Source organism: Limanda limanda, chromosome 11 (genome assembly GCF_963576545.1).
Source record: "Limanda limanda chromosome 11, fLimLim1.1, whole genome shotgun sequence".
Lineage (NCBI taxonomy): Eukaryota > Metazoa > Chordata > Actinopteri > Pleuronectiformes > Pleuronectidae > Limanda > Limanda limanda.
In genome coordinates this window covers 10,546,631-10,794,798 of record NC_083646.1, presented here as the reverse complement: position 1 = coordinate 10,794,798, position 248,168 = coordinate 10,546,631, and the positions used below count along the sequence as shown (strand labels likewise).

At 42.4% G+C, this 248,168-nt stretch overlaps 25 protein-coding genes, 1 long non-coding RNA gene and 4 other non-coding genes across 40 annotated transcripts; 18 read left to right on the top strand and 12 right to left on the bottom strand.

Moving 5' to 3' along the window:
* The first annotated feature begins 20,181 nt into the window (after window positions 1-20,181).
* On the top strand, window positions 20,182-35,795 carry zyx (zyxin). Of its 3 annotated transcripts, none has more exons than XM_061080718.1 (10): window positions 20,182-20,452; window positions 27,627-27,862; window positions 28,677-28,942; window positions 29,774-29,869; window positions 30,688-31,263; window positions 31,524-31,665; window positions 32,393-32,562; window positions 32,804-32,982; window positions 33,415-33,535; window positions 33,638-35,795. In XM_061080718.1, exons 2-10 carry the CDS (start codon window positions 27,640-27,642, stop codon window positions 33,749-33,751), a joined length of 1,887 nt encoding a protein of 628 aa, XP_060936701.1. In that variant the 5' UTR covers window positions 20,182-20,452; window positions 27,627-27,639; the 3' UTR covers window positions 33,752-35,795. The 3 variants fall into 3 exon arrangements, with proteins under 3 accessions (XP_060936701.1, XP_060936702.1, XP_060936703.1); XM_061080719.1 differs by lacking the exon at window positions 20,182-20,452 and adding an exon at window positions 20,474-20,528; XM_061080720.1 differs by lacking the exon at window positions 20,182-20,452 and adding an exon at window positions 20,938-20,976.
* A 307-nt stretch (window positions 35,796-36,102) lies between these two features.
* Window positions 36,103-42,900, top strand: kel (Kell metallo-endopeptidase (Kell blood group)). Its single transcript, XM_061080703.1, has 18 exons — window positions 36,103-36,538; window positions 37,397-37,691; window positions 37,779-38,060; window positions 38,150-38,271; window positions 38,618-38,776; window positions 38,862-38,933; window positions 39,667-39,855; window positions 39,941-40,101; window positions 40,199-40,310; window positions 40,413-40,508; window positions 40,602-40,700; window positions 40,785-40,862; window positions 41,583-41,689; window positions 41,764-41,853; window positions 41,936-42,003; window positions 42,119-42,279; window positions 42,377-42,466; window positions 42,545-42,900. Exons 1-18 carry the CDS (start codon window positions 36,503-36,505, stop codon window positions 42,689-42,691), a joined length of 2,364 nt encoding a protein of 787 aa, XP_060936686.1. The 5' UTR covers window positions 36,103-36,502; the 3' UTR covers window positions 42,692-42,900.
* A 394-nt stretch (window positions 42,901-43,294) lies between these two features.
* On the bottom strand, window positions 43,295-45,224 carry emg1 (EMG1 N1-specific pseudouridine methyltransferase). Its single transcript, XM_061080776.1, has 5 exons — window positions 45,062-45,224; window positions 44,834-44,935; window positions 44,083-44,224; window positions 43,761-43,966; window positions 43,295-43,677 (listed from the first exon to the last, which is right to left on the bottom strand). Exons 1-5 carry the CDS (start codon window positions 45,209-45,211, stop codon window positions 43,564-43,566), a joined length of 714 nt encoding a protein of 237 aa, XP_060936759.1. The 5' UTR covers window positions 45,212-45,224; the 3' UTR covers window positions 43,295-43,563.
* Window positions 45,225-45,810: 586 nt separating this feature from the next.
* Window positions 45,811-51,578, top strand: nop2 (NOP2 nucleolar protein homolog (yeast)). Its single transcript, XM_061080704.1, has 16 exons — window positions 45,811-45,907; window positions 46,507-46,635; window positions 46,749-46,791; window positions 46,868-46,932; window positions 47,233-47,582; window positions 47,748-47,955; window positions 48,048-48,250; window positions 48,396-48,485; window positions 48,595-48,682; window positions 48,795-48,935; window positions 49,336-49,475; window positions 49,567-49,656; window positions 49,756-49,878; window positions 49,988-50,085; window positions 50,198-50,334; window positions 50,525-51,578. Exons 2-16 carry the CDS (start codon window positions 46,530-46,532, stop codon window positions 50,938-50,940), a joined length of 2,298 nt encoding a protein of 765 aa, XP_060936687.1. The 5' UTR covers window positions 45,811-45,907; window positions 46,507-46,529; the 3' UTR covers window positions 50,941-51,578.
* A 627-nt stretch (window positions 51,579-52,205) lies between these two features.
* On the top strand, window positions 52,206-56,825 carry ing4 (inhibitor of growth family, member 4). 2 transcript variants are annotated; one of them, XM_061080771.1, is made up of 9 exons: window positions 52,206-52,264; window positions 52,735-52,806; window positions 54,055-54,221; window positions 54,353-54,467; window positions 54,555-54,681; window positions 54,795-54,939; window positions 55,887-55,948; window positions 56,067-56,132; window positions 56,243-56,825. In XM_061080771.1, exons 1-8 carry the CDS (start codon window positions 52,228-52,230, stop codon window positions 56,104-56,106), a joined length of 765 nt encoding a protein of 254 aa, XP_060936754.1. In that variant the 5' UTR covers window positions 52,206-52,227; the 3' UTR covers window positions 56,107-56,132; window positions 56,243-56,825. The 2 variants fall into 2 exon arrangements, with proteins under 2 accessions (XP_060936754.1, XP_060936753.1); XM_061080770.1 differs by having other exon boundaries at window positions 56,067-56,825.
* A 907-nt stretch (window positions 56,826-57,732) lies between these two features.
* Window positions 57,733-74,331, top strand: ncapd2 (non-SMC condensin I complex, subunit D2). The gene is made up of 32 exons (XM_061080794.1): window positions 57,733-57,803; window positions 58,506-58,625; window positions 58,719-58,794; window positions 58,875-58,933; window positions 59,027-59,202; window positions 59,705-59,850; window positions 60,227-60,354; window positions 60,450-60,573; window positions 60,676-60,823; window positions 61,406-61,603; window positions 61,683-61,817; window positions 61,900-61,987; window positions 62,867-63,074; window positions 63,155-63,273; window positions 64,242-64,442; window positions 64,570-64,744; window positions 65,474-65,558; window positions 65,721-65,857; window positions 66,786-66,918; window positions 67,271-67,346; window positions 67,453-67,668; window positions 67,820-67,980; window positions 68,617-68,731; window positions 68,874-68,997; window positions 69,289-69,444; window positions 71,474-71,651; window positions 71,747-71,841; window positions 71,985-72,065; window positions 72,633-72,816; window positions 72,909-73,074; window positions 73,165-73,287; window positions 74,078-74,331. The coding sequence occupies exons 2-32, from the start codon at window positions 58,508-58,510 to the stop codon at window positions 74,158-74,160; spliced, it is 4,212 nt and encodes a 1,403-aa protein (XP_060936777.1). The 5' UTR covers window positions 57,733-57,803; window positions 58,506-58,507; the 3' UTR covers window positions 74,161-74,331.
* On the top strand, window positions 59,286-59,612 carry LOC133014820 (small nucleolar RNA U85). The gene has a single exon (XR_009681496.1). It is a non-coding gene; the product is annotated as a small nucleolar RNA U85 (small nucleolar RNA).
* LOC133014819 (small nucleolar RNA U85) lies at window positions 61,012-61,297 on the top strand. The gene has a single exon (XR_009681494.1). It is a non-coding gene; the product is annotated as a small nucleolar RNA U85 (small nucleolar RNA).
* Window positions 62,038-62,341, top strand: LOC133014821 (small nucleolar RNA U85). The gene has a single exon (XR_009681497.1). It is a non-coding gene; the product is annotated as a small nucleolar RNA U85 (small nucleolar RNA).
* LOC133014822 (small nucleolar RNA U85) lies at window positions 64,921-65,226 on the top strand. The gene has a single exon (XR_009681498.1). It is a non-coding gene; the product is annotated as a small nucleolar RNA U85 (small nucleolar RNA).
* Window positions 74,332-76,714: 2,383 nt separating the features above from the next.
* nppcl (natriuretic peptide C-like) lies at window positions 76,715-77,403 on the top strand. The gene is made up of 2 exons (XM_061080790.1): window positions 76,715-76,813; window positions 77,107-77,403. Exons 1-2 carry the CDS (start codon window positions 76,715-76,717, stop codon window positions 77,401-77,403), a joined length of 396 nt encoding a protein of 131 aa, XP_060936773.1.
* A 3,066-nt stretch (window positions 77,404-80,469) lies between these two features.
* Window positions 80,470-85,043, top strand: gapdh (glyceraldehyde-3-phosphate dehydrogenase). Its single transcript, XM_061080759.1, has 12 exons — window positions 80,470-80,554; window positions 81,058-81,103; window positions 82,502-82,601; window positions 82,737-82,843; window positions 82,964-83,054; window positions 83,165-83,280; window positions 83,414-83,495; window positions 83,627-83,778; window positions 83,874-83,952; window positions 84,302-84,385; window positions 84,481-84,578; window positions 84,669-85,043. The coding sequence occupies exons 2-12, from the start codon at window positions 81,081-81,083 to the stop codon at window positions 84,736-84,738; spliced, it is 1,002 nt and encodes a 333-aa protein (XP_060936742.1). The 5' UTR covers window positions 80,470-80,554; window positions 81,058-81,080; the 3' UTR covers window positions 84,739-85,043.
* Window positions 85,044-87,101: 2,058 nt separating this feature from the next.
* iffo1b (intermediate filament family orphan 1b) lies at window positions 87,102-97,526 on the top strand. The gene is made up of 9 exons (XM_061080721.1): window positions 87,102-88,212; window positions 90,802-90,862; window positions 91,982-92,077; window positions 92,777-92,917; window positions 93,001-93,185; window positions 93,274-93,400; window positions 94,470-94,562; window positions 94,665-94,795; window positions 95,416-97,526. Exons 1-9 carry the CDS (start codon window positions 87,251-87,253, stop codon window positions 95,507-95,509), a joined length of 1,890 nt encoding a protein of 629 aa, XP_060936704.1. The 5' UTR covers window positions 87,102-87,250; the 3' UTR covers window positions 95,510-97,526.
* Window positions 97,527-99,508: 1,982 nt separating this feature from the next.
* si:dkey-260g12.1 (uncharacterized) lies at window positions 99,509-103,182 on the top strand. Its single transcript, XM_061080756.1, has 11 exons — window positions 99,509-99,565; window positions 99,674-99,743; window positions 99,923-99,965; window positions 100,288-100,398; window positions 100,510-100,695; window positions 101,103-101,196; window positions 101,327-101,364; window positions 101,661-101,777; window positions 101,998-102,020; window positions 102,374-102,482; window positions 102,607-103,182. The coding sequence occupies exons 2-11, from the start codon at window positions 99,675-99,677 to the stop codon at window positions 102,879-102,881; spliced, it is 1,065 nt and encodes a 354-aa protein (XP_060936739.1). The 5' UTR covers window positions 99,509-99,565; window position 99,674; the 3' UTR covers window positions 102,882-103,182.
* A 194-nt stretch (window positions 103,183-103,376) lies between these two features.
* Window positions 103,377-107,317, bottom strand: cd27 (CD27 molecule). Its single transcript, XM_061080787.1, has 6 exons — window positions 107,283-107,317; window positions 107,057-107,179; window positions 105,258-105,404; window positions 104,107-104,157; window positions 103,901-104,005; window positions 103,377-103,762 (listed from the first exon to the last, which is right to left on the bottom strand). Exons 1-6 carry the CDS (start codon window positions 107,293-107,295, stop codon window positions 103,644-103,646), a joined length of 558 nt encoding a protein of 185 aa, XP_060936770.1. The 5' UTR covers window positions 107,296-107,317; the 3' UTR covers window positions 103,377-103,643.
* A 3,610-nt stretch (window positions 107,318-110,927) lies between these two features.
* On the top strand, window positions 110,928-119,124 carry tnfrsf1a (tumor necrosis factor receptor superfamily, member 1a). Of its 4 annotated transcripts, XM_061080752.1 has the most exons (11): window positions 111,102-111,203; window positions 111,276-111,406; window positions 114,940-115,041; window positions 115,153-115,252; window positions 115,357-115,482; window positions 115,585-115,740; window positions 115,830-115,908; window positions 116,456-116,508; window positions 116,872-117,047; window positions 117,135-117,258; window positions 117,389-119,124. In XM_061080752.1, exons 3-11 carry the CDS (start codon window positions 114,973-114,975, stop codon window positions 117,685-117,687), a joined length of 1,182 nt encoding a protein of 393 aa, XP_060936735.1. In that variant the 5' UTR covers window positions 111,102-111,203; window positions 111,276-111,406; window positions 114,940-114,972; the 3' UTR covers window positions 117,688-119,124. The 4 variants fall into 4 exon arrangements, with proteins under 4 accessions (XP_060936733.1, XP_060936735.1, XP_060936734.1 ...); XM_061080750.1 differs by lacking the exons at window positions 111,102-111,203; window positions 111,276-111,406 and adding an exon at window positions 110,928-111,093; XM_061080751.1 differs by having other exon boundaries at window positions 111,102-111,406.
* A 3,806-nt stretch (window positions 119,125-122,930) lies between these two features.
* On the top strand, window positions 122,931-130,406 carry plekhg6 (pleckstrin homology domain containing, family G (with RhoGef domain) member 6). Its single transcript, XM_061081799.1, has 13 exons — window positions 122,931-123,092; window positions 123,362-123,499; window positions 123,994-124,089; window positions 124,211-124,261; window positions 124,494-124,643; window positions 125,247-125,357; window positions 126,181-126,330; window positions 126,418-126,552; window positions 126,651-126,770; window positions 126,881-127,013; window positions 127,107-127,222; window positions 127,934-129,411; window positions 130,106-130,406. The coding sequence occupies exons 1-13, from the start codon at window positions 122,931-122,933 to the stop codon at window positions 130,284-130,286; spliced, it is 3,021 nt and encodes a 1,006-aa protein (XP_060937782.1). The 3' UTR covers window positions 130,287-130,406.
* Window positions 130,407-130,560: 154 nt separating this feature from the next.
* Window positions 130,561-133,591, bottom strand: LOC133013704 (lymphocyte activation gene 3 protein-like). Its single transcript, XM_061080736.1, has 8 exons — window positions 133,504-133,591; window positions 133,292-133,412; window positions 132,977-133,197; window positions 132,276-132,539; window positions 131,840-132,157; window positions 131,479-131,736; window positions 131,261-131,382; window positions 130,561-130,924 (listed from the first exon to the last, which is right to left on the bottom strand). The coding sequence occupies exons 1-8, from the start codon at window positions 133,550-133,552 to the stop codon at window positions 130,823-130,825; spliced, it is 1,455 nt and encodes a 484-aa protein (XP_060936719.1). The 5' UTR covers window positions 133,553-133,591; the 3' UTR covers window positions 130,561-130,822.
* A 4,417-nt stretch (window positions 133,592-138,008) lies between these two features.
* mrpl51 (mitochondrial ribosomal protein L51) lies at window positions 138,009-140,384 on the top strand. Its single transcript, XM_061080789.1, has 4 exons — window positions 138,009-138,178; window positions 138,337-138,439; window positions 139,436-139,543; window positions 139,969-140,384. Exons 2-4 carry the CDS (start codon window positions 138,349-138,351, stop codon window positions 140,163-140,165), a joined length of 396 nt encoding a protein of 131 aa, XP_060936772.1. The 5' UTR covers window positions 138,009-138,178; window positions 138,337-138,348; the 3' UTR covers window positions 140,166-140,384.
* Window positions 140,385-142,992: 2,608 nt separating this feature from the next.
* On the top strand, window positions 142,993-144,765 carry vamp1b (vesicle associated membrane protein 1b). Its single transcript, XM_061081798.1, has 5 exons — window positions 142,993-143,024; window positions 143,114-143,228; window positions 143,646-143,804; window positions 144,163-144,214; window positions 144,700-144,765. Exons 1-5 carry the CDS (start codon window positions 142,993-142,995, stop codon window positions 144,714-144,716), a joined length of 375 nt encoding a protein of 124 aa, XP_060937781.1. The 3' UTR covers window positions 144,717-144,765.
* Window positions 144,766-146,843: 2,078 nt separating this feature from the next.
* Window positions 146,844-151,427, bottom strand: tapbpl (TAP binding protein like). The gene is made up of 8 exons (XM_061080744.1): window positions 151,080-151,427; window positions 150,043-150,249; window positions 149,688-149,957; window positions 149,380-149,580; window positions 148,863-149,030; window positions 148,676-148,779; window positions 148,185-148,410; window positions 146,844-147,825 (listed from the first exon to the last, which is right to left on the bottom strand). Exons 1-8 carry the CDS (start codon window positions 151,129-151,131, stop codon window positions 147,758-147,760), a joined length of 1,296 nt encoding a protein of 431 aa, XP_060936727.1. The 5' UTR covers window positions 151,132-151,427; the 3' UTR covers window positions 146,844-147,757.
* A 1,688-nt stretch (window positions 151,428-153,115) lies between these two features.
* On the bottom strand, window positions 153,116-173,470 carry LOC133014531 (uncharacterized). The gene is made up of 26 exons (XM_061081797.1): window positions 173,355-173,470; window positions 172,802-173,015; window positions 168,543-168,726; window positions 168,316-168,450; window positions 167,803-168,008; window positions 167,566-167,713; window positions 167,298-167,416; window positions 167,126-167,204; window positions 166,864-166,998; window positions 166,524-166,598; window positions 166,186-166,391; window positions 165,888-166,102; window positions 165,360-165,726; window positions 162,180-162,297; window positions 161,293-161,427; window positions 159,271-159,415; window positions 157,635-157,796; window positions 157,337-157,544; window positions 155,402-155,579; window positions 154,962-155,087; window positions 154,774-154,848; window positions 154,572-154,703; window positions 154,378-154,452; window positions 154,072-154,277; window positions 153,763-153,971; window positions 153,116-153,574 (listed from the first exon to the last, which is right to left on the bottom strand). The coding sequence occupies exons 1-26, from the start codon at window positions 173,456-173,458 to the stop codon at window positions 153,214-153,216; spliced, it is 4,317 nt and encodes a 1,438-aa protein (XP_060937780.1). The 5' UTR covers window positions 173,459-173,470; the 3' UTR covers window positions 153,116-153,213.
* A 1,425-nt stretch (window positions 173,471-174,895) lies between these two features.
* Window positions 174,896-176,419, bottom strand: LOC133013753 (uncharacterized). The gene is made up of 2 exons (XR_009681432.1): window positions 175,931-176,419; window positions 174,896-175,825 (listed from the first exon to the last, which is right to left on the bottom strand). It is a non-coding gene; the product is annotated as an uncharacterized LOC133013753 (long non-coding RNA).
* A 1,307-nt stretch (window positions 176,420-177,726) lies between these two features.
* On the bottom strand, window positions 177,727-181,798 carry LOC133013707 (complement C1s-1 subcomponent-like). Its single transcript, XM_061080740.1, is given in 9 exon segments — window positions 177,727-178,184; window positions 178,374-178,588; window positions 178,688-178,755; window positions 178,758-178,886; window positions 178,987-179,061; window positions 179,183-179,317; window positions 179,628-179,805; window positions 181,208-181,421; window positions 181,704-181,798. Coding segments are annotated over 9 exon segments (1,401 nt in total). The 5' UTR covers window positions 181,730-181,798; the 3' UTR covers window positions 177,727-177,823.
* A 971-nt stretch (window positions 181,799-182,769) lies between these two features.
* On the bottom strand, window positions 182,770-187,476 carry LOC133013689 (complement C1r-A subcomponent-like). Its single transcript, XM_061080710.1, has 13 exons — window positions 187,365-187,476; window positions 186,816-187,029; window positions 186,068-186,251; window positions 185,841-185,975; window positions 185,331-185,536; window positions 185,094-185,241; window positions 184,826-184,944; window positions 184,654-184,732; window positions 184,393-184,527; window positions 184,023-184,097; window positions 183,686-183,891; window positions 183,388-183,602; window positions 182,770-183,224 (listed from the first exon to the last, which is right to left on the bottom strand). The coding sequence occupies exons 1-13, from the start codon at window positions 187,388-187,390 to the stop codon at window positions 182,855-182,857; spliced, it is 2,112 nt and encodes a 703-aa protein (XP_060936693.1). The 5' UTR covers window positions 187,391-187,476; the 3' UTR covers window positions 182,770-182,854.
* Window positions 187,477-189,804: 2,328 nt separating this feature from the next.
* On the bottom strand, window positions 189,805-194,779 carry LOC133013690 (complement C1s subcomponent-like). Its single transcript, XM_061080711.1, has 11 exons — window positions 194,665-194,779; window positions 193,965-194,163; window positions 193,684-193,864; window positions 193,060-193,185; window positions 192,628-192,821; window positions 191,848-191,998; window positions 191,627-191,742; window positions 191,454-191,535; window positions 191,230-191,364; window positions 191,059-191,133; window positions 189,805-190,830 (listed from the first exon to the last, which is right to left on the bottom strand). The coding sequence occupies exons 1-11, from the start codon at window positions 194,676-194,678 to the stop codon at window positions 190,025-190,027; spliced, it is 2,079 nt and encodes a 692-aa protein (XP_060936694.1). The 5' UTR covers window positions 194,679-194,779; the 3' UTR covers window positions 189,805-190,024.
* An 802-nt stretch (window positions 194,780-195,581) lies between these two features.
* LOC133013725 (tumor necrosis factor receptor superfamily member 5) lies at window positions 195,582-202,785 on the top strand. Its single transcript, XM_061080763.1, has 8 exons — window positions 195,582-195,958; window positions 196,113-196,238; window positions 197,713-197,859; window positions 197,967-198,060; window positions 198,183-198,259; window positions 199,034-199,144; window positions 200,504-200,650; window positions 201,784-202,785. Exons 1-8 carry the CDS (start codon window positions 195,886-195,888, stop codon window positions 201,948-201,950), a joined length of 942 nt encoding a protein of 313 aa, XP_060936746.1. The 5' UTR covers window positions 195,582-195,885; the 3' UTR covers window positions 201,951-202,785.
* A 77-nt stretch (window positions 202,786-202,862) lies between these two features.
* On the bottom strand, window positions 202,863-205,793 carry rbp5 (retinol binding protein 1a, cellular). The gene is made up of 4 exons (XM_061080788.1): window positions 205,444-205,793; window positions 204,841-205,025; window positions 204,370-204,471; window positions 202,863-203,261 (listed from the first exon to the last, which is right to left on the bottom strand). The coding sequence occupies exons 1-4, from the start codon at window positions 205,517-205,519 to the stop codon at window positions 203,208-203,210; spliced, it is 417 nt and encodes a 138-aa protein (XP_060936771.1). The 5' UTR covers window positions 205,520-205,793; the 3' UTR covers window positions 202,863-203,207.
* Window positions 205,794-206,748: 955 nt separating this feature from the next.
* On the bottom strand, window positions 206,749-222,224 carry ptpn6 (protein tyrosine phosphatase non-receptor type 6). 2 transcript variants are annotated; one of them, XM_061080729.1, is made up of 17 exons: window positions 220,451-220,509; window positions 220,113-220,330; window positions 219,726-219,800; window positions 218,621-218,743; window positions 217,189-217,383; window positions 214,694-214,877; window positions 213,646-213,762; window positions 213,109-213,237; window positions 212,319-212,415; window positions 212,125-212,204; window positions 211,826-211,972; window positions 211,214-211,345; window positions 210,988-211,142; window positions 208,951-209,018; window positions 208,688-208,839; window positions 208,318-208,382; window positions 206,749-207,144 (listed from the first exon to the last, which is right to left on the bottom strand). In XM_061080729.1, the coding sequence occupies exons 3-17, from the start codon at window positions 219,731-219,733 to the stop codon at window positions 207,048-207,050; spliced, it is 1,749 nt and encodes a 582-aa protein (XP_060936712.1). In that variant the 5' UTR covers window positions 219,734-219,800; window positions 220,113-220,330; window positions 220,451-220,509; the 3' UTR covers window positions 206,749-207,047. The 2 variants fall into 2 exon arrangements, with proteins under 2 accessions (XP_060936712.1, XP_060936711.1); XM_061080728.1 differs by lacking the exons at window positions 219,726-219,800; window positions 220,113-220,330; window positions 220,451-220,509 and adding an exon at window positions 222,171-222,224.
* Window positions 222,225-223,219: 995 nt separating this feature from the next.
* chd4b (chromodomain helicase DNA binding protein 4b) lies at window positions 223,220-242,555 on the bottom strand. 4 transcript variants are annotated; one of them, XM_061080683.1, is made up of 39 exons: window positions 242,378-242,555; window positions 241,785-241,912; window positions 239,666-239,920; window positions 239,441-239,556; window positions 239,232-239,331; window positions 238,920-239,121; window positions 238,309-238,430; window positions 238,071-238,194; window positions 237,757-237,929; window positions 236,852-237,097; window positions 235,606-235,809; window positions 235,236-235,447; window positions 234,840-234,971; window positions 234,656-234,755; window positions 234,260-234,451; window positions 233,725-233,925; window positions 233,463-233,600; window positions 233,108-233,229; window positions 232,827-233,000; window positions 232,532-232,673; window positions 232,160-232,409; window positions 231,919-232,043; window positions 231,742-231,834; window positions 231,490-231,631; window positions 230,949-231,118; window positions 230,550-230,739; window positions 229,804-229,890; window positions 228,722-228,813; window positions 228,019-228,152; window positions 227,768-227,912; window positions 227,481-227,637; window positions 226,866-226,951; window positions 226,516-226,774; window positions 226,379-226,435; window positions 225,955-226,125; window positions 225,685-225,793; window positions 224,990-225,122; window positions 224,690-224,885; window positions 223,220-224,496 (listed from the first exon to the last, which is right to left on the bottom strand). In XM_061080683.1, exons 1-39 carry the CDS (start codon window positions 242,439-242,441, stop codon window positions 224,294-224,296), a joined length of 5,946 nt encoding a protein of 1,981 aa, XP_060936666.1. In that variant the 5' UTR covers window positions 242,442-242,555; the 3' UTR covers window positions 223,220-224,293. The 4 variants fall into 4 exon arrangements, with proteins under 4 accessions (XP_060936666.1, XP_060936668.1, XP_060936667.1 ...); XM_061080685.1 differs by having other exon boundaries at window positions 230,562-230,739; XM_061080684.1 differs by having other exon boundaries at window positions 241,785-241,909.
* Window positions 242,556-248,168: the final 5,613 nt, after the last annotated feature.

Here is a 248,168-nt window from a genome sequence, read left to right as displayed (position 1 = left end):
AGAGGGATGGGGGAAAGAGTAAGAGTGACAGGACAGAGAACATTGACGTGCATGTTGGGGACACATGGGAGAACACAAAAACAAAAGAGAGGTGAGACAGACGAGGGAGGGAGGTACGTTGAACATGCAGAGAAAAATTAAGAACAATAAAGGAAAAGGAAAGGAATAAAGAAATGACAAACACAAAGGTTTTTCCACGAACGAGGAAAAGCAAGAGTCGAGGACCAGAATGACAGGGAGAAGGGAGGGGATTAAATCAGTTTATATTTGCGTATTTATGTAGAGCAGAGTGAATATTCTACAGATGAATGAGTCTTCACTCTGGTTACATGTGCAACCAAAAACACTGAAAGCCTGCGCGTGTGTGTATGTGAGAGCGTGTGTGATAGAAAGAGAGATTTCATACAGTATCTGATGCTGCAGACAGACAGGGGACTGAGGCTAATAGATGGGAGCGGGGGGGGTGTGTGTGTGTGTGTGTGTGTGTGGAGGCAGATGCTGGGGGACGGAGCAGATAAGCAGCAGCCTCTGCCACACCACTTCTCTCTATCAGCTGGACTGACACTAACGCGAGCGGTGGGTTAGTGGCTGTGCTGACGTGTTTTCACCTTCCTGCCGATGTGGTCAGACAGTGGAGGCTCAAAAATTTAGAAATTAGTAAAAAAACATAACAGGAAAAATAACACCGGCCCACACCAAATATTTCTCTTAAATTAGTTTAGAAATTGCTAAGATGGCCCCCATGTCTCCCTTTTTTATATATATTTGGATCCCTGCAATTTAGTGGATCAAATGCGCAGTTCCTTTACTCACAGTTAAACATATGCTATTCAGTCTTTATGCTAAGCTAAGCTAACCAGCTGGAGGCAGCAGCTTCCTTTTCACAGTGCAGGCATGAGAGTGATATTGATCTTCTCATCAACTCTGCAAGAAAGTAAATACGAGCGTTTCCTGAAACTATTTCCAAGTACTTAAGTATGAGCAAAATGTTATTGAATTATTGAAGAATGTCTCATTATTATGGTTGTTATATTATTACATTTTCATTTTGTTTGTCTGTTGCCAGGATTTTGTAAAAAACGAATGGACAGGTTGCCCTAAAAACTTGCTGGACGGGTGAGTTGGCATCTTTAGGGGACAGATATTTATTTAGAGTTTCGGGCAATTTGGTGCAGATCAAAATAAAATTCTGGATCTAGTGAATTTAAATGTGGTTTCATAATGGGAGGGTAGGGCCATGGCGGAGGTATGAACTCTTCTGCTGTATTGTTATCGATGCCTTAATGTGTGGAGAGCATTTTATCATTGCAGCTGTCAGTCACAGAGCTAGATTTACCTGCTGTGTAGTTTAATGTATTACGAATAATATTTATATGCTGAATTATTTGTTTAAGTCAAATCTTACAATAAATGTGGTAAACAAAGTATAATATTTCTCTCTGAATTACAGTAGAGCTGTTCAAAAGGGAAATCAGATACATTGCTCCAACTTGAAATTCAAAACTGTGCATCAATCCGCTGCTTGTCAACACACTGCAAAATGGAGAGAAGGTAATTTAATGCTGAATGACCTAATGAGTTCACTATCTCCATCACCCTCATGCAGCATATATCCAGATTACTCATGTTAATCAATATCAGCCTCTTCCTGTTCTTTTCTTCACTCCTACCTTTTTCTTAATTCTATTCTTTGCTCCCGCCTTCTCCCTCTCTGCGCTCATGTCCCTCACTTTCTCTCTGCCTCTCTCCCACGTGGGCGTGATGAGGAACTCAACACACTTGAATGGTAGAGCCCCTTTAAGCAGCTTTCTTATGTTCCTGTGTGTGTGTGTGTGTTTATTTCTATTTTATTTCCATTTTTCCTCTCTTTCTCCATAGGACTGAAGGGCATTCTGGGGAATGAAGCATAAATAAATTATGGCATCTGTGCACAGTGCATTTAGTGGGAAAGTAGACTTCCAAACATTTTAGTCCAAAATGGTTTCCTCTCCTGTGTCCAGTCTTAGAGGGATCAGGGAGAGGAGAGGAGAGGAGGCGATATTAATGGTGTGAGACGTTGGAGAAAGAGGGAGGGATGCCTCTGCTGTTTTGCCTCGAACCAGCGCTGAGCAGTGACTCTGCCAGATGGACATCGAGCAACAGATGTGAAAGCCACAGCGATGAGCCCAAGACACCAGCTATGCCAGCCCATCATAGACGGGGTTAGTGTAGTGAAAGTTGAGCGACTGACACGGAAATGACCTCTGCTGCTTCACTACTCTACCAGCATGAGCACCTTGAGTTACAGTTACAGAGAGCTAGTGGGATTTTGCTGCTTCTAAAAGCAGCAGCTCACCATGTAGCTGCTCTGTGATACTGGTTTTCAACCAGCCGCCATGTTGGTTCCTCTGGTGGAGTGGCAAGAGTCCACCGTCACAGGAAGTCAACAAGCGTGGCGAGCCAGGAGGGTCGCTGAAGACTTACCTGCTCCCCATCCTTCTGGACCGGCACGGCATCTCCCGCTGAGAGAGCAGGGGAAAGAGACAAACAGACAAACAGACAGAGACAGAGAAGAAATGTCAGTTTAACTTTGTGATTAACTTTATGATACATAAATCACGTTCACTGATCCAGATATTCATGATGTCTGTTTAAAAAGGGAACTAGTCTCTCTCTTGTTGAGCATTTCCTCTACTTACTTAGGGAAGTAGGTTTCATCATGAAATCTATAGTGGGTCTCAAACATATTAAAATACATTTGAGCTTTTCCTAATTTAGCTGCTTTCCAACAAAGAAAACCGATTCATTCAACCACAAACAAAGAGGGGGGGATTACTTTCCGACAAAGTACTTGACATTTATTAGCTGTTGTTTTAATGAAAAGAGCATTTCCTGAACCGAGTGGCCCTGTGGTTACAGGTGATGCCACAGAGAGACACACGAATACCTAAACCCCTATTATAATGTGATAATTGTATTGTAAAGATTTAGTTACAAAAACGACTTTGGAAAATACCATGTCTGGGTTAAAATAATATTTTGTAAAGGTTGGACAACACCCATCCGCATAGTTAGGATTCTATTTATATAGCAAAGGTCATAGGTTAAAAGAACAAACAGGGTAAAGCACATTGACACCCGGACCATTTCTATTAGAAAGTTTCCATTCAAGGTTTTTCCCCACCATCACTACCCAACTCCAAAGCATCTCACATATGAGTTCACATAGAGTCTAAGTGCTAATTTCCTCCTTTTCGGCTTATTAAACCTCCTCTACACATGCACAATACTTATTAATAATAATAATGCACTACTGAAACCAAGAAGCCGATCATACACAAAGGCATCCCCCCAATCATGTGAAATACAAGCTCCTTGTCGGATAAATGAACGTTATTATCCCTCCTCCTCCCTGGCTGTCCAAATCCTAATTAAAACACTGGTTTAATTAGATCGACTGTACTGGTAATGGAGGTTAAACACAGCTTCAGTCTCTAGGTGCTTGCTCTCTGTATCGGAGGGTCTGTGCTCCAAGTGTGCAAGTCTCTGAGGGGCTTGCTCCTGTGTCAGCACCGTGTGCCTGTGCATGTGTGTGTGTGTGTGTGTGTGTGTTGCCGAGCCAATCATGCTTTTTTTTCAACGCTGCATTTGGCAATCAGTAGCGATTCCTCTGGAGCTCCGAGGAACACAGAGTTGTTGGCACTCCGGACGTCCAGTGATGCCTCTGACCCACTGACCCAGTGATTCAGAAACATCAGCTTGACTCCGTCTCTGTTGGGCTCTCAGATATTACCCTTCCCACTGAACTCCATCCAGTCACATCAGATCACAGCAAGGGCAGGAGACAAGGGACAGTCCTCATTCCAGAAATTGACCCTCCTTACTCGTGCAGGGGAAGTGGGTGCAAACTACAGATCGAGGCAATCTTGCTTTATTTGACCAGTTGGTACAGTTTCCTAATGCCTTTTTTGCAGAGTTTTTTATTTCCTGTATAGTTTGACCCAGTTTCACTCAACCCATTTTTGGCAGTCCTTCTGTGGTTAGCTTCCCCGTGTATTTCCCGGACATTACCACAGAAAGTACATGAAGTTACTGAATGTATTTATAGCTGCTTGGTTGTACACTGCTGGGGTAAATCTACCTTAAAAGGGACACTCCACTGATTTTATGTGTCAAAGTCAATTTTGTAGTCACGGGGGGGAGATACGCAGAATGAAAAAAAACCCAGATGCATAATGTCCTCTGTAGCCCCGCTGAGACTTTAACCTGGTAATGCAGGACAAAACTTGCCTCAGGAAATGGGGGAATGGAGTTTGTTAACGTGTATTTACAAGACAAGTTTACAAAAATGTTTTTGTACTTGGCTCTGAAAGTCAGTGTAGCATTATATTTTTCCTCTACGAGCTTTAAACGTGTTTTGGGGCACTGACAGTGTAGCTATTGACTTTTCTCCCTGCTCCACTGCAAATACACTCTTTTCAAACTGAACGAGACTTTCCTCAAAAAGAAAATAGTCTGGCTGGGCTGGAGGGGAGCTCCTCTGCTGTCGAAGCACGGACACCGCTCTGCATCAGGGTCTGTCACTTTTGCTCCGGGATGGAAGCATTTCTATTCAAGCACCGCTTCCACTGTTGGAAATGAACTCTGCACAACCTCAGCAGGATTAGCCAGGCGTGTTTGATTTTTGGCACGGTGGCGTGCGCTGTGAGATGGTTACTTATTGGCCGATGTCATTTAGTAAGAGAGACGTATCATTTTCTGCCGGGGCGGGAGTGAGAGCGTCCCAGCTTTCTCACTCATCTGGGTTGAAGAAACACAAACTATACATGAACGCATATATGCAACACCCACATACATCATGGGCCTGCAGCCACGCTCGACATAATGTGCAGCGACACACACCATGCCACTCGCTCTCTTCCTCTGTTTCTCAGTATCCCCCCCCCCTCCCATTCCTCTGCCTCATTTGGCCAATTAGTAGATTAGCAGTCACTTTCCCACCCAACATGAATCATAATATGGCTCAAGAGTCGTCTGGACTGCAGCTGTACCAACTACCACTTGGACGCCCTCCAGGCTTAACACGGCAATGCACCAGAGGCATTAACAACAGTGTGTACCTTTGTAGCTGTGTGAACAATATCTACTACAGTGACCCTCGTATGAGACTCCGTGCTGTAGCAGTGAGCCACAAGGGGATGCATGGTGCTGTGTTTAGTCAGAATATCACTATAGATGATGGGTCAGCTGTCATTATCTCAGTGGTTTTGGATGTGTTGGCACACTCAGTATTTTGGCACTCAGGTGGGTGAGGCTCTTGAGCAGGAGCACTCTGAGCGAATGCGTAATTCTGCTCCCGAGAAGGCAGGCAGGCAGGCATCCCTCCTTGAGGAAACAGCAACAACAGAGCACATGACCGGAGCTCCGAGCCAGCTTTTCCTCCTCTGGCGCTCTGCCTCCTCCCTCGCACACACACAGGGGCACAGCGCTGGATACCACCCTGCGGTCATAGGGGAGCCAGGCTAAGCTCAGCCGAGGAGAAGGAGCGGGGAGGATGGGAGGGTGGGCGGGGAGATGGAGGACGAAGAAGACGAGGGAGCAGCGCGGCCATGCGTGACGAACCAACACAAGATCTGCAGCGGCTGCACTGTCAGGTCCAGCTCTGACTGGAGCGGCCTGACGGCTCCCGCTGAAGTGGGAAGCGTTTGAGCGTCATCTGTCTTTCTTTTTCTTTTCTTTTTTATCCTCCCATGGCCCTGCAGCAGAATAACGGCGAGGAACCAGGAGTCTCTGTGCTTGTTTACTGTGACAGCTGCAGTGAGGCTGGTTGCCTCGATGGGACACCGGTTTGGATGGCAGGGCTCTTGCAGCGATACGAGCAGATGCTGGGTGCCGGAGCTCCAGAGTTCACCAAGAACACAGCTGAGAACCTAAGCCCGGATGGTTTGGAGAGGAAATGGAGTTAAGTATGTCTCGAGGAGTAATAGAAACACATGCAGGGGTTCTGATTTACATTCACTGAGACACTCGTGCTCGACAACCCAAATCTACATGCCCCTTTCATTGGCAGGCCTGACACGTCTCATTAATCTGTCTATGGGCATGACTGTCACCCTGAGCAGGTCTTAAAGTAAATAAACCCCTACAGTACGTCGCACAGGCTGCTACATCTCAGCATCATAAACCTGAGCGGCCCCACAGACATCCTAATGGCCTGCTAAATATATAATGAATATTTGGACCTGAAATGGAAAAATGGCAGTACGCTTGTTATCCTTCCATTCTGCGAAGATGAGGTGGAGACGACCAGCAGCGGCGGAGGAAATCAACCAGCTAAGTGTGCAGCAGATAGCACTTTGTGTGCAGCAAATCTTTATTTTCTCGCTCTTTGATAGTCAAAGTAGAAGTCCTGTCTTTGAGAACATGGCCTTTTCTCTCTATCAGCGCAGTGGTTAGTAGCTGCAGATAACACCGGGACAATCGGCGCTGGTCACACACCGATGCCGAGCACATCCACAAACGCCCATCAATTCTCACACTGACAGACACACACACACACACAAAGATCAAATTGTAGAGATGAAGTTCTCTCTTTCACAGCATTATGTTTCAATTTCATAACTCACTCTGTGGCTGAGTCACACTGTTTACAGCAATGACTGCCATCATGTGCCCACACACAGGCCTCTTATTTCTGATCTGCCACACACTCGTGCAGGCTGAAAATGACAAGCACAAGGACATGCACATATACACAACCATAAACCTTTTAATCAGCTCCCTGCCTATAATGCTCCAAGCTTTTACCTGGCATCCAGGACCAGGCAAACCATAACAGCACCCATTAGAGAATATGACTCACTCGAACACATAAATCTGTAGGTACGAACCCGATGCTACGCAGTACGTGCCACACAGGAGTCCTTGGGAGGATGTGCACACATGGCCTAACACACCCACACAGGTAAGGGTCAGCAGGTCCTGCCACGTCTGTGAGGCACTACATCACTGAGTCATTCACCTTGAATGTGTTCGTGTGCACAAGGCTTCTCCAGCCTGGACAGAAGCCAATCAATCAGCCTCCACCTCAGTCTGCCACATTCACCAGTTTACAGGCAGTTGTCAAACTGGCGAACCCCAGAGATGGAATCCGTCGATGACTGAATGTGTGCAGGCACATGGTGCAGCGGGGGTGTTAGTGTTTTTTTTTTAAATTTCTATTTAATGGCAGGGAATCCCTCTCTACTGCAGTAGTGGAAACAAAGCTGTTAGGCAACAGTGGTGTATACACAACGGCATATTCACACACACTTTGGCCTTTGCACATACATTAAATATAGCAGGAAGAGCGTGATAATGCGTGAGGTAAACTGGAGGTCATTCACAGGAGGATGCATTAACAAATATGTACACGTGTCACATTAAAGGCACACGAACATGAACACAGCTATAACGGTTCAGTATTCTTTAAAATAAGAAACTGTGGTGCCAATAAAAAAAATTTATATTTATTTCAGTATTTATATATTTTCTTCTCCAGTCCTCCCACAGCGGAGCACATACCTTCTCCCACCGTCCCCTTATGAAGCCATGTTTAAAATCACTAGATCCAGATTTTTATTTGGATCTGCACCAAATTAAAAAACATAAATCCCAGTTCCCTAAACATAATAAAAAATCGAATTCATCAAGATCCATTAATTATCCTTAGTGAAGTCAAAAAAAAAAAAAAAAATATTGAAAAGCACTTGCAATGTTAAAGAAAATGGAAAAATAAATCCTGGATCTGTCCCCTGATCCGTATCTGCACCAAGACCCAATGGCGTCTTCCCTAAATCATATCCCATCCCCTACACCAAGTTTCAAGGAAATCTGTTTGATGGTTATTCTGTAACCCTGCTCAGAAACAATAAGGTCTCAGATTTGATTGGCTAATGCTGCTTATTGATCAAGTGAATTTTGTATCAGCAGCAGCATCTGACTAAAGCTTACTTAGATGAGCAAAAAGTGTGAGGAGGTTTATTTTCAAGCTGCCCAAACAGTTGACTTGTTCTTATCTCCCAAAGTCATATCAAGAATTTAACTCCTGCAGCCACTGCATCTATATCCACATTGGATATCCACTCACAGCTACAGCGCAGCTTGGTAAATGGATAAAGCTAAAATGCTTGAGGTGCAAAGCTTTCAGCACATTTATGGCTAAAAGCTTAAGCAACATCTACAAAATGCGATCAATATCGTCGCTGACGGAATCTGCTCGAGACGAAGCAAGTGTAAATTATGTGCAACCCACACTGTGATGCACAAAGAAAAAAAATATTGTCTGTCATTATTGTGTGCACCTCCCATCGACTGCAGCTCAAGGCCTTCGCTCTCTGAGAGGGTGATGGATGCAGACATCTCATCTCCTGTTCATCAATCAATGTCGATCTCCTTCTCACCCCGGCGCTGACAATGGGAGCGAGGGGCTAAACCAGATGTACGGGGGGTCAATGTTTTTCTTAGTCTGACAGTTTAAAACATAGTCCAAGATAAACATAGAATGAGGAGTTAATTTTCAGTATTACACTCTGGAATAATGCACTGAAGTGAACTATAACCTCAACCCTGGTAATCAGCTCTCTATTTCCAACATCAGCTCTCTATTTCCAACTGGTCAATACAATAACATATTTTTGGCCGGGAACTTTTGGTGTTCAGGGCTTTATGTATAAATACATCTAAACCAGCAGACCTCTAACAAGTGAGAACCTGAATGTCACTCAGTAGAGCACATACCACCACCCAGGCCCAACTGCTTCCTTTTAAAATCAGACTTAAATTCACTAGATCTGGATTTTTATTTGGATCTGCACACAATTGTAAACATCAGTCCGCTAAACCGGTGATTTCATTAAGATACATGAGTTATTACCTCCAACAAGGAGATCATGTTTTCACCTGCATTAGTTTGTTCCTGTTTGTATGTTTGTTAGTTAGCAGGATTACATAAAAACCACTGGACGGATTATCATTATTAACGCATCAAATTCTGTTGTGAATCAAGGGCTGGATCAAGGAATTTTCTTTTTCTTTTGCTTTAATGTTGTGAAATATTGTGTTTTTCAAAATTGAATGTGTTCCTCCCTGGCTCAAACAGATTCATGGTATTCAGCTCATTAGTTTTTACATAATCTTGGAAACTAACAAACAAACAAACGCAGATGACATAATCTCCTTGGCAGAGGTAATTATGATACAGGGGAGTAATACTAAAGAATCTTCAAAAATGTTGGTCACTATGGGTTTGTCCAAATGACCTGGGATAGTTATGGGGAAAAAAGGATAATAAAAGTTTATATAAATACTGCAACTACCAGAAAGGTGCTACTATACTTCTTCAGAGTGATATTACCTATGACATATATAAACAAAGCATAGTTTCCTCCTATGTGCTACAGACCTATCGCAGATTGATAATATCTGATTCTGCAAATGGATATCAGCGCCTGGCCCACGGAGCGCACTCGCAGATATGATGGAGCTGGAAGAGATCCTGTTACCAGAGGGCAGACCCATGCATCAGGGGCTACACTCCAGTCCTGCCGCTCCTCCTGTTGATCTCTGCTTGGCACTGTGGCCTGCAGTTGAGACGGCAGATCAATAGCACAAACGAAAGCCATTCTCACCCAGGATAAACACAACCACGCCTCTGCATGAGCAGGACTGCCACAACTTCCCTTCTCTCGGGTGCTGCTTGTTAACTCGTTCATAATGATGCACACTGCTTAGAAGAGCATTTGCAATAAAGACGTACAATCTTTACTACATGGGGACTGCAAATGGGACTTCCACTATTTGAGAAGCCTTATTGGAGTGGTAAGCTCCTGTGATCACTTGTATGACAATGAGCATCGGCATTCCTGTGGCTCCCGATCAGATTTATGTGGCACCTTTCCAGAGCCGTGTGTCTGCTTCAATCCCATTATTTCCAGCAGCTGGAGTTGCCGGGCACGTCCCCGCTGCTGTCTTGACCTCGGTGTTGACAGATGGATCCCGGGCCTCCTGCTCTGCAACCAGCCCGAGCTGCTTCGGCTGTGTTCCCTTCGCACCTGCCTGCCTTCCTAACTGTGTCACGTATAGTACTCTTTTCCTCCTGCACTTCCACATTCTGGGTATTTTTAAAAAATCCTCTTCATCAAGAATTTACATCGAGTGGACTCGCAGAAGCCAGACTGGAGATCCGGGCTGCAGCCTGGTTTTGGCGGCAATGACCCCTGTAGAGGTTATGTTTTTCTTCCGGGTGTCGCTCAGAACGTGTTCACTCTGACGTCTCTGCCATGAAATATGTTTAAGTAGCCGATGTGCTAAGTGGCTCATTAATATTTAACACCAGTGGACGTCTGTGTGTATTTTTACCTTCAGCGTGAGTCAAGCTACATGGGAGGAAGACATGGATTTGCACTGGAACCTATTTCGCTTCTAGTCTGCAAACGATTGATTGATTGATTAGCTCAAATGACTAACAATACGCCCCCTCCCCACCTACTCCCCCCCCCCCCCCCCCCTCTTAGCAGCTGTTTCCCTAACATGTCATGTAAGGGTTTATCCAGGATCCTCACCTGCAAACTCCCATCTAACCCACACACCCTCGCTCGCACGTACTTGCCCCTCCCTCTGCCCTCTCTCCGTCGCCTTCCGTCCGTCTCCCCTCCTCCCCTCCTCCTTGCATCAAAATTCTTACCCGGCTGCTTGTTTCTTTATCCCCCCCCCCCCCCCCCTCCATTCCCTGTTAGTCATGCAAATAATAAACTGTGAAACCGCCCCTGACAATGGCATTATCCCCTTCTTCTTTTCCTCTCTTTTTCTCCCCGAGCCCTATAAATAAGCACTATCACAGCATTTCCATCTCCCGCCTCTCTCTCTCCCTCTGTCATCCCTCTCTACCTCCTACTCACACACACACACACATATATGCATACTGGCAAACAGCATCATAAATCAAGGGATGGGAGGGGGGGATGTGGGTGGTTGGGGGTGGGACGCAGCCACACACTCAGTAGCACATTTCAACATATATCGCCTCTGACATCTTCGCCTGTACACTGCATATGCAGCCTGTGTTAACACACGTTCACAGCTTGCTCGTACACTGCAATGAGGGAGACGCAAACAGCTCACACACACACAAACACACACACACAGACACAACCCCATATACAAAGCCTGTCCCAATGTCTACAACAGACCCCCGCTCCTGCAGGACCCTCATCCTCCTCCTCTCCATCCTCCTCCTCCTCAGCCCCCCCCCCCCTCTAGCCCGCAACCAGCGAAGGGAAGAGGAGCTTACTCAGTCTCCTGGAGCCGATGCATCCCATGGTGTATTCACAAAGGCCCTGGATACAAGCGTGGAAGTGTTACCCAGACACCGTGCATTCTCCCTCTTCCTCCTGCGACTCTCTCCTTCTCTTCAGCTTCTTTTTCTTGCTCTCCGGTGCTCTCTCTTTTCCTCTCTCCCTCCTGCGCTTGCTCGATTCCCTCTCTCTCTCCCTGCCTCTCTCTCTCCACCTCCCTCCCTCCCTTCCATCTCTCTCTCTCTCTCTCTCCCCGGTGCAGTGTCTTAGAAGCGATCCGGTTAGTAAGTCAGTATGCCTGGGGGGGAAAGATTAGGACTAAATAAAGATGTGAGGCATTACTAACCATCAGATAAATATTGAACACAGATGTGTCATATATGTCTTTTTTTTTTAATATATTTTGTATCTATATCTCAAATATCTAACCTGTAATATTGGATGTATTCATTTTGCAGCAACCAGCTCATGTATGTAAACAATCTGAGTTGCTGAGACTGACAAAGATATGGTTATGTCATTTGCAAACCACATGAATACAAAAACAAACAGGCAATGATCTAATGAGAGGTTAAAACAACAATTAGATTGACTGAGTGTGTGTGTGTGTGTGTGTGTGTGTGTGTATTGGGTTGCCACTATAGCAGATCAATAGCCCAGTGCGGAGAGTGCCGGGCTGCCATTGTTGTAGATATCTCTGCACTGCTGTAATATTGTAGAGCTAAAATGGGGGATTCTCTCTCTGTCTCCCTCTCCTGTGTGCGCTCAGCCTAACAATACACTGCAGCGGTTTCCTCGCGCCTCTCCTCTCTCCATCTCCCCCCTCAATCACCCGCCACCTCCTCCTCCTCCCCCCCTTCATCCTTTCCATCCTCCCTCTCTCCCACTGATGGCCCGGAAGAAAGTCACCAAAACTTTACAATCCAGACCCAAACTTAACAGGTGAGGGACATGGCCAGATCTTCATCCTTCCTCACCTCCCTTCCCTGGTGAAGAACAAGAAGCTAATTTATCTTTAACTCCCTCAGCTAACTCTCTCATTTGATTTGCATTGATGACTCCAACGCCACCACACTTAAACCCTCCACCTTCTCCATCACTTATAGTTTTACATCAACTCTTCTTTTTTTGTTCTTTTCATTCTGCCTCCTTTACTCCTATCCCTCCTCTCAGTCTGGGCAGACCACTGCCCCTCTCCTTGGGTGATTACAAATGTATGTGTGCTGTTTTGAGAAGTGTTCGCCCTGCAAATGATGCAAGCACAGTCTGGACAGTGAGAGAGTGCTGTATGTGTGGAGGGAGGGAGGGAGGGAGGGGGGGGAGAGAGAGAGAGAGAGAGAGAGATGGAGAGAGAGGTGGGGGGACATGTGTGGTCATTGACGTTTTTGTTGAGTTTACACACATTGAGGAGAGAAGAAAGACAGAAATCAAGCCGGACAGATGGAGGGACCGGGAGAAAAAAAAAAAAGATATGGGCAGATGGGGGGAAGGTTGGCAAGGAAAGCAAAGAACAGTTGAGTCATGTGCGGGGAGAAGTGTGGGGATGAATCAGTGTGACAAATACAAATCTGCACCACAGAGTGGACAGAGGGAGAAGTCAGACAATCGTCTGCAATAAAAATGGAAAATATGCAAAATAAGAGAGATAGGAAAAAAGGCGTGAGTGTGATACGTGTGTAGCAATAAAGGTGTTAGAGGCATCTGTGAAATATTTGTTTAAATTATTTTCTGACACGCTTGATTTGTTAAGTATAGGCAGTTTCATATATGCATTGCAGCATTCTATATATCCATCCATCCATCCATCCATCCATCCATCCATCCATCCATCCATCCATCCATCCATCCATCCATCCATCCATCCATCAGGTCAATGTGCTACCTCTGCTTGTTTGTATTTTGAAGCAAAAGTCTTCCACTGTGCTCGTACTCCAATCCATGTATTTTTTACTAGATTACTGAATATATTTTGTTGGTTTATTTTGTAAATCAAGAAGAAATTTCAGTAAGGATTCTAAAACAAGGTGCCTGGACTGCTGAGTTAGTTCTTGATTGCACGTCAACTACATGAAAAGGACGGAGCCTGACTAACAGTGCATGTGTGACTTGCCAGACATAACAAATCGTACATAATCCAGCCAATCCCTGCATTGTGGGTTTATATATAGATGTATGTGAGCTCGCTCTGGTGGCTATAGGCTGTTGAAGGGGTCAGCCTCACTCCCCCTGATCCTGGTTTCTATAAAATACACTAAGTAAACAGAGTCTATTGTCTTACACTCTCTGGGTCTCTATTCACTCCACATATGCCCGTCACTTGCTGTTAGGCTCAGATTGGATGTCTCCATAATACTTCAGTCAATCTTTCTTTACACAGCTTCGTTGTAAATCATGCTTTTTTTCTATTGCTGAAATCCTCAGTTAATCTTTGTGCCTCTGTGTCGCTTTACCTCGCCATTATAATTCATGTTTGGTTCTCCTTTTCTTCTGGAGTCAGCAGAGATGGGACATATTTAACCCACAGCACAAACTAGGTCAGATTTCCGAGACGCAAAACACATTCGCTGGAGCTGCGTCGAGTCGACTGACAGAGATCTAACATGACAACACAATCAAAATTATTTGGTTTCAGACTGTTGGTCGGACAAAACAAGACATTTGTATGATATCACCTTGAGTTGTGGAAGTTGTGACCGGCTCTTTTCATTTTTCAGCTGTTTTATGATGTTTGGTAGGAGAAATTATCCATTTATTAATTGAGCTTATGATCCACATTTATCAATAATGACAATATTTATTAGCAGCAGTCACATGCATCATGTATATCGATACGGTGCACCTGTGACAACGTGATGATCTATGATAAGGCCCATCGATGTGAGACAAGGTCAAACACAGAGGGAAGAAATTCTTGACACTAATCTCACTCGTGATACATGGGCCATTCATAGAGATGACCACCTCTCACCATCTTGGTCCACACCTCTTAACTTAACCCTCACACACACGTGTACCAAGACCATGCAAAACGCTTTGCAACACATGTCACAGATGCATCTGTTGTTTTCTTATCTGGGGTGATGATGTTGGGCTGAATTTAAATGCAACCTTGCCTGATTTATATTATCTTGAGGGCTCACACACACATATACACAAAGATCTCATTCGTGTAATCAGTGACTTTCATGTATCTGTCTTTATCTGTCTATCAGCTTGTGGTTGTTATGTAGGACGCACCTCAAGGATAATGAATAACAGCTTTAATACTGTCTCTATAAAGGAGTTCTGCACTGATGAATAGAAATGTCTGTTTACAAAGTCATTCAAAAAGTTTTTAAAGCGTTTTTTGTATAAAAAAAGAAGCTCAAACACTAGAATAGACCATTTACTAACAGACTCTGTTTTGGATCACTCCACTGATTTTGGCATTTACCTCCTTTTGTCTGTTAATTAGCAGGATTACGCAAGAACCATGGGAAGGACTACCACGGAAATCGGTGGAAGGATGTGGTATGGGTTGAGAAAGAAGCCGTAAATTTCAGTGTGGATCCAGATCAGGGGGCGGACACATGAGGTTTTTGTTCACTTTCTCTAAGGTTACGAGATTGGGAGTTTCATCAACTTTTTCATTGATTCCTCAGGGAACAATTCATGAATCTTGATGAAAAAATATTAGGGGAAGAATATTTATGAGTGTTATTATTGTTACTAAAGTGCAATTTGGTGTAGATGTAGCATATTTAAATGTTTTTTCTTTATATAGCGCTTTTCTAGTATTGATGACCACTCAAAGCGCTTAAAAATCTGGTTTCATAAAGGGACGGTTGGGCCTGGTTGGAGGTATGAGCTCTACTGTTGTTTCTATATAGCTTTGTTTTTATTCTCAGCTCTGCTAAATGTAACTGCAGCTGGTCTGTGTTACTATTATGAGTTAATTAGAACCACATTACAATTCTGCCCTCTAGGAGCCACCTAGCTAGTTGAGGGGGAGCACGGTGTGCGTCTGTGTGTTTGTGTGTCTTGTGGAGTAAAGAAGGGGGGATTATATCTGACAGCCAGCATGCATTGTGTTTCACATGGGAAGAAGGAGAGGAAATATGTACTGTTGGTGAGGAGGGAGGAGTAAATGGAGGCAGGAGAAGATGAGAGAGAGAAAGATGAAGGGGGCAAAGCCAGACGGGAGGGAATTACTGATAGTGAGGGGTTTGTTTTGAAGATGGAGAGGGCGTAGGAGGTGGGTGGGTACAAGCGAGAGATATAAATGCTGTTCAGAAAAGAGGCAGTCTTTGATAAGGTGATCTCTGGTGGTCATCAGGGCCGGGTCTAGGCAGGGGCAAGAGGGGGCCTGGCCCCCTCAAATAAATGTTGTGCCCCCTCAAACTAAATCCCAATTTATAATAATAATAATATAATAAAGCACAATGCCCCCTCAAGATTTGTGGCTGCCCCCTCATACATGCCTGTCTAGACCCGGCCCTGGTGGTCATGCTTGCGTGATTGGGTTTATTTAAACCAGTGTGAGATGGAGTTCATGGGTATTATTAGTTGATGCTCTGGGCTGATTTCTAACATAAAATCCTCAGTCAGATATATTTTTTGATGCGTTGTATGTATGTGTGTGTTGGTGGTCTTCAGCCTCTGCACTCATGATGTCTGTGCACTTACACAAGGCCAAGAAAAAAACTTGCGTACGAGGAGTTCCCAGCTCTCCTCTATTATTTACAATTCTCTTTCCCTCTCTCCTGCAATTACCCTACATTCTTCTTCTCTCCATCCCATCGCGTCTAGACCACCACCGCCGTTTATCCTCAGTGATGTTTCTGTGTTCAGCTTGTTTCTCATGTGTCTGTTCTCCTCATCACGCCCATCAGTGTTTTTTTTTTAGTCCTGTCAGTATTTACAAGTTTTCACTCTACAGGCCTTCTTGGTTTTTTCATCACATCTCCAGCTGAAGTGGATTTGCTTGCTGTCTTAGTTTCTGGGGGATTCTTCCTCCCTGAAGGCTTTTTAGTCTGGGTTTGTGTGGCACAGTCATGTGTGTGTGAGTCTGACATCTGCTGGGGGAACTGAATTAGTGCAGTCTAACCATGACATTGAAAGGAAGCCAGTTTTGGCAGCAGATACATTTTTCCTCTGACTGATTTTATCAACTGATATTTGCTCAGTCAGAGATATATCAGTGTGGAAGCAAATGAAATCCGTTATAGGATATAGTGCTTGGGGTAATTTTGAAATGCTGAAAATTCTAATTTAATCTCAGTCAAAGAAAAAAAGGCTGCAACCAAAATAATCTACAACCCAATATCCATTTGTACTCCAATGCCCTGCACGGACAGGTGAAGAGAAACAATAAAACACAACTCCAACAAACCAACCTACAGTTTATCATATAAATCAGAGGTTCTCCATTTTTTCTCAGCTAAGGACCCCATACAAATTAAAAAAATATTCCTGTGACCCCCTCATATATGCCCCTTAGAATAATTTTAAAAAGCCTATTTTCTTTACACTTCTACACAGTCCATAGTTATGACATATTTTTACCATATCAACCTGGAATACTTAAATATCATGATGATGTCAATGGATGAGTCATGAAACTCTTCTCTGACCCTTGTTTGAGAACTACTGACTATAATATTGGCCGACATATCGATATTGGAATTTGCTATACCTTTACTCTTTATAGTCAGTATCAGCATCAGCTCTAGCCACAAGTATGCAGTTCTCCGTCCAAACCAGCTATGCTTGAAATGTTTTCTTAAACCTGTTCACATTTTTTTTTTTCTTGCACCTTCATCACAGACTACACTTCATGTTTACACGATGAGGGAGAGGGTTTGAGCGCGACCTGGGCAGGTCACCGGTCTATCACATGGCCGACATACAGAGACAAACAACCCTTCATGCTCCCATCCACACCTACGGGCAAATCAGAGTCAAATTGGTAACACGTGTACTATTCCAAGAACGTCATCATAAAAGACTTTGTTTAATGTGTTGAGTCTTTATTCGTGTTTTGGGAGCCTGTGAGGTAAGGGCCAGGAACTTTTGATGTTAAATCTGAAAGCTAAGATAATAACATATTCACAAAAATAGGTTTGTGCATGCATATCAACAGAGTGTGTTGTGTGTAAAATGGGTTTTAATTCATAACTGCTCAGACGGAGCACAGATAATATACTTTGCTTGCGTGTGAGCCACTAAAAACATGAAATTATGTTCAAATGGATTCTCCCTCTCCCTTTGTGACGTGTCCAGAGAGAGAGAGAGAGAGGGACTGCACTGACTGAATTGAAAATGATCAGAGATGAGGACATTAACTCTGAGCACTGAGGTATTGTGTGCAGGTACTGACTCACACGAGCAGTGGGAGGTGGAAAGGGAGGAGCGGAAAGAAAGATGGGAAGGGAAATAAAAGTGCTGCGTATGAAGGGCACATTGGGAAATGGAGCGATTGGGGGAGAAAAGTGGTGGAAAAATGCAGCATGAGAGAGAAAGAGAGAGAGGGGAAGAAAAATATGGCGCTTTAGATAGGGAGGGGGAGAGGAACTGTTCATTCCAAGGTTTGGCTGCATTCCAGGCTGTCTGGCTCTGATTCTGACGGCCTTCTGCTTCTTTTTTTTTTGTTTGTTTTTTGGTCTTACCTCCAGACTGACTGGACCCCGGAGCGGCCTTCTCCTTAACTGATCCAAACTTTCCTAACTTCAGACATCAAGGTACCAGCCTGTGTTTGCAGCTGGCTGAAAAAAGGACAGAAGAATGTTATACATATGTCACTTCAGCTTTCTTAATCCCCTCACTGGTCAAACAGAATGTATAATCTCATGGATCAGCTGGAATCTAGTATGACAAACAAACATGGTCTTCCTCTCACATGAGAGGCTGTGTCAGCCGCAGTCAGACTGGGGAGCACGTTTTCCCCCCTCAGAGTTGATGTGGAAAACTCTGAGTGGTAACTCGACACATTTTTTTCATGCCAGTGGAAATGGGGAGAGACTGGAAACATTCCTTGTTGGACAATGGGCTATCAAAGACCCCAATGACCACTCCCTGTAGTCCACAGACATGAAACAGGCAACAACAGGTTACACAACTACTAATGTGGAGGTTTGAATGAAACGGAACTCAATCAAGACCGGCCTTGTGGTTTCACAAGTTCAATTGAGTTTGCTGTGTCTCAAGCTAGGTGTCACAGGGTGATCTGTGAGGGCGTGGCGATCTCGCTGAGACAGCAGTGAATCGCTCATACGTACATGTATTACTCACCACACATTCACTTGATACACATCCACTTTAACAAGTCATATATTTCTCAATCAATTTTAAAGACAAAAAGGTTGTTAGGGGCTGAGGATGGAAATTGTTTGTCAAGAAATGTGCTGAAAAAACACAAAGAAGAGTATTAAAGCAAACAAGACAAAAACAAAATGTGACGGTTTGGAAACATGTGTTAAAAAAAACACAAGGTGTGATACTTTAAAAAAAAAATTGAAAAACCTTCCACTGAGTCGCTAATTTGAAAAAGAAAACTCTGACGGGCCTAAAAATTAAGGCAATGAAAAGGAATTTCAAAACAAATCGTGCAGAGGTAGCAGCTAATCTGTAGGACTACATGGCACAGTTCAATTAGAGTCAGAATGAGGAGGCAACTAAAGACGTAAACTCACTTAAAGCAAAGCTGAAGCCCACGGCCATTTTAAAATGTGCAGCTGGAATGAAAGTCAGTCCGATGTTGATATTTAGGAGGTCTATAAAGCACTGGTGCTGCACAAATTTGATCATTAAAAACCAAACAAACAAACATCATTCATTCCAAAAGCACATCAGTCAACATAGAATTAATTACGATCTTAAGGCAACTAAAAGTTTTCAGCAGCAAATCACATTCATACGCTGGCAAGATGAACAGTAAAATGCTCCTACATGTTTCTAATGAATTATTTTTCATTATTTCTGACAAAAATATCTTCAATCCATTACTTAATCGTTTGCTCTTCCAAAATGAGGTAGAGAATTAAGTATTGATTTCACAAAGGTATTACATTTAATTAGCTTGAAGTGTCTTTAACTTAAATGAATTGTTTGAATTTGAAAAAATCAGAGTAATGTTTAAAATGAATGTCAAATGACTCAGTGATAGATATGAGATATGAGGGAGGTGTGAATAAGAGTCAAACAAAGGTGTGGGCTGTGTGTGTGAGAGTTTAAAGTACATTATGACATGTTGGCTGGTGTGCAGGATGGGAGGTGTGATTTCACGCCAAGTTGAGGGCGATCACATCCTCATTGTTGTGACGAATAACCATTGCTTTCGAGAGAAAGCCATGACATGTATTTGCTCTGGAACCAGGCGCACTAATCATGTACAGTGGAGCAATCTAGCCCCTTGCATGTTTACTGCCTCAGTGCACAGCAAAGAGAAATGTGGCAGAATAAGGCCTTTACAATCCTGGTTTCTGGTTGAGGCAAGTGGAAGAAAGTCTACCAGAGTAAATAAAAACTTCTTCCACAACCCAGCTCGGCTTGAACATACTTTCTTCAGCTGCTGTGCCTCCTTGTGTTTTTAAAAAGAGCCCTGGCCGCTTTTACAGTCTGTATCTAATCAAGCCCTTAGCCCCATTATCTCTCCCTCCCTCTGGCTCCCTCATTCCCTCGGTCTGACCTTACAAGGAGAGGCAACAGGGTTGATGTCACCGAATGAAGAATGCTGCAAGAATCCAGAGAGAAAAGAGAGCAGGAGGAGGAGGGAGAGGAGGATGAAGAGGAGGAGGAGGGGTCTGACTGGACAGTTTATGAACACACACACACACGGAGAGGGAGGGAGAGAAAGAGAGAGAGAGGGATAGAGAGAGGTGCTGTTTACATAGTGATACACAAGTCCTGAGCCAAAGTCAAACAAGAAAGAACTTGTTTGGAAGGATGGTGTCATTCCTTTTCCAGAGCGAGACGCACAGGGGGAGGGCCTAATAGCTGGAGAGAGGGGAAGAGACAAGAAAAAGAGAAGTTACCATTACAGTCAACTCTTACTCAGCTGCAACCTACACAGACACACACACAGAGAGATAGAGAGAGAACAGAGAAAGAGGAACAAAAGGAAGAGGTGGAAGTGAAAAAGGGAAGAGATCCACACTGACAGGGTAAGTGATCGTATCAGTGGGGTGAGGGAATCAGGGTAATACGAGGTGCTGGTACTGCTACAGGTTTCCTAATAAGGTAACACAATCTTTGGCCAATGCATTGTGTGATGATGTGATTTTTCCTATGTGAAGTCATGGCACCTCTGTGTGTTTGTCACATGGCAGCAGCTGTAGCTTCCTTTACCGGAGAGTTAGAAGCTGCTGCACACTGGGGTTGAGGGGGCACCGGGTGGTGGGCGGTGGTCCCCGGTCTCCTCTCTGTCCTCCCTGGGTCCCTATTTGTGCGGTAAATGTGAATAAATGTCCCTGGTAGTGCTGCAGCCTGCTACAACCAGCTGTTGGCTAGCGGTGATAGGGGGGCGAGCTACGCGGAAGTGTAGCCACCGAGTTGGACGGGGCTGGATGTGACAAACGTGGCTGTGAGCCCGAGTGTGTGTGTGTGTGTGTGTGTGTGTGTGTGTGTGCGTGTGTGTGTGTGTGTGTGTGTTCGTGGAGTCGGACCTCGGTGACAGTCCCGGTTTGAGGTAAGAATCAGGGGGTGAAAAATAAAAATGGGGCGTTTCGGTGTTAGCCGGAGCTCAGGGAGTGTGGACCCGACCCGAGCTAACGTGAAGCCCGCTGAGGTTTTGTTGATAAGAGAGGTGACGATAGCGTTTATCACTGGGCGGGTGTGTGAGCTGTGGGTGAGGAACACATCAGCACATTATCTGTGTCCAGAGCTAACGTGTTATGCTAGCAGAGTCAACCCGAGCCAAGCTAACCTAAACCGACTGCATTACCAAGGCTAACGGTGAATAAGAGCACCAAGTGATGTGCTTTAGCAACATTAGCTCTTCTTGTTAGCTTTAGCTACAAATCCTCAAATTTTTTCCCTCCCACACACCATTATTCACATGACCAGATAGTGGTGGGGGGGTTCGTGGACACTTGGTAATGGACGTTGTGGTTGTGACCATTCATCCGGGGCTGTCAGCTGTCAGAGCCTCAGCTAACAGTTGGCTAACCAAACCTAATCGAATCAATGGGGTGCTAAGGTGGGAGGAGCCGGACACGTGAAAAGAAAGTATGTAGCCTACTTACAAGACCTGAGTGAAAAGCGTCTTACAAGGACCTGGCTGGAGCACACAGTGTTGTTGACCTATCTGTACGATTCAGTGTAAAGAAATCTGGAATAAGTCTTGGGGCCATCTTTCATACCTTCACCCATATTTGGGGATGATGTCCCCAGGTGACAGGTGTTGGGACCCTTACCCCAACCCCTGTAGGTGAAGACTGTGTTCTCAAATACAATAGACTAAATTAAATTCAAGTAAACTTGGACTAAAACAGGTGTCATTGTGTTACAGTGTAGTAAACATACCTCATCTTTCTCAAACCTCAAACAAAGCTAGTATGAGTAAGAATTTAATCCGCCACCAATACAACATGCGTTTAAAATGGTGTATGTAAATGTGCCAACTTGGAGTGTCTGTAATTGAAGCTGAAGCGATTGCTAAATAGATTGGTGCTCATTCTCGAGGACCAGTTAATGTGTAGGACCAATTCTTCTGTCTGCAGAGTTAGCCACAGCAGTGGGGTGGAAGTGGATGGCACGCTGACATAGTTCCAAAAATAGATAATTATGAACCTCCTCTCGCACTCAATCATGTCCTACCGTGTTTTAGTTTGCGTCTCCAACAAAATGGTAGGTAACTGCCCTCATATGCAATAGAATCCTGTTTTGTTTTGTGTTGCCTCTATTAACATCGTACTCTGAGATAAGGTCTTATATCAGTTTTGCGAAACCTTGATGTAATATCACCAAATATTTGGACAGAAGCAAGGATAATGTTTTTTTTTTAGTTTTAGACGAGGTATTTATAGAGGTCAACTTATTCAGGTAATTTTTAGGGGGGGACTGATCGACAAAAAAATCAAGACACACCTATTCAGATGATCAGAAACCCGGATGTTACGACAGTTTATATTCATAGATATGGATAACCAGGTTCCTCATGTTAAGGCTTATCCAGAATACAATCAAAACCAAGATGAACGCCAAAGCTGGGTAATAGAGGAAGTTGGGAGAATACATGACAGTTAAGGGTTTTTAACTTAGGTTTACTACAACTCTGAGGATTTGAAAATCCTGTGATTATCTGGAGCCACACATTTGTGCCTGGCCTTTTTTAATTTGCATTTTCACCAGCGAGATAGGAGGGGAGCCACAATCCACAACCACAGAAATCTGTGGTTAAGAATGATTTATAGCAGGATGGTGATAGTCTGAGGTTGGTGTGGTGCTTTCATTTGAACTGACTTGGATTATGGTCACTGACGCTCAAGTACATTTGTGAGTCAAATTAACATCTGTGAATGAAGATGATCCATAAATGGCTATATGCTACCATTCCTGGCCTGGGTGACGAAGAACTCTCCATTTTAATGATTGCCTCCAAGATTCAAGACACACAAGCTATTTTAGAGTATCCCGTTTGCCTCAAATCAGTGCACGTATCCAGCTTATCTGTGGCCTGCATCGTTTCAATGTATGTCAGTTCAAGTCAGACAGGGCAGTTCATGTGAGAGCTTTCATTTGGCTGATGTTATTAACAGTTTTGAGATGCTGCCATTTCAATCACTCATTCACCAGCCACAGAACACTGGTGCTCAATGCATGTCCAGTGACCTGTAAGATTGGACTCAAAAGGGTTGTTTGTCCCCGCATTAGTGACCCCCAGCCCAGACACGCTTTCCCAGAAACTGTGTGCTATTAGCATCAGAACAATAGAGAGTTTCATAAACAACACACTCGTCACGGATATAATGACTGGCCAGACATGGAAGGAAATACTGGAAGTACTGTCAGAAATTCAGGTTCTTTTTAACTGATAAGGAAGCTTTAGACATTGAAAATTATTTTAATTTTTTTTTTTTTTAAAGTTAGCAGTTATAACACTAGCAAGCTTATAACTTATTCGGGATCTTTACAAGATTTTTAAACGGGGACATACTTTATATTTGAATAGTTGTGGCACAAAATATCCCTAAATTGAGAATTACTCTACCTGCATTGTATTTTTGGAAAAAAGGGTTGAACTAACAGTATGTTGGTTTTATTAGACACTATGCTACAACATTTCCCTATACCACCCTTTAAAAAGCAGAAGCACAGTATATAAGCTACAATTTTGTTCCTCTTTGACCACAGGACACAAAATTACTGTTGAGTGAAATTGTTGTGTGGCAAATTCCTCCTTAACAGCTACTGTATCACAAAGTCTTGCCCCTTCATGTGAATTTGATCAAGGCCGAGATAAAATACAAAGACGATAGAAAGTGTGCCACAAAGACCCCAAGACTTGTGTTTGTTTGAGCTGTTTAATAGTACATGTATGACTTCAAATGCTCCCTGCAACTCCCTGTTTGCATCTCTTGAAGAAGTCTCACAGCTTTCAAGGGGAGTTATTCTCCAACCCACGCCACAGAGAACCGTAGCCCTGCTGTTTTTTATATTCTACAAGCCAGTTAGGTCTATTACCTTCCCACTCCATCCCATGTGTAACTCGGTCCCTGATAAGATGGAATGAAAACCAACTGGGCTGTGGTGCCCAAACTCGTGCTGAGGACCAATTTTCTAACCCTGTTAAAGCCATGTGGAGTTTATACAAAGTTCAAAAGCAGCAGAGTACAGTATGTGAAGTTTGCTGGGGCCTATGCAGAGGCTACACGATGACACACTCAAACACAGCTGTAAAGTACAACCTATTAAATGCAGCCTCAAGTGATGTCATTCAGTTATCCAAAAACACACAAAAAATAGACAAAAGTTGTTGTTTGTCATGAGATTGTGAGAGTAAGCCGCAACTTGAGACAAAAACTCAGGTCGTCAGTTAGGGAGCAAAAAAGAGGAAATGTAGAGAAAGAAGGGGGGAGCTGATTAGAGTGTAACTGAAACAGCGAAAAAAGATGATGTCATTGAGTTGTCGTGCCAAATATGTTCCTTTAGTCGAGGGTCTCTCTCCTCTCAAGGATCAGGTTTCAAGATAAATTTGAAGTGGGCCTGCTGGGGCTGAGTGTGTAGCTGATCTCACCGTTTTCAATCCCTCAGGTCCGTATCAAGGAAACAAATGGAACCTGACCACTAGTTATTATAACTCTTGAATAATTGAGGACTGTTGCATATTGTCTCTTAGAGATGAGGTAACTGAAGTACTGTTATGAAAAGACTAAATCAAAGTCTGTATCCCCCCCTTGTCAAGCACTTCTTCTACAAAGCCATTATAGAAGTACTCTGTTAATATTCATACGTACGACACTCATGTCAAGCCAAGAGCTTTATCTCAACTGTTAACAGTCAATCTGTTTTTGTATTAAGAGTCCACTTCATTCAACATGAAGTATAAAGGAGTAGCCAACTATTATCCTCAAGACTGAAGCACACCTATCTTTTGGTTTTGATTTGCCTTTCCACTGGAGCCTCAGCGTCTTACCCTTCTTATTAATGCAGAGACTTTCTGAATTATTAAAGTGGGACAATGATGTAATTATTGTCAGTAGGACAGAGAAGTGGAGCTAAGATTCTCTAGGTCAGTGTTTTTATATTGTACCTTAAAGGACAGTGACAAAGACATTAGGTATTTAAGTCTTAAGTCAAACCTTTGTCTTTGAGGTTGTAAATATGTCACAAAATAATATATTTTGACTAGGATTTGTGTAAAATGTATGAAAATATACGGTCTTATCTAATGACATAACAAAACATAAAAACCTTTACATACAAACTACATCTATCTGATAGAATGTAATGTAAGTAAAGTATTATAACAAGGGCTCAATCATGTCGCTGTGTGCTGAAACTATTTTCTATCTTTGACACATCTGTGATTCATTATGAGATGTCTCATGACGCAAAGCAGCAGCTGACACCTCTGTGTCAGTAAAGGGCATCATAGCATCAACTTGGACATATATGGTTAAAATTACTCAACATCAATCCATCTTGCATTGAAGGAGGCTGACTCAAAAAGCAGAAGCAGGGGTTTCTTATCATAGGAGGTAGTTCATGAGCTCATGAGACACATTCAGGAGCTGTGAGGCTTGTGTTCGTCCTGTCAGAACTTGAAGTGTAGCCTGTGTGTCCCAACAACGAGGAATGAGGATGAAACATTCAGACTTGTCCTGGTTGGTTCCTTTTTTTTTTTTTACAGAGAAAAGCCCCGTCTACCTATAATTGTCTGACTTGATCTCATTTTCGAAAAGGTTGTTTTCCAAATGCTAACTCGATTACATCTAAATGGTGCAATCCCTCTTCTGTGGCTGTTTGAAGGGGTGTAGTTGTGGACACGTGAATTTAGAAACCTTTTAGAGTTATTTCAGCATTTGCACCATTTGATATTTGGGGTTAATGTTTCACTCTTTACGGGGAAAAGTTTACACATCAACTCGTGCTGTGACCGAATATTAAAGCCAAGTTGCAGAACCATCTTATAGGAGGGATCTCTCCCTCTCTCCAGTCTAGACGGTTTGGTGTAGATTTAGTAAAGCAAACAAACCATTGAATGCATTTATTTGAGTATATTTGAATTATACATGACTGAGAAAATGGTCTGTAGCGTAATTGTGATGCTCATGTAGGGCTCAGTGCTTTGTAACCCTCATCAGGGAAACGGATGCATATTGTTTGTTTACTGGAAAATGTGATGTGTGAAACTCATTCTGTTACGTGGTTGTAGCTGAAAGCGGCCAGGTTTCACAACCTATTAAAGTCTACTTAAATTGTCCAAACACTGGTGCGTTAATCACTGCCACAGGTCTAATCAGGTTGTTTTTTTTAGGCCCATGCAACTATTTCAGTGCCTCGAGGATCAAATAGTTTGTTAAACAGCTGCAGAGGGCCAGTACAGATGTGTGCGCGCATGTGTGTCTGTGTGTGTTAGAAGAGGATGGACTGTGGAGTCGTGCTTTCAACTAAAGGTTATGTTTGAAGGTCTAGTTGCCGCCAGGGAAATATGTGCCGAAAAGGAATCTGGACACTGAAGTAGCGTCAACATTTTTTTTAAACCGTCAGCATGGGCGAGGTAAATATTTGAGCTCACCCCCTCTCTGACGCACCTCACATGAAAATGTTATGAATCCTGCCATCGCCGCTACTTCAAACCAGACTTTCTCTTGTAAACTTTCGTAGCCGTGCATTTTTACGTCCCTGTAAAGAGCTGTGTGTTAAATATTGTACATTGTCTCTAGCTTCTGCAAGTGCCACCTTGTCTACTTTGTTGGCTCTGTGCAAACACGTGGCCTGAGGACATTTTCACACACCTTTCTCTCATTCCACCGTGCACCAGTTGTCGATGTGTTTGTGTTTAAGGGGATTCAGTAACACTGGATTTATAGGATCCTCAGCAGTTGGTCTCGTTTTACTGCTAAATCCAGTAACAATCCAAAGACGTTGTAAGCCGCAATAAACCTCCATCTTAATTAGTAAAGCCTATCGACACAGAAGTGCATCAGCCCTTAAGCATACAATAGGTGCTGGTCTATATTGTATTCTGTTTTTGTAGTTAATATGAAATAACTTAATGTTTTGTCTGAATAGATGATGAAAAGCAATATATATATATACACACACACACAACTTTAGGAAGCCCCTGTCAATTTTATAGCCAGAAACTTAACAGAGCGAAAGGGGAAAAAACTTTCCCCCAAATATTTATTGCTCTCGTTATTTTCTTAAGTGTCTCTGCAGCCTCCTCACCACCATCCACAATTTGGTTTGGATTTTATAGCAAGGAGCAACTCCTCCATTTTATTTTTTACAATGCACTGGAGGAAAGCTTTCTCAATACCACTCAAAATCTAGTCTGCATGTGAAAATAGATTATTCTTTCACTTTTCAGTGTCCAGGCGCTGCAAACAGAAAACCTTTACAAGGTTATTGTGTAGAGTTAAATTGTGGCTGGCCAAAATGTTCCTTCAACACTTATTCAACTGCAAAAGGACCCAGCATGCCTCACTGCAAAGGCATGCAAAGCCTTTGACTCAAGTCAGCCAAATTACAGTTTATTGGATTCAAGTGAGGTGTGCGAGTAAGACCTGTTTCAAACCTCTGTAACAAAATAGCCTCTTATATAAGAATTTATATTGTCTTGCTTGGCGTCTAACTGTTGCCCAAAATGTTTCCTGTGTTTATCCCCAGATAAATACACAAAATGGAGGACTCTAACAGCAGTAAGCCGTTAATGGTGACATCCTCTCTGAATTTCAAAGTCACCACACCGTCCTTCTACAACCAGCCAAAGAAGTTTGCCTCGGTGGCACCGCCACGGCCAAAAAGCCTGACGCCTCCCACAGCTCCGTCACCAACACCGATAGGCACAGGTCTGATTGGTCGTGTGGGAGATGTGCCTGTGCCGCCCCCAACGCTCCTTGATGGTATGTGTATTATTGATGCTATTTTCTGAAGCAGCTACCTGTATTATTTCCACTCAGTAAGCAGCCCTTCGCTATCCCACCTCCTGCTGCTTCTTATGCTCAAGCATGCAGAGCTTCACAGTTGAGTGTATAACAGAAATGCATCAGTTGTGGGGTTTAATAAGTTGAGACATTACATTGATGTGCTGTATTTTCCTGCATTTTGGTCATTTTTGCAGAAACTTTGTTTTTGGGGGTGGAACCTGTTCATAATTATGTTTCTATATATCTGAGCTGATAATAGTTGTCTATTAAAACATTAACACATACCTTTTGTTTTTGTAGTGGACACTGTGCACACAGGGATATTCACATTCAAGCTGCTGGTGTCACAATTTTAAGATCTTCACAATTTTAAGATCGTCACAGCATTTTAAATACAGCAAACAGTATTTAAAATGCTACAAAAACCTGCTTTCGAGATGTTTTCATCAGGAAGTAAATGCTGCTGAGAAACACTTTAGTTAGAAGCCCTGAGTGTAAACACAACTTTTCTTTGTTTACATGAAAACTCCATGGGGCATCTTTAGAGCAGGAAAACATATGTCAGGATAACCACATTACCAGACAGGACACCCGATTTGACTCATGTTCTCAGTCGACAGTTAGAGTTCAGAAAGCATCAGAGAAACAGCCAAAGGTCATTGAATACGTCTCAGCCCAGCGTTCAGTGTATTCAGGAGATCTGATCGATGACTGACAGTGGAACCTAAATGAAAATGAAGACGTTGTTTTGTCGAAGCTAACTTTTCTCAACCTTCCTCATTTCTGTTAGACTTCCCACCCCCTCCTCCCCCTCCTCCTCCGCTGGATGACGACCTGCCAGCACCTCCCCCTGAATGCCACACCTTACCCACATCCTCTGACGCCCCCCCTCCCGCCTTCCCCGCCCCACCTCCTGTAGCAGAAGACCTGCCCCTCCCGGCTCCCCCCGAGGAGAGCACCTGTCCGCCCGCCTGCCCCTCTCCCCCTCCTCCCCCACCCCCTCCACCTCTCCCCGCATCCGGCGCCAGTATTCCCAGTGCTGCCTTGAGCCCACAGGTAAGTCAAGATGGTATCTTAAGCTGCATTGGCCATCTGCATGTTTCTTCCCTGCGCTGCACGTAACTGTAATAGGATATTGTTGTGATGGCACGAAACAGTCTTTTGAGATTTTCCCACAAATTATATTAACATTAGCCAAGGGTTAAATCGCCCAGTTTCATGCCTCTAACAGGATTATTGCACATTTGTGTCACCGAAACAGTGCAATTAAAGGTTTATTGTAGTCATGTAAATGTAGGATTCTATTAATTGCAGTGGAATTGTCGGGCTACTAAAGCATCAGTGTGTAGAATTAGATTCTGTAAAAAAAAACTAAAGATCATTAAAAAAAGAACAGAATTGAAAAGTGGCCTGACTGGAAAAATACCTCATGTTTAAATTAGCAGAGAGCTTCTAAATTCTTCTCAGCAGACAGCCCAATGAATCGAAAATTTAATAATTCAGCCCGCTCTATTCTCTCTCATCCAGCCAGGGAAATAAAATGTAAATGTCTTTCATTTATTCATAGTCATTTATCAAATCATCAAGTTTGTTTGTTTATCATTCTTTAGATTCTTGTTGTTCCAAATAACTGAGCAAGCACCAAATGTTTGAAACAGTTTAACAATATTTCATTATACATTTTGGAAGAGTCAAAAGAAACAAACATTATTGTGTTTTAATCAAACATAGGTATGTGTGTGTAAGTCCTGCTCATATGTATTTACAGTGTTTGTCATTGTCATCCAGTTTTCTGTTCTTGACTCATCAGTGCGTCTTCGTTCACCTTCATTTTGGTGAGCTAAAGAAATGTGCTTGACTCTTTCTCCCTCTGCTTTTCTCTGCCAGAGAATGATGGGGAAACAAAGTAGTTTCGATCAACAGCTCGACACTCTGACTGACCTGCTGTCGGAGATGGAGAACAGGGGACCTTTTAACCCCAAGGTACAAAGCATGGAGGGCCGGGGAACACACTGTACCACCTCAGGATACATTAGAAAGACCTTCGTCCTCTGGAGAGCGACAGATAGGATGAGAGGCAAAGTGACAGCAGACTTTGACTCACAGGAAGTGCGATGTTGAAACAGAGAATGAGTCAGAGAGAGGAAGGGAAAAAATAAAAAAGCAAGGTCGGTCCTTGGAAGTAGTTTGGGGAGTTGCCAGGTTGGTTTTATTGGTCTTTCCTCGTCTGTCCGGGTTGAAAGCTCAATGATAAGTGAACTGCACACACAGCACAGCAGACACAGCAGACAAAACAAGAGGAGAGGGAGCTGGTGATTCGCACGGAGAGAGGAGACACTTGCTTAGAGAGAGAGATAGAGAGAGATAGAGAGAGAAGTGAGTGAGGAGCATGAGAGTGTGATGAAGCCAGATTGTGCTGCCAGAGACTCAGTGAAAGGGCCATAAATGGAGAGTGTTTTTATCCAACTGGGAGGTACTGGATCATGGCGTAATGGAGTAATGTTGGCTCAAATACGCAAAATAAATGTCAAAAAGACGAAGCACCTCTGATAAGCTCAAACCACAGGGCACTTTCAGTGTTTACTTTAAACTAAGTACCTCTTTCAGTATCATTTCAGCATTACCGAAATGTTTTACACTACATATGAACTGCTCTCTGTTCAGTAATAGTTTATGATAAATGTGTCTGAACAAATTCAACAGCAGAACTGCTTCACACTGAATTTGTCTGTCTTTGTGGTTTGTTTTGGGGTAAATGAATCAGTGAAAAATTAATGGTATTAATGTTGTTCTATCCTCAGTTACCGAGCCAGTATCCTTCTGCACCAGCACCCAAGCCTTCAGCTCCGCCCCCGACTGCTCCCAAACCAGCGCTCTCCTTCCTCCCACCTCCTGAGATGGGAGACCGCCCGGCTCCACCCCCTTGGGCCGAAGAACTCAAAGCCAGAACAAACCGTCAAGCCAATCACAACTCGGCACCAAACTCCGCTGCTCAGCCCTTTTCTAAGGCCCCGGCGGTGGCGCCCAAGTCCGGTTTCGGAGGGAGACCGACCAATTCCTCTGCTTCTCTGGCGCAAAAACTGAACCAGAACCTGAACCAGAACCCCCCCATCGTCAGTGTAGCACCAAAACCATCTCCTCCCTATGCAACCAGCTCTTTCCCTCCACCACCCGCAGCTCCCCCCGCACCTTCTACTCCACCAAAAAGCATGGTGGCTGCACCAACGTCTAATCACATAAAGAGTTCTCCCTTTGCCAGTCAAGTCAATGCGAATCAAAACCCTCCAGCTGCTGTGCCTCCCCCTCCCCAACCCAAGATGATGACATCTCCACCCTCTTCCTTTAACCAACCAATGAAATCTCCCCCTGCATCAACGGTATGTCCCAACTTTATTTTAGCTATGAAGAGACTATGTTTGCATTCCACAAACAGTAGAAAGGTACAGGAAGTACAAATAAATAAATCAGCAGATGAGAATTATGCCTTACTGGACACTAACAGCATTTTCAAAGGTAAACAGCTCAGTCGTAAATAACAAAATGCTCTATAAGACATGCTGTAGGAACAAAATGTAAATAATGTATAGGCACGTACTAATGGTTTTTTGTATGTCTGTGTATTTGTGTGCGTCATCAGCCATCACCCCCCGGCCCAGTTGCTATCCCAGGTGGAGGTGTTCCTCTCAACATGAAAGAAGTGGAGGAGTTGGAGAGAATGACCCAGGACTTTATTAGAAACATGGACAAACACGCACCTGTCATCACCTCCGCTCCTACAGGTACACACACTCATAAGGATTCAACGATAAACGCTCTGCACCGCTCATCCTTTCTGTCTTTCACACGCTTGTCAGTGACTTGTTTAACACACCTCTATCTCACACCACAATTCTATGTTCTAATGTAGATTAATGACTGATGTCAATGTTGCTAATTACGCTCATTAAGAAGCTGCCAGTATTCCCATCATGCACAAGCTTTGCACGATATCACAGAAAGAGATGTTTGTGTGATAGATTGCTGACAAAGAGTATTTCCAATAAGATTTTTAATATCCCACACTGGAAATGTTCCAACGTGCAAAAGAGAGAGAGAAATCATTTTCTTGTCAGTTTGCTCAATGATTGCAAAATGCAAACCATTAAGGATATTACATTTGAGTTCACAATTGATTCATTATATCCTACAGTCTAAGTGTAGCAGGCTTTTATTTGACTCATCACTGGTTTTCTGCTGTGGTGTTTCTTCCTCCAGTGTTAGCTCACAGATGTGTCCTCTTAAAAGACATCAAGCTACATCTGTTTTATGAAACTGATACCTAAGTCTGTAGAACTGGCCAAATCCATAAAACGTTGAGTTTCAGTTTATGTTTGCAAATGACTGAAATAATCTTTGTACTGTGATTAACAAAAGCAAAGCGGAGATAGAAGATGCTTTTTGCGGTTTGTAAATAACCTAACCCTCCTCAACCCACCCTCTCTCTCTCTCTCTCTCTTACCACTGCAGAGGTTTGTGGGAAATGTGGCGAGGCCCTGTCCCGCACTCAACCAGCAGTGAGAGCCATGGAGAAACTCTTCCACTCAAACTGCTTCTGTTGCGTGAGTTGTCATCGCCCCCTGCAGGGCATGCAGTTCTATGACAGGGATGGTGGTCCAGAGTGTGAGGAGTGCTACATGGTGAGGACACACTCGGACACAATACATATGCAGACATGACATTATTTTTTGGTGCTGTTGCTGTGAACATAAAACGATAAAGGGGCATTGATCAAACAATTCTCATGTGTTCTTTGCACATTTAAAGTGTATAGATAGTGCTGAGCAGTGTTGAAACAGCGACTGTACTATCTCCCTGTGTGCTCCAGGCTAATTACCTTGTTTCATCTCGCTATCTATTGTTCCTTCTCTTCTTCCTCAGGGTTCCCTGGCAGTGTGTTCCCGATGTGGGGAGAGGATCACAGACCGTGTGCTCAAGGCAGTGGGCCAGAGTTTCCACTCCCACTGTTTCCGCTGCAGCACCTGCTCCTGCGTACTTGAGGGTGCGCCCTTCATTACCGATGACAACAACAACCCCTACTGTGTCCAGGATTACCACAGGTGGCTGCTGGCTCTTGTTTGCTCAGTTATTGCCCTAATGAAACATTTTTCAACATTAATTCTCCTGATCAAATCAATTAAAGCAGTGTTTGAATCTGTCACTATATTATCCCTCTCATGTAACCAATCAGGATCACTGATGAGATTGGTTGTTGTAGAGGAAAGGAACAGCAACCTGCTTCCTCCCTTTGTCTGCACTTTATGAAACTTATTTCGCCATCTCCTAAAAAAAGAAAATGACACAGCTTCCTCAAATGCGGACTTACTGGAAGCGACAAAATTGATCAATCCTTTCAGCCACCAAGTCCAGAAGCAACCAATTATATTCATTAGAATACACTGTTATAGGTTATTTTGACACGGATTGAGAATGTGTGAGAATGTGAACGAGGAAGATTGACTGACAGGCGCTCTTCCATCCCTCTATTTCAGGCGTTTCTCTCCTCTGTGTGTGAGCTGTAATGAGCCCATTATTCCTGCCCCAGGCAGCGAGGAGACGGTCCGAGTGGTGGCTCTCGACAAGAACTTCCACCTCAAGTGTTACCGTTGTGAGGTAAGACGGTTATCATACTGAATTTGGTAAAATAAATGAAAATATATATCATGCCGTGCATTTAGTCAAATGATAATAAATATGTATTCTTTTGTTTTGCAGGACTGTAATCGTCCCCTCTCCATAGAAGCAGATGAAAACGGCTGCTACCCATTGGATGGTAAAATCCTGTGTATGAAGTGCCACACCCAGCGAGCCAAGCAAGCTGCCCAGTGATCGTGTCAAACAATGAACCAAATCCAAAAGCACAGGATTCACTCAGCAACCGATTTGCCTTTGCAACAGGGCTCTGTTCCGTATGTGTTTGCAGGTGTGAATGTGAATGTGCTGAGTGAAAGTGTTTGCATGCAGATACAGTGTAGTATTCCCTAGTCGCTGTTCACTTCAGTGCAGAAGTAATGTACTGCATTGAGTCATCGTTTATTCCCCATCTCGAACTCATCTATCTCTCATTTAGCCTTCCTTGTGAGCTAGAGCAAATTTTTTGTACCAATCCCAAGTTTACTCTCAAAATTTCCAGCATAACTTGCACAAGAGCAGTTTGGTCAAAAAGAGCAGTGCGATGAAAATATAAAGTTGCCTTTCTTTGTTTTTCTGGCCTCAGCATTGTTGGTAGCACCATTAACTGAGCCGCTTCCATCTTAAGACTTTCCCTGGCTGGTCTGTTTCCCTGTGAACGTGGCAACTACACTGATGTTTCTAAAACAGATTGTTACCATAGGGTGAGGTGTATTCAGAACCTCCATTATACCATTCCACAGTTATTACCACTCTGGCTCTGTTGATAGAGCACATCTTTAACACTTTAGCAGTGGCTGTGCCTGCAAGCATGGTTAATGATGCTTCCCTAGAAACTGCTTTCTATCTACTCCGATAACTTTGTAAGGTTTTCTAGGGCTAAATGTTGACTGCAAAAACAGATGAAAACAGTGAATGTTGTTCTTTGTGATAAGAATCTGTTCTTCTACAGGCATGTATTGAATTATGTCTTGTTACTTTCTTTACTTAATCATATCAGGCCAAGGTTAGAACAAAAAAGATCAAAAAAATAGTTCAGAGCTGATTCAACAATGATAAGTATTTTAGATGCATGCTTTTTAGATGCACAAATGAACAAACAGACGAGCACAGATTCGCCACGCACGGATTCCACTCCAGGGATCTCCGAATTTAAAAACAGTGTCGTTAAAAATATCAGCTGCATGGCTGAAAACAGGACCTATTATGTGATTATTGTTGCACAGTTTCATTGCGAAATAAGTGTTTTTGTTAGTGTCAGTTTGACTCTGAATCCCCTGCACAAGATACAAATTAAGTAGACCCCATTGAAAAAAATAATAGCATAGTTTTTTGCAAATAATATAATTTAAGGACCTTTTTTCTATTATATATTAAGATTACACGTGTGCCAGTGCAAAAAGAACCTGTTGTAACAACAGGAAATGGATCAGTAGAGGTGGTGGCTTCGAGCTTCAGGTAACACTTGTTAAAACATAGTGACCAAATATTTCGCAGCTGTTTGCAAGATTGGTGTTTTCTAAAACAATTGCATTCAATGTTTTTTGTATTTGAGCCCAGTGTTATTTTTGGCTGGATTTATTCTGATGATTCAGTAAATACCACTATTCTTTCCACTATTCCTTCTTCAGTCTGCTCATGACAGTTATATACTATTTTATTCTTAATTCTTATGTTACTGTACTGTATTTCATTGATAAACGCCTACAAATTATATGTTCTCATTTTTAAGCTGGCAATGTTCCTCCACTCTCTCTCTCTCGTGTGTATTCCGTCATTCCTCTAGAATTGAGCCGGATTTGCCGCCACAGAAGTGAATAAGAAAACTGTTGTAACTCGTGCTTTGCATTGAGCCCGGTGCATTATTACAGAACGACTAAAAGAACACAGCAATAGTGATTCTGCGTTGCATGCTAACTGTGTAGGTGGTGGGGGCATTTCCTCTAGTATTATGTCTTCTGTTTGCACAAACTCCTCCGCCTCTGTGGCCCATGCCTTTGACATCACCATGTGATTTTACATACATGATGATGCCTTCACGGTTGCATTTATCTGCCGTTTTATTGTGTTATGTCCTATTGTACTACATTCGGATGCCTTGTCTTTTCATATACCTTTTTTATAAATTCCTGTTTAATATGTGTGAATGTGTATATGTTAAAAAAACAAACATTTAGCCCCGCCCCTCCCTCCTGTGGCTGTATCAAAAGATAAATAAAGTGAATAAAATGCTAAATACCAATATCTTTTTGTTTTCTCATCTTTAACATCTTTGAACTCCTGGGTTAACTAGGGTTTTCGACAGATGTTTATTTCTGCCACCACATTATCTCCGTCCATGTGACGTCCATGAGACGTGTTTCCTCTGAGACTCTCAATGACGTGCTACACTGTTACGCGACCTCCAGGATGCCAAGCTGCTCTATCAGTTGTCAGCAGCCATGTGTTGCGCTGATAATGACGACAGCGGATTTGTGCGTGTGCATCTAAGCGTGTTTACTTTCCAGGAAGAGGTGCTTTTGCCCTCATTCAATACAGTGTAACAATGTGTAAGCAAAAAAACAAAGAAAGTGATGTGTTGGCCTTCACTTACCAGCCTCTGCTCTGAAGCCTCTGACCCTGCAGACAGGTGGACGAGGGAAAATACAAACCAGAATCTCCAATTTCTTCTGAGTTCACAAACCACAAAACATCCGTCTGTGAATGACTGAGACCATACTCTTTGCTTGATTATCTGGCCTGTGGAGAGCGGAGTGAAGACGTAGCCCCCAGAGTTGTTTTTTTATCAGCGCCTCAGATGAGGAGAGAAGTGAGTGATGAACAGAGATAGAGGGCAGAGATGACAGCTGTTTGACGGAGGGACAGCAGGAGGAGGTGCACACGAGAAACATCCAACGTCAAAGACGAGAGGATGCAACACGCCAGAGGAACACACAGCAAGACGTCCATATGCTGAGAATGAGTGACACTCCAATAGAGCTTGAGGTAAGAACTTCACCAAAGGGAGAAGAAACGTTCATGTTGTTATGAAGCCGTGTTTACGGTGTTCACATGGTGACGAGGCTGATGTGGGTTTCAGATGATGGAAACTGGAGCAGAGCCATCCAGGGACATTTTACTAGTCAAGTTTGGGGTTGTTGACTGAGGTCTGCAGTGGGCTCAAACTGTGTCAAATATAAGGTTGAGAGCCAAAAGCCAAAGTGATATTGTTTTAATCAGCATTTTCCAGTAAATTTGAAAAAGACAAACAGCATGCCACAGATATTAAGATGTGTTATGGTTCTACTGACCTGAAAAGTCCTATTTGAACAGGACCATATCCACTTTGGGATGAGTCTCTTATCATGTGATAACATTTGCTGGTATCTTTTTGTCCGATTATTCCTCCTGTGTTTGTTGTTGAAATGAACAGAAACTCTAAAGCCCTTTAATCATTGTGCACAGCAGTAAAAATGACATAAGCTGTTACAAGGATCAATAATAGATGCGTTTTTAGTGGAGGTGACGCATCAATCATGATGTTTGAGTGATGGTTCTGTAGATTTATGATCTATTGCCCCCAACCTGAGGATGTGGCCTCTGCAAGGAGTTGCATGATAAATCTAAGGTGTCACAAGATGATTGATTAGAAAAAAGAAGAAAAACAATCATCAAAAACCTAAAATGTTGCTTTAACTTTCTGGCTTTTCTTAAAAAATCTCTGCTTGAAATAGTCGAGTTGTTTATTAAAAGGAAACGGCCTGAATATCAATTTACTATCTTCCAGATATTCATATTCAAGAAACTGAATCATGGTATATTAGTGAACCCGGTTGTGATCTGCTTTCACTTGCTCACTTCCAGCCTCAGCTATCAATCCAGCCACCCACACAGCCAGAGGTTGAGAGGGGGCTACAGCCCCCACCTCTGTTTCAACTGCCACCCCCCACCCAGGATCCCCCTGAGACCCAGCACCAAACCCAGATCCAGCCTGAGATACAGCTGTCAGAGTCAGGCCCCGAGCACCAGCCCCAGGCAGTGTCACTGTGGGTGAAACATCGAAGGCTGCTCCTCCTCTTGTGGGGATCTGCAGCCTTGTTGGGATTAATGTACTATATCCACCAGAATCGAAATCGGAGCAGTGATCAGCCAGGCACTGGTAGGCCTCCATAGAAAGTGTACTCCCTAAAATTCAGAACTCATTACTTATCATTTTATCTAACTCTTCTCCCACTCTGACCCACAGTGACTCCATGTCTCTCCCCGGCCTGTCAGTGGGCCTCAGCCCGACTGTCCATGTCCGCTGATCCTTTCAAGGAGCCGTGCGACTACTTCTTGTTCATGTGTGGATCTGACAGACTCACGCAAGACAGTCGGGGGAGACATAGAGGACAGGGCATTCCTGGACATCCACAGAACCAGAATGGGAAGTCGGCGTGGCCAGAGAGAAAAGGGGAAAGGTCACTGAGAGAGGAGAAGGTGATGGACAGGAAAACGATGCTGCTGCAGTATATCAGGGAGATTTTGGGTAGGAGTCTACAGCTAAAAAAAATGCCCTCTGGTGTTTAACCCTCTGCACTATAGGGAGTGTGTCACTGAATTGTGTTTGTTCTACAGAATCAAACGACAGAGCCGGCAGTTCAGCTGTGCAGAAGACCAAAAGGTTCTTCAATTCCTGTTTGGACACAAGATCTATAGAGACTGCTGGCGTGGAGCCCTTCCTCACACTCATCCACAAAGTATGACTCACTTTTCCCCTTTATAAACAAGGCCCCAGCTGATGATTCCCCAAAACAGGTTGTCAGTGTTCCCTCATTGCCTCTATTCTCTGAGGTCAAGGGAAATTAACTGCCCGGCTCTTTCCATGATGCAGTTCAACTGCTCAGGAGACACTCTTCAGTTTGGAAAAACATGCTTGAAAAATATCTGGACTAAAATAACTCCACTGGAAAAACTGTGATAAGCATTTGTTGCTGTTTGTCTCAGATGGCAGACGCATTGTCAGTGAAAGACATGTGTTACTACGTTGTTTTGTCTATTTCTATATTCAAACATGTCCTTCTCATTCTCTGTTTCTCTGTGCAGCTGGGAGGTTGGGCCGTATCAGGCCAGTGGAATAAGACGGACTTCAACTCCACCCTGAGCCTGCTGATGAGAGACTACGCCACCTTTCCATTCTTCAACCTCTACGTGGGCAGGGACCCTAAGGAAATTTCCCATGAGCGTAACAAAAGATATATACAGGCCAGTATCTTTTAGAGTAGTTTATGATGCTTGTGGGAGTAGTGTTTGTGTCGTTGCTGAACTTAAGTCTCCTCTTCCTCAACAGATCGATCAGCCTGATCTGCTGATCCCGATTGAATGGAACAGCAAGAGCCAGAAATCTCGAGCTAAAGCTCAGGTTGGGTTTCGGTGTTTGTTGATCTTTTCCTTTCATCATGTGCATGGCAAAACTTTGTTTTGATGCTGGCATGATAGTTTATCTAAAATTCTGTGTCAATAAAACTCCTGAATTAGAATTTAGAACAAAAAAAGAGAAAGAACAAAAAGAGAAAGAGACAGAAAGAGAGAGAGAGAGAGAGAGAGAAGTACTGACTCTATTCGTCCATACCACCACTAATACAATCCTTTATCAATTAAATTTGATTCAAATAAGATTCATTAGCATGACACTCACATGTGTAGCCAAAGCATGAATACAAAATCGAAGATTTATATATTAATGGAATAAAGAAAATAGCATAAACAGTAAAGATATCTTATTACATGTAATCAAGCTGTAACTAGAACAGAGCACTTATCTCCAACACTGCCAACCAGTCCCTTTCACTTCATTCAAGCTGCACCAACTTCAACACACTCATAAATATCAGATCACTTAATGTGCCTTGTATAACATCTAGATCCATAAATCATTCCCTGGGAAATTGGCAAAATGCCGAATTATCTAGGATCTTCCCGGCCACGTATCCTTCCACTAAATTTCGAGGAAATCCATGACATCGTTTTTGCTCACAAACAACCTTCTTGGTGGAGGTGCAACCAATAAACAAATGGTGGCACTAAGTCGAACGTGTTGCAATACATATTTACAGATTTCTGTCTGTGTCGTCCTCCTGCCTCTTTTCACGCAGACATTACGTCCCTTCATGGCCACATGTCAGCGGTACCTGGCTCTGTTGGGGGCCCCTCCCAGCAGCGACATGATGCACGTGGGCATGTTCATGTCTCTCTCCTCTGAGCTCGCTGTGAAGGCCACGCCTCTGCAGTATCGCCTCTCAAAAGGACAGCTCCACCAGCGCATGTCTATCAAAGAGCTGCAGGTAGTGGAGGAGATGGCCTCGTCTCTTTAAATGCTCACGTCTGTACTCACTGTGATGACATTTCTTCATATTAATGCTCCCACAGATTCAGGCGCCTGCCATTGATTGGTTGGGCTGCCTGCGGGCCGCTTTCCATCCACTGCCCCTCATGGAAGACGACCACGTCCTTCTGCACAACTTGCCCTACGTGGTGCACATGTCCCCCATCATTGGGAAATGGCTGAACAAATATGAGCCGAGCAACAGGTGGGCTAGTACCGTGTGTGACCTGAAACAACACATGAGCAAAATGGCACAGAGACATTCCCCATTGACCCTTTGCTGCTGGTTTTATTCCACTCAGCGCCCCCCTGCAAACCTACATGGTCCTGAATCTGCTGCACACGCTGATGCCTGCCATGGATTCCAGATTCTCTGAGAGAGAGAAGAATGTGTCTGTGGGTGACGCTGATGGGGTGAGTCAACACAACAAGCAATAACGTTTTACCAGAGAGAAACACACAATGAGATCCATGAATTGATTCGTGTCACGTCTTCTTTGTGGAACTGCTCACCAGACAGCTCCTCGCTGGAGACGCTGCGTCCTGGAGACAGAGCGAGGGTTTGACTCGGTCCTCACTCACCTCCTCAGGGAGAGGACGGCGCACAGAGAGGTGACGAGGGTCAATATTAATATCAGTCCTTAATAATAAGAGTCACGAAGCTGATTAAACTTGTATTAAATACTTTTTTTTATTGTTCTACAGGCAGAGGAGATGATTGAGAATATCTTTTCCGCCTTCAAGTCCAAATTACATGAACTCAAGGGGACGAATCAGAAGTCTCTGCAGTCTGTTATGACGAAGGTGAAATATGAAGCAAGATTTGATATTGTGTATATAAACTGTACTCTCTAAATATTTGAATGTCGGTTATCTGTCTTCTTCCAGGTTCAATCCTTGATTCCAAGACTCTGGATTACAAGTGAGATCTCTGGAGACGCTGAGCTTGACATGCTTTTTTCTACGGTAAATAATTAGTTGGAGAATATTTTTTTGAGTTCTATCATGGATTTGGATCCATCAGTTGCTACCAGCAGTATAGAAATGGTCACTTGGCCTTTAGAGGTAGTTGAACTCTGGGTTCCGCCTATTTTAAAGATCAGGGGCCTCATTTATAACCAAGGCTTACAAATCGTTCAGACCCCTGTTTGTCAGCACATGCACTATCAGTATGAATCCTACACTCTTTTCTAAATGAGCCCCTGGCCTTTAATAACCTTCACCATGGTAGTTACGTTTTCACCCCAATCCATCTGTATGTTTTTTAATTGCTTGTTTGGAATGTTGGTCCATAGGATTACAAACTAGATAACTGATTCCCACTAAACTTGGTGGAGGGATGGGACAGGGGCCACGGCAGTGAGCACAGATCCAGAATAAGAGGCTGATTCTGGAATTCAAGATTTTTTACATTTTCTGACTGATCCGCATGAGTGTGGGAAATTTGGTTCTGATCCAAATAAAAAAGGATTTGAATTTGTTTTAATAGGGGGTTAGACCTTAATTTGGTTCATGTTTTCATCAACCCATCAGTCTTCTGCGACGCACATTATGCCTTTATGATCTGCACTGTTTTATATGCTTGGCCTGGTTTGGTTGGCCTTGGTGGAGATGCTCCAGTCCGGCTAAGCGCGGTGCAGCTGAACACAAAGAACTCCACTCACTCAACAACCTGTGTGTCTCCAGGTGTCGGTGAGCACTCACAGCTTCTTCTCCAACTATGTCCAGCTTCTGTCCTTGTGGCAAAAGAGGCGAAGAAGACTCTTGTCTGAGCCGAGCGAGCCGCCTGACGTGTGAGTGACTCATCGCTGTAACATGAACCATTCAAGTGTTGAGCATCTATTGAATCCTTTCTCGTTTCTTTCAGTCTGTCCGTCACTCCACTTCTCCTGGGATCTGAGCTCCTCTTTCCCTTGGGAATGTTTGTCCCTCCTCTCTTCCATCCAACCTACCCCAGGTACAGCATAGACACACTACACCATATCATTATGATCATTTGGCATTTCAATACTCTTTCTATCTTTTGTGTTTCTGAACAGAGCAATGAATTATGGTGTGGTTGGTTTCCTTATCGCCAAAGACATCCTCCACATGCTTCTGCCTGACAGTAAGAGGCTCACATTCATAGAAGTTACTATTTCAGACATAAAAACTGCATTCTCTACACTGAAATTGTAGGTTGTTTACTCCAGTATCACCCCCATGTGTCTGTTGTGTTGTAGTTTCCTCTCAGAGTGAGACGGTGCACGCTGTGGGGGAATGTGTGTGGACTCACTATCTCACTGTGACAGAAAAGGCGAGCAGAGGTGGAGCCTTCTCTCTGTCGTCAGCGCAGCGGCAGGAGGTGTGGGTGCAGTTCTCTGCACTGCAGATAGCGTTGCAGGTGAGGAGCCGTCTTCAGGCTTCACTCTGTGTGTGTGTGTGTGACAACAACAGTGTGAAGCTCATGCATCCACATTATGTCCGCCCTCGTTCCTCAGGCTTATTACCAGAGTTTAGAGAATCGTCCGGGGGACACGTCCATCTCAGGTCTCTCACACACTCATCTGTTCCTCTCAGCTTTCTCTCAGGTAATAACTCTCTTTAAGGTTTATATCTTTCCTTCTCTCAGCTGCTGATTTTCAGTCTTTTCCTGTTGTTTTTTCCAGGTTAACTGTGACTTTGACCCCTACCATGAGTTCATGCCCCTGGAGCCCTCCTTCTTGATTAAGGTCATTTGTGCCAGATCTCATCTGTGTCCTACAAGCCTTCAGTGTCCCAGTCAAACCCAGCAACACTCATTACAAACCTGCTGAGGACACTCCTCTGAAGACTGGTGGGACATAGTCCGACAAAATATTGACGTCCCTGTTGTGCTGTAGCAATCAACCAATTACACTGTGGATGCAAACTGTTGTTACAAAGAAAGTTTATCTGCAGAAAGAACAAACCAAAGAAACACTTGCTCAGTTGTTTTTCAGATGTGTTTGTGTCCTGTCCATTGCACAGGCTGTTTAGTTTTCATTAAATAAAAAGACATTTGAAAAAAATGTTTTCCCTGTTTCACTTCTTCATTAAAGTAAAACTACAACACAAGAATTCCATATAAATATTTATATAAATTTCAGAAAAGACAGAAGACTGAGGCTTCCTAACTGAATCATAAAACCTCAGGTTGCCAGGAGCCGGGCTTCAGATCAGAGCAGTAACTGGATTCAAACTGACTGAAACTGTATATTTCCTTTTTAGGAGCTGGGCTGAAAATGTATTTTCCTAATAGTGGTAAATGTTTTTTAATATAATGCAGAGGTTAGGTTGGGAAATCCATGTGTTTTATCTCACTGTTTGATGTTTTCTTTATAAGGTTTACCTCTGAACCCAAATTAACTCATAACACCAAATAACACACAATAGAATCATAAAGTTTAATGGAACTGTATTTAAAGCCATAGCTCCAGGAATCGGTTGCTACAACAGATAAGGGTACAAAATCATTGAAAGGGAGAATTGGGTACAAACGTTGATGTACGGTATATTACACATTGTTCGTGTACACCAAACTGAATGTATGTCTGTCGTCCACGTGGCCTCTCCGGTGAGACAGACCTTCGATGCCATCATGTCCACTCTTAGTCCACTGGAAATAAATGTCCACATTCTGTCTCATCAGTAGTCCATGAACTGTTTTTCACAGGACGCCCCACACCTCCTCGAAGGCCGAGCACATCTTGGCACAGGTCAGCGCCGCAGAGAGCGGGTAGTTACTGATGGACACGCTCTTGTCTGTGTAGTCCGCCTTCGCCTAAAGACAGACACAGGGATCAGCAACAAAGACACTTGAAGCCTTGCTCTGTAAATCAGCCGGCGTGTAAAGCCGTCTCTTACCGCTCCGTGTGCAAACGCTCCGATCACAATTGCACATGGTCCCTCGGGCACCAGGGTCCGGGGGCAGACGGCCTCGCCTGAAGAGAAGGAGGTGCAGATGCGAGGGCAGCCGGGAGGCAGGTGGTCAGACACCGGGTTTTTAATCATCCTCAGGAGCTTCTGTGGACCATCAGCCGCTCTGACACTCAGCTTGTGCAGCAGCTGAACTGAGGGGGGAGAAGACCGAAGAGAGAGAGATGAGGAGCAGGTGTGAGAAATGAAGACATGTTTGATATATGCATTATTTATGAACTAAAACCATACAGCTGAGGAGGTAGTTTACCTATGAGGCCACAGAAGCGGGTGAAGGTTCTTGGGATGCGGGTCTGAGGGTTGATCTCTATCAAGGCGTTTTTCTCTGTGTGGATGTAAACCTGCAGCAGACCGGCCCTGTTCAGAGGACTGTCCATCAACATGAGCAGACACTGGCGAGAGGACACAAGATCATTCATGTTATTTATTAAGTTATTTATATCTCTCAGGACATATCTTAAATAAAATGACCTATATCTGCCAAATTAATAATCAGAGTATAGTGTACTACAGTGACTGAAGCAACATGAAACACAAACTAAACAGAGCAAATAACATAACACATAACACACTAAACATGGAAATATAACAATCACAAACATATAAATATGAAACTGCATTCTACTCTAAACAATATGCCTTTGGGGGTATATAGATGACAGGTAAGGATTTTAAGGCAGGCATAATTCATGTTTATAAGAGTTAAGCAGTTATTATGCAGTTATTCATATTTTGATGCCAAGTGCATAACTGGACAAATACTGGGAGTAACATTTCTATCAAAACTAATAACTAAGATGTGAATACACTGTATTGGTGGTTCTCTAACACACTCACACAAAATACATGTCTGTTTTAATGGATATTTTCTATTAGGATCTTTTGAATCAGGTTATTGCAGAACTGTGGTTGAGGGAAGTACTGAATGGGACATTTTACAGTACAATAAAACAGTTCCCAGTGGATTGTCACTTCCAGAGGCAGTAACTGGTTCCCAGTACCTGATGTGTGATGTCTGGTCTGATGTCTCCTGGATTTCTGCCACTTTTAACGATCATGTTTTTGTGCTGGTCACAGTTCAACAGCTCAAAGGTTTTTCCCATCTGGAAGAAAACAAACACATGTCGATTGTTAATAACTCCACTTGTTGTAAACTAAATGAACGTGTGTTGATGGGGGTTGCAGCAGCAGACATGACGACACCCCCACCCGAGCAGCGGACTCGTTACCTTCACGGTCTCCAGAGAGGCTCCCTCCAGGATCACCACCAGCCTCCGGTCGGACATGCGGTCGTGGAGGCTCCGGAGGTGTTTGGCCGGTGTCGGTTCATATTCGTCCAAATGTTCGAGGCCACGCTTCTTACTCACCGGGACATCCATGTTGCTTTCTCTCTCCACGTGACTGGCTGACTGTCGCGGGCAGAGTGCGTCAGGGCGGACGTGCGCATTCACGAGGACATTTAAATACATAACATTTATTTGACTTCTCTTCTTTGAAAGATTATTCATTTACAGTTTCATGGGCTGGAGCAATACAGTTAAATCTGGTTTCAAGAGTTTTAGTTGCCTGCTATTTTATTTATTATCTATTTTTTGTATGTCCTGTTTAAAAGACTGCAGGCACACATTTATATATTTAATAAAACACTTAGAAATCGAACTACCTTTATTTCCTTTATTGGTATTCGTTCATTAACTTCTAACTTTGATTGTAATTTTTCTATTTACAATACTTTTTAATACTTCAACTGGGATCAAACAGACAACAATGAAGTTTGAATTACCATAATTATCAAAACTATCACTAGTATTAATATTCCTGTAATTGTCGTTCCGTGCTTAGAGTTTGTATTTTGACAAAATGCACCACATTAAAAAAATAAATAATAATAAACACAACACAAACGTGTCTATTAAATGGAGCGTGCGCGTGCATGTGTCTGTGTCGCCACCATTACTACGTCACTCGTGTGCGTCGGATGTTCCTCCACAACGTGCTGAGGGAAATTTCACGTGTGAACGCTTCAATCTTCCACCGAACAGACAGGAGTCGGATTGAAAGTCCCAGATCGGCCGGTGAGTCTCTGAATAAATGTCTTGGACGCTCAGAAGATAACGACTCGGTCAGTGTGAATGTTCCGGATGTGACCAGCACGTCCGGAGTTAGTGTTAGTCGGTGTGTGAATGCTCCTCAGTTCTACATAACGTGTCTAGGCCACTGGGACGTGGATGTAATAGGCATGTTGGAATTTATAAAGTGGGTCATTGTGTCTCCAGCAGTAGATTATTATACCAATCTAATCCCATATTTTACCCTTAATTTACCTGAGATTTAACAAGAATATTCTTAGAAATACATGTTTCAAAATGTACTCACAACTGAGAGCTTTAACAGCATGTTATGTTGGAACTGGTCAGATTTCTCTCAATCTACATTTAATACCAAAGTGCCCCAAGGATATCTGCGAAATTCCTGATCTATCTTCCATGTGGCAACTTAAATGTATATGCAGATATTTTGATTCATCTAATCCTACATTCTGCTGTTCCCTGTTGTCCCACACAACATATCTTAGTCTGAAGAGAGGACAAGTTGTAGTATCTGCTCTTACACTCTAAGCCACTGACATTTTGCAAAGCTCCTGAACAGATCCCTGTCATCTGCTGCTTTTCAGGGAACCCCGTGTAGCTCAGAGTCATGGGTCGGAAGTTTGATCCCACCAACAATGTGAAGAGAGGACCTGGGAGGAAATCCAAGAAACAGCAGGGAGCAGAGACAGAGTTGGCCAAGTTTATAACTGATGGTGAGTCTTGGGTCTATTCAGACAACTTTTCTGTTACACATGTTTTCGCTGTGGGAATATAACGGACCGTGAGGCTTGTTCAACAAGATATTTTTTTCTTTTCTCGTTTGCAGAGGACACTGAACAAAAACGTCTGTCAAGTAGAGGCAGGAAGAGGTAAGAGGTCTACTGGTATCAGAACATGAAACATCACTATGTTTACAAGTTGTTTAATCGTGTCGTCATTTTCCAGAGCGGCAAAGAGAGTCCAGAAAAAGAAAAAGCCTGAAGATGCTGCTGAGGAAAAGACAAAGACAGGTAACAACATTGTTTTCAGTGATGGTTTTCTCTGAACCTTTATCTGTGGTCACAGGGAATAAATATATAATTGATTTATGAAAAATAACAAGACGGGGAAGCAATATCTTGTCTCGTTCTGTGGGTATTAGGGCTACAACATTTCATACAAATAACAGTTGCTGGATTATCTCAAGAATTTAGCAAAATATGGATGGTGCTTAAAAATGCAATTTATAAGGGGAATTAAATTCTATACCAGAAAGAAAAACTGTTGAATAGATATTTAATGTATGTTCTTGTCCATTACTTTTTCTAAAGTTTTCACTGATGAGAACAGTAAATGGTTGAAACCCGCAACAAGGAAGCGCAAATTGGATGAAGGTGAAAGCGAGGACAGCAGTGATGAACACTGGGAAGATGAGGAAGATGAAGAAGAGGAGGAGAAGATGGAGCAGCAGCAGATGAAGAAAGGAGGAAAAGACAAAGGAAAGAAGGCGGCAAAATCCAAAATTAAACCAGTGGAGGAGGAAGTGAAGGATGCTGAGGATGACGAAGATGATGCTGAAGATGATGATGATGATGACGATGAAGAAATGGTCGATGACTACGGAACTCTTGATGACGTCAGTGGAGATGCAGCAGAAGAAGAAAGCGATGGAGATGAGGAGGTATGTGAAACCACTGAAACTGTTTTTAGATACAATCACTGATTTTGTTAAAGAAAAGACCATATGTTTATAAGTATCATAAAGTATGAGGATTGTTTATGTGGTAAACATAAAATATTCCGATTTTGTGACGACTTCTGTCCTTTGGTTCCGTTTCACATTTAGCTCCTCCCTATTGAGCGTGCAGCAAAGAAAGAGAAAAAACTGAAGGAAATCTTGGATCTAGACAGTGACGAAGATGATGATGATGAGGAAGACGATGACAAAGACGGTGAAAAGGAAGATAAATCCGATGAGGAAGACACAGTACAAGCCAACATGGATGAAATGGATAAATTTAGGCTTCCTGGAGCAGAGGAGAGTGAGAAGGAGGGTGAGTGGTCAACATCTCTTTTCAAATTAGATTCAGAATCACACAAACTCTTGCAAATACTGAAAGATTATTTTCCTATCTGTGTTTTGAAGGTGTCCTGATGTGTGTGGACCTGAAAGAAATTCACCAGAGAATAAAAGACAACATCGACGTCCTTTGTAATTTCTCCACAAAGCGCGAGGAGGGGAAAGACAGAGCCGAGTACATCGCTCTGCTGAAGAAAGATCTCTGCACCTACTACAGCTACAACGACTTCCTCATTGAGAAATTAATCGACCTCTTCCCCCTCTCTGAGGTGTGTGTTCTCCTGTGGGACATATGAAATTTGCCCAAAATTCAGAAGTTCTTATAGTGATTGCTTTGGATTGATGTGTTTTACTGGGTTTGAATTAAAATGACAAAAACTGATCCATTATTCTTTGTATCTTCCTCGTTGACAGCTGGTTGACTTCCTTGAGGCCAATGAAATTCATCGACCCGTCACTATTCGGACAAACACACTGAAAACGAGGAGGAGAGACCTTGCACAGGTAATTGAGGCAAAAATTGCCAAAGAAACTCCTCAAATGACTCGACTACTGTTTTCACATGCTTTCTTGAAGTGTTCACCAAGTCCAACGTTGTGTTTTTCTTGTTAAGGCCCTGATCAACAGAGGAGTGAACCTCGATCCACTGGGCAAATGGTCTAAAGTGGGTCTGGTCATCTATGACTCCTCAGTACCTGTCGGTGAGTTTCAGTACATTCATATCAAAGATCAGACTTGGTTGGAGAATATCTGAGACCCAGCTGTGGCGTCACAAGCTTTAACTTTAATCCTTGTTATATCTTTTTTTAACAGGTGCAACACCAGAGTACCTGGCTGGTCAGTACATGCTGCAAGGAGCATCCAGTTTTCTGCCTGTCATGGCTCTTTCTCCACAGGAGGGAGAGTTGGTGTTGGACATGAGTGCAGCTCCAGGAGGCAAGACAACCTATATCGGTAAGATGTGCTTCAGGTGTGCCTGGTGTCATTGACAGTTACATAACTTTTATGAGGTGTTGTTATTTTCATTTTCTTGTTGACCAATCTGATGATTTTCTTAGTTATTGGATCAATCTGTTTGTCTATGAAATATCAGGAAAATATAAATTTTTCTGATAATTTATATTATCATGTAACTGGTTTCGAAAGGTGGTGTAGAAATAAAGTTGCTATCATTATTGGACAAAACATTAATATATTTGAGAAGCTCTTACTAGATTGTGCTTGAAATTTTACTGAAATGATTGATTCAATGTGAAAGTAGTTGCAGATTAATTTGTGTTGATTGATTACTAGTTAAAGGCAAATACAATTATTTTAGTGTAAACTAAATAATGACGTGTATGTCTCCCTTTAGCTCAGCTGATGAGAAACACTGGGGTGATCGTGGCTAACGACGCTAACGCTGATAGATTGAAGAGCGTGGTGGGAAACATCCACCGTCTGGGCGTCACCAACACGGTTGTCTGCAACTACGATGGTCGGCGGTTCCCAAAGGTAACAACCACACATCCATACAAATACATTATCTCTGTGATCAATAACATGAATCCAAGAGTTTTATTAAGTGGACTGACTTTGCGGACAGGTGATGGGTGGGTTTGACCGAGTGCTGCTCGATGCTCCGTGCTCAGGGACAGGAGTCATCGCTAAAGATCCAGTTGTGAAGACAAGCAAGGTAAACCACTTTTTACACGCGCACCTGTGTAGATGCACACTTTTGATTTTGAATAAAGTTGTAATACTTAATTCCTGTAATCCTCCTGCTTCATAACAGGACGAGGCAGACATCCAGCGCTCTGCTCACCTGCAGAAGGAGCTGATCCTTGCTGCTATAGACTCTGTCAATGCCGGATCGGCCTCAGGAGGATATCTGGTCTACTGTACATGTTCAATAATGGTAAGTGGGGAGTAAGAATTTGTTTTCTGCTTTGCATTCATTGATTATGAGCATGCTGTAGATTATGTGGTTGAAAGGTTTGGACCTTGATTGAAATGTGTTCCCGTAGGTGGAGGAGAACGAATGGGTGGTGGACTACGCCCTGAAGAAAAGGAACGTCAAACTAGTTCCCACAGGTCTTGACTTTGGCAAGGAAGGTTTCACCAGGTAAACGAGATAATCACTGTGTGTGTGTGCATGTGTTTTTACCAGGTTTGTAAATTACTGACAAGGAAACACTTTGATATTAAACACAACATTTACTATTCTATTCTTTAAGGTTCAGAGAACGAAGATTCCACCCTACTCTGAAACTCACCCGCCGATTTTATCCTCATTCCCACAATATGGACGGATTTTTTGTGGCCAAGCTCAAGAAGTTCTCCAATGTTGTTCCAACCGAGTCAGAGGGGAAAGGTAACGTCATTTTACTGTGTCCACATCCATGCTTGTACGTGTTAATAATTGTAATTGTAGCAACAGTGATTTAAAGCTTTTTAAACTAAAGCATTGAAGTTGGATGTCACTTATGATGTCTAAACAGATTTATGCATGACAGTTGCCTTGTATATCCTGAACTAACCCTCTGTATCTATTACTAATACAGAAGAAGAGAATTCAGAGGCTCCTGAGTCGACAGAAGTTACAGAATCTCCTCAGACTAAACCATCCAAAACCGACAAGACCGACAAGGCTGTCCCTGGAAAAGCAGGCGGCTTAAAGGCAAAAGCCCAAACCAAGGGAACAGCAGGCAAAGAGAAGGCAAACAAGCCAACAGGCAAAAAGGACTTGCCCACTGGACCAAAAAAGGCAAAGATCGCCAAGATGGATGACGACATTGTGAGAGGGTCTGAGGCCAGGAAGCCCGGAGCAAAGGCCACTAAAGCATCCAAGGGCAGCAAAAAACAAGGAGGGAAATTTGAGAAAAAGAAGGGCAACAAAAAATCCCCCATGAAGTCCAAGAAGAGAATGGGAAAGAATAAATTCCAAAAGTTGAAGCGCATGTTGGAAAAAAATGAGTGAGTGACATTGTATACAGTGTGTTGAAATGTAATGTGAGAGCTTTGGAAAGCTCTGTTACAGACTCAGATCCTCTTCAACCTGGTGTACAGCAGTACTGTAAGTGTCACACATAATTGTAACATGACCATGTACAGATTGATTTGGCTGGTCAACGATGTTCCGTATCAGTTTAATCCTCTCCCTTTTTTTTATTTCTATTACTTAATATTCATCATGTTTGTTGATTTAAATGCAGGTTGAGAAGACTTCTAGAAATGTGTGAGACAAAATAAATTTTAAGATATTTTTCTCAGCACTTGTTTGATTCATCATTTATCAGTTGGAGGTTTTGTCTTATTGGTACATCTATAGCCTCGTCATCACACACTAACAGGTTTCACTCGTCTATTACCTCCAGTAAGAAGGCTATGGTTTTGTCTGCATGCGTTTTGAGTTTTTGATTGCAGGAACAGAATAAAGATCCTCTACTGATTTCTATTACATTTTGTCGAGGGGTGGGAAATGACCTGAAAAAATGATAAAACTTTGGTTGGGGACCAGATCACGGACAGACTCAGGAGTTGTTGTTCAATGTAATGTTTTTTCAAACAATGATTTAACATCTTGGTGAAAATAAAAATCAGGCCTGTTTAGAAGACTGATATTTATGAGTGTTTTGATTTGGTGTAGATCAAAATAAAATCTGCATCTGGTGAATTTGATTTTTGTTTTTACATTTGAAGCACTGTTGGTCCCTGGCGAAGACGCACACAACTTGTAATGTATTTTGACTTGTCAGTTTTGTGTTGATCAGTTCCAACTCTAGTTTCAGGTAATCATACTGTAAATCTGACCAGTACCAACTTAAATTGAAAATACGACAAGTCAGGATGGAACTTCATTGAAAGTATCGTGAATCAGACAAGTCACGCTGTCTTAATGTAAAAGGGAAATTTACAAGATATTTATAACATATAATTTAACTGCAGCTGCCTATAACCTAATTCGTCCAAGAAGTTCATTAAATTAGTCAGGATGTATTTTTATATATCTGATAAATACATATATTGAATCTTATTTACACATCTTCATTTTAAATTTATATATTTTTAAGTTTTATTAAATAATGAAAAGTAAATTGACTGTAGAGCCCATATCATATTGAATCAAGTACATATATATACACAAATAAAATAAGACATTAAAATAGTTTGGATGTGAATTGTAAAGTTTTTGTAGAGACACCGGGATCAGCCAATCACGTCGCTCCATCCCGGACAGGAAGCTGCGGTGTTTACATTTTCCAAGATGGCGGCGGGGATGTATTTGGAGCATTATTTGGACAGTAAGCCGTTTTATCGTGATTTAAAGACACTAGAAACACATTTCGACCTTCTGTCTTTCCCTACGTGCTGTGTTTCGTCCAGGATTGTTGCTCTTTGTCAACTCGCCTCTGGGGAAAAAACGCTGTGGCTGTTTCCTCGCGGTCGGCGGGATGAGGCTCAGTCTATTTGCTGGAATAACGCGTCGCACTGTAGCTAAGAAAGGATGCTGTCTGGCGCCGAGCCGCAAACACACAACCACACACATATTGTACTCACTATTTCGACTTAGTGTTAGTTAATTACTCGAGCACATTTGTCTGTGTGGCCCGAGTCCACTAGCAGTACCGACCAGCTCGTTTAAAAGCTACGGTTAACGGTAACCTAATCACCAGTTCATGAAATGGAGCCGTCTGTTTCCGCTGTGGTTTCGTGTGGATCTCTGTGAAATTGAGGTTGATCTCTGCTTTTGCTGTGTTTCACTTTTTTCCAGGCATAGAAAACCTTCCGTTTGAGCTGCAGAGAAACTTCAACCTGATGAGGGACCTAGATCAACGCACAGAGGGTGAGACAAAGAAATACGTGTGGATGTCGAACCAGAAACCGCCAAACACAAGTTATCTGCCCAACAGTTTGGAAAACAAACCTGTTACATGCACGTATTTGTCTTATCTTATAACATGATAGTCAATTCATTCCCGATCAAGGGGGTCAGGGTCCTTCAGAGGATCCCAAGTAAAGTCTCAGTCACTAGATGAATATAGGGACATGAAAGGGTTTGTGCAAAATATTACATTTATATTATTAATTTTCCTTTTCCCAGTGGTAAATCTGCCTTGGAAATCACAGTGTCTGCTGTATAACAATTAAAAAACAACAAATACATCCACATGTTTATCTACAAGGACTGTTAGGAACAGATCGATGGCGTGTTTGAAACATATATTTGTGATGAGGGGTCATAAATAAACACAAGATCTTTTTATACTAGTACATGAAACATTTCAATGATTTGTAAACATTTTATCAAGAGTAAACCTGAGGTCGTAATCAACCTTTGCCAGTTTAGCATTATAAGTTGTGAGTTCACAAAATGATTTGCCAGTTATCTTGGTTATTTTCTTTATTGCTCAATGTACTATTTATAGGCATAAATAAAATGAGTATCCATGCTTGTTAAACAAGGAATAAATTGTTCCCTTTAATTTAACAGTCACTTTAACTGATTTATAGAAGGTAATTAAGTAAATAGTTTATCTAATATTGCACTTTTCACAAAATAGTGACAAAATGCTTCACAAAAGAAAAAAAAAAGTTTTTAAAAATAAACAGAGCCAACCCAAAACAAAATCACAAGCACTAGACATTACAAGGCAAGTTAGAATAATAACCAGAGCAACCAACTCAAAGCCAAGATCACCTTTTTTTCTCAGGCGGTTGAAAGTGATAACCAGTAGGCCCTGACCTACTGGTTATACAAGGATGGAGCAGGTCCGAGTTGTATTCGGGTGCCTGACCATGCAGAGCTCTATATGTGAAAATCAGAACCTTAAAATGAATCCTGAACTTAATAGGAGGCCAGTATAAAGATGATAAAATGGGCGTGATATGACCCATCCTGCTGGACCTGGTCAACAGCCTTGCAGCAGCATTCTGGACCATTTGTAAACGATCCAGGGCCGACTCGCTGTAGCAGGTGAAAAGAGACTTGAAATGATATACCTGGGATATTTATAGCTGATGGTGTTAATTGTTAACAGTGATATCACATATGTATGTGGTTTTTAAAGTTTCCCTCCTTGTATCTTTTTAGATCTGAAAGGACAGATAGACTCTCTGGCCAAGGAATACACAGCCAATGCTCGGACTCTTTCCTCTGAGCAAAAGCTGTCCATACTGAGGCAGATTCAACAGTCTTACAGTAAATGCAAGGAGTTCGGAGATGATAAGGTGCAACTGGCCATGCAGACGTATGAAATGGTAAGTATCCTCTATAAACTCATTGCTTTGTGCACATTTGCTGGTAATACAAGTAGAATAATAACAAGGGCAATATGAATGTAAATGATGTATATACCACAATCAGGCTGCTGAAGTTGTGTATTTTTCAGGTTGACAAACACATCAGACGCCTTGACACAGATCTGGCGCGGTTTGAGGCTGACCTGAAGGAAAAGCAGATTGAGAGCACAGACTATGATTCTACCTCCAGTAAGGGGAAAAAAGGTGCATATGCATTTTGATTATGTACTTTTTTTGACATAACATGAGACATTATTTTAATCCGTTCTCTGTTGTATGTGTACTTTGAAGTTTGTGTCAATCCAAGTGAGACAAGACAGAAGGAAAAGAAGATGGCTAAAACAAGGTCTAAAGTGAAGAGTTCAGATGAAGACAGCAGTCCCAAGACTGCACAGAAGAAAGTCAAACTCCTTCAGCCGTACGTTGTGTTTCTGATTTCCAGCTTGTGATGGATTTGTGTTTGCTCTTGAAGTTAATTATTCATAGCTTCATGATTGTTTTCTAATTGAAATATGTTTGGTCTATCGTCAGAGGGGAATTCAACAGCCCTGCCTCCAACTTCGGGAATGTGCATCCATCTGATGTGCTGGACATGCCGGTGGACCCCAATGAGCCCACCTACTGTCTGTGCCATCAGGTCTCTTACGGCGAGATGATTGGCTGTGACAACACTGATGTGAGTTTTCCTTTTGTCTCAGTTCACATGTGCAGAGGCCTTTGTAATTTTCCCAAATCTCTGAGCATGTTTTTGTGTTAAACAGGTATTTCTGGATGGATTTGATAATTAAAAGTAAATATAATTGCTAAAGGAAAATGACAAGTCTAAAGTCTTCATGCCTCTGATAGAAGAAACATGTTACTGAGGATGGTCAAGTCTTGAATAACAAATGTAGAAATAAGGAAAAGAAATCTTGATAAACGGAATAAAAGTGCTGAGAGCTCGAAACATTTCTTATGTCATAAAATGAAAAATTACAATTGTGCAGTCAAAGCAATAATTAGAAACAATTATAGTTACATTTGTATGAACAAGAGCAGGATTTTTTGTGCAGTTTTGTACCTTGAGAATACTGTGTCTGTTCTTCCTTTTGGTCAGATGCATTGCTTAGAAGTCTATAATCATATTTTCTTTGATGGAAATTGAACTGTTCCCAAGAATATTATCCAACAGTAAAATTATTGAAAATAATTTAACAAAACAAAAAAGAACACTAACAAACAGAAAATATATGACTTCATTCCATGTGACCTTTACCTGCCCACCCAAAGAGCTTAGGATTTTATTTGTGTGTTTTTATTTAAATAATATCAAATATAATTTACAAAGGTCGGCTTACTTCTTTGACATTGAAATAATCAAAAATACAATTCATTACAATAAACAGAATTTGTAACCATGTTAAATGACAGTAATCACTTCTTGTACAATCAGAAAAAGTCCTGCTCCTCCTTCTCAGTGGATAAGGTCACGAATGACATTAAGAAAAAACACACACAAATCACATTGTGATGTTTTCCTGTGAAAAGATTGATTCTGTTTGTGATCATTTTGTTTTGTCTCTCCCGTGTGCTGCATTTGCACAACACATAACAGTGCTTTGTCTGTTTTTGTCTTTTCTGCAGTGCTCCATCGAATGGTTCCATTTTGCATGTGTGGGCCTGACAACCAAACCAAGAGGAAAATGGTACGAGCCTAAACTATAAACTGCAATGTATTGTCCCTGTTGTCAATGTGTGAATTGCTGCTCATTCAATCCAATCACCATAACTACTTATGCTTCTTTTTTCATTCATGCTATGCAGGTATTGTCCAAGATGCTCCCAAGACAGAAAGAGAAAATAAAAACACTTTGCTGTCCTGAAACAAAGGTGTGGACACGAATCAGATGGAAATTGAGAAGAGCATTTCTTCATTACTTACTCAGACTTTTTCTTTCTCATATTCTTTAACATTTGGTGCTTTTTCTTTTGGTTTACAGTGTGTAATTTGCCTTGGTCTGATGCAGTTTGTGAAGGAGCCAAGTGGTTACAATGATATTTAAATATTTTTTTGTAACTGTTCAAAATAATTGATTCTTTTTTTGTTTGTGTTACTTTTGGTGCTCTTATTGTGTATTTTATTTTTAAATTGTTCTTTTATGAGTGAAAAATGAACACTACAAATGCCCCTGATGGTTTATCAGTTTCCATGATACTCTAAACTGTATTTACATGTATGACTACAAAATTTAGGGTATTTTCTCTGAGAATGGTTTGGCGGCCATGGATTTTTTTTTCTTTGCTTTGTTGTATGGTTAGTTTTTTATGCTTAGCCTTGGGAAAGTAGTATTACTTTTTGAACTGTAACAAGCAGGCAATGGAAAATGAAGGCAAATGCTGCATCCTGACAGTATTAGTCATCTGTGGTAGTGAGTTAATCATTTCATTTCTAACATTTGATGAGTGCCGTATAGAAAGAAACATATTTCGTGTAAAGTATTGTCATTTGTAGCTGAAACATTGGTACAGGGCGGAGAGGGTGATTGTGTTCTCAATCATTTGAATACAGCTACTACCTCAAAAAACCTGACTGTGTCTTCCTGTGTGTCCGTTTTATCATCACGCTGCATTTAGTCTCCATCCGGCACATTCAAGTGCTACAAACAGTTTCTTGAAGACGTTCTGATTGACGGAGTAGCAATCTGTAGGGTCGTTAGGAGTCGTTGAGGTTACCTGAGAGGCTGGACCCACCCTGTTGTTGTGGGTCGTTGACAGATGGTTTGAAAGAGGAGTGAAGGAGGCTATCTCTGAACAGAGGAGGAGGTCCACCTATCAGCCACATAGAATATAGTCTCAATTTCCATCCCCAGGAAGTTTCACTACAATTCACACCTTAGGACACATGACTGAAAGGGGGCGGGTGGGTCCACGCCTCCCAATGACCGATTGGGTCCAGCCTCACAGACTCCTAACGACCCTACAACTTAAATACCTGGGACTCCCACCAGCCAGTCCTGAAGAAGCCTCATGGATGATGGGATAAGAAATCCCTTCACCTAAACAGGGTCCAGTTGACCTGCTTTTTTTTTTTTTTTTTTTTTAGCTCCTGGTTATAAAATGACCTGGATGACTGAGAATCTCCACAGACATAATCCTTCATCAGTCCCACAGTGGGGAGATTTGCAGTATTACAGCATCAAGAGTCAAAATAGGCATCGGTGAGTGATGAGTAAATTGCAATACTTTAGTGTAAGGAATAAAAAAATAAATATGTAGAGGGATGGCTCATATAAATACCAGGACCTGGGGGACTGAGACACTCCATAGACTTTTCATGTGGCAGTCGATGTTGTAGTTTGGTCGGCGCTCCATTAGGGGGAACTGTTGAGTCAAACCCTCTCGTGTGTCGGGCGCATATTTGTGACGTCAACGCGCCGTGGCTTTGGCGCGATGTTTGGATCATTTTGAATCAGACCGTTTGAAGCAGACGGTGAAAGAAGCAGATTCCTCCTCTGGTTTCAGAGGCCGACGTCGTGGCTGTCAGGACTACAGGAGTTACCGGTGAGCGCTATAGTCTTAAAGTTCGTAAACAAGTCGTAAGCTCCCATTAGCTACAACCGTGCTAAACAATGATGTTAACGGCGAAAGAGTCTAGCTAGCGTGACGTTAGTTAGCCTGCTAACTTTACCCGCTAGCTTGTTTGGCTAGCTCGACTCACAACAACAAAGTCGTAGAGTTTGGCTGATTGAAAGATTCGTAAAAACTCTTTAAGACTTGTCGAAAATTGTATTGAACTGAAAGTGATGTTTAAAAGTATCAATTAAATCTTCACTGCTGTAGATATGATATTTATTTGGTTGTGGACTGTTTGTTCCACCGTGTCTTATATGGGTCACGGTTACATTATATATATATACATTAAACCGTCTTTAGGTTAATGTTTTGGGCGAGAGCTCTTGAGGACCATCGTCCCTACTGATTTTCAATCATACTTGATTGTAAGAAAATAGTTATTGTATTTAAACTGTCCAATATGTATTAAAGGACTTGACAGACCTAAAGAACCCCCCCCCCCCCCCCCCCCATAGGAACTCAATCATAGTGAACAGCGTTACCTATCTGGAAGTTTAAAAGTATTATCACAGATGCAGTCAGATTGTAGTTCTACCAGTAAACTTACTTTCACTTTCACTGCAATGCTGTTTTTTTTTTTTGTTAATGAAGCACTGACCTAAACCTATGTTTCTTTGTGTTTTTCTGCAGACATGTCGTGGGACTTCTTTGTGCCCGTTTGCACAGGAGACCTGGTGAAGACTGGTGGGATCAACCAGTACGTCGTCCAAGATGTGGTCTCCTCAAAACAGCTGCCAGCCAGTCTCAGTCGTGAGTATTAAATCAGACTGTGGAAGTCTGCAGTTGCTCTTAGTGAGACATTTCATTAGAGTTGAAACATACATTTTGTTTTATCTCTAACAGGATTCAAGGCGGCACTGAGAAGCCAGGGGCCTCTGTGTATATTGGAACACTTTGACACATGCTATAGTGTGCTTCAGTAAGTTTTCATCACACAGACGTTGCTCCAATTATCTCGTTGACACTGAATCAACATCAAGAATACTGTTTACTTTTTAGGCACTGCAACTCAGTTGAGCTGGGAGTAAAAGAGGATACTCTGGAATTACTAGTACAAGGTGAGACCTTTTTATATTTCTGTGTAACTTGATAGAAATGCAACCCTCATGTTCTTGGGTGATCATGTATTGTCTGGTTTCTTTTCATTTCAGTGGTTAATGGCCTGGCTGCTACCCTGCCGGCACTCCTCATGGCCACCTCAGTCTCGGCTGCAGAGCGCAAAGAGAAGCTTAATGCGGTCAAGATGAGCGTCTTCCTGATCTGCAAGCTCACAGAGACGCTTGAGGTCTTTTCTTGTAGGCAGTGCATCGTCACCGCACCTGGGAAGGTATGCTCAATAATGGCACAGTTAAGAAGCATTCAATGAATGGCTTTCACAGTTAAATTGTTATTTGATCTGTCATTTTAAACGCCCACTGATGAGATTATGGCAACTTTTATGATCCAGTCAGACCAAGAGACCATGGTTTTTAGCCTGCTGTTTGGTGGGTAGTCTTGGTAGTATGGTGAAGATTTATTGCACTGCTGTAAGGCCCCACCCACAGTAAACATGACACCTTCTACAGCCTCTGTCCCCCCCAAAAGCTATGGGATGGGATATGCAGGAGATTTCAAACAAAGTGTGGATGTTTATTTTTGTGTGTACGTTGTGTGAATGTATGTGTGTCAGCTGGAAAGAGCCATGGTCTTATTATTTGGTTTGGCGGGTATGAACACATATTTGGTAATCTGAGGGCTTGTATTGTATATTTTTTAACGTTAATTTAGTTGTCGTGGATATTTCCAGTAATATCAATGAAGCTTATCAGACACAATTGTCTCTTACACAGGGTGGTAAAAAAGGTAAAGCTGGTGGAGAGGGACTCGTGCAGTGGGAAACAGAGAGGGAGAAGGTGCTGCAGGCACTTGTCCAGCTCCTCCAGCTCGATATCCGTTCCCTCTGGAACCTCTCCCTGGTGGAGGAAGAATTCATCAGGTAAATGAGCACTGGGCAATAGTTTAACGGCCATATGTTTAACTTTCCACTTGCCAGCATTTGAAATATTGTGGCCTTAATTGGAGCTTATATGTAAATTAGCTTTGCCTTTCCAGTAATAATGTTTCGCAAAACCTATAAGGAAATAATATTTTTTTATTTAAAAAAAAAAAAAAAAAAAAAAACTTCTTACACTCAACTTTATTTTCAGTCAAAACCAGTATATTTACTACTAGAGGAAAGTCTTTCTTTTTTTTTCAGTTATTGATCCACTGTGATGTTCCAGTATCATTTTCTGTTGAGTTCAAAGTCTTGTGTACAACTACTACCATACCATATATTAATTAAAAAAATTCTGTTCCCTTTGTTTCCGTAGCTGTGTGACCTGCTGCTGTTACAAAGTTCTTGAGAACCCAACCATCAGTCATGTCAAGAGCAAACCCACCAGAGATTGTATAATCCACCTATTGGGTGTATTAATTAAGAAGTACAACCACCTCCTTGGTCAGTCCTTCACTATGCTTATCATGGGTGCAAGATACTGCAAGAACAAATCAATTTTTGGTGTTACATTTTATTAACTTTCTAAACTTTTACAGGTGCAAGTGTAAAGGTGATTCAGTTGCTGCAACACTTCGAGCAGTTGTCATCTGTTTTTGCCCAGGCAGTGTCTGTGTGGAGCACCGAATATGGAGTCAGGTCTATCATTGGAGAAGTAATAAGGTAGGAGCACATTATGTTTTGATACATATCATTTATGTGGAAATATGATTCCTTGGTTGCAAATTCTAAAGAAATTAAAGTTATCTTCCCACCTTCTTACAGGGAGATAGGTCGGAAGTCCAGTGAGGAGCTCGCCAGAGAGGGGTCAGGGGTCAAAGCATTTTCTACCTTTCTCTCGGAACTCAGCGGCCTGGTGCCTGAATTAATGATCCCCAACATAAGTGTGCTGATCACACACCTGGAAGGAGAGGTACTGCACACCAGAACATGTTGTTCCTGCCAAACTAAATTCTTGATGTATAGCTCATGCATTGAAATAAGCCCCTATTCGAGCTGGGGAGAACTCTGTACTCTCTCTCTCGTACGAGACAAAATATGGCTATAGTAGAGGCAAATGTCCTCTCCACTTTTCTCTTATTGCTGTTCGGCTAACTTTTTGCCCAATGATGAGACCAAGGCGAATACGAGCTCACTGAATGAGAGCTGGGTTCTTCTTTGCCTTAACTGGCAGGTAATCTTGGCAGTGCAGGGGAGGTTTCCTGCTCTGCTGTAAGGGTCTGCCTACAGTGTTCTGGCTCATCCCAGAGTATTCCTCAACAGTCACAGTGGAGTAATAACTGGGATGATGCCGACAGTGTGTGTGCATGTGTGAAAAGGCAAGAAGTTCACCCAGCTCTTTGCTGTTCATGCGGCCATGAGTTGCTTCTTTGGTAATCTGAGGGCATATTTCTCAATTTCTAATGAACTTAGGGTTGGGCTATAAACCTTGAAATCAATATAACAATTATTTTAAACCTTGAACTTGATTATCCCCTTTCCACCTGTTATTCAGAGCAACACAATGCGTGTTGCAGTGTGTGAAGTGCTGGGAGACATCCTTGTGCGGGTCCTGTGTGGAGACGGTCTTGATGAATCTGGTAAAGCCGATCGAGACCGATTCTTTGACACGCTGCAGGAACATCTGCATGACACGCACTCCCACGTCAGGGCACGTGTGTTGCAGGTGTACACACGAATCGTCAACAGCAAGGTATGTTTAGTAGACCTGTGTATTTGTGAAAGGATGACATTAAATTCCCACCTGGTAACAAATTCTGTCTTGTGTTTAGGCACTGCCCCTGTGTAAGTACAGCGAGGTGATGGAGCTTGCTGTGGGACGACTGATGGACAAATCTATAAACGCAGTGAAGAGTGCTATCCAGCTGTTGGCTGCCTTCATAGCACACAACCCCTACAGCTGCAAGGTAACCCAAACCAAAAGGATTCAGAACTGGAGTAGGAGACATTTCCATATTTCACAGTCTCACAGGAATTGGTCTTTTTCAGTTGAGCAGCGCAGATCTGAAGATTCCACTGGAAAAAGAGACTGTTAAACTCAGAGAGATGAAAGAGAAACTGGAGGGGAAAGCACCAGGTACGCATTTGTTGGGAAAAGTTATTTATTTTCATGTTGGATTCACTTATGCCCAATGATGAGACCAAGGCGAATACGAGCTCACTGAATGAGAGCTGGGTTCTTCTTTGCCTTAACTGGCAGGTAATCTTGGCAGTGCAGGGGAGGTTTCCTGCTCTGCTGTAAGGGTCTGCCTACAGTGTTCTGGCTCGTCCCAGATTATTCCTCAACAGTCACAGTGGAGTAATAACTGGGATGGATCGACAGTGTGCGTGTTGTGTGTGTGTGTGTGCATGTGTGAAAAGGCAAGAAGTTCACCCAGCTCTCTTTGCTCTTCAGTCTGCCATGAGTTGCTTCTTTGGTAATCTGAGGGCCAAGTTAAAAAAAAACATTTGGGCACAGAAGACTAGGTCCCCCAAAAGAGGTGTCTCAAAATCCAACCTAAATCTTATCGTAACTACATATAGCATATTTTTGGAAGATTAGAACACAAACTCACACACTTCTCAATCTTGTTACATCTAACAATTTAGTATTTAAAAATAACACAATGAAGCAGATTTTAAAAGAACTGCAGCTTCATTTATTTGATCAAAGGAGGGAAAATGTAACGGCAACTATTTTAATTGGTGTCAAGAGAACTTGAATTAATTAACTGAGATTTCAGCTTTTACTTTTATGTTACCTTTCGTTATAGTAATTTTAAATACCTTTCTCAGATTAGACATTTGCAGATCAAGTACTACTCAGGCATTTCAGTCACTGTAAGAAGTTCATTCACTTAAGTTAGTTTGGTATATTAAACGCACGCCCCCAAAAAATTTACCATTTAAAACTGGGGAAAAATTACAAACTGATTGGATTTAAATGACTTAAACCATTTTCTGTCCTATTTGGCAGTGGCTGTGATTAAGGCATCTGAGCTGTGGGCCGCAATGGAGCCTGAGCTGCTCATCACCGTTGGGACGGAGCTGGAACCCTCAAGTGACTCGGAGAACGAGCAGCAGGAAGATGAGAATGACCAAGATGTGGAAGAAGAAAAAGTGGCTGAAGACGACAGGGCCACTGCAGTGATGATTGCTCAGTACCTCCGGGTCAACAAATACAGGCAAGGGCAGGGATGTTTTTACACTCGTATCAACAATCAGCCAACAATCCGAAATGTGAGATCTAACTTGTGTCCTACAGGAATGCTGTACGTCTTTGTATCAAGGCTCACAGCTGCTTCCCTGAGTCTGAGAGGTTTGCTTCTCTGTCCACTGTTACACCTGAGACTCTAATGGAAACCCTGGCTCTGATTTTCAAAGGTAAAACCTGCACTCAGTTCACTTGTCCCCTTTCTATTCAGAGATACTCATCCGAAGTACTCTCAATTTTTATACTTAATGGAGGCAAGACTGAATACATTTAGGATTTAATTATTTTCACATTCTCTTTCAGTTTCATTTCATTATTCTTTAATTGCCTTAACCTGAGTATTTCAGAGCAGAGAACACTTCCCTTTTCAAACCAGCCGTTTTTTATTCATGATGTATTTCAGACCACAAAACTCGGGTACAAACGTTGCTATCATTTCAAGAGAAATAACACTAATTTTTCATGCTCCCCAAAATCAGAATTGGACTTCTCCATTGTGTTACAGGCTTCCAAAGACTTTTTCAATATAGTGACAAATATATCGGCAGTTTAGAAAGATGTGTTTTTAATCACAGTTACAAAGGAAACTGCATTCATCTTTGAATCCAATACAGACCGTGTCGTCTGTAGTAAGGCTTGTTGTGAAGTGCAGGATTTTAGCAATCTCAGTCATAGGCCAATAACTAGAAATGTTCCGATGCCCTCTTCCCTTCCCCGCAAATCTTATACTGGTGCATACGTTGCTGGTATCTAAACATCTTCATTGGTAACCTAACTGATTATTTAATTATTGCCTAATTTTTGTGTTTGTTAGACTATTCAACCCCCCATGAATTCCTAATCACACATGCCACAAGATAAAACCTTTTTTTACTGCTGTGCCAAAATGTTTCCATACAACTGCAGGTACACTGGCTCTGTGATTAAACACCCAAGACAGACTAGTGTGTATTGCTTGTTCTTTAATGTAAGCGCGGCTGCCTTACTTGCACTAAAAGCCTCCAGAGCGAAGACAACAGCTGTAACCTAATTTCTCTAATCAAGCAGCAATGGAAAGGCAATTTATTGGCTGAACTCCTGTATAATTTCTTCTCAATGCAAACTCTCAACATAATACCACCCCTGCTACTCTCTTCAGGCTCTGACGAGGACGCAGCTGAGCTCAGCCAGAACTTGCCACCTACCCCACAGAAAGAGGGGGAGAAAGAGGGGGAGGAAGGGGAGCTGAAGAAGCAGGAGATGTTGGTGCAGTACCTGAAAGATACAGAAACCTTCGCCTTACAAGTGGAGAGAGCCATCTCTGTTATCAACACGATGCTCTATATGAAGACCACTTCAGGTAGCATAGATTATTAGTCAAAACCTCATTAGTCAAACATATGCATTTCCCTATAGTGTTTGAATTTGCGCTGTACTGACATGGAGATATGTGCAACTCCCGTAACAAAAGTTGTTTTTGTTTTTAGTGGTTCAGGAGGCTGTGCAGTTCTGTGTGACCGTGTGTGAGTTCAGCGTTGCCAACTCTGTCAGTGGTGTGAGGAAGATGTTGCCTCTCGTCTGGTCAACTGACACTGCCATTAAAGATGCTGTCGTTCAGGCATACCGGCGCCTTTATCTGAACCCACAGGGAGACAACATCAGGTCTGTAAAACATGCATGAAGTGCCCTGACTTTGAACAAGTACATGTCGTGAGTAACTATTAGTTTTACATTTTAGCTTATAATGTATAATCTGCTCCAAAAAAACTCGAGGGGAAAGCACACAGTACATATGAACCCTGGGAAACGTTTTTATCTGCACGTTTAATTCACATTTTGCCCAATGATGAGACCAAGGCGAATACGAGCTCACTGAATGAGAGCTGGGTTCTTCTTTGCCTTAACTGGCAGGTAATCTTGGCAGTGCAGGGGAGGTTTCCTGCTCTGCTGTAAGGGTCTGCCTACAGTGTTCTGGCTCATCCCAGAGTATTCCTCAACAGTCACAGTGGAGTAATAACTGGGATGATGCCGACAGTGCGTGTGTTGTGTTGTGTGTGTGTGCATGTGTGAAAAGGTGAGAAGTTCACCCAGCTCTCTTTGCTCTTCAGTCTGCTATGAGTAGCTTCTTTGGTAATCTGAGGGATCAGTCCAGAAACCAATTTGGGCTCAGAAGACTAGGTTCCCTCAAAACAGTAATATTCAGTCATAACTCATGTTTATTGTCTCTTGGCTGTCTTGATTTCTGTTTAATATAAATCATAAAAATATAGCTCTTGTGATTTTCGTTGAATTTTGAAGCTATGTGAAATTGCTTGTTGGCTTATTCCTGTGAGCATGAATTAATACCATATGTTTTTGCAACTAAAGAGATTTATTTTGTGCTTGTATTAGGATGAAAGCTCATACTCTTGTGGACAGTCTTTCTGAGCTGATGGTTGACGCATCTCTGGGAACAATCCAGTGTCTTGAGGAAATAGTGAGTAAATGTTCTTACTCATGTGGCTCATTTCTCTCTAGGTAATTTAAAGAAACATAGTTATGCAGAATTTTGAAAGACACATTTGTAACAGCCGTGAAATGCTTACGGTAGTTTTACTTGATTCATATGAGATCCAACCCATCAAACTTATCTCTGTAGGTCCAGGAGTTCTTTGGCGGTGGCAGCAATCTCCAGTCCACTGTAGTGCAGGTCCTGTGGGAGAGGTTTACTGGGAAACGAGAGACGTCTGGCTTAAACAGGCGAGCTGCAGTGTTGCTGCTGGGCATGGCTACACGGTAAGACACAGACCACTGTCAGCATGTTCTCAGGAAATTAATTTATCAAGCCATTATGAAGAAAAGGGGTTTTAAGCCTTGCCTGTAATTTCACTCAAATTTTCTAGAGTTGCTGCAAAAGGGCAGCACAATGTCTTCAACCGTTTTTACTAACTCTCTACTTTGCACTTTCATTTAATGACTATGTTGATCTCGCAGTTCTTCAAGCAGAGAAGTAAAATTGACTTGATCGGAATCCCTTAAAAAGTTTAAATTATTGCAACACCTTATTCAAACATGAGCTTCTTCAGATCCAGATACACACTGCATTTAGGTACAGGTATAAACTGGATCAAATATCTCATTGTTAATTTAATTGAAATGGACTGATTCATGTGCTGGCAGGAAATACAAACTGTCAGAGTTCCACTTTTAGTTGTGTTGATTAAATAAATGCACTTCTTTTATATTCTGGTCCTGCCTCAGCTACATGACATTCAGCAAATTCTCTCATTAGTCAGAATACAAGCTCAGCTTCAGCTCCTCTTCATTGTAATCGAAGTCACGACCATATCTAGGCTCCTTGCCAGTGCATTTCACTGAATATATGTATTTTTCAGTGTTCCCCCTCAATCTACCTCAAAGAGAGCCACTGCTGCAGGGAAGAGCGAGCAAGTGAGAGAGTAAAGGGAGACTATCTGCAGTCCGCCCACACTGCTGCCTCTCTTCATGAAGCCAGCAGCCTTCATAAACTATTAAATCTTAATCCTAACCCGTCCTCCTACTCGCATTATCTAGGCAGCAGCCTAGAACTGGCAAGGCCAGCACACTGTAGTCGGGGTGATGTAGGGCAGATATGTTATTACTTTGTTTTGAATAATCATTTGATCCTTTGAGAGTTTTTTTCTTTGTAAAAAATTCTGTTTTTGTATGTATGTTAATGCAACAGGGCAGAGAGGGAGGTGGTGCTCAGTAATCTGGACACTCTTTGTTCCGTTGCTCTCGGAGAAAAAGTAACTGAGGACTTCCTTCTGGCCAGAGACACAGTTATAACCATCTGCAGTATCACTGACCACGTCAGGGTAAGAAAATATAAACCAGGATTTCTTTTCAATCAAAGTGTTTAGTTGATTTAACCTATTGATTATGGATTATGTCGGTCAATGTGTTGAAAATCTTATTTGAAATGTTTTCTGATTGGAGACACTGGGTTTGCTTTAACGACTCAAAACCAAACTCAATATTGTTTAATCAGCTTTGCTTTCTGTTTTTGTCTTGGAGATCCCAGCTGTAGAAATATGTTTTTATTTAGATACAATAAATCCTAGGCCACAGATAAATTGGGTCATTTAATGTACAAGGCCAGGTTTGTCTCTGTCAACAGATTGGTATAATATGACACTGATAACTTACATATTAAATTTTTTCCACCAGCAATCCAAAGGTGCTCCATTCAGACTTCCTCAGGATCATCAGCTCTTCACCTGCCTCACACAGGCCCTCGCTGAAGGTAAATTAGGATAAATGGGCCCTTTGAGAGATATTTCCCAGCTTTTCTGTATTAGCTTTTACCACTCCTGTTTTGTTACAACTGCATCTGTTGGTACCTGCTCCAGGTGTGGTGATGGAGGACCCTTACTGGCAGGGCTTTATGGAACAGGCTGTGCGTCTCATCTACTTCCTGGCTGAGTCTCCTGACCAGCTGTGCTCCCGGCTGGTGCAGCGCAGCGCTCGCCTCCTCCTAGATCAGATTGCAGAAGCTGGGGAAGTCAACAAAGATTCTAGCCAGACTCAAGATGGATCTCAAGAGTCCAGTGAGCAAGATGAACAAGGTGAGACCCATTGTGTCTCTTTCTAAAGAAGACATTTGCAGTTTAAGGTCTAATCTGAATTGACATTGGCACCGATACTGAGTAACCAGGACCTCTTGCTCAGTCAACATGCTCTTAATCACATGTGTCCGCTTGTCTTTGTGTCCTGCAGTGAACTGTGTGTGTCTGGCCCAGCTGTTGGCTCTGTGTGGCTGCGTGGCCTTCTGGCAGGTGTCTCACCTTGAGCGCAGTGTGAGCGCTGAGCTCCGGAGGAGGAGAGGAGAGAGGGAGGAGAGGGAGGAGAAGGAAAAGGTCCCATCCAGCAAAGCTAAGGTAATGAGGCTGCCATGACTTGTGTACATAATCTGTACAGCTGTGCACTCGGATTAAAGTTTAATTAAACATTTGTAATGAGATTCATTAGTTAAAGCCCTTGTTCTGTTCAGTCCACAGAACAAGATCATGATCAGATGTTTTTGTAAAAGCTTCCAGGTGTTAATATCACTTGCCTGTTTATAAAAGTATAAAATTCTCAAAGATTACAAATGAAGCCAAACTACCTATTTGTTTTGACAGACAGTCTCAGGAGGAAGACTTGGTGAGATGTATTTTGGTGACACAGTCGGATGAGTGATGGCACTTAATTGTTCAACCCATCAGGGAACAGGGATAAATATTCACCTTAATGAGCAAAATATTTAGTTTTGATCTTTTCTCTTGATAACCCAAGAGACACACGCTGTGACGTAAAACAAAACATTTGACTCAAACCGGAAACTTTTCAGGTGTTGAAACGTTTAAGTACGGATACATTACAGCCACCAGCCTCAAGTTGGTGTTTCATACAAAAATATGGGCAAAAGTATAACATAATTTAAGCTTACATAAATTAGTAAGTGAGATTTGCTCACTTTTAGACCAAAGACAGTGAGTTTATAAATCTAAACCATCGCTTTATTTGTTTTCCAGCAGCAATCAGCCAATGAGAGTGCCATGGAGGAGGAGCTTGGGTTGATGGGCGCTTCTGCTGAAGATACAGAGGCTGAACTCATCAGAAAGATCTGCGAGACTGAATTACTGGCCGGTAACAAATACCTCTTGTCTTTTGTTTTGCTGCTCCACATTAAGCTTTATTCAAACCCACTCTTAACCATCCACTACATTCATTTCTTTACAGAGATTTAGCAGAATCACCTAAACATCTACTCCACCCTCTTTCTCTTTAGATGAGAACCTGCTGTGTGCATTTCTTCCCCTGCTGGTGAAAGTCTGCAGCTCTCCGGGACGCTATTCCCACCCACAGCTCACCACTGCTGCCTGTCTGGCACTCTCACAGTACATGATGATCAGGTAAACACACTGCCTTTGGTGCTGATTAATCATCACAAACAATTATCTGCAACTATATTAGTCCATGAAGTAAAATCGAGTAGGAAAGTAAGATTCATAGGTTCCATTTTGGATGAATATTTGTGAACTTTCGCTTGAGCTGTGTGAATTGTGACGGGGGAATACAATATTTTTGTCATCTATTGACCAAACAATGAGGTGCTCATTTGCAGATTAATTCAAACTTTTGCTAGTTGTAGTCGTACATATAGAATTTGGTGAATAACCTTTTAATGCTGTGATTTCTTTCAGCCCATCGGTGTGTGAAGAGAACATCCGTCTCATATTTACAGTGCTGGAGCGCTCTACTCTTCCTGTCGTCAGGGCCAATGCCCTAATAGCCCTCGGAGATCTCACTGTGCGATTCCCAAACATTCTGGAGCCCTGGACACAGAATCTCTATGCCAGGTAATCTAATGACACGTTAAATTTGATCAGCACAATAATATAAAATACATTTGTTGGTGCAGTGGCTCATCACCCCCTCGCAGTAATTGATTCTCTTTCAATTACATACACATTACCATAATATCCGCAGATTTGTTTTATTTCCGACACCCAAGATTGTAAGGAACAAGCTACGGCTGATGGAGGAGCTGAGTGGGTATACAGTAAATGACGGTTAATCTCGGCCAACATCATCCTTATGCTTGTTCAGTTCATCATCCAGATCCCACCACCTCCACCACCACGTCTCAGTGTGTTGCTCCTTTCAGCCACTGAAGTGTTGCTGCTGTCACACTGCTCCACTGAGCCACATGATGGGAAAAGTTTACTCTTTCCATCACGACTTTTTAATGGCAGGGAAACAAACTTCGAGATAATCTACGATGGCACAACTCTGATATCCGCCTTGTAATCTGACCTCTGCGGTTGCCGTGGTAACTGGCCAGCACTTCGCGGCCTGCAAACCCACCCCCTCTTGTGAACTGGGGCGGAGGCATAGACAAGGGCACTTGAATACAACGGACAACTTAAATTCTAGTGTGTTTCAGGCTGTGGCTCTAACCAGTGGCTAGTGTGTTGTAATTATATAGTGCAGTTGAATGAGCTGAAGGGAATAATTCTAGGTCAAGTCAAAGATTCTGCAGGGGTTAACGCTCGTAGCTACACTGTCATTCGAAAAACACTTAGTGGTTTCTATCTGTTCCTCCTGCACAAAGTTACACTGGTTCCCTGTACATGACTCACAAGCTGAAGTTTCTCTGTTTGATGTAGTGCGCTTTTAATTGCACCGATTAATAATTCTCACATTGAGGTGTTTCGGAACGTGTAATAAAAATTCTGTTCCTTTTCATTATGTGCCTTTGCCCTCCATAGTGTTTTCTACCTGATAAGCATTTTATAATGTCCCCTAATTGTCTCCTCCGCACAAACACCTCCACTGTTCTCCAGGCTGCTGTCCTGGAGTCTCCTGATAAGAGCATTAAGAATTAATTACCCTGTTGCTCACTGTAGTAAGCTGCTGCATTGGTATGTGGAAGTGCCATGTACTAGTGTCTGATCCTCTGCCAGGAGTTCTGCTCTCTGGCAAACATGAGAAATGGTTAATGAGTTTCTTTTGTTCTGTGGCTCTGGATGAGGGTGCATCTAAATGGGTCTCGGGATGCTATCTGGTTGCCCTGCCACAGCCTGTCCAATCCCATTGTGCTCGGCTGAGGCGCTGACGGTTGTTTGGTTTATGTAACATTCTGGCTAATTCCAGGTTTTACAGAAAGCTTAATTGACTGGGATGTGAAAATGGCAAGAAAAAACACTGGTGACGAGGCCTTTTACCCAAACTCACATTTGTAGCCATGTTATAGGAACTTTTCTTGGAACGGCAATGATTGTCTGTCAGTCAATTCAATTTTACACAGATAATCAGGCTCCTCTGAGGTTGAATCCTACTGACTAGTTCTCTCTGACGGTTAAACAAGCATCACCTGCAGATTAAACATTTTATTTAACCAGTGAAATATCACAACATCTACAGGATAGTTTCAAAAAATGTGATACAGACATTCATGGTCATCAGAGGATTTATCCTGATGACTTAGATAATCCTGACTTTAATGTAGCGCCACCAAGAGGTTGAGGTATGTGGTTGTTAGTGAAATGCGTACAGGTTTTGAATGGATGAAATACAATGATTAGGGTTAATCCTTATATTTTAAGATACTGACAACTGTTTCAAATCTTAAAATATTCTAATGACAAAGAAACTGTTCGAGAAAACCGTTTCACCTTTTGTATTCTCATCAGGCCACATTTTAACCCGTCTGACAGTTAATGTTCAAACACCTGCAAAATTACCAGCGACAATATATGTAGCCTTTATTAGCAAGTGTTGTCATGCTGACAAGCTAAACAGAAAAATGCTTAGCTGACTGGTGTCTTCTTCTTGGCACCAGAGAGGTAGATGATGAACTTGCCAGTAACGTCTCCTCTTTTCCAGGCTCAGCGACGAGGTTCCTTCAGTGAGGCAGACAGCTGTGACAGTTCTTACTCAGTTGGTGCTTAAGGATGTGCTCAAGGTCAAAGGTCAAGTCAGTGAGGTAGCAGTGCTGCTAATTGACCCTGAGGCCCACATAACCAGCCTGGCCCTGAACTTCTTCAACGAGTTGGCCACAAAGGTAACTACACACACGCACACACACATTCAGAAGGCATACTGTAGTGAAAGGATAATTGGAAGGTTTTTAACTCTGTCGTTGTCGTTGCCCATCAGGACAATGCGATTTACAACCTGCTCCCAGACATCATCAGTCGCCTGTCCGATCCAGAGAGAGGAATGAGCTCAGAGGACTTCAACACTATCATGAAGTGAGTTGCCCGACTTCATACTGCTGAACTCTGCAGGGTCCAGATAAAAAAACGTGTCTTGTTTGTTATCATTTCATGAGAAATGGACATCTTTGCATTTCTGAGAGCTTTGTTTAGATGCTTTATTGTTTGTGTTTTTTCAGACAGTTGTTTTCCTACATCACAAAAGAAAGACAGACTGAGTCTCTGGTAGAGAAACTGTGTCAGCGCTTCAGGACTGCCAAGTGAGTTCATCTCCACCTCCTATTTCCTGTCTTCACACCTATGACCTCTATCTTTTGTTTTTAGTTTTTTTTCCCCCGACTCACTACTGAAGACTAATCCAGCAGTATATCATTTGTGCAAGATGCTGGGGTGGATGCGTGGGTAATTAGTGGGTGGTGAAGGATCGACAATTACATGGAGTTCACAGTTCAGTTCACCTGTCGCCTCCAGTCTGATATCTTCTTCTCCACTCTCTTTGTCATGGAAACTGTCTTCCCATATATCTGAGCCGTGTAGACGAACAATTGGCTCGGCCAGGCTTCAGTCTGCCTCTGACTCATACTCCATCCGTACTCGAGAGCTCACAGGAAGGGCATTTTATATTAAACAATGGCAAAGTGAATTTGGATAGAAGAGGTTCCTGGAAAATGAGATTTGGTCCGAATGCCAGGGCAAAGCCATGCTCATGAGTAATGAGCTAATGAGCTTTTTTGTTGTTGGATGTTGAATTTCTATGCACTTCACATAGTTTCAAATCCAGTTTAGTCCCTAATTCCAATGACTCTGGTTTTTACTTCTGTCCTCAGGACGGAGCGTCAGTGGTGTGACTTGGCCACATCTCTGTCTCTGCTGTCCATGTGTGAGCGCGGCTTTAAGAGGCTGCAGGAGTGCTGGGAGTGTTACAGTGACAAGTTGACCGAACCTGGAGTTTACCAGCCTCTGCTCTCCATCATTGCCAAACTCCGCCGCGGGGCCAAAGCCCAGTTTAAGGTACAATATACTCTCATTTAAAGATTTTTATTTTTTATTTATATGTATATATATATTCGCTTGTGTTTACTGATGTTAACTTTGTTAACCAGGCTCAGGTAGATGAGTTCGAAAAGCGTCTGACAGCTGTTCACACGCGAGGGCTGGAGAACGTAGAGAGCCCTGAGGTGGACGAGGAAAACCAAACGCAAGGCTCCTCTGAGAAGACGGTAACGCGTACGCCTCTGCCCACCAGAGGTCGTAAGGGGAGCAAGAGAGGTCGGTACTCACTGACTTAGACTTTCACTGAACATGTTGAGTTTTGATTTGACAAAGTTAACTTATTATTTCTCCCTCTCTCTTACTCAGGTCAAGCTAAGCCATCATCTTCTAGCCATGGTGATGAGAGTTTTGTGACGCCTCAGAAATCCAAAAGAAAGTCCAAGAAACCTGTGATCACCTTCAGCAGTGATGAAGAGGAGGATGAGGAGGGTGAGTGCAGCCTCATTATTCATTTACGCTTGGACTCAAATCCCTCAGCTATCTATTAAAATATTTGGCATGTGTTTAAATAAACTCAATTTTCATTCATCAGACAATTCTCTTGATTTAATTGCTTGACTTGCAAAATTGTCAGAAAATTTAAATTATTACATCACAAAGTTGTCTTGAAGCTTAATGAATCAGTCCAACCGCACAGTTCAGATGACTATCACGAAAAACCATGTGCAGTCATATTATAGAAGCTGTCTCAAAAGAAAGTTTGGTATTTTTTGCCAAAGAAATTAATCAATTTAATTGGTAAAACTATTAATTTCTGTCGGTTTGAGTCAAATAAGTGAGATACATTTATTGTGCTTCATTCAATGGAATTGGGAGTAGAGTTTAAACCCCAACTTTGGAAAAAGTCAGAAACAAACTTTGGATTAATGCGACAAAGTTCGTTGTGTGGACGACTGTGTTCAGCCACATCCAGCAGCTCCAGCTCTAAGAGGATTTGGTAGCGTTGTGCCTCAGTTGGTTTTTGAAATCATCTGTGCTTTGTAGCAGCACTGATCTAAGATCTGCAGGAACTTCTGTCTGAGCTGATAAGAAACTAAATCTATGAGCTGAAACTAAATCTATGAGCTGTCGACTTCATGTCACTTTTTTACACACTATATATTTTAATGATTTAAAAATGTCAAGTAATCAATTCTTCCAGGACAGGTTTGTAGCTCTGTGACTTTGGCTCGACTCGTTTTGCTTAATCGATTTATCATCACATTTGTTTTTTCATCAGATGCTGTAATGGCGGAGAGTGAGACGCCGAAAGTGACGACACCCATCGCCCGCACATCCAGACGAACCCGCCTCAGAAACTGAAGCGCTTTTTTTTTTAATTCACTTTTTTGTCTTACTTCTGTGTCTCTTTTTTAAAATCTTTTTATCTGAAATGTACTCTTGCATTTTTACATGTTTTTACCTTCCTTTTTAATTTTTGTATATTTTAAGATCCTTTTAATTCATACCAAGCTACAGTAGTCTGACGTTTGTAACAGCATAAACTCAGGAACTCCTTTAATAAACCGGTTTGTGTTGATCAGGATTCTTCGTCTGTCTGTCTCCGAAGAGCCGTCACTCAGACGCTGTGAGGAGTCGGGTGTATGCTGGGTCGTGTCAAGTGAATTTATAGCATCATTATAAGCAGCTTTGAATGTCTCTTTGTCTCGTTTGGACAGCAATGTTTAACCGGCTGTCCCAGCTTGCTCCGACAGTATTACTACCCCACATGCTTCACCACTTTCTTTTTCCTCTATTTCGTCTTTCTAGTTTTTCCACATTGATTCTGTCATATCAGATTTAAATCACTAGAGGGAAAAACTTCCAATTCGAGCGTGACTGAATGCTTATTTGCAGCAATTTTCTTTTTGCCCTCTTGCTGTTGCCTAGTTGGCCGCCTCTGTTCTCCTGTAATCAATCTCCTTTGTAGGTTTTCCCTCCGCTCACTGCCTGGTGCTTTTTCTCCCTCCTCTTCCTCCTACTCCTCCACTGCCTACTTTTCCTCCTACAGCGCTCCTCTTTTCTCTGACACCACATGCACGCTAGTTTAACCCCCTCCTCCCTCCACTCCCCTCATCGCTAATCTCTCTCCTTGTCGCCCACTCCCTCGCCCACGCGTTGTCCTCTCCGAAAAGATGAGAGGGGTGCAGTTCTCTGTGATTGATGTGTTACGTAAAAACACTTTAGCCAACAACAGGCGAACAATACGATTGCACCAGCACTTGGGTTCTGAGTTTAAATGTATTCAGTGGGTGCTACAAGAGTAATTTAATGTTTCTAACTTATGTTGCTGCAAAAAGATGAGTTCTGCTCGCTGCGTATGAAAACGACACAATTGTGCTCTCTGCAGGAGGAGAAACTAACTGATGTGATAGACAGGTGGACACGAGCTCCTGCCCGTTCTCTGCCACACATTTGTAATTGCAGGGGTTTATTTACTTGAAATAATTACAGGTTGCTTGAACTTTGAGGTCTTTGTGTATCTCTCTGTTTGTGTGTGTGTCTGTTGGATCGCACAGCTCCTGCCTGTATTGTAATTTGGTGGCAGGGGGTACAGGGAGCAGATGGCGCTGACAGACTGTAACTCACCCGGCAGTGGGGAGGTCAGTTCACACTGGGAAAGACTGCAGAGACAAAGGGGGAGAGGAGGGAGACTAACATGCACTGGGAGCATTGTTGCCACTCGGCAAATGTATAATTCAGATAAAAGTGGTGACACAAAACGTGTGAATGCAGCCGGGTTCACTTCATAACTCACACTCTGCTCTCGGTGACAAAGCACCGGTTGATCGCTGCCCTCTGACAGTGTGCAGCACAGGGGCATCCATTGGGGGGGTGCACGGTACACAGTCACCTTGGCAATGACAATCACTATCCCACTATGACATCATTTCACAGAAAAGATGAGGAGGAGGAAGAGAGGATGGGGTGAGGTGTGGTGGAGGGAGGGGGGGGGGTCATATCTTGCACTACAAAAACCCTGCAGCATCCCAGTTGATGCCCCCGACATCCAGCTCCTGCCAGGAAGAAGGAAGGAACGAACCGGAGGAGAGAATCGCCCGCTCAGTTCCATCACAGAGCGAGCAGTGGGAGGAGCCAGGCGGGTGAGAGAGTGATGCTCCAGGCAGGTGCCAACAAGTGAGAGGTAGAGTGAGAGAGCGAGGGATGGAGAAGAGCCTGTGAGAGCAGAAGACACCCAGAGCTCCGAGAGAAGACAACAGGTGAGCAACTATCTCCTTTCTAGAGAAATCATGTTCAACCAGTTTGTTTTCTGTGATTCGTATAATTATTCCCCTGAAGGAAAATCCCAATCAGGTTAAATTTACCTTGGTTATAGCTGCAAGTGGAGCTGTGCAGTTATAAAGAAAACCTTAAATTTCAACAAATTTTTACTGGATTAAAACAGATATAACCTGTGTAGTGATACAAATTGAGCATTTTAATTGAATGAAATGTTTTGAAATTATTAAATCTAAGTTTTGGGATTTCACTTATTCAGTTCTTTTTTTTATAAACAAAACCCTAAAATTAGGGAACTATTTTTAACAGCAGAAAGTGTTTTGTATATCAATAATACTAACAATGCAATAAAATTACCTTCTTTTTTTTCTTACGTTCTCATTTCATAGAATTTAAAATGATGCACTTGTGAAATTCTGATATTAGGTTTGTTTAATACTGTTTCTGTACAGCACTACTAAATGGCTCCCAGACCATTCGCTTAGTTTTCTTAAAGTTTTACAATTCATAGATACATTGGGTGTACTGAATTCATTTTTTCAAAAGTTCCTCCATATGATTAAAGATGAGTTTTGGTGTTTTTCAGTTTGTGTGTTTCCAGTTTTCCTGCACCAGTGGTTCCTTCATCTCTGCTGCCATGCTGTGTCCTGTGCTGCTCTGTGCCGCTCTGCTCCTCCTGACGCCGCTGGACCTCACAGAGGCTCGCGCTCTGCATCCCGGCACCGATGCCACGCAGGTACGGAGAAGGGGGTGGGGGGGTGGAGGAGGGTGAATGAGAGAAAAGGGGAAAAATAAGAATGGACTGAGGAGGAAGCAGAGTGGATGAGAAGGGGGGGGGGGGGGTGAATGAGAGAAAAGGGAAAAATAAGAATGGACTGAGGAGGAAGCAGAGTGGATGAGTAGTGCACGCAGGAGAATAGTCCTGAAGGAGGGGAGAGTAATGAAATGTATCGCTGATTGAATTACTCTGCCTCCTACACTCCCTGACAATTAAATTGAATCTTGTTTCTCCTTCTTTCCGCTCGGCAGTTTATGGAGCAGTTTCTGGAACGCTACAATGACCTTTTGACCCTGGACGACCTGGAGAACCTGTTAAACAGCCAACCAGAGGAGCAGTCCACCTTCTCCTCCGGGGTCAAAGCGGCCGAGACCCCCAAATGGGCCAACGCGCAGACGCAGCCCGAGACCCCCTGGCTGCGCCTGCTGAAGGGCGCCCTGGCCAATCAGAAGCGTGCGGAGCCGGAGCGCTCACGGCGGGGATGGAACCGGGGCTGCTTCGGGCTGAAGCTGGACCGGATCGGGTCCATGAGCGGACTGGGCTGTTAGTGGAGAGGAGGGGGAAATAAAGACTGATGACGTCCTTCTTAGATTATTGTCTATATGTGTCAAAAAACAACACATGTTAGGGCGTTCACCTGCAGTGAGATGTGGTCCCATGCCTGTAGACTACATGTAGTGTGGTGTAACGGTGTCGCTAATGTGGTTTCATTCTGCCTAGATCAGATGCTTCACTCCATCCTGGCTGTTTAACCGAGTGGCTGTAGCCTATTGCGTTGTTTAAATGTTCAAGCTGATGATTAGAACATGTGAGATATGTTTACATCAAACCGTCATCGCTGATTGTCGCCTGGTTTTTCTAAGTCAATTGGCACTTTGTGTGTTTCTGGTCGTGTCTGTTGTACTGTTACTGTGAAGGTGTTTGGAGATTCTGTGGCCGGAGGACTGAGTTTCCCATCAGGTGTAATGGACACGATGGCACCTGTGACTCCTGCTGATTGTTTTCTGTTTACCTATGATTTGCATGAATAAATGGATTCGTCATTTGCTCCACTCTTGTCTTTTTTGTTGTTTGTGAAAATCCTCATTCACTTTTATCCTCAAACCCTCCCTGTTAGTTCGCTCCGTCTTTATTGACACGCGTCATCTCGATTTGTCCTTCGAACCAGAGCTTCAAATCCTTCTGACAGACGCTCAACTCTCTGCTCTTCGTTTAATCTTCTTGGAGGAAGTGACATTTTTCTCCTCCAGAAACTCTGGAGTGTCGGCAGCCAATTCTAATAACATCTGGATGTATGAAAAACACTTTCCTGCGGATTTCATTCTGCTGTTACAGCCAATATCCTGCAGGGCAAAATATCTTATAGACATGGAAATAAAATTCCTGACATACTGCATTTATAGATTATGTATGTACATATGATGCAATTGTATACTTTAATGGTTGTTCTGGCAGGTCTTTCTAGCAATGTGCCAAGTTTGAGAAAAACACACGAACAGCTTCTTTAGAAATGAAGATGTAGTCGTTTAAGGATTCCTGTGGGGATTAAAGGGTTTTGGGGTTAATCTACTTTTTAAAAATGAACATAAATCATTCAGAAAGAAGAGGCACTGCTGCTATAAATGTTTCCAAACCTTAATATGGAACACAAGACCAATAACAAAACAGTTGAATGAGGCTTTTACACCTCAGTGCAAATTCAATGCACTGATCTAAAACTGTGTTTGTATACAATAGATTAATTTGCAACAACACATAAACTAAACTAAACATACAAATTATGAATTAAAACCATCATTAATTCAGCCCTATATCTTAAACTAACAATATTGGTAAAGGTTTTCAAATGTTTCTTTATTTTAATTCTACTATTTGGTTTGATATTAAATAGGTATTCAGGAGCAGTTTTCTACCACAACACTAGAGGGCAGTCAGGGTGTATTATTGTTTACCTGTTATCAAGCGAAACTTTCCTCTGGACTTTGAACTGAACTTTAATAACAGGATACAAGTTGCATAATTGCCGCTGCGGCCTTTTTGACTCGGTCACATGACTGTGCACAGAAATCCATACATCTACTGTAGCTCTAAGAAAAGAGAGAAAACTAAAACATTCATAAAAGACCAATAATATGAGGTTAAATCATTGTTGCTGTGAGTTTGCTTTAAAAGTTATTCCATTCATTTCACAGTGACCTTCCCAACGAACTAAAATACAACATTGACATTTTGCTCAGGGGTTGGTTTCTTCCATCACTTTCACATCAGAGCCACTAACTCAGTGGAGTTTGGCTGCAGTGTGACAGAAACATGTGATCTGTGTGCAGCAGCATTCACAGCACTGAGAGTATAACATGGCCCGAGTGTTCACTAGCCGGCCAGCGTCTAATCTTAGCCTGACCTTTACTTCCTCTCTTTGACCTTAAGCTACACAGCAGAGGCTAAGACTGGCATGCATGCACCCGGGGTTGTGGTAGTTCAGCTATGCCCGGACCATTGGAGTGGAGCCATAAAACACACCAGCACTGACTGGTGCTCCGCTGCACAGTGACATGTCTGCTCACCATATGTTTAACCACGTACTCTGCTGCAGCAGAAAACACAGAATTGTGATCTTTTGGGGCAGTAAGATATGAAAAATGTTATGCATGTTCGTGGTCAGCGACAGTGACAGGAAGCAACAGCCCCAGGTTAGGTTTCAATCCACTGTCATGAATCCACAGGGGCGAGGCAGACAGAGAGACATTTCCAACTGGATTCTACTTGACAACTCTCTGGTTTAAACTGACATCCTCATTATTTAGAGTTAACGTTTTATAATATCTGAAGGGGGGGGGGGGCTCTCTTTTTAAAGAAAAGCTGTTGCCTGACAAATGAGTCGACACTCAAATAAAAAGGAATTGGCGTTGCCGGGTCATATTTTACAATGAACACTGCCAGGATCCTTGAGTGCCGCACTTCTGTTCAGACAAAGGAACCTGTCTTTTAAATGACACGCTTTTTTGCATCCACCCTCCAAAAAGAGAACAACTGCTTAACTAGACTGAGGGATGGGGAAGAGTCTGTTAACGAGTCGGAAGACGCTGCTTCTGCACATGCGTGATGATCATATGTTGAGAAACCAAAGCTCCACTTCTGACCGGCTGCTCACGTGATGGAGAGGAAAGGGCCAAAGAGGAGCGAGCGTCTGAAAGTGAAGGGTCATGGTCTTTGGACATTAAATGTCAGAGTCAGAAGGAGGAGATTCGATCTCTCGGCCGCTGCCCCTGTGTGTCTGTACTTACTCAGAAGGTCACTGGGAGAGCCCCCCTCTCTTTTTTCACTCCACTACATGAGAAGCCTCATATCTGAACTTCTATATCCAGGCCTCTTAAAGGTGGCAACTCAAGTCAGGCTCCATGTCAGTAACTGTAACAATGTAAACTAAACGGAATATTTCGCTGCTTTCAGACTGTAATTAGAGATGGGGGGGGATCATTCAGAAGCTTCCAGGCTCTTTAAGTGACCTGACATGAAGCAGAGGCCAGGGTGCGTGTGTCTCCCTGCTGGCTGACGACCTTGACATTCAGAGTGGGCAGGGACCATCGAGGCGGGGGCGTGGCCTGAGGCTCTCGGTCAATCATAAAAGCACTCGGCTTAACTTTGCTCGTCCCCACTCACACCCGGAGTCACAAGACAGACTGAGGCATCTCACTAACGGTAAAACTACCTCCACTAGATTTCATGGTTTGACTGAAGAGGGGGGGGGCTCTGCAGGCTACAGGCCACAGGGCCTCAGAGACAGGCTGCAGATTCAGATCACCTGGAAACAATGTGCATGGGCTTGATTATCACTTAAAATGAATGAGGTCCAACTGGTTCACTTTGTTTTCATGCTTTTTCTTTAAATGTGAGTCTTACCCTTGAGGATTCTGATTTGGTTTAAACAGTTCATTTCTACACTTGCAGGGAGAGTTTGAGTCGTGTAGCTTCAGGCTGCGACTCTTCTCGCACTGTGCTCTCAGATTATCTTATCGGCCAAATACTTTTGCATGTTCTTTTGGACCCTTTGCTTATCTACTCTAACAATCCGAGCAATTGTCTGTCATCAGGGTCGACGCTAGTATATGGCATCATAAATGTGCGCCACTGTTAATGTTGGTTTATCAGTGTTTAACAGGAAGACTAATTATTTCCCTTGACTCTCTTCTCTCTCCCTGCAGAGGACTAAAACAACCCAGACAAAATGGTGAAAGTTGGTATCAACGGGTAAGAAAACACTTTTCATTCCCTTACTTAAAACTGCACCAACTTTATTGATATTGTTTATTTTTTAGTGCTTGGCCAAAACTTCCTTCGTTATATTAAATGCACAACACACACTTCTACCACCAGTCCCTGCACCCCCACACTGCTCACACAACCACACCCCTCATCAGAGTTTAACTGAGATTTATATTGGTTGAGTTGGTTCAATTTTCAAAATGCAACACTGACCCTTCACTCTTATTTACTTATGTTTGCTTGCACATTTAAAAGATAACACATTGTTTATTGTTATGAATATGAAAGTTTGACTTCCACAGAACAGCCGTCTGTGTCCAAATGAGGATTTAACCACATTACAGAAATGCGAAGGAAGGAAATGTTTGAAAAGTAAAAAGCCTTTTCATTAAGTGTTCTGAAGCCAAAGGATTCTTCCAGAGAATCCACAGCCACTTTGGTTCAGGCTGCTCTTGTACTTGGCTTCAGTCTTTTAATGAAATCATGAGTCATCCGCTTTGACTTTCTCTGAGCAGCAGGACTCACTGTGGTATCTCTAATTAATTAATAGTGAGACACACTCACACACACACACACACACACACACACAAACATCGACCTGTGAACAGTCGACTGTCCTCATGTTTTTCCTGCTCTCTGAACTTTGGCCCCCAGCAGATAACAACGTGGCCCCTGATTTCGACAGGGGGGGGGGGGGTCATTCAACAGCGGATTGTTTTTCTGCTGTGTGAAGCAAGTGACAGGGGTGGGGGAGTTTTCGTGCGTCACTTTAAATGTTACTGAACACACAATGTGACGTTAAAGTCTCTCTTGTTGTTCTTTATCTCTACAACCAATCCCATCTTCTCCTCGCCCTCCCGGCGTCTGAGTACAGTGTTTATCTGAAGCAGGATTTTGGACCTGCAGTTAAAAAGTAACTCGGCCGCTGATCAAACAGTGCACTGCCGTCACTGGGATCACCACAGTGGGAGGCTCATTTCGACTTTAGCCCCCAGAGAGGGAGAGTGGGAGAGCTGTGCAGACATGAGCTCTGCAGCACACGCCTCCCCCGGCACCTCCTCCTGAACCCTGCCCTTTCCTCAGCTGTGGTTTCAGGTCTCTGAGTGGGGACGGGGGGGGGTAGGAGGTTGATATGTATCCCACACAGAAGGAAAAAGCTGGCACCATAATGAAAAGTGGCCCTGACTGACATGAATGAGCAGAACCCAGTTTAACACTGGGGCCCAGCAATGCTTGATTACTTCTGCAGCTCCATTCTTCACAGTAACTCAGACATGACTGATCACCTCAACACAAGGCTTTGGTCGTAGAGTTGCATGGTGGTATAGCTCCATCTAGAGGCCAGATGAGAAACAACACTCTTCTCTTTTTGTTTCCCTTCAGATTCGGCCGCATCGGTCGCCTGGTGACCAGGGCGGCCTTCACCTCCAAGAAGGTGGACATCGTTGCCATCAACGACCCCTTCATCGACCTGGAGTACATGGTGGGTCAATGAGATGGTTTGGACTCAGAAGGCATTTAAATATGAAAACCTGCAACCAATTAGAGCACTGGTAGATGTTTGGTGGTCATCGGTAGCTTTTCCTGTTTCCTCATATCCTTGTCTCGCCTCCTTCAGGTCTACATGTTCAAGTACGACTCCACCCACGGTCGCTTCCACGGTGAGGTCAGTGTTGAGGGAGACAAGCTGGTCATCGATGGACACAAAATCTCAGTTTTCCACGAGTGAGTTCTCTCGGGACCTTTTGGCATTTTACTACGTTGAAGTCAATTTCAATACGATCTCACAAATGAAAGAAGTAAACATTCATTGCGCTTCTAACCTGTCTCTCCCTCTTTTTGCAGGAGGGACCCCGCCAACATCAAATGGGGGGATGCTGGGGCCGAGTATGTGGTTGAGTCCACCGGTGTCTTCACCACCATTGAGAAGGCCTCTGTACGTACTCAGTCCTCAATATGTAGTGTTTTCTTATGTCATTATGACCACACGCACACACACACGCAATCCAAAGGATACCGATTTGATTGGATTTCAACACATTTCAGGCTCACTTGAAGGGCGGCGCCAAGAGAGTCATCATCTCTGCTCCCAGCGCGGACGCTCCCATGTTCGTGATGGGTGTGAACCACGAGAAGTACGAGAACTCCCTGAAGGTCGTCAGGTGAGAATTAGGAGGATTTTTTACTTGTTGTTGCATTTATATGGGTCAAAACTCAATTAGAATTTTTAAAATTGTGTATAAATTTGTTTGCAAGAAAAGGCAATGGGCTGAACGTTTCTTAATTTCTCCGTAGCAACGCTTCCTGCACAACCAACTGCCTGGCCCCCCTCGCCAAGGTCATCAACGACAACTTCGGCATCATTGAGGGCCTGATGGTGAGGATTCAAACACTCTGCCTGGGAACAACTGGTCCAACAAAACCACTGACATGACTTTACAAAGTTTGGTTGGCTGCTAAACTGTATTCAATCCTTCTCCTTTCTCTTCCTCTCGTTTTAACCATCAGAGCACTGTTCACGCCATCACCGCCACCCAGAAGACCGTGGACGGTCCCTCCGGCAAACTGTGGAGGGACGGCCGTGGTGCCAGCCAGAACATCATCCCAGCTTCCACTGGTGCTGCCAAGGCTGTCGGCAAGGTCATCCCTGAGCTCAACGGGTCAGTGTCGGAAACACACGGCTGCACGGCAACTTGTAGTAAATCCTATGAATGAAAGTTCTTGATCTCACCTGCTCTGCGTCCATGTTCCACAGCAAGCTGACCGGCATGGCGTTCCGCGTCCCCACCCCCAACGTGTCCGTGGTCGACCTGACTGTCCGTCTGGAGAAACCTGTGAGTGACCAACACAAGGGTTCATTACACAATAGAATCTGGTGATGATCAGTATTTTACTGGCTGTCAACAAATCTTGAGAACAAAATCTGAAAAGTAAACAAATATTGTCCATGTAAACAACAGTGCTCATGTTCCGGTGATTAATAGCTGATGAGAAAACACTAACCAGTGCACTCAATGTGTATTAATCCACCGCAGAAAATAGTCCCAAAGTGCACTTTGGATTTGTAGACACTTAGACCAACATTGAATGGAATTGCCCTCTTTAATAAATCTTGTATGAATTTATGCTTTAATGACTTAACTTGTTACTCCTTTGTTAATCAACCTCTCTTCTCCTCCACAGGCCAGCTACGAGAACATCAAGAAGGTTGTGAAGGCCGCAGCTGATGGACCCATGAAGGGCTACCTGGCCTACACCGAGCACCAGGTACATGCTTCATTCGGCTCATTTCTCTTTTTTAATAGTAACGTGTGGATCGGTGTGTTGGTTAATGAGTCGTTCTTTCCTCGCCCCCCCCGCAGGTCGTCTCCTCAGACTTCAACGGCGACACTCACTCCTCCATCTTTGATGCTGGCGCTGGCATCGCCCTCAATGACCACTTTGTCAAGCTGGTCTCATGGTTCGTGCTCAGCAAAGATTATTGTGATATTCCCATATTTTTATCCCACTGATGCATATTGACCCTTTTTGTGTGTTACTACTTCACCAGGTACGACAATGAGTTTGCCTACAGCCAACGTGTCTGCGACCTGATGTCCCACATGGCCGCCAAGGAGTAAACCTAACAGCCAATCAGACGTCACTGCACTACGCCACATCGCCCACGTTCTCCTGAATCCAGAGTTATGCATTTGCAATAAGACATTGTGTTATCTGTAACTCTGCCTGGTTTCCATCTGATCGTCAACGCCCCATCAACTGTCTGAGGGACGGTCCCACAGAGGGAATGAAAAATATAAATTGGTGACCAATTACTTTTTTATTTTGTTTGTGACTGTCCCTGTTCTTGTGTGAGATGGTGTGAAAGTCTGTCTGTGGCACTGAGGTGCTGCAGTCAGTGGAATAAAATCCTCGGTTTGTGAGACTCCTCTTGTCCTTTCCTCTTTGTTTACTGCACAGAAGGAATACACAACATCCAAGGACTTGTGCTGATTATTGGTGGATAAATTCTAAGTTTTTTCTGACTTTAGCAAATACTAAACAAACACTGAATCTAGCACCACAATGCTTTTATAAAACTGTAGTCTTATTTTCTTGGAAATTATCAATATCAGACTAGCTGGGAGGGTTTTGATGGTGTATTTACGGGTCATGGGTATGAGGCTTTATGAACTTGCGGGTTATTTGCTCTGAATTTGAAGTATTTCTTGAAACGTTGCTCACTGATGCATCAGCATAGTTCACTCTTCTATATCTCTCAAATCAAGAGAAGCTGATGAATAAGACATTGACTTTAAAATATTACTATAGTCTGTTGGTACCACACATGAACACAATGTTATTGGATAATTTATATATTAGGTTTCTTATTTACATCCCTCCTGCTTTTGGTACCTACCTGTCCGGTTTTCCAGGGGGACAGTAGAAGAGGACGCTGTTTGAAACTGAATCAGACTAACTTGATTAATTTCCTTCAAAATACACGTTTAGTTCATGTCCCCTCTGTTCAGCCAATCAGATTGTGTCCTGCTCTGGACTGGTCCTGCCTTTCTAACTTAATGTGGAAAGAGTAAAGCTCGTGGTGACGCCTCCCTGTGGAGAGGAGTGTGCAATGCAGCAGCTCTGTCTCCTGCTCCACCTGCAGCTCTCTCTTCAGCAGAGGTCTGTACCTCTGTCTATAATCTATATCTATCTTCACCTGCTTCTCCACCTGCAGCTCTGTATTCACCTCCACCTGCTGCTCCGTCTCCAAACAACCAGTGGATCTCAGACTCTTCTCCTGTGAACATGAGGTAAGTACATAACCTACTTGGTTTGGGAAGATGGTTCACTAGTGGAGGAAAAGCTGAACTGAACAGAAGTGGAACAGGAGCAGAGATCCTCAGTGGTCTTGTTTTAGAAAGGAGGTTCACTCTGCTCAAAATCTGAGAAATAGAAGGATTTGTTTGTTTATCCCATAGACTGGTTTATCCCTGAAAGTGATATTTTCGTGTTTGTTGATGTCTGGATTCTTTACTGTTGTTGAATATCATTCAGACTTTTTATGTTATCACTGCTATATATATTGTATTTCCGCTTATTTACATTTACATTGTTGGAGAGGGGGATGTGCTTTATATTAAACACTCTGATGCATTCAACTTATCTGGATTTAGACGATTAAGAATCGTTTTTATGAAAATAAGTAAATGAGGAGGTCACTTTTGGGGGGGAAACTGCAAAGGCCTCACCTGTACAAAAATGATTGAAAGATCCAAGTTCTGTTCAAACTGTGAAATGTTCCCATCAGTTCTCAGCAGATTTTGGAAAAAAAGCTAAGTTTTAATCTTTTAGCTTTGGCAACACAAATTGGGTAAAACAAATAAATATGAATACTTAAATGACAATTCATAGTTTTCTTATTATTATTATACCAATTTTGGCATATTATCATTTTCTTAACACCTTATCTTTTATTCATGATGATTAATAATTCTGATCTTATTTATATATTTATATGTAACATTACATCAGATGATTTTATTCACTCGTGTGTTCATCGTTACACTTTTAGCTCCTTCCTTCCAGGGCCAGGTCTAGACAGGCATGTATGAGGGGGCAGCCACAAATATTGAGGGGGCATTGTGCTTTATTATATTATTATTATTATAAATTGGGATTTAGTTTGAGGGGGCACAACATTTATTTGAGGGGGCCAGGCCCCCTCTTGCCCCTGCCTTCCTCCTGATTTCCATCACTCTCTTCTGAACAGTGTTAAAGGGATCGGTGCGCCTCTCTTCTTAGCTTTACGGTAGCGCCACTCCTCCAATCCCGCAGCACCTGCTCGTGCCCGAGCTCGTGTCTTGTTGCCAGAACTCCGGTGACGTGCACGCGCTGGACCGCTTTGTTATTCATTCTCCGCCTGAGTCCGTCTCATCCTTTTTGTTGTCGCTCTTGTTTCGGCCGCGGACCCGGAGCTTCGGTCCATCTCGTCTGGAGGATGTTTCGGATCCATCAGCTGCTCTGAGCTTTAAGGATCAGAATCTTATTTCATTACGTCACCAGGCGGCTCCTGACGTCTCCCCGGTCCGTCTGCTCTGGTTCAAGCCTCTCGGTGTTTTCTGTCGCAGTGAGATCATCCCGTCCGTGTTCATGCCAGATCTGCAGCGCTTCAGTTTTCCATACCATAGCATGAATCCTTTGTTGGGGGGCAACGCGCATCTCCAACAGCACCCCCCGCAGATCCAGTCGCCCGGACACCCGGATTCTCCCTCAGGCCTCCTGCCCGACTCCGTCTTCGGACCCGGAGCGTCCTTCCTGCTGGGTGAGCAGGCCGGTCCGGGCCTCGATCAGCCGGGCCCTGACTTCCCCGCCCCCTCCCAGACCCCCCATTACCTCCACCACAACCACAGCAGCCTGTACCAGCACCGCGCTGCGCCGCACCCCCCTGCAGCCATGGCCCTCAGGAACGACCTGGGCTCCAACATCAGCGTCCTGAAGACCCTCAACCTGAGGTTCCGCTGCTTCCTGGCCAAGGTGCACGAACTGGAGCGCAGGAACAAGATCCTGGAGAAGCAGCTGCAACAGGCGCTGGATGGCAACAAGGGCTGCCAGGGGGGGTGCTGTGAGAGCAGGGCCAACACCCAGGAGGCCGGGGTGCAGACTGGGTTTGTTGGGACCCTACCCCTCAGGCCTGGTTCCCTCCCCTTCCACAACACCAACAACTCTGCCAGGAGGCCCACCACCCTGTTCACACCCCCTCACTCATCAGCCGCTGAGAGCACCAGTTCAACCCAGACCAACACCAGTAACCCGGTCATCACCATCAGCCAGTCCTCCCCCTGTGTGGACTCCCCTGGCTACAGCTCCAGGGGCGTCCCAGGCCCGGGCAGCTCCGCCAATCCCCCCCCAAGGTTCCTTCCTGGCAGCATCTGGTCCTACAACCACCCCTCTCGCAAGTTTGGTGCCGGTGCCGAGCGGGTGACCAGCCCGGGGGTGTCCTGGGTGCAGCCGGATGGAGTCGGGGTCCAGATCGACACCATCACCCCTGAGATAAGAGCCCTGTATAACGTCCTGGCCAAGGTGAAGCGGGAGAGAGACGAGTACAAACGCAGGTAAACAGAACAAAGCACGTTTATTACACATGCAACCTACAGGCCTACAGAGGCGTTTCTCACTGAGCAGGTGGGGGGGTGACTCATGCTCCACTCTGGAGGAATGAGCAGAGCAGTAAAGCAGCTGCAGACCAGCTGTCTCCAACATGCAGGAGCCGAGTCAGCACAAAGCCTCCTTCCATCCATCACCTCCAGTCGGACTCTGCACCCGCCTAACGTCAGACCACAGAGCCAGGTGCTGCAGCCAGAAATACACCCCCCCGAAAAATGAGCATGTCACCAGGCTAAATATAAAGAAGAATCAAGGTCGAGGATTAGCCGGGCCGCGTGAGGATCAGTGTGAGAGTTGACTTTAGTTTACAGGAGTATTAGGGAAAATCCCTCCTAATATCTGGGAGAAGCAAGTGTCTTAAGATCAGACAAAGTGCTGGTGGTTTCCAGACAAGCTAATGAGAGTAACAAAACAAACATGACGCTTCTACAGCACTTGTGTCTTCACTGGGGATTTTGGACTCACAGTGTTAAGCCCCAGAGCTGAAATGATCCGTTGACTTTTCGAATTATTTCACCATCATTTTTGAAAAGCAATATAGAAAACACTCCCTGGTCCCAGCTTCTGAAATGCAACAGTCTTGCTGTCGTTCTTTATCATATAATGTTCAAGTTTGTGATGTTCATGTTCTTTTAAATGTGAACTAGGACTCTGGGTCTTTGGAGATTTTTATACATCCAATCAATTGACATCAGAAATGTAATGGCAGATGAACTGATAGTTTCAGATCTCTCGGATGATGTGAAATCTCAAGCTAAACTTTTCTGAGCCTTAATCAATCCAGCTTTGATTGCAGCACCAGATCAAACCTGGAAAGAAGACCGGTCTTAAATCATTTAAATATCGCACTGTCAGCTCTCCTACGTGCAGGACTTTTCATTCTAGATTGTGGGAGAAAAAGAACAGTTCACATCTCGTGAAGTTCTGTCATGAAGAATGTTGTGGATGATGTGTTCTCCGTCCTGCGTGAGGCCTCATGTCCCGGCACAGCCAATAATGAATTCCTTCAGATTATGTCCAAATGAGCAGCCATGCATTCTCCACAGAGGAGATTGTGACTGCAGCATGGGCTGCTTGTGAATGAGGGACGACACAGAGCAGATGTTTTACTGACATCTCATCCAGTTGTTTTATTTCCTCTACACCTAAATGTGACGTCTATCATTCCACCTTTCTTCATTTATTCAAGGACAACTTTGTGCCACCCCCTCTCCTGCGGTATCCTCCACTCTGTCGCCGCCCTTCACTCTTCCCTCTCTCTCTGGGTCTCTTTTATCACGTAAACCCGGCACAGTCCCACACAGTGAACTCCTCTTCTTCTTCTTCTTCATCTCCCTCTCTCCTGCACTCTGGTTCCCTTCTCTCCCTTTGCACACCACCCTCAACTTTCTCTCTCTCTCTCTCTCTCTCTCTCTCTCTCTCTCTCTCTCTCTCTCTCTCTCTCTCTCTCTCTCTCTCTCTCTCTCTCTCTCTCTCTCTCTCTCTCTCTCTCTCTCTCTCTCTCTCTCTCTCTCTCTCTCTCTCTCTCTACACTCCAAACTGTATCTGCAATGCAGCATGCCCTGCAAGCTGTAACTGCTGAATGGGTGGTGGGGGGGTGGGGGGCTTGGCTTGCAGAAGGAAGCACTTCTCACCTAACCGATCAAACAAGCATCCTCACACGGCAACACAAACAACTCCAGACACATGACTCAGTTTCTTTGAGATTTAGTATTCCCTGTAGGTGTCTATGTGCCGCAGCGTTCTGCATTTCCAGCAGCATAAGTAGAAGAGGCTGCGGTGTGTCTGCAGTGAGAGGAGGAGGATGCACCCCCCCCACACTAAAAAAACTACATTATCAGATGCCATAGGTGGGAAAAATGTGCTCAGGCTTTTAAATGTATTAAAGTTCAGGTTCATGGTCAAACGAGCGTGAATCAGCAGATCCCTCATGCAGCCTGTATCAGGTTTGCTCCCTTCAACGCATTCACAATTTTTCACACCCAGATTAAAATCCAGTGTTTATGTTTAACCAGCACATGAAGTGTGTTGCACTTTTATCCAAAGCACTATTCTATACGTTTTATTCACACACTCACTGATCAACACAAGCACAAAATCCCATTTTTCTGTTTCCTCACGTCAGTGTTGGATCTATTGACGCTGACTCCTGTTCTCCACGTCTTCATCGCAGGGAACGTTACACCCAGTGAGACATTAGGTTGTCAATGTCACTTAACATCTGGCCAGATTTAATCAAATTCTCTGTTTATTAACTCCACTAAGGAGGTTATCTTTTCACCGCTTTCCATGTGTCTGTAAGCGAGACGACACAAGAACAGCCGGGACGGAATCTATGTGCTCTACTGAGTCTCATTCTAGGTCTTACTTTATCCTTTGTCTTCTTACGCCTGTACAAGAGACAATATGGTCACATGCTACATACTCAACAAACTAATACTGCACACACAGTATATATAATGTGTGTCTGCTCTGTGTGTCATTTGTCTTTGACTTAAGATACTATAAAATGTTAACTGTCTGTGTCTGTGTCTTAGATGGGAAGAAGAATACACCATGAGGATGGATCTGCAGCAGAAGATGGCCGACCTTCAAGAGGTAACATAACGTAATCCTGTATGTCTTTATGAAATGAAGGGAACATGGCTGCAGACTGTAAATAATTTAAATTAAACTTACCGGAAACATTTTAACTTGGGCAAAGGATCCATCTTAAATGACAGAAACCATCTTTGGGGAAATAATGTATTTGATGTGGACTCTTTACTTTGCTCAATCTCCCATACATTAACATGGAGGAGACATGGTTTATGACTTGTCCTGTCACCAGCCACCAGGTGCTGTCCAGATGCTCTGGTTTCCCTTTCTGGGAGCTGGCATGTCGTCCATCTTCACACACAGTCTATGAGTGTGAAGCTCAAACTTCCCTAAAGTATGTTTTCCTGGCCTTAGTTGTTCACGAGCTTGAATGAGTTAGTAGAAAATTAGTTTTACATAAAAATGATGAAGATAGGAAGGATTAGTTGGTCAAAATAATTCCTTGATCACTTCAGTCTCTGAAGAGTTGTAAGCTCTCACCCTTTGGTAACACTGTTCATTTCCTTTGCACAGGAAGTACGCAGCCTATTTAAGTCCTGAGCTTCTGTTCTCTTATCAGTGGTTTCTTCTTTTCTCAGGCCACCGACCTTCCATCACATTTAATAATATAAAACACATTCATTTTGAAGCGAATATTGCTATGTTTTTATCTCCGCGTGTCACCTGTCATTTTTAGGTGTCCTGCAGTTGTGTCTTTATACACAGAATGGTTTTTGATTTCCTGTGTGCGTTTGTGGGTGAGTGGGTTAAATGCACCTGCACCACTGCCAGGAATCTGTACCTGACCCCATTTTGCAAGCAGCAGGAGACCGCATTCTGCAAAACGCCATTTGCGACTGAGGAGGCTCTGACCAGTGTTGTTGCACATATGAATAAGTCAACAGGGCCCAGAGAGAATTATGAGGCCATCAGTCAAATCCAGAGCTCCCCAGAGGAGATCATGCATTCAGGATTTACAACGTCTCTGCAGATAGAAGCTTTTGTTTTATTTACGACCTCTGCCTGCATAACATAACCTGTAAGTTCCAGTAAAGCTGAGTCAGGATAGCTGTGTGTGCATGTTGGCGCTTGGTGCTCACACGTATGTTCTGCATGACGTCTTTATTTTTATATCTGCAGGACCTGCAGGAGAGTGAAGGCTGCCAGGATGAACTGGCTCTCAGGGTTCAGCAGCTGAAGGCAGAGCTGGTTCTTTTCAAAGGTCTCATGAGCAATGTGAGCACGGAACAGCTAATAAACTCGTGCACCTGACATACACACTTTTAGATGCTAGTGGTAATCAGCTGTCTCTGTGGGTGAACTGGAGCATAGTGGACTATTAATTTTTGTCAGTTTCTAATGGGGCTGCGCAATTCTGAAAAAAAAACAAGAATCTGGATCTTCTTGCTTAGAATTGAGATTCTGATTCTCTCGCCATTTAGTCGACTTTTTTTTTTTCAATTATATGTCTTTTAGACAAACTTTTCTCCACTTTTGTATGAGTGGTGGTTTTCTGCTACTCTGGGCGCTTTTTTTGATACAGCCGGTGTCCCAAATTATAGTTATATTAATCAGAATTCATATAGGTGTGAATCGAGATAATGTTAACACTACGATTAATTGTGCAGCCCTCCTTTCTAATAAGTTATGTAAGTATTTGTACGTCATAACTGATGGTTTAAGACAAGTGAAACATGTCAAATAAAATTCTAAGCCCACAAAGAGTTATTTATGTAGAAAATGTCAGTTTTCCTTTCACTCAGGTTTTTATGGATCAATGGTAAGAATAAGTTGACACTTTTGTCTTCTTAGAAAACTTTTTATTTCATAAGAAAGACCCCTCAAGTGGACAGAGCTCTAAATCACAAAGTGTTTCCAAAGCAGTTCATTCATCTGAATGTTTCCTGTCTCTTTCCTTTTCCTCGTCTCCTGCAGAGCCTGTCCGACCTGGACAGTAAGATCCAGGAGAAAGCCATGAAGGTGGACATGGACATCTGCCGCAGGATCGATATCACCGCTCGTCTCTGTGACGTCGCTCAGCAGAGGAACTGTGAAGATGTGATCCAGATGTACCAGGTACCAGGACTGAACCCGACCACTTCATGCTCTCAATTCTTTTTCTTTTAAAAAATCGATTTATTGGATATATGTTCCTGCAGATTCCCAACGGCCAATCGGCCTTAAACTTCCGCCGGAAACACACGCCTCTGTCGTTTAACGGGAGCGAGTGCGACGAACCCGCGAGCGCCAACGACAGCGAGGGAGGGCCGGTCAAAGACGAGGAGCATTGTGGCTCATCGGCCAATCAGATCAACGAGGAGATGCAGAGGATGCTGAACCAACTGTGAGTGGCCTGACTGTGGAATGTGATGACGTAACACAGGCGTCCTTCAGTCCTGCTCTTCCACTAATCACCTCTATGTGTTTTCTAGGCGTGAATGTGAGTTTGAGGATGACTGTGACAGTCTGGCCTGGGAGGAGACTGAAGAGACGCTGCTTCTTTGGGAGGACTTCCCAGGATGCACTCTGCCTCCTGACCCCGCCCACCCACCAGGAGAGGTAAATTGGTTCAGTGCCTTTTTTGGTGATTTGTCTGGAATTTGGGACGGATACAATCTGTATTCACTCCCACGTCGGGCTTTATCTGGCTGTGGAGCCGCTTGATTGGATTTAAGGGGGCTGTTGGGCCTCGGTGCAGATATGTGCTTCAGTGAGTGCCGCCCCAGTTGCTCATGAATCATTTATGCCTGATGCAGTGAATGTCTTATCAGTCTCAGACACTGAGAAAGGAACAAATGTGGGGGGTTTTCAGGCTCTGCTTTTTTTCAGTTGTGCCAAGACCAGAGTGTTGGTTCACATTTGAATGATTTTTTAAAAAGTTGTGTAGTCACGAGTGGAGCTGATGTGCAGAGCTGGAGGATGATTTGTTTTGTCGATACAGTTTTGTCTCTGGTGATGACTCTTCTGATTCAGCTGCATCTCTTGACCTTCACGGCTCCGCTGGGACAGGGTCATTCCTGGACACACACACACAAACACACACACACACACACACACACACACACACACACACACACACACACACACACACACACAGAGACGCAATGTCTGGTCTCTGTTGTTGTAGAGTGCGTTTGTTTCCAAGAAGAGCATGTCGGTATTTGTTTTCATTGGGCTGCTGTGTATGTTGGAACAGTCTGAGGGAGAAGCTGCATCACTCAGAGAAATCCGAGCTGATCTCCACCGATGAGGTTATGTTTTCATCAGCGTTTGTTTGCTTGTTAATTAGCAAGATAACAAGGACACTACTGGACTGGTATGAAATGTGGTGGAAGGAGGTTGTAGAGGTCAGGGAAGTACCCATTAGATTTTGGTGCGGCTCCTCGGATTTGTTTTCACATCTATAACATTGTAAAATAGGGTAACATTTTCAGAGAATAATTCAAGGATCTGTTTGTCTCCCCCTCTCTCTCTCTCTCTCTCTCTCTCTCTCTCTCTCTCTCTCTCTCTCTCTCTCTCTCTCTCTCTCTCTCTCTCTCTCTCTCTCTCTCTCTCTCTCTCTCTCTCTCTCTCTCTCTCTCTCTCTCTCTCTCTCTCTCTCTCTCTGCCTCTGTCTGTCTGTCTGTAGCAGGAGGACACTCTGGAAAAGGTGATTAACGATACAGAATGTCTGTTTAAGACGCGAGAGAAGGAATACCAAGAGACAATCGACCAGATTGAGGTCAGACACCTATCGAACATTTTGTGCTTTCAAATATCAAAATGAATTTGGCATTTTTCTGTGATTTCACATTATTTTTAACTCCATGTTCTCTGACTGCAGCTGGAACTGGCCACAGCAAAGAGCGACATGAACCGTCACCTGCATGAGTACATGGATATGTGCTCGATGAAGAGAGGCCTGGACGTTCAGATGGAGACGTGCAGGAGACTCATCACACAGAGTGGAGACAGGTAACACACACTCTGGGTTTCATTCTGTCACAATCCTGTCTCATACACACACACTTACACATCTCTCTCACAAACCCTTATTTCACAGGTCAGCAGCCCTTTTTTACTATGAAGACATATTTTATGTTAGAATATAACTATGTTTTACTATATTCTCATTCACAGGAGGAGTTATAATTGTTTAAAAATACAATATAAATACGATATTTGATTTCAATTCGATAACAGTGTGTTAGAAACTATTTATTAATAGTTCAAATGCTGATAAAAGTACTTAGTGACGAAGAGTGAGAAATATTTAGTTGCCTTTCCTAGAAATAATCAGTTGGAGGTTTTCAGATACAATTCCTTCAATGATCCGCTTTATAGTAGCTTGTCATTGTTTGATATTGAATATTTAAAATTTTCACGTTCAGACAAAATGCATTTTCAGGAGCATCTAATTGGAAATATACCACTGAACACTGTCTTTATGTGATTTATAACAAACAATTTCCACAAGCATTCCTAATGATTTAATTTAATTATTCTTCTCTGCTTTGTCCAGTGCTGCATGAAAAGAAGAGCTGAACTTTTTTTTGTGTCTCTCAATTATCCTCATGTGTTTGTGTCTCTCCCAGTAGTCCTGTGGCTCCTGTGTCCTCTGACGAGAGCGACCACAGGGAGAGCGACAAGTCTTCAGCGTCGTCTTCCTCGAGCGCCGGGAGATCCTGACCCCTCCTCGCCCCGGCAGCACCGGAACATGTGGTCAGGTTGACCTCCACCGCAACCGGCTATACAGTACCCCACCATTGCAATGTCAACCTGTAACTATGGCGACACCGTGTTTATGCGTCAACCTCTTCATTCACTGAGTCATATCATGCATTCTCGTGCAAATCCAGTTTTGGTCTGAGGCGATCGAAAGTGCTTGAGCAGCAGAGCTGGGTGACGCTTGAAGATGAATTTACTGTAAGTCGAAGCGCTGACGTCGCTCTGAGGCAGTGAGGAAGCGCAGAGCTGCAGGAGAGTGTAGCATGACACACCGCACTCACCAACAAACACGTGCTAGCCTGGGAATCTCACCAGAACCATACACATTTTAATAACCGCTTATCGTAGAAAAAAACTCAGTCCCGTGATAAACATACTTCTAATAAACCAATATAAATAGCAGGAAGCCGGTTATAGTGGAAAGAGTGCAGTGGTGCTACTTTGACCTGACATCGATACACGAAACAGCATAATGATGAGCATCAAATCGATAATTGATGATAATGAGCTTGATACGATGTCATGATTCAGCATTTTACTGCCTTACAGCCGCAGATCCAGCTTTGCGTCTGCGTCATGTCCGATTACAACCATGAGCAAAGTCAGGCTAAAGCGAAATAAATCATAACATATGTGCTTTATCTGGCAAATTATTCTAAAAGTGCAAAAAACAGTAGCTGTGTGTAAAGTGGAGCAGCAGGAAGAGGTCTGCACGTCAACACGCCTTGATGCTTTTTATCTGCGGATGAATCGTTTCCGCTACAGTTCAAATGAATTTAATGTCACCGGCAGGAAGCACCAGCATCGTTACGTTTTCAGGCTGAAGAAGATGAAAACACAGAAACATTGAAGCACTCACACACAGACATGGGGATCCTGGAATGAGTCGTTTCTCAGTGGGAATTGTTGAAAGTGAATTAGAAGCGTGAACAAAGCGGAGCCAGATGATGCATTTTACTGCAAACATTGAAATACTATGTGAAATGCATTGAACACCAGGGATGAGATGTTTGAGGTTTGTGTTTTCTGTAAATGTTGCTTCACAAGAAACCCAGGTTTAGCAGACGAGGAACTCATCTCTTGTCTTCCATTGTAAATGTATCTGTAGAGTGAAACACAGCTGATGCAGTCAGTCCAGTGCATTAACGCCCAAGTGTCACGTATAGGAGATGTTGATAATAAGTTTTATTTTACGCTTCAATAAGAGTGAAGGCCCAATAATGAGCTGCATGGTGAACCGATGTAAGGGAAATGTAGGAACAAAAAGATGGTCATGAAATAATGTGTGTTAGCCGGTGAGTGCCAAAATAAAATGAACTCGGTCGTATTTTGAATCAACAGGAAAAAAACAAAACGAATGACTAGCTGCCGAAGCTGTAACACCAAGGTGCTTGATGTATATAACTAAACCTATTTTTGAGCCTATAAACCTATTGCACATAGAAAGGAAGCAGAAATGTACTCTATGAAACAAGCCGCACTATAACTTGTAAAACATGTAACAAAAAAAAAAAAGTCAAGACGCTGGAAATAGAAAAGTATATTTCTTCTATTCATATCTTCTTTTACATGTTGCAGGTGTGATTCTAGAATAATAAATGAACACATACCTCTTTTAAACTTTATTTAAATCGTTTTTCTCCGCACATTGAAACATGAGATTGAACTTGCACACATTCACGCCGCTTCAGTAAAACATGTGTGAAGATATACCGCTGGAAATAGTCACTGTCGAGGGGGGAACAGCCCCCCCCCACCACCAATCAATCATCACTGATCTATTATCTTCTAGATATGGTTTCCTATGTGTGGTTGAATGTTTTCTTTTCTCCTTCTACTACAACTCACACTTCACCACTTTGCTACAGTAAAAAAAAAAAGTGTGAAGTTTATTTAGACTCATGCATGTGGGGCTGGTGGAATCAGCTGACGGCTGTTTGAACCAGAGCAGGATCTCAGAGACATGACACACACTCACACACACACACACACACACACACACACACACACACACACACACACACACACACACACACACACACTCACACTCACACTCACACTCACACTCACACTCACACTCACACTCACACACACACACGTACATTTCCTTCTGTATAGTTTTACTTTCATGCACAGAGTGAGTCTATGTATGCATGTGCCCGTGTGTATGTTTATGAGTGTTTTATCTGTACAGTGAGTGTTTTTAAAAGAAAAAGGCTTTAAACTGGCAAATGTACAACATGAAGAAGAAGGAAACATAACGAGTATAATTCGATGTCATCGCTGTGTTTAGCAGTTTAACTTAAGGAAGTGAAATCTGAGACCGAGTCGTCTTGTGATTATAATCACCCACGAAAAAATGTATATATTTAAATCAAATGTCAATGGAGTTTTTTTCCATAGCTACTCTTCCTGTATGAGTGTATGTGGTTGCCGAGTAAAGTCGATTTAAAAATAACTCAAGTTTAAGAAATGAACTACTTATATGCAAATGCTTTAGCGAAATGACTGTACGATGGCTTTGATAAACGTGTAAAGGAAATTCAGCTTTGAATATATACTTGTGTTTAAAGTCTGCAAAGAAATGTCCACAACAATACGACCTGAAAAGAAACCGGCAACCGCTTTGAATTAACGTGCGATGCCGTCTAATCGGCTCCTCGATGGAATTCACGGCAGTTAGAGTGTTTTTCAAAGTCACTTCTTCCGTGAAAGCCTCAAATCGTTTTGATCATATTCGGCGTCACACCACAATTTGATGACAATCCTGGATGCCGATTGGCTGCTCCATATGTGCGACTTTGCAATCTCTAAACATCAAGACAAAGCGATTTTTGGCTACAAAGCTTCACTGCAGAGCGACAGTATGTAACGTGTGGAGAGAGACTGAAAGAATAAAAGATGCATCTGAGCAAAGAGCTGACGTGTGATTGTTTGTTAAACATGATCCAAACTAACCAGAGAGTTGTTTCCAATTCCACCAATGACAAATTTCCCTCAACACGTGCGACAGTTTCCATGAAATGATCATTTGGGGCCCGAAGACGTCCGATTATCTACTGATGAACAAAGAAGCAAGAATTTAACAAACCGATACTATGCTACTATGCAGCAGTACTTTAGATTTTTTCTTTTTTCCTCTCCTGTTGCTTTCATACTTTAAGAACATTTATCAGATAATACTTTTATTAGAGGTGGCACCTTCACTCAGTCAGTCCTGGATTTTGAATCATAGACCTTTACTTTGTAATTTTTCTGTAAATTACTTTTTGCATCACTGCTATATTTATTTACTAATGATCTGAATACCTCTACAGGAGTATGTTCCACTCAGACTAAAACACCACTATGATCAGAGAGCCCCTGACAAAGCCCCAGGCCTCTAGCTCTCTGCCTAAAGCATTTGTAAATGTAGAGGTTTGTTGAAGACAAGAATGTCTAAATGCATGTGTCAAAGTCCCTTCAAACGCTCTTGACTTTAGCTTTAAATGGGTGAACAGTTGGGTGACCTTTAGCTACATTACATTTAGTTTCTGCTAAAGACAAACGTTATGAGCAAACTCTTGCAGCCTGTAGAGCATGTAAGGAATATACTGGAACTAAATCAGAAATTAAATCATAACTGCCGCAATAGAAAAAGAGCTGCTTTATCAGATTGTTGAGACGAGTTAACTGCTGAGAAGACGTCTATCTCTTCTCTTCACTCTTCGTCAGACTTCATAGTTTGCCCGGAAATTGTCGAGGCTTTGAAGAGGCAAATTAGTCAGAGTGCGGACAGGCATGAGAGCTGAGCGTGTAAACAGGACGGCAGCAGAATGGCAGAGATGAGTGGGCGAGGAAAGGAACACAAGAAACTGTAAGCAGGTAAGGAAACAGTGACACGGAGGATGGGTAGAGAGAGAGAGAGAGAGAGAGAGAGAGAAGAGAGAGAGAGAGAGAGAGAGAGAGAGAGGAGTCACACCTTGAGGAAGTTAACAGAAAAACAGAAGGAGAACAGAAGACATCATCATATTTAAGGTAAAGTTTTTCAATTTCCACCATATTTTAATATAAAACCTTATGTTTTTTATCTTTCAAAGTGATAACCTGTTACCTCCCACTGATTTTTCTACCTTTCCTCGATAGAATGGGGCTTGTGCAATACTTTGTGATTGTCCTGATTTCTTCGGCACATCTGGTGTTCACCTCTCCGCTGGTAAACTCATCCTTCAGTTTATTCACCTACATTATTATACATGCTCACAGAAAAACAATGTTCTTTGCTTTAAAGTGTAAGAAAAAGCTCAAACCTGCATGCAAACATGATCTGTGAGATACTTTTTGCTGCATTCTTACTAAAGTGTTTGATTTCTATATGTATTAATGTGTTAACAGAGTTACACTGCCAAGAGTGGAGTGCCTAAAATGTGCCCTGCAGGTAAGAAAATCATCAAACGTGACATGAGCTTCTTTGCTTTTCTGTCTGTTCCTCATTTGGCTGTGACTCACTATTTATATGAATGAATTGATATCTGGAAATGATTATACTTAGAACACTGAGACATATATCATTTATATTCCTCTCACCCTGTCCGCACATCTCTTTGTCTGTCTCGATGAAAAACTGCACGTACATATGCTGTATATGACCACATCCTTCATTACTATGCAGTCAGAGAGAGAGAGAGACAAAGAGAGAGAGAGCAGGCGGTGGCAGCAGTTCTCTTTATCATCCGGTTGTTGTCACTCTATTCTGTCAGGTGAGTATATGAAGTCTGGCACCGAGTGTCAGTCATGTCCTCCCGGAAGCTTCAAAGATGAACCGAACCTGGACGACAGCTGCGAGCCCTGCTACAGAGACTGCAGACCAGGTACACAATACATGGGTCATTATGCCTGAATTCTTTAGCATTTCTAGGAACAAGATTTTGCTTTTAGTCAAAGATAAATCTTCAATGGCTTTCGGTTTCTCTGTGTATTAGATTATCACCTGAAGGTGGTTCAGCACTGCACCAGAATCTCCGATATAAAGTGCGTCTGTGAGGCCGGCTTCAAATGCACCGAGATGATCCGACTCACCAAGCACTGTGCAAAGTGTGTGAAGATACAGCAAACGACCACAGCCAACATAAAGCCCGCCATCTCAATGTTAGAAGAGGGGACGTCCAGTAAGTTTGGTTTTAATTGGTTATTTGATTGGTTTGTGAAAGCGCTGTGAAATGTCTCGATTGACAGCTGAGACTGTTGTTCCATGGTGATTGGTGGTGTATTTTTGGGACTTGCAGCTCCATCCCTGGAATGCTACCACATAGACTCTGGCCAAAGATGGCGGCCTTCATATCCGGGATGTTAGCTTCGTATCTGAATAGAGGGAGGAGAACATTTGGCCAGAACATTTACACATAAGCCACCGAAGTTCTCTCAAATATCTAACTTATCTTATCTCATTTCAACAAACAGTTACCATGTGAATGATCTGTTCCGGTTGGGCTTTTGAACTGAGATTCTGTTTTATCCTGTGTTTGTCTGAAATCTGAAACGAAACCTGGGTTTGTTTTTTGTTGTTCTCCCTCAGCAACAGTAGTGACCTCGGGAAACGATGAGCAGACTCCTTCCTCCAACTCCTCAGAATTTAGAAGCTTCCATGCCGAACCTTGTCGATCTTCCGAGTGAGTTAATGATTTCCTGAGATACAGGAAATTATCAAATGTCTCTCGATTTTAGCACTGAACATGTAGATGACTTAAAAAACGATCTCAAAGTGACGGTGTATTACATTCAGACCCTTATCTCACACAGATGTGACCCTCAACCAGTCCCACCAACGCCCAGTGCAGGTGAGTGTGTATGATTCCGATTAAAAAGGTATGAGAGTAATATTGTTTTTTTATTGAGACACATGGTGAAGTTGAACATGTTAGCAGCGTTTCCTCTAGCACCACGATCATGTCAAACCTTTTTACACCTACATTGTTAATACACGGATCTATTGGATGAATGATCTCAGTGGCATGGCAGTGCAGTGGTTGTTTCTATATGCCCTGTGACTGGTGACCTGTCCAGGGTGGCCCTCGCCTCTTGCCCAATATCCAGCGTGTTAGCGGTGTCATTGATTCTAGTTTCTATCTCTCAGACGTGAAGAGCAGTCCGCTGGCAGCCATCTTGATTCCAGTGGTTGTTGTGGGATGCGTGGCTCTCGTGGTCCTGTTCTGCGTCCGTCAACCAGGAGATGAAACATGTTTCAAGCGAGGTACGATGGTGCTCACATGCAGGACGGGCTGTCGCACATAAACCTTCTGGAGAATAATAAACACTGAGCATAAGAAGTGTAGAAATGACTGAGATTTGAGATTTGTCATGTTCCTACAGTTTCAAGGTTTCATATACATGTTGATTACTCATTTTTAGACGAATGTAAATAAATCTCTATTCTCTACCAGTTCTCATTACTCAATCTACTGTTTTTTCAGCTATTGCAAAGCTATGTACTGAGGTAAGTGTCTAAAGTCTACGGTTAAGTGTTGCTGCTGCGCTGGAAAAAGAAAGAAACAGATCAGTATCAATTTATGATATAAATGTATCACTTTATAATGTGATACGTTATTGTTATGACGTAAACCCTTTGAGTTAAATGAATCAAGGTATTATTTGATAACTTATTATTGTTAAAATATAAAACTTTTTCACAATATAAAGTGAAAAGATTTATGTTTGAAATGTTGTAAGAGGATACAGATCCATTTTTTTATTTTTCTGGCATAGCAGCAATACACTTCTCATTCTATCATGAATTTACATACATGGCATCATTTATCCTTTGTTTTCCTCAAACATGTCTTTGTTTAGGGAAGACGGGCTTCTGCTTCTTTCAAGACAAAGGAGTCAAGTCACCAGTTCCCCAGAGACTCATTCATAGCAAAGCAGCAGCCACCCCCCCTCGCAGCAGCCAATCTGGGTACTGATGAGTGAAATGACAACTTTCATGTGAAAATAAAAACGAGAGAAAAGACACAGTTGTACCTTCTCTGTCAGCGAGACAAGTAAAACAATTGTGCATTCTTGACTTGATGTCTCTGTAGGTCCAGTCCATGTCCACAACCCGGGGACGGTCATCTTCAGCTTGATCAGCCAGTTTACAGGACAAGTCGGTATGACAACTGAAGGTGCGAAGGCGGCTGAAAGAGTGGCCGCCCAAGAAGAGGAGGAAAGAGACAGTCCTGTGTGTCACCCCACGTCCTCTCCCAGCGTTCATCTGTCCGAGGAGGAGGGGAGCGGGGAGATGGAAAACATGTTCTTCCCCTCGCAGGAGCAGGGGAAGGACTGCCACGTGTCCAAAGAGGAGGAGGAGCTATGATGCATCGCAGCATTCCCAGAGGATTTGTGCTGATGGTAATGACCATGACTCCAAACACAGGAAGGAATTATATAACTGTGGAACTAAAGATGGGTGTGGAGCACATTTTTTTGTCCTCTGACAAACTGTCAGGGGATTACAGTGCTCTACGGGGACACTGTTTCCTGCAGACTCTGGGAAAAGAGACATACAAACAGAAACTGACAAAGAGCTGGAAAAAGCTTCTGAATACTTTTTGACAAACCCTGTCATCCCTCCCTAGTTAGTATCAGAACTGGATTTTTTTCTACGTCTTTTACAATTGATAGACATTTTAATTTCAATAAAAGTTTATTTTGAGTACATTTGAGTAGAAATATTCATTGCAAAAAACACATGATCTATGATCTAACCACAATACTACAGCAAACAGGTATTTATATATACACACAGATAAATGTAAAGGTGTTAAATATAGACTATCTTTAACTTTTGTGTACCATAGTACATACCAACTACAACATAGTTCAACATTTCTAACTCATGTGTATCGCATTGTCCCTCTCTGTATTTACACTTCATCTCCATGTTTTATACACTTTTATCATCTTATCGTCACAGATGTCAAAGAGTCATGATTCTGCTCAGGGAACCGAATCAGACCAGAAATACTTGACCTCTGGTTCCTTCGCCAGCACAGACTGAAGTGGTGTTTGGCCTCATTAGCCATAAATGTCCTTAGCAACACAGGATGTTTGCTTGTCACCTTTGCTTGTCACCTATTTAGCATTTAATGCACACATCAATAGGCTGGTCACATTCCCCGCAGACTTCCTGGACAGGCCTGCATTCACTGTCGTCCTCAGAGTATGGTTGTTCTGGTTTGTCAGTAAAAAGGAAGCCTGAAGAGAAGAGGGGGTTCTTTTCATATAAATTACATTCAAACATGTAATATATCACATAAGTATTTATATAGCTCAGTGTACTTCCTGTATTTGTATACTGCTGCAGTGTCTGTCTCATGACAATAATCTACTTACTGTCCTTGGACCTGATCCAGCGCAGTAGGGGATTTATTTTTGTTACAACGACAAGTGCGATTCCAATACACAGGAGGGCGATTATCACCAGGAACCACGCTGTCTCTGTAAGAATGAAGGAAGAGGCCTTGTTAGAACACGTAAACAACCACTGGAGTGAGAGATCGATCATTTCCTTGGCACAGAGCCATGAGAGCTAACTTTACCCGTGATTGGTTGTTTGGGCTTGAATGTTGTGAAGGCTTCAGTTGTGAAGGCTGAAAGGAAAAAGAAGAAGAGAAAAACAGGAATACTTTAATAAACAGAATGAAGGCATTACTAATTCAACTGTTGGTTCAGCTCATACTCAGAGCACCTCTTTTTTTTAAACCCCATTAAAACGTCTTGATCTATAATGACACAGCAAATCCACAATAACGTCTGACGTTGTATGTGTAAGCGTATCCATGGTTACTGTACCGTAAACAACTGAGATTATTGGAATGATTATTTCTTTGCATAGTTTTTAGCGACTACATTAGCACAGACCTGTTTCAACTCAGCAAGCACTCAGGGATGCTGTAATGTGTTGCTATGGTTACAGTGGCGTCTTGATTGCCCTGGTGCAGTGTGTTGCTATAGAAAGTTCCAGGGAATTTGCAGAGGGATTAACACGGCTGTTTATTGCTGAGCCTTTACAAGAACAGTGAACCACTTTTTAAGTAGTGTGGTGTGGTTGAAATCTACACTGTCTTTATCTGTAGTAAGCTATTGTCATTCATAGCTACATTTATAGATTTTGGGCACTTTGGAACCGTAAAAAAATCTTTTTTACAGTGTGAAGATTTTCTCCATATCAAAGCTTAATAGTTATAATATTCTAGAGCATCTGGTACATATTTGACAACAGTTTTTAAAATCACATTTCACTCAGTATCAGTGACTGAGAAGTTGATTTGTTGAGGACACAATAAAGAGGTCAATCAATACCTGTCAGTTGTGTCTCATTGTTCCACTGCCTCATTACAGTGACAATGGACACACTGGTAGAAACAACTTGACTGTCACAGACAGAAAATACAGCTGCATGTAAAGCAGACGTTTAAAAGTAACTCAAAAGTTACTCTCCCTTGTAACTGACTACTTTTTATGCAGTCACATGATGATGGTTGTGGTTGAACCAGAAATAAATTGTTTCAAGGAATCTATTTGGGGTGATGTGTGGTTATGGTTTTTCCCCTATAAATATAATTGATTTCAGCAAAAAAATCCAAATGCTGACTTTGCATCTGACGTCTGCACCCAGAACAAAGAAATTCAACATATATTTTGTCTACTTCTATTTCAACGGGTCTATGTGAGTCGCTATGTGTCTTACTGGTAGTGGACGGAGGGAGGGTGGGTTTGGTGGTGACTGGTATCGGCACACACGTGGTGCAGGGTTTGTCTTTGCAGCTGTAGCCAGTTTTGCATCTGCACTCAGCGTCCTGAGTTGGACTACATCTTGACTTATACTCCATGTTAGCTGTAAAAACAAAGCGAAAAACAGTTTTCTTTAGAAGAAAAAGTATAGTCATGAATCTGAGTGTAATTGTGAGAGATACGGACACACCCATACACGAAGGCTGATGGCAAACTGAAGTGTGAAATGAATCACAACTTGGGCCGGGCAGGTAAAGATTCTAGCTTTTAGTCATAAGATGGTCATACCGTCACTGTAGATAACACTTCAGACACCGAAACAACTTTTATCTCCCTGTTTTGACAGAATTTCACTTTGACGAAACATTTTCTTACAGATTACTTTAACTGGCATTCGCCAGTGTGATCTGACAAATTAGCAGATGTTGTGCCATTGTCATCACTACTCGTATATGGATATTACCAACTCGACAAAAAGTCCTCAAAAACACCATTAAAATGTCATATTTAGAGCAAGTGAGTTTAATTCAACTTTACATTATAGTTTTTAAGTTTTCCTCCTCAATGGGAGGTCGGAGGTCACAGTTCAGCTCTGAGAAGTAGCTGTGACCTCAGAGCAGGACTATTGCTCAGAGGCTCTTTGGCAGGGTTGAGTGGTTTGCACTCAATACTTCGCTTTGTAAATAAAAATACTTTGGGAGCCTTCAAATAACTTTTAATCTAAGATACCAATATTCCTTCCACTGGATTATCTCTGGATATGCGAGTATGGGCTGGGATTTGAGGACTGAAAACGTTATTCTGTCATAAAATATTCTTTATGTTTTAAATTCAAAATTAAACATTTTGAACAATCACATTCATCCTCCCTGATTCTTAACACTGGCGCTTTAAAGGGTTTTTTATGAAACAAGAGTTCTGCACGTATTGGCAGATTTAAAATATGGTTATCGCTGCACCTTTAGCACCGGATTGAAATATGTAAAATCAAAAGTCAAAGAAAAGGCTACACTATTCATGTACCCACAGTTCAGACTCACAAACTCTCTGTGTGTTTTCTCTCTTCTGTGTTTTCCACTGTGACATTTGGAAATAAGCACAACAGGCTGTTTTGCTCACCTGTAGCAAGGCAAAGACCTGACTAATAATAAATGACATTTGTGTCTGCTGCTCTTTTCCGATGTTTACCACTTCTCTGTGTTTTTCAATTTTTTCCACTGACATGACGATGGTCTATTCTTTAACACCTTGGTGGGCTGTGCTGCTGCTGCTGCTGTTGATCATATCAACATGATTAGCCCCCCCCTCTCTCATCTCTATCTGACTGTATCCCACCATACCCCACAGAATGGGAAATCCCCCCTGTGTATGTGACCTTAATGTTTCTCGGGCAAACTTCTCTGAAGTCCTGATGCACAAAGTTAAGTAACATTCTTTGGCATTCTTTATGGGTGTGTGGTATAACTGGTTACAGTCATACATCATACACACACACACACACACACACACACACAACACTCAAATGCTTGTTTCTGTCATATCACAACCAGTTCAAACAACATCTGCTGGTCTGTTTCAGCTCATATTCTTAATAGTTATTAAGTTATAATAAAATCCCCTGTAGGACACATTTTAGAGCATCATGTCATCTCTAGCATTGAAAATCATATAAAACATGTTAATATCACTGTACTGACACAGTCACTGACAGTCTTAAAAGGCTTTAATTGTGGAATTACTCAAAAAAAAACTTACGTTTTGTGCAACTTCTGCAACCTGTACAACTCATGTCCACATTGTAAGTATCACTGTATTGGTGCTCTGAGCAAGATGCACACTTTGTTGTACATGGCTTATCACGCCGAACCATACGTTTACCTACAGAACAAGCACAGAAAGAGTAGTTACACTTACAACCTGATTTAACTTGTCTGCCTCAAAACCATAACTTATATCATGATGAATATAATAATCACTACACCTGGTGGGCACATCTCACAGCAAGACGTGGAGTCCTTCAATGGCCAGGGATATTCTGTACTTCTGCATTGTAGTGGAAACACAGATGAGAGGAAAGGGAGACTGCACAGGAAGAGGAGAGCAACATAACAGAGGAGCTGCATCTGGGAAAGGGAGGAGGAAGAGAGGAATGAGGATGAGCAGGAAGAAGGAGAGGAGGAAACAGCATACATCAACAGTGGTTAACATTACTGATACACTTCAGATTTGAAAAAACATGTAGAGTACACCCGGTAAAAATGGTAATTTGCCTTTTATGCCTACAAACACTCATCATTATACTGCAGGTGAGATCACAGAAACATATATTAATAAATCAGTTAACTTCGGCACTCATCAGAGGTCTGACCCACAGCTATATACCAAATATGTGGTTACTGTACTTACGGCGGATGAGGAGGTTAGAAGAGATGCGTCCTGCGACCCTCTGAGTGTGAGACTGAACAGGGGACAAGACGTGTCTCAGGGGAGTTTTCATTCAAGACGTAAGTGATGACTCAATGTGAAAGACCTACATGTCATTTTGACAGTTTCTTTGCTCTTTACCTCAGCCCCCCCGCCCAACACACACACACACACACACACACACACACACACACACACACACACACAATTAAATATTTCTACCTTGTGATTTAGTGGCACAGGAGGCGCAAACTGGGCAGTATATTGTTTTTATTGGAACCTAGTATGACCTTTTCTAATGCTTGAGGGTGATTTTAATTTAAATTACACCAGAGTGTACTGTGCCCCACATGATAAGTGATGCTGGCCGTAAACAGACTGATGTTGTTCTCAGAAATCGCTTCTATTATAAAGTGAACTTTGTGGTCGTGAGAACCTTTTGAGTCAATCAACAATACCTCATTAGCATTTGTTTGTAGGTCTTTCCCAAACACAAGAAAGCAGTAAATCGTGTCACCAGTGATTATTTATTTAAGAAGAAAAAAGAATAAAGATTAAATTAAAGAAGAGAGGCTGAGAGGCTGACGTGTTCTCCTCTAACAAACCATTAGTCGCAGCCTGAGCTCAGCTTTCACAGAAACTAGACCCCGACAAGTCACTTCCTGTCAGTTGTGAAACAGAAGCGGCGTCTTATGGGAGCGTGTGGCAGCAGCAGCACTCAAACAAAGTCCAGCGATGACTGAGCGAAAGAATGACTGAGCAACAACATCACTCGGAGCTGACAGTAAACCTGGTCATGCTTCTCTGGAGGTTTCACTATCACTGCTGCTTGACCGTATAGGATTAGTGTGCTTGCTTGGAGCTTTAGAGAATCTTTGCCCGGAAGATGTTGGCGTTGCTCAGTAAAAATGGCAATAAACAAAAGCTAATCTGCACAGTTGAAATACTGTGTGACACTCAGCAGCATGAGTGTGTGCCTGACAGGAGCCTGCAGTCGAAGTGGCTGTGCCAATCTAGGTGAGGAGAGGAGGGGGAGGAGGGGTGGTGCAGAGACGAAGACGTTTTGTTGAGTTTGCTCACTGAAAAGGAAGGATGTGGTTTTTCTGAGGAACTACTTGTCTCTGCTGATTGAGCTTTTTAAATTGCTCTTCAGGAGACGTTTTTGCATCTCTGTCCTCCTGTCTGTCTGCGCTGCTCTCTATTGTCATTTATTTCTTAAGTATAAATGATGCTGTACCAAACTGAATTTGCACTATACACTGCTGATACTTTTAAACCTGTATTTCAAAAATGGCTGGAATGACATAAATGAACTTGAAACTTTAACTCAATAAATACTTATCTCTATTTTTCATTTCTACATTATATCTGTAAGTTATGGTGATACTTAAAAAGCATTAGCAGTGACAAATATATATCTTATGAAGTTTGTTCAGTGAAAAAAACCACACATTACGAACAATTACAACCAGTGTCCATATTCAGATTTTTATAAATAAAATGTGCCACCTCTATTTGACTAAAAGGCAACAAAAGGAGCTGATCAATACTAATAAATAACGGCTGACACAGTGGGATTGTGCACCAGTAAAGAAACAGCTGAGGACTCTAGTATCGTTAGACCAATGCTCTGGGTTCTTGAAGCAGATACTGACATTCAGGAGATTAAAACCTCACGTTGGCCGATAGTACTATAAACAAAAACATCTTGACCTGAAGGATTTGTTTCATTCATACTGATTCTTTTACAGACAAATCACCATTCTCTCCGATGGACAAAGTGGTGATAATATCAGCAGGAATCTGAATCTAGTTTTGTTATCTTTTTATTGTATATAAAATGATTGTGGTTATTTGTTGTTCTTTAAATAAAATTCATTGTTTTATGTTTTAAGTTATTATTTTCATTATCATAATCGTTACTATTACTGTTGTTATTAATACTATTATTGGAGTGAGTCAGCTGCAAACTTAATACTTCTCTTCGGACTGGTTGTGTGTGTGTGTTTATGTATATGTTAGTATATCTGTGTGTATGTTAGTCTACCTGTGTGTGAGTGTGTACAGTGTATTATGTTTATGTGTGTGTGTGTGTGTGTGTGTGTGTGTGTGTGTGTGTGTGTGTGTGTGTGTGTGTGTGTGTGTGTGTGTGTGAATATGTGTGAGTGTATATCTGTGTGTGTACAGAGTATTAAGTGTATGTTCGTATGTTTGTGTGTCTGTGTGTGTACAGTGTAATATGTGTGTGTGTGTTAGTGTGTGTGTGCAGTGTATTATGTGTATGTGTGTGTGTATGTGTGTGTGTGTGTGTACAGTGTATTATGTGTATGTGTGTGTGTATGTGTGTGTGTATGTGTGCGTGTACAGTGTATTTTGTGTGTCTGTATGTGTACAGTGTATTTTGTGTGAGTGTGTGTGTGTGTGCCCCCGACAGGTGACTTTCTTGCCAGGCGCTCATTACACAATTCCTTGAAACTGTGTGTGTGTGTGTGTGTGTGTGTGTGAATATGTGTGAGTGTATATCTGTGTGTGTACAGAGTATTAAGTGTATGTTAGTATGTTTGTGTGTCTGTGTGTGTACAGTGTAATATGTGTGTGTGTGTTAGTGTGTGTGTGCAGTGTATTATGTGTATGTGTGTGTGTATGTGTGTGTGTGTGTGTACAGTGTATTATGTGTATGTGTGTGTGTATGTGTGTGTGTATGTGTGCGTGTACAGTGTATTTTGTGTGTCTGTATGTGTACAGTGTATTTTGTGTGAGTGTGTGTGTGTGTGCCCCCGACAGGTGACTTTCTTGCCAGGCGCTCATTACACAATTCCTTGAAACTGTGTGTGTGTGTGTGTGTGTGTGTGTGAATATGTGTGAGTGTATATCTGTGTTTGTGTGTAATAGCATATCTGTGTGTGTACAGAGTATTAAGTGTATGTTAGTATGTTTGTGTGTCTGTGTGTGTACAGTGTAATATGTGTGTGTGTGTTAGTGTGTGTGTGCAGTGTATTATGTGTATGTGTGTGTGTACAGTGTATTATGTGTATGTGTGTGTATGTGTGCGTGTACAGTGTATTTTGTGTGTGTGTATGTGTACAGTGTATTTTGTGTGAGTGTGTGTGTGTGTGCCCCCGACAGGTGACTTTCTTGCCAGGCGCTCATTACACAATTCCTTGAAACTGTCTCGTGACTCAGCCACTTCCCGTCAGAGTCCTCCTCTCTCTCTCCTCCCGGAGGGTCGTTCTGTCTCTCTCTCTCTCTCCGCGGTTTCTCTGCTTCCCGGCGAAAAGAACAACTTTCCTTAAAAATAACTTTACGGCTCGAACTTGTGGAGGACTTGTGGATCTTTCCGGAGGCTCGGAGCCCCGGTGCTTGTCCAGGTACGTGGCCGTAAAACACCTCTTGTGTGCCGGTGTGATTCATCTCGTCTGTGGGCGAGCTGCGGTGCAGCTGAAGCGAAACCACCGACACCAGAACAGCAGATCAACTGGTGTGTGTTCGCTCCTCGTCTGATAACATCTGTCCAGACTTTCTGCTTCTAACGAGACTCTTAACGCTACAGGGAAGTGAAGCTAACTAAAGCTTCACTTCTAACTAAACAAGCGGGGCAGGAACATGTCGGATTCCCTGAAGCCTCCGCGAACTATTTGTTTTGACTTGACCAGAGAGTCACATCCGTAAAGTTGTTTCAATGTGAGTTTTCAAGTCCACCTTAAATGACACTGCTTTTGTTTTAGCCTAAAAGGTCAGGCAATAATTAATCAGAAAAAATCCGATACGATATGATATGATACGTTAGCAGGGCCGGGTCTAGGCAGGGGCAAGAGGGGGCCTGGCCCCCTCAAATAAATGTTGTGCCCCCTCAAACTAAATCCCAATTTATAATAATAATAATATAATAAAGCACAATGCCCCCTCAAGATTTGTGGCTGCCCCCTCATACATGCCTGTCTAGACCCGGCCCTGTACGTTAGGATGCGTTACAATACAGTATGCGTTACAATACGTCACGATTCTTTACGATACGTTATGATACGTTACAATATGTTACACTACGTTATGATATGTTATGATACGTTACAATACGTCATGAAAAGTTACAATACATTATGATATGTTATGATACGTTGCAAATTAGGGCTGTCAAACGATTATAAATTGTAATCAGATTACTCACAGGGTAGCTGTGATTAGTCACGTTTAATCACCATTTCTAAATGCCCTGAAAAATCCCCCTTATCTCTGAATATTGCTGTGAGACAGAAGGTGGATTTATACATTCAACATTGTTTTTTTTTATTGATGACTAGTCCAAATGATAGTTATTAAGATTGAAAAGTTAAATAAAATCAAGCTAAAACATACAACACCATAATTCAACATGGCTGTCTCTTTGCTGTGCCTCTGAGCAAACATAGGATGATGTTATTAAGAACTTTTTTTTATAACAAACTCAAAGAATCTTTATCCTTAATAATTTGGGCTTCTCAGACTTTTTAATTTTTTGAGTACACTTCTTCTTCTTTCACTTCTGGGAAAACACACAGCTTAGTTAGACTCTTTATTCAATGCTTTAAATGTCTTTAAATGTACAATTTAATCAAACTGAATTCATCTTTAACAATGTTGTTTCTTGCAAAGTAAAGGTTGGCATAATGTTTTTTACTGAACAAGGCTCTGAGGGGCTGTCATTCAGTTGAGCTGTGAAATCTCTTTACAAACACCGAAGCGATTGCCGAAAGAACGAGATTGCAAATAAAAGTGGTTGAAACAAAGTTGGAAGAGGTCCCAGTGGAATGGAAGTGTGTATCAAATGAAAATACTCAAGTAAAGTAGAGTACTTGACTAAAAGTATTTTTTTTAGGAGGAAAGTTCAGAAGCATTCTTTGCATCATTTACCGAGTAACAAATATACATTTTAATCAGAGCTTCATTTAATGAGCCCATACTTGATCACGTGAAACAAACTACAACAGACATAGTCTCCATGTCCCTCTTTGCATCTAACCAGACATTTACGGTTTATATTTACCTGTTTTAAGAGGTCCACCTTAAAGACTTTTGCTACAGGAGGTCATTTCTGGAGGTCGGGGGCATTTGATTTGAGAAAATAAGCCTCCTTCCCAGTTTATAACCAGTATGCGAGTAAACTTGAGTTATCATTTTAAGGTGGAGACTGAAGTTTCGCTGAGCAGATGAAACGAAACTGCAAGGAACAATTTATTATTATAAATATACCACAAACTGAGATTTCTATATTAATATAGGATGGTTGAACAAAACTTTTTTCTTTTCTTTTTTTAAATCAAACAACCAAACCTTTGCACAATTAAATGTGAAATCTGAATCTGAGCCCATCTGCAGAAGCAGGGTTGAGCCAGCTCACACTTCAGTTCATGCAGATGGAAATGAACAAGTTCACGTTCATAGTTCGTTCCAAACGTCCGGTCACGTGTGTGTCATTTTTCACGATGTTTAAATGCAGACTCGTGAACTCTGGAGTGAATCAAACAAACACTCAGTGACTTCCTGTACTGACCAGGTCCTGATAACTAGTGACGTTTGTTTATTGGTTCCATTGGGAGCAGAAGGGAGGAGGACACAGGAAGTCCAGCTCGGTACAAACCAACTGCAGCTTCTGCTCTGATCATGATGCAGCTGATCACTGAGCAGCTGTGACCAGAGAAACTCTGTGTTTCACTGACCTTCTACAAAGTCACTGACAGACTGCTTCACCTGAACGACCTCTCATGAGTTATCGCGTTAATTTTGACAGCCCTAGTTATAATACATTATGATATGTTACAATCCGTTATGATATGTTACAATATGATACGATGCGTTACAATATGTTATGATATGTTAAGATAGGTTACAATACGTTATGATGCGTTACTATAACTTTTGATACATTACTATATGTTATGATACGATAATCCTTTATTAGTTCCACACCAGGGAAATTTACCGTGTTTCAAGGGGACAGTTAAAAAAATAGACATTGGTAAAATAGTAACAAGTAAATATGCAATACTATGGAATAGAAGTAATGTATACAATGTAAACAGAATATATACAGTTTGGGGATTTATGTACAGTGTAACAGATTACATATAAGATATAAAATACCACATAGAGGAATGAATTTTGCACAGTTAAGTGAGTTAAACCTGATAAGATAAGATAATCCTTTATAAATCCCACAGTAGGGAAAATGTCTGTGCTGCATCAGCAATAAAGACAGTCCAAAATACACATCAGTAGAAGTCATATGTAAACATTCAATATAAACGCAAGGAAGAATAAAAGTATGGAAGGAAATGGAAATAATATAAACACTCTAAACAAAACATTGAGCAGAGTATAGAAATCTCAGTTTGAGGTATATTTCAGCTAAGAGGTGGTTGCATCAATACATGATTCAGCTTAATAAGAAATTGTTCCTTGTAGTTTCGTTTCATCTGCTCATGTGCTCAGGAAACCACCAGCGAAACTTCAGTCTCCACCTCAAAATGATTACTCAAGTTTACTCGCATACTGGTTATAAACTGGGAAGGAGGCTTGTTTTCTCAAATCAAATGCCCCGACCTCCCGAAATGACCTCCTGTAGCAAAAGTCTTTAAGGTGGACCTCTTAAAACAGGTAAATATAAACCGTAAATGTCTGGTTAGATGCAAAGAGGGACATGGAGACTATGTCTGTTGTAGTTTGTATCACGTGATCAAGTGTGGGCTTATTAAATGAAGCTCTGATTAAAATGTATATTTGTTACTCGGTAAATGATGCAAAGAATGCTTCTGAACTTTCCTCCTAAAAAAAATACTTTTAGTCAAGTACTCTACTTTACTTGAGTATTTTCATTTGATACACACTTCCATTCCACTGGGACCTCTTCCAACTTTGTTTCAACCACTTTTATTTGCAATCTCGTTCTTTCGGCAGTCGCTTCGGTGTTTGTAAAGAGATTTCACAGCACAACTGACTGACAGCCCCTCAGAGTCTTGTTCAGTAAAAAATATTATGCCAACCTTTACTTTGCAAGAAACAACATTGTTAAAGATGAATATAGTTTGATTAAATTGTACATTTAAAGACATTTAAAGCATTGAATAAAGAGTCTAACTAAGTTGTGTTTTTTCCCAGAAGTGAAAGAAGAAGAAGTGCACTATATTGTTTAGTATTTCACTCACGGTTAGAGGAACTTTACTGATTTCTGTACCTTGCAGGTGGCCTCACATGGATTGAGTTAAACCTGTAAGATGGAAGAAGCTGGACACAGAGGACGGAGGAATAAAAATGCCCCTGTAGGCACAATACTGCTCCTCATGGTGAGAAAAACCCAAAGTACTTCCCTCATAGAATTAACAAAAAGAGAAAAACAATCCTCTCATGGACAATAAACTTTTCTTCTGGACTTTCATTGTCTATTTTTGTTGCAGTGCATGATCGTTCCCGCATATTTTCAACCTTCGGAGGACAAGTGTCCCGATGGAGACTACCGCACTAATAAGGGAATTTGTTGCAACAAATGTTTTCCAGGTAAAGAGACACACACGACACACAGTAGCGTAGTCATTACCAGAGATATCACACGTCTAATGCTATAGATCGATTTGACAAAGTCTTGACATTATATTTTTCAGGTTCTAAGCTTGTAGAGGAGTGTAATGTTACGGGTCACAGAAGTAAATGTGTTCCATGTCCTCATGGGCAATACAGGGATAAGATTCATTACGCCCCCACATGCCTACCGTGCAGTGTCTGTAAAGGTAAAGCAACATTACCTTTTTCTGACTCGTTTCAGTTCTTGGATTTACCAGTAATGCTTCAATGGATGGTTTTCTTAATCCACCTTTACTCTGTTTTCACAGGGACAAAGAATGAAAAGACTCTAAAAGAATGTGCAAGAAACCAAAACACTATTTGTCAATGTTATGACGGTTATTACAGATTTTACATCGACTCATTAACGTACGAGTGTCGCAAATGTGCACAATGTGGACCTGGTGAAACGGAAAAGCAAAACTGTAAGTGTTGACACGTGACTGTTACACAAACATCACTGTTGAGTAAATTATTATTATTGTTATCATTTAATTATTATTGTTTTGCACAGGCACAAACCTGACAAACACAGTTTGTGAGTGTAAGGAGACCTTCTACAGAGTCAAAAGAAAGTGTGAACCCTGCGAGAGGTGAGCCTACACCATTGTTGTTTGTGCACACTCTGTTCCCATCGTGCGGCATGTGATGTGTTATTTAGAGTCAGATGGGGAAGCTGGTTTGATGAATTGAAACTTGCAGCGCACTTCCGACTTTTGTTCAGTTTTTCTATTCGTTGTTCCCAGAGGAGAGAAGTTGGGTGTTAAAAACTGGGCTACTGACATTGTAACACAAAATGACAAGTGTCCAGTTGTTCATTATATTGACTCCTGGGCTCCTGTTTCCAATGAGGAGATATATGTAAGATAAATCCCAAAAAAAAATCCCCCAATCCTTTGCTACGTGCTTGTTCACATAGTGTGAGTGTGGCCATTTAGTAACTGTCACAGATGAAGAAATATTTCTCTTTCATTTCTACACCAATTTCCTGTGTAGTGTGGCTGTAACATTGTACCTTAAGTGTTAAAACATTCTCATCTGGTGTTGAAAATACTTCCCTGCCTCTGTGTTAATCACTTCCTCTTGAGAACCTCCTACTTCCTCTTTAATGCTGTGACACGTTTTTTCTGCTCTCCACAGTTGTAGCAGTGAGTGCCAACATCTCTGTTCACGTTCTAGTGTGAATCCAAAATGTGAGCATATGACACATGAATATACGTGATATGATTACACTGGTTTCCAGAGTAACCAAAGCTTTGGTATAAGAATAAAGTAACCTTATAATAAATAATATAACCACAATGATTCTGCTCTACTTAATTGCAAAAAACGTAGTCATCAGAATATGTTAAAATCAACTGGCAGTGTACGTGACACAAAATCTGGTATTATTAGGTAGTTTTAAAATTGGAATAACCAATTCCAGCTGCACAGTAACAAACTTAAATGCAACATTCAATCTGTCTATTTACTGCTGCTTGTCCAAATATACATTATTTTTAACAATTATCCATCTGTGTCCTTTTTCCCTACGTGTCCCTTGTATCACCATGAAGCTTGCGACAAGGGAGAGGAATTTTTCACATACGTAATTGCTGGAGTTGTTGCTGGGGCTCTTGTGTTGTTGGTGCTGGTCGCTCTCATCACTCACATGGTCACCAAGAAGAAGTGGGAGCAGCGGTCCTCCCAGCCGTCCTCCCAGCCGACTGATGATTCTCCGGAGCCTTACGAGGTAAACTGGTCTAGCTGCCTCTGGTCACTTTTCACCACTGGAATAAGGTTTATATTCAACACATTTTCATCTGCTCTTGTGTCATAGGTGGTCCTGCTCAGTAGTGAAGAATCCTCAGTCAACAGCGACGTCGAAGTCACTCGCAGCAGCCCTGTTGGGAGTGAACAGCTTCCACCCAATCTGCCTGACTGTGTCCCCCTGGAAATCGAGAGTGAGTGGATTTAATACTGTTCATAGCAGCATGCTCCAGTGTGTTGACCAAAACATACAGCGCACTATTGTACTAACTCTTATCGCTTCCTCTCAACACACCCCTCCCCTCTTCTTTACCCTGTCTTCAGCCGCTGACCTGATCTACTCAGTGTTGGATCTAGTTTCGGCGCTGCAGGTGAAGCAGCTGGTGCGTACTCTGGGTGTGAGGGATACAGAGATCGAACAAGCAGAGCTGGATCACCGGACCTGCAGGGAGGCTCACTACCAGATGCTGCGGCTGTGGGCTGAGAGAGTGCCTCGTGCAGATGGAGGGGGACAACGTGGAATTCTGCACTGGCCTTTGTTGCAGGAGTTGTTGGACAAACTGAGGACGATGCGCCTGGGAGGGGTGGCCGAGGAGCTGGAGATAAAGTTCAGCATTCAGTAATTCACCGACGCTAACAAAAGCTTATGAAACCAAGTATTGTTCTCTTTGGGGACAGCCTCACGGACAGCCTCAAAGCAAAAAGACATGGGGCTACCACCAAAGCAGCAGTTTCACTTCAAAGCCAACCAGCATCACTGAGGGATCTACCTCTTGTTCCCATCACCCACTGAGAAGACAAGACCAAACTACTGAGAGGGACTGATGGAAGCGTTCAGGGGGGAGGGAGCCACTGAACATAGGATTTTTCTGCTGATAAGCTCTACTCAACCATATGTAATGAACTTCCAGCAATGCATGTATGTGTATGTGTACTTGTGTGTTTTTTTAAAGTTTAAAGAATACACATTTTGGGTAAAGGGCTTATTTTTTCCAAGTGTTAGTTGAGAAGAATGACGCCACTTCCAAATGTGAACATTCTCTTGCTTTTCTTTTCAAACTCATTCAGTCAGAGAGCAAATATATAATGTAATTACAGAATATAATATTATAAGTGTCTATGTAGATCTTTTTATACACGGTGTCCAAGATGTGGTGTTGTATTAGTATCACTGCAGTGAATGTCTTTGGAGATATAAGGGAATAATAGTCTTCAGGACTAGACTAGTGACTTTTACAGAACGCTTTCGATAATGTAATTTGCACCGAATCATATTTTTTCATGTGTCTTTATCAACTTTTTATTGAACAGCAGACCTTAATACTATTATGTGCCATTTGAGGAGTTGGCCAATTAGGTTACTCCATTTATGTCAAAAGTCACTTTTGCAAGGTGACACGGTGCCGAAAGCTTAGGAAGCTATTTACCGCCAGTACTTTCCCGACCCTCTGTCCAGGGGCAGATCCATGGGCGAGGCCAGGTCAAATCAGATTTATTTTAAGTAGCCGCTCACAATAAAGTTATTGTTGCTAACCTTTTTTATTTTCTAAGCTTCTTTGATGCATTGATGTGTGGCTTTGCTCTAAGCTATAGCGCAAACTGTAAACAAGGAATGACTTAAATGTGCACCTCACTGAATCAGAACCTGTGAAACGATGTTGGACATAAAATTACAGGTAGTACACATTTTAATTGTCACTATTTACCCTGTACCATGATGTTAACTGGTAATGTTTTAGTGCCTGCTTATAGTGGGTCAAATATATCCCTCTGCTGCGTCTCTCAGACGCTTCACAGTCCCAGTATCATTCTTTTGAGCCCCACTATACAAGCATTATTCATGACTGTAGGACAGAACGGGACACACCTTGTCTCAGCCTGTCTCAGCCAAGCAACTTTTATAGGACCAGTTCCAGCCTGCAGATTCTGATATGAATCAGTCATGCTCTCTCGGATAAGAGTCTTGTCATTCCAAAGCACTTTTGTATTTCACTTTATGAGACGGGAACATGTATCGTTCAATGTTGAAACCTGATCTTTGAATAAATGTATCTTTTTAAGTTGGACGTGTTTGTGTGGAGGCCTCGGGCGGCTGCTGTTTACACGGTGACAGTGCATCACAATGAGGATGTACACTAATCTTATATTTAACCTCAGGCTCACTGCCAGTCTTCATTCCTGCCCCAAGCCTTAAACATTACCACATGTTTAGGGGCATTTTACTTCCTGTTGATTCCTCTGCCAAGTCTTGGAGCTACGTTCTTTAAATGTAGCTCCTGGAAAGGTAGCTACATTAAATTCTCCTCTTCCTCATAACTCACTTCTTCCCACTTTCACTCTGTTCCCTATCAAACACCCTATGCTCATACTTTCATATCAATGCCCTTTCTTACTCTTATGTTATAAGAAGATTTTTTTGTTTTTTTCCTTCACAAAAACAATATTTCCTCCTGTTTGCTCAAGGGGTGGTCAATAACCCTGATGTACAGGAAACAACAACAGAACTCTCCCGACAAAAGGGATCAGTCAACTCCCTGCACTTTCAACTGCGACACATTCACCAGCCCTGAGCTCTGATTTGTTGGCTGCAGAATCCAGTTGTTCTTGTCGGGCCAGTTGCAGAGGGAAGGGGTGCAGGTGAAAGCCGCAGTGGGAGGGACCCGTCCAGGTAAAGAGAGAGAGAGAGAGAGGGGGAGAGAGCGAACAGAAACCAAAGATGCCTGTGTGAAACGAAATGGATCCAAACAAGCCCAGGTAGAGTCTGTGTTTTTACCTGATATGGAGTGAATGTGGTTTGTGTGAGCAGGTACAGGAGGACAGTGAGTCTTCACCGCTGTGAGTCACCTTCTTGTTCAAGCTTCATTGTGGATCTGTGGACTCTGCTGTTGCATTTGATTTGTTGTTATGCTGAGGCTGTAAAACTACCTGTCATTATTGAGCATTTGTTCATCTTTAAATGGGCTTAAACATTCCAAACCAGGTATAATTGTGTTTCTTAGTTGTGTTACTGTGGGATATAGAGAGACAGATTGCAAACAGGAACGACACCTCGATGAAAGCATTTGCGTCAGAGCTTTGATGTCTGACATAGTTGTATGAGGTGCAGAGCTCCTCGCTGCAGTGTGTGGACTCCCGAGTGTCTTTGCTTTGAGATTAACTTCTCAAACTGTGTCAATATGATCATGAACGTCAGAGCAGTGATCCCACACTGCACTTGTGTAGCCTCAGACCCTGGATATGCGTCAGCTTTGACCGAGCAGTGTGGAAATAGCTTTTCTCCACTATGGCCTCAGCAGTAAATTGAGAAATATTTCACTGTGATACAGAAGCTTCCTGAGAATAGAGACACATTTTTCCTCTGTAACCTAAATCTGTAAGATGTAATGTCAGGTTCATGGGAACTAACAAACGCACACTTGTCCTGGAGACACACTGCGGCATGCGGAGCTGTGTAACTGGAGCTGCAGCCATGTGAAACTATCAGTGTCCATGTCAATGTTATCGTCTGAGAGATGCAACATGGACAGTCTGGTTACCTGAGCCACACCTGGTATTTACTTGGTCTATGTGATGGTCCAGAGAGGAACTGAGGCAAATATTAGCTGCATAAATTACTGCTTATTACTTCCTCTGGTTTACCTCTTACTAAAACATTAAATTATTAATAATTTATTAAACAAATCCTTGTCTAGACTTGCCTGTATTCTTTTGCTCCTTCAAAAGAATTTACTTTAGGGGTATTTCACATTCCGTGTGTTTGTTACCATCCTGCTTGTTTGATGTCTCATACATTTATTATAAAGTTCTTCACAAATTTTGTGCCACATTTACTATGATTTTGACTTGGATTTGCTCATTTTTATCCTAAGCCAGTGGTTCTCAGGTTTTGGGGTTAGTCTCCTCCTCTGCTGGGAGATGTTCAAAGACAAGACAGCTGTTAATTCAAAATCCAGATATCTATAGAAAGAGCAAGACGTTACATAAAATAGTATAAGAGTTACTGGATGATTGAAGGAGTGGCACGGTTGTTCAGTGGGTCTCACAGTAAGAAGGTGCCCGGTTCTAATCTGTTCACATGTTCTACTTGTGTGTCCCTGTTTCCCTGCCACAGTCCAAAGACATGAAGACTGGGGTTAGGTTAGAGAATCTAAATGTGAATGGTTGTTTGTCTCTACATGTTGACCATGTGATACAATGGCGACCTGTACAGGGTGTCCCCAGCCTCTCGCCCACTCTCATCTGAAATTGTCTCGAGTCCCCCTGCAGCTCTCACAGTTCCCTTGGATATCAAATGGTTCGATGATTGGAGCTCCTCAGGCCTCTTGTGATGACGAATACTTGTGCACTTATAGATTTGGACAGGAAGCCAATAAGTCTTCCCCACTTCCACATTTTACAGAAAATAAATGTCAAGTTCCGATTGTTTCATCAAGCTTGCTTTTATAACACTGACCAGTCTCCTCAGGTGCTGAGTGACCCAGTGGTACGCAGAGAATATCTATGGAAAACTCAAAACCTCTCCTAAAGCCTCGCTTGAGCATCCATCTTTTCAATTTGAGAAACTGATCATCCACAAAACTCAAACTTGACACAAACCGGGATCTTAAACATCTTAAACTTGAAGCTGTTTTTAAAGAGTGATAAGTCATGTTGTCCTGAATCTGCTCTGATACTTATCACTGAGTTTTATGGTCTACTTATTTTATTCCCTAGTATGTTTAGTCTTTTTTAAGCCCATCAATAATGAGAGGTGTTGCAAACTAGCTTTGGATAGAAATTTTGCGATGTTTGACATCGGTTTATTAGTTGCTTTACAAATAAAGTAACATAAAAAATCAATAAAACAACATAAAGGATGGTTGGCCTATTGTTGAACAAGTTGACACATGCAACTCGTGAAACATGAACTTGGCTTTAATTTGAAAGATCAAAAGAATTTATGATCCAGTGTCTTTAACAACTTGAACCCAGATCTTTATTTGTTTGTTTACCTAAGATTTCTACAGCTTTAGTCTTGAAAAGAGTCTCAGTAAACCCATCAAATGATAACAAAGAGCTCAATCTCCCTCCATTCTCCTCCACCCTCCATGTTAAGCCTTTTTTAACACCCTCTTCACCTCTTGGCCCCCACACACCTTCCTTTGGCAATGAATAACATCTTGTGTGCTTATCTCCAGCTTTTCCTCAAAAGCCCTGCACACAAACAACAGCGGGGGAAATGAGTCACAGATGGAAGACGGCTCGGTGCTGTGGAGGGACGGTGTGGACGGGGAGAGGCCGAGGGACGGAGAGGCCCGAGAGACGGACGTTGTGGATGGGACGACAGCAGCTGCAGAGATAAACCCTCGCCACAGGGGGTCAGCAGACAAACACAAGATCAATTCTCTGAGCTACCAGGCAAGTGTCACAGGGCAGATATGATATTTACAGTGATGGAGTTCAAACCGGTTCAAACATGCACATTTATTCAAGTACAGGTTTGAGGTGTTTAGTTTTCATATGTCCAACTATTCATATTTAATTATGAAAAATGAAGATGTAATCTGCTGATGTAGGATTATTTATATCTTTTGATTTATCCAATATTATCACTATTCTCATGAGTTTTTCTGTCTTTATTTCCAGAGTAACTTTTAAACATTACAACAAAAAACTGTTTAAGTGATGTAACTGATCTAATGACTGGATTACTCACTAAAATGTATTTATAAGATTGAGGTTTCTGCAGCTGCAGCTCAACACGTCACATTGAGGTTTACACACATGATCGTCTAGTTCCCATGGTAAAAAATATTATAGAAAAAAGGAAGTGATTCATTTGTTGTACAACATAGTTCCTCTGAAAACATGGAAGGCATCTGATGAAATGTGCAAATGTTTGAATTTCCAGAGGCGGACCAAGCAGAAGGTTGTGACCAACTTTGCAACACAGAGTAAAGGCACTTCTGCAGTAGCCAGGCCCCGAGCGGCACTGAGACAGGTCCTGTTCAACCAGGGAGTGGCCTCTGACAAGAACCCAGTGTCTGAGGTATTATGCTGTCTCCTGCTTGTTACACTACATGCTGACATGCATGGAAACAGATACAGACTTGCTCTAACCTGGTCCGCCCACTCAAATAACTGCAGCGATCTGTTCTGCTCTGCTGGTTTTTTTTTTTTTTTTCAATGAACGACAAACCACAATTATTCATAACAACTGTTGAGCATCATTTCCAAGTTATTAGTGATTCATTATCACATTAGATTTTCCTCTTTTTCCCCCCTCTCTGTTTTCTTTATTGTCTGGGTGTCTCTCAGGAGCGAGGTCAGCTGGATGTGTTGAAACAGGATCTGGAGGCCTACCCTGTGCCAGTCAGTCTGAGGTGGCAATGGAAGGAGGAGAGTCAAGGAACCACACTGGAGAAGAACTGGACGGATATAGTTCACTCTCATTCAGTACGGGGGCTTTCTTTTTGTCAATCATTTATTTTAAAAGACCAAAACAAGCACTTAACACTAAATTTATTATGATAACAAGTATTACTTTACAAGCTAAAGCCTGATACAGTTTTTTCCTTTGTGCCATTGACCTCCACTGTTCCAAATCTGTTAAAAACACATCACTGCTGAACTGGCAGACATGTTCCTTTGTTTATTCTGAGTATAAACTAGATTCACCATCCTGCTTCTCACTAGGCCTTAAAGTCCACATCCAAAAGAAGTCCCCAAAATGCACCATTTACCTTACTTACTAAATTAATGCAACACACAAAGTGAGAGATGAACTGACACCTTGATCACTATAGTAGTTTATCATCACTTTCTTTAAATCATCTCCTGCTGTTACTGTAAAATTCACACTAAGGTCTTACATCTCCTGGAAGGGTCTTTAACTTTTGTCTCCTTGTCCTCCTTTTCCCTCCTGCTCCTCTCCTCATTTTCATGCTCAGACCATGTCTAAGATGCAGAGACACCAGCAGGAGGCGCTGTGGGAGTTTGTCCACACTGAACTCACCTACATCAACAAGCTCATTATCATCAAAGCTGTAAGATGTCCCCTTGAATCACTTCATTTGAATTCCAGATTCATACTTACGTATGTCAGAGATGATGAGGGGTTTTCCGCAGGATGTTTTCTTTTAACAGAGCTGTGTTCACCTCTCACAGTTGGTCGTTGCAGCGCTTGTCAACCTGCATCAGAGAGGATTTCTCCAGGAGGTCAGTCACTGAAAACACACAAACAACCTACAGGCCTATTTTCAACTGTTCTGCATTGACACACTTTTACTGCCACAATGAGAACATCCGCTCAAGCTGATACAGAAATACAGCAAGGGCAGACGGAAAATGTGCCACGACACATTTCCACTGAGAAGGTGGAAAATATCACAAAGCAGGGTGGTTTGGCTTTAGGGTTTTTTAAACATGTTTTGTCTCCCTCCTGTGACAGGTGAAACCTCAGCTGCTCTTCTCCAACCTCCCCTCCATCATCAGTGCACACCAGCTCTTCTGGCAGGAGGTGATTTATCCCATGTTACAGGAGGTCCGCCGGACAGGGCAGCCCTTTGACCCCATGAGGTTAGAGGCTGGTTGTCTGCAGGTGAGAGCTCACTGTCAGGATATAATCCACACATATTCATGAGTGTGCAAAGGAAACCAACTAAGTATCTATGCACACGTTACCTTAACAAATGCTTTAAAAAACACGAAGCCCCGAGCCCTGAGTTTATTGGGGAGAATTACACGTAGATGTAGATTGAGTATTTTCTGTTACGACTAAGTGATGACAGTTAAACAGATCTTTAAGTGAGGAAATTGGTAATGATTGATTATTTATTTAAGCCACGGAAAACACATTGAGGAATAAGACCCTCATTTACAATGGTGCTGAGGGTACAATGAAGAGTTAATACATTGAAAGAAAAAATAAATAAATAAGAATGAAATAAATATATATATATATATATACAGTAATACAAGGGAAAAGGTCATAAACAATAATTTTTGACGATTAAATAAAATACTAGGGTTAAGTCAACTAACAGTTACAATAACTGCAGGAGAAGTCAGTTGTACATGAGATAAGATTTGAGAATTCCCTTAATGAAATAAATGAGCACAATCTTAAACATTTTTGGTAACAGTTTGAAGTGCAGGCCTTTTACTTATAATTTTAATTTTCTGTATTTGTTTTGGTCCTCAGTTCCATGAGCGTTTCTCCTCCTATCAGCATTACTGCTGGGAGGAGGAGAACAACCTGGAGTTCACACGCAGGCAGATGGAGGGCAACCCGCATTTCCTCACGTATGTTCAGGTACAGTGAGGCAACGTCAACATACAACACCAACATGCAATTTAACTGAGGATAAAGGTTAAAGGTTCACAAGCATACACTGAGTTCATTGTAATGCCCAACTATTCTTGGAGCCCCCTGTGTGGTTTGTGATGTCTTCACAACCTTGTGGGTGACGTGTGTCATAGCCACATACTGATGGAAAACCGCTTGTCACAATAATATAAAATATTTCTGGCACAGACCTTTTATTGCAGAAAACAATCATTTAAAATGTTTTATGCAAAATTCTATACAAACAAATATTGTATCTGACAATGCTTTCAACACTGCCTTGTGTGTCAAACCAGGTACCATAACTATACAGTTTGTTTGTGCACATCTCTTCCATTTCATACCCTGACACTTGCCTCCCTGAGTGGGAGGTGATATGTTTTTGTTGAACAGTTAAGGACACATTATACGAGGAGGTGCTATCGGTGGGCGCTGAAGCGTCTGGACGTCAGAGTTATTTGAAACAAAAACATCTCACTTACCTTCTGGTGGTTGTGGTATTGGTGTATGGGGTTTTATGTGTCAAAGTGGTGAGATATCAGACTGCTCTGTCAACCGCCAGTACACTGGAGGAGAATGGAAGATGTTTTTCAGATGTAATTTTCCAGTGAATCAAGAAGCGCAAACAAAAAGTATTTTAAACATTGAAATGTAAAAACAAAACATTCTGCAGGACCAGATACACATTAATCTACTGCATGAGGCTGTTTGGCACTCTTTTAAATTCATTACAGATGTTTTCGGTTCTGTTATATTGACCATTCCTTGTGTTTTTGGTTCCGTCTCCCAGTGGGTGGAGACTCACCCTCAGTGTGAGCGGATGAGGCTTGGGGACATGCAGGCCAAACCCCACCAGAGGATCACAAAGTACCCCCTGCTGCTGAAAGCCGTGCTCAGAAACACACAGGACCCTCATGTACAGCACACGCTCAGAGGCATGGTGAGGATCTGACACGAGTAAACCATGTAACCTGTTTGTCTTCTGCAGAGCAACAAAAGTCCCGCTAACCGTCCGTCCTCTTTTCAGCTGTCCAGTGTGAACAGCTTCCTGGAAAGTATCAACGACCACCTGAAGCTCAAAGATGAGGAGCTGGCTCTCTCCATCTCTGCTCAGCGGGTGGAGGGATATGAGGTGGAGGGAATAAGTGAGGAAATTGACAAGGTAATATGTCACATTCTTGATTTGTGTGTTTGTGCATGTCATCCACTCTAACATGATGAATACTGTGATGATTTCGGATGACGCATTTTCCTTGACAGAATGTCCGAGAGATCTGCCGGTTTGACCTAACTTGCCCGGTCAGAGGAGTCGGTCCTGGAGTCGTACGCAGGCTGCTGCTGGAGGAGAACTTGAAGATTCGTGATAGAAAAGACAACAAGGTGAGCCGAGCCTGTGGACTCTTTGTAAGACGTTTAAATCTGTCTCTTCAGAGCCTCCTTTTCATCCCTTTTCTACTTGCTTGTGCTTCCTTGGACATGGTATCATGCAGCTGGAGGTGGTGGCTCTACTTTTCTCAGATGTGCTTCTAATGACCAAAGTCCAGAAGAAAGGAGAGCGACTGAAAGTGGTTCGACCTCCTCTGGCCCTGGACAGAACTTCCTGCACAGCACTGAGAGACGGCTGTGAGTATTATTCTCCTGTAGAAACTGAGCCAGGTGTATTCTACTTCGATACACATCATAAATCTCTTTTTATAATTTCTCTTCTTCTCTCAGGTTCGTTTGTTCTTGTGGAGGTTGGTGAACTTCAGAGCACTATGAATGTCTACATCTTTGCAGCCAGCACCTCAGAGAGCTGCTCCACATGGGTCTCCACCATCCACCAGGCCAAGGTAAAAACGGACATTTCTGATCAAAGCTTGAATGGGTACAGTAGTTTCAGTTGGGTTTTGGCCACATTAAGCAACACCAGCAGTGTAGCTTTAGAGAATAAAGTGTGTGTGTGTTTGTGTGTGTGTGTGTGTGTGTGTGTGTGTGTGTGTGTGTGTGTGTGTGTGTGTGTGTGTGTCTTTTGTTCAGCTGGTTCACAGGAGGAAATGTTGGCAAGGGTTGCCATTAAATTTGGATCAGACACTCATGTTTCCCGGAAACTTATTTCTTACGAGTTTTCGTGAGTTGACTTTTTCCAAGTGGCGATCAAAATGCTTTGATTTTACTTTTTGGGAGGTGTCATGTCGTTCATCTTTATTTACAGTCTATGTGTTCCTGGATAAATTAGATCACATACAGTATGTCATACTTTGAATGATTTGTTATGACTTAAGTGACCCTCTGACTTTTATGTAATTGTATTGTATGAATTTAGCACCAAATATTAAGCATTTAGCATGCTAACTGGCTAAATGGCTGAGCACAGCAAATTATTTAACATCAGCACATTAACATTTTCGGTGTTACCATGCTGAGTATCATTTAGCTCAAAGGTATGTTAGCCTCAGAGCTGCTCACATGACTGTAGCTTCTGTCGTCTTGTTATATGAAACCATATTCAAAATAACACACTCATTGTTGAATACTTTAAGTTTTTTGTGTTACTTTATCAGGGAACACTGGCAAACCTGAGAATGATGGAGAACAACAGACAAATGGAAAACTGGAAAAACCAACTGGAAACAAAACCTATCAAAGAATCCACAATGGATAATGTGGAGACAAGAGAACAACATTTTGTGGATCAACTTGATGAGGAAATGATCATCCCTCAGACGATTAATGGGATGTTGGCATCTAAAGAAGCGGAGGGAGCGCATCCGTATCAACCTTCAGATGACGTTAACACTAACAACACCAGCTTAACTCTTTTTGGATCCCAAGCCAGCGACAGTAATCATAAAGATGAGCGTAAGAGCTTTGCTGGTCAACAACAAACATTCAACGAAAGTGAATGGATAGAAATGGGGGTAATAGGCGATCAAGATGGGAACCCCACAAAGAAAGAAGAGAAAATAGTCGAGACTCAGATGACAAAGGAGCGAAGGATGACCTTTAACCAAAGACCACAGTCAACCCCAAATCTGGATCTTTTCACTCATAGAGCTGCTGAAGATTCATTAAGACCACACAATCGCTTAATAGGTGGATTACCAGATGTTGACTACCCAACAAATGAACATAGCACTTTACCATATCCTTACCAGCCAACCACGTCCAGGGAAAGGCCTGGGCTTCAAGGAATACTGGGGGATAGAGGGTTATCGACAAGGAGAGATTTCCAGTCTGTGAACCAAGACGTGAGAAAGTCCAGCAAAAGCCAGTCTGATGACATCGAGACATCTCCGGAGGTTAAGGGGTTCCCAAAAAATTTGAGGTCACCCGTGTTACGGAGGAGGAGGCCACTCAGCATCAATCAGGCACCCACCACTCGGATGTCCAAGGAGTTCTCCCAGGGTTCAGGAGAGACTTGGACAGCCTCCTCTTCCAACTCTGAATCAGACTACAGCCTAAACAGCAAGAGAAACTCTGTTCCTTCTGACAAAAGCTCAAATTCCCACCGGGTGCTCAAGCTGGGCTCCCTGAAGCCCAACCAAGGCATGTTTGGACACATGAATGATCGAGCCTCTCCAGATCCCGAAACATGGTCTGAGCCTGAGCCTGAACGGAACTTCCACAGCAAAAGGCCCAAAATGAAAACCCAAAGGAGCGCGTCCATCCCTAACATTATGATCGAAGGGCATGGACTTTCTCTGCACCCCACTAACCGTTACACTTTACACCAACAACAAGATGTACCTCCTCCCATCCCAGGACATTACCCTAACGGACACCCTTCTCCTCTGGATGGCCTTCTGGAAAGAGCCAAAGAGAGAAGGAGCGGGCGAAATTCGAAAATGGCCCAATTGAGGTCAAGATATCCTCCTACCTCCCCCTCGCTTTCCACCGCATCTTCCCCATCACCCAGCAATGGAGACAGAGACACAGAGTGGGAGGAGGAGGTGGAGCTGATGAGACACCGAGCCCTCACAGTGAGTAAAGGATGGAAAGAGCAGCTTGTGGACGGAGATGAAGACGATAACAGGAACAGGTTAGTATGACAAAAAGTACTGTTACTAATTATGTGTAAACATGTTGTTTAGGAAATGTATACATTTGTTGGATGGAGACTAAGTCCACTGCTATTGGAAAAAAAACCCCACCAAATACCACATTTCCTAGAAGACATTAGTGGCCAATCAAGCCACTTACAATGACCTTAATATTAACAAATAAGTTATGGTTATAAGAAGTATCTGAAACAAGAAGATATTTAAAACTCTATAAATATATATACTTCCAGTGTCAAAGAAAACACGTAAATATCATTCATAAAAATGACTGAATAGGACTGAATTGTTTTTTAATGTTTTTTAATGTGAAGTTCTTTTCTGTTTTATTTCATTAATCTTTTTCTGCTACTTAACTTAAAGTACAGTAGTTAGTCCACAATTTATATAACTCAATAGGTTATTATTTGATTAGCCTCTAAATTAAATAATCGCAATATTCTATGATTTAGTGTTTTTTGGTGTAATACTTTATTTTATACTTTTTGGCATGATGGAGATTCCTCTCTTCATTTAGTCCATGCACTTATGATAATGATATTTAAATGTATTATCCATCTTGATGTGTCTGTAAGGAGAATCAGTGGTGAACTCGTAAAGTATTTATCAGTGAATAGAACTCGGGTATGGTAAATGTTATAAATACTAAATAATGACTTCTCTCTTTTTCTTTAGCGTTGCCTTTTCAGAAGGCGTAAATGTGGACTGGCCCGGCTGGTGCTTTGACGATGCCGAAGTCATGGTTCATTTACAACCTCGAGATGAAGGACTTCTGGAGGGCATCAGCCGATCTCTGGCCTTATTGCAGGTTCCTCACTTTTCAGAGCAAGAAGAAGGGGAGTGCAGTCATGTGTAGGTCTAATACTGACCCACAGTTGCAAATCAATGAACTGGACGCATTCAATTAAATGAAAATCTCAAACATTTGAGCTTTTATATAAAAATAATATAAACATTGTGGCTGGATGTCGCAGCTCAGCAGCTTCTTCATTCTGAATGTATCATTGCTGTAATTTATGTATAATAATGTGTTATTTTTACATACATAGTAGTACAAGTGTTTTTGTAAAATAATGAAACATTTTTTTATAAATGACTTTATTTAATTTATATCACCGACAATGCCTCTCTCTCATTGGAAAACTTTAGATTTTATACAATGTAAAGAATAACACTGCACTTTATGTATAAAACATTCTCTTTCCAGCATGTACTATACATGCAAACAAATACTCACATAGAACAATACAAAATATTTACATCTGAAACAAAATGGTAACGTAAAACATTTGATTTACACATTTATTCAATCACTGACAACAATTCTGCTACAACGTCTGCTCATAAAGTATTTCAAAACCTGTGCAACACAATGCCTGCAGAAGATAGATTTTACGGTAACACTTTCACTCGATGCTTTTCTCTCTCGTCCCGCTCATTGGCGACGGTATGAATAATCGTCTCCATCGCAGGGTACTGAAAGATGCCTTGCTTCTGTGGAGCAGAGAAAAGGGGATGCAAACATATTAGACTAAGAAGCACAAAGTAGAATCAAAGATCTACGTATGGTTGCCCATTTAATTTATTACAGTTCAATTTAGTCTTGTACTTATGTTTTACTCCTTATTTTCTGTATAACATCAAACATCTGTCTGTGAGATAATGGTAATTAATTATTTATGCAAATTAATTTCTGGACTCTCATCCCAAAACAGAGGCTATAATCTCCCTTGTAAAAATTATTGTAAGGAATTTGCAAACTATTAAGAAAACAAGTCAATTTGACAGTAAAACTGAATACAGGGTTAAATATGAAACATGGATCTTTACCCTTCGGTGGTTCTTGTACATCTGAGCCAGAATCAGCAGCAGAGCGACGAGGAGAACACTGAGCCCGACCACAGCAGTGGTGTTCTGTGAGAAACTTGACGATTTTGGTCCACTAAGACCACCTGTGAAGAAGAAAAAAACGAAAAAAAGTCAGAAAACGACATTTAAAACCAAAATCAAGTATATCAGCAGAACAAAATCAAGAGGAGAGAACTTACTCATCATTGGAACATGGTGCGTTATGTTTCCTAAAATGCCGTCTTTGCCAGAGAACCGACATGCCCATGTGCCCCAGCTCTCCTCTGACAACAGGCTGATACTCGGAGTCTTCCCCTTGTGGATGGATCCGAAGGCCTCGGTGCCATTGAGATCATAGGTCACACGAACCCATTCATATTCAGTGACCTCGCTCGTGTCAGACACTTTGCAGGTCAGCATCACGGAGCCCTTTTTCTTTGACGGGACGCTGCTGTCAACTGAGAGAGAAACACAAGACATAAGATGAGTTGTAGTCGGTGAAAGAAAATAAGGATTCAGGGGATTTAACTTAAAGCTTCAACCGAATCCATGTAAACTTACTTTTGGCGACGACGAGCTGGATGTTTTGAGCGAGCCTTTGTCCTTGTATGGTCCCAGAGCATCTGTACTTGCCCGCATCCTTCAGGTCAACCTCTTTCAAACTGATAGATTTGTCCCAGGGAAGCTGAGAGGACGGTGAGGATGGAGAAAAAGAGGGAGCAGAGCGGCTGGGAGCTTGTTTATTAAGAGAGCCAGGCTGCAGTTTCTCCCAGAGTGGCGAAGAGGGGAACAACCCGGAGGAGAAGACACAGGGGAGTGTGACTGCACATCCCACAGCAGCATACACCTTGGTGTCGTCAGATGGAGGTTGGATGATTCCTTCAAATACAGCAAAGAAGTACATTTCAGAAACATCTCCATCGATGAAATACGATGCACAGCTTCAACTTTTACAATCTTTAAATCCTCAAGGCATTTTTTTCCTCCAGCATCTCACCTGTCACTGTCAGAGTTGCTGAAGCTCGGCCTTCTTTGCCCCTGTAGCCCACCACACAGGTCCAGTTCCCCGTCAGCCTTGCGGATGCCTTCTCCTTCACGATGCTTTTGAACGTGTCTCCCGGTGAGGTGACTCTGGTCTCACGTGAAAATCGACTGTCGTTCAACATCCACTGCACAGCAGCCGACCCATCAAACCCAGGAGTCACCTGACAAGTGAGTGAAACGTCCCTCCCCGACAGCGGAACCGATGGAGAAATGGACACTGTGTTGGACACAAGCGAGGATGAGATTAAAGGCATTTGTATGATCACACAACATCTTGTAAAGACATGAAAGTCCTCAGTTAAAAAAAAAAATTATTGATTTCCTCGGAATGTAATAAAGCTTTAAAAAATCTTCACTATCTGGTGGATTTACTAGTTTGTCTTGGCATGGCTTTCATAACAGTTGCACCTTCTGCAACTATTTAGCAAATGCAAGGTTATGCTGCATGAATACACAGTCATGAATCCCATAAACATGCACGATTTTTTTCACATCAATATCCGAAACAAAAATGTTGAAAGATGTTCTATCTTGGCTTGTCAAAGAAAATAAATCTTCTTTCCTGACCAATACCACATCCTTCCATCAAGTTTTGCCATAATCTTACAGACCAAGGGCAGAGGTAAAAGTTCAGCGTTTCAACATGTCTATTACCTGTAATGATTCTGAGCATGACCACGGTTTCTTCAACTGGGCCTCCCTGCTTCACCCTGCAGGAGTAAACTCCTCCATCCTCCTCCGTCACTCCGTGGATTTGCAGGCTGTAGACGCCTCTTTCAAACTGAGTGTGGGGGCACCGTACGCGTTGGATCCCTTTCTGTGACCAGCTGACGCCCCACATCTGCAACCCGCTCTTCTCCATTCTCCAGACAGTGCTGTGGTAACAAGTGTCACAACAGTACAGTGTCATCTAAGTGCAGACACATGGGAAGTGAAAGGAGAGTGAGATGCGAAAAGGACAAAGTTTACCCTTTGTCCGCTTTGCTCCAGATGACACCAGGAGAAACATTGGATGTCGGGCTGTATTTACAGGGCAGTACAGCTGTAGAACCCGCTTCAGCAAACACCTCTGTCACCTCACACTGAACTCCTGGGGAAGAAACATACAAAATATATTTCAGAAAGTTTACAAAAAACATATTTGAGAGTTTCTTAGTGTTAAAAAGAAAACATGTAATTACCTGTCATCAAAAAAGTGATCAAAATAAAGATGAAACACTCCAAAGACATAATTTTGCTGTTCAGATTAAGCTTCACTGAAAACTTGCTTGAATGTGTCTCTCTCTGTAATGTGTTTTCCTGAGTTGGCTGATGAAGTATATTTATATGAAGACGTGGGCGCTGATGGGGGCGGAGTGTTTGGTCGTTCCCCTGCAGATCACGTGACTTCAGCTACAGGCTCGGGCTTTGATGCGGCCTGGAAACTATAAGACAGAGATGCAAACAGGGAGACCCACTTCCTCCCACGGATTCTCTCTGTTTCACTGAGTTTCCTTCTTCACAGCAAATACACTGTGTAACAGCTCATAACATTATCTGATTTGCCAATACACCAGTCAAAGTGAGTTGAATGGGACCATGAACTGTAACATCTATAAGACATGTCTGACTTTTAATTTTTCCACAGTGGTCTTTGCACCAAATAAACAGGATCTTGATTATAATGCTTCTCCACACACTGCAGAGCGTGGATGTCACTTGTTTACAAACATGTCCTGTCTCATTCACGGAAGCTGTAGTTGTTGCTCTGAAACCGAGATACAAAACTGCAAACGCCAAAAACCGCCGTTATTCCTCCGTCACTGCCAGTTACAGCTGCGTTGACAAAGTCACCTCACAGCTCTCATCAGCATCACCGGTACGGGAAAGAGGCCTATAAGTAGCACATTATCTTGTTCTAATGGATTTTCATGAGAGTGAATCATCCCCTCCATTCTCACGTCTTTGTTTTCATTGTCGTCAGTTCTTATAGCACAGCCACCACAGGAGAAACAGACCCACACCACCACTCGAACATCTGTTGATCTCATTTATAGAGCATATTCTAGATTAATTGTAAATACCTTAACACTAGTGGAAGCTGATCAAGTCCTGTCTCTTCACTCTATTAGACTGATCAGATGCTTAATATGTTAGATGCATTACTGCAGACTTGTCGTCTGCCTGCTGTTATATCAATATATGGTTTCATGATTTAATAATGTAATCCGTAATAAATTATTTACAACACAATATCACATGTTGCACGCAAACACAAGAGTTTACTTCTGCAACTACAACTCCTCCTGTGGACACACATAAGGGGACGATATAGTAAAACACAGTTGTCACTTTTTTTAAAAGTCATAATTAATAATACTGCACACTTACTACAAAATCTATCTATCTGTCTGTCTGTTTTTTCCGTCAGTCCGTCTGTCCATCTGTCCATCTGTCCATATGTCCATCTATCTATCTATCTATCTATCTATCTATCTATCTATCTATCTATCTATCTATCTATCTATCTATCTATCTATCTATCTATCTATCTATCTATCTATCTATCTATCTATCTATCTATCTATCTATCTATCTATCTATCTATCTATCTATCTATCTATCTATCTATCTATCTATCTATCTATCTATCTATCTATCTATCTATCTATCTATCTATCTATCTATCTATCTATCTATCTATCTATCTATCTATCTATCTATCTATCTAAATATCCATCCATCAATCCATGTATCTGTCCATCTGTCCATCTGTCCTTCTGTCCGTCTATCTATCTATCTATCTATCTATCTATCTATCTATCTATCTATCTATCTATCTATCTATCTATCTATCTATCTATCTATCTATCTATCTATCTATCTATCTATCTATCTATCTATCTATCTATCTATCTATCTATCTATCTATCTATCTATCTATCTATCTATCTATCTATCTATCTATCTATCTATCTATCTATCTATCTATCTATCTATCTATCTATCTATCTATCTATCTATCTATCTATCTATCTATCTATCTATCTATCTATCTATCTATCTATCTATCTATCTATCTATCTATCTATCTATCTATCTATCTATCTATCTATCTATCTATCTATGTATCCATCTATCCATCTATCCATCTATCCATCTATCCATCTATCTATCTATACTGAAAATGATCACTCAGATGGATGCAACACCTGAGAGTGTGTGGGTGAAACCTCATCTCATCTCATGCAGACATTTTCCTTGGTATCAGGGATATGACTGATCGTGTGATTTAAATCATTACATCTCCTCCATCCTTCCATCCACACCTCCTCCACAGCAATTTTCATATATTTACAGTTAAACTTGTTTCAGATTGTGGCTTCAACGAGACAAAGTTCAGTGTCAGTGTCATTACAGTGTCAGTGTCGGGGGGCACGTGTGCATCACTCTCTCTGAGGTGGTCTTTCCTCCGGCTGATGCTTAGTCACGACCACTGTATCTGAATATGAGGTGAAGGGACTGTAGAGGAGAATGCCCCTCACATGGAAACAACTGAGCTGAAGTGCTTCAATAAATGCAGAGAATTATGTTGATAAAGATGAGCTTGGAAAATAGGCAAATTTCTTCTGTAGAAAATAAAAAAGTGAGTAGTTTGTTCCTGTGCCGAGTTCTCACGAATTATCTGAGACAGAAGCAGAGATAAGTCCGTTGTTTTATCTGATCTCAGTGTTAACATTCAGTAAGCGATAGAATTATTCTAAGCCCTGCTGTGGTTGATTTTAAATAACTGATATGATTGATTCTTGGTAATTTATTCTGTGTGTAGGTGATTATATGTAATGTTCCATTGTGTTTTACTGGCAGAGGAAGCAGAGCACAGATAAAAAAAAACGTCTATGCGAAACGCTATTAAATCCTCATGTCAGCGTTTTATTCAGAGCCGAGGGTGAAACATAAGATCGTGTTGCACCTCAAGACCACGTATGCTTGTATGCAAGATTCAAAACTTGAGATAGAAGAGTGCAACACCACAAAAGAGAAGTTGTTTTTCAGAATGCATTAGGCTTGATACTCTTTGAGAACTAGTTATTACCTGAGATGAGGGATTGATTCAGAATAAAACCTCTGTGTTATCTTTCCTCTCCTACACACTAAATTACTTTTACACTATTCTTTTCTGTTGCTTTATTTTTTTTACCTTTACACAAGGATTTTCAAATGTAAAAAAAGTGTAATTGCATGGTGCAAACACTCCCTACACTTGCACAAAGTCACTGGCCTTTCTCATAACAGACTGGTGGAGTGTTCTACATAAAAGCTGAATGGAACCTGCGGTTTAATGATATTTTGTTTTGGTTTAAATTTCCACATGCTAGTTGACGTCTTAGCAATAATGAAATAAAGACAAAGATCGGTTTTACTGCACTTGTTTCTTTGAAAATGACAAATATTCCACACGTCTCTATACAACAGTAAGACTGAAAGTATCACTTTGCGTGTGTATGTTATTGTGTGTGTGCGTGTGTGTGTGCGTGTGTGTGTGTGTGTGTGTGTGTGTGTGTGTGTGTGTGTGTGTGTGTGTGTGTGTGTGTGTGTCAAGACATTTATTTAACTGAATCAAAACAAGTGAAATGTCTGCTTTGTCCTTAATAATCATATTTTCAATTAAAAATGTTAATGGAAAAAAGTACTGTAAGATAAATGTAGCAGTGTAAAAAGTACAATATAAATATATTTAATATAAAATATAGTGAAGTAGATTTGTATTATTTAACAAATCATGGAAATACTCAAGTAAGGTAAAAGTATCTCAGTCATGTAGGAGGTGGGATTTATGAGCTACACTGCAGGTGACGATCAAGACACTTTAGCTTCACTTTTTTGGAGCAGTCATGTTACAGTTTATTATATAAATTAGTTTGTCCCACCACAAATTGTCACCACCACCCTAAGCCCAGGACTTGTACTCACTGGTACTCTGGCCTAACACCCTGTGTGTCAGCTCCTCCGTGGAATTGACAGAGTGATAAGATGATGATGATGATGATGATGATGATGATGATGATGATGATGATGATGATGATGATGATGATGATGATGATGATGATGATGATGATGATGATGATGATGATGATGATGATGATGATGATGATGATGATGATGATGATGATGATGATATTATATTGCATTATATTGCATATTACAAATTGACATTGCTCTCCTGTTTTGCATTTTGCAATTCACTTTTTACTGTACTGTTTATATATTTTATCTATTATATATCTATTATTTTTTTCTTATGTGTGTTGTATTTATTGTGTTTTTATGTTTTTATGCTCATTGTATGCAGCAACAACCAGACCAACAATGCAGCAAATTCCAGGTAGGTGTAAACCTACTTGGATTAAATACATTCTGATTCTGATGATGATGATGATGATGATGATGCTGCTGATCCCTTAATCTACTGGTGGTTGGCAACGTGACATCAAGCTACTACGAAAGTCAAACAAACACAATTGTATTCAGCATCTTGTCCTATGTTGTAAAAACAGTGCTATGTAGGTGTACCTAACAAACTGAGCAGCGTAGATCTAATGGGTCTGACGCTCCAGCAGCGCTACCGCCCTCTACCGGGGAAAATTAAGCAATGAAGATATTTATACTTGCGCTGCTCTGTGGACACTACGGTAGCGGCGCGGTGCATTGTGGGACGCAGAGTAAGATGGAGGCGACCAGCAGCTGCATGATGAAGCTTCAATAACATGTATTTCAAAGGGTTAAATATCCGCGTGAAGTTTTTATTCTAACTCCAGTGTTAGAATCAACAAAGTGACGTCACCGGAGAGAAACACGTGATCAGCGGGGAGACAGGTGGGTTCACAAGACTGACTTCAACTGCGAGCTAATGCTAAAGCTAAGGGTCAATGTGGAGGAGAGAGAGAGAGAGCAGCTGACACTTTGAAAAACATCCGTGATCAGCGTTTGTTTGTTTGTTTGTTTACATGTTATCTCTCCATGTGTTTGTGCAGACCACGTGGGACATGTCTGTGCTGGGAGCTCTGCTGAGAGCCGGAGCGACCTTCCGTCATTCTGCTGGGAGCCTGCTGCAGACAGCCAGGGGCTTTACCACAGGTGAGCACCGACACTGTCTGTGATCTCACCAGCATGAGCCAGGTTTCTAATGTCTGTGCTGCTGCTGACACCCTGCTGCTGCTCAGCGGCAGGAGAAGCACACACATGATGTCTGTGAAAGTCCCAGTACCCTCGTGTTCAATAAGACATCACTATAAGCAGAAGTTGTGGGTTTAAGTCAAAGTACAAAAACAAAGTCATCACTGAGGTCCATTTTGAAAGTGATGCTCCAAAGTGTGAGCATCACTCTAACAGCTGGAGGTGGAGCAGGTTATTCTGTGTCTATTCAGGCAGCTCAGGCTACTGGTTCGTAAAGAGGCTGGGAAATATGTCTTTATTATGTTTAAAACTTTTAACCTAGATTATGATCTGTGGGGAACATCACTCCTCAGTGGAACAGGTAGAACTGATTTACACTTTAATTGTGTGAGAGTGATTCATGAAGTTGTGTTTTAGGGTAAAATCTTAATGTTCAAATACAATCTTATCAGTAACTAGGATGTGAAATCGTCAAATATATTGAGCTGAGTGTAAAGTACAATATATTCCATCTGAAAGGTTGGGAAGCAAAGTTTAAAGTTGCAGAAATTTGCAAATCCCGAGTAAAGGTGTTGGTGCCTCACAATTATTTTTAAGTACATGACCTATTTGATGAAATTTGGTACAATCAGACAAAACCTGTAAAAATATAACCTTTGATTCATAACTTTAGATACTTTATAATCTTTTGTATCTGTTGATGTTTTCATGTTGATGTTTCTTCTTTTTTTCACATTAACTGTTTAAAACATAGATATTTACAATGATACAAATCAGGTAAATAAGGGAATTCTTACATTTGAGAAGCAGGAATTTGGTGTTTTGATTTGTGTCTCAAATTGTTTATCCTCCAGATAAATTTGATGCAAAGCCATATATCTGTGTATCCACTGATTTTTAGAGTCATTGAATTTGTAAGTAACTCAACAGTGACTTTAAACGTTGTGTTGTGTTCAGGTACATGCTGCCAGATCAGGATGCACGCCATCCCTCAGCCGAAGAGGGTGGACAGGTGGACCGAGAAGAGGAGCATGTTCGGAGTTTATGACAACATCGGCATATTAGGCAAGTACCTTGAACCGGCTTTTTATTTCCTTTAGTAGACGTCTCAGACATATTCAAAATGTATTCATTGTACTATGGATCCAAATATATTTTTCAAATGGTTATTTACTGGAATCAAACCAAAGTCTCCTGTTGGGTCATGTTTTGAGTTATTAGATGTATTTTCCCCAGATAAATAAGATGAGTCGATTATGCATACAGGTTTACTGTATTCTTATCAACTTTAGAATAGTTTTAACTCCATAGGAGACAGTTCAATTGTGTAAACTTGAGTACAGGCAGATAAATGCATGGGGATTTTAAACCTCCTGGCTCAGATGGTTCCATGCTGAGTTTTGGGTTTTCTACAACTGTGCCACTTTCCCAGCTTCTGCATGCTTCATGCACTGGTGCAGAAACTAATAAATCTCTTTTTGTGCCTGCAGGAGATTTTAAAGCTCATCCCAAAGACCTTATTTTGGCCCCCTGCTGGTTGAAGGGTTTCAAAGGTAACGAACTGCAGCGTCTAATTCGTAAGAAGAAGATGGTGGGAAACCGAATGATGACGTTGGAAAAACACAACCTGGAGAAGAGGATCAAATTCCTCTACAAACATTTCAACCGCTTCGGCAAACATCGTTAACCTCAACGTCAACAGACCAGCCAATAAGAACTGTTTGAGTCATGTTCTCACTGTGCCCAATATTTCCATGTTTCTAAGATGCGTTATCTATTTTCAAACATTTATTGATTGTGTTTGTCCCTGTTAACGGTAATGATTAATTGTGTTGTTTTTTTTCAAACACAAAATACATGATATACAAGCCTGAAAATACTGTTATAAAAATGGACTGAAAAATAAGCCTTGTTTTGTTCCTTTGTTCCGATGTCAACTCCCTCAGGATCCATTCAAGATTGAATGATTTTTGTTAGTTGTATTTACTGTAGATGCTTGAGTCAGTGGGACGACATTATACAACTAAAAGTGTGTGGACAGCCAGGAGTAAGATGATTATTCTACATTCCGTTGGGAACATGATATCTCAAGAAAGCCTGGAGGGAATTTGTTCAAATTTGGCAGAAGTGTTCCCTTGAACTCTTGGATGAACTGATGAGATTTGGGCGGTCAAGGTGATTTCATAAAAATGTTTTATCTCAAGTCTATCCTGAGGGAATTTCTTAACATTTTGACCAGTTGTAACTTGGACTCAAAGATGAACTGAGGAGATTTCAGGTCAAAGGTCCAGTTGACCTCTTAAGAGTCTGAAAAGAAATGCATATAGACGGAAACTGCTCTGGTTAGTGGAGACGACCACATAGCGGTAATTCTTTTTTATATAAAATCAGTGATTGTTAAACACAATCTTTAGAAAGTATTGACATTAATACAACGTGCAAACTGTCTCCGGTCATCTTTCAACACAACTGTATGACAACCACTTCTTTAGACTTTGCTTTGTGCACAGGGACATGGTGGCATGAGCAGTGAGAAGAAAGTTAAACCATTATTATCAGAGTGAAGCGTAACTGACAGTCAGGGCTCAGGACCTCCGCATGATCAAATGATAAGTCGTTGGCAGATTATTTAATAACATGGGGAAATAAAACAACTTACTTATTAAATATATTTTTGTGGCTTTTAAATGTTTGTGCTTCGTCTAAAATAATTATAGATATTCAAACTGGCATTTAGATTTTCCTATAAATGGAACAAACCAGCGTGCAGCCCAAAGCGATGACATGCAAATCTTGGGATGCGTTTCCGTGCTCAATTAGCCTCGTGGTCTCTCCTGCAGAGAGTTGAGGATCAAAATGGAAACTGCAGGTTTCAGAAATCAAAGTGGAGCGAATGCAACAAAAAAAGGGGGCAAATGTGTCACATGAGGAGGTGGAAGAAGAGGAGGAACTGGAGAATCCCAGGCCCGCGAGGAAACGGTCGAGTCAACACTCTGTCGGCGTCCACTGTACCGCAGTGTCGTCCCCCCCACCCATCCGACACACAGGGAGCTGCAGTACTGCAAAGTGTGAGAGGGGAGAGAGGGGGAGGGGAGGAGGGGAGGAGGAGAGGAGGAGAGACGCATTATTGCAGCAGTCGACGGTGCCACAACACTTTTTACGCGGACGAGAGAGAGAGAGAGAGAAGGAGGGAGAGAGCGAGAGAAGGGAGGTACAGAAATCAAACCGAATCTTCATGACCGGACTTTTCTTTTCTTCATCCTCCTTTTTAAAAAAAAGCTGTTTCTAGGAGAAGAGTCAGCCTCCCGGAGCAGGAGGAGCCGCTGCAGGGACACAACATCCCCGGACATCCTCCTCCTGCACGGATTATAACCCAGAGGTACTTTCATCGCCCTCCTCTTCCTCCTCCTCCTCCTCTGGTTCTCTTCTTCTTCGATTGCGGTACTTTTGAACGCATCGCTCCCGAGGACCTGCTCCACTGCGCCAAACATCACTTTCCTCTCCATCACTGAAGCGTTTGTGACTTCGATTGGGACCAGTGCCCAGACATCCAAGTCTCCTTCATCCCAGTGATCTCTCTGGTTTTGTCTTTCTTTTCGTGTGGTACTTCAGAACCTCCTCCTCTCCTCTTCCTCTTCCTCCTCCTCCTCCTCTTCCTCCACTGCCCGTGAGTCAGTTCAAACAGCTGCAGAGAAGATGTGAGTATTAATGCGTCTTTTCTCCTGCGCTCTTTATCACTATATAACATCACAATATATCTAATGCATGGGTCTATATTTGCTCATATTAACATCCATTGGTTTCCCTGCATGTTTTCCAGTACGGGTTATTTTTTTATTCTATTTCATTGTGCGGCTGAACTGATTTCTTTCAGCTTGACAGATTTTGCTGACGCAAGTAAAAAAAGATTCCGTCACAGCGTCACTAAATAATTAATTCAAGAGTTGAGTGTAGTCACCAAAGGGTTCTGCTGTGTTTTAATCCAGGTTTATAAATATAGCTTTACAGCACAGATAGAAAAAACAAGTTTATTATATTGTGAATTAAAGGGGAAATTAGGATTGAAGGACTTTTTGGTTGCCTAGTGTTAAAGAACCTTCATGAAAGATGGTGCAGACATTTTGGTTCCTCATCTTCACAGTTGCTTCATTTTAATTTATTAATTAATTTGTCCTCCTCCAGCACCAGTGACAGGGTGATTTGTATGAGCGGGTCCTGCAGTGAGGCAGTGGCTTGTTCCCTGTGTTCTACACCTCCACTCCCCCCTGCTGGAGGTTTCACAACCAACCACTGCACTTCACCCTTCTCCACCCAACCCAGCTCTTTGTAATCTGTCCATCCGCTTTTATAAACCCCCATTATTATTCTTGGGCAGGATTTATTGTTTCTTGCCTCCTATCTGTGTCCTAAACTTTCTTATTTTTAATTTTTTCCCTTTCTTCACCTCACCTGCTCATCCTATCCTCTCCTCCTCCTCTCTTTACTTCTTAATCCCCTGATTCTTCACCCTGCATATGACGTTTTTCTCAGTTGCCAGTCCACCTCTGTAATCTGTAAATTAATGTCAGCAGTAGGTTGGGGGACCTCTAGAGCATAAACTCTATATTATTAATATTATCCTTTGCTTCTCGTCAGGTCTGCCCCAGATGCCGCCGCAGCTGGAGCCCCCGATGGATCCGGCCAACCTCCAGGCCCACCCAACACCTCCAGCAACCGCAGGCTACAGCAGACACAGACCCAAGTAGATGAGGTGAGCGGAAGCAGGCCAGTCGAAGAGTCAGGGCCAGAATTTGAGTTTACATGACACATGTCAGTGCTGAAGCTGCATAGGAATCTCATCAGAGGCTTGATAGTGAAACATCTGTCCCTACGTTATATACACAGTGCACATACACTGAGGCAGAGATATCCAAGCATGTGAAAGGCTTTGTCGCCTCTCTGAGGTGCTATGGAAAGGTCTGGTCTTCTTGATATATGGCAGCCTCTTCTGTAATTTGCAAATGGATTGCAACTACTTATTTATTCATGTTTGTTATGTACAGTGCACCATATCTACAGAAAGCCCTCCACCCCCTGTGCTGCTCTCCTTTAACCGTGCTTGTTATTCTCTTCATCTCCCCTCCACATCGCTGCCAAATGCTTTCTCATCCTCGCCGCCGTGGCCTAGGTGGTGGACATCATGCGGGTGAATGTGGACAAGGTTTTGGAAAGGGACCAGAAGCTCTCAGAGCTGGATGACAGAGCGGATGCTCTCCAAGCCGGAGCCTCCCAGTTTGAAAGCTGCGCAGCCAAGCTAAAGAACAAGTACTGGTGGAAGAACTGCAAGGTGGGTACATTAGTGTGGGTCCATTAAACAGACTCGTCACTGAAATAAACTCATGGTGTATTCATGTGCCTATTAGTACGTAGTGTAGTGCTCAGAGATGATTTATGAATATACTGTGATGGACACAATTTAAGTCTGAATTCAATCCTCAGCTTTTTCAGTGAAGTGCATCAAGCTTTTTCAGGCCGAGGTGCGTTCAGGCGAACACAGGGACTGTGCTGGGGAATCTCTCCACACTCTCATCTGTTAATGAGCTGCTGTCCACGTCTGAACAGATGCTTTAGGGAAAACAGGAAATTGTAGAGTTTTCAACACAGATTAACCATTATCGTAAATATCTTTGTCTTCTTTTTTTCAGATGATGATCATGATGGGCATCATTGGAGTCATTGTGGTTGGAATACTATTCTGTAAGTAGAAGAGACATAGTTTCATCTTTATCCTTTCACCAACAGTTATTGGTTGATTAAGTTGATCGATATACATGTTTAGAATAACCGATAAAGTTCTTAAAAAAAGCAGCTGATCATTCAACTCTGGCTTTCCTCTAACTTTGCAATTTACATTTATAGAAAAAAAATATCTTTTATACATGGCATCAAGGTACATGTTGGTATATATTATAAATACATTATATATATTTATATATATATTAGTGTTGATGTACAATGGCTGTTAACTTTACAGTTTATTTAAATAAAGAAATAGTTCTGGTTTTGTTGAAGGACACTGACGGAACATTTAAAATGTCTCCTTCATAAATAATTTTCATGCTCAATATATTTTTTAAAACAAACCTGTACATTTCAAAGAAAGAGCTCAGTCTGTTCTGTTCTGTTTTTACGAAGGTTACTGCTTTGCCCAACTAACGTCTTCCTCTCTCCTTCATCAACAGTGTACTTCTTCTACTGAACTCAGCCCATCAATACGGATGGATATGGACTTGAGAATGATACGAGAGGGAAGAGAGAAAAAAAAAAACTAGCGCCACTCCTCCCTCTTTTATCCGTCCTCTCCTCCCTCTCTTCACACAGTCTTCCATCCAACCATCCTGCACTTACACATGACTTTAGTGTTAATAGGTGTGTCTGCTTTCTTTGTCCCTTCCTGTTCCCTCCCTCCTTATCGGTTTCTTCCACTGTTTTGGCGTGAAGTCGAACTCGCTCGCCCTCTCCCGTCTCTGCACCTCATGTATTATTGAAGGTCGTAGCAGGCGGACTGAAAGAGGAAGAAAGAAAGAGAAGGAGGGAGGGACGGAGGGAGAGAGAAAAATCCTTGTGACACAGGGAACACACGGGTCTATGTGCCCAATGAACGGAGCCATGGGGGGTAATGTACAGTGTACAGAGGGTGAATGTGTGCAGGGAGATTGAACCACAGTTTGCAGTCCTTTCTACCCCTGATACACCAAAGCTTGTTCATATTAACTTTTTTGAGAGTCCTGCATTTGTAAATTGATACTGACATGCCAAACTAACACTCTCCTCCTCCTCCTCCACCTCCTCTTCTTCCTCCTCCTCCTCCTCACCACTGCTTCCATCGTAGCTGCTTCCTCACACGAGGTCATGTTAGATTAAGATTGTGATCGGTTTTGTTGAATGCTCGTGTGTATTTGTGATCCAAAGCATTGTAGCTAGTAGCTTTTTCCAAGTTTAGTGACTTTTTCTTCTCCTGCTTAACTTTCTCTTATTTAGCCTCTTACTTCTCCGATGTTTAGTGATAGAAAAGAGAAAGACGTAAAAAACGGGGTGAGGGTTTAAGAAAAGGAAGAGGGGATTCAGGGATATGTAGTTTGAGCATTGGAGCATTTTTCAGCATTAATAAGTGAAAAACTGGGGTCTGGACCGAAAAGCGATTCCTGATTTGTAGTTCTATAACGATTAGCGGCATAAGCAGTGAGGTGAGCAGACGAGTAGCCGCTGACAGACAATCTACTGTGTACATGAACCCCTCCGACGCAGAGGAAGGCCTCTCAAATCCGTCCTGGGACGGAGTCACAGCCATAGACAGATAAATGTGTAGCATCACATTTCAAACAGGAAAAAAAAAGGTCCAGAGTCGTGTTGAGACAAGTGTGTGTGTGATTGTTGTTTCCAAGTTGATCCAATCTATGGAAAACAGTGAAACAGAAGAAAAGACTTGATTGGGAAACCTCGGAGCCGCCCGGCCCTCCCGCTGCCCCCTCGCCCGCTCACATCAAAACAGACCCAGCTGCCACCCTCAGTTCAGTAACAGTCAAAAGAGGTGTTTGTTTTTAACTTGCATGGCAAACGGTGTCCATAGTTTTGCCTATTTGTGTGACCTGTGTATCTGCCATGTCTGAATCTAACTGCCGATTGTACATTTTCTTTTGTTAGTGGTTTCAAGGACCTATGTATATTTTCTGATCTGATAATTACTGCTTATGCAATGCAATGACGTCGAGGAGTTTGCCAAGTCTTAAATTCACTTGCTCTTGAGAAAAAATTATACCCAGAGACTGCAAACAACTGCTGCTATTGTGAACCGTTAAATACATGTAGTATTGTTTGAGTAGAACCATAGTACACATCCGTCAGACGATGCTCCTGAAAGCAGGTTTATACATTCTTTCAGGTTTTCTGGTAGGGGGGGGGGCTGTTGTTGGAGAAAAGCTCGTTTTCCTCTCCTCAGACTGATTTTGAGAGTTGATGAAATTGTGAAAATATGAACAACCTTACGTGCAAAGGGCATTTAAGAATAATTGTAGCAGTTCCAGTCCAAAACTACCCTATGGTATTTTGCAACAACATTATTAAAGGGTAATTACCACATTAGGTATAAGAACAAGTGTGATTTACAGTAAGAGATGCAACAGGATTTGCGAAAAACAAATGCATGCTTACCACTTTTGCTGATGCCAATAAAGAAATCATCAATAGACCTGACGACTGACCTTTGTTATACGTTCTTGACACATTGAGCCAATTTAGATCTTGTTGTTTTCCTCCATTACCTGAACTTCAACCGGCATAAATACACAGATTCCTGTGATTTGACACAGATTAAACACAATTCAAATTCTAATAATTATGTAATTTTATAAAATTTGTATGCAGACAAACAAAAAGAGAATCCAATAAACAATCACAACAATAATAAACCACAGGGGCATATCCAGGGGCAGGAGGGCACTGGTCCCAGCTGAAACCTGACTGGCCCCAGAAGTGCCCTTGTCCAGTCAATACTTCACTTATTGACAATACTAACAAAAATTTAATTTGTAAATAATTTGTATTTTCTAAGCTTTTCTTTTTTTATAGAATGTACGTAAACAATTTTCAAATTCCAAAATGTAGTAAATGATGTGTGGCTTTGCGCAAAGCTTCAGAGCTAACTTAATTGTGCATTGATGTTATAATTGGCTCCTCTCTGTAAATTGTGGTCCCTTACTGGCCCTTGATTTAGAAATATTCATACTCTGCCTCTGAATAACCATAAAAAAGAAGAAACAAACTCCAACAGGGATAATTTTAAAGTCTGATTCACAAAATCCTTATTGATGAAAAGAAAATTACAGAAAACAGTAACAATATCAACATCACACAAATAGACAAAGAGAAAAAGCCATAACACAAGGACTGATTAAAAACAGCATCAGTGAGAGCAACAAATACCTAGTTTGAAAAAAAATCAATTACAGTTTGTAATTTGAAAATTGGGATTTATGCAGGTGCTAAGAATTGAGTACGGAAATGTAAGTGAATCACCACAAACAACACTCAACAACAAATATATCAAACAAATATACACATTAAAATTAAATTATTATCTTTTTGCCCAAAATATGTCTTTATCCAGTCAACAGGAGGCTACATTCATTGAAAGAACCTAATGAAGATTTTTTGTTTTGTAAGGTAAGCAGTAATAACTTAGAGTCGTGTAAATGACACAAAGGAAGTCAGGAGGATTTACTCAGAATCTCCACAACCGACTTATCTCATAAGATTGTAGAAGAAAATTACAGTGACGATCAGGAAACCCAGAACAATCAAATAGGAATCTGTGGAGAGAAAGAAAAATAATTGTTGAAGTTACATTACATTAGATAGAAAGTAAAGTAAACAGTATGTAATGCGGATCACTGACAGATCACTGCTTTTTGTGTAAAAATAACAAGGATCTTTATTATTTCTATTCTGTTATTCCTTATTATTTCGTAAACATAATATCTTAAGTCTACCTTCAGGGTATTTCTTCAAAATTTGGCCAGTTGTCACTTCAACTCAATGTTAAACTGATTAGATTTCGACTCGTAGTTGTAGCCTTATATTCGCCAAACAGTAGTGAATGTGATATCAATCTTCTCACATGCTTCTCAGCAAGAAAGTAAATATTTTCCATTAAAGCCAAACTTATTACCTTGCTCTGGACTTTGTACCTCCACACTCACAGAGAGAGGAGCGTCCAGGGCTGGGTGTGACACCCTGCAGATGATTTTGGTGCCCGGGGGGACAGTGGGGGGCACAGCCAGGTGAGAGGACAGGGAGTACGTCCTGTCGCTATGCTGCCTATGGCTGGACAGTGATCCCTGATCTGGAAAGACTGCAGGCTCTGTATCAGTAGGTGACATGGATAACCACTCCATCTGAGAGGCAGAGGAAAGAAGACAGTTATGATCTGTCAAAAAACACATTCACCAAATACCAAAACACTTACTGCCTCAGTCTCATCGTCAGGCAGGTTTATGTGTTTGCTGTCTCTATACCTTTACGAACCAGTATGGCTTCGCAATACTATCAGAACATTTATAACAGAAGTTTAAACAGATCTTATGACTTTCCTAGGAATTCAGTGGTAGAAAAAGGATAATATCCAGAATAAGGCTCCATCTAAAATCAGAGTTTACAGACCTGAGCATCCAGTGGGAAGTAGTTACTGCAGTGACAGCTCAGTGTCTGAGGAGACTCTTTCTTCAAAACCAGCTTCTCCTCTGATAGTGAAACTTGGGGCAGCTCTGAACACACAGAATCAGGGGAGGAATGTAAAGCGGGCTGTGGATGCTCTTGACTTGAGAGATCAGATCAGAGCGACACTCACGAATAACACGGAGTTGAATGACTTGCTGCGCGTGGAAAAGGCCTGAAGTAACGGTACAGATGTAGGATCCCTCGTCCGAAACCTGCACATTGTCCAGGGTCACAGAGACATTACCCTCACCGGCAACCCTGGAGGCATCCATGCTGGAGCCTGTCCTTTCTGCATGCACTGAAAACATACAATGAGACGTGATGAGGGACAAGACATCCTCAAAACAATCAGAGATTCCAAAATAGATGAGTGACAGACATTGATGTGATAGGAATGATAGTTTTGAAGGTAATGAAAGCCCATCATCAGTGTAACATGTCTATTGTTCTATTAGTCTCCGTTAACTCCTCATACATGTAGATCTTAAAGATTAAAATCTTGTTTTATAGTAAAATATACACATCTAGTGGAGACTGGAGGGATATCCTCACCTGTTGTCACCTTCAGAGCTACAGAAAGTCACTCCCAGCACTTAGGACCCTGGATAAAACATTGGAGTTCATGCAGACCTGTTCACAGCACTCACCCACTGTGTTTCCTTCAGCGTCATCCAGCCTCGTCTTCATATCAAACACTTTGTTCCCCTTCCCTCTGTGCTGCATCCGCCATTCAATGACCACATCCAGGGATGAGAGTTTCTCGTGCTGCTTGAAGCCACAGTTGAGGAGGACATCACCTCTCAGAGGGGCATCTACAGACTTAACATGGGAAAACACCAGGAATATCACTGGGGGACAGACAGACAACAAAGACAACAGCAGAGACAAAGTCACGAAACAAGGAATGGAAAAGGTCCAATTATAAAATGAGAAATCTCCAAACGCTGCATCTCACCCTCAGTCGGCATACAACCCGACTGGCTGAGAGGCAGACCCAGTTTGCTTTGCATCAGTGTTGTGTGATCCTTCTCCACCACAGTGGTCTGCAGGATCAACACAGTGCTGAACTCAACTCCCTCAACATTAATGGACACCATGAAATAGGCTGGATCTGAGCCTCCCTGGGATCCTTGAGGAGCGTAACGGCTTATTTCACACATCACCTCCTGCTCGTTGCAGTCCGCATGGAGCAGCACATCTGCACCGGGGATCCCGACCGATGACACTGCCACAGAGGGATGAGAGGAGACGTTCAGCACATGGTTCTGCTTATGTTGCACCAAACTTTACAGGTAGAGGAAAAACAAAACCTTGGGACTCAAACAGAATGAGGTCTGGGTCAGGGACTGAGGGTGGGACAAACTGAGTAAGAGTGTCCAGTGATTCCTCAGGAGCCACTTCAACATCTCTAAAGACGAGAGTAGCTGGAGTCCGCGTGAAGGCGGCGCCCATTCCATGATGGCCGACTCCGTCTTCCACCAGGGTGCAGGACAGCACCACATCGGCAACTCCATCCGCTGAGGCACACGGAGCAGACACACGTAAAACACCAAAAAGTGTATTATCTTCTTGAATTATAAGGGATAAATGTCAACTTTTACAGTAATACAGTTTAGAAAAATGATATTAATTTAACTGAAACAAATTGATAAATAAACTGTGAATGAAGTTAGATTAGAGGTAATGATGTCCAAAACACTTGATGAAGCTAAGCTGCTAAGGGAAGTTATGTCCCTAACATCAGTTGGCGGCCACTAACACCGCCTAACATCTACTGGTAGTTTGTAACCTAAATTGTACAGCAGACCTAAATATACAAGAAATATTCAACATCTTGTCCTATATTCTAAACAAATTAATTTCCATATCCACTGTTTCATCATTTCTTGAGCGCTTTGTGGAAAACACTTGGTCCTTTCGTATTGATTAAAAGGAAACCAGGAAGTAAGCTCTGATGTTTTAGCTTCTGTATTCACTTGTATTGTTCCAGGAGAATTTTACAAAAAAGTAACTACTCAATCTAATCCATTTATCAAAAATGTATGATCAGAAAAATATGTTTTATCCAATATTTGTCATAAGACTTCTTTGTATATTCAGTTTACCTACTGTTCACTGACTGGAAGACTATGTTAGACTGACTAACCAGTCGATTTCAATAAATTAACTGGGAGTGTATGCTATTTAATGCACAGTTGCTATTTGATTCAAAATGTGTGCCAATTACATGATTATTTCCAGTAAACCTCGAAAACATGATCAAGATAAGTCATACCAGTCAAATACTGGTTAATATTTTGGCAGTACTATGTCCAGTATCAATATGCCCGGGTTTAAATAATCTTACCACAAACGCACGTCATGAAGTATCCAAACAAAACGACTTCAGTTATCATCATGGAGTCTGACTTGCTGTTCTTAAAAGTTTAAGGTGAGTAAGCACGAGATGAAGAGACACAAGTGAAAGAAAACAAAATTAACAAAAATCGCTTTCGCTTTTGATTTCCACGTCCAGCAGCAGCAGCAGCTCACTGCGTCACTGCAGTCTGAGAGTTTTACTTTTTTACTTAACCCCACTGATACATGTGCAGCAGCTGTACATCCCTATATGATCCAGTCAGTCTTATAGGACAGTCCAGATGATGTACAGCAGCCGTAGATCTGCAGAACACGCTGCAGTGGTGGATGAGAAGAGGCAGTGAGCACCGGGGTCGACCAATCACAGAGCAGTGCGGAGCGGGTCATTAGTTTCTATGGAGACACGGAAATGACGGTGGCCCTGAGAGATCACCGTGCTCCAAAAAACATGCGAGTAGGTGAAAAGGTAAATATATAAAACGACCTCATCTATTTGACAACACAGTATTTAGTTGTTTTGAGTATGTGGTCTTGTTGCTGGTATTTGGTTGTTTTGTGAGAATTTGGTTGTTTTTGGTTGTGTTGTAATGAATGTGACTTACATAATTCACCCTTGTTCTTAGTGTGGTTCTATACACTGTTGTTTCATGCACAGAGGTGTCAAGTAACGAAGTACAAATACTTTGTTACCTTACTTAAGTAGAAATTTTGGCTATCTATACTTTACTGGAGTATTTATTTATCAGACGACTTTTTACTTCTACTCCTTACATTTTCACGCAAATATCTGTACTTTCTACTCCTTACATTTTAAAAATAGCTTTGTTACTCCTATTTCATTTTGGCTTGTTTTCATTCCGGTTTGTCATCGTTCAAAAACACACACAAGTGGCGCACGCAGCGGATGAGGCGTGCACCTCCGTCCTCGCAGCATCCCACATTTTTCAACATAACATTTTAATATAACATTATAGTCATAATGGCTTTTAGAAAAATGTTTTTTTTGGAGGATGTGGTGTAGTGCACTTTAGGCCCCTGAGACGCGGCTTAAGAGTTTGTCCTTAATGGGGAAAAAAATCCCCTTACATTACTTTAACTTTTATACTTTAAGTAGTTTTTAAACCTGTACTTTTACACTTTTACTTAAGTAAAAAGCTTGAGTTGATACTTCAACGTCTACAGAAGTCCTTTTAAACCCTAGTATCTATACTTCTACTTGAGTAATGAATGTGATTACTTTTGACACCTCTGTACATGCAGTTATTTAATTAATGTGTTAGGCATAAGTATGACTGTGCCGGGATCCTACAGTGTTGTAAATATTTATTTGTTTGGTCGTGTTGTGAGTAATTTGTTATGTATAGTTGTGTTGTGAGTATTTGGTAGTTGTGTCATGTTGGGAGTATTTGGTTGTTTGGTCGTGTTACGAGTAATTTGTTATGTTTAGTTGTGTTGTGCGTATTTGGTTGTTTGGTCATGTTGGGAGTATTTGGTTGTTTGGTTTTGTTATGTTTAGTTGTGTTGTGAGTATTTGGTTGTTTGGTCGTGTTGTGAGTAATTTGTTATGTTTGATTGTGTTGTGGGTATTTGGTAGTTTGGTCATGTTGTGAGTATTTTGTTGTTTGGTCGTGTTGTGAGTAATTTGTTATGTTTAGTTGTGTTGTGCGTATTTGGTTGTTTGGTCATGTTGGGAGTATTTGGTTGTTTGGTTTTGTTATGAGTAATTTGTTATGATTAGTTGGGTTGTGCGTATTTGGTTGTTTGGTCATGTTTGGAGTATTTGGTTGTTTGGTCGTGTTGTGAGTATTTGATTGTGTTGTGAGTATTTGGTTTTGTTTGAGTATTCTGTAATGTTGTGAGTGTTTCATTGTGCCAGAAACACTTGGCAGCCGACCACACTTGGTTATTGATATAAACACTTTCACAATTTATGGTGCACATAGAAGAATAAATTCATGGTTTACCTAGAGCAGATAGCGGAACAATTACCCTTTTCTTAAAGAAAAGCCTCATGACAATTATTACTTTAGTTACCTCCATCATTTTATTGGAAGACATGTGTCAAGTCATTCTTTCTTGTTTGTTGTTATTTTTCAGAACTTAATGATTAAAGATTGTAACTCTCAGTTCTCCTGCATGGTCTTCGTGATCCAGTCCAGGTAGTTAGCGACTCTGGTGTAGACTCCATATGCTCCCTGCCGTCCACAGCCAGTCCCCCAGCTGACAATCCCTGCAGCCCAAACCTGTCCATTGTCCTTCAGGGCAAAGGCGCTTCCAGCATCACCACTACAGGAGTCCTTCCCTCCTTCAGGAAGTCCAGAACAAATCATGTTGTCTGTCAGGATTTGTCCTCCGTCTAGTTTCTCCTGAGACGTATTAAATGATTCACTGCAAGTCTCCTGGTCCACCACAGGGAGGTGAAAGTACTTCAACTTTTTTGTTGAATTGCCCATTTCCTGTGTAACGCCAAAGCCTGACACCAGTCTGAAAAAGACAGATAAGATAAAGTTATGGTGAACTCAGAAGTAAAAAGAAAATCATTTGTCTGTCTCGAAGCTGGACAATATTCACATGTTGGCTTATCAAGGGGAAAAAAACTAATTAAGGAGCACAAAAATTATGAATTACAAAAGAAGAATATGTGAAATTAGACATGACAGTTATTTCCTTACCCCATCGTTCCAGTGACATATGTGGCATTCTGCGCTGGTAAACATATGGGCATTACTGATGCGTCGAATGTGATCGGGTCTTGCAGTTTGATTAATGCAATGTCGTTGTTGTAGAGTACGGGTTTGTTGTAATCAGGGTGAAGGTGGACTGAGGCAGCATAAACAGGAGAAACCATCAAGCTCTTAACATCAGTTTGTCCCAGATAAACCTGCAAATCAACAAGATATGTAGGATTTAGAATGTCTCTGTCTGTTTAAAGATTATGTTGAGTATGGGCATTCAGGTAACAACTATGGTGGCCCACTTACCTGCACAGTGTCGTTTGATACTGGGTTGGTAGCTTGTCTTGCGATATGAGCTGCGGTCATAATCCAGCGGTCTGCGATCACCATGCCTCCTCCAACCGTGTTATTTACTTTAAGTAGCACTTGCCAGGGGATGGTATATTCTGGAACATTGTTGCCTCCAATTATCGCCGGATGCACAAGGAGTCGTCCCATTGGCCGGCCACAAACTGGATGTGATGCAGATGTACACAAACACAATGAAGTTTCACACAAATACAGATTTTGTGTTCCAATTGCATCACAGGATTTTATTTTTGAAACAAGTACCTGGTTTGCATGTAGGAGTGACAAACCTGCCGGTGCTGGATTTCCATTTTCCATTTGCTCTGCAGGTGAAAAAAACTGAGAGCACAGAACATGACATATTTCAAAACAAAGCCATTTCAAAAATGTAAAGATTTATGTGCTCACATAAGCATTAGTAGTGATACCTCTTGGCATGATGTATGTGACAATCTCACCGTTTGAATCTAAAGGGAGGGAATAAAACGGCTCATTACAGCCGTAAAAAACAGAAGAGAGGTTGTTGAACTGGTCATACAGTTTGATCATCTCTCCATTCAGCAGAGGTTCAGGTTCTCCACACCCTTTTGCTGCAGAACAACATAACAGGGACATTTCAATATTTTTCAAATGAGATATGTTTTGAATAACAACAGGTACCTGGTATGCATGTAGGAGTGACACCACTGCCGTTGCTGGATTTCCATTTTCCATCTGCTCCGCAGATGAATTTAGCTGTAGAGCACAGAAATAGATTTATTTCTAAATCAAGCAATTTAAAAAATGTAAAGATTCATGTGCTCACATGTGCATTAGTAGTGATACTTTTATGGCATGATGTCTCTCACCGTTTGCATCCTCAGGGAGATAATAGTACGGCTCATTACAGTGGAAATAAGCTCTAGCGGTCTGACGGGTGGACAGGTAGACGAACCTTCCGTTCAGCAGAGGTTCAGGTTTTCCACAGTCAATCACTGCAGAACAACATAACAGGGATATTTTTAGATTTTGCAAATGAGATTTGTTTTGAATTGCTATAATTGTTTTATTTGTCGCAAAATAATTTCCACCATTCTCCACCTTTGGTCATTTGACCTGTGGGACACTAATTACAACCAAAAAATACTCAAAATGTTTACATGTCTGTTGTAAAACTGTTACAATTAAGCAACAGAAGAGTTAGCAAAACAAATATTCCACAAAGAGACAGAATCTTTCTATCCATCTCTCACTGTGTGTTCTCTATACACTCTGATACAGTGGAGGGAGATGACCATAACAGCTTTACCTATTGACTTATAGGTAGCAGAGAAGCCAATATGCTGTTGGACTTCTGAGTTGGAGTTACTTGACTGGAATATGAGAGTCAGTCTGTTGCCAGGAGAAATGATCGGCTCTTTGCCTGGGTGATCAGTGGAGTTCTCCTGGCCGCAAAACCTTCCCAGGATCTGCTGAACATAGAGGACCTGAAAGATATAAAGATTAAGATTAAGATTAAGATACATTTATTTGTCCCAAACACATGCACAGACATGCACAAGCACACTCATGCAAGGAGGGAAATTTAACCTCTGCTTTTAACCCATCTGGTGCAGGACACACAGAGCAGTGAGCAGCCATGTACGGCGCCCGCGGAGCAGATGTTGGGGGAGTAAGGTGCCTTGCTCAGGGGCACTAGACAGGGTGGGGAGAATCCTCTTGGTTTATTGGACAGATCAATCCAGGTTCGTCTTTTTGTTGTTTCTAGAGCCAGAGACGAACCAGAGACCTTTTCTGCCCATAGTCCAAGTTTCTGCCACTAGTCCACCGCCTAAACTAGATGAAAACACATGATGAGGCAATACCTGACTGCTTCTGCTTCATGTGAGTTCAAGCAAATCTTTGTAGCTTATATACACTAACTACAACACACATTAATGTTTGCAGCTAATGGAAATTGACACAGAAGGAGAAGAGTTTTAAAGTCAACAGCATGACTCAGTAACAGCCAAGCTGGCGTTGGTCAAGTAGGAAATTGTCTGGTGTTCAGATCATAATGTCTAAATATATATGTGTGATGGGCCTGGGATGGTGGTGGGGGTTTGCACTTAAACATTAAATATGTAACTTTGGCTACCAGGGGTCTTTCAATCAAAACATCAAAATACCTAGTTTGATGACATCATGAAACAGCATAGGCTCATGGGAGTTGTCTTCGCTACCATTGCCGATGAAAATCAACCTGACGTGACTCAAATCATGTTCCCAAATGAGGTTATGTGAAAGTCTTACTCTGGCTACACAGTAAACAGTTAATAAAACCATGATCCTTTAAAAGAGACCGATACACATAGTGGATGGAAAAAACAGCTCACTGGCTAACTGGGTGTTTTGTTTCTGCATGAGTCATTTGCCACCGGGTGCAGAGATGAGCAAAGCCACGGGTCAAGTTGGTGTAACGCAATAAAAAGGCGACTAAAAGACAACGTCCAGTTACCTTGAATAAAGTGAGTGATGTGTCTGGGTTTGAACGTTCTTGGAAACATTTTGGTTTAATGTGAGCACATAAGCCAACAAAATAGATAACATACGTCTAGTTGTTTTTAGACATTTTAATGAGGGGTATTAAAAGAATAGTAGTATAATTTGTTTTGTTTCTTCTTTCAAAAGTTAGATTATACTGTCTAGTTTTTAAAACATAAAATGAGAGAAAGAGAGCATTTGTGGATCAGGAGCCGGATGTACTGGTCAAGTCATGAGTCAGATTCCAAACCTTGATGCATAAATAGAGTCAAAGTCCAACCCGAGTCCTGAACACACAAGTCTAAAGAAACTGTTTGAGTTCAAATAAACTTGCATCTCTACCCTCTGTTATGCTTAATTAAACTAGAAAACGCATCCAAATTCAAACACAAATCTGTTACATTGGAACGCTCATCTGTTATCGGTGTCAGTTACTACGTCAGACTCAGCTTTGAGAGCAAAGCAATACTTTTAATATTGAAGTTCAAGATCAATGTTTTGTATATTAACGAATCCTTTTATATTTCTATTTGTATAACATGTGGAAGTTCCGGTGTAGGATTTTATTTTTTCTTATGTTTCTGTCCAATTCAATACCTCAATTCTCTATTCATATTGAAGTACCGAATATTAGACTAAGTTCTTGGTTTAGCACATCAAGATGAAAACACAGATATTGTTCAAAATACACTGTAATTAAATGTTAAAATATGGTTCTGACTGTAAGAGAGTCCTCAGAGCAGCCAGCGGATGGTTTGATGTCCAGATGTGTTATGGACAGCTGGATCTGGTGGCCGTCAAGTCCCAAAATGTTCCACTCTCTCTTCAGGCCGGTTGGGTAGGGCAGGGGATACAGAGTGGACTGGATCTCTCCACGCATTAAAGAATTAGTGAAGCCCAAAGAAAAGCACTCACACACAGACACAAACCTGCAGAGATCCATGAACAGAGAAAGTTGGAACTAAGGTGTGAGCCCAAACTTGAATTTAAAATTCACTTTAAAAAATATTCAAACTTACCAAATGACAGAGTATGTCCAACCCATGTCTGGAGGAAGTAGATACAGTTTGCGAGTGGTTTGCTGTTCTGAGAGGATTTGTGTCAAGTCCCAACGGATCCTGGCGTGTTGTACTGAACATTGAACTCCCAGTAGGTGTTTTTGTTTATCTTGGCAAATGTGACTTGTGAGAGGAAAGTGTGGGCGCCATCAGGGACATCACTCAGAGTTAACCTGGATGGACACGTATGAAGCCCACACACTCTTAAAACATCAGATTTTCACGTCGAAAATCTTATACCAGCTCATTCACACAATCAAACAAAAATAAAGTTGATATGCTAATATACACAACTGAAAATGTCAAAACTAGGGAAACCTTTGGTAGTCACACACTGATGAAATGTATTTCATTGAAAAGCTTCCTGAAATTTCTTCAATCAATTTAGGAAGTTTTGAAAAGATCCAAAAGTAGAGATATGAACTAATATTTCCACCAAACTTACCAGCTTGCATTTAGTGGACCAACTTAAATAAAGGATTGTTAGAAGAAAAGTAGTTGGTGCTGTATTTTTACATATGTGTAGAGCAGCCGATACAGTCAGTCATAATGTTTTATGGAAAAATCTCTTAAGATTTAATCTCTTAATCATCTAGTAATCTTCCTGTCTCAGTACAAATATAAACAATAAAAACTTATGTTTATCTTTAAATCCATTTTACAACCTATTCCAATCAAATGTGAAAGGATAGACATAGTAACTGATTTTGATCATATTTGTGTAATACTGGATCCAAGTTTAAATATAACTGTTTTAAAAATGGTTAAAAGCAGTTTGTAAGAGTATTTGGACATAGCCAAGATATTTACGCACGCTACAGTCAGACACTCCATCAAGATGCAATGTTTTTGGCCTTTAGTCATTTCTGAATATTCAACTAGATCAGAGATAATATAATAATCAGAAAGGACATTGATCATGCGCTCAACTCAGCAGTGCATGACAGCTACCTGAACTGCTGAGGCTCACCTTATACAATGGTGTTCCCGAAAAGAATCATCCATCGTTGATGAGCTGTAGGAAAATTAAAGGTTTGTAACCAGAATGTACACAGGTGTTTTGTTCATTAGTTTTTTATTTAGAACAACATTTGTCCAGGTAGTTAGTGACTCTGGTGTAGACTCCATATGATCCCTTCACTCCGCAGCCCTCCCCCCAGCTGACAATCCCTGCAGCCCAAAACCGTCCATGGTCCTTCAGAGCGTATGGGCCTCCACTGTCACCTTGGCAGCAGTCCTTCCCTCCCAGAGGGTCTCCAGCACAAAACATGTTGTTTGTCAGGCTTGGTACATTGTTGCTGTTTGGTTTCTGCTTATACAACGTAATTGATTCAGTACATATCTCCTTGTCCACCACAGGCAGTTGCACGTAGTTCAGCTTATTTGTTAAAAACCGTTTGCCGTCTGTTACTGTAACGCCAAAACCTGACACCAGTCTTAAAAAGAGGACAGACACGGTTATGGTGAACTCTGAAGAATTAAGCAAATCACAGTCTCTTGTTGAAAGCTTGCCAGATTTCACACAACTTAAACAGATGAAAATAATTCATGATTTATGCAGCATCCTAAAATGTAAACATGACAGTTGTTTCCTTACCCCATCGTGCCAGTGATATCCTGCGCTGGTAAACATATGGGCATTACTGATGGGTTGAATGTGATCGGGTCTTGCAGTTTGATTAAGGCAATGTCATTGTTGTAGTCTACGTCTACAAGGTTGTTGTAATCAGGGTGAATGTGGACTGAGACAACATTAACAGGAGAAACCATCAAGGTCCGAACATAAGTAAGTCCCATAAAAACCTGAAAATCAACAAGATATGCAGAAATGTGTCAAAATATGTTTAGCATGGGCATGCAGGTAACAACTATGGTGGCCCACTTACCCGAACAGTGTGGTTTAATGCAGGGTTCCCATCTTTTTCTACGATAATAGCTCCGGTCATAATCCAGCGGTCTGCGATCACCATGCCTCCTCCTCTCGATCCATCTATACTCAGTAGCACTTGCCAGGGGATGGTATTGGCTGGAGCATTGTTGCCTCCAATGATCCTTTCATACACACAGTGTTGGGAAGGATACTTTCAAAACGTATTCCGTTACAGAATACAGAATACATGCCCAAAAATGTAATCTGTAACGTATTCCATTACATTAACTAATCTGAGTAACGTATTCTGAATACTTGGAATACTTCCGGTTTGTATTGCATTTTTTAAGTGTATGATTGCGGCGTTGTTATAGTCAGTGGAGCAGCAGCAGTTTAAACTCTCTCTCCGCAAGATGCGGCGGGCCCGCTGGATGTCCGGCTCCCATCCATTCCCACCTCTGTGCCGGTCCCACCGGAGGCTGAACCCCCCCCTGCGCCAAGGCTGCCTCGCGGCGTGCAGCGATCGTTTCGGCGTCGAGTCTATTTTTTGCGCTTGACGCGAGCATATCGCTCCAGGAAACACACTGAAAAATGATTTTAAACGATATTGATGACATATTATATGATATAAATGATAAAGTATGCGTCCCATAGTTTGTATTCCCCTTCTGTTGTCCTGGAGTTTTAATTTTACCAATTTTACCGATCACATTATTAAATGCCCCCCTCTGCCCATCCACTACAGACACACAAGCAGTCATAAAGATAAAAAGAGAGGGGGGGGCGGGGGCGGAGAATACGTAATTTACCCTCGACACCCGACATTGAACGAGCAAACAGCGGAGAAGCTCTTGAAGATGGATGAAATTAAATTGGGACGCTGTTGCAGTTAATGTTGGAGCAACAAGTGACCATATGCTTTTATACTACTGGGTCAACGGGTGATATTATCAGCGCTGCCCGGCGCTTCAGCGTCCGGTGTGAACCCGGCGTGCCTCGCTGGTCTCCTGCAGAGCCATGACAGCGGAGCTCTGGAAGCGCAGGTCGGTCTTCTCTCACCAGGTGCTGGAAGGGCAGCTTGCGGATCAGCAGCTCCGTAGATTTCTGGTAGCGACGGAACTCTCTCAGAGCCTCGGTCCCGGGCCTGTAACGGTCCCGGGCCGGTAGCGGTGAGGCTCCTTCACGCCGCCGGGGTCCGGGCGCTCTTACTGCAGCCCTGGTCTCCAGCTGCTTCCTGGGGGCTTTGCCGCCGGTGAATAAACTCGAGAAGTACCGTCATGTAATCCACTGATTTCAACAATGTAACTGTATTCTGAATACCATCTATTTAATTTGTAACTGTAACGGAATACAGTTACTCATAATTTGTATTCTAAATACGTAACGCCGTTACATGTATTCCGTTACTCCCCAACACTGCATACACAGAGACGTTGTGTTGGCTGGCCACAAACTGGATGTGATGCAGATGTACACAAACACTGTGAAGTTTCACACAAATACAGATTTTATGTTTCAATTGCATCACAGGATTTTATTTTGGCAACAGATATCTGGTATGCATGTAGGAGTGACAACACTGCCGGTGCCAGATTTCCATTTTCCATCTGCTCCACAGGTGAATATAGCTGTAGAGCACAGAACAAGACATATTTCAAAACCAAGCCATTTCAAAAATGTAAAGATTCATGTGCTCAAATGTGCATTAGTAGTGATACTTTACTGGCATGATGTTTGTGAAAATCTCACCGTTTGCATCCTCAGGGAGGGAATAATACGGTTCATTACAGTGGTACTGAACAACAGAGCGGTAGTAGTTTTCAAAGTCAATCCGGTTGATCATCCCTCCGTTCAGCAGAGGGTCAGGTTTTCCACAGTTAATCCCTGCAGAACATAACAGGGACATTTTTATATTTTTCAAATGAGATGTGTTTTGAATTGCTGTAATTGTTTTATTTGTCGCAAAATAATTTCCAACATTCTGCCCCTTTGGTCATTTGGCCTGTGGGACGCTAATTACAACCCAATGATAATCACAATTTTGCATGTCTGTTGTAAAACTGTTACAATTAACCAACAGAAGAGTTAGCAAAACAAATATTCCACAAAGAGACAGAATCTTTCTTTTGTAAGGGAAATATAACAGTTGACCATAACATAATCATGTTTATTTCCCCTTTGATTGATCATGAATCTCTTACAATGTAACCTTAATCATGCTGTTTCCTGTACTACTGAATGTATATGTCCTGATTGCTTTAACTAGGCATTGTTGTATTCATGTGATCAGAAGATCTCAACCTTTGACTGTTTGACAAACCCCAACCAGAGTGGGAGGGGTTTGTGAAATGTATAAAGACAGAACTGTTTCCTATCTGGGTGCATATTACAAACTAAACTTTGTGGTATGCACCATGCTCTGAGCATTAAAGTGTGACAATACTGTAAGAGAATTGTGTCTCGTTTCCTCGTTGCTAAGGTGGGGTTGTAGAAATTGCCACGACACTTTCCATCTCTCACTGTGTGTTTTCTATACACTCTGATACAGAGGAGGGGTATGACCATAACAGCTTTACCTATTGACTTATAGGTAGCAGATAAGCCAATATGCTGTTGGACTTCTGAGTTGGAGTTACTTGACTGGAATATGAGAGTCAGTCTGTTGCCAGGAGAACGGATCGGCTCTTTGCCTGGGTGACCAGTGGAATTCTCCTGGCCGCAAAACCTCCCCAGGATCTGCTGATCATAGACGACCTGAAAGATATAAATCTAGATAAAAACACATGATGAGGCAATCCCTGACTGGTTCTGTTTCATGTGAGTTCAAGCAAATCTTTGTAGTTTGTATACACTAACTACAACACACATTAATATTTGCAGCTAATGGGAAATTGACACAGTAGGAGAAGAGTTTAAAGTCAACAACATGACTCAGTAACAGTGACGCTGGCGTTGGTCAAGTAGGAAATTGTCTGGTGTTCAGACCATAATGTCTAAATATATGTGTGTGATGTGCCTGGGATGGTGGTGGGGGTTTGCACTTAAACATTAAATATGTATCTTCTGCTACCAGGGGTCTCTCGAATCAAAACAATGATAACATAGCTAGTTTGAAAATCAACCTGACGTGTCTCAAATCATGTTCCCAGATGAGGTAATGTGTTAAAGTTTTATTCACGTTACGCAGTAAACGGTTAATAAAACCATGATCCTTTACAAGAGACCAATACACATAGTGGATGGAAAAAACAGCTCACTGGCTAACCTGCTAGCTGTGTGTTTTTGTTCTGCATAAGTCATTTGCCACCGGAAGCAGAGATGAGCAAAGCCACGGGTCAAGTTGGTGTGACGCAATAAAAAGGCGACTAAAATAAAACGTCCAGTTACCTTGAATAAAATTAGTGATGTGTCTGGGTTTGAACGTTGTTGGAAACATTTTGGATAATGTGAGCACATAAGCCAACAAAAAAGATAACATATGACTAGCTGTTTTAAGACATTTTAATGAGGAGTTATAAAAGAATACTATTAGAATTGTGTTTTGTTTTTTCTTTCAAATGTTAGATAATATTGTCGAGTTTTTAAAACATAAAATGAGGGAAAGAGAGCATTTGTGGATCAGGAGCAGGATGTAATGGTCAAGTCATGAGTCTGATTCCAAACCTTGATGCATGAATAGAGTCAAAGTCCAACCCGAGTCCTGAACACACAAGTCTAAAGAAACTGTTTGAGTTCAAATAAACTTGCATCTCTACCGTCTGTTATGCTTAATTAAACTAGAAAACAAAATGCATCCAAATTCAAACACAAATCTGTTACATTGGAACGCTGATCTGTTATCGATGTCAGTTATTACGTCAGACTCAGCTTTGATAGCAAAGCAATACTTTTAATATTGAAGCTCAAGATCAATGTTTTCAAATTTGATTTTTTCTTATTTGTCTGTCCAATTCAATACCTCAATTCTCTATTCATATTGAAGTACTGAATATAAGACTAAGTTCTGGGTTTAGCACATCAATATTGTCACGACTACCTAGCTCCCAGTAGCCATGACAAAAGGGAAGACTGACACCGTCGGGTAACGTTTAACAATAACGTAAGTTTATTTAACAAAACGGGTACAAACAACAGTCTCACAACAAGGTGCAGGCAGCCTTACGGCGTCAGGCCAGAGCTGGAACAGAGAGAGCTTGGAGGTTCTGGGACACTGCTTAAATACTGATGGCAATCACCTGGTGGCCATCACCTGGAGCCCCGCCCCTCATCAACCACCGCCTGCTCCTCCTAAAACAGGGAGAATGCACACATATTAAACAAAGGGCCTAGTATTAAAGCTGGGGCGTCACAATATGAAAACACGGATATGTGTGTTATGGACAGCTGGATCTGGTGGCCTTCACGTCCCAAAATGTTCCACTCTATCTTCAGGCCGGTTGGGAAGGGCAGGGGATACAGAGTGGACTGGATCTCTCCATGCATTAAAGAATCAGTGAAGCCCACAGAAAAGCACTCACACACAGACACAAACCTGCAGAAGTCCATGAACAGAGAAAGTTGGATCTAAGGTGTGAGCCCAAAGTTGAATTTAAAATTCAATTTTAAAAATATTCAAATTAACCAAATGACAGAGTATGTCCAACCCATGTCTGGAGGAAGTAGTTACAGTTTGAATGTGGTTTACTGTTCTGAGAGGATTGGGTCAAGTTCCATGGATCCTGGTGTTTGGTACTGAACATTGAACTCCCACTAGGTGTTTTTGTTTATCTTGGCAAATGTGACTTGTGGGAGGAAAGTGTGGGCGCCATCAGGGACATTACCCAGAGTTACCTTGGATGTACACGTATGAAGCCAGACTCATTCACACACTCCACTTGGAGCCTCAGTTTTTCACGTAGAAAATCTTTCACCATCACACTCACACAATCAAACAAAAATAAAGTTGATATGCTCATATTTACAATTGAAAATGTCAAAACTAGGGAAAACTTTGGTAGTCACACACTGATGAAATGTATTTCATTGAAAAAGCTTCATGAAAATTTAGGAAGTTTGGAAAAGATCCAAAATTAGAGATATGAACTAATATTTCCACCAAAATTACCAGCTTGCATTTAGTGGACCAACTTTAACAAAGGATTGTTAGAAGAAAAGTAGTTGATGCTGTATTTTTAAATATGTGTAGAGCAGCCGATACAGTCAGTCAAAAAAATCTCTTAATATAATTTCTCGTCTAGGAATCTTTCCTGTCTCAGTACAAATATAAAAAATAAAAACTTATGTTTATCTTTAAATCCATTTTACAACCTATTCCAATCAAATGTGAAAGGATTGACATAGTAACTGATTTTGATCATATTTGTGTAATACTGGATCCAAGTTTAAATATAACTGTTTTAACAATGGTTATTTTGTAAGAGTATTTTGTAAGAGTATTTGGACATTTTGTAAGAGTATTTGGACATAGCCAAGATATTTACGCATGCTACAGTCAGACACTCCATCAAGATGCAATGTTTTTGGCCTTTAGTCATTTCTGAATATTCAACTAGATCTGAGATAATATAATAATCAGAAAGGACATCGATCAGGTGCTCAACTCAGCTGTGCATGACAGCTACCTGAACTGCTGAGGCTCACCTTATACAATGGGGTTCCCGAAAAGAATCATCCATCGTTGATGAGCAGTAGGAAAATTAAAGGGTTGTAACCAGAATGTACACAGGTGTTTTGTTCATTAGTTTTTTATTTGAAACAACATTTGTTTAATTTGAGATGTTGTGGTTTTCTCATCATGAGTTACTTCGGAAATTTCAGTTCTCCTGCATGGTCTTCTTGATCCAGTCCAGGTAGTTAGTGACTCTGGTGTAGACTCCATATGATCCCTTCTTTCCACAGCCCTCCCCCCAGCTGACAATCCCTGCAGCCCAAAACTGTCCATGGTCCATCAGGGCGTAGGGGCCTCCACTGTCACCTTGGCAGGAGTCCTTCCCTCCTAGAGGATCTCCAGCACAAAACATGTTGTTTGTCAGGCTTGGTACGTTGTTGTTCGGTTTCTGCTTAGCCAATGTAATTGATTGAGTGCATGCCTCCTGGTCCACCACAGCCACTTGCACGTACTTCAGCTTATTAAAAGAAAACCGTTGGCCATCGGTTCCTGAAACGCCAAAACCTGACACCAGTCTGAAAAAGAGGTAGACACGGTTATGGTGAATCCTGAAGAAGTAAGCAAATCACAGTCTCTTGTTGAAAAGCTTGCCAGATTTCACACAACTTAAACACATGGAAATACTTCATGATTTATGCAGCATCCTAAAATGTAAACATGACAGTTGTTTTCTTACCCCAATGTGCCAGTGCCATATGTGGCATCCTGCGCTGGTAAACATATGGGCATTACTGATGGGTTGAATGTGATCGGGTCTTGCAGTTTGATTAAGGCAATGTCGTTGTTGTAGTCTACGTCTACGGGGTTGTTGTAATCAGGGTGAATGTGGACTGAGACAACATTAACAGGAGAAACCATCAAGGGCCGAACATCAGTAAGTCCCATAAAAACCTGAAAATCAACAAGATATGTAGAAATGTGTCAAAATATGTTGAGCATGGGCATGCAGGTAACAACTATGGTGGCCCACTTACCTGAACAGTGTGGTTTAATGCAGTGATCCCCTCTTTTACTACGACATGAGCTGCGGTCATAATCCAGCGGTCTGCGATCACCATGCCTCCTCCTTTTCCTCCATCTATATTCAGTAGCACTTGCCAGGGGATGGTATTGTCTGGAGCATTTTTGCCTCCAATGATCCTCTGATACTCAGAGAGTTGTTGTGTTGGCTTGCCACAAACTGGATGTGATGCAGATGTACACAAACACAATGAAGTTTCACTCAAGAACAGACTCAAAGTTCCAATTGCCAAAAAACTTATAAACTTAGATATTTTTTGCAGTGTGCTACTTTTGCACTGACAACCCATACCTGGTATGCATGTTGGTCTGACAACAACATCATTGTTGGATCTCCACTTTCTGTCTGATTCACAGGTGAAGCTAACTGAGGAGTAAATGGAACAATACAAAAAAACATAGTTTGGTGTTAATCTTTGATTTTAGCTAACAAGCTTAGGTTATCAGGTTTCAACTCAATCAAACAGCTAATGCATACATGTTATAAAACCAAGGGACATTAAAACCTTATTCTTCTAGACAACAGCAGTAATGGTGAAGCAAGCTAATGATGCAAATCACAGAAATCTCATTCCAGTTTGGCCTTAGAGGATTACGAGGCTTGGGACACAGCCAGTATGTAAATATCTCACCATTCACGGCCCCAAGGAGCGAGTAAAACGGTTCATTACAGTGGTACTGAACAACAGAACGGTACTGGTTTTGGAAGCCAGAGAGGAAGGTCACTCCACCATTCAGCAGAGGTTCAGGTTCTCCACAATCAAATACTGCAAAGAAACAAAACAAGACATGTGTGTTAGTTTTTCCTGTTTGTTGTTCCAAGTCATCAGGAGAAAGTGTTTGTGTTTCCATTATATTGTTACATATATTTGTTTGAGCTTAAAGGTGACGTACTGTGACATTCAGGCAGAGGAAGGTGCCACTGTCCATTGCTTTGGCACATGGTAGAGAAGCTCTCCATCTCCTGACCCCCCTGAAACAGAGAAAAGAGGAAACGATTAAACGTCAGCCTTAACACTTTTTCTTGATACAAAGTACTGCTTGTTGTAATAAAGTTTCATCTAACCATCATCAGCTTGTATCCTTGGGCACAGCGCACAAAGATGTAGTCTCTGTAGAAATATTTGGTCAAGATTGGCGTGACTCTGCCTTCGGCCACGTTACCAGGAATTGGACACTGCACCCCTGGAAAAGCCATGGAAACGCATATGAAACATCAGCAGCATACCTGAAGGGACCAAATATGGTGCACAGTGCCAAAATGCTTTGACAGCGGCACCCAACAGTTTAAGTGCTCATTGGTTTATTTCTACTGTCATTGCTCTCCCTCTCACTGTGTGTGCTGTAGTCCAGGCTCCAGCCGTTGCTCAGGCCTTCGTCGTCAGTGTGGTAGTCCAGCTGGACAGTGTTGGAGTTTGTGACCATCAGACCTGGACTCTTTGCACCACACAGCTTTATGTGATCTCTGTTTGGAACGGTCACCTTCAGAGAGAGGAGCAGTTACCTACACTGTTCATTTATCATATCACCAATCCATTAATAGACAGTGTATGGAATTTGCTTGTTGTTACCTGCAACCAGTGATGGAGACAGCTCAGGCCTTGCTGCGTGTCAACACTCTCGATGTGGAAGTTGTCAGAGAAGTTGAGAGACACAGCGAAGCCAAGTTCTACAGAAATTATGTACTGACAGGACACGGCATGAGGTGGGGAGTTGGGATATCCTGGACTGTGAAGAAATCCCTCCGGCTCATCAAAAGTATCACCAGCACAGGACACTGGGCAACAAGAAACAGGAGAAACTAGAAACTGGCACTTGAAAGAGCACATACCTCCACCAAGGCCTAACAGTCCCCTTATGAAACCACGTTTTAACTCACAAGATCCAGATTGTATCAATATCCATGAATTATTCTGTGAGACTTTAATGAAAATGTTGAAAATGAAAATGAAATCATTTTTATAGGTTGTTTCAGGACATTATCTTCTAAATGTAGCTGTATATCATTTGTGAAACTCGACAAAACTGAAGTCACAACCGTTTGGCCCACATACAGGGGAGGAGTGTATCTGCGCAACACTCACACATGCAGCTGCGCTGGTCTGAGCGTAGTTCGTAGCCATGGTGACAGGAGCAGATGTAAGACCCGAGTGTGTTTAGGCAGATCTGAGTGCAGAGTGGACCTGAGGCATCTCCAGGGGCAGAACACTCATCTATGTCTGGTGATGACAAAGTGATTGATTATAAGGGGGGAAGGTTCTGCTGTGAGAAGAGGGAAGCGACAGGAGGGTGAACAGAGAAGAAGTGTTACCTGACGCCTGGTAATGAGCAGCGAAGCCCACGTTCTGGTGGCGCTCTGGGTTGTTGTTATCTGTCTGGAAGATGAGGGTGAGTCTGTTGCCTGGAGACAAGATGGGCTGGTTGCCGGGATGGTGCCCATAAGCTGAGTTCTCAGAGCCACAAAACTTTCCCATCACCTTTCCATCATAGAGAACCTGAAGGAACGTATCAAAAACAAAAAATTAGTCACCTTTGCTGTGAAAACACCAAGTTGTACTTTGCTGTTGGTCGTTTGTCCCATGCATGAATTGTCCTAAATGGAAACTGTGTCTGGCAGCTCATAACACCACGAGGAGAAGATTAAAGCAACACCACAAAGCTGTTTTACCTTAAAATAACAGCTTCAAAAATTAGTTTGAAGGTGAATGGTGCCATCTTCATTATCAACGCCTGTTCTTGCTCTACACTGTCGAACCTAAACTTGTTGCTTATATAAAAAAATTACTTCAATCGGTAACACTGAAATTATTATTTTTTAAATTAAATTTAGCAATTGCATTAAAATATATTGTTAACTTTAAGTTGAACAAGCTTGAATTCCTGTTTGTTTTTTTTAAGTTGGTCCAACAATTTTCTTTTTATCAGTGTAACTTTGGTGAGCGGGTACGATCTCCTGTGAGAGTGTGTAACGGACTGACTGCCTCAGCCTATAATTCCAGAACAAGACTTAAGGCTCCAGTATGCTTCTACGTATCAGTTTCTCGGAGAGGGCTCCACGGGTGGGCGAAGAGTCTTTTTGATTTTTGCTTCTCCGACCACTGTACGTCAAAAAAAATTCACCGCCAAACCCATAGGTGGCGCAACGGAAGACGAGCTCAGAGAAGCCTACCCCATTTGGGAAGAAGAAGTCCACGTGTGTCTGTTTACCTCTGTTAGCTTGCCTCCCACACACTGAACCATGGCAATTAACAGAACTAAATAAAGTGACACCCAGCGGATCAAAATGCTGATGTAAGCGTTTCTTAGCGCAGCGGTTCTCCGGTCTTGTTTCCGAACTGTGTTGCTGATTCCACAGCTTGAATCTGCTTGAGGCTACATGTAGCTAGAAGCTACACGGAGCTAGCTCCCCCCCAGCTTCCACACACAGTCAGCAGGGACTCCCGACACTAACTACTACTATCCAGTGTTTGCTTCTAACCTGGCGGTATTATAGAAACAGTGTCATGATAGAAGTGGAATTAAAGTCGTGACGGCGGGTTTTTGCTCTGTTATCACCGCAGTTAGCATGGTGGCTAGCCCGCTAGCCTAGCCCGCTAGCGCCGTTTTGAAAGCTCGTTATAACCGTATGTAACCGTGCACACATGCCGTCAGTGATCTAACGAGCCACCGTCAGCCGGACAACTCCGGTGGCTTAACACACACGTCACATTAATCGTAGAATGGTAGTTGTGTTTTGGTTTGATGTGACACAGGGAAGAAGGCAGGAAGTGTGAGGTCCGGAAATGACGTCGTAGGGAAATGATGTCGTAGGGAAATGATGTCGTTCGCGGACCAATCACAGCCAAGAGCTGTCCATGGGCTCTCCGACATAAACACGGACAGTTAGAAAAATCAGACGTGTACGAAAAGCTCTCCGAGGCGCTCGGAGAGGGCGTTCCACGACGGATAGGGCGGTCTTATCTATCCGTTTTACAAAAGACGTACAAGCATAAATTGGCCTTTAGAAAACATTATACACCAGCATTTAACTCCAATATATATGTTGGGGGAGAGTCCTGAGTGCTGAGCGTCAAACAATGGGTTATAAATACTTGAGGCCTACAAGGCCCAGCTGAAACCAGTTCAACCAGTTTCACTCTTAATTCACACCTTCTCTAGACAGCCTGGAGCCTCGCCTTGGTGGGGGAAGCATCTCCTGAACCCCCACTGTGCCCCCCCTCAGCAGGCCCTGGTGGGGAGATGTTGCAGGCCGCTCTGCAAAAACCCAAATGAGACTCTGAAACGCCCACTGAGGTCGAATCCCCGCCCACTAAGGTCGGAACCCTGACATTCTCATTGGCTGAGAGTCAACTGAGGACCATGACCACTTCCTGAGGAGGCAGGTACCTCCCAGGTACTACAAAACCATTGTGCTCCCAGAAACCTTTCTCTTTTACTCAGATTCCCAAGCTACAACAGAACCCCTAGGGGTTTTACTAGTTAACTCGGTATTTTTAAGAGACTCTCTCTTTGTCCTCTTTCCACGCTGCTCAAGTTGTCTTCTGACCTCAAGAGGTCTAACCACACGACTCAGTAACTAAGGAGGCGATTAGACGTTTGTTTAATATCATTTTATTTGAAGTCGTTTCATTTTCTTCTTTTATCTCAGTCAAAGTTTTATTTTTGATAGGACTCTTTGCTGTTTTAACTTGAAAGACCGAAACAGGAAGTGCCCCGCTGGACGGACTCCGACACTTCCATAGACTTTTCTCTTTTTTTCAACGATCCACAAACGGCGTCCACAAAGCCGTTCCCTGCAGAAGCGCGACGTTCATACTTCCGGTTCATTTCCGGGTTCTTTGTGTTAGTGTTTGAGCGCCGCGAGAGAAGCCTCCGGCCACGCTGTTAACGTCTGTGTTAGTCTGCAGTGAGTTTACCGATCAGAACCTCAGCCCACAACGTCCGCTTGGGGCTGAGTGGTTAAATCACTGTTAACTAATCTCTGGCGTGTTTTAAGAGCTTCTTTGAACTCTCCTGGCATGTTTTCTCTCTCTCTTCACTCTCTCTCTCTCTTCTCCTAAACCGACCTACACACGTTCCGATCTGTATTTATAATACAGTTCATGTCACATAGTTAAATCTATATTTAGAGGGCCTGAAGGCATCTTGCCGCCATTTTGACTCCAAAGCTGAACTAGAACAAAGAATCCTTTGTTCCACCTCCTCCTTTGTGTCTCACACGTGGTCCGGCGGCCATTGGAGATTGTTCATCTCTAGACCCGCCCTCAATTCTGGCTCTAAATTCATAAGGAACCCGCCATTTTGTTTTGTAGTTTCAAGCCTAACATTGTCGGCCTCGATCTTAGATGTGACGTCACTACGTGACTGCGTCATCGCCACGCCCCCTTCTTTCTCTCTCTCTCTCTCTCACACAACACACACACACACACACACATACACACACACTTTGATAGACACGGACAGATGCACACACACACAGATACACATAGATGAATACATGTGTTTTCTAAATTGTGATAAATGCTGCTGCTGTTGTGATCTTTGAAATATGGGAGTTTGTTAAGATGATGAATCATTAAATAACACTAACTTTATTTCACACACACACACATAGACACACACACACAGAGAGACACTTTGACACAGACACACACACACATAGAGATAGACATACATAGGTAGACCGTCGGTTTTACATGTATTTTCTGAATTGTGATAGTGCTGCTGCTGTGTTTATCTTTGAAATATCGGAGCTTGTTAAAATGAGGAATCATTGAATAACATTATAACTTTATTTCCCCTTTTTAATAAATGCTTTTGTAATTAAAGTATCTGTAGTCTGTGATTATTTGTGCATATGTATGTGAATACAGCTGGATTATGATTGCCTGTGCTCGAACTTAGAAGCCTTCACTGTTTATTAAGTAATCGTTAATATTAAAATATTGACATTATTAATTTGACATTTATCATTATGAGACTGATATTTATAGCTTGATATCGTTGGTCCCTGTTACCAGGGTGGTGCCCCTCTACGATAAGTTATGGCCTTATCATTTTTTTAATTATTTTTAATAAATAATCTTTTATTATTTATATAATCATATTTCATGATTATTAATAATTAGCCAACGTCAAGTCTACTCCTATTGCACAACATATATAATAATAATTTTAGAATTAATAATATCCACCGTTCATTTGTGTTTCAGCTCAGTGATTTTAACAACCAGTCAGAGCTCCATCCAACACATTGATAGGTTCTGTTCTTTCTCTACATGAAAACCCCTTAATCACTCTGACACGGAGCCTAGAAGAATTCCCCACGTGTGGCTGCAGGTGGTGCTGTTCCTCAGTAGAAATGACATGGTGTTGCTTTATCTCTCATCACATATATAACCATATTGTTTAAAAAGAAAATGATTTGTCTATAGAATAGGTTTAGTGTCAACTTAACATTTTAACCAACGAGAAGAGGTCAGCTTGTCACACTTTATGTTTCAAATTCAAGCCCAGCAGCATTATTGTCTATTGAAATGAACTGTATATGTGTTGAAATGTGGCTCTGACTGTGAGGGAGTCGTAGTAGCAGCCTGCAGAAGCTTCAATGTCCATGTGTGTGAAGGTAATTTGGATCCGGTAGCCTTCGGGCACACTGAGGTCCCACTGCTCCTGCAGGTTGGGAGGGTAAGGCTGCGGATACTGGGGAGACTGGACCTCACCGTGCATCAGGGGCTCAGGGTCGGGCAGTGGCCAGCACCCGCACGCCAACACAAACAGAAAGCTGGAAAGGTGCATTAGCGGATTCATCACATATTTGTTTATGCGTGGTCGTCTGAGCTGCTGGTCCAAAGTTGAACCAAACAGAAAAGAACAAACATGGTGTCAACACAACTTCATGATATCACTGAGGTTTTATATGTGTCTTTCTGAGACATGGATCAATTGATCAAGCTGTGAAACATGCAGTAATAATAAAAGTTATTCTGCAGAAGTCAATACACAATGATTTAAGAAGCAGTTCGACGACAGATATCTGCTGTTAATTCTTGAATCAAGGAATAAATTGAAAACAAAAAACGCTTTTGTACAAAATAGGTTGAAAATGTTGTATTTAACTTACAAGATGATACAGAAGGTCCACCCCATCTCTGGAATTGAATATCTGTCAGTGAACTGATCCGCTGTCGTTGGAGCAAATGCTTCACTTTCAGGTAAAGCATTCATAATAAAAAAAAAAAGTGTTGTTTCCTGTATTTAGCAACTCACTACTTTGACCCTTTGATACACAAGCTATGCAAACACCTTCTCATGCCCAACATTGGTAGAAAATGAGCCGTATTCATGTGTGGCTGGGTGTTTCTTTGCTTTATTCATTTACAGCTTATTCTTCCTTCTTTATCAAAGATAAGTCTCCTATACCATCAAAACAACCTTCTTCATTAAGAAGAACTGGATTCCAAGACACACCCAAAACTCCAGCTTGAGCCTGTAAAACAAAGTCCAGGTCCTTAGCATCAGAGATTTCTGACTAAGAATCAGGACCAAGAATTGCCTCCTCATTTTCCTCATCCTGTTCTTCATACAGCATCTTTACCAACATGTCACCCCTAAAGGCCAATTTATGCTTGTCCGTCTTTTCTAAAACGGATAGATAAGACCGCCCTATCCGTCGTGGAACGCCCTCTCCGAGCGCCTCGGAGAGCTTTTCGTACACCTCTGATTTTTCTAACTGTCCGTCTTTATGTCGGAGAGCCCACGGAGAGACCTTGGCTGTGATTGGTCCGCGAACAACATCATTTCCCTACGACATCATTTCCGGATTTCACATTTCCGGATCTTAAACGTCCTGCTTGACAATAAACCCAAACAAAACTACGATTCTACGATTAATGTGACGTGTGTGTTAAGCCAGCTAGCTGGGAGGGGAGCTAGCTTCAAGCTACACGGAGCTTCAAGCTGTGGAATCAGCAACACAGTTCGGAAACAAGACCGGGGAATCGCTGCGCTATGAAACGATAACATCAGCATCTTGACCCGCTGGGTGTCACTTTATTTAGTTCTGTTAGTTGCCATGGTTCAGTGTGTGGGAGGCAAGCTAACAGAGGTAAACAGACACACGTGGACTTCTTCTTCCCAAATGGGGTAGGCTTCTCTGAGCTCGTCTTCCGTTGCGAAATCAAAAAGACTCTTCGCCCACCCGTGGAGCCCTCTCCGAGAAACGGTTACGTAGAAGCATACTGGAGCCTTAAGTCTGAAATGATTGCGACCAGCAATACTAACACTCTGGATAAAGAAAATCAAAAGCATATTTTCAAATCCACATCAATCAGTCTATTAAGTATATACTGTTATATTTCAAGTTTTATTTTGTGGAAAAAGGAAAATAATAGTTTGTGGTATTAACAAACAAGATATATTAATGGATACTAACAATCTTAATTGATAAAATACTTTTATTTCGTTAAAGATGTGCTGTAGAGGCTTCACAGGAAAACAGATGTCAGTACTGTCTGTTCTGAAATTACATTCTGTCTGCATAGCCTTGTGTGGTCATTTAGCTTACTAGTGTCAAATCTATAAATACTGCAATAGTTAAGTGTTCCTGTGTGTGGAGACCCTGAGATGTTTTGTGTGTATCTTTTATGTAAAAAGACAAATCGATTGAAACACTTTCTCTGCAGTTTATTTCCCATCATTTCCTTTAATACAAAAGTGAAGTCTGAAGTTATAATGTGTTAATGTAATTGTGATTGTCAGTGTTGGTACATTGATTACAAGGGTTACAAACTTAATTTTCACAAAAGTTGTTATTTTGGCAATTTGAATCAATTGTGATTACAGTATTGTGATTCGTAGCATTGTGTTTCCACCTGCATCTTCCCCCTTTCTAAGAATTCTCCACCTTATCGATTGTCTCCTTGATCCAGTTGATATAGTTCTCTACTTTGGTATAATAAGCCTTGTAGGCCCTATCCTCACAGGGGGGACCCCAGGACACGATACCAACCAGATGATACGGCCCTGTTCCTGCAGACAACGTTGGTATTACAAACGGACTCCCGCTGTCTTTCTGGCAGCTGTCCTTCCCTTCTGCTCCAGCACACAACATGTTCTCAGTGAAGGTCATGGGAATGCCATTTGGCGTGCGAGGTGTATTCTGACCTCCGGCAGACATATGGGAAGGAGGTTTGGGCCAAAATTCACCCTGGAGGTCAATCTGATCAGAGCAATATCATTGTCATAATTGATGCGTCCCAGAGGAGAAACACCCCTGGTGTAGCCAGGATGAATGATGATCCTCTCGCTATCCATGACCACCACACCAGACGATGCATCTGAGGTTCTGCTTCCATCCACCAATCCACCATACAGACTCAAAGAGGTTTCCACCAACGTCTCCACGAGATGAGCCGCTGTGACGGCCCATCGGTCATTGATCAGTGTTGCTCCTCCTCTAGATGTTTTTTTTATGAGAAGTTGCCAAGGTATTTCTCCCAGGTTTGCATTTTGACCTCCCAAAATCCTGCCTGCACATCCATGGGCGCTTTCATGCAGTGGAGTGGGAGGTGACCTCTGCTTGACAGACCTTTCCTGCAATTAACATGTCAGAGAGCGAATTAGTGACAAGTCTCCTCCAAACTTCAAATAGCAAATGTTCTTTTCACCACTAAGGCAAAGATAAAGAGGCCACAGCACCTCTGGTCCTGAAGTGCAAGCTGAAGCCTTTGTTGTTGCCGAAGCCGTCGGAGGTGAAGCTGATGTTGACACGATGTTAGTGAGTAAGGAAGGGAGACAGGGGGGGGCGTGTGCCCTCAGGACGGGCCCATTACCCAGAGTTACCTTGGATGTACACGTATGAAGCCAGACTCATTCACACACAACACTTAAAACCTTAAGGCTCCAGTATGCTTCTACGTAACCGTTTCTCAGAGAGGGCTCCACGAGTGGGCGAAGAGTCTTTTTGATTTTTACTAGTCCGACCACTGTACGTAGAAAAAAATTCACCGCCAAACCCATAGGTGGCGCAACGGAAGACGAGCTCAGAGAAGCCTAACCCAATTTTGGGAAGAAGAAGTCCACGTGTGTCTGTTTACCTCTGTTAGCTTGTCTCCCACACACTGAACCATGGCAACTAACAGAACTAAATAAAGTGACACCCAGCGGGTCAAAATGCTGATGTTATCGTTTCTTAGCGGAGCGGTTCCTTGGTCTTGTTTCCGAACTGTGTTGCTGATTCCACAGCTTGAAGCTCCGTGTAGCTTGAAGCTAGCTCCCCTCCCAGCTTCCACACACAGTCAGCAGGGACTCCCGACACTAACTACTACCCAGTGTTTGCTTCTAACCTGACGGTATTATAGAAACAGTGTCATGATAGAAGTGGAATTAAAGTCGTGACGGCGGGTTTTTGCACTGTTACCACCGCAGTTAGCATGGTGGCTAGTCCGCTAGCCTAGCCTGCTAGCGCCGTTTTGAAAGCTCGTTATAACCGTATGTGACCGTGCACACATGCCGTCAGTGCTCTAACGAGCCACCGTCAGCCGGACAACTCCGCTGGCTTAACATACACGTCACATTAATCGTAGAATCATAGTTGTGTTCGTGTTTGTTGCTACAGGGAAGGAAACAGGAAGTTTGAGGTCCGGAAATATGGAAATGACGTCATACGGAAATGATGTCGTTCGCGGACCAATCACAGCCAAGAGCTGTCCGTGGGGTCTCCGACATAAACACGGACAGTTAGAAAAATCAGAGGTGTACGAAAAGCTCTCCGAGGCGCTCGGAGAGGGCGTTCCTCGACGGATAGGGCGGTCTTATCTGTCCGTAATAGAAAAAACGGAGAGGCATAAATGTAGTGTAGAAAATCTTTTACCAGCACATTCACACAATCAAACAAAAATCAAATGTATATGCTCATATACACAACTGAAAATGTCAAAGCTAGGGGAACATTTAATAGACGCACACTGATGAAATATTTTTCATTGAAAAAGCTCCATGAAATTTCTTCAATGAATTTTAAGATTTAAACAGATCCAAAATAAGAGATATGAACTAATCTTTCCACCAAAATTACTACCTTGCATTTAGGGGACCAACATAAAAAACGAATGTCAAAAGAAGAGTAGTTAGTGCTGTATTTTTTGTACATGTGTATAGCAGCAGCCAATACAGTCAGTCATAATGTTTTAATGGAAAAATCTATAAATACATTTCTCATCTAAGAAACAGAACCTATTTATTTAATAGAATGCAATGTGTTAACTTTATGAGGCATGTTACAGTAGGTGTTCCAAAGGGATCAATGGTGGGTTGCCTATTATTTAGTTTATATATTTTGATGATTTTCCTGAGTCAGCAGTTGCTGAGATAACAGTTGTTTTGGAGAGGATGACACATCAGCTCAATCTTTCCTGTCTCAGTTCAAATGTGTATAATCATCCATGGTCGATGACCAGTGGGAAAATTAAAGGGTTGTAATGAGAAAGTAAAAAGGTGTTTTATTTTTTATTTCAAACAAAATTTGTTCTCTTTTTAATTTTGTTTATTTTGATGTTATCATTGTTTTATTCATGAATAACTGAAAAAATGTCAGTTCTCCTGCATGGTCTTCGTGATCCAGTCCAGGTAGTTAGCGACTCTGGTGTAGACTCCATATGATCCCCTCTGTGCACAGCCAGTCCCCCAGCTGACAATCCCTGCAGCCCAAAACCGTCCATTGTCCTTCAGGGCAAAGGCGCTTCCAGCATCACCACTACAGGAGTCCTTCCCTCCTTCAGGAAGTCCAGCACAAACCATGTTGTGTGTCAGGATTTGTCCTCTGCCCCGTTTCTGCTGAGACGTATTAAATGATTCACTGCAAGTCTCCTGGTCCACCACAGGGAGGTGAACGTACTTCAACTGTTTTGTTGAACGGCCCATTTCCTGTGTAACGCCAAAGCCTGACACCAGTCTGAAAAAGACAGATAAGACAAAGTTATGGTGAACTCAGAAGTAAAAAGAAAATACGTCTTCTGTCTCGAACCTGGACAATATTCACATGTTGACTCAAAAAGGCGGGGAAAAGCAAATTGAGGAGCAGAAAAATTATGAATTAAGAAAGAAGAAATTGTGAAATTTAACATGACAGTTATTTCCTTACCCAATCATTCCAGTGACATATGTGGCATTCTGTGCTGGTAAACATATGGGCATTACTGATGCGTCGAATGTGATCGGGTCTTGCAGTTTGATTAAGGCAATGTCGTTGTTGTAGTCTACGTTTTGGGGTTTGTTGTAATCAGGGTGAATGTGGACTGAGGCAGCATAAACACGAGAAACCATCAAGCTCTGAACATCAGTTTGTCCCAGATAAACCTGCAAATCAACAAGATATGTAGGATTTAGAATGTCTCTTTCTGTGTAAATACTATGTTAAGTATGGGTTACAGGTAACAACTATGGTGGCCCACTTACCTGCACAGTGTCGTTTGATACTGGGTTGGTAGCTTGTGTTGCAAGATGAGCTGCGGTCATAATCCAGCGATCACCATGCCTCCTCCAGTCATGTAATTTACTTTAAGTAGCACTTGCCAGGGGATGGTATTTTTTGGAGCATCGTTGCCTCCAATGATCCTCTCATATACAGAGAGGCGTTGTGTTGGCTGGCCACAAACTGGATGTGATGCAGATGTACACGAACACAATGAAGTTTCACACAAATACAGACTTTATGTTCCAATTGCATCACAGGATTTTATTTTGGCTACAGGTACCTGGCATGCATGTAGGAGTGACAACACTGCCGTTGCTGGATTTCCATTTTCCATCTGCTCCGCAGGTGAATATAGCTTTAGAGCACAGAACAAGATATATTTCAAAACCAAGCCATATTAAAAATGTAAAGATTCATGTGCTCACATGTGCATTAGTAGTGACACTTTACTGGCATGATGTTTGTAAAAATCTCACCATTTGCATCCTCAGGGAGGGAATAATATGGTTCATTACAGTGGTACTGAACAACAGAGCGGTAGTAGTTTTCAAAGTCAATCCGGTTGATCATCCCTCCGTTCAGCAGAGGGTCAGGTTTTCCACAGTTAATCCCTGCAGAACATAACAGGGACACTTTTATATTTTTCAAATGAGATGTGTTTTGAATTGCTGTAATTGTTTTATTTGTCGCAAAATAATTTCCAACATTCTTCCCCTTTGGTCATTTGACCTGTGGGACACTAATTACAACCCAATGATAATCACTATTTTGCATGTCTGTTGTAAAACTGTTACTATTAACCAACAGAAGAGTTAGCAATACAAATATTCCACAAAGAGACAGAATCTTTCTTTCCATCTCTCACTGTGTGTTCTCTATACACTCTGATACAGAGGAGGGAGGTGACCATAACAGCTTTACCTATTGACTTATAGGTAGCAGAGAAGCCGATATGCTGTTGGACTTCTGAGGTGGAGTTACATGACTGGAATATGAGAGTCAGTCTGTTGCCAGGAGAACGGATCGGCTCTTTGCCTGGGTGATCAGTGGAATTCTCCTGGCCGCAAAACCTCCCCAGGATCTGCTGATCATAGACGACCTGAAAGATATAAAACTTGATAAATACAAATGATGAGGCAATCCCTGACTGGTTCTGCTTCTTGTGGGTTCAAGCAAATCTTTATAACTTATTTACACTAACTACAACACACATTAATGTTTGCAGCTAATGGGAAATTGACACAGAAGGAGAAGAGTTTTAAAGTCAACAACATAACTCAGTAACAGCAATGTTGGCGTTGGTCAAGTAGGAAATTGTCTGGTGTTCAGACCATAATGTCTTAATATATGTGTGTGATGTGCCTGGGATGGTGGTGGGGGTTTGCACTTAAACATTAAATATGTACCTTCGGCTACCAGGTTTCTAAAACAAAACAATAACAAAGACCTATACTTTGATGACACCATAAAACAGCATAGGCTCATGGGAGTTGTTGTCTTCACTGCCATTGCCGAAGAAAATCAATCTGACGTGACTCAAATCATGTTCCCAGATGAGGTAATGTGTTAAAGTCTTATTCACGCTACGCGGAACGGTTAATAAAACCATGATCCTTTACAAGAGACCAATACACATAGTGGATGGAAAAAACAGCTAACTGGCTAACTGGGTGTTTTGGTTCTGCATAAGTCATCTGCACCGGAAGCAGAGACGAGCAAAGCCATGGGTCAAGTTGGTGTGACGCAATAAAAAGGCGACTAAAAGAAAACGTCCAGTTACCTTGAATAAAATTAGTGATGTGTCTGGGTTTGAACGTTGTTGGAAACATTTTGGATAATGTGAGCACATAAGCCAACAAAATAGATAACATATAACTAGCTGTTTTTAGACATTTTAATGAGGAGTATTAAAAGAATAGTATTAGAATTGTGTTTTGTTTCTTCTTTCAAAAGTTAGATAATATTGTCTAGTTTTTAAAACATAAAATGAGAGAAAGAGAGCATTTGTGGATCAGGAGCAGGATGTGATGGTCAAGTCATGAGTCCGAGTCCAAACCTTGATGCATGAATAGAGTCAAAGTCCAACCCGAGTCCTGAACACACAAGTCTAATGAGGCTGTTTGATTTCAAATAAACTTGCATCTCTAACGTCTGTTATGCTAAATTAAACTATAAAACGCATCCAAATTCAAACACAAATCTGTTACATTGGAACTCATCTGTTATCGGTGTCAGTTACTACGTCAGACTCAGCTTTGAGAGCAAAGCAATACTTTAATATTGAAGTTCAAGATCAATGTTTTTTATACATTACCGTGTCAAATGACCTTTTCCATTGCTATTTGTATAACATGTGAGCTTTCATGTGTCGGATTTAATTTTTGTCTTATTTTTCAGTCCAATTCAATACCTCAATTCTCTATTCATATTGAAGTAATGAATATAATACATGGAAATTGCTCAAAATACACTGTAATTATATGTTGAAATATTGTTCTGACTGTTAGAGAGTCCTGAGAGCAGCCAGCAGAAGGTTTGATGTCCAGGTGTTTTATGGACAGCTGGATCTGGTGGCCTTCAGGTCCCAACAGATTCCACGTTTTCCTCTGACCAGTTGGGTAGGGCAGGGGATACAGAGGGGACTGGACCTCATCATGCGTTATAGAATCAGAGTAGGGCAGCGAGAAGCACTCACACAGAGACACAGACACAAACCTGCAGAGATCCATGAACAGAGAAAGTTGGAACTAAGGTGTGAGCCCAAAGTTGATGCAAACAGGAAAAGAACAATTAGAGGCACAATCATTTGTTCACGTTTGGAAGATTTTGTTTTGACTTTGCTGTACTGGGCTCGAGATAATTCAGTCGAATTTAAAAGCAATTTGTTTGGAAGACAATGTTTATTGCATTGCATATAATATGAAGCTCAATTATCAGCAGGTTCACAGCATTTTATAATTCCATTTAGAAATCAATTTTAAAAATATTCAAACTTACCAAATGACAGAGTATGTCCAACCCATGTCTGGAGGAAGTAGTTACAGTTTGAATGTGGTTTACTGTTCTGAGAGGATTTGTGTCAAGTTCCAACGGATCCTGTCGTTTTGTACTGAACATTGAACTCCCACTAGGTGTTTTTGTGTATCTTGGCAAATGTGACTTGTGGGAGGAAAGTGTGGGCGCCATCAGGGACATTACTCAGAGTTACCTTGGATGTACACGTATGAAGCCAGACTCATTCACACACTCCACTTGGAGCCTCAGTTTTTCACGTAGAAAATCTTTCACCATCACACTTACACATTCAAACAAAAATAAAGTTGATATACAATTGAAAATGTCAAAAATAGGGAAAACTTTGGTAGTCACACACTGATGAAATGTATTTCATTGAAAAAGCTTCATGAAATTTCTCCAATCAATTTAGGAAGTTTGGAAAAGATCCAAAAGTAGAGATATGAACTAATATTTCCACCAAAATTACTACCTTGCATTTAGTGGACCAACTTTAACGAAGGATTGTTAGAAGAAAAGTAGTTGGTGCTGTATTTTTAGATATGTGTAGAGCAGCCGATACAGTCAGTCATAATGTTTTAATGGGAAAATCTCTTAAGATTTAATCTCTTAATCATCTAGTAATCTTCCTGTCTCAGTACAAATATAAACAATAAAAACTTATGTTTATCTTTAAATCCATTTTACAACCTATTCCAATCAAATGTGAAAGGATAGACATAGTAACTGATTTTGATCATATTTGTGTAATACTGGATCCAATTTGGAGTATTTGGACATAGCCAAGATATTTACGCACGCTACAGTCAGACACTCCATCAAGATGCAATGTTTTTGGCCTTTCGTCATTTCTAAATATTAAACTAGATCAGAGATAATATAATAATCAGAAAGGACATTGATCAGGCGCTCAACTCACCTCAGCTGTGCATGACAGCTACCTGAACTGCTGAGGCTCACCTTATATAATGGCCTTCCCGAAAATAATCATCCATCGTTGATGAGCAGTAGGAAAATTAAAGGTTTGTAACCAGAATGTACACAGGTGTTTTCTTCATTAGTTTTTTATTTAGAACAACATTTGTTTAATTTGAGATGTTGTGGTTTTCTCATCATGAGTAACATCGAAAATCTCAGTTCTCCTGCATGGTCTTCGTGATCCAGTCCAGGTAGTTAGTGACTCTGGTGTAGACTCCATATGATCCCTTCACTCCGCAGCCCTCCCCCCAGCTGACAATCCCTGCAGCCCAAAACCGTCCATGGTCCATCAGGGCGTAGGGGCCTCCACTGTCACCTTGGCAGGAGTCCTTCCCTCCCAGAGGGTCTCCAGCACAAAACATGTTGTTTGTCAGGCTTGGTACGTTGTTGTTCGGTTTCTGCTTAGCCAATGTAATTGATTCAGTACATGACTCCTGGTCCACCACAGGCACGCTCACGTAGTTCAGCTGATTTTTTAAAAACCGTTTGCCGTCGGTTACTGTAACGCCAAAACCTGACACCAATCTGAAAAATAGATAGACACGGTTATGGTGAACTCTGAAGAATTAAGCAAATCACAGTCTCTTGTTGAAAAGCTTGCCAGATTTTTTTCGAAACTTAAACAGATGAAAATAATTCATGATTTATGCAGCATCCTAAAATGTAAACATGATAGTTGTTTCCTTACCCCATCGTGCCAGTGACATATGTGGCATCCTGCGCTGGTAAACATATGGGCATTACTGATGACTTGAATGTGATCGGGTCTTGCAGTTTGATTAAGGCAATGTCATTGTTGTAGTCTACGTTTTGGGGGTTGTTGTAATCAGGGTGAATATGGACTGAGACAACACGAACAGGAGAAACCATCAAGGTCCGAACATAAGTAAGTCCCATAAAAACCTGAAAATCAACAAGATATGTAGAAATGTGTCAAAATATGTTGAGGATGGGCATGCAGATAACAACTATAGTGGCCCACTTACCCGAATAGTGTCGTTTAATGCAGGGATCCCATTTTTTGCTACGACATGAGCTGCGGTCATAATCCAGCGGTCTGCGATCACCATGCCTCCCCCTCTGTCTCCACCTACACTCAGTAGCACTTGCCAGGGGATGGTATTTTCTGGAGCATTGTTGCCTCCAATGATCCTCTGATACTCAGAGAGGATTTGTGTTGGCTTGCCACAAACTGGATGTGATGCAGATGTACGCAAACACATGAAGTTTCACTCAAGAACAGGCTTGAAGTTCCAATCACTAAAAAATTTCTAAACTTAGATATTTTTTGCAGTGTGCTACTTTTGCACTGAAAACCCATACCTGGTAAGCATGTTGGTCTGACAACAACATCATTGTTGGATCTCCACTTTCTGTCTGATTCACAGGTGAAGCTAACTGAGGAGTAAATGGAACAATACAAAAAACAAGGTTTGGTGTTAATCTTTGGTTTTAGCTAACAAGCTTAGGTTATCAGGTTTCAACTCAATCGAACAGCTAATGCATACATGTTATAAAACCAAGGGACATTAAAACGTTCTTCTTCTAGACGACAGCAGTAATGGTGAAACAAGCTAATGATGCAAATCAGAGAAATCCTCTGTAGACCCGTCTCATTTCAGTTTGGCCTTTACGAGGCCCACAAAGGAGGCGGTCCATGAGTTGGGACACAGCCAGTATGTAAATATCTCACCATTCACGGCCCCAAGGAGCGAGTAAAACGGTTCATTACAGTGGTACTGAACAACAGAACGGTACTGGTTCTGGAAGCCAGAGAGGAAGGTCACTCCACCATTCAGCAGAGGTTCAGGTTCTCCACAATCAAATACTGCAAAGAAACAAAACAAGACATGTGTCAGTTTTTCCTGTTTCTGGTCCCAAGTCATCAGGAGAACTTAGTTTGTGTTTCCATTATAATGTTACATATATTTGTTTGAGCTTAAAGGTGACGTACTGTGACATTCAGGCAGAGGAAGGTGCCACTGTCCATTGCTTTGGCACATGGTAGAGAAGCTCTCCATCTCCTGACCCCCCTGAAACAGAGAAAAGAGTAAACGATTAAATGTCAGCCTTAACACTTTTTCTTGATGCAAAGTAGTGCTCATTGTAATAAAGTTTCATCTAACCATCATCAGCTTGTATCCTTGGGCACAGCGCACAAAGATGTAGTCTCTGTAGAAATATTCGGTCAAGATTGGCGTGACTCTGCCTTCGGCCACGTTATCAGGAATTGGACACTGCACCCCTGGAAACGCCATGGAAACGCATATGAAACATCAGCAGCATACCTGAAGGGACCAAATATGGTGCACAGTGCCAAAATGCCTTGACAGCGGCACCCAACAGTTTAAGTGCTCATTGGCTTATTTCTACTGTCATTGCTCTCCCTCTCACTGTGTGTGCTGTAGTCCAGGCTCCAGCCGTTGCTCAGGCCTTCGTCGTCTGTGTGGTAGTCCAGCTGGACAGTGTTGGAGTTTGTGACCATCAGACCTGGACTCTTCGCACCACACAGCTTTATGTGATCTCTGTTTGGAATGGTCACCTTCAGAGAGAGGAGCAGTTACCTACACTGTTCATTTATCGTATCACCAATCCATTAATAGACAGTGTATGGAATTTGCTTGTTGTTACCTGCAACCAGTGATGGAGACAGCTCAGGCCTTGCTGTGTGTCAACGCTCTCTATGTGGAAGTTTTCAGAGAAGTTGAGAGACACAGTGAAGCCAAGTTCGACAGAAATGATGTACTGACAGGACATGGCGTGAGGTGGGGAGTTGGGATATCCTGGACTGTGAAGAAATCCCTCTGGCTCATCAAAAGTATCACCAGCACAGGTCACTGGGCAACAAGAAACAGGAGAAACTAGAAACTGGCACTTGAAAGAGCACATACCTCCACCAAGGCCTAACAGTCCCCTTATGAAACCACGTTTTAACTCACGAGATCCAGATTGTATCAAGATCCATGAATTATTCTCTGAGACATCAATGAAAATGTTGAAAACGAAAATGAAATCATTTCTATGGCTTGGTTCAGGATATTTTCTTCTAAATGTAGCTGTATGTCATTTGTGAAACTCGAGGTCGAAGTCACAACCGTTTGGCCCACATACAGGGGAGGAGTGTATCTGCGCAACACTCACACATGCAGCTGCGCTGGTCTGAGCGAAGTTCGTAGCCATGGTGACAGGAGCAGATGTAAGACCCGAGTGTGTTTAGGCAGATCTGAGTGCAGAGTGGACCTGAGGCATCTCCAGTAGCAGAACACTCATCTATGTCTGTTGATGACAAAGTGATTGATTATAAGGGGGGACGGTTCTGCTGTGAGAAGAGGGAAGCGACAGGAGGGTGAACAGAGAAGAGGTGTTACCTAACGCCTGGTAATGGGCATAGAAGCCCACGTTCTGGTGGCGCTCTGGGTTGTTGTTATCTGTCTGGAAGATGAGGGTGAGTCTGTTGCCTGGAGACAAGATGGGCTGGTTGCCGGGATGGTGCCCATCAGCTGAGTTCTCAGAGCCACAAAACTTTCCCATCACCTTTCCATCATAGAGAACCTGAAGGAATGTATCAAGGACAAAAAATGATTCACTGTGTGGGACCTTTGCTGTGAAAACACCAAGTTGTACTTTGCTGTTGGTCGTTTGTCCCATGCATGAATTGTCCTAAATATCTGGGGCAGCTCATAACACCACGAGGAGAAGATTAAAGCAACACCACGAAGCTGTTCTACCTTAAAATAACAGCTTCATAAATTAGTTTGAAGGTGAATGGTGCCATCTTCATTATCAACGCCTGTTCTTGCTCTACACTGTAGAAACTAAATGTGTTGCTTATAATAAAAAAAAATTACTTCAATTAGTAATACTGAAATTATAATTTTTTTTCAAATTAAATCAAGCAATTCTGTAAAATATATGTTGTCAACGTTAAGTTGAACAAGCTTAAATTCCTGTTTGTGTTTTGAGTTGGTCCAACAATTTTCTTTTTATCAGTGTAACTTTGGTAACTTTAACCAACGAGAAGAGGTCAGCTTGTCACACTTTATGTTTCAAATTCAAGCCAGGCAGCATTATTGTTTATTGAAATGAACTGTATATGTGTTGAAATGTGGCTCTGACTGTGAGGGAGTCGTAGTAGCAGCCTGCAGAAGCTTCAATGTCCATGTGTGTGAAGGTAATTCGGATCCGGTAGCCTTCGGGCACACTGAGGTCCCACTGCTCCTGCAGGTTGGGAGGGTAGGGCTGCGGATACTGGGGAGACTGGACCTCACCGTGCATCAGGGGCTCAGGGTCGGGCAGTGGCCAGCTCCCACACGCCAACACAAACAGAAAGCTGGAAAGGTGCATTAGCGGATTCATCACATATTTGTTTATGCGTGGTCATCTGAGCTGCTGGTCCAAAGTTGAACCAAACAGAAAAGAACAAACATGGTGTCAACACAACTTCATGATATCACTGAGGTTTTATACGTGTCTTTCTGAGACATGGATCAATTGATCAAGCTGTGAAACAGTAATAATAAAAGTTATTCTGCAGAAGTCAATACACAATGATTTAAGAAGCAGTTCGACGACAGATATCTGCTGTTAATTCTTGAATCGAGGAATAAATTGAAAACAAAAATCGCTTTTGTACAAAATAGGTATAAAATGTTGTATTTAACTTACAAGACGATACAGAAGGTCCACCCCATCTCTGGAATTTAATATCTGTCAGTGAACTGATCCGCTGTCGTTGGAGCAAATGCTTCACATTCAGGTAAAACATTCATAATGAAGAAAAAAGTGTTGTTTCCTGTATTTAGCAACTCACTACTTTGACCCTTTGATACACAAGCTATGCAAACACCTTCTCATGCCCAACATGGGTGAGCCGTATTCATGCATGGCTGGGTGTTTCTTTGCTTTATTCATTTACAGCTTATTCTTCCTTCTTTATAAAAGATAAGTCTCTATACCATCAAAACAACCTTCTTCATTAAGAAGAGCTGGATTCCAAGACACACCCACAACTCCAGCGAGAAGCCTGTAAAACAAAGTCCAGTTCCTTAGCATCAGAGATTTCAGACTCAGAATCAGGACCAAGAATTGCTTCTTCATTTTCCTCATCCTGTTCTTCATACAACATCTTTACCAACATGTCACCCGCAAGTCTGAAATGATTGTGACCAGCAGTACTAACACTCTGGATAAAGAAAATCAAAAGCATATTTTCAAATGCACATCAATCAGTCTATTAAGTTTATACTGTTATATTTTAAGTTTTATTTTGTGGAAAAAGGAAAATAATAATTTGTGGTATTAACAAACAAGATATATTAATGGATACTAACAATGTTAATTGATTAAAATACTTTTATTTCAAAAATATAGCAAAGAAACACCCAGCCCCGCATGAAATAACACAGGAAATGAATGCGGGTCATTTTTGATGTTCTGTACTAGAACATTTTATTAAATAAGGATTTGTGATGATCAAAAACAAGTTAGTTGGGATAACCTGAACTACTGAAATTCATTCACTGCAAAGATATAGAAAATAAAAACTGAGCCGGGTCACTTTTAACCCATGTTGTTTATCAAAGGGTTAATGGCAGGACTGTGTCTTGTTTGTCTTGGCAAAATCAAATGTATGCTCGCTTTCGATTTCTGGAGAAACGAATTTTAAAGTATTCTATTCTAACGAGAAATACTTGAAACATAAGGAACTCTCCTGATTTTTTTTTAAACAGATCATATATTTTATAACACTAATTCTTACCCCCTCGACCCTCATTCCACCACTGGATGGGGGTAACTTTGTTTTTTTTTTCAGCATTCCTCAAACTTGTTGCTTGCTAATACATCTTGTCTTTGTTGCCTTCAGAGCTACATCAGTCTGAGAAGACGTCCAACTATCTGCTGTTGATTGTTGTTCAAATCTGACATCGTGGGCTCCCTGCAGAGAAACCTAACCCTAACAACAGCCTTCTAAATTCTTGGACTACATTACCAGTAGTATGTGTGGGGCTTTTGAACTTGTACAATAGCAGTGTGCACCGATTCACCAGTTTAGCTATGCTCCTTAAGATTTTACCCTAATTGTCAGTCAAGTTCTGAACCAGTTGTTTTTAAGATTTCTGAGAATTTATTTTTCGATGAACTGCAGGGACTGTATCCACCCTGTTATACCCTTTCTAAAAAAAAATACTGAAATAAATAAATAGGTGGAAGAGGAAGAGGGGAAATATAAAACTCACGGTGAAAAAACAGGATGAAAAGAATAAACTTATCTTTTTTTTTTTACAAAAACATTTATACCACTAAGTGGCAGTAGAGGATGAACTGTTGTAACCTCACATGAGGAAGTGACACTGGGGCCATATTTTATACAGTATGTTGAAGAGATCAACTCAATAAAGTTGACAATAAAAACTCACAAAATGTTTATTTAAAAAGAAGAATTAGGAAAAAAGATGTGCCTTAAAAAAAATACTTTAACCTGATCAGGAGAGGGAATGTATGCATCTCATTAGCCCCAGTGTGCTGCTCATTGAGTGACTGGTGTGTTGTTTTTCATGAACATTTTCTCACCTCTTGCTTTCCTCTTCTGCTGTTGTGTGTGCTACAGGGCTTTGTTTTCAATTCATACATCGGATGAATTAAGATGATTCTTCCAATGGAAATAAGTGTTTATGACAGGATCCAAAGAGAATCCTCTGAAGATGAGCAACCTCTGATTTAAAACTTAGATATTTTACTTGTTTTATGTGATTCAGTGAAACACAACCCACTGAAAATCTTTTGACCTGCTTTTGTATGACTTGCTATAATTGAAGTGTATTTTTTAATTTTTACATATATCTTGTAATTAATATTGTGATATCAATTCCAACTTTAGCCTTATTCACAAACACACTTCTATAAAGATGTGCCGTAGAGGCTTCACAGGAAAACAGATGTCAGTACTGTCTGTTCTGAAATTACATTCTGTCTGCATGGCCTTGTGTGGTCATTTAGCTTACTAGTGTCAAATCTATAAATACAGCAATAGTTAAGTGTTCCTGTGTGTGGAGACCCTGAGATGTTTTGTGTGTATCTTTTATGTAAAAAGACAAATCGATTGAAACACTTTCTCTGCAGTTTATTTCCCATAATTTCCTTTAATACAAGAGTGAAGTCTGAAGTTATAATGTGTTAATGTAATTGTGATTGTCAGTGTTGGTACATTGATTACAAGGGTTACAAACTTAATTTTCACAAAAGTTGTTATTTTGGCAATTTGAATCAATTGTGATTACAGTATTATGATTCGTAGCACTGTGTTTCCACCTGCATCTTCCCCCTTTCTAAGAATTCTCCACCTTATCGATTGTCTCCTTGATCCAGTCGATATAGTTCTCTACTTTGGTATAATAACCCTTGTAGGCCCTATCCTCACAGGGGGGACCCCAGGACACGATACCAGCCAGATGATACGGGCCTGTTCCAGCAGACAACGTTGGTATTACAAACGGACTCCCGCTGTCTTTCTGGCAGCTGTCCTTCCCTTCTGCTCCAGCACAGAACATGTTCTCAGTGAAGGTCATGGGAATGCCATTTGGCGTGCGAGGTGTATTCTGACACTCGCTGAGGGAATAGACCCCGATTTCAGCGTATTTCAGCTTACGAGATGTTACAAGGCCAACCTTCCCCTCTGTCATCCCCCAGCCTGAAACTGTGCCTAGCTGATTTTCCCCCAAGCCGCTGTTCACCTCCGGCAGACATATGGGAAGGAGGTTTGGGCCAAAATTCACCCTGGAGGTCAATCTGATCAGAGCAATATCATTGTCATAATTGATGCGTCCCTGAGGAGAAACACCCATGGTGTAGCCAGGATGAATGATGATCCTCTCGCTATCCATGACCACCACACCTGACGATGCATCTGAGGTTCTGCTTCCATCCACCAATCCACCATACAGACTCAAAGAGGTTTCCACCAACGTCTCCACGAGATGAGCCGCTGTGACGGCCCATCGGTCATTGATCAGTGTTGCTCCTCCTCTAGATGTTTTTTTTATGAGAAGTTGCCAAGGTATTTGTCCCAGGTTTGCATTTTGACCTCCCAAAATCCTGCCTGCACTTCCATGGGCCCTTTCATGCAGCCCACACACTGAAGTACACACACACAGATTCATATAAGAGAGAAAACTTGTTCAAATGGTAACACTTAAATTGAGAGGCCGTTAATTACATTGTAACATAAAGAAATTACCAGTTTACAAACAGCTTAAGAATCACTTATAGGCTGTGTGCTAGTACCTTTGTTTCACCTGTAAGTTAAAGGGTTATACATAAATTACTATTGAATGATATGTGAGAAATGTTTTTGAAGTTGTACCTGGAGTGCATTTCGGCATCTGTGATTCTCCACTGCTTGATTCCCATTTGCCACCGGCACTGCAGGTGTATTTGTCTGAAAGATCGAAGAGAGGAAGTAATAAGTCAGAGAACATTGCTTGATTTATTCAAGGAAGATGAATGTGCAAAAGAAAAACAAAACAATAATCACCTTGTCCTTCCAGTTTGTAGTACTTTGAACTGCACCTCAGCTGGATCTGGCCTTTATACCGAGTGTGTGAGTTTTCTGAGTCTGTCAATTGAAGGATGCCATTTTCTGGGAAGTCAGGATGACCGCAATTCACAGCTATATGTAAGAAATGTAAAATAAACTGTAAACAAAACCAAGACGTACTCCAAGATAACTCACTTTTATAAGAAAGAAGTCGGACTCACGTTCACAGGGGTAACTAGGGAGCCAGGTGCCTGTACTCTGGCACGTTGTCTCATACTGCGTTGACAGCGTCAGGAGGCCTCGCTATATCGTGAAAATAGAACTTGATCATCTTAACACTTCTTTTAAATGTTTACATCAAATATGGAGCTATTAAAGGTTCTTGTTCACTCACAGTATTCACAACATAGCCAAGTTCACAGGCTACTGTCACTGTCTGACCCGGCTGATACTCTGGATCCTGAGGAGTCACAGTGGAGTGGGAGGTGACCTCTGCTTGACAGACCTTTCCTGCGATTAACATGTCAGAGAGCGAATTAGTGACGAGTCTCCAGCAAACTTCAAATAGCAAATGTTCTTTTCACCACTAAGGCAACGATAAAGAGGCCACAGCACCTCTGGTCCTGAAGTGCAAGCTGAAGCCTTTGTTGTTGCCGAAGCCGTCGGAGGTGAAGCTGATGTTGACACGATGTGAGTGAGTAAGGAAGGGAGACGGGGGGGGCGTGTGCCCGCAGAACGGTCCCATTATCCCAGAGGGAGTCTCAATCTGCAGAAAAAACAAGGCAATGTGTGAGCCCTGATGTCCTCTGTGCTCCTTTCACTGGGGTGAAGCATGCAGATGTATGTGTGGCATCCAATATCAACAGGAAAGACGAAAAATGCAGAATCTACCTAGCACTCAGTAAATAATCGGTTATGCAAGAGAGGGCAATTGTGTAAATAGACCTGAAAAAATTAGTATGGTGACAAGTTGCACCAGTAGAATTACCCGGTTATTACATAGTATGCGAATGGTCCAATTGCTACCCAGTCTGAATTGTGACAAAACCATGAAGAAAAGAAAAAGGAAGAGTCATAATTTAACAGTTAAATCAATCTTTGAAGAAGGGAAACACAAAATGGTTAAATGGGGGACATGACTGTGCAAGGAGACATGTGACTCAGAACATCACGGGTACGTTTTATTGGCAGCTGTACCCAAAGGAAGACGTTCTTCCAAAATGAGTGACACAGAGATACGGAAATGGTCAAAATAGGATGTGAACCTAATCTGTGAAATCCACGATTTCGACATTTTAGTCTGTACTTCCTCTTTGTTTGCTGCTCAGTTCAAAGTTAAAGGTTTTAGCAGAAACACACTTTTATTCACAGTATGTTGTCTGACTCAGCACATACCCTCAGCGCGTCTATGCATTGACCATCAGGGCTCTGCTCCACATCAAACACCCCAGTGAAGTGCAGTTCCAGCTGCAGGTGGGCCTCCACAGACAGGGTGTCCCGACAGTCTGCGTTCTCCGCATACAAGCCAGGCCAGGAGGGGCTGGATATGTCTCCTTTGTTCAACCCTGACAGATCCTTGCCACAACTCACTGTGTTGAAGATAAATTAATTGTTATCATCATTTTAATCAACATTAACACAATCATATACACATCCTTCTCTTTCTCTTTCTCCACCTCCTGACTCCCTGCTTCTGCTTCCTCTGGTTCTCACTTCATGTTTCAGTTTTGTTCCGTCTTCTTTGACTTGTCTCCACTGTGTCTGTCTGTTGTCTTCTAATAATCATAATAACAATAATAATAATGATAATAATAAGGTTATTTGCACCAGTGCAAGTGTGGTTGTCCGTGCCCAGGTGGTAACCATGGCGACAGGAGCACCCGTACCCTCCGATGGTGTTGTGGCAGAACTGGCTGCATTCAATTTCTGGGTCTTCCTCACATTCGTTGAAGTCTGAAAGAATAAATTGATTAAAGGTCAAATGTAGAAAATAAAGAGAGATAACACTTTAATTATTTGATACACATCTTACAGTGATTCAACAGCCGTACTGATCATTTCAGGCTATTTAATCTTTGCGTTAAAGGTCAACACTGGACAGTTTTATCCAAACATGAGAGTTAGTCAGTGTTAGCAGAAAAAAACAGAAGTTTCTCTTTTTCATTTGGAGCTGACACTATGTATTCAAGTATAAAGGTATTATATAAAAACTACATGAAGTACATTTACAAATGGGATTGTAAAGCACAATATTTCATTGTTTTTTGAAGAGATACCAGCAAAACAAATACAAAATATGCCTGGTCAGACATCGGTGAGTATGTAAATGTACACACGTCGCACAGAGGGTAAACTCTCCAAATGGGGACAATATAAAAAACATACAAAAATATAATGGACATTGGTTGGAAGGACACAACTGGAACTTGTTTTTCTTTCTCTGTGTCTCACCTTGCACACTGTAAAAGCCTTTGAAGCCTCTGTGCCTCTTGATGTTGGAGTAGTCCGAGTGGAAAGAAAGAGAGAGACAACCGCCCGGGTAGGAGACGAGCGAGGGATTTACCATGGACTGGAGCTCCTGAAAGTCCCTTTGGCCACACAGAGAAGAAATGAGGTTTCCATTTGAAAAGATCTAGAATTAAGAGATGGCAGATCAAATCATAAAATTAGAGGGTGTAATGGCAGTTTCTTCATTTATTTATGAGAATTATGACTTCATCTTGACCCCTGACCTTCACGGCATCGTTTTCACAGTCCTGGCTGTCCTCCAGGTCCAGGTGGACAATCCTGATGGAGAGGGTGTAACCATCGCTGGCACACCTGCTCCAGTTCATACTGGCGTGGGGCTGGTATCCACTGGGATACCCTGGAGACTCCACCCATCCTAGCAGCATGCAGCGGGCCGGGTGGGAGAGAAGAAGAAGCAGGAGACTGGAAGGATGTAAAGAAAATTTCACGAAGAAAAGGAGAAGGTGTGAGGAGCATAAAGTCAGGAAAGAAAATGTAAGTGTAGAATTTAAAGTGAGGGACAGAGATAGTGAACCGCGCATTAAACAAACAAAAACGAAACCATAATGCAACTGGAAAAAACGCAAACCTTTGCCCAAAAACCCTCAATATTCTCTGGGAAATTGGTGAAAATGTCCAAAAAATAAAATATCACAATGTCTCGCAATGTTAAAGAAAGAGAAAAAAAATTCCTGGATCCGCCCCCTGATCCATACCTGCACAAAAATTTAGAGGTCTCTCCGGTGACCCAAACTGCATTCTTTCACAACGTTTTGAGTCACGCTGCTAAATAACAGACAAGCGAACAAACGTGGTTGAAAACATAACCTTTACAACATGCAAGTACTCAGAGTCTATCCTGAAACCAGTATGATTCACTAAGCATCTGTTTTAAATTATTAAAATATAATATATGACACCCACCTCAATCTTAACATTGTGATCCCGTCAAATCTGTCCTCAAATAAAAGACTACTTCAATATTTCACCTTCCCCTTTTAATATTAATTTATTTTCCATCTCTCCTACTGGCCCGCTGTCCCCTTCCTGTCTCACTCACATTTTGCATACATAAGCACTTATAAATCTATTCGTAGATTGTTTTGTGCGTTTGCAGTGAGGAGGGAGGGAGTTGACATTTGCAGCGAGGCAGGCCGCCGAGCCCAAACACTTTTCAGATGCAGATCAGTTTGAAAATGTCTCTGAGGCTTTGGCTCAACAACTTTCCTGCTCTGTGAGTCAAAGGTTCAGCTGAAACAATGGAGATGGAGTTCAAGGAATGGGTGTGCTGAAGAGAGGAAACGTCCTATTGTGCTGCAGCTATGGAAACACACAGACACAAACACACAGACACACAGACACAAACACACAGACACACACACACACACACACACACACACACAGAGACATACATACATACATGCACACACAGTCATCTCTCCATGACATCAGATGACATAACTTTGACATATATTGATTTCCTGGAGGCTTACCGTAATCGGGTTAACCCTAAACCAGTACTTTCCAAACACTTAACATAACCTCAACCCTAACCCTAGCCTTAACGCAACCCTTACCTAATATCAAAAAACACCGAATCGAATTTCAACGTAAACCTAACCTCAAAATTGTCTTCACCTTAAAATTTGATGATATCACACACATGTACGCACACTCTATCTTACAGTAAGAGGGCTAGGGCAGGAAGGAAGTGAGAGAGAGAGAGAGAGAGAGAGAGAGAGAGAGAGAGAGAGAGAGAGAGAGAGAGAGAGAGAGAGAGAGAGAGAGAGAGAGAGAGAGAGAGAGAGAGAGAGAGAGAGAGAGAAAGATGGAGGGGGAAAACAGCAGATGAGGGTCACTGGGGATTTCCACAGAGAAGGATCAGAGAAGGCATGAGAAGTAGGTTAGGCAGAGAACGGGGGGAAACACATGTAGTCACAGAGAGAGAGAGAGAGAGATCATCCGGCAGGAAGAGAGTGGCGACAGAAGATCACGAGCACTGAATGAGAGCAGCAGAAGAAGTGAAGCAGAGAGTTCACTGAGCTGAGACAACTTAAACATCAGAGGCCTGGAGCAGGCTTCAGGTGGGGAGGCCGACATTACACTTTTCACTCACAGGAGGTGGACCTGTCCAATGGGCTGCAAATGGTTGAGATGAACTGCACGAGTGAGGACAAGTACCTAAAAGATGGAAAATGCTGTGATCGCTGTCCTGCAGGTAAGTCACTAGCTTTTCTTTTCTCTTTGGACAATGAGCATACTTCTAGGTCTGAAGCCCGGTGTGTGTCTGATCTGTAAAACTATATTCAGCTTTTCTCTGCACCTCATATTCTATATTAACGTCAACTTCTCCACGTCACACTTCTCATCAGGGACGCATGTGCAGACTGATTGTGACGGCACAAACAGAACCAAGTGTGATGCATGTCGACATGGGTTTTACATGGCCACTAAAAATCACTTGATGAAATGTCAACTCTGCAAAAAGTGCAATTACCGTAAGTCATTCACATGTACTGCTGTATTTACACACACACACACACACACACACACACACACACACACACACACACACACACACACACACACACTCTGTTTCTGTCATCATGCGAAACAAAAACATTGTGGCTTTCCTCCATCCTCCTTGCCAAAACTCTGTTGACTCACATTTCTAAGGCTGCATGGGAGCCATTGTTTTCAGGATGAATCTGCTTAATGTGCAGTCCCACTCAGTTAAAGCCAGGGTTGGTAATCCTGGAAACTGCTCTGGCCTCTGCTTCAGCGGCATGTGTCTCCCCAGATGAAGACTCTGATCACGAGCAGTGGGAGCGAGTGGCAGGTCGGTTAGTGACAGACAAGCCACCGAGTCATTTCAATCAGATTACAAATGGAATGATTGGCCGTGTTATTTACAATCCTGAAAAGGCAACAGACAAAAGCTTTTTCATATTTTTCCAGATGACTTTATTCATTGATCCTGACATGAAGAGGATTTCAAACGATGAGATGAAAAGTGTTTCAGAAACCAATGACCAACCCTTCCTTTAACTTTATCTGTGTAGCCAGACATTACAAGTCATTCTCAGAAGACTTTACAACATCCATCCATTTTCTACACTGCTTGTCCTTTGAGAGGGATTTTATGACATGTAGAAATTTTTTCCCAAGGATGGATGATTCATTTTATTTAATGGGGCTGCTAGACCCAGGCCCAGGGCCCCCAGAGGTCAGGGTCTTCCTGGACCAGAACCTCTGTAAAGAAAGTAATACAACCACTACTAGAACGGAAATTCACATCACAGGATCTGCATTTATTTTGTCAAAGGTAAAATGTGTTTTTAATAATGAACGGTGGTGTAACAGAGATGCTCCGACCTACAATGCACACTCTCAAGACATTAGACAACAAGGTGGATTGATGCAGAAACCAGATAAAATCACATCGTCATCATTTTTATACAAATATTTCATAAATCAACCATGGATGCAAAACAACTAAAGAGACACAAAACACATGAAACAGATTCATAACAAGCATAAAAAGACCCAAAGAAGGTACAAACCAGTTTCGTAGACAAAACAGCCACACAATAGAAGAGGCACAAAATAACCACAACGACTCATGAAACAACCAGGGAAACACAAAATGGTAAAGTGAAAGAAAGTTTGATGAAAATAAACAAAAGTAGAAAGGCACTCAGAGACCACATTCCAAAAAGTCCCATTTTGAAACCACAATTAAATTCACTAGATCTGTATTTTTATTTGGAGCCGACAAATTGTACTCGTGAATATCAGTCTCCTGAATATGTCAATCAGGGGCATTTTTCCACATCTTCCATGTATGAGCTCCACTGAGTCCCATTCATGTTTACCTTTTACTTTTACCAGAAATACCTATGGGAGAACAGGGGACTGGTCTCTCTTCAACAGCCAACACTCTTTGTTAAAGTTTCTCTGTGACACTTTCAGAAAACAAACAGAGGGAATCCAAATACTGTTCAGCCTTGGAGGACACGAAGTGCGAGTGTGAGACTGGTTTCTTCTGTAGTAATGACCAGTGTGAGCACTGCCAGCCAGTGACCCAGTGCCCTGTGGGTGAAGGAGTGCGGGTTCCAGGTGGGGAAAATAAATCACCACGAACTCTAGCGAGCATTTGCATCATTTCATACAGTACAGCACTAAGTGTCAGTGGAAATGACATCACATCTTATTCCTTCTTGCAGCTAATCGCACCAATGATACCATCTGTGCTCCTTGTGAGGAGGGGACCTACAGCAACGTGACCGATTTCATCTCACGCTGTAAAACACACACCAGGTAGGACGTTGTCTCCTCTCTTACTTATTTCACCTATTATATCGTATTGGGCTTTTTATACGTCCCTGGGAGAAATATGCCTGATTTAAAAACACTTATATATATTTGTTTGTCATTTCCAGATGTCGGGAATTAGGCAGAGATCTGAGAGTTCGGGGAACCCAAAAAAACGATTCCAGCTGCACTGACGTTTTACCGCGTAAGTCTACAGTTATAACTCAATATCGTTTCTTCTCATCAGATCTCAACATCTTTTTAGTTTGGAAAGGAAATTTATTTGTGCAGTGTGACTGAGTTCCTGTTGACCCTCAGTTCCTATCTGTCATATGACCAGGTTACTGAGGGAGGAAGTGAATGGCGTTAAAGAGGATTCACACTGATGCTTCATGAGAGGATTATAATTAACCAGAAGGTCCAACCGTCCCTTTATGGAACCACATTTAAAATTCACTAGATCCGGATTTCTATTTGGATCTCATGAATATCACGATCCGTGAATTCTTTTCTGAGAAATCCATCCAACTGCTCAATGTTATAAAAAGTGACAAAAATCCTGGATAATAGATAATAGATAATAGAGGTAATAATCACTTGTGATGTCCGTCAATATCGGATGCAAAATCTATACTGCTTATCTTTTAAGGGTCGTGGGGGGGCTGGAGCTGATCCCAGTTGATACTCGATGAGAGGGGATATCATATTCTCCACACAGAAAGACCCCAAAACACTATGTGTTAAACCACTTCACAGGGGAAAGAGTGTGGTTTTCATCCAACCACAATTTACCAGTAACTCAACAATATAGAAACTGAACGAGCACTCCTGCTGGGGAAAATGCATAAAGCTGTTTTTTTGTCATTTCTCAGTCATTTTGATCATATACAGAGGAAACAAGGGCAATATTTGGAAAACACTCGCTTCCTCTCAACATTCACCAGAAGTTACAGTTTATGTTGTTGTCTCTCGTCCTCAGGTTGTTCCTGGATGCTGCCCACAGTCCTTTGGTCAGGACTCGTGTTGACGACACTTGTCCTGCTCGCTGTTTTCGTCTTCTGTAGGGCAAAGCGCAGATCGCTCCGAGCAGGTGAGTGCAAAGCGTCACATGTGTTGCTAGTTTCGTCACCTTTGTTCTCGTACTTTTAGAAGAAAGAAAAAAGTCTTCCTGACAAAGCGGTGTTCAGACACAAAGGCAGTACCTACACATGCTGTCAGCCACAACTGTGACATCCATTCAGTCATATAATCAGCCACTGCTCGTCTATCTCCCCTCCCACTGTTTCCTGTACAGAGGATATGAAAATAATAAAACTCTAAATTAGATAAAATTCAATGTACACGGGACATTTTCTCATATTCTTGGAAATATAGTGCTGTCTTGGCTTATATTTTGGCGCAAAAGCAGAACATTTAGGTTTTATTTCGCAGCCGTGTAACGTGATGCTACAAGCCTGTTATGAGCATGGCTACGTGACAGGGGGAAACCACATCCTGTACATTTTCAGCCTGACACACTTATTGGGCAAAATGTGACGCACGCTTCACAGGCAGCCAGCTCATAATGAGAAACAATTTGTGCGAAAGTGTCACAGTCCCACAATTGAATGTTGTTCGCTGACGTATTTCCAGTGAAGCAATGTGCCAATACTGGAATTTACACATGAAATACAATACAAGTGTGTGGTTCTGTCAGTAATGACCACGAACTACCTGAAGGGATCTGTAGGGCTCCTGAAGTTTCTCATGTCCTGAGGCTGTTGTTCACTTTTACCCCTTTTCGACTAAGTTGAACCTGGTTCTGGGATTGATACGTTTGTCTTATTTTCCCGCCCTTATATGTTTGACCCAATTGGAATCTGTTGCGGCCTGATGAGTCAAATCCGACTTCAGCCTTGTCCTCTGGAAACTTTCTCAAGTCAGCAGGAGACGATTCTTTAATAGCAAGCACAACGTTTTCAGAGATTAGCGGTTTCAGACCATGTACGGTTTTTCGTGAATGTAAAAGGTCTGTAAAGCCCCATATTTGCATAGTGCACACCGAATGGAGGCAGACATTTCCTACACACTCTGAGCTGCTGACTGGGGGAGTGATGTGTATGTTTTTTGCACATTAGAGCATGTTAACCTTTTCAAGTAATAACCCAAAATAAAGTCATGAACCTAAATATTAGTCCCCTTCAAAGAAAATCCCTTTAACACGAGTCACACTGAGCCGTGGTACATTTTAATTTGACAGCTTTATTATTTAAGAAGTAAGAAAAGCCTTGCAGTGTACAAGGACCATATCGGAAAGAGCACTGGTGCTACAAGCCGTGTCTGCTCGAGCCCGATCAGAGTTTCCATGCAAACAGAAGTTGTTAACCTGCAGTTTACTTGATATGCTTGACCTTTCCGCAACAATTTATCACTGTTATAATAGGTATCACCTGCATTTTCTGTGTAAAAGCCAGGTCCAGTGTTCCTGTTACGGCGGAGGTGGTGACCACAGTACTGGTGAGGTCGCTGGATCTGTCTCTACCGTCCACAGAGCCGAACGGCCACTGCCAAGAGAGCTGTGCCCCGGAGGAGTCCAAGTTACCACTTTGCAGCACAGGTGATACATCCTCGAACACGATTGCATGCACATACGCACCAGATTTACAGCTTTTAATCTACTAATCCCTTTTTCATCACAAAAGGCCAAAAGGGTGCCTGACCTGCTTGTTTAGAAACGTGCAATAATGATGAGGATGATGAGGCGTCCATTTGTTCCCAATAATATGTGATTTATTTACTCACAGTCCGGTGGGTTTTAAATCGAAATAAGTGCATCACCTTCCTATTTTACAAACATAAACCCAAACCAATCAAATCCCATCGGATTAAAATACCTTGAGCTCTATTTGCAGCGGCACCGTTTCCTCCAGCAGGCGGGAGGGATACAAAATAAAAACTAAAATGGTTGTTACTAATAAAGAAGTCGATAGGAGAGAGAAGATGGGGTATGACACACTTCACCTGAAACCCTGAGCCCTAAAACGTACACCCTAATAGATCCCATACGTAAATCCTGCAGCCATGTGTGGACTCATTGTTATGATTATGCACGGACCTTTTCGAAGATTTAAGATATACATATGGGAAACACATTAAAGGTTCAGTTTGTAGAATAAAGTGACATCTAGTGGTGAGGTTGCATGTTGCAGCTGAATACCTCTCTCCTTACCCTCCCCTTCCAAACATGAAAGAGAACACGTGGTAACTTCATTTGTCATAAAAACTCAAATGGTATTTAGTTTGTCCACTTTGGGCTGATGTAGAAAAACATGGCAGCCTCCATAGAGAAGATTCACTCCCGGTGTAAATATAAAGTATGTAAATATAAAAAGGCAGTTTTATATTTATATAAACAGTTTTTTCAATTTAGATGAAACACACTACTGAAACATCACTCCGATTATTTTATATCCCGCCAATAAATCCCTTTCACCTAAATCTTACACACTGGACCTTTAAAGAGAAATAAGAATATAAAAGTTAAGAAGACATAAATACGCAGTTACACCATTTGTTCCTTTCATTTGTCTCCCAATCGTATATCAGACTGAGAAGTATATTCCTCTCTTCAGCACAAGTCTGTTTCAATCTTCCACGTCCATAAGGTCTTTTGGCCCCACTTTCAGCAGAGTGACATTACTGTGAAGGATGGTCACTCGGAGTATTGATTTTCATCCTCCCCCTTCGCAGATGTTTCACTGGTCAGCTGCGATGTGGAAAGCAGCCTACCCATAACCCCGCTGAAGTTCTCGGCTTCATTTGCTAGATCCAGTCCCAACACTGGGGATCGCACCAGCAACTTCCACAGGATGCCCTCTGAGCCACAGGAGGACGAGTGGTGTGACATAACGCAGTAAAAGTTCTCGTAACAGCACGGACGGAGTTTAGAGTCACTTTCTGGCTCGGAGATGCTGTAACTTAAAAAAAAAAAAACTTAAACCGTAACTATTTATACCAACAAGAAACAAAGAGCAGAAGGTTGTACTTTGTGGAAATAAGGGTCGCTGATCGTTTGTCGCCCCCTGCAGGCCTTTCTTGAGAACTTCAATTCTTGTGACGGGACATTTTTTACAGTGAAGCTAAGAGCTCAAAATCCTGACATCAAGTAACTGACAGATTTATCACATGTGCAGATTTAACTTAAGCTAAAAGCAAACACTGGTGCAGCTCTTTACTTTGACTGGAGCTTCAGACTGAAAGGGGTCTTAAGCTACAGCTCAGTGTCGTCTCTATTAAGGGATATGTCTTGTTATTGTTTTATATTTTTCTTATCAACAAACCACCAAAACCAACACAAACTAATCCTACAAATATTTTCCGCTGTAGTCAACCTATATATAAGTTATTTCTCAATACAATATATATCCGATGTTGTCAAAAAGCAAAAAATACCTTGTGTGTCCATCCCGGTGTCAATCGATGAAGTCTATGCATCCAACCAGCATGGTAACACAACTCAAAAAGCGTTTCTGTTGTTGGGCTTAGACTTTTCACGGAACTTGTCGACAGTAAAATATAAAATGTTTCTTGTCTGCATTATGTATGCATCGTGTAAAGTATGTTTTTGGAATGTTGCTTGAATCTAATTTAACTTATTTTGTTGCAAATTCAGATGATTTGGCCAATTTTTTTTTTTTTTACATTTTAACTGTTGGAAGCCAAAGAAATTAAACTCTCTTACCTTCTCTTTAAGTTTGCTGTAATCAGACTATCTATAACCCCCCCCCCCTACACACACACACACAGAAGACACTTGAAGCTGTAAAACATTGGGTATATTAAGATATAATATTAAAAATGGAGCAGTGATGCTGACAGAAGTCTGATTTGTTTATAACATAGTTATGGGAATAGTGCAATATGAGGAAGTATGTTTGGGAATGTTTACAAGTCAAAAGTCATGCGTCTCTTCTCAGTACCATCACACAGAAAACAACAACAACATAACAGCACAAATTCAGTCTTATTGCTAAATTTCAAAACATTGTTGATTACATTTTCAAAAAAAACGAATAAAGGTTTTACACATTTTAATTCCTGCACCTGGTGCTGGACAATTTTCGGCTAAAAATAAATTGTGTTTATAAACTGAACGCACACATTCCCGCTTCACTTCAATCCCCCTTTTTGAAGACTTGCTTGGCAACGATGTCCTGAACCCTCATCTCCTGCGGAGAGAAAAACAGAGGATGGAAGGGAGGTCGAGATTAAAACAGGGGGTGGGCAGCGGGGTGGGGGGGTTATAAATGAGCAGTGGGAATCAATATGACAGTTTGGCACATGAAAGAAGAACTAAATTAGTGATACACTCACCGAGGATCGCGTCCCAAAACACCATCACACCCCCCTTCTCTCCCTCTCCTCATCCTCTGACCTTGTAATCCGTCTCCCACTCTTTTCACCGTCTACTTATCTCGCTGCTTTTTTTATAGCCCTCCCCCCTTCTTCCTGCTCCGGCTCCCCCTCACTCACTCATTAGTCTCTCACACTGCTCCTTACTCCACCATTTTAAAGCCTGGAGCTCGCTGGGATTTCTTTCCCGAGTTTCTCCTGAACGTGGCAGCAACAGTGTGTTGTTTTGTTCGGACGGTATTAGAAATCCTGCCAGAGCTCTTTAGCGAAACACTGCCGATTGTTTGAAATCGTAATCCACACTGACAGATAATCTATAATCTTAAACTCTTTAACAACCAAAACTAAAAGTAGAGTGCATTCCTCCGCCCAGTCCCAACAGTCTCTTATGAAACCAGAGTTAAAATCAGTAGAGACAGATGTTTATCTGGATCTGCACCACAACTCACACGCTCATAATTATCAGTCCTCTTAACATGCCTGATTGGAATGGGCTCTTCCTTGGGTCATGGCCCATCCCTTCACAAAATTTAATGGAAACCAGTTCAGTCGGTTTTGTGCAATCCACTTGTCTTTGCCCTCCTTTGTTCAGTGTCCTTTTTTCCCCTTCAGGCTAGCACAGGTCAGGCTATTAGAAAAAAAAAAAAGACATCTTCCCACAAAGACAACATGGTGCAACAGAATCCAAACTTCCAGAGCTTCTCTTCAAGTCCAAATCAAATTTAAATGTGGTTTTGTAAGGCGACAGTGGGGCCTTGGTTGAAATAGAGTGTCCTTCTAGTTTGCATGTTCTCCCTCACTCAGCATCTTTTTCCCTTAATGCTTTTATTTCCCTAGTTCCGTATCCCCCGTCTCCCTCCCTCCCTCCCTCCCTCTGCTTTGGCCTCTTCCTCACATCTTTTCACTTGATCTATCCTCTCTTACCAAATGCAGCTTGTCTCCCTCCAGCCAGTGGGTCCAGCCTCGTCCCTCTTTCTCGCCTCTCTGCACACAGAGCAGCTTGTCTCCTTCCCAGCTCACCGTGGTCTGCAGCAGCACAGAGATGTTGTGTGTCATCAATATGTAAAGTGGCTCACGCTTTCAATCACAACAGCCCTATCGTGTGGTGCTAAAAAGGGTTTTCGTTTGTTTGTTATTCATGCACCGGTATCAAAAGCATCCTTCCTTCTCACGTCACTCTTTGCCGGCTGAAGCAGCAGGTGGTGGTTACAACACAACAATAACAGCAGGAGGTGGTCGGATTTGCTCCGACACTCCAAAGTAAAAACACAGAAACCAAACTTGTGCAAAAAGAGAAGTGATGCGCTATATTCACCGAACCAGGAACCTGTGAACTTGTCCAAATTAGTCGACGTTTATATTCAACAACACACAGAAACACACAGAAACACTCACCTGACACACACGTCCGTCCACTGGCCCCAGGTCTTCAGTGAACTCTTCTCCGATCTTGAAATCCATGATGAAGTTCTTGAAGGTGGTGAGAGTGCGGATCTTCATGGACCCTGAAGCCGGGTCGTGGGTGATCTCTTTGCTCGGCCTCAAGAGACACACGATCTTCCTCAGAGCAAAGTTTATATCTGAGAGAAGATAGAGACACTTTTGATTCAACACAGGCCAGAAGCTAAACGTGATCTTGTTAAAAGGGGGGCTTTGTTCGACACTGACAGTGTACACACAATACCCTGTGTGCGTGTGTGTGTGTGTGTGTGTGTGTGTGTGTGTGTGTGTGGGGTCATGAGAAGGACATGGTTCAGATTTCATTACACTAGTTTGATGATGCAGATGATGATGAAATCAGTGATCGAAGACGAATAACAACTCAAAGTAACTGAGCAGTGGAACATACGAACTGGATTAAAACGCAGCGCAGCAGGAGTGGCTGTTTGATAAATGGAGGATCTCTTCTACTGGCCTTGTATTAGTCGTCATGACGAGTTTGACTTGTTGCAGTTGTTCTCAAAAAGCTTCCCAGAGGCGACTCGAATGAAATCTTACCCAAAGCTGCGAGGTACTCGTCCATATTCACCTGCTCCACCATATGGAACGAGCCGGAGTAATTAGGTTTGGACATGTTGCTGCTTTTGTTCTTTCCCCGAAAACACAAAAACCTCCAGACGAGCTGCTCCTCCTTCTGCTTCGGGTGGAGTGAGGATCCTGCAGAGAGACGCAGCTCTGATATCACTTTCACTTGCGCAACCTCTGTGGACAATGTCCGGACTGGAGGAGGTCCGTGCGTAATGGAGCGTCAGGACCGAAGCGTTGGCACCGCAGGCTGCGCAAGGAACTCCTCACTGTGGGTTTGTGAAATCCTTCTCCACTCGGGGTTCTTTCTCCTGCAGGAGCACATGCAAGGGGGCGGTTCACTCATCCGTTCTGCTCGGATCCAGAGGGATCGGTGACGGGCAGGGGCGGTGCTTAGGATCCTCTGGAACATGTGGTGGGTGGGGTGGAGGTGAGCAGCGCATGGAGAACACATTACAGACTTTGTGTTGGTATGTGTTCAGCTCATCAGAATGTTAATCATCTCAATGGGATTTGTTGTGATGTTTTATTTCACACACACACAAGTTTGCACACTTATCCTCACTGGGAATTTGCATTGAATACCAGTCATTGTGCAACTTATCCCTAACCTAATTATCTTGTTATTTCTGTATCCTTGCCCCCCCTGCCCTGACCCCTGACCTTTACCATAACCTTAGAGGCTTTTCATGTAACAGAGGGACAAGAATGTAAATCTGTAAAAACAATTTTAACCTCAAAACATGTTTCCTACTTCAAAATGAAGGATTTTCGTTATGCAGACCTTCTTTTTGTCTGAGGAGCTGACACTCAAAATGTGTTTAAATTTGAGACATGAGGAAAAGTGGAAAGAAGCTTTTAATTTATAGAGCCCACCCACACAGTGATATTGTACTTTAATACTTTCTCCACATTACTCAGAAAGCTTCTCCTCCGACATCCGATGACCGACCTGCATTTTTGTGCTCGGTCTGAAATATCAATGACGTAAAAGAGACAAACAATGGATGGATTATGACATAATGCACCCCAGGCTCAGACAAGTAAAAGGACCCCCGACTGAAAGAGACACAAAACACGTTTCTCATCTCTTTGTCGTCTCTGTGTGTTTGTTTCAATTCTTAAGATTTTCTTTCATTCTGTTGAGTTTCTCTTGGTGATTTTTGCAGGTTTCTCCTTGGGCTCCGGCTCCTTGGGCTCTGGCTCCTTGGGGCCCTGGACCTGTGCCTGTAGGCCCACTTCAGCTAGGCCCACCCAATTATATCCCCATGCATCCACTTCAATTCAAAAAATGGTTTTATTTATTCAAAGTAATGAAGTCTTAACATCTGTTGCCAAAAAAGCTATAATAAAGAGCAACTAAAGCTCTTTACTAAAAATAAAATAAAGAGTGTTCACACATGCTCCGCCTTTATTTTTTAACAACCAAGCATCCATGTGCCTTGTGAGATGTCAATGACCTATCTCTGCTTTTAAACCATAAACATGTATTTTGTATAAGATCTTCACTGAAAAACAAATTCTTTAACATAAATATAATCACAGGGCACATTTTGGTTAAAACCTCTCAGTCTCTCCTATTTCTTTCTCAACGAGCCACTTTTCTTGTCCGACTTCGGCTTCTTCACGTCCTTCTTTCCTTTTGACAGATTCTCGTAAACCTCGTCCGTTTTTCTGGAAATGAAAAACAGAGCCGGTGAGTGATTTATTTTTGGCGATTCAGCTCCTTTATGCAAGAACCAGCAAACACTGACGCTAACTGGAAGAGGTTGATGAACAAGGCTGCTGCTTGAGAACTATTTAAACAGAGAAAAGCCCATGGTTCAATCACTCCAAGCTGATGGCCGAGCTCCAAGTGGGTCAAAGTTTACAGTGTGAGGATCTGAGTGATCCGGTGTGTGGGAGCCGTTTCATTTCCTCTGATTGGATAATTAGAACATTGTCCAGTTAATACACAAGAGGCTCCAGAGCCCAGAGGTCACACAAACATTATTCACACAATAAAACACACAGAAGAGGGGTGTGTTGAATTTGTGTGTACACTGTAAAAAATAGTTTTAGCCTTGTTTATCTATTAAAGGATCACTTTACTCAGCGACTCTCATCGTGAAGAGTGAAAACAGTTCAGTGTGAAGTTCGCTGTGGGTCTGGAGGAGTTTTATGCAGTAATTAAAAAGGTCCCGATGACCTTAAAGACTTCATATGTTTACAAACTGCTGGTAAGTGTTTTTAATATGTGCTTGTTTAGCAGGTGAGGATCTGATCAAAGACGCTATTGAGTTTTAGATAATGTAGAATCCAGTCTTTTCGGATCGTGACCCACACTACAGACTAAAAGTCAGGAAATCTCCTTGAGATTAACACACACCCATAGTTGAAGGATTTAATTTTTAGATCTAGTTACAAAACTATTTCTGTTGTTTTTCAATAACACAAAAGATTTTGTGTGCACTTCTTCATTTTCATATATAAACGGTGTCTTCCTCTTCTCAATGATCAGAGACACAAATATCCCTTTAAAAATTCCCCAAGCAGCTGAGATATTTTAATCTGGACTAAAATGGTTGAAGTCTATATAAATATAAACATAAATTAAATTATACAGAGGCGTTTATCTATAGTCCACAGATATAAAAGCATGAAACTGAAGTGGACCTTCAGCTTTTATCTTCCCTCCAGACACAGCTCCATCTCTCTACTGAATGAGACAGTGTGCAGCTCGACTCTTCCTCCACAAACTGCTGATGTAAGGCCGAAGACCGTGAGCACGTCACGGTTTTTAAAAGAAAGTAGGACGGTGGTGTGAGGTTTAGAGGGAAAATGTGAATGTGTCACACACACACTCACTTTGAGACCTTCCTGGTCACTGGCTGGTGTTTGAGCTGCAGATTTCCGTATTCCGGCTCGGTGTCCTGGGGAGGAGAAGAGCAGACGGTTCAGATAGGACTGATGTATTCAAGCAAAGAAAGGTCATGTGGATGGTTTTGTCTTTGTGATTGAATGTTTTCTGTCTCAGGGTCAACGTTCGTCTTTCACAAGCTGCTCTGATAACGTATCACTCAGCCTGTCGTGTGCTAATCAGTAGTCAGAAGTACAAAGGGCCACTGTCACACAGATGTATCTCTGTTGATTTTCCCCACAACAACCGATATTCAGCCACAAGAGAAGATTCAATCCCAGAGTGTGTTGGATAGTGAGTCCCGTCCCCGCTGCTCACCATACAGGCGCTCTCCGTGGTCTTGGTGCTCTGGATGTACTCAGACACAGCCAGGTAGATGAACTTGTACTGCGTCTCTGTCTGCACCATCCCCGAGCGCTGCTCCCGCACCATCTGGATGTACTTTGGGATGTCGATGTCACAGTCCAGACCTGCAGGGAAGATGGAAAGGAGACAGAAAAGCATTGGATGGAGAATAAAGATTGAATGTTTCTCCTCAATACATGTCTCAATAACTAATTTCTTTGAAAAAAAGGTTTTACCCAGAGTGTCGATGGTCTCGATGATCATGTCGATCACCAGGATTGTGCCCGTCCGACCGATTCCAGCACTGAACAGAATCACAGGAAAAATGAAGTAAATATATCTTCCCATCACTCAGAACAATATAACATCATTAACCAAGACTGGCTGCTCTGTGTGGTGCAGGCTAGATCGTTTTGTGGAGGGGGGGGGACATGAATGAACCAAGGAAGAACCCGGTGAAGTTTGGTGCTAATCCACATCAGGGGTCGAATCCAGGCTGTTGTTTTTTTCCTTTTCGTTAACATTGTGCGGTCGAGCCTTTTTCAACATTTTCATTGATTTCTCTAAGAATCCTGAGCCAGTTTAGGGAACTAATATTTATGACTGTGTGCAATTGTGTGCTGAAATCTGGATCATGTGGATTTCAATGTGGTTTCATTAAAGAACTGTCAAAGCACCAAATGCACATTTGATCCTGACTGTTAGGGTTCTCTTCACTGAATTTGCTCTGGACTATTAGGGGATACGACACAGTCTTATGGAGTCACTTTGCTGGAATTAGGATAAATCTGAGGGGTGGTGAGATGATGAAAAGATAGGAAACAAGAAAATAAAAAATCCTCTTCTAGTCTCTCAGCTTTTTTAAAATTGTGAATTGTTTTATCTCTCCTAAAAACATGCCTTCTTACTTTGCTCTCACCTCAGACAAACTGTATTTAACCGGAATAAAGGGTCAAGTTCTTAAGTAAACATTGCTTAATTTAAAGGGCCACATGTCAATGATGTTGGGAACCTCTGAGTGAAGGTAAAGTATCCTTTTGTGTGGCCTTGTTAACATGCGCACATACCAAAACACTTATACAAGGGTCAGATAATCCTTCAAGCAACAAGTTTTTAAAAAACACACAAACAGCTTCAGTGTCCCACAAATCACACGTTGAAAATTGCACAAGGATAAATTGTCAGTTGACTGAAAACCGTTTGTTCGCTAATCATAAGCCTAATAATATGATCATTTTAATCTTTAACTTATGAGTATAAGAAACCAGCGCCTGGAAAAGTCAGTGCTGTGATATTTACATTACACAACTGAGTCACGCATTGAAAACCTAAGGATTAATGATCTCTCTGACACGTGGACTGAGCCACCATTTGGTTTAACTTCTATCTGTGAAACATATTGTCTTGTCCTGCAAATTCTTCCCTTCCCCCCTAAATGCATTAACAGCTTCTTGGGATGTGAGAAATAACTGTTTCTATTAAACCCAAGATCAAGAAATAAAGCATCGCTGATGGGTGGGGCCTGGTTGCATCGTGATAATACAACGAAATTATCAACCAATCAATGGAACATCAAATTACAAAACGTTTCATAATCAGTCAAATGTTTGGGTCATTTATCAAGCAAAGAAAATGTCACAATTTGCTGCTTCCAGCCGCCACAAACGTGAAGATTTGCTCGTTTCTGTTTTATTACAATGTTAAATTGAAATTTTTTTAGACTGTCATACCTCCACCAAAACCCGACGGTCCCCTTTTAAATAAACCACATTTAAATAAATTCACTAGACCCTGATTTCTAAAAATCTAAAAAACTCCCTATCATACATTGTTAAAGTGAAAGATAAAAGATTCTGGATCCACACCAAACTTTAACAAGTGGCTCCCTGACCAACACCTAATTCATACACTAAGATGTGTGGTAAATGGTCCAGGAGTTGTTGTGTAATCTTGCTCACAGACCAACAAATACACAAACCAACAAACGGACAGGGGTGAAATCAGAACCTCACTGGCGGAGGTAATTATAACGTGCATCTAGTGCTGTTTTTTAAAATTTTGTAGAATAAATGTTAAATTAACTATTTGAAAAGGTAACGACAAATTAGTCAGTGAAAATAATTGCAATCAGTGCTCTGACGAATCGCTCAGCTTCACAGTTTGATTCCTTATCCTTATTATCCTGCAAGTTACACTTTAGGGCTCAGATCAAATTTATAAATATAATTATCTGTGAACGCGGACATATTCAGCTCAGTCTCCAGCTCCAGTACCTGCAGTGGATGACTATAGGCCCAGCATTGGGATATTCCGCCTGTTTACAGTTGACTTGAGTGACGAAGCTGAGGACGCCGCCCGGCTCCTCAGGAACGCCGTGGTCAGGCCAGCTGAGGTACTGGTAGTGCCACACTTGACGAGATTTTTTGGGCTGTGAGACAGAAAACATGTCAAAGTCTGCGTACACAGTGAAGAGTGACATGCAGAGAGGTCAGCGGCTACCTTGTCCAAGAGAGCGATCTCCATAACTCGGACTTTGTAATCAGTAGCTTCTCTCTCCGACTCGAAGGTCACCAGGAAGCGCCCCATCTCCTTGCTGGTTTGAAGGTCCGGCCAGTACGGGACACATTTATTCTGCACCAAAATAAAAAATGACTGAAATGAATCAAACTCCCTTTGTCACTTCATGTACAAAGAACCTCTGCAGGGCTTAGAAATTTGTTTCTATATTTACCTCATATGTTTCAGCTGTTTGACTTCTAGATGGTAATTTCTTGCATTTTTATGGTATTTTGTTTATTTTAATATTGATTTTGATAATGGTATGTTGTAATGAATGTTATCTTTTCTGTCTTGTTCAACTCAAATAAATATATTTATATATGTAGCTTTTTATTTCATGTCAAGTCAGCTGTAATGTATTTATATGACTATTATTTACGTATTACTTGTTTCTTTTGTCAAAGGAGAATAAAGTCCTCTCAGGGAACTGTCATTAGGGATGATTAATAATACTAAATTAAATAAATTAGAATTTCCCTTTTTGTCATTTTGAGTTCATTCAAGACAGTTTGAATCCAAACCAACTTTCGTGACTGTTGCTCTGATACTGACCCGTCCTTTCTCGACCTCTCTGGTTGTCATGACGATCACGCGTGTGTTCTCCTGCCATACCATCTGCCAGAAATCGTTGACGGTCGACGCTAAGCAGCCCTGACTGGCGATGTAAACTTTCTGATCTCCCGACTCCCACAGGTTGTTCTGCAAACAACAGATTGAATCAATACACACAACAACCTTAATGTCACGTAACGAATGTCGAGGAGATGAGTATCTGTCAGTTTCCTGTTGTGTGTCTTTTTATGTTGTAGTCATTTTGTGTTGCTGTGAGCGCAGAGAGTTTGTAAACGAACCTTCACATAGTTGCCGTTGATGTAATCTGAGCCCACAACGCTGGGATCCGCGTCCTGCAGCACGACCCTGGTGTCGTCGACTTGTGGGAGAAAACAAGAGACAGAGATAGATGGGAAAAGACGTTTGGTTGAAATGATCACGATCAGAACGTGGATGCTTTAATGTAATGATGCAGAAAAAGATGAAAACTCACAGGGGAGAATGTTCTTATATCTGTTTTTGCTTTTGTTCTCAGGTCTTTGTCCTTCCTCTCTGCTCTTCTTCACCTTTGCCTGCAGCTTCTGCAGAGCCTGGAGGCACAGAGACATGACGCTGTCACACTGATACTGGACAGTGGGAATGATATTACTGTGACAGACGGTCTATTTACAGTTCTGATAGAATGAATCAATAAAACTCTCATTTTACTGGATCTTACTGGAGCTGTGTCTCCACCAAAGACAGAAAGTCATGTAGCAGCTTAGACGTTAGATAATCAATTTGTCGTTTCTTTGGCAAAAAGTAAAAAAATGTTGGTGCAAGCAATTTGAAGAGGAAAAATCAGGCTTCTGGAAAAATTGCAAAATATTTTTTTTCCTCTGTCTTATGATATTCTGTGGACCAAATAATGGCTTCAGTACTTGTGATTATTAATAATGAAATAATTTGTAATTAAGATTAATGTAACAGTACACACAACTTTATTCCTTCTCCTTTCACTTGATATTAATTGTTTTTAACACCCATAGTGTTTTCAGTAAATATCACAACATAACTACAGCTGTTGTGATTTACTATACGACTCTGCTGCAGGGTTGATGTCTATCACCACCACAAGCTGGTGCTATAACACCTCTGCTGTCTTGACTGGACACAGTGAGGAAGTGACTCTCGAGATGTGAAAGGTTGATTTCAGTCAGTTGGTAAAAAAGTTGTGTGATGTCTAATTCACTTTTCACCACTTCAGGACAGTCCAAGTGAGAAACACCGAGGTCAAGCCTTACGTCAAACTCCTCCCAGAATCCGGCTTTGCTCTCCTCGGCCTGGCCCTCCTGCTGCTGCTGTGTGGTCTGATTCAGCTCCTTCACTCTGCTGTCGATATCTGCTGCGTTCACTCTGGTGGAGTAATACGGCTGAGAGAGGGGGGGGAGAAAGAAAAGGATTATTCTATTATATAACATTTTCTTTTCTTTATGTGCCTATTTTGAGTTTCTGTGTGTTTTATCCTCTTGTCTATTGGTTGAGGCCATAAAGACAAATTGCGGTTGTTGATGTGGCAAGACAGTAGTGGACCTTGAGAAATCTAATTATATAAATGTTACGTGATGGAAAACCTCTGAGGTTAAGACCGACACAAAGCTGCGTGAGTGACACATTTGTTTTTGTCAAACTGACCTGGAAGAGTGAAGGGAGGAAATATATACACAAGCAAAACCCGATAAGAGACCGAAAGTTTGAAGAAAGAAACAGAAACACATTAACACACATCTGTACCTTAAAACCTATTAAATACATTACTATGCCTCAGATACTCAGTTTACCTGTTTGAGATGCACCCAGTTCCCGGACAGCTCCTCGATGCCCTTCCGTTTGTAGTACTCCACCAGGTCTGTGAGCGTGTCGAACATCTCCGTGCCCCCCACCGTGTACCTGTCGTTCTGTGAGGGTGATTGGCCCATTACAAAGTCACACATAGAATGAATCATGTGCAAAATGAAAATATGAGTGATTTTTGATAAAATAGGCTGGATAAGCTTTTTTAGAAGCACAATACGACTTCATATCATTTAATTAAAATAGAAATAAGTTATTTTTGGAATGCAAAATTATAGAATATTCTCTGTGTGACAAAGAAATTGCATGTAGGTTTTATGTAGGCCTACAAAACTTTATTTGTATGATTGTTTTAATTGAATAAATGACACAATTTACTGGTTATGAACATGATTTCCTCTGAGTGTATTCTGATGTGGTCCCACCTCTGTATTAGAAACTGCAGTAACAGACTCTGAAGATTAGAGTTGACAATCTCCCCTGATCTTTGCCACGTGCTCATAAAAAGGCCTTTGTTGCCCTTCCAGTAATCTCACATTAATCTTCTGCACCCCACCGATGCACTAAATCTTTCTATGACGTCAACTACAGCTACAAATAAAATGCAAAGGCCCAGACGGCGAGTAAACAACACTATCTATGAAAATGAGTTTGAGAGACGGATGTGTGCGTTGAGGTGTGAACATTGTTCGACAGTTTGTGGACGAATATACTTTAAAGCAGCTTTTTTTACACGTGAACTACTGGTGGTCGAACATCTGAACTATTCTTGACATTTAACACCAATGCAATTGCTGAAATCGGAGCGACAGTCTTTTATTGCGCAAGATGGGAAATGAGACTTTAAGCTTATTTCAAAGTGCAAACTGCACAACTTTGGGAATACCCCTCAGATGTTTTTTTTTGTGTGACGTGAAGCTGTTTCTGGGAATAATTCTGTGTAATACTGATACAATTAAGTCAGAGCTTCATGCATACATTACATTTTGTGCCAGACACACTCATGGTCACACACAGACAAGGACAAGCGCCCACCTGGCACATGATCTTAATGTGGGAGACCCGTTTCCCCCCCGTTTTGCTCCTCTCGTCCGTCTGCACGGACAGGACAAAGTCTCCAGGTTTGGACAGCGACTCTCTGACCAGGAAGGTCCCCGGCTCATCTCGTGCACTGAGCAGCCTCTCTGCATTTGGGCCAGACAGGTGACCGTGGTACCACCTGCGTCAGAGAAAACACTGAGGGTCCATAATGCACGACATGTTTTCAAAAGGTTTCATGAGACTAATTGTGGCTGTTTCTGTGACCTGCAAAAAGATGCACGACCCAATAAAGTGTTTCATGCAGAATATGGACATTTTGCATGCAAACAGAACGTCTGCTCTTTTAAACGGACTGTACGTGAGCTCAAGAGGGCTGCGACTGCACTTTGAACCATGTGCATGAGTCTTTCCAAGGGTCAGATAAACACTGATTTTGAACATTGAACTGTTCTTACCAGAATCATAAATGCAGAGAATTCAAAACAGCAAAAGTGACACAGATTATATTTATGTTCACCACTGTACTGTGTGTGTGTGTGTGTGTGTGTGTGTGTGTGTGTGTGTGTGTGTTTGTGTGTGTGTGTGTGTGTGTGTGTGTGTGTGTGTGTGTGTGTGTGTGTGTGTGTGTGTGAGCGCTCTCTCGAGTTCGGCAGTGACTTAATTTTAGGCACAGTTTTCGATTCTTCTTCTGAACTTCCTGCTTTGTGGTCGGAAAATTTCTGATGGTGGCTGAAGAGGACAGAGTATTTATAGCCTGCCCCCCCCTAATCCCCCACCGCACACACACACCACCACCCCACCCCCATCTACAGAAAACCACCACTCTACACGACACACTGTCCCTCTCTGTTCTCTCTGCAGGTTTCTTGGCAGGGGATTATTTGATTTGCTCAAATCACAGTTTATAATTTACAGAAGAAAGTTTTTTTTTTAATCTTCAGCAGGTTCTATGAAGCACCTGCAGAGAAACAGCAAAAGGTTGTGTCCATGCTATTTTGCAGAAGGTAAAGAACAACCTGGGCAGAAGTAATAACTGACGGGTGACTTCAGCCATGCACATGCAGTTAAGTGTCTGTGTCAGTCAGGTTTACAGTTGGAACTAACCAGGCTGCAGTCGTATCTGCAGCTCTGATCAATCACATGTGACGATGCCAACAGGTTCATGGCCCCACGTCTTATTGAGACTGTTTTTTTTGAGAGGCCACATGCACAAGGCCGGACGAACAGAAAACGGCTTCGCATGGTGACCTGCTGTGGTGTGTGCAGACGTGCATTTCTGAGATGAGAGATAGAGAGAATGAGATGAGGAAGACGCAGAGTGAGAAAGAACACGGTGGTGTGTGTGCAATAGAGGAAGACAAGGCAGGTCTGGCCATTGCTTTCAAAAGTGTCAAAACTTAAAGTTTCCAACCGCAGCAAAAGGGAAGTTAGACAACTGACAGAGAGAGAAGGACGGGGGGGTGCAGACACACACACACCCACACACACACACACACATAATAGATTACAAGTTGTGTCCTCCTAAACCGATAGAATGGTAGAACTGTTTAATCCAGCTCCAGCAGCGAGGACATGGAATTCAAATGTTCTATGTGGGCAGATCTGAATAAAAACTAGCACTTAGTGGAGCACACACAAAAAACCACATTTAAATTCACATCATCCAGATTCTTATTTGGATCTGCACCAAATTTCACACATTCGTAAATATCAGTTCCCTAAAAATGCCGGATTTGGGGGGAAAAGGATCTGGATCTGCTTCTGATCTGGATCCACATCAAAATGTTATGTCATCCTTTAACCAACTTTACTTTTTACAGAATCAAACCAACAAACAAACACAGACGAAAAAAGAACCTTGGGCGGCAGTAACAATATTAATGTCTATTTTTGAACCTACATTTGACGAATGAGTTCAAGACGTGTGTGTGTGTGTGTGTGTGTGAGTGTGTGTGTGTCCACCTATCAGAAGGGTTTTGTAAAAGCCATGTGTAATAAATAAATAAATAAAATGTGTTTTAATTTAAATTACTTTACCCCCTGAGGAGGTTGTGTTTCATCTGTGTTTGTCTGTAACCTGGTGGACGGATGTGAAACGGGGAAGAACTTGACTTTGGTGCGAGTCCGGATGCAGGAATTTAGTCTTTCTCAATTGTGGGATCGAGCATTTTGAAAACAAATTATACATTTTCAAAGAAATAATACAGAGATCTTGCTGAAGCAAATCAGCCAAACTTAGGAGACTGATATCTGTGAGTGTGTAGCTCGGTGCAGCTCGATTGGAGCAGGCAACTCTTATATAGAGGTATAAACGCCCTATTCATCACTTTTAAATGTCTTTACAGCTGCATTTAAGCCCCATGAAGCCTCGACGACCGTGGGTGGTGCACCGAGGGTGGCTATTATCTTTATATACAAATAACCTCTGCAAAATGACACTTAATATCCATCTTCACAGTGAGGTGAGTTACAGTGAAGCGTGCACACACCTCTCTGTGGTGGGGTCGGAGCAGTTGAGGGGGTATTTGAGATCGATGGTGGTGCCGTCCTTGTCCTGCAGGATGCCGCTCTCCGCCGTGTAGTAGTCCACCAGCTCCGACAGGGTGGCGAACTTCTCTCCGCCATACAGGTCGTAGAAGTCGCCCGTGTTTTGGATCCGGATGTGCGTCACTATATCGTCCACCCTGAGACAAAAGAACCGTTAGGACCGCACCAACTCACCGTCATCAAGCTTTCCCTTCACAAAAAAAATGAACTTCCTGTGGAAAGTAAAGATAACGTGATAAAACGATTAAAATGCACAAGAATATTTTCTTTCATACTCCATGTGCTTCAAAAGAAACATATAATATGAAACTTTTTAGAGTTCGATTCCGATGCCGGACCCAATACTGTACATGTTCTGTATTTACTGTGATCTTTCAGTATCTGTAGTCTGTGTTCTCTCATGCAAAGGCTGAAGTCAATACTGTCTGTCAATCACAAGAGAGGACAGGGTTTTTCTCATCATTACCGTTATTTTAGAACCAGGAGCTTCTATAATGTGATCAATACAAATCTTTAATTATGGTCAGAATTGTCAGATTGACCTTCACAGCTGCTCATGAGAGGAAACACCGCCAAGCAAACTGACTTTCCCACAGAACACTGTACGTCTCCATAAATATAACACGAATATCTCTGTCAGTTGAACAGACGCCTCTTTGAACCACAGACTGCCCGACTGTGATTAATGTTTCACTTGATCTTAAAGGCTGAGGCGCTGAATCAGAAGCTGTGTGTCACACAAACATCAGTACATTTCATGTGTCAGGGTTTTTAGGATGGTTCACTCAATTTACCCTGACATTTCATCGATCACAAAAATCTTTGTTTGATTCTGTCGGTCGAGCGTCATTTACTCTATTTGTTAGTTTATTCGCTTTGAAGTCAGGATATAAAATTGAATTCTTAAACATGTAAAAGCATCAGTCTTCGGTTATTTGTTGTTGTGCAGATCAGCAAAGGGGAGAAGCATCAACATTCACGTCTACCGTTGCAAAACACATGGTGTGCAAATACAAGGTGTGATTTTAAAATGCCCAGAGACCGCAGTGGAAAATTGGATTTCCGTCTTCACAGATAATTTGTACATTTGTCTCTTTTCCTCAAAGTTTGACAATCATGTTGCAATAAACAATGAGGTTCAAATGCAGCTCATTCCTTTAGAAATTCAATTGAAAAGCAGTAAAGATACGATCTGTGTGTTTTCGTGTGGAGCTGGACAGAAGTACTCTGACGATCTATTTCTTTCTCACTTATGTTCTGCTTTAATGTTTTGTAAGAAAATAGCAACATGGGTGAGTTTTCAATCAACCATTCAAGAAGGAGATCGTAAGATTTCCGCTCGGCTGTGTAATCTGTGGCGTTTTGCACCATTACCTGACGGAGAGGGAGAAATCTCCTACGTTCTTCTTGCTGGGTCGAGCCAGAAAGCTGCCGTGAATGCCCCGGGTCTTCAGCACTTCTTCGGCCTGCAGGCCTGTGATGTCCCTGTGGAACCACCTGCATACACACACACACACGACATTTTCCCCCCATTTTATTTTGAAAACTATTAAAAAGTTTAAGGCAAAACACCGACATCTGGTAACTTGTGATGAGTGTTTGTTTTTATTGTTTTTAGATTGAACAAATAATTGATGAATTGATACTGAAACAAAATGTTATTCTCATTCCTCGTCCAGCACATTATTCTAAACCGTTATTCTACTCATTCCGTCTACAGACGTGCTGAAGCATTATGTTCTGTGTGCAATCAAATTCTATTAAAACGGCTCAATGTCGCAACACTGAACTGGAACTCATCACAACTGCAGTTTAACCTAAAAACGAAATATAGTAAACTCAATTTAACATAAATGCACCAGTACAGACAAATTATTTGACGTCTGAGAACCACCAATATGAAAAACTTAGTGGAAAAATCTATTTTCTCATCGCAATAGTTTTCCTGCAAATTTACAGCTTTTAGAATTAGAAGTTAAATGTCTTAATTCAATACTTTTTCAATGTCGTAGCATAATTATAATTTTACAATGTTCAATATAAAGCTTAGAATATGACTGAATATAAATATAAGCATGGTGTTAAACTAGTTTTGACCTTTAGATCGAGTTTGCACTTGAATATGTTTGTTTCCCTTTATCTCTGTGCTGCCACACGAGAGTTTTTATACAGAACGAGACAATTTGAAGGAGAAGAATCAGAGAAATAAAGAAGTGTCGACTCAAAGCCAAAGGGAAGCTTGAATTTTGAGGAGAGGAGCAGGTTCATTTCGCAACTTGTCAGAATAAAGGGTCAATTATGACACAATCTCTTTACACACACACAACCCATCACATGATACAAGACGACGGCATGATGGGTGGACAGCTGGAGGGAAGAAAGAGAAGGAGGAATGGAAACAGAGAAGTTGTCATAGCGTCTTGCACGAGGACACAGACAGAGTTTTTAGCTGGAAGGAGCATTTCGGAGCCTGACTCACCGAACCATGTTGTCTGTTCTCTTCTCCCGGGAGCAGAGAGACGGAGAATGATCGGTGGGGAAGCGTCACCTGAACCTGAACCATGAGTGGAGTATTACACTTTTTTTCTTTTTTTTATCTCTAATGTTATAAACAAACAGTCCTCTCTACTTCCCCAGTTTACAGGAGAACACTCGCTCACTCATTCCACTTCTGACACCATCATCCATTTGTCTCATTTGAAAACTCCAACTGTCTGTATCACACCACATTCACTAAACACTATCAAACTACTCAAACTACACACACTCTCCTCCTCCTCCTCCTCCTCGGGTCTCCCTTCACCCGGTCCTCTCCGTCTCAACCCCCCCCCCCCCTCATAAAAAGGGAAAGCAGGTGAACACTTACTCTTCTCAGCCGCCTCTGTCAATAAGTGACACGTCTCCGAGACGCTCGGACTGTCAACGTCTCTATCACCTCCCCTCTGTCGTTTTCTCTCTCGCTCTCCCCCCTTCCTTCCTTTTTACGTCTCCTTTCACAAAACAGTGAAAACAAGAAGGACCCAGAATAGCTGACGGGCCAGAATTTCTCTCCACCTCCAGCACATACAAGGCTTTTTCCTTTGTCTAAAGACGGATGAAAGAAATAAAGAAAAAGAAAGACCATCAGACCGACTGTCCAGTTATTCCTCTTTGTCCCAAGGAATACAAAAAATTAAGAGAACATACAGTTGGAGCTTCTCGTACCTAAACAAACCCACGCTCTGTCTCTTGGTCTGTTTGGAAGGCTTTCCCTCTCACCTGCCCACCTGCCATTGTCTGTTTGTTCTTTACTTCCAGGTGTGTGTGTGTATGTGTGTGTGTGTGTTAGTGTGTGTGTGTGTGTGTTAGTGTGTGTGTGTTAGTGTGTGTGCAACACAAACGTCAGAGTCGCAGAGCACTTCCTTATTTGCAAACCAACCCTCCCATCTCTATATGTGTGTGTGCTGCTTTCAGTGGGTTTGACTATTTGTAACCGTGAACCGTCATCGTCAGACCACTGAAACAATAACCCCGACATTGCGAGATCCAGCAGGAGAGACACACACGCCAAGTCCACGCAGGAAAAACAACTCTCATAAACAAATCAAGTTTTTATTAGCTGGCGATCCACATTTATCATGCAAATCATGTTCAGGGGATATTTCTGCCTCATGGTAAAACTTCAGAGAGTTTGACTTCTAAATGTCAATTTATATAGAAGTCCAGAACATGTTCCTCATCAGACTGTGAACTATAAACTGTGGGGGTTTGCATGTAAATATGCAAAGGTCGCACAAAGCCGTGTGAAGCTGCGGCTGTGTTTGAACTTTGGGGAAAAGATAAGAAAAAGTAGTAAAACGTAATTTACAGTAGTGCAGTTATTCTATGTACACACACAGACACACACACACAGACACAGACACACAGACACAGACACACAGACATAAACTCACTCACACACACACACACACACACACACACACACACACACACACACACACACACACACACACACACACACACACACACACACACACACACACACACACACACACACACACACACACACACACACACACACACACACACACACACACACACACACACACACACACACACACACACACACACTGAGCACTGCAGATCTAGTTCACCGTGGTAACGACAAATATCGCAGCTTGAATTCCTCTCCTCATTGGCTGGTTTAGATTCTCTTCCCCTCTGACACAACAGAGCTTCACTTTTCAAGCTGACACACAAACACACACACACTACACAACTTATTTGTTTGTGTTCAAACGGTTTACTTCACATGCTCTGTCTGGAATTTCACTCTTGTCTAAACCTGTAAAACTCTACGATAATATGTTTAGTGTTGCACAAATGTAATCATTGATGATTCCTGCTTCTTGAGTGTGAACGTTTTCTTTTATCCAAGTGTATTATACTTTCTGGCTTTATCAGCATTTTTAAGGTATCATTTGTTCTCTGGGAAATTGTACATGTATTAGAGATTTCTCACAATTTTCATTTGGACTTTGTTGTTTGGTTTGTTTAGAGAAAATATATATAAAATGTATTTGAAATAAATGCACTTTACGCCACAATGTTAATAAAGTAAATAAAGATCTTTGGATCCACATCTGGATCGGTATCGCTACTACTTCTTATGTTCTGTCCAATCTTTCGAGCAAATTTGAATAACGTCCAACATGGTTCTTCAGGATAATCCGCATAGCAAAGAGGAGAAATGAAAAACAGAAAGAAGAAACACGGAAGAAAATTTGAAAAGTAAAGTAACTGGGAGAGAGAGAAAGAAGCAGCAGTAACGTCAGTGCGCACATCAAACAAGGACAAACACATTTAGAAAGGGTAAAGATAAGTGTGAAATGTAGGTCAGAGGAAGTTGTTTTACTTTATCATATAAAATATATAAGTCACTCACCTGTCAGACATGGTTTAGACTCTTCTTTTCTGCCGGATCAGCGGAATGTACTCGTCTGCACCGTGACGAGTTGAATCCAGTTTCCTCCTCTGCGTTTTTGTCTATGATGATGTTCAGTGTCTCTCCACCTCCGAGCAAACGGAAACCCACAGAGAGACTCAGGTTAAATATACAGCACCTCATGTATTTCCGACTCCAGGTTTGTATTCGCTCACAGTCCAGCAGTAGCTCGCGTTGAGCCTCCGACTCGCTCCCTCACGATAAGACATCAGGCTCCATTACCAGCCCAGCCGATCCTCCGGCCCTGTAATTGACTTCAATTTTCTAAATTACTCAACTATCTAAGGGATCAAATCTGCTTGTTCCTGTTCCCTTCCTCCCTGTGTCCTCCCTTCATGACCTTTTCCACACACACAAAAGGCTCCTTCTCATTTCCCATGTTCTGCTGAATATCAGCATTTGCCTTAATGTAAATTTCACATTTTCGTGGTTTGCATGCAAAGTGAATCAAACGTCACAAAATTGTAACATGTTTTCCTGAACTGGTATCAGCACTCACTGAATAGTTTTTCTCCGGAGCAAAAGGAAAAACTTTGAGGCAACAAGAATGGGACTATGTGGAAAATGTGGATATCTGCACCAAAGCAGGCTCACAGTGACAATACTATGAAGTGTAAAGTGTGTTCAACAGCTTAACTTAGCATATTAGCATGCTAGCATTAGCTAAACAGACCTACACACAAAGTGCAGCTGAGATTGTAAATGGCTTTACAGTAGTTTGGACATAAACTAAAGAATTTGACACATTCAAACGTTTGACCTGAAGATCGCTTAAAATTGAAAGTAAAAGAAGACATTTTACACCAAGAAAAGTCAGTGGATCACTAAGGTCAGAAGTTATCACAGTGAAAATGAAAGTTCAAATAGAACATAATCTCACTGCAATTCAACTTCTGGTTATTGTGGTTGTCGTCGACCAACTGATGTTTCAGTCATACGTGGCTAAAATAAATACTGTTACTTTCAAATAAAACGGACAAACGTTGAAAAACTCTTGACTTTTTATTGTAATCCATAAAAACAACAGCGATGATAAAAACAAAAAGGTGGTGACCATAATAATAATATTCAGTAATGTAAAACAACTTAACAAGAGACAGTAGGAAATTAAATTAAGATTGCCATCATTCTTGGAACCATCCGCGGTACCTAAGCGCTGTGGAGCTATTGCAAGTCCATATTTTAGGACAGGATAATTTCCAGAGCAAAGCTGTGTCGCCGTCAGGAATGTGGAGGTGCTGGTTGGGGGGGGGGGCGCAGAGAGCTGATCCCGAGTCGGGGTCAACTGATGGGGCGAGCGGAGGTTCGGGAGGGAGGGCGAGGATTCAGGGAGAGCTAACAGCGACAGTAACAGTCTCTCAGTGTGGGGGCCGGGGGCATTCTGCAGTAGAGATGCACATCAATATGCCCAATTTATGGATACACACACACGCACACACACTCTTTCGGTCTCCACACACACACACACACACACATATAGGGGAGGACATTAGAGTTGAAAAAAAGATAAAATATCACAACTTTCTACAGGTGAGAATGAGCACAATAAAATCCCTTGATTTCTTTAATAATCCAAACGTTACTACAAAGCACCAGTATGCTTCAAACATGCTGCTTTTTCTCCCGTCTACCCTTTGTCAGCTTAATGTTACACGTAGTTACACACACAAGTTTGACCCTGCTGTAAAGACAGAACAGGACAGGTCAGTGGAGCTGCCTGTAGGAGTCACGACTGTCGACAGTCCTCAGGTTAGAGGAGTTCAATCGGAATCCCAGTGGAGGAGAAAACGAGTTTCTAGTCTGCCACGGAACGAGAGATGATGATGATTCGCTCGTTCACTCCCGTCCTGAATCTACAGGTCCAGTCTTTTCAAATTCAAAGTCCAGCAGCACAGCTGATGTTCTTCTGAGTCCGGGGATGGGTTGGGGGTGCAGAGCGAGGAGGACTAACCTGACAGTGCTGTACACGGTTGTTAAGGGGGAGGACGTCTGCTACATGGCGGGGAGGTGAGGGCGACGGGCCTCGGTCAAGTCAGTGAGCGCGACATGTGAGAGGTGATTGGTCAGCGCGGCACCTGCATCTGCTGTGAGGTCTGTGACTGGTTCTGGCCGGTGAGGTCAGGGCCTCGGTTGGCCAATCGGCTGAGGATGTTCCTCTCTGACATTTGCAGCCGCACGGCTACCGGGGGTATCCTAGCGATGGTCGCCGGGAGACGCGTGACGTCGGCCTTCATGTCACTCAACAGTTCCTCGAGCTGTTTGAGAACTGGAAAGCGACATGGAAGTAATGAAAGTTAAGTTTTAAGTGTCTGGATTTCAAATTTACTGGTAAAGAGATAATTAAAAGTTGTTGTTAACATTAAAGCTGTTTTATATCTATACTGATGTGTTTGTTGGTTTACGTTAGCAGCTGTAACCAGAAACCCTACATACTCTTCCGTATATTCCGTATGTTTTACCTTTATGCAGCACTGCATTGGCAGGTTTGTTTCCAGACATGGACTCCTTGCTGAGGTGCTGGTGGGACTCGGCGAGACACTCCACCTCACTGAAGCGAGTGTTGAGGGCCATGGAAGGATGGGCCGGGTCTTCTGTCATGTTCAGGTAGGCTGCCCGGCGCAGCTGCTCCTCGATCACCAGAGCCTGCTCCAGTAGCTGCAAAGGAGAAGACAAATGCCCAGTGAGACGTGCTAGAGACACACACATAGGGAAACACACACACACAGGGAAACTTGTCATCAACGAGGAACTCAGTTCACCTTAAACCTGCGGGCCAGAAACTTGTTCTTGATCTCCAGGAAGTTTCCTCGGCTCATCTCCCCTTTGAACGGCTCGTTGAGGATGGCGAACCTCACGTCGTTCTGCACATCCTGCCACCGAGCGTAGCCGTGTCTGAGGGACGCCGGGGGTTAAGTGTGACAACGCATTTTTCTGTGGGTCATACTTTCAATGAATAAGGGAGAGAGGCTAGATGCTGTGTCGGTACACTTCCAAACTTATTTTTCACGAAAATATTAAGGAATCCTTTTCCCTAAAGCAATTTTTAAGAACAATAAATGTTGAATATTGTGCATAGACAAATTTTCACCTAAGAGACTGAGCAGAGTAAAGGTGTGTGCAATAAAAACTACTAAATGTTGAATTCACTACAAAACTTTAAATTTCTATTTTGAGGTGCACAACCTATCTTGAGAAAACCACAGAAGAGGAAAGAGAGGGTACTGCATGATCTTTGTGTGCTTCATACTCACAGATTCCTCTCAAATATAACAAGATCATATGAAGGGGGGAACTAAGGATTATTTTAATTAGAAATTAATCTGACAATTACATTACTACAAAATTCATCTGGCAAAATGCCCCAATAATAGTTCTGCCAAGTCCAAGCTGACGTCAACAGTGAGAGTTCAACTAAATCTTTCTGTCCAAAGAAGTTGTGAGTTTGAGAGGATACTGTATGATGCCGGCCAGCAACCAGTAGTCATGGCGACGGTGCCAAATCTCAAAGGTCTTCTTAGTGACGGTGGCTGCTCGCTCTTCATTCTGCCACAGAGAGTGAAGCTCTGGAAAAGACGACAGGAAGGTAAAAAAACTGAACTGAAAGAGAAAAAAAGAGGAAAGAAAAGAGACACAACAGTGTGTGTGTGCGTGTCTGTGTGTCTGTGTGTGTGTGTGTGTGTGTGTGTGTGTGTGTGTGTGTGTGTGTGCGTGTGCGTGTGCGTACCTGTGAAGCCTCCGTCAGCAATGTTGAACATGAACCTCTGCTTGGTGGCTTTCTTCTTCTCCTCGGTGACGTTAACCACCGGTGCAGCTGTTCCTCCTTCTTTGGTGCTCTCTCCATTCTGCAGTTTGCCAGTCTCGTCTGTTTTCACGCCATCTTTCTCCTCTTTTTGCTCTGTGAGAAAACAAGAGACACGCGACACAACATACTTTAAAAAGGTCAGGACGGCCTCTTATTATGGAAATGTGCATGGAAATAGATTATGATATCAAAGCATAAATATAAAAAAAAGTTTATTTGCATTCAGACATTTGCTTTTTCTCATAAATGTATTCATGGCCCATGAAGGGTGTCTCAGAAGAAACAGTTGAGTTATATTTTAGATAGTTTGTAAGTGTGTGTGTTGACTTGGACTCTATGTTTGTACCTTTCTTCTCCTCTGCAGGTGGAGTGGTGTCCATCTTTTCGTCTTTGCCGTCCTCAGCTTAGAAGAGAAAAGCACTGTTAGAATCACAAAGAAAGGAAACTGGAAGATTTTAAAAACAGTATAATCGTCTTTCTCACCTTTAGACTTGTCTTCCTCTGGATCCTGCTTCCCCTCTGAACCTTCACCCTTCACAGCAGGAGTGTCTTTCTCCGCCGTGTCACTCGTCTTGTCCTTCTCTTCTTTCTCCTTGCTTGTGTCTTCAGCCTCCTTCTCCTTCACTTCGTCTCCTTCTACTATCTCCTTTTCTTTCTCCTCCTTCCCTGCAGCAGAGTCCGTCTCTACTTCTTTCTTTTCAGCCACTGGGGATTTTTCAGATTCATCTGGGATTTCAATAATCTGTGGGAGAAGTAGTCAGGATCAAATTAGAAAAAACTGATTCTGAATAAGGAAACTACTTGAATCAAAAATGGCAAATAGTAGAATCTACCTCAGGATCCTCTGCCTTCTTGGCTCCTTTGGAGTCTTCTCCCTCCTTCTTTATGTCTTCCTTGTCCTCTGTCTTAGTCAAATCCTCTGTTGAAACATATGTGACAGATAGTTTTACAAATAGACTTTTAATATCCTTACTAATTCATAAGTATCCCCAAAATTCCCACAGAGTTTTTGAAGCTTAATGTTTCAATAAGTCAAACATCAAGGCTGGTGGCCAGTAATTCTCGTGTTTTTAGGGATGGAGCCACAAGAGGGCGTCAGGGCATAAACTGATACTGGGGAAAATGTCTGTTTGGCCTTGAACAAAAACTATCAGGTAAAAAAAGAAGCTTTCAATGATACACAAAGAAGCCAATCAGCATTATTCCAAGGTCACAGCTTAGCTTAAGGCTCTACATCTAAATGTGTGTGACAATGTGTTTGGGGCAAAAGGTTAGGATAATAGGAAATAGAATTGCATTTTCATATGTGAAGGAAATGTCTCTTTTAGTGTTAAACAATGCAAGTTGAAACTAAAAGAAAGGATCAGGGAGTTAGGGACTGCATAATGTCAGTGAGGGTCCTCACAAGTATAGAGGCAAATGGTGTATATGTGTGTGTGTGTGTGTACCTGGCACAGGTGTGTTGGGCTGTGTGTCTGCAGGGGTCCCAGAGGAGGGAGTCTTAAGGTCTTCACCGGCAGCCAGAGCCGCAGCCCTTTTGTTCTCCTCCAGCTCGGCCATCCAGGGCATCGACCACTGACCGTTCACATGCTCAAACTCCTGAACCTGTTATCAGTAAGTCAACCTCAGTCATTTTATCCCTTAAAATGAAGGTTTATAACTGATTTATTTAAATTTACCACTAAATCAGGATGATAACATTCCTCCTCTTAGTTTCTGCCCAGTAAAAACGTACCTTTTTCCTTATGAGGGACATCACACCGATGCGAGTAAGCACGTGTTGCCTTGACAGACCCTCTCGTGGGACGCCATCTGCAAAAGTCTCGGCTCCATCAGCCCCCGGCTCACAAAGGTGACGCATGAACAAGGACACGTAAGCCCTGAGAACACGTGCGAAGGAGAAGGTGAAAGGATGTCCACGTACACACTGTTAGCTGAGCACAACAAAAGGATTATTACCAAATATCAAAATAATTCTGAGCTCACTTGAATTCTTTCTCTGATTTTCCTCTGAGGTCCCGCACCAGCCACTGGTTGGTGAAAGCGTCCTGAGGAGGCATCCCATAACGCATCACTGCATTCAGGAAAGCCTTCCTCTGCCGAGCGTTGAAGCCCAACACCTGACGGGTAATGAAGAGGTCAAGGGTTGATTAAATGTTTCAAGCATTAGGTGGAGGCACAGGAGCAAAGGAGAGATATTAACAGTAATAACAGTCAATTCTCATTGTCAGCAAGCTGCTTCTGTTTTTACCCGTCAGCTTGTTTGTTGGTTGGATTGTTAACAAGATTACAGAAAAACAGCTGAACAGATTTCCATGACACCTGCTGGAGGGATGCGGTACAAGTCAGGAAAGAATCCATTAACTTTTAGTGTGGATCCAGGTCAGGGGGCGGATTTTTACACTTACTGTTATGAGATGGTGTTTTTCCACATTTTCCCCATTTGCCCAGGGAATAATTTATGGGTCTGGATGAAAACGATCCAGCACATTTAGTGAACTAACATCTATGTTGGTGTGAAATTGGAATGCCAGGCCTTGGCGGTAATATGCACTCTACTTTCTGCTTCAGGTGAGTTTCCTGCTGGATGATTTTTAATTTGGAGAACATCTTTCTCGTGTTTCTAGTAACTTCTTATCCGGACATGAGAGGAAACGCAAGGAGACGAGATGACCGTCAGAAAACTCACCTCAATGTTCCCGCCGACCCGGGCCAACAGCGGCGGCAAAGGTTTGTCCCTGTCGTTCCTCAGGCCTTTACGGTTCGGTCTGCGGGAGTTAGCTGGAACAACATGAACACTGTTAGTTCATCTTAAACTCAGTCTACATTCAAGCCAGCAACACAACGCACTGAGGCATATTAGACTTCAATGACACTGAATGGTCGATGTATGGTCATGTGTGCTCTTAACGTCCCAGTTTTTCTGTGAGGATGTTCCACTTACTGCTTCTCACGACTCACTCAGCTGCTGCTTCTGCTGCTGAAGCTCGCTCTCCTCAAAATCTCTCGCTCTCTCGCTCTCTCCACACTCCTACATTACACCCTTCTGCTTTAAGTATGAACACTTTCAAACAGTTAAAACTGAAAGCAGGGATTTACTTCTTTTAATAAAGCTGAATGAACAGAGCCATATTAAATTAAACAAAAGTACAAACACCCAACAGAGCAGGTACATCTCATTATACTTACAAATGAAATGGAAAATTATTAACAGCTGATCTTGAATATAAACATTAATGCAAAAAATTTTATTTATATAAAATCCATTTCAACTTAATTAACAGTTAGTATGAACACAATCCTTTGGAATTGCAGGTACAGTTCAACTGGTTGAGAAACCGTTGATTTTACATTTCTGTCCCTGTGTCTTTGGTTTTTTTCCTGCTCTTTTCCTCCTTTTTCTTTTTCTTTCTGTCTTTTCGTGCCTCTCTACGTAGAGAGCAGATGATGCAGCAACAAGGGCTGTTACTTGAGTTGTAGATGTTGTCAATGAGGATATCGTAGCTGACGTCTGAATCTGAATAAACAGCTGTAGGGACGGTTTGAAGTTAGTGAATGAGACAACCAGGGCTGGGAGAGTAAAGAGTTGTTAGAAGTTTCACTGTACCTATACTTACCTGGTACCTGTACTTCTTAAACTTAAAAAACACCATAATGACTAAAATATCTGTCTTCACAAAGTTAAGAGCAGTGACATGACCCATTTTACCAGCAAACACACACACACACACACACACCCACCCACCCACACAGTAAAACAGTGAATCTTACCTTCTGTCCGTTCATCGAAGTCCTCGTCACCTTCTTCTGAGGCCACCGAGTAATCAGACTGGTTGTCCGACTGATCCTCCTGCCAGTCTGAAAAAAAGCACAAGGAGAAATATGAAGGAGGGAGCAAATAAAAACAAGGACAATACTTTTACTGCCTGGACCTAATCTTATATAAAATCTAATACTAGTTAAAGTATGTCTGAACTACACATGGGGCTGCTTTCAAATATAAAAGTTACATTTTTACTAATTGCTTAAACAGGAATATTTTTTCCTTGATTAACTCTGACATTAAGAAAAATAAACTGGATATTTTGACGCACCGTGTAATGATGTTTTAAAACTCAGCTGATGAGCTGACTCTGCACTGACTGAACGGCTAAATAGCCCAAAAAAGCAGGAGCAATTCTTCACTGCCAGTTTGTCTTCGTCATTAAAGTCAGTAGACAATTTTCAACATAAATATTCGCTTTGTGGCTATCGGGGTTATAGACAGTTCGATTGTTGATGTTTGTTATAACCTGTGCTTTATTCAGCAAATACGTCAAATTATTAATCTAAGAAAGAACATCGACATTTCAAATAAATAGTAAAATGTTACTATACTCAATCTAAAGTCATAACACAAACTTCAAACAACACCAAACAAACACTGACGGCACTGCACAGCAAACACACACACACACACACACAAACAGACACAAACACACAGACAAGAAGAGGTGGCATTATATGTTTTTCTGTACCCTGTCTTATACCTCGGTCCTCCTGGGAGCCGTCATTGTAGTTGACTGGCTTTCGAGTTCTTTTGCCTTTGCCTAAATTTCGGGCGAGATCTTCTTGCTGCTGCTCGTAGTGGTGTCGAAGCAGTTTCTCCCAGTAGTCAGGGTCAACACTTTCCTCCTGCTTGATCACCTCCCTTTCCACCTCCTCCTCCTCCTCAAAGCAAGAAAACACTCAATCATGTGGAAAATACTAGGAACCGTAAGTAAGTCTGCAGATTTCGATTTTTTTTAACAACTATAGACATTTTATGCTGGTAAAAATAAGACAAAATATGTCAGATGTTAGATCAAGGTCTGATCAAATCGAACATCACATAACTTAAAATTGATATGTTCAAATAAACATGTTTAACCACATACCTCATCCTCTTCATCTTTGACCACGTACTGGGCCACTTTAAAGGAGCTGAGGTATTCGTTCATGCTCTGAAGCTCAGTGTCATCCGTGGCGTCCCGGTCCCTGTCTAGCAGGCCGTCAATCGCGCGGTCATCGTAGTGGATCACACTGCTGTCATCCTCTTTGTTGTCCCCTGAAAGGAGAACAGGATGAGTCAAATGAAAAAAGGAAGGAGGCAAAAACCTAATTCACTTCCTGTAACTTCTGTCCGATCAGACGGAAGTGGATCGTTCAAATTCAGACTCCAGGTTGACTGTGCACAGTTGGCTTCTTTTTCATTAAGGTCCTCATGACTCGCTCATATTAAATAATATTTATTTTAAATCCTTGAGAGGTGACACAGATATTTTACCTCACTCTTGTTCATGGTGACCTGCACTGTTAGTATGTCAAGTTTCACTTCACTATAGAATTTCTGAGAAATTCTGAGCAAGGTTGACTACTTTCTCATTATGGCACTAAAAAAAAACATTTCGACATGTATGTGGTTTGAAGTCGACTTACCTTCTCCGAGTTCACCTTTAAACAACTCTTCAGTTCCAAACTTGAGGATATCATCAAGCTCCTGCTTGGACATTGAGCCCGTCTTAGAGCCAAGCCCAGGCCGCACCACCAAGTGGGTGAGCATCATCTTCTTCTTCGCCACCTGGTGGAAGGAAAGTCAGTGGAAGACAAAGTGATGAGCAGGTTTTAAAAGAATTCTGACATAGTTTAAAGAGGCATGTTTAATCTCTTGCAGTGTGTATTTTCACCGACCTGTGTTATCCTCTCCTCCACAGAGGCTTTGGTGACAAAGCGATAGATCATCACCTTCCTGTTCTGGCCAATTCGGTGAGCTCTGCTGAACGCCTTTAAGAAACAAATAGTATATTTAACTATTGTCCAAATAAATAAACATGACATGAATACAAGGTTTAGTTATGGCCTCCATACCTGGATATCATTGTGGGGGTTCCAGTCGGAGTCGTAAATGACGACAGTGTCAGCAGAGGCGAGATTAATGCCCAAACCACCAGCTCTGGTGGAGAGGAGGAAAGCAAACTGAGGGGCCCCGGGAGCTGTTGGGATGAAGATCAGAAAAATAAAAAAACAGTGAGAAAGACAACTACCACCCTGGCAGGATACCATAGCTGCGGTTTACAGCCAATACAGACAGTCAATGTGCATGTCTCACCGTTAAAACGATCAATGGCCTCCTGTCTCATGCTGCCAGTGACTCCTCCGTCAATTCTCTCATATTTGTAACCTTCATTCTCCAAGAAATCCTCCAGCAGGTCCAGCATTTTAGTCATCTGAGAGAAGACCAGAACTCTGTGGCCTCCATTCTTTAGCTTCCTCATCATCTTCATGAGAAGCATCAGTTTTCCTGAAGCTTTAGTCAGAGCAGCGCCCTCATACATGCCATTTGGAAGTTTTGGTGCCTCCTGCGGTCAGAGGGACAAGCCAATGAAACTGACTGCACTCAAAAAGTACAAAAAGGCATTAATAAGTGCTACCACACAACATGCAACCAGTACCGGAACTGTGTGAAAGTCATGAATCATACCATTGCAGCAGCAGGGAAGAGGTAGGGGTGATTACAGCACTTTTTGAGGTCCATCACCACATTGAGCAAAGACACCTGGTTTCCTCCTCCACGAGTGTTCAGGGCATCAAAGTTACGTGTCAGGATGAACTTGTAATATTTCCTGGGTTACAAGAAGAAGAAGAAATGGATCAGAAAAAGGAAACTATACAGTGCACATGGCAAGAATTCCGACTTTATCAACCACATTATCCTAAAATAACAATCTAAAAATGCAAATCTTGAGTCTGTGACATATAGGTCACATATCACATACTTCTGCATGGGGCTCAGCTCCACTCTCACAATGAGCTCAGTCTTGGAGGGCATGTGTTTGAAAACATCAGCCTTCAGCCTCCTGAGCATGTGTGGTCCCAGCATGTCATGCAGCTTCTTGATCTGGTCCTCTTTGGCGATGTCCGCAAACTCCTCAAGAAACCCATCCAGGTTGCTGCAGAGAAAAAGAAAAGAAAACATAAATAAACACAGAGCGAGTCAGTGTGGTCATTCGCATTGTGTGTGCAACAAAAGCCACATGTGCTGTGGCAACACACTGACTTGAATCTCATTGGGGTCAGGAAGTTCAGCAAGTGGAAGAGCTCCTCCAGGTTGTTCTGAAGAGGAGTGCCGGTCAGCAGCAGCTTGTGTTGCAGCGGGTAGTTGTTCAAGATTCGGAAGAACTAGTGACAGACGAAGAAGAAAGGCAGAGGGAAATCATGTTGAATTTTTAATAGTGAAAATAAAAAAGATAAAACAATATATAACAGTTGATATAATAATTTGCTAAATGGTATGCAGCTCTTCTCAGCCCTGTGTTTACAAAACTGAAGCTGTGCACAGGGAGTATGGGTTCTACTGTCCTGTAAGTAAGGACAAAAAACAACCACATATGTAAAGCTGTGTTTTGTCTTACCTTGGACTGGTTGTTCTTGAGTCTGTGTGCTTCATCTACAACCAGACAGGCCCACTCAATGGAGCCCAGTACAGCCTGGTCAATAGTGATCAACTCATAGGATGTCAGCAGAACATGGAACTTGACATTTGAGTCTTTCTGTAAAGCACAGGGACAGTTGGACATTAGTTAAGCTGCAGAACAGATTAAGAAGCAGTCACAGAATTTAAGTGTAATAAAGATCATTTGGTATCATCACTTTCTCCTTTTTTTTTGTTCTTACCTTCATCCTAGAGGCCTTCTTTCCACCTCGGATGGCATTTCCTTCAAACGAGAACTCGTTCTCCCTGATGACGGCTCTGCTGTCCTTGTCTCCTACGTAGGTCACCACGTACATGTCAGGCGCCCACAACTCAAACTCTCTCTCCCAGTTAATGATGGTAGACAGGGGAGCGCTGACCAGGAACGGGCCTTTGGAGTGACCCTGTACCAGAGGAAGACAGGTGGGATCAACATTAACTGTGTATAATGCTATAGATAACAAACAAGACATGTCAAATAAAAACAGATATATTTGTCTTGCCCTGCCTTTAGGATAGAGTTCCTTGCTTTGAACTCATCCCCTTTATTGGGCAGAGTTACTGTCTGTCACATGTCTGAAACCCACCGACTTACACTTAACGACAGTGGAGGGCAGACTGGACAAAAAAATGCAGAAACTTGTGTTTATTTTGTTAGCATAAATAGAATGGGGGTCCATCATTCAAATTAAAAGCAAAAATGGTGACAACCCTTGCACAGCACTAACAGCTCCTTACCTCTTTGTACAATGAGTAGAGAAAGACCGCCGTCTGTACAGTCTTGCCTAAACCCATCTCATCGGCCAGGATGGTGTCGGTGGCCTGAGCCCATGAAAACCTCAGCCAGTTCAGCCCCTCCAGCTGGTAAGGATGCAGCGTGCCACCTGTGCTTTCCAGGTAGTCAGGCTGACGATCAAACTTGATGGTGGGCTGCATGAAATAAACCCGGGAGGAATATCAATTCCACATCTGCTGTGAGTCATGTTACTTTTCATTCTGACAGGGAAATACACCTAGCAGCAAACCTTTATTCTCTAATCAAACTAAATATGGCAAGAGCAGTTTAACAGTGACCAAGGATGTGTTTGGAACAAATAAAGTATTTTTTATGGTTCCAACTTTAATACTACTTACATCTATGACTGGATTAGCCGGCGGCCGCTCTGCCTTCTTGACTTTCACCTGCTTCTTCAGCTTTTTGCCAGGTCTGGCCTCTTCACCCACCATCAACTCTCTTTAAGGACAAGAATGGCAGTTAAGGAGGAAAAAACACTCTTTGAAAAACCACTGTGTGACACTTTGTAAAGTCTCAGCATACCTGTGATTCCAGTATGTCTGTTTGTAGGTGTCAAACTCCGGAACATCCATTTCCTCGCTCTCCCAGGTGGCCTGGTCATAGGCCAGATCTCTCCATTTAATCAGGTAATGTACGTTGTTCTTTTTATCAACACTAAAAGAAAAAAAGAGTTACTGGGTTTGCTTTCTTCTGATAGGGTGAGCTTACATTTAATTGAACCCACATTTTATTGACAATTACATTCTTTCTTTTAATTAGTTATATGAGCTATTAACTATAAAAATACACATCAAGACCCCATGAACATTAATCTACTATTAAAAAAGCTATTTTAAGGCAAAAATCCAAAACCTTTATAATAAACACATTCCTTTTTATGAATAAACTGCATATTTCTAATGAGATTATGTTTCCTACCTGTGGTTGAGGACGCGGTGGATCATCAACCACTCCATCTTGACTCCGTAACGGTAAAACTCCTCTTCCATGTGGACAAAGAGAGGATCTTTGTGTTTCCTCTTGGTGCTCTTGACCTCAACGCCCTCGCCTCCAAAGTCGGCAGGCGGTGGTTCGTCCATGTCAGTCTTCCTCTGGTAGTTACGGAACATCACCTGGCAGTTCAGTTCCAACTAGGAAAGAATGAGGGGGTTAAAAAGGAGTCATCTGAGACAAGAAGGAGTTTGTGTGTTACAAATGTGAGGAGAAGGAACAGACACACGTCCCACGCCAAAGAGCATAAAAACCACATTCACAACTACAGGTGGATTCAGTTTCACAGAGCGTGTACCTGGAGCTCCTGCACCCAGGAGCAGTGCCAGTAGGACAAATTGCACCATTTGACAAAGAACTCCCTCTCCCTGCGTCCCACCAGCGGGGGGGGATCAGGAGCATCAGCAGGCAGGTCGACAGGCCGGGGGACAGGTGTGGGGCCTGGAGGCTCCCCCCATTTCCAAGTCAAAACCTTCTGGACTTTTCCCTTCATTGCTAGACACTGTTAGGAAATGGCAGAGGAGGGGGAAATTAAGGAATAGATGCTTATCAATGAACAAATGATTTATCACTTATAGGGTTGCAAAGGGCGGGAAAGTTTCCGGTACATTTCCGGAAACTTTACGGAAACTTTCCTTGGGAAGTTAAGCTCGGCAATTTTGGGAATTTTGAAAAAAAAATACACAAATTAAACGCTGAGCAATAAAAACATCATTCAAAACTCTATTTTAAAGATGAATGGAATGCAGCACACACTGCACGTTGAATTTCAACCTGCACACTACAGCAGGGCTATTGAGGCCTGCTGTAGTGAGCAGTACTAGTCAGGTAACCTTCGATGATATTACTGGGGAAAATATATTAGCATGCTGATTTAGGATTGTTCATCTGTTCATTTCCATTCATTTATCCATCAATTATAAAATATTTTTACAGAAGATTCAAATTGTTTGGCTAACTATTTATATCTCTGGCATTGCATTAGTGTTTTTTTGTCTTTTTTCTCATCTTATTCTACAGAACGATGTCACGTGCACTATCTCATGTGTGGACACATTTCACCCCATCTAATGTAGAAGGAAAGGCTGTGTACATTTGCAAATACTTTGCAAAGACCTGTGTTAAGAATGACACAAAGATGCAGAAGCATATAGTCAAGTGCCCAAAGTTTCCTCAGGGCTCAAATCAGCCTATGACACAACAAAATGTTTATATTTATGTCTGTATATGACAAGGTAAATACAGTTAGTATAAATTACCCACAACATTTCCAGTTTATTCCCGTTTATTCCCATGGAAAGTTTCCAACTTTTAATATTCCCGGAATTTTGCAACCCTATTTATCACTAATAAGAAATTAGTATATGAATGGTGAGATTTGACCTGAGAAATCAGCTCAATTATGACTGATATAACTTGTCTAAAATACATATATATATACACAAGAAGAAGAGAAGCTCTTCATCTCAAGTAGGAATCTGCACAAGATGGAAACTGTGCACGCCCACGTGAGCACGTGCACTCGCAGACTCACACACACTCACCTTGCAGCGGGGGCAGATCCACTCTCCGTTGGGGATTTCGGGGAGGGGAGGGTTGAGGCAGTGGATGTGATAGGAGGAGGGGCAGGTGTCACAGCAAAGTAGCTCCCCTCCGTCCTTGCACACCCGGCAGAACTCAATGTGGTGGTCATCTTCCTCCTCCACCCCTTCATCCCTCCTGTCCTCCTCTTCCTCCCCTTCAGCCTCGGAGAGCTCATCTCGGGCCTCCCACTGGATGCCCTCCTTCTCCTGGTGGCAGAATTACAGGCAGAGGGAAGTGGATATGTGTGCGAGTGTGCATGTGTGCGCGTGAGTGTGTCCGAGAAGGGGGGGGGGGGGGTTGGGGGTGGGGGGGCAGACAGGCAGGGAAGGTATGCGGAACGGAGTGAAAGGAAAAAGGGGAGGGGAGTGGGGGGAGAGCCAAGAGAGCCGAGGTTGGAGGGGTGTGTGTGTGTGTGCGTGTGTGTGTGTGTGTGTGTGTGCAATGTGTGCGTGCGTGTGCATGTGGAGCCATTGCAGAGGGAGGGAGGGAGGGAGGAACAAGAAGAGGAAATGGAGGATGGGGGGAGGAGAAGGCATGTGGTGGGGAGCAGGAGAGGATAGATGGGAAACATGAGCAAAGGGGTTGGGGGGGTGGGGGGGGCAGCAGAGGACAAAGAGAAAAAGAGAAGGCACAAAAAAAAAAAATATGTCAAAATCCTGCAGCAAGAATGCAATTTCCAACCAGGTGGCAGCGTCAGTGCAACTTTACGTGAATTCACACACTTCCACACAAACAGTGTTTTAATGACAGGGGTCGTTTCTGCCCGGCTGTTTCATTCTCCAGGAATCGGGCCCGGTCTTATCTAACGTCCGACCTCGTGGGGTTCTGTGCACGGCGCTGAGGGGGGGGAGAGGACAGTACTCACACAGTGTGGGCAGCTCCACTTGCCCTCAGGTGCTTTCTCCATGTCGGGGTCCAGGCAGACCATGTGATAGGCTCTCGGGCAGGTGTCACACAGGATGATCTCCCCTCCCTGCTGGCACACCTCGCAGTAGTCCTGGTGGTCGGTCTCGTAGCCGTCGCCGTCCTCCGTCTCCACTGAGAAAGGACGTTTACAGAAAAGAGGGAGAAGAAAGTGAGGCGGGGGGGAGGTAGATGATCAGAGCAACGGTAGCCTTCATCTGACCAAGCGAAACCTCCAGAGCAGGCTTATTAACTCGGTGATATTTCCATGCCAACCTTTCTTCTTCTTCTTGGCGCTCTTGGGCTTCTTCTTCGGGCGGTTGCTGCGGTTGGAGCCGTCGGACACCGAGAAACTCCCGTCGTCAAAGTCGCTTTCAACATCTGGTTCATCCTCATCACTCTGATAGAGAGGACATCGAGAGAAATACCTTGTTACTTTTGAGTACGAGTATAAACATTCAGATTCTGGTGATTAAATAAGTACAGCACTTGAAAAATAAGAAAAGGATCTCACTGAGGAGCGCTTCCTCTTGCTGTTGAGGCCCCCAAGTTTGATCTTCAGTGGAGCCACTTTTTTAGGTTTGGGTTTGGGTTGAGGCTTAGGCGTAGGTTTCGACTTCCTGCGAGCATTGGGACCTGAGAGAACAAAGTTTAAACGAGAACATTTAGGTAGAGACCCCAGATAGATAGATAGATAAGATAGATAAGATAGATAAGATAGATAAGATAAGATAGATAAGATAGATAAGATAGATAAGATAGATAAGATATATAGATAGATAGATAGATAGATAGATAGATAGATAGATAGATAGATAGATAGATAGATAGATAGATAGATAGATAGATAGATAGATAGATAGATAGATAGATAGATAGATAGATAGATAGATAGATAGATAGATAGATAGATAGATAGATAGATAGATAGATAGATAGATAGATAGATAGATAGATAGATAGATAGATAGATAGATAGATAGATAGATAGATAGATAGTTTATACGAGAACATTTAGGTAGAGACCCCAGATAAATGTTGAAGTTGCAGATTTTCATGTCAAAAACCGTACTTAATTCGTACATAATTACGTAAAAAACTTGTTATTCACTTATCCGGCTTTACCTTTGCCCTCTTTGGTCTTGGCCTTGCGGAGAGGAGGTGCCGGGGGTGCAGGGGGTGTCGGTGCAGCAACAGGAGTTGGAGCGGGTTTGGGTGAAGGGGCGGCACCTGTCTCTGCCGCTCCATCTGTCCCGGCCACCACCATGTTCTCCACAGCTGCAGCCACGTTGGCAGCTGCCAGAGCTGCATTGGCAGTGGCGCAACCCTAACAGGGGAGACAGAACAGAATCAGGAAACCGGGCTGTGGACCGTCCAACAACAACAGATTTCATTCATTATGAGACAGATGTGTAAGCAAGTTCTGAATATCAATACCTTCAGTGGGTTATTGGTGCTGAATTCTCTCCACTTAGCCATCATCAGAGTCATCATCTTTGACACAGCAATTTTGGGGTTCTTAGCTGCAATTAACGGCCTAAGGGACATTGTATATCATTATTTATTTTTATAAATACTCCTTAATGACCAGACAGATGATGGTATTAATATATATGGGTGTACTATTAAAGAAGGGGTTTTCTTACCTAACAAACTGACTGAAGGCCTTGTAGTTGGTGAGGGAGCTGTAGTCTTCCTGAGTAAAGACGTGGTCAATGTCCTTCATGCCCCAGGCTTCCAGCAGCTGGGAGGAGCTTTTGGGCTGAGGCAGGAGAGAGGGTGAAAAGAACAATCAGGAGAGGTTAGTTTGACATGTTCGCTCTGAAGGAAGAGGCCATCCTCTTATCAGCCCAGTATGCATGAATCTTCACCTGGCAATCATCATCGTCATCGTCGTCCTCTTCTGGTTCGGGTTCCTTGCGTTTGCTCTTTGAACTGGACGATCCTCCTTTCTCTCCGGCCCCACCTCCTTTTTTCTTTTCTTTTGCCGAGCTGAGGCGTTTCTTCTTTTTCCTGCCGGGGGCATAATCGCTTCCTTCACTCTCTGACCGCACAGCTCCCTCGTCTGCATCTCTCTCCACCGCTTCTACTCCGATCAGGTGCTCAGGGGAGCTAGCTGGCAACTCCTGCAAGACAAAGAACGACTCTGAAAAAGAGTGACGCCTAATTGCCTGCAGGCAGCAGCGGTGCACTTTATGGATCAAATAAACAATAAATTATTACAAAATAACACATTAAAATGAGACGCTTCTTTGTTTCAGTCTGATCAAGTAATAGACTCCTCTGCTTGGCTGAGGTCTGCATAAATAGTCACACAGCTGTTGTGGTCAGTGGATGATTCATTCTCATTTCAGGTAGACATGACACACGTCAGTTATTACATAGATTTTAATTTTCTTCAAGCGAGATACTTTACGGTTTGTCTTTGTTTTTATGGAAGTAGATTGAATATATTTGGGTTTTTCGCTGTTGGTCACTCAAAACAAGACATTTGACTGTGTCACCACAGGTTCCGGGTGTGACAGCGGCCATCATTTACAGATCTACAGATACTTTATGGCCAAAAGTATTCACCATATATTCAAGACAATTATTTGCATTTGTTTTCTGGGGAATGTGCTCAAACCTCTTATTTCAGGAGGATTTCAGGACGCCCTGTACTTGTTTTGGTTTGCACTATTAGGGAGGAAGTAAATCAATATCTGCAACATTTCACTTGGCCTGCTGTTATTGTCCCCAAGTGTGTGGCGGGTTTGACACTACCTAGTTTTATCTGACAATCTGGACCCGTTCAAACCCGGGTACATGTATTAAAATGCATCCTGAACCTGAACGTCTCTCCTGTGACTTGTGATCACATCTCACTTCCCGGCTCTAATTGTGAAATAGTACTGTGTCCGAGACGTGAGCTGAGCAGACCGTTCTGCATGTGTGACCCAGGACGTATTTGGAATACACACGGCGAAAAGAATGTGGCCGCATGCATCCCGGACCACCTAAGAATATGGTCTGAGTGATCTCAGGACGCATTGGGGGGGGGGGCGTTCACATGTACTCAGCGCTGACCGCCTGTGATTGGACCGGTCAGGACGGATGGTAATACCAGGTATGAACAGGTTGATGGAGCCACAGCCTTGAAGAGAGGTTCACATGTTCAAGTCTGTCTTAAAACAATATTTAAACCTCCATATATACACAGAGAGGGTTTTTGGTTGCCACACTGGTAAAAATGGACGGAATTTATAAAGCCATAGTGGTAACAACCAGTCAAAATACTTTACAGTACAAGTCCCATTCACACAAACGTTCATAAAGCTCTTTTATACGCAGCACTATTTCTATAAACCCTTTTCATGTGGAGACAGTTCAGAATGCTGGAGGAGCCGGGGATCGAACCACCGACCTACTATCTCTTGAGATACAAAACATAATATAACATAACAAAACTATATATACTGTACTATTTTTATATACTGTCTAACAATAACATTACCATCATATCATCAGCACTATTACCATCATCTTGCCACTGCACCTTATCTACCTATTTATCTTGTGTTTCTCTTTTTATTCTTTCTACCTCAATATTTTTTATTTTATTGTATTGTATTGTATTTTATTGTATTCAAATTTACCGGCTGCTATGACGACTTAATTTCCCTTCGGGGATGAATAAAGTAATCTATCTATCTAAAACATAATTTCCAAATATGCTGACCTTGTGCTTTGCCAAAATGCTCAGAAGAGGCATCATAGTTGGAATAATACTTGGAGCACACATGTTAAAGTAAGTCAGATAATCTGCAGGTGTATGAATGGAGAATTTGGTTCTAAAATCATGAATATCAGAATTTCATCATGGTGTTTTTAGATCGTTGAGTCCCCTGACCACCAAGGGGTCCCATATGGGCCTATTGTTATTCTAAGATGGATTATGAAACATGTCAACACATAGTGCAGGTGTATGGAGGGTGGGGGGGGCACACTGACCTCTCTGGCGGGCCTCTGCCTCTTACTGCTCCTGCTCTCTCGGCTGCTCTTCTTGCCCTTCTTCTTCTTCTTGGACTTGGGCACCTCGTCCACTTCAGACAGGACACCTGCCGGCTCCTCTTCATCTGCTGTCATGGACATGTGCTTTCATTAGGAGGAGGAGGAGGAAGAGGAGAAGAAGAAGAGAGAGAGGGGGGGGAGAGAGAGGAGCACTGCTGCAGGCCACAGGGAGGAGGGAGGAGGGAGGAGGGGGCGCGCACTGGCACTAGCAAATGTTCACGCACGCCCACACGCACTCACACGCGCACACACACGCACAGAACAGCACAAGACTCAAACTTGTCTCTCTGAAACTTTGACAGTTCACTCGAGCCCACGTTGAACACAACAAGGGTCCGACATGACAGTGAGCACTTGTTAGCCAAGTTAGCTAACTAATCTAATCTGTCATGGCGAGTGACGGACGGACAGCCCCTCCTCCTCCTCCCCCCCCCCCCCGGGCTAGCTCCGGCTAAAGCTAGCTAGAGATGGACCTTCGTGTCGGGGAAGGAAGGAAGGAAGGGAGAGGGGGGAGGGAAGCGAGGCGGGCTTACCGGGGGGAAGTGAGGGCTCGTCCGCGGCTCCGAAGTCCTCCCTGTCATCCTCGCTGCCCGACATGTTCCCGGCGGACTGATACCGGACAGAGATCCGCTCCTCTCGGTGTAATCCCTCCGGAAACCTCGCTCCTGGGTCGGCGAGGGAGGAGGGAAAATGACGTGGGACCGCCGGAGAATGGACCGGGGGGGGCGGCAGTCCGGGGAGGGAGGTGGTGGTGGTGGGTGCTGGGGAGGGGGGAGAAAAAAATTATAATAATAATAATAACAGTCAATGTCACTGGATCATTTCCAGTGATCCCATAACAACGTGTCAGCGCGCCAGTTACACAAGTTGCAGATGATCTGACGCGCTGCAGGTTGAGTGACACTTCACAGCACATCAAAGAAAAGTTTCAATCGTCACACATTACAAACTTACTGTGTGTGTGTGAGAGTGTGTGTGTGTAGTCCCGGGTCGAGGTGTGTGCTCTCTCTCTCTCTCCCCCTCTCTCTCTCTCTCTCTCTCTCGGTCAGTCAGGCTGTTGTCGCTGCACTTGTAGTTTTCATTCATCAGATCCAACGAAGATCATTTGATCACAAAAAGGAGGAAAAACAACAACAACGCGCGCCGCCGCGGACCCACAACACGCTGCTCCTCTCTCCCCCAGCCTCACTGAGCTCAGCCAACATCCTCACAAACACACAAAGGGGGCAGACATCCCATAATAATCCCCCCCCACCCTCCCACACTCGCACAGGACTCTGCATAGTTACCTCGCAACGGACAGACCATAATACTCACCCTGCCCCCTCCTTCCCTCCCTCCCTCCGTCTCACGAGCACGCGCGCTCGCACACATGCAAGCACGCACGCTCGCACGCACGCTGCAACTACACCAGACGTGCACGCACAGGGCTCGTTGCACGCACACTCCTCCTTATCCACTAGTACTCCTGCCCCCCCCTTAGCAACCCCGTTGTCATGGCGACAACCCCCCCCCTCCCTGACAGACCATAATAGTCCACTAGGCAATAGCAGCAGCATACATCCCATAATATACAACTCCTAAAAAGACAAGAAGGAAATGCAGTCACATGGTCTCCAGGGTGGCTCGTGAAGTCCACCGGGCGACAGACCATAATACTCACTGATCATGCACCTTCAGAGTGGGCATGACGACTCCAGGAAGTGGGAGAGGAGCCTGCACGGTGTGTGGCTGTGTGATCCACGGTGGGAGGGGCAGGTCAGCCTCGGGGGTGCAGGTCAGCCTCCGGCGTGCAGGTCAGCCTCCGGCGTGCAGGTCAGCCAGGCCCACGGAGCTCGGTCCCACCACTGGACGTGTGTCAGCGTCCCACCATGAGAAACCATTCTGCAGCCGGAACCCACCGCCCGGGACCACCTCATCCTCCATCGGGTCCAGCACAGGCCAACAGGTGTTCCAGCTGGAGCGGTGGGGGGTGCACCCACGAGATGTTGCTCCTGGATCATGTCTGTGATGCAGTAAATTAGACCGGAGCTGCTACGTTTACAACTGTGGTTAGTGACATTCGAGGATCTGAGCACAAGGAAACCACATCAACTACAGATGGCAATTATGCCGCACAAAATAATCAACTCCACAATCCCTTCGCCCGCCTGCTGCACACGCCTGGTGCTGCAGGAGCTTACTCTCTAAAATATCTTTCAAAGTATCGGCCAAACAATGCTCATGGCCCAGCAGGGTTTGCTCTGTTCTTACCTCTTTTTGAGGGAAAGGAGAAAAGCTCTTGAGTTTGCAACAAGCCCAAACACAAGCTCAAAAGCAGCACTTGAAAGCCACATTTGAGTCTTAACAGAGAGCTTCATCGATACACTCGTGAGTTCCTGCACTCGTTCATCACACTGAATCAGATTTGGGTTTCTGCTCAGGATCCCTCAGGCCTTCCGTCACTGTGGTGTTCTGACTGCGAGACTTTCTCACATTAATGATTTGATTCCACTTCTCCCTCAAGTTCACCATGTGACACTGACGTCTGGGTCTGCAGGTCACAAGTGAGCGGGCTCCTGAGGCGCTGAGACCGATTCATCAGAACTCACTAAGTGCTGCCTGGAAAGTTCTGTTTGGAGAACAACAAAGACGACCCGGAGCTGCTGCTCACCAGACACCGTTAAAGTAGTAAAAATGCAACTGTGATGAAATGGCCTTTTTCCATTGGTACTAGAAATTAACTTAAACACTTATTATATAGCTGCTGCAACTCCACTTTCCTCCTATTGCTTGTGGGGCTGCAGCCCATTGGAGCTTTGTGCTGCCTGATTTCTACGATCAAATGAATAAATAATACTTGAATGGAACTCTAATGAGGGCTTAGATGGATGATCATTCTGCAAACACTGAGAAACACTCATTGTCACACCCGATCTCATTTGGTTATGAGTCCGGATGCTATGGTCGTGAGTCGTAACCACACCAATGCACAAATTTGGTTTTCTCTTCCGCTTTGTAGCTTTTTCAGTGGTCAAGGTACTTGTGTAACTTATTCCGCAGCGGCTGGCAGTTCCACATCCAGTAAATTCCACTTGCAGATCTTTATTGAGGTTTTTTACTGTGTTTACGCCGAGTGAAAAATGCAATCCCAAGACTCCATTTCTTTGAGGACAGAACGATCAGTAAACAAGAAACTTTGGCATCGCTACTGGAATTTAAGATCAAGTTTGCTGGTGTGAATGTCCGGCTGTACGTCATGAGATGGTTTAGCCTGATAGGTCGACTGGTCCTTCTGCTCCAGGGCATGAGTGAGACTGGTCACCATGGATTACGGCTCACTTTACATGATACAATTGTTTCCATTAGGAGCCATATTACCGTTACACTGTTAAACACGGATGTAATCCTTCACTTCCTCTGCAGAGAAATCCTTCTGACTTGTACGTCTGGGCTCCGCTCCCTCAGGACCAGAGCTGCACTTATCATCAGTGAAAACTAAAAACAGCATTTCATACATAAGCTGCATTTATTTCAGTCTTTCCCTGTTCGTATAGAAACAAAGATTCGTGCTGTGTGCGAGATGCTCCTGTGAGCACCGAGGCCTTCTGCTGCCTCCTCCACTCCAATGGCCGCTGTGCAGTGTTCCCCGTGCTCTGTACATGCAGATCACACAGCAGCACGGGCCTGTGTCTGGACGCTGTCTGTTACTATCGCTTGAATGCCCCGGACCCATGCATGTGTGCGCGTGCAGCACCGTCACCAACACCTCCTTATTTTTCTATCTTTCCAAGCTCACACGCACACTGCACACCTCCCCCCCCCCCCCTACCGCACCGCCATCACTCCATAATATTCATGGGTCGTCCATTCCCTCTGCCCCCTCCCCCCCATGAGCGCACACAGCTCACCGCCCCCACCACCCTGCCACCCCCACTCCCCTGCCTGACAACACCACCGCCCGACATCCCATAATATCCACGCACGCGCTCCGCACACATCCATACGCGGCCGTGCACTCAGCTCTTTGTTGGCAGAGATGCCTGAGTAAGGCGAGCGTGCTCATGCACAGCCGTCATCTTTCTGCCTGATATGATTATTCCGTCCGTGCCCATGGCGGCCGAGACAGGTAGCCCTCAAGTAGAGAGAGAGGGGCCAGAGCAAAATGAGGGAGCGAAAGGTGGAAGGTCACGTTTCTGTCTCATAATGACCTTGGGGACGATGCCTTCATGAAGTCCAGATTCACCCTGCGGCAGCCATCTCTGAATGAGGCCAATCATCCATCCCTTGGAGGGCGTCAGTGGACAAAGTGAGACCAGTGCAGTCGCCCCACCTCACTGTCTCTCAAAGTCTGTCTCTGCCTCTATAACTGAGGGAATGCAAGTCATCTCTACGTATATGTCACGCTGACGCTTTAACAAGCGTCTCTTGAGGCTCTGCAGCCCGGCTACAGTCAATCAGCACCGGACAATTTCAGCATGATACAATGTCCACAAAATGGGGGAAAGATAAAGATAAAAAAAAAGAGGGCAAGTTATTTACGAGAGAGGGGTGAAGGGATGAGCATAACAGAGGCGCCGGACATGACAGTGGCCAGCTCATCACCATGGTGTTGCTGTGGGAGACAGTGGAAGACGTCACTTGGAGAAACAGGGGGACACAAAGGAGGAATACGACATGAGGAGGACAAAAAAAGGAGGGAAGGGGCCTACAAGAAACCTGTCTTTACAGATATAGACAGGGGAGACTGGTGTGTGTGTGTGTGTGTGTGTGTGTGTGTGTGTGTGTGTGTGTGTGTGTGTGTGTGTGTGTGTGTGTGTGTGTGTGTGTGTGTGTGTGTGTGTGTGTGTGTGTGTGTGTGTGTGTGTGTGTGTGTGTGTGTGTGTGTGTGTGTGTGTGTGTGTGTGTGTGTGTGTGTGTGTGTGTGTGTGTGTGTGTGTGTGTGTGTGTGTGTGTGTGAGGCTAGAGTCTCACTCTGAAAGTCATCTGTGGTTTCTATCCTCGTTATATTTTAACTTTATTTTCAAAATCTCCTATTTTTACCTCTTTAAGTGGCCCTACTGTCATAGCATAAAATTAGGATTAAGAAGAGACAAAAGTTAAACTTTTTCTCATTGCAAATGATTTGCAGTAAATAAAAAAACAACATGCAATATAGTTGACATGATAAACTGCCTGTTCCTTCACAAAAATACAATAATTAAATATTTAAAGTAAATAGTTTTCTAGCCTCCTTCAATATGAAATCAACACCTCATTCAATTTTTTTCATCATATCTATTTTCCACAAACCTGCTTTGTTTTTTTCCGCTGCTTTCCCCTCTAACCCCAGTGTAGCACCCATCCTCTCTCTCCTCCTGCCCGCCTCTCCCTCCCATCTTGTGATTTATTTGCCTTCGTTCCAATATTTGTCGCCACTGTGTTTTCTTCCCCTTGTCTAAATGTCACCCCTTCTTCTAAGACAATATAGGGAGTGGGAGAGAGGGAGAACGAGAGGGCAAATGCGGGGGAGTTGGAGGAAGGGGAGGAGGGGGGACTTGTAAAATGAGCAACAAAGTTTGGGAAAATTAAACATTAGGTAAGACACTTTCTCACATCCATATACATGCACACGGAAACGCCGCGCCATTGATTTTGATGGGAAGCTTTCGCAGGACAACACGTGGATCAATGCTCCTGCATTGATTCTGTAATGATGTCAATAAAAGAAACAAAAGGGTGGAATTTGTGTTCTCATTACGGGTCTTTGTTTTCTTGCAGCAGAAGGAATCCTGCAAACACATTCTCATGCAAACAAACATGGGAGAGGACTTATCATTTTGAGGACTGCATCTTTGTGTCTCCAGTGGAAGCTAAGAATTTAGGTCTCATGTCAGACAAGCACAATACAGAGCAAACTTACACTCTTAGTACTTGCGTAGTACAACTATTATCCTGTTCCAAATCCTCCTCCTCCTCCACCTCCTCCACCTCCTCCTCCCTGGCATCACTCCACCCAGGTTCGCGCCTGTCCTCTCTCTCCCACCCTCACTCTCTACCTCCTATATAACCCATCACTCCCAGCTCTCTGCTCTCACTCATTCTTCCTCTTCCAACCTGGAATGGACACTTTTGTTTTCCTCGGACCGACCTCAGTACCCACTGACCCGATGTGATTGGGCCTTTTAGTCTTAAAAAACAAACCAAAAATCTTTAATTGGATTTCAAATTTTTTGGGGCGTAGATTTTTACTAATTTGTCCAATTAAATTGGAGACAAGGACAAATCTTTGTATTTAAGAGGATGAGTTTTGCGTTTGCTGTCACTGACGGCGTTTGGAAAGAAACTGATGAGCGACTTTTCTAA

Coding starts and splice junctions, on each gene's coding strand:
- zyx (XM_061080718.1), top strand. CDS start 27,640: ATGGAGGACTCTAACAGCAGTAAGCCGTTAATGGTGACATCCTCTCTG. Junction 27,863..28,676: donor GCCCCCAACGCTCCTTGATG/GTATGTGTATTA, acceptor CATTTCTGTTAG/ACTTCCCACCCCCTCCTCCC. Junction 31,666..32,392: donor CATCACCTCCGCTCCTACAG/GTACACACACTC, acceptor TTACCACTGCAG/AGGTTTGTGGGAAATGTGGC.
- kel (XM_061080703.1), top strand. CDS start 36,503: ATGCTGAGAATGAGTGACACTCCAATAGAGCTTGAG. Junction 40,509..40,601: donor AGAGGACGGCGCACAGAGAG/GTGACGAGGGTC, acceptor ATTGTTCTACAG/GCAGAGGAGATGATTGAGAA. Junction 40,863..41,582: donor TTGACATGCTTTTTTCTACG/GTAAATAATTAG, acceptor GTGTGTCTCCAG/GTGTCGGTGAGCACTCACAG.
- emg1 (XM_061080776.1), bottom strand. CDS start 45,211: ATGGATGTCCCGGTGAGTAAGAAGCGTGGCCTCGAACATTTGGACGAA. Junction 44,936..45,061: donor CCTCTCTGGAGACCGTGAAG/GTAACGAGTCCG, acceptor GTTTTCTTCCAG/ATGGGAAAAACCTTTGAGCT. Junction 43,967..44,082: donor CCGCTTCTGTGGCCTCATAG/GTAAACTACCTC, acceptor CTCCCCCCTCAG/TTCAGCTGCTGCACAAGCTG.
- nop2 (XM_061080704.1), top strand. CDS start 46,530: ATGGGTCGGAAGTTTGATCCCACCAACAATGTGAAGAGAGGACCTGGG. Junction 47,956..48,047: donor AGAGGAGAGTGAGAAGGAGG/GTGAGTGGTCAA, acceptor TGTGTTTTGAAG/GTGTCCTGATGTGTGTGGAC. Junction 49,879..49,987: donor ACTGTACATGTTCAATAATG/GTAAGTGGGGAG, acceptor GTGTTCCCGTAG/GTGGAGGAGAACGAATGGGT.
- ing4 (XM_061080771.1), top strand. CDS start 52,228: ATGGCGGCGGGGATGTATTTGGAGCATTATTTGGACA. Junction 54,468..54,554: donor CTCCAGTAAGGGGAAAAAAG/GTGCATATGCAT, acceptor TGTACTTTGAAG/TTTGTGTCAATCCAAGTGAG. Junction 54,940..55,886: donor TTGGCTGTGACAACACTGAT/GTGAGTTTTCCT, acceptor TCTTTTCTGCAG/TGCTCCATCGAATGGTTCCA.
- ncapd2 (XM_061080794.1), top strand. CDS start 58,508: ATGTCGTGGGACTTCTTTGTGCCCGTTTGCACAGGAGACCTGGTGAAG. Junction 58,934..59,026: donor TCTGGAATTACTAGTACAAG/GTGAGACCTTTT, acceptor TTTTCATTTCAG/TGGTTAATGGCCTGGCTGCT. Junction 60,574..60,675: donor ATCATTGGAGAAGTAATAAG/GTAGGAGCACAT, acceptor ACCTTCTTACAG/GGAGATAGGTCGGAAGTCCA.
- nppcl (XM_061080790.1), top strand. CDS start 76,715: ATGCTGTGTCCTGTGCTGCTCTGTGCCGCTCTGCTCCTCCTGACGCCG. Junction 76,814..77,106: donor CCGGCACCGATGCCACGCAG/GTACGGAGAAGG, acceptor TCCGCTCGGCAG/TTTATGGAGCAGTTTCTGGA.
- gapdh (XM_061080759.1), top strand. CDS start 81,081: ATGGTGAAAGTTGGTATCAACGG. Junction 83,281..83,413: donor AACTCCCTGAAGGTCGTCAG/GTGAGAATTAGG, acceptor ATTTCTCCGTAG/CAACGCTTCCTGCACAACCA. Junction 84,386..84,480: donor TGGCCTACACCGAGCACCAG/GTACATGCTTCA, acceptor CCCCCCCCGCAG/GTCGTCTCCTCAGACTTCAA.
- iffo1b (XM_061080721.1), top strand. CDS start 87,251: ATGCCAGATCTGCAGCGCTTCAGTTTTCCATACCATAGCATGAATCCT. Junction 92,078..92,776: donor TCAAAGGTCTCATGAGCAAT/GTGAGCACGGAA, acceptor CGTCTCCTGCAG/AGCCTGTCCGACCTGGACAG. Junction 93,401..94,469: donor CCGCCCACCCACCAGGAGAG/GTAAATTGGTTC, acceptor GTCTGTCTGTAG/CAGGAGGACACTCTGGAAAA.
- si:dkey-260g12.1 (XM_061080756.1), top strand. CDS start 99,675: ATGGGGCTTGTGCAATACTTTGTGATTGTCCTGATTTCTTCGGCACAT. Junction 101,778..101,997: donor TGAAACATGTTTCAAGCGAG/GTACGATGGTGC, acceptor CTGTTTTTTCAG/CTATTGCAAAGCTATGTACT. Junction 102,021..102,373: donor TTGCAAAGCTATGTACTGAG/GTAAGTGTCTAA, acceptor GTCTTTGTTTAG/GGAAGACGGGCTTCTGCTTC.
- cd27 (XM_061080787.1), bottom strand. Junction 104,158..105,257: donor CCTCCCTCCGTCCACTACCA/GTAAGACACATA, acceptor TTTTCCTTTCAG/CCTTCACAACTGAAGCCTTC. Junction 103,763..103,900: donor CTGGATCAGGTCCAAGGACA/GTAAGTAGATTA, acceptor TCTTCTCTTCAG/GCTTCCTTTTTACTGACAAA.
- tnfrsf1a (XM_061080750.1), top strand. CDS start 114,973: ATGGAAGAAGCTGGACACAGAGGACGGAGGAATAAAAATGCCCCTGTA. Junction 115,483..115,584: donor ACCGTGCAGTGTCTGTAAAG/GTAAAGCAACAT, acceptor CTGTTTTCACAG/GGACAAAGAATGAAAAGACT. Junction 116,509..116,871: donor TTCTAGTGTGAATCCAAAAT/GTGAGCATATGA, acceptor ATCACCATGAAG/CTTGCGACAAGGGAGAGGAA.
- plekhg6 (XM_061081799.1), top strand. CDS start 122,931: ATGTGCAAATGTTTGAATTTCCAGAGGCGGACCAAGCAGAAGGTTGTG. Junction 125,358..126,180: donor ATTTCCTCACGTATGTTCAG/GTACAGTGAGGC, acceptor TCCGTCTCCCAG/TGGGTGGAGACTCACCCTCA. Junction 126,331..126,417: donor AGCACACGCTCAGAGGCATG/GTGAGGATCTGA, acceptor TCCTCTTTTCAG/CTGTCCAGTGTGAACAGCTT.
- LOC133013704 (XM_061080736.1), bottom strand. CDS start 133,552: ATGTCTTTGGAGTGTTTCATCTTTATTTTGATCACTTTTTTGATGACA. Junction 132,158..132,275: donor AGCAACTCTGACAGTGACAG/GTGAGATGCTGG, acceptor CTGTATTTGAAG/GAATCATCCAACCTCCATCT. Junction 130,925..131,260: donor TGTACAAGAACCACCGAAGG/GTAAAGATCCAT, acceptor TCTGCTCCACAG/AAGCAAGGCATCTTTCAGTA.
- mrpl51 (XM_061080789.1), top strand. CDS start 138,349: ATGTCTGTGCTGGGAGCTCTGCTGAGAGCCGGAGCGACCTTCCGTCAT. Junction 138,440..139,435: donor AGCCAGGGGCTTTACCACAG/GTGAGCACCGAC, acceptor TGTTGTGTTCAG/GTACATGCTGCCAGATCAGG. Junction 139,544..139,968: donor TGACAACATCGGCATATTAG/GCAAGTACCTTG, acceptor TTGTGCCTGCAG/GAGATTTTAAAGCTCATCCC.
- vamp1b (XM_061081798.1), top strand. CDS start 142,993: ATGACGTTTTTCTCAGTTGCCAGTCCACCTCT. Junction 143,025..143,113: donor TCAGTTGCCAGTCCACCTCT/GTAATCTGTAAA, acceptor GCTTCTCGTCAG/GTCTGCCCCAGATGCCGCCG. Junction 143,805..144,162: donor ACTGGTGGAAGAACTGCAAG/GTGGGTACATTA, acceptor TCTTTTTTTCAG/ATGATGATCATGATGGGCAT.
- tapbpl (XM_061080744.1), bottom strand. CDS start 151,131: ATGATGATAACTGAAGTCGTTTTGTTTGGATACTTCATGACGTGCGTT. Junction 149,958..150,042: donor CATTCTGTTTGAGTCCCAAG/GTTTTGTTTTTC, acceptor CCTCTGTGGCAG/TGTCATCGGTCGGGATCCCC. Junction 147,826..148,184: donor GGTACAAAGTCCAGAGCAAG/GTAATAAGTTTG, acceptor TTCTCTCCACAG/ATTCCTATTTGATTGTTCTG.
- LOC133014531 (XM_061081797.1), bottom strand. CDS start 173,458: ATGAATGCTTTACCTGAAAGTGAAGCATTTGCTCCAACGACAGCGGAT. Junction 167,417..167,565: donor CCTGGACTACAGCACACACA/GTGAGAGGGAGA, acceptor TGGCTTTTCCAG/GGGTGCAGTGTCCAATTCCT. Junction 153,972..154,071: donor TATCAAACGACACTGTGCAG/GTAAGTGGGCCA, acceptor GTTGATTTGCAG/GTTTATCTGGGACAAACTGA.
- LOC133013689 (XM_061080710.1), bottom strand. CDS start 187,390: ATGGGGTGGACCTTCTGTATCGTCTT. Junction 185,537..185,840: donor AGACCAGCGCAGCTGCATGT/GTGAGTGTTGCG, acceptor CTTGTTGCCCAG/TGACCTGTGCTGGTGATACT. Junction 184,733..184,825: donor AAGGATACAAGCTGATGATG/GTTAGATGAAAC, acceptor TCTCTGTTTCAG/GGGGGTCAGGAGATGGAGAG.
- LOC133013690 (XM_061080711.1), bottom strand. Junction 191,134..191,229: donor CTACAAACTGGAAGGACAAG/GTGATTATTGTT, acceptor TCGATCTTTCAG/ACAAATACACCTGCAGTGCC. Junction 190,831..191,058: donor GATGCCGAAATGCACTCCAG/GTACAACTTCAA, acceptor TGTGTACTTCAG/TGTGTGGGCTGCATGAAAGG.
- LOC133013725 (XM_061080763.1), top strand. CDS start 195,886: ATGGTTGAGATGAACTGCACGAGTGAGGACAAGTACCTAAAAGATGGA. Junction 195,959..196,112: donor CTGTGATCGCTGTCCTGCAG/GTAAGTCACTAG, acceptor ACTTCTCATCAG/GGACGCATGTGCAGACTGAT. Junction 200,651..201,783: donor GTTACCACTTTGCAGCACAG/GTGATACATCCT, acceptor CCCCCTTCGCAG/ATGTTTCACTGGTCAGCTGC.
- rbp5 (XM_061080788.1), bottom strand. CDS start 205,519: ATGTCCAAACCTAATTACTCCGGCTCGTTCCATATGGTGGAGCAGGTG. Junction 204,472..204,840: donor TGGACGGACGTGTGTGTCAG/GTGAGTGTTTCT, acceptor GTGCTGCTGCAG/ACCACGGTGAGCTGGGAAGG. Junction 203,262..204,369: donor AGGGAGACAAGCTGCATTTG/GTAAGAGAGGAT, acceptor TTCTCTCCGCAG/GAGATGAGGGTTCAGGACAT.
- ptpn6 (XM_061080728.1), bottom strand. Junction 213,763..214,693: donor ACATTAAGATCATGTGCCAG/GTGGGCGCTTGT, acceptor TCACCCTCACAG/AACGACAGGTACACGGTGGG. Junction 207,145..208,317: donor GTGACCAGGAAGGTCTCAAA/GTGAGTGTGTGT, acceptor TTTCATTTCCAG/AAAAACGGACGAGGTTTACG.
- chd4b (XM_061080683.1), bottom strand. CDS start 242,441: ATGTCGGGCAGCGAGGATGACAGGGAGGACTTCGGAGCCGCGGACGAG. Junction 225,794..225,954: donor TGCTGACGGAGGCTTCACAG/GTACGCACACGC, acceptor CGTCTTTTCCAG/AGCTTCACTCTCTGTGGCAG. Junction 225,123..225,684: donor TTGCTGGCCGGCATCATACA/GTATCCTCTCAA, acceptor GGCGTCCCTCAG/ACACGGCTACGCTCGGTGGC.